The sequence below is a fragment of the Leopardus geoffroyi genome, chromosome C2 (genome assembly GCF_018350155.1).
Source record: "Leopardus geoffroyi isolate Oge1 chromosome C2, O.geoffroyi_Oge1_pat1.0, whole genome shotgun sequence".
NCBI lineage: Eukaryota > Metazoa > Chordata > Mammalia > Carnivora > Felidae > Leopardus > Leopardus geoffroyi.
Genome location: NC_059333.1, coordinates 10,966,988 through 11,226,241, shown reverse-complemented (window position 1 = coordinate 11,226,241; position 259,254 = coordinate 10,966,988). Strand labels below are relative to the sequence as shown.

General features: G+C 45.7%; 4 protein-coding genes, 1 long non-coding RNA gene and 1 other non-coding gene across 12 annotated transcripts; 2 read left to right on the top strand and 4 right to left on the bottom strand.

Annotated features, from left to right (window-relative positions):
• Nucleotides 1–26,098: 26,098 nt before the first annotated feature.
• KCNE2 (potassium voltage-gated channel subfamily E regulatory subunit 2) lies at nt 26,099–197,671 on the top strand. Of its 2 annotated transcripts, XM_045501462.1 has the most exons (4): nt 26,099–26,364; nt 147,183–147,316; nt 165,623–165,744; nt 196,972–197,671. In XM_045501462.1, exons 2-4 carry the CDS (start codon nt 147,262–147,264, stop codon nt 197,353–197,355), a joined length of 561 nt encoding a protein of 186 aa, XP_045357418.1. In that variant the 5' UTR covers nt 26,099–26,364; nt 147,183–147,261; the 3' UTR covers nt 197,356–197,671. The 2 variants fall into 2 exon arrangements, with proteins under 2 accessions (XP_045357418.1, XP_045357419.1); XM_045501463.1 differs by lacking the exons at nt 26,099–26,364; nt 147,183–147,316; nt 165,623–165,744 and adding an exon at nt 189,695–189,816.
• On the bottom strand, nt 165,549–165,650 carry LOC123576275. Its single transcript, XR_006701287.1, has one exon. It is a non-coding gene; the product is annotated as a U6 spliceosomal RNA (small nuclear RNA).
• A 3,885-nt stretch (nt 197,672–201,556) lies between the features above and the next one.
• SMIM11 (small integral membrane protein 11) lies at nt 201,557–214,044 on the top strand. Of its 6 annotated transcripts, XM_045501454.1 has the most exons (6): nt 201,557–201,686; nt 204,674–204,756; nt 204,930–205,022; nt 205,388–205,490; nt 210,995–211,165; nt 213,862–214,044. In XM_045501454.1, exons 4-5 carry the CDS (start codon nt 205,479–205,481, stop codon nt 211,148–211,150), a joined length of 168 nt encoding a protein of 55 aa, XP_045357410.1. In that variant the 5' UTR covers nt 201,557–201,686; nt 204,674–204,756; nt 204,930–205,022; nt 205,388–205,478; the 3' UTR covers nt 211,151–211,165; nt 213,862–214,044. The 6 variants fall into 6 exon arrangements, with proteins under 6 accessions (XP_045357410.1, XP_045357412.1, XP_045357407.1 ...); XM_045501456.1 differs by lacking the exon at nt 204,930–205,022 and having other exon boundaries at nt 205,393–205,490; XM_045501451.1 differs by lacking the exon at nt 204,930–205,022.
• An 8,304-nt stretch (nt 214,045–222,348) lies between these two features.
• Nucleotides 222,349–223,104, bottom strand: CC2H21orf140 (chromosome C2 C21orf140 homolog). Its single transcript, XM_045501450.1, has one exon. The coding sequence runs from the start codon at nt 223,102–223,104 to the stop codon at nt 222,349–222,351; it is 756 nt and encodes a 251-aa protein (XP_045357406.1).
• A 5,978-nt stretch (nt 223,105–229,082) lies between these two features.
• Nucleotides 229,083–231,171, bottom strand: LOC123576007. The gene is made up of 2 exons (XR_006701133.1): nt 231,104–231,171; nt 229,083–229,544 (listed from the first exon to the last, which is right to left on the bottom strand). It is a non-coding gene; the product is annotated as an uncharacterized LOC123576007 (long non-coding RNA).
• A 14,466-nt stretch (nt 231,172–245,637) lies between these two features.
• Nucleotides 245,638–249,446, bottom strand: SMIM34 (small integral membrane protein 34). Its single transcript, XM_045437044.1, has 2 exons — nt 249,380–249,446; nt 245,638–246,050 (listed from the first exon to the last, which is right to left on the bottom strand). The coding sequence occupies exons 1-2, from the start codon at nt 249,444–249,446 to the stop codon at nt 245,638–245,640; spliced, it is 480 nt and encodes a 159-aa protein (XP_045293000.1).
• Between the last annotated feature and the right edge of the window lie 9,808 nt (nt 249,447–259,254).

Here is a 259,254-nt window from a genome sequence, read left to right as displayed (position 1 = left end):
CTAGGAGCATTGGGTTAGTATTCTCCAAACGAGTATTTGCAGCCCCAACTTTATAGGACATACTCTCTCAAATAACAAGAATCAGCTCTTCCTTGACTCTGGTGTGTGTAATTTGTTTTTCTGCTGAGGACTTCTTTGACAGATTTCTATAATTCTCTGATTTTTGTCTGCGTTAGGGTGATTTTTAATTTGATTTTTTTTTTTCAACGTTTATTTATTTTTGGGACAGAGAGAGACAGAGCATGAACGGGGGAGGGGCAGAGAGAGAGGGAGACACAGAATCAGAAACAGGCTCCAGGCTCTGAGCCATCAGCCCAGAGCCTGACGCGGGGCTCGAACTCACGGACGGCGAGATCGTGACCTGGCTGAAGTCGGACGCTTAACCGACTGCGCCACCCAGGCGCCCCAACGTTAGGGTGATTTTTATTCCCACCGTTGTTCTTAAGATTGCACGTCTGGTTGTCTTCTGCCATCCTGCCTCCTCTCATCCACACTTACTTTCGTTATCTAGAGTACCGTCCACTAGAGAGCTAGCTCTCTGTCTACACAAGCCAGGGCCCTTCTCTTAAGACGTACCTTGGCAGAAGCGTTTGGTGACGTGGCCAGAAAGAGCCAGACCGGAAGAGAAGAGCCTGGACACTGTGCTCCATGTAAATCCTAGCCATAGAAGCAGGCGGATTCTGTGGGGTTTAATTAAGGCCCTGGAAAGGGGTAATTAGATAAGTAGTGTAGCAACCCCCCACCCCCATCCCCTGCAAGGCTCCCAGGGTATTGCGACGCTTTTCGTAGCATCCTCCAAGTCAAATACATTTTAATGACCTTTAAGACAAGAGCAAAACTGTGGTCACAAGGCAAAATCACAAGGAATTTTAAAGGCGTTGATTTTATAGTTAATAGTTATAAACAATGCTTTGGAAGCTTATTCCTCTTCCATATACTTCTTACCAGATCTAAATACGGCATCTAAATATGGCATAAGATATTTAATGTGATTCAGTCAAATATTGAGGAAATTTCTGTTTGGTCATTACTCTCATCCCTCCTCATCATAATGAAATGGTTGGGTTAAATCTCTATTCTGGTCAAATGTGATAGCATTACAAAGACTGCCCACACCTACGGCACTGTTCGTACTCTGCTTTCTTTCTTCAAACTCGTATGTGTATTGATAAACTAGAAACATTCTCCTTTAAAAAAAAATTCAAACATACATAAAAGTACGCAGAAGATACCGTAGCAAACTTGAGGCACTTACCCACTTAGATTAGACTGATACTGTATTTTTGCTGTATTTCAGGTCTTTTAAAGACATAAAATGTTAGACCTAGTTGAAGTCCTTTTTTTATCTCGCCTGTTCTTCCAGGAGGTTACCATCACGTCAAAGTCAGTGCACATTATTTATCTTATTTATATATATGTTCCACTCCATATAGATTGGGTTACAATTTATAATACTGTTTTGTGGATTTTTTTTTTTTTTTAAGTGTCCTTCCCTCCCCAGCGCAGAGGCCAACATGGGACTTGAACTCATGATCCTAAGACTCGGGCACTTATTAACCAACTGAGCCACCCAGGCACCCCACTGCTTTGTGGATTTTGAATGAGCTAAATGGATTCGTGGTATGGAGGCTTCAGCAATGTGCTTTTTTTTTTTCATTCAACACTATCATTTTGAGATCTGTTTTGTAGATCTAGTTCGTTCATTGATCTCCACTGTCCTAAAGGGTTCTGTGTGTGACTGCATCACACTTTGGCCACGTCTTAATGGGCACGTCCAAGTTTACAGTGTTTCAAGCAATGCTGCCGTTCACTTCCTGGGGATGACTCCTGGAGCATGTGTGTATTTCACTAGACACCGAATTGCTGGCTCATCAGGCATTTTCATTTTCGCTTTTACTAGTTATTGACAAATTTCTCTCAAAGTCATCATGCCAACTTACACACCCAATGGCAATTTTTGAGAGTTCCTGTTTTCAGACACCTCCCAATACATGGGCTTATATTAAAAAGAAAAAAAAAAAAGTCCCCAGACTTCGCCAGTCTAATGAGCATCAAGAGCTATCTCTTTTTTAAACGTACATTTTCTCTATTATTAATAGGCATGAGCTTATTTTTGTGGTAATGGTCATTTTGGTGTTTTTCTGTTAGTTGTCTTTTTATATTCTCTGCTAATTTCCTTCCTGAGTTGTCATTTTTCTGACGTAAGAAAACAGAATAGCAAAGCTTTCTATACAAGTGTAGTTCAAGAGGGTCTAAGACCACCACCTTGGTCTTGCCCTGCCACTGGCAGGAGTGAAGAGGGGGCCCCAGATTCCATGTGTTTCTGGCAACGCCCCCTTTCATTTTTGCCTCCCCACCCCACTCGACATCCTCTCAATGTGTGCGTGTGTACGCACACACACACGCACATGCACACACACATAGAGTCTGGCTCTGCTGTCTCCCTTGAGAACTTCTGGACCAATATAGCGATACCCTTTATTCTTGTTTATGAGAGTCACCACAAGAAGGCCAGCATTTCCAGGTCATCCCTCACCCTTGGCAACCCAATCCCCATTTTTCTCAGTCAATCCATCTTTTGACCCATCTCCCTCTCTAATCCTGAAACCCGTTTCCTGTGCCTCTGGAACTCACAGACATCAGCCACATCTCCAATCCCCTCAATCTCTTCTAAAATGGTTCCTTCCTCTTGTTGCCCCAACTGAAATTGGGATTGCCCTTGGAATTGCTGGATTGTATGGTAGATCTGTTTTTATTTTTTTGAGAAACATCCATGTAGTTTTCCTTAGTGGTTGGGCCAGTTTCCATCAATAAAGATGGAAGATGTGTAAGGATTTCCTTTTCACCATATCCTCAGCAGCACCTGTTGTCTTTTGTCTTCTTGATGATAGCCATTCTAACAGGTGTGAGTTGAGTGCTCATTGTGGTTTTGATTTGCATTTCTCTGCTGGTTAGCAATGTTGAGCATCTTTTCTTGTACCTCTTGGCCATTTTAATGTCTTTGGAGAAATGTCTATTTAGTTCTTCTGCCCATTTTTTAATCAAGTTGTTTATTTTTTGTGTTACTGAGTTGACTGAGTTCTTTATATATTCTGGATATTGACCCCTTATCTGATAAATGGTTTGCAAAAATTGTCTCCTATCCTGTGGTTGTCTTTTTTTTTTTTAATTGTTTCTTTTTCTGTGCCAAAGCTTTTGAATTTGATGTAGTCCATTTGTTGATTTTTTTTCTTTTGTTGTTTGCGCTTTTGGCATCATGCCCCCAAAATTTATTGCCAAGATCAATATTGACGTTTCTTCCCTATATTTTTTTCAAGGAGTTTGATGGTATCAGGTTTTGTGTTTAAGTCTTTGATCCATTTCAAGTTAATTTTTGTGAATGGTGTGAGGTAGGGGTCCAATTTCATTGTCCTGCATGTGTTTCTCCAGGAGAACACGTTTCTGAAGACTGGTCTCTTCAAGAGACCACGTGTGGGCCTTGGGTGCTTGCTGGCACAGCGGTGCTTCCCCAGTCCCTTGACTCCCATCCTTCCCAGGCAAATCTTTCCTTCCTTCCCTTCCCCTCCATCTTCTAGTACCTTTTTGCCCCCATTTCCCTCTCAGCTGATGGATGATCTGCTCCCTATTTTACTGAAAAAATTAAGGCAATCAGAAAAGTTCCACAAATGCTCAGACCACACCTACTGTACTCCTTGTGTCTGTAGCCGCATCCCACCTTCCCTCCTGGAGGGTACTGCCCACATTCATGAAAGAAATGAAGGAAGAGCACCTATTGTGTTGAGGTACTTTTCTCCTCGCCTCCTTGGCTAGCTCCTGTCAGGCTCACATCACTTGGGTCAGAGTCCCCAAGCCCACTGCCTGCTTGGTTCTCATGTCACTCTCCTGCCAGCCCAGCCGCAGTTGCTGAAAATGCCACCTTCACTCAGTTTCTAGGGCATCACGGCTCTGCTCTTCCTGCCAGTGTCTATTGTGGGCTCCTGGGCTGCTTCCTTTTCACTTCCCTGCCTCCTAGTGTTGGGGCACTCCAGACTCCCCCTCCTCTTGTCTACTCTCACATCCACTCTTCTGGTTTTGCATATACATACAACTTAAGACCCCTCGTTTTTGTCTCTAGCATGGATTTCTGTCCTGGGCACCACCAGGTATCTCCAGTGGCCTAGACGCCATCTTCCCTGAAAGCCTGATGGGTGCCCCTCAGACTTCACACATCAACACTGAGCTTCTCCTTCTCACCCCTCCCCCCGCCCAAGCACAATCTTCTGAGTCTTTCTCGCCTTCCACTGGCTGGAGCCCAAAATCTTAGAATCATCCTGGACTCCTCACTCACTTCCCTTCACACCCCCCATCCTGTCCCCTCAGAAGATCCTGTTTTCTCACCTTCAAAATGTACCTGGAATCCAACAGATGCTCACCTCCTGCACTGCCACCACCAGGGTTCAAGCCACATCATCTAGACCACAAGAACCTCCTGGGTTAGTTTCCTCGGGCTCTCATAATAAAGTACCACAAACTCGGGGACTTAAAACAGGTGTCAGCGAGGCTGTGTTCCTTCCCAAGGCTCTCGAGCAAGATCCTTGTCTCTTCCAGCTTTGGGGGGGTGAGGGTGGGGAGGGAGGTCCTGACATTTCCTTTGCAATCTCTGCTTCTGCCTTCACGTGGCTTCTCCGTGTCTCTCTCTGTCTCCTCTCCTCTCCTCTCCTCTCCTCTCCTCTCCTCTCCTCTCCTCTCCTCTCCGCTCCGCTCCTCTCCTCTCCTCCCCTCCCCTCCCCTCCCCTCCCCTCCCCTCCCCTTAGATTATCGGGTTTCAATTTAGAGTCCACGTTAAGTCCAGGGTGATTTCACCTCACCTCAAGATCCTTAACTAATTACATCTGCAAAGACTCTGTTTCCAAACAACGTCACATTCTGAGGTCCTAGGGGGACATGCATCTTAGGGACACTATGCAACCCACTCTGTCTCTTCACAAGGCTCCCTGCTTTGCTTTTGGCATCCTCTGGTCTGGCCCAGCAGCTTGAGCACATCAGTTCTCTGCTGAAACTCTGTGAAGGCTCCTGTTTTACCCAGAGTAAAGGCCAAAGTCCTAATGGCCTATGGAACCTGGCTCAATCTGGTCACCCACTTACCTCCCATCTTCTCTCCCGCCCCAGCCCCTCCCCTGACGCTGGCTCCCCACACCTTTGGTTCGGGCAGTGCCCTCTACCTGAACGCTTCCTTGAAACTTCGTGTTTAACAGACACACATCTAACATTTATTGTTTATGAGGCCCACACCCCTGCTTTGTCACTTCCTTACCCTGCTATATTTTTCACCACTGCACTTTATTTTGCCTATAATGGTGCCTGACGCATTGCAGCTGGATGAACGAAGAGGAATTTTCCAAGATGAAATGGTGTATCTGAAATTAAAGTGTCCTGGGCTGTGAAACTTCTGGTTCTGAGAGAGCCGGCTCCAGTAGCCCTGCCATCCATCCTAGGTGGAGAATTGATTGGTCAAAAACTGGGTAGATTAGTAAGGGAAAGTATAGCAAAAATACCTGTAGGTGTAAAACACAAACTACCAAGGCTGAGTTGCCAGGAGGTAGCAAAAGCCATTAAAAAAAAAAAAAAAAAAAAAAAAAAAAAGGCCTGCATCCCATGGCCCAGAATTTCCACTTGTAGGCATTTACCTTGAATCACGATGGCACACAGAGCTAAGGTACCAGGATGTTCAAATTATTCTTTAATAAAACCAAAAAGCTGAAAATTACCGAAATGTTCTATAGTTGATTATTGAAATAAATTGAGTATGGATTTACTATGTTACCATTAAAAATCAATAAAAAATTGATTTTTATTGATTTTTATTTTCTCAATAGCATGAGAAAATATGACCTATCATTGGGAGTAAAATGAAATTTAAACAGCGCCTGATGGCATTTTAGATACATAAACTTAATATGGAAATAAAACAGATTTGCATCAAAACAAGAACTTTACAAAGACAGTAAAATACATAGGTGGGTCAGAGTAGTGTCAATGGGAGTTCATAAAATATACTAGAAAATCAGTGATTGGATGTTGGCATAATCTTGAACACAGAAATATCATTAGGTTGGCACCAATTTGGAAGAAAACCATCTAAGCATGAGGGGCATCGCAAGGGACCGACCGGGTAGACACCAAGCAAGCTAGATTAGGACAAAAACCACTCCTGCAGCCGCAGTGATATTAGCTGGTGCTCACCTTAGGGCCTTTCTGTAGGCCTGATAGACCCACTGTGGAGGCCCGGAAAGGTCCCTGGAGTAAACCTGAGTAGACTCAGAAGACAGAACAAAGGAGAGGTTTGGGCTCCAGTAAATATCTCCACTTCGCCTTTCTTACTTGCCAGTGTGTTCTCCCACCTATGGGGCTGCTTTCTCTCTGGTTAAATGAATCAGCGTTGATAGATTCATTTTATTTTGTCTCCTTAACTGATCTGACCTGCTACTTGGACTGCTTCTGAGACCAGGAGCTGCTTTTGTGTTGAATTCGGCTGTAGCAATGGTGACAGTCTAAGGCGGTGACCCAGCAGCCGGAGGGTGAGAGGCAGCACTGAGCAGGGAGGCAGTGTGGGACCCCCACATCGTAACTGGGCAAAAAAAAAAAAAAAAAAAGTTGAAGAACACTGCAATACAGTCTGATAACTTCTTAAAAATGTATATATCAGGAAAAAACCCCAAAATGTTAGGCACCAACATATGAGCAGTAGCTGTCTCTGAGAAGTGCGACGATGGATCATTTTTCCTTTTTTTGTTGACTATAGTTGCTTATTTTTTTAAACAACGACCATGTGGTGAAGGACATAGTACAAATATTTCTAATAACAACGAAGAGACCGAGCACACCTGAAACTAATATAACACCGTATGTTAATGGTATTTCTGTTATTAAAAAAAAAAAAAAAAAAAAAAAAAAGCCTAAAAGCTAAAGCATTATACTGGAAAAAAGGAAGAAAAAAGAAAAGAAAGAAGGAAGGAAAGATTGAAAGAGGGAGGGAGTAAGGGAGGAAGGAAAGAGGGAAAGAAGGAAAGAAAGAAAAGAAAAGAAAAGAAAAAGAGAAAAAGAGGGGAGGGAAGGAAGAGAGGACAGAGCAAGCAAAACAACCTCACGGATTATCATAGCAAATGTGTGTGAGGGAAGCCAGGCTTTTGTTTGGAGAAAGCTCATGTGGTGCGGAAGACAGCAGACCTGGCTTGTGAAGTCATCATCCCTGGGGGCTTTGTTAATGCTCTCCCTGGCCTTAGGAGAGACCCAAGAGGGCTCAGCCAAGCACAACTAATAATAGAATTAAGAACATAGCCTTTCGGATTATTTAGCCTAAAAGAAATTATGGTTTAAAAATTGTCTTAAGGAAAGAGGTTTTAGATGAAAACACTGATCAATTGCAAACCATTTTCGCAGAGGATCGAAGAAGAAGAAATGGCCTTAAGTTGATTAAGAGAGGTTGAAGAAGAGATCCTTGCCAGGGAGGCTGATGAGAGCCTGGCATGGGCTGATAGTGGGCTTGCTCAGTCCTGGGAGGACTGAATATAAGAAACACCATCTGTCCTAGAAGATCCAGGGAGACTTTCCAGAAGGTTCCTTGAAGTTCCAATCCTATGATGTCTCGATGAAGGTATAAACTCACCTAACCCATTCCTGAATGACCTATCATGGAACTTGAAGTGTCTGTATTCTTGGCCAGGACTGGTCTTGGGAGAGCTGGTGGCCATCTGTGTGATGGGAAGGCTGGCTGCCAAAATACCATTCCTACCGCTGAGTCATGCTGTCTGAAATTCTACCAGGTGACAATCATTCTTTGGTCATCAAGAGCGCAATGGAGTGTGAGCGATGCCCTTATGGTTTTCTTTTTTCTTTCTTTTCTCAAGTTCAGGAGGGAATAAGTATAGAGATTTTGAGAGAACTCGTTTAGAATTTTCTCTCTTTAGGGATTGTTAAGAAAAGGGATCCAAACTTTAGACGTAAGGCAAAGGGCCATGTCCTCTCAATGTCAGACTGAGGCACTGTTTGACAGGCTAACCCAGGGATTATTTAATTCTTGAGGAGAATATACCTGTGTTTGACTTTACTATTTACTGGTTGATAAGTCCAGACACAGTAAAGTTACATGTTAACTTGTCGATTTCTGTTGCTTAGAAAAAATAACCACAAAGGTTATGGTTTTATTACCATGTAGGGCATTAACCAGTTTTGTACCTAACGAAGCAGTGATTCTAACAGTCTCTTTTGTGTTTAAAGGCTAGTAGATTCTGGGACACCTGAGGGGCTCAGTTGTTTGAGCGTCTGACTTTCGCTCAGGTCATGATGTCACAGTTTGTGAGTTCGATACCCACATTGGGCTCACTGCTGTCAGCACAGAGCTTGCCTTGGATCCTCTGCCCTCTCTCTCTCTGCCCCTCCCCTGCTCATGCTCTGTCTCTCAAAAAATAAAAGAATTTTTAAAAAATAATTAAGGCCAGTAGATTCTGCAAATGCTCTTTGAACCATCATTCCTGTCCTGCTGGTTTGCTCGTTAGTTAAATACGTTATGGACACATGTTCATTTTATATTTGTATGCAAGTCATGAGTTGAACTTTTTGAAAATTATACTTTGACAGGAAGGAGATGAGGTCACGTTAGGACAATAGCTTTAAAGAGCATGACATTGATTCTCATCTGTATAGATGTTTATATGATCATTCTTTGAAAGAGGATTCATTAATTCTCATGTAATAATTGATGATTAGCTAGCCCCTTGATGAGCAAGAGGTAATTGGATTTTTTCAAACCTAACAGAGGTGTTGGTTTTTTTGGTTTTTTGGTTGGTTGCTTATTTTTCCTTTGGGGTTGGTTGTGGGTGAAGCCCACGCTGCCAGAATGGAAAGGAAGGGATTCTGAGTGATAGAACGGTTAGGATCCTGATGGGTGCACATGTCACATTGAAGAACAAGATTTCAGAGGCAGAGTGATTTGGGGGAAGTCAAGGCTATGGCACCATCGTGGGAGAAGGTGGCTAAAGCTCACTGGCATACAGGAGTTAAGACAGAGAGCAGCTTCCGAGAACCAAAGGAGCCACGTGTGGGGATGTTGAACCCCTCCCTCGTGGTGACAGACTAGTGGTGGCAACAGGGCTGCCTTGCCTGATGATGTCTGATGAGCAAAGGAGTCAACATTTGAGACCATTCCTGGGATGAGAGGCATGAGTGGAGAAGTTGTCCATGAGAGACCCAATCATTAAAATTATTTGGGTGACATATGGGCATCTATATGAGGTTGCTGCCTGTCCTGCCCCAAGACACAGAGACACAGGTAAGCCTCAGATGACAGCCTCTGTGGTGTTGACATCTCATTCCAAGCCTTTCTCAGAAAACAGCCTCCTCTGTCTCATGAGGGTCCACAGATGGGGAAAGCTGAGGCTGTCTTCCCGTGCCACAGAAAGCTACACACAGCCTGGAAGCCTTTGGACCTGCAGGGCTATATGTCACTCTTGGTTAGCGGTCTGCAGATTCTTTTTTAAAAGAAAATTTTTTTAATGTTTATTTATTTTTGAGAGAGACAGAGTGCAAGTGGGGGAGGGACAGAGAGAGAAAGACACAGAATCCGAAGCAGGCTCCAGGCTCTGAGCTATCAGCACAGAGCCTGATGCTGGGCTCGAACTCATGAGCTGTTTAAACTGTACACGAAAGAAGCCTCAGTGTTGTATATTGGCTCAGCTCCCTACTCTCTGTTGGGCATAATTTGCCACTTTACTCAGAACTACTAAAAAAAGTGATGACGCTTTTAAGATGCCAGGATCCTGGGAAGAAAATATAAAAAGGAAAAGAACAATGTATAATAGACCCTACTGGTTATTCCTTCTGGATATACTCTTGTCCTAGAGGTAAAAAATAAGAAATTCTCTTCCATCTTTTTTTTAAGTTTATTTAATTTTTTTTGAGAGAGAGGATTAGAGCACCAGGGTCAGGGCGGGGGGCGGGGGAGCACACAGAGGGAGAGAGAGAATCCTAAGCAGGCTCCACACTGCTAGTGCTGACCCCGATGTGGGGCTCAAACTCCCCAACCGTGAAATCATGACCTGAGTCGAAATCAAGAGTCAGACACTCAACCAACTGAGCCACCATAGGCGCTCCTAGCAGTCTGCAGATTGTTAAACTTACTCCCTACCTCCTACCCTGGGGCTGCTATTCTGCTCCGGTTCAAGGTTCAAATGCCACCTCACGCTGCTGACCCCTGGGTGCTGGTCCAAACTAGGGAGTGTTGGGGCCCCCACTCATGAGGTCAGAGCCCCACGTAGCCATCTCCCAAACAAAACCAAACACCACACTTCTGTGCACTCATTGTGTGGGGCTGTTCCACTCCATGGGTCTTTCAGCTGCAAATTCCAGTTTTCTCTCTGTTGTGTTTTTGAACCTGTTTGCTTTTGATTGTGGTTTGATTTTGAAAGGGAAGAGTCACACACAATCTAGCTCCCTGTTTCCTTTCTCAGATGCAGTAATAAAGCTTATTTGTAGTGGAATTGTTTTTTTCCATTATGGCATATTTAGTTTTATTACTCTACTGCCTTGTGCTTTGAATTGCATAGGGGAAGCAATGCATAAAAGAATATTCCGTTGGTTTCCCCCCCACCCACCCACCTCTGGTAGTTGATTGTGGAAAAGAGGATGTAGCATCCTATTAGTCATTCTGTACCACAGTGATTTTTTTTGCCTGTGACCAACAGAATTACATTTTACACTCGAAAGAACTCTCCGAATGAACCCTTTCAATTCAACATATGTGGGCATAAGATTCAAAGTATGGCCAACCCCATGCATCACATCCAAAGTCCATTTCGTCCATGGTTGATGATTCCATGAATGCAATATGCTGCAGAGCACGATGGTGTGGGCTTCTGATGAGAAGTTGGAGCACGCTGTTTATTTTGTTCTTCGGTCTTTCTATCGAAACCACTTGAAAATATCACTTAACTAGGTAATTTGGGACAGCCTTTGGTTTACAGCCACCTTGGCTCCTTGGCTCATTTCTCTATCACTCTCGTCTTTGCCTTCTTAGGCCAGGAAAAAGGACAAGGAAAATCTCTCTCTTTGGCACCAAGGAGGTTCCTTAATTGTTCGAATATGCTTACAAAAGATATGGTTGTATTTCACATGCAGGGTTTTTTTTTTTTTTTTTTTTTTTTTTTTTTTTTTTACGTGTTCTAAATTCTTTGGTTTGAATCTACATTTTTTTACCATTTTTCAGTATGTGTTCTAACCTTGTTTTCTATCATGTTGGACCAAGTAGGCACTTTAATGAGACGCTTCTGCCTCTTTGTTTCTAGGAGAGAAAATGGAATCAGAGAGGAGGATGTTTGCCATGACTGAAATCCCCACAAATGGGAAGAAAGACTGATCAAACCCTATTGCTTCTGTCTCAATTTGTACAAATGAAAGGGAAGCAGATTTTTACCAATTTGTGACAGTCTCCAGGAAAGACGTGAGGGTGCTGAATACCCCAATTTTCTGTTGTTCAGTGGCCCATCAGTTGCTTTAAAAAGCATCCTACTGATAAGGAGAAACCAGAACCCTCATACACTGCGTGGGGGAAGGTAAAATGGTGCATCTGCTGTGGAAAACAGTGTGGCAGTTCATCCTCAAAAAGTTAGACAGAGAATTACCATGTAACCCAGCAGCCCCGCTCCTATGTATGTATATGCCCAGGAAAATTGAGAAACATTTGTCCACATGGAATTTGTACACAAATGTCCATAGTAGCATTATTCATAATAGTCAAAAAGTAGAAGCAACCCAAATGTCCATTAGCTGATAAATGGATAAACAGCATGGTCTACTCATACAGTGGAATATTATTTGGCTGCAAAAAAGAATTCTAGCAAGATATTTAAATCAAAAATAAAAATAAATCATTGGGGCAATTTCTTCGAATCAAGGAAGGCTTTATATCTAAACATGTAATAGTAATAATTATGCTCATTTGTTTATTATAGTTACCATTCTACATATCTCGTTTGATTCTCATGATAACCCTCAAAAGTAGTTGGGATCATTCCCGTTTTCAGACAAGCAAACGGAAGTTCAAAGAGATACGATACTTTCTGAAGTCTTCTAGTTGTCCTGTTTCCAAAGCCTGGCCTTCTCATGGTTTCTGAAATGTGTGATGCCCTTGGCCTCAGGCTGGCAGAGGAAGTTGGGGGTAGTGGTGAAAAGAACCAGCTGCAGTGTGGTTTTGTGTTTTCCAACAACTATTTCTTGGGGTGAAGGAGCAGGCTGCCCATCACATGCAGTGGTCTTAGTTCTTAATAGTAGAGTTCTAGTTGGGAATTAGATAAAAGATTCAGGCACCAGGAGGTAGTTTTGCGCCTGTACCCCAATAATAAATGGAAGGGCAGTACTGAATTCAGGGCTAAGAGGAGACATTACAATCTATTCAGTCATTCCAACTACTCGGGTAATTCTTTGCCCGTCTGTGGCTTGGTCTAGGTTTGAAGCAAGCTTCTTGGGTCCACGGGTAGCGTTCTTCTAGTTGAGATTTAGGAGCCAGGTCGCCCCGGGCAGGTCCTGGTTTCGTGCCCGTGGCTCCTTTCAGCTCCCAGCCTCTCCCAGCCCCACAGCCTGAGCTCCTCTGCCAGTACGGACCCCGGTCCTAGCCCCAATGTCCCAGACCCGTGCAACGCTGCCAGGCTTTGCACGGTTATTGGCACTTTAGCAGTACTCATGTGCTTTGTGCCTGCTCCTTTTTTTCTGGTCTCTGGTTTTTGAGCTCAGCTCTGTAATAAAATTCCGTTGTTGTGTTTTATTCAGTATTTCCATTCATTGGGAGCAGGACATCCTTTCTCATCATCTGGGTCTTCCACGTTGATCAGAATGTCTACATTTTTACTGTTTCGTTTGTGGCCTAAGTGTTATGGACTGAATGTTTGCGTCCTCCCAAATACGTCTGTTGGAGCCCTCATCCCCGATGCGGTGGCGTGAGGAGGTAGGGCGTTGGGCGGGGATCAGGGTAGAGCCCTCTCCTCATCTCCTTGGCCCTATTTAAAAGCTGTTGGTCTTAAATTCCACTTTATCCGATCTTCATATTGCCTCCACTCTCATTTTGTTTACTCGTGCCTGATCTAGTTTCCCATCTCTTTCTTTCCGAGCTTTCTTTGTGATTTCATTTGGCTGTTTCCTATAAATAGCACATAACAAACAGTTCTTTAAAACTCTATTTTCAATTATGTGTCATTCAATGGAGGAATTTAATCGAGTCCTATTTATTGAGATGCCTGATATCTTTGGTATTTTTTTTTTCTTTTTCATTTTTTTCACTATGTTTTACATTTTCTTCTTGTTTTTTTTCTCCTACCCCTCCTCCCTTCCCTCTCCTTTGTGTTTTTTTTTTTTTTTTTTTTTTTTTTTTTTTAAATTCTTCCTACACATCTTGTCCCCATCCTCACTGGTAATTGGAAGTTAACCTGTGTATCTCTTTAAAAAAAATTTTAATGTTTCTTATGTATTTTGAGAGAGAGAGAAAGAGAACACAAGCAGGGGGAGGGGCAGATAGGGAGGGAGAGAGAGAATCCCAAGCAGGCTCTGTGCTGTCAGCTCAGAGCTCAACGTGGGGCTTAATCTGACAAACCATAAGATCATGACCCGAGCCGAAATCAATAGTCAGACACTTAACTGACTGAGCCACGCAGGTGCCCCTTAATTGATTTTTTTTTAAATCCAGAGTACTCCTAGGTCTTTTCTCCAAATGGAACATGGGCAAGTACACTTAGGTAAGTCCCCAGGTGTCTTTCCTTGGCCTCCCATATGCATGATATTGGCTAGGCAGAGGGGTCTTGGATCAGAGCCTTATCTCTCAAAAGCCTTAAGCCTGGCTCCACTGCCTCAGTGTTCCAGGTGTTCCCAGTGAAGAATGTGGTGCCGTTTATAAATAATTTGCAGTGTAAATCTGGTGCCTCTGTAAATAATTTGTCTTCATTCTCTGGTAGCTAGGATTAGGGAATTCTCCAGATTATGTCCAGACGTGATTCTTTTTTTTTTTTTTTTTTTTTTTTGCTATTCAAATTATTGTTAATTAATCTTGCTTGGTGCTTGAGTTTACTTCTGGCCCAAAAATTGTTCTGTATTCAGGTAAGGAGTGTTCTGCTTTTTTTTTTTTTCGAGTGTGCTTCTCCATGTCATTTTTCTCGAGCTCCTAATATTCAATAGCCAGTATTCTCCAGTATACGAATTCTTTTTTTTTTTTTTTTTTTAGTGTTTGTTTATTTTTGAGAGGGTGGGGAGGGCAGAGAGAGGGAGGCAAATGATCCAAAGAAGGCTGTGCTATGAGCACAGAGCCCGATGTGGGGCTCAAACTTCACGACCGTGAGATCACGACCTGAGCTGAAATCAAGAGTCTGCCACTTAACCCACTGAGCCACCCAGGCGCCGCCCCCCCCCCCCTGCCAGAATGCAATATTCTTGAATCTGTAGTCCCTAGCTCTTCTGTTTTATTAATGCTTTTCATTTCATTGAATTTTTGAGCTATGCTCTGAGATCAATCAGGTCATTGGTCATGCAGATAAATGTGCATCATCATGAGAAAGTTCAGGACTGAGGGATGAATGTACATTGTTAGCACGCTGTGCTTTTTGTGCTAGCTGCTTGGGGATAGTTTACACCTGGAAAGAAACAGGGTCCCCAAACCCCTTGATGGGGGAGCTACTTCAGGAAGGGGGAAACTTCAGATTCCCAGGCTGACCCCAGATCACATTTCAGTCTGACACATCCCAGGATGAATCCAATTTCTAGAGGAAGTAGCAGTGCTGATGTTTTTGAAGTTGAGTTTGTCCTTTGACCCAATTGGTTATTTCCTATAATCATGTCTTTTTTCCCCCTTGTACCCTGTTTATAGCCCCACACTCTTGCTCTTATCACCCTGACATGGGTCCTGGGTGTTGTTACCATTTGTCCCTGGGTCAGCTTCCTTCTGAGCCTGTGAGTTCCATTTACCTTCCTGCCTCTATAACAGAGTACCACAGCCTGGGGTGCTTAAACAGTGGAAATTTATGTCTCAGTTCTGAAGGCTGGAAGTCCAAGACCAAGGTGTCATCAGGTTTCGTTTCTTTTGACGGCTCTCTCCTTGGCTTGGAAGATGGCCGTCTTTTGGTTGTGTCCCCACATGGTCTTTCTTTGGTGTGTGCACGTTCCTCATGTCTCTGTGTGTCCAAATTTTCTCTTCTTCTAAGGACACCCATCAGATTGGCTTAGGGCCCACCCTAATGATCTCATTTAACTTTAATTAACTTTTTAAAGGCCTTGTTTTCAAGTATAGTCACATTCTGAGCTACTGGAGATTAAGGCTTCAACATATGAATTTGGGGGACATGATTCAGTCCATAACACACCACTAGAGCTTACTGCAGGGTTTGTTGATAGTAGATTGACAGATAAAGGTTAGTTGAATGTCTGGGTGAAAGCTCCCCAATTTGTTCTTTAATCATGTTGATTTTCAAGCAAGTTGTGTTGCATGGGATGGTGCCATATGCTCTTTAAAGATAAATTAAATGAACTATCTCTTTATTGTCTTCTTTATCCTTAGCCAGTCATATTTTGTATAAGGAACTCTATGGTAGTATGAATACTTCCCCGACCCCCGCTCCAAAATAGCCTTCTATTGCATGGTAAGGAAATAAGTTCTATGCCTTAGGGCAGGTCCAATCCATAGTCTCTGTGGCATAGTCACTGGATTTCTCTCAACAGGCCTATGTGTGTTTGTCTGTGGGGACTTGAATCTGTGTTATTACATACTGGATTTACCTGCCTTGGGAATTTAGTTCTTTTTTATTTCTTAGCACACTTTCTTTGTTTCATCATATTTATTTCAATGCTCTGCCCCAAGCTCTGGCAAATTTGAATTTTTCAGAAAGCACAGAGAAATGCATTATACTGATTATGTCAGTTATTTGTGGTTATTCGTCTAGTTTATAATAATGAAAAGATGGAATTAAAGTTTTTCCTTTGGCTATTTTATTCTTTTGCATTCTTCATTTTTATATTTTGATTTCAGTCTTCTTATTGAATTTTTGCTATTTCTTGGAAATAGCAATTTAAAATAGCTATCCAATGGTATATGTATCCACAACAGAGTGTGTTGCCAAGCATACAAAATGAATGGGTTCCTTATTCAAATGTTAAATGCCTACATACAGATTCTATGTATAGAACTGAGATCGAGATCTGGAATTGGATTCTACAATGGATATCATCAGGATGACAGCTTCCAGTGTACTTAGGATTTCATTGAATTGAATAGTCCACCAATGCTGTCTGATAAAACAATGTGATTCTCTTCTGTGCATGGTCTCAAGAGCCAAGAGAAGTTCATGTCTTGGCCACTCTGAACTGCTTGCTATGACCCACACTTTCCACACTGGTTCTTTTCTGGCTCATGAGCACAACTTTCCGTCTGCTGAGAACACTCTTCCTCTCCTGCCCACTGGGAAGCCATCCCTGATCCCAAACTAGCCTAGGTGCTCTCTACAGGCTTCCAAAGATCCTAGCTGCTTCTCCTGAGCATGTGTATGCTGATTTGCAAATGACTTTTCATATGCCTGCCCCTCCGTTTTGGCTAAAGGTCCTTTCCGTGCCATGGATGTCTTTGGAACCCAATGAGGCCTGTGAATCATATCTTAGAATTGTTTTTTAAATGTATAAAATAAGACACATTGGGTTCTGGTTCAGGGCAAGATGGAGTAAACACATTCCACTCTGTCTCCAAGCAAATGCTGCTGTAGGAGTTGACAGAATGGTGAAAAAGACAGACTCTGAAGTACCCCTGAACTGGTACTGAGATACCATTTTCCCTTTCCAGAGCCACATAGCCTGGATTCAGCATGGCCCAAAACCCAGAAGTAGGCACTGGTGCCAATAGAGAGTGCCCCAGGAGAAGTCCTACAGAGAGCAGAAAGGAGGTCTCCTGATATTTAGAAGGAGTGGAGAAATCCCCTTTAGAGTTTTGTTTTTTCTTCTCTCCATTCTCTTGAGACTCAGCCCCCCAAACAATCCGTGGTGTCAGAGGCAGAAGAAGTCTCAGAAGCCTAAAACTGAAGGCAGGAGAGTCTCCCTTCTGATCAGAGGAACTGTGGTCCCAAGAATGAGGGGCAGACTCTCAGTGCTTTTTTCTCTGTGTCCTCTCACCACTTGTCGGTCGGTGCAGATACAGTTTATGGAAAGTACTTAGAGGGGCAGGCTAAGTAAAGCCCTAGATTTCTGGCCAGAGGACCAAAAAGTTGAGCCCCTGGGAACTGGAAAGTACCAGACAGAGGGAAGAGCTAGAGAAAGCAACCTCATGAAGTTGTCTATGAACTTCTGGGCTTATCCCTGAGATTCACAAGAATAGACTTAAATAGCACACCATTGTTTTTGAGAACTGAACTACAAAATACACTATCCCAGGTTTCAGACTGGTCACCTACTACTGTGCACAGGGACAGATCTGAAGTCATGGAAAACAGAACTTATATTAGAACTACAACCCGTAGAAAACTGGTTGGAGTTTGTGACCTGAATTGAACTTGGTAGATTCTCTGTTAAAAAAAAAAAAAATCAACATTTTCCATAGGATTTGGTCACAATCTAGAGTCCTAGAGTCTTGTAAAATTATCATCAAATATCCAGGAACCAGTTAAAAATTACTCAGTGCATGTGAAGAATTGGGAGAATCTCAGCTGGTATGGGAAAAGATGGTCAACAGAAGCCAATGCATAGATGACACAGAATTTAAAGCATCTGTTATAAAAATACTCCAACATATAAGAACAAACATTCTTAAAATGAATTAAAAGATAAAATCTCAAAAAGAAATGTAAGATACGAAGAAGAACCAAAAGGAGACTTTAGAATGGAAAAATACTATAGCTGAAATAAAAATCTCACTGGACAGGCTCATCAGGAGAATGAGGATGACAGAGGAAAGAGTCAGCAAATTTCAATATAGATCAATAAGAATTATAAAATATAAACAATACAGAGAATAAAACATTTAAAATAAAAAAGAACAGAGTTTCATCAACCTGTGCGAAAACACCAAAACATTTGTCTTTTCATAGGAGTCCTAGGAAGAAAAGATGTGGTGCACAGAAAATGTTTGAAGGAACAATGGCTGAAAACTTGCCAAATTTGGAGAAAGACGTAAACCTACACACTCAAGAAGTCTAGGAAACCCATTCTCTTGTTGCTCGCACTGCCATAAACATTTGTACCTGCGCCCCTATATCAGCACTCCTATATCCAAATGAGATAAATCAAAGAAATCCATGCCCAGACACATCATTATCAAACTGCTGAAAACTAAAGAAAAAATATATTTAAAGCAGCCAGAGAAAAACTACACATTAGTTATAGGGGAACTTGATTTAAATAGCCACAGATTTTTCCAGAAAGAAATGGAACATTTTTGAAGAACATTTTAAAAGAATTGTCAACCCATAATTCTAAGTCCCATAAAAATTTCCCTTCAGGAATGAAGATGAAATAAAGACATTCTCAGATGAAGGGAAACTAAGAGATTTTAGTGTAACCAACTCTATTACTAAAGGAAATTCTTCAGACAGATGGTAAATGACACCAGAAGGAAAGTTGAAACAACCAAAATGAAGGAAAAACAGAAGAAATGGTAAATACCTGGGTAAATATAATAGACTGTTCTTTGCCTCTTAAGTTATTTAAGATATGTTTTGGTTTAAAACAAAAATTATACCATTGTCTCGAGATTTTCAGTGTATGTTGAGGTAACAAATACAACAACCCAGCATGAGGAAGGGAGGGTAAGGGAATGTATGTGGTGTTAATATATCACTTAAAGTGGTAAATACTGATTCTATATAGACTATGAAAAGTTAAATATGTATATTTTAATCCCTAGAACAAACACTTAAACATTACACAAAGAGATACTTAGTAAAAATGCGATAGATAAATAGGAAACTAGATAGATAAATAGGAAAAAAAAAATGTTTAAGAGACTGAGAAAAGAGAAAACCTAGAAACTGAAAATAGACAAACAGAAAACAATAGTAGACTTAAAGCCAAAAATATCAGTAATTACATTAAATGTAAATAGATTAAACACAGTAATTAAAACAGGTGGTCAGAACAGATTTTTTTAAATGACTCCGTTAGTGGGCTGCCTGGGTGGCTCAGTTGGTTAAGCATCTGACTCTCAATTTCAGCTCAGGTCATGATCTCACCATCGTGAGATCAAGCCCCACAATGGGCTCCACACTGAGCATGGAGTCGTCTTCTTCTTCTTCTTCTTCTTCTTCTTCTTCTTCTTCTTTTTCTTCTTTTTTGTTTTTTAAATTTTTTTTGAGGTTTATTTATTTTTGAGAGAGAGACAGACAGACAGACAGACAGAGTGCAAGGAGGGAGGGGCAGAGAGAGGCGGACACAGAGTTGGAAGCAGTGAGCATGGAGTCTTCTTAAGAGTCTCTCTCTCCCACTCTCTTTGCTCCTTCCCCCTTCAAAATAAAGACTCAATTATATATTGTTTATAAGAAACTCACCTCAACATCCAGATGGCCAACAGACATAGGAAAAGATGCTCAACATTGCTCATCATCAGGGAAATACAAATCAAAACCACATTGAGGTATCACCTCACACCAGTCAGAGTGGCTAAAATTAACAACTCAGGAGACAACAGATGTTGGCGAGGATGTGGAGAAACGGGAACCCTCTTGCACTGTTGGTGGGAATGCAATCTGGTACAGCCACTCTGGAAAACAGCGTGGAGGTTTCTCAAAAAATTAAAAATAGAATTACCCTATGACCCAGCAATAGCACTACTAGGAATTTATCCAAAGGATACAGGAGTGCTGATTCATAGGGGCACATGTACCCCAATGTTTTTAGCAGCGCTATCAACAATAGCCAAATTATGGAAAGAGCCCAAATGTCCATCAACTGATGAATAGATAAAGAAGATATGGTATATATATACAATGAAATACTACTTGGCAATGAGAAATAATGAAATCTTGCCATTTGCAACGACATGGATGGAACTGGAGGGTATTATGCTAAGTGAAATAAGTCAGAGAAAGATATCCTATGTTTTCACTCATATGTGGATCTTGAGAAACTTAACAGAAGACCATGGGGGAAGGGAAAGAGAAAAAAATAGTTTCAAACAGAGACGGAAGCAAACCATAAGAGACTCTTAAATACAGAGAACAAATTGTATTGGGTTGATGGCGGCGGGGGGTGGGGAAGTGGTGGTGGTGGTGAGGCAGGACGGCAGGGAATATGGGTGATGGGCATTGAAGAGGGCACTTGTTGGGATGAGCACTGAGTGTTGTATGTAAGTGATGAATCATGGGAATTTACTCTCAAAGCCAAGAGCACACTGTATACACTGTATGTTAGCTAACTTGACAATAAATTATATTTAGAAAAAACTTCAAATATAATGATCTAGATAGTGTAAAAGTAAAAGATGGAAAATATATAACACTAATCAGAAGAAAGCTGGAGTGGCTGCAGTAATATCAGACAAAGCAGACTTCAGAGCAAAGAATAAAAAGGGTAAAAAGGGACAATACATAATGATAAAAGGATTAACTTATCAAGAAAACACATCATCCTAATTTGTAGATACCGAATAAAAGAGCTTGAAAATACCTGAAGCAAAAACTCACAACTGAAATAAGAAATAGATACGTCCACAATAACAGCTGGAGACTTCAATGTTCCTCTCTTGGTAATCAGTAGAACTAGCAGACAGAAAGCCAACAAGGGTACATACTGTAAGTTACTGGTTTGAAATTACATTTATAGAACACTATACCCCAAAGCAACACAATACATATTCTTCTCAAGTATACTTGGAACCGTCACCAAGATCAATCACATCCCTGGGCATTCTAAAAATTTTTAACAAATTTAGAGAATTGAAATCATGCGAGGTATGTTCTCTGACTATAATGAAATTAGATTGGAAATCAATAACAGGATGATAGCAGGAAAAATTCCAGACCCTTGGAAATTAAACAGTACACTTCTAAATAGTCCTTGAGTCCAAGAGGAAGTCTCAGGGAAATTAGAAAATATTTTGAATTGAAATGAATTTGAAAATATGTATCCCAACTTGTGGAATGCAGGTAAAGCAGGGCTTAGAGGGAAGTTTATACAATTAAAATGCTCATATTAGAAATGAGAAAACTATTGGGGCACCTGTGTGGCTCAGTTGGTTAAGCAGCTGACTTCGGCTCAGGTCATGATCTCGCGGTTCATGGGTTCGAGCCCTGCATCGAGCTCTGTGCTGACAGCTCAGAGCCTGGAGCCTGCTTTGGGTTCTGTGTCTCCTTCTCTCTGTCCCTTCCCCACTCGTGCTCTGTATCTCTCTGTCTCAAAAATAAATAAACATTAAAAAAATTTTTTTTAATGAGAAAGCTATCAAACCAATAATCTAAGTGTTATCTTAACACCCACATCCAAAACAAGCAAAAGAAATGGAATGATAGAAATAAGAACACAACTTAATCAAATTGAGAACAATTTCAAAACCAATAGAGAAAATCAATGAAACCAAAATTTGGTTCTTTGAGATCAATAAAACTGATAGATCTCTAATGAGATTTGGAGAGAGAGAGAGAGAACACAAATGCTCAATATCAAGGATGAAAAAGGAGTTATCACTATAGACTCTGTTCACAAATTCAACTGTTTAGATAAAATGGAAAAATTCTGCAAGAAACACAAACTACCAACATTTACCCAAGATGAAATATAGATAAGCTGAGTAGCCCTTTAACTTTTAAAAAATGATTTGTAATTAGAAACCTTCTGTTTCTGAAATCTTCAGGCTCAGATGGTTCTAGCAAATTCTACCAAATATTGCCAGTGACGGTTCACTAGCAAATTCTACTAAATATTTAAAGAAGAATACAACATATTCTACATAGCCTCTTCCAGAACATAGAATAAGAGGTAACACTTCTCAAATAATTTTATAAGGCCAGCATTACCCTGATACCAAAACAAGACAAAGATGGCTCAGTAAAAGAGAAGTACAGAACACTATCCCTCATGAACACAGAAGCAAAAATGCTCAACAAAATATTGGCAAATATCCAGCATACATAAGCACACGAAGAAATGTTCACCATCATTAACCATTAAAGAAATACAAGTTAAACTCTGATGAGCTATAACTACATGCCCAGAATGACAAAACAGAATGGTGAAAAATAAAAAATCCTGACGATGCCAAGTGCTCATGGCAGTGCAAAGTAACTGGCACTCTCCTACATTCCCAGGGGCAATGCCACATTGCACAGCCACTCTGGAAAACCACTTGGTGGTTTCTTATAGAGCCAAACAAAGATTTGACCTATGATCCAGCAATCCTACTCCTGGATGTTTACCTAAGTGAACTGAGAATGTACGTTCACACAAAAATCTGTACCTGAATGCTTACAGCAGCTCTGTTCATAATCCTCAATATCTGGAAGCAATCTAAATGTCTTTCAATGAGTGAATCTGTAAATAAACTGTGGCACATCCGTACAGTGGACTACTACTCAATCTAGCAAGAAAAAGGATGAACTCTTGATGCACATAACAACTTGGATGAATCCCAGAGGTGTTTTGCTGAGAGAAAGTAGCCAATTTTGAAGGTTCTATGTACTGTATAATTCCATGTATGTGAATTTTTGAGAAAACAAAACTATAATGACAGAGACAAGTCGGTCTTTTCCAGGGGTGAGAGGTTAGTTAAGACAGTGTTTTTTCTCCCCACCCAAATTCACAAACCACTCAGGGAGAGGGTCTGTGGGCCCCAGGTCAAGAACCCAGCCTATGCTGTATATTGCTTAGAAATTGTCTTTTTTGTTTATTCTTCTATGTCCTGCACCCAATACAGCAGACTGGCATATGGTAGACACTCAGTTATCTGGCAAATAAAAGACTAAATGGATGAACGAACCAACAAAAGAACAAATACATAACAGCGTATTTAGAGACTCTAGAGACTTTAAGAAAAATGGACCCATTCTCTTTAGCCTAATATGTGATCACTGTTCATAATTATGAACTGGATTGTCTCTCACACCTCCTCTAACTGGGCTTTTCTAGTTGGGCCACTGACCAGTTTTGTCTTGTGGTGTACCTGCACTATTTCTGAGCATCTATCTCTTTGTTTCCAACCTGTCGAGGGGACACAATTAAATCCTTTTTCAGAATTATACAGCTCTTGTCACCAAAGATGGTAACTAACTGTCCAAAAGGTACACTTTGCGGTTAGTGTACATACAGTGCTGAAACAATAGTGAGATTCTGTCAATGGGCATCATTCAGGCTTCGCGACGAGACCAGGTTGAGGAGCAGAACTGGGCGAGCGCAATAGGGCACTTCACGTGAGAGGTCACCAATGGGAAATTGATGGGGACCCAAAGACTGAAGTTGGTGTTAGAACCAGAGAGCCCTCCTCACCCCCAGCCAGTAGTAAGGGCTGGGAGAGACCTCAGTCACCAGAGGGTTCTAGAAAATTGCACGAACCTAATGCATTGCTACACTTGAATGACCCCGTCATGTACCAGCAATCTCCTTGGTGGTTGCTGGGAAGGCTGTTCCAGACCTGAATAAAAGATCGGATAAAACTAATACCTTATTTCATTAAGTCAAGTCTAAGATGCCCTTGAATGTAGAGCTCCACCATCATTTTGCGCACCAATAAGAAAGGAAAAACACTGCCAGTAGACTGGCAGGTACCTTTAACAACAGTCCTCACTGATGTATGAATCAATTGCAGCAGAGTTTTTTTTTTTTTTTTTTTGAAATTAATCTTCATCTCTTCTGAGAAATTCAGCAATAAAACAAATATCCCGGTGATAGAAAGTGACAGAGCTTGCCTGTCTTTGTTGGTATCTTCCTTTCTGAGATTTCTAAGGCACTTGGTTGTTCCTTTGCAAGAAAACGTGGATTTAACGATCATTCCTCTGTGACAAATATTCGTTACTAAAATCACACGTACATCCTACTGTTTGGCTTCTCTTCCTTTCTGAGTACAAAATAGCGTGTCGCTTCAATGCTGAATCGCGGTGAAATTTCCTTTGAGAACATTTCTGGGTGGCAGTTAAGCTCTCGAGTTAAACTAACAGAGGCACAGACCGCACCATCGAAGTGAGAACAGGGTGAGCAGCCACGACCGAGTGGACGCACAAACGGAGACAAAGGCAGCAACGTCGCAACCACTGCCACTGAGGCCAATCGATGGCTTTTGAAAGGCACTGTTGACGGACGCATCTGGATTCCAGAGAGGTGAAATTGTGAAGAACTGTACACTTTCGAATTGGTGGGATGCAATGATTCTGTCAGATTCCGCGATTTGGGAGAGAGTGCCGCATCCAAGAGCTGTTTCTTGAACGTCTTCCGTTTGCCAGGTAATGTTCTAGGGCCGATGGTGGGAAGCCAACGAGGTGATCTCCTGGACCCCGTGGAGCTCACACTGAGTAGGGAGAATACGCAATAAGTGAATACCCAGAACAGTAATCACAGCGTTTTAAGTGCCGTGAAGGAAACAGACCAGGCTGAGAGAGCCTCGTGGTGAGGGGGGCTCAGGGTGTGTGTTGGGTACTTGTGGTGAGTCCTTCAAATCTTGCTGATTTCTAACTGAGTTGACGTTTGGATTTTGGTCTCTGAGAGTCACTGACGGCCTGCAGGGCGGCCGCCTGCCAAGGTTTGCCGCTGCCTGGGGTTTCCTGGGATGTGGGAGTGGCAGTCCCAGCCACACCGACGTGGGCACAGTTGGTCGCCCTACAACAGGGCTCTAACTCAGCTCCCTTTTGGTTTAATATTCGCGTTACTGTCTCCATACCTAGTGAAGTTTCATTGAAACTTGACAACCATGACTTCCATTTCCACCTCTTCTATTTTCATTTCAAAAAAGGTTAATTTGATAAATATGACTACAATCTTGTAATTACCGAACGCACTCAGTCATTCGACAGCACTGATGAAGTTCTTACCTCAGATGCCGTGGGGGCTGCAGGGACGGGGCGACGTGGCCGCCAGAGGTGACAGCGCCTGGGTTCAGATGCTGGAGGAGGATGGGGTGGGCTGGGGGTGGGGGGGGACACCGGGGTCTCCAGGAGTTAGAGGCAGGTGTCGGATGATGCAGAGGTGAGGAGGGCAGGGGAGGCTGCCCCCTGTTTGTGATTTTATTTTACTTGAGATAAATAATACAAACCAAAGGCTTCAGAGAACAGCCATCTTCTTTGCCTTTGAAATGAGTCGAGGGCAAACACAGAACCATTCTTTTCCATTAAGGATCGTTTCTGTAAAATGGTGTGGCTTTCGGCTTCTTAATGAAATGACTTGCTGGCCTCTGGACAGCAAATGCTTTCACGACTATTCAAACTATACTTTTCTCTCTTTGAAACAATGAAACACGTACCCTTGGCTTTCCCTTCAAGCAAGGGCTCCCCACATGAAGAAGCCCTGTTCACGTCTGTGTGCCAATATGGTGGGGTAGTTGTCAGTGACCCCACGGTCCTTAGTACTTATTAGTGTTTGCCAGCCCTCGGTGAGCTTCGTGTTGGATCTCTGCCTTCGGCTCAGGATTGATGTGTGAGAACTCACACATCCACTGCAATATTCCATAACTCTCCCGTGGTTTCTTTTCTTTCCCCTTTCCCTTGTCCACTTCATATCCCCTCATATCTCCTGAGCACCTAGTTCCTTCTTTAATGACTCCTTGCACTGAATGCCGTGATCAGTCTTAGAAGCATTATAATCTGAAGAAAGCAATCAACTCTCCAACAATAAATGGTGGTTTACTATTTTTTTTTAAAAGATGGAAATTGTCATATGGAAATGGGGGGGGGCATTGATGCCTTAACCTATTCCAAAACTTTATTTATCTCATATCCGGCCAGGAAATAGAATGTAGGTGTGAGAGAGAGAGTGTGTGTGCCGGCTCACGTGTGCACAGGTGCATGTCTTTGAAGCAGCATGAAACCAAAAAGTCTTATCAATTAAAGTTAAGTAAAATTTGTAATCAATTTTTAAAGTAGGTATGTTTTACGGCCTGGTGTTATTTGAAAGCTGAACAGCTGATGTCAAAAATAGACTTCCCATTCTTTCCAAAGTGTGGCAAAAATAACCACATGCCTTTCTTGGCCTCTCGACTCTCACCCCAGAGGGTTTTCTTGTATAGGAACCAACAATGCCTTGGATGGAAACTCTGGATAGGCTAGTCATTATTTTAAGATTTAGGAGATTGCAGATTCTTGGCAGACCTTGGTTGTTTTTCTAGAGTAGTAGGCAAGTAGTTGGACAAAAAGCAAGGAGCCGATCCATGTTGCTGGCTTTGGGTTCTTCGTGAACAAATGAGACAAGGTGAGTAGCTGCCCTGCTCATCCCCCTCTGTCCCAGGAGGAAAGGTTCTGGCGGCCGCGGTCCTGGTGTGGATCTGGGTTTTCTGGAAAACATCGGGACCTTTCCCCCTTTGCCTTTAGGCTTGCCCGCCACTGGAGGAAGACCCAGACGATGGCTGCCCGGTGCCGGCACAGCCCATCGAGGGGTTAGAAATAGTAGCATTGCTTGTGGAGGGCGAACAATCACTGTATTGTCAGATTTTTTTTTTCTTACTTTTCATCCAAACGCTGGGCTGCTTGGTAGCACAGTTGGAGATACTGTGTGAAGGAGCCTTAGCTCATGGCAACGTTTCCTCCGTTCGCTTTCTGCTGCTTCTTGCATTGGAAAATTCCATCCTTTCACACTGGGATTATATGTCACCACTGCTGAAATGATAGACAGAGTTCACTTAATTTGCTGCAAGCGTGAGAGACAGCCAGAGAAAATGGGAGAGCATAGCATTCCCTTGCATAAAGGGAGGATTGAACAAGGTCAGTGAACCAAAGAACCAGCAGGTCACAAACCCTCAGGGGGTCATGAAAATCTTCCCTGGTTTCTGGGTTTTGAGAGCAAAATTGATGCCTATTTAGATTGTTTAAAAATCTTTTTTAACGTATTTAAGATTGGCCATTATAATTGAGCTGGGAGAAGTATTTGAGGGCTCATTCTTCTTGTTTCTGTACTTTAGCATATTTGTGAACATTTTAATGAAAGAATGCTTTTTTTAGAAAGTATTTAAATACTTCTATCTCTCATCCCAGAATGATTCCAGAGCCCCTAAGTGGGTACCATGCACGCATGCATGGCAGGGAGGGGTGGCGTCACTGAGCATGCTCGTGAGTTGGCCTCAGTCCGTTTAACTGAGCTGAACCCCCAAAACTTCTAACCCGTTGTACAGTTTCAAATAGCATTTATTCCTAGCCATATGTTCTTTGGTCCGTATCCTGAATGGATCATTTGTTAAAGACTAGAAGCGTTAGCAACGCAGCTCCTGAAACTTGTGTTATTAATTCAGTAAATTGCCTGATGGTAATCTTCTCTTCATCTGAAGATGATCTTTTTCTCATCAAAATCTATCCCTCCGAAGATGCCCCTGGACTTCCGAAACTAAGTGTTACAGGGAGAGAAAAAAAAAAAAAAAAAGAAAGAAAAGAGAGACAGTGACAATTATGTCTAATTTTAGTTTTCATTTATAAAGAAGCAACGATTGTTTAGAAGTGATTATAAATAGCAGCAAGTTGATTTTCTAAGCCCAAAATATAGGAATTTCAGACAGGAGGTCATGAAAGTAGTTTTTCATGCCCCAACTCCTAGTTAATGAATTTCAACCCGTATTTTACTGTGAGCACCACACGGCCAACGCAAAATAACTCTTTTACGGACTTCCTCCCTGTATCTGATGACCTTGCAATTGTTATCATGAAATTTATGGTTTCGTCACTGTTTCCGAGTGACTTTTGGGCACAGAAATGGTAGACTTTTCTAGAAATAGGGCAGGGGCGCACCTTATAAAGGTTTATGGGTTTTAGACACACGCCCCTGAAACTCTGTGTTAATCCTCCCGTTCAATTAAACTTTTTAAATGTATTGAATGTAAAGATTATACTGGTATGAGATTTATCATATATGCGGATAAAATAGAAAAGATTTTTTTTTTTGCTCCCGGTCTCTTCTTTTTATAATGCATCATATTGGACATCTTGTGTGTGTGTGTCTCTCATCTTCTGGACCACCTTTGATGCCAGCCATTACTGGAGCAACCACCTCTGTGCAGGTGGACCCAGTGCCTTGTTTCAGCCATACCATATGCCTCTGTCTGGGCCCTGGGCTCCTTGGAAACCGTATCCTGATAGACATGCCCGTGCGAGCTAGAAGTTGCAAGGGAGTCAACACCCCATGAGACAAGCCTCCAAAAGGGACTGGGAGTCCGTGGGTTAGCGCTTTCCTTTTTCTTCCCTCGGACCGAAAATTCTCATGTGCATCCTCTGCGGCTTCTTAGAGCATCGTCACGGGAGACGAGATGGATCACGAGGCCACCTTCTCTCCTTCCTTCCTTGCTTCACTGCCTCCTGTCCTTGACTCCTGTTTGCTGGGATCGCTCTCCAGAATAAGCCCTTGTCACAGGCTCTGCTTCCTCTGAGGAATCCAGGCTAGACGCTAGAGTCATGCACCAGAACTAAGACATGGATATGGATTGCTAAGGGATTGGTTGGGTGTATCTCTATGAGTGGGGCTCAAAGAGAAGTTTGGGAACCGCCGGATCAGATGCCTCTGGGGATCACAGCACGTAAGATGAGAATTGTCAGGTCCTTGTCCAGCTCTAACAGGTTTGTGGCTATCTGAATCTCCCGTGATGAACGCTAGAAGATCCCCAAGCTTTGTCAAGCCTGCTCAACACCTGTGAGTACACACGACATCCAGGGGAAGCAGAGCGCAAAACAAAGCACTCTTCACAAACATTCAGAAATCCCACAGCCCTGGGAGCCCTCTGCACAATTTCTGCATCTGGTTATGAAACCGCGAGTGGTGCTGGCCTCTTCCAAGGAAATTGCTGACCTGACTCTGGGGCATGGTCTCTGCCTTCAAGTAAAGGTGGAGGAGACCCAGGGGGGGCCTCTTTGCTTTTGTCATGATCCATCTCAGGGAAGGGTGGCCTTTGCCTCAGCCAGGTTATTGACGGGATGCTCAGGATTCTGAAAACCTAGTTACCTCCCCGTAGCCTTTCTCTACCTGTAGTATCTAGGCCAGCGGCTCTCAACGTGTGATCCCTGGGCAAGATCATTTCTTCTGAAGGCAAATTTTCCACTGGGGGGAGGTTAGAAATGCCAATTCTTGGGTCCCTCCCCAGATCTTCAGCAGCCTTCCAGGTGATTCTGATGCTGGCTTAAGTTTGAGAACCACTTCCCTGAGCTTTTCCCTTCTCAGCCAGGCTTATGTGCTTTGGGGGCCTTCAATGTGGATTTCACACTCCTGCGCAGAGAATGAGCTCCAGAAACAAAAGATGCCTTGATTAGTGAGGAGGAGAAAAGAGGCTAGAACCGTGTAGGCAGCCACCCAGCTTCTAAGCAGATCGTATTCTGGACTTTGGAAGTCAGCTGTTTGGAATGTGAGCTGTTTTCCTAGGAATGGTAGAAAGGTTCCCACGCCAGCACACAGGGCATATTTAATCCTGAATCTAGCTGAAATACTGCTGTGTCACAATGAAAAAGGGCAGATCACAACGCTCCCGTAGTATTAGCAACCACTCAAGGCAGAGTAATAAAGTGATAAACGAAACACAGAGATGGTATTTTATTTATGCTCATATTGCTGGGTTAAGGAAAGGTGGATTTGTAGGCAGAGGAAGAGGTTCGTGGGGATTTGTCATGACTATGAAGGAGTTGCTGGCCTTTCTCTTCAGTATGTCATGATACTAATTCCTTTAGTTCAAGATTTCTTAAATGTGGTTCTGGACTGTTCCCTTTTTGTGAAGATAAGTTTCGTCCTAGGAGGGATGTAAAGAATTCTAGGAAAGTTGGCAAACGTTGAAAAGGAGAGCGGAAAGAGTTCGGGGATTAAAGAGAATGTGGGTGCGTTTTCTGTTAACACGACCATCAACAGAGACAGAATTAACTTGAGTCGTGCGCAGTGAGAGATGGACGGGTCAGGATTCTCCCCTGACAAAAGAGGAAAGAAAGCAGACAAAAACTGCCCTCGCGGTTGGTCAGCCGATTTTCATTTTGATAAATATTTATGAATATACAGTTTTATGTGAACAAAAGCGGCGTGGTTTGGGAGCTGCTGTTCTGGAAACCTTCTCTCTCATTGTATTGCCTTTCAATCACATTTCATGTCACTTGCCCCCTCTCCTGCCACAGATGGGCAACTGACCAGAGGCCTTGACCGTGTCCACTCGTATGGCATAAGAGGATGATCTGGACCACTCTGATGTCCCCTTTTGTCCTTGTAGGCATTTGGAGTAAGGAATGCCCAGAGCATTTGTTCAGTCCACGGTGGGAAGAGGTACATGGCCAGCTTCGATCGCTTTACATGTTTTCAAATCAAGTGCTCCTAGCTAGGCTTTCTGTGGTGGCTACAATACTTTCTTCCTGGGTTCACTCTGCAGTTATTAACCGTTCTATTTTTGTATCATATGAATTATCATCACTGATGGCTGAATGGCTGGATTTAGAGAAACGTGGTAGCCCTAATGGAATTAATTAATTGAATAATATTGCCTGAAAAATGGCTCTGTATACCAAAGAGGGCTTGAGACTTAATTACTGATGTCATTTATCTCTCTATTTGCACCCCAACAATAAGTGACTCGTTTCTCATTAACATTGGGTCATTTTCCAAAAGGAAGAAAAGAGGCCAAAATAGCAGGAAGGGGAAGAAAAAAAATCGATGTCTTTGTTCCCCACCTCATTATCCTGATAAATCATAACAGACTCTGTTAATTAGATGGGCAGCCTTAACTGGCTGACTCCTGTCCAACAATTACCTCAGAAAGAAGCACCACTGGGAACATTGCCTTCCCTTGGGAGGAGATGAAAGGAAATCTGTAACAAAAAAAGGGATCGTTTCCCCAGCCATGCTGGGGGGATCACAGTTGTCAAGGCGAATTTCTAGACCGAAGGACGGGAGCTGTTTCGGGGACGGTGCTGTGCATTACGGCGACGAAGGGTATCTGACACTGCCCTCCTAATCTAAGGCTTAGGTAATGGTGCTCGGTGCTTCCAACTCCCCCGGGGAGATTAGAGCCTAATTAAACAGGGGAACAGGTGTAAGAGGCCCGAGTTGATCTGGCCAAATTAATTGCGGACATTGGGCTTGCATTTGGTAACTGGAAACAGTGAATTAACCATCACCGGAATATAGCTAATCCCTTGGTCTCGCTGCGCCTGTGTATACAACAGACTGGACTTGCTGGGAACACAAACACAGAGGGACTTGAAGGGAAGGTACGACGCATCCTTGCACGGGAAAGCCTGGGCAGTGAGCCTAGCCACAGAGGGTGGCCATACATCCCAGACTGCCTGCCCTGGACGGTGCTGGTTTATGCCTGGTGTTCCCGCAAAAATTATGAACCGTGTCCCCTTTCATTCTCAAAAAAAAAAAAAAAAAAAAGTCCCTGCTTGGGCAGTAACTTAAATGGTTACTGTGTTTCAATGTCAATTTGGGGCTACTTTCTTTTTTTCTTTGCCAGAATAGTGGTATTATAGGTTGAATGATGTTCCCGGCAAAAGTGCCCAAGTCCTAACCCTCAATACTTGTGAAAGTGAGCTTATTTAGAAATTAGGGTCTTTGCAGAACTGCGAACAAGGACATTCCTGTTGTGTTAAGCCACCCATTGGTGGCATTTTGTTATGGCAGCCCGAGCAGACTAATTCAAGCGGGTGCTGGTTTCCAAGTGTCTGAAAACATTCCCATTGGCCCTAGTTTGTACAGTTTACAGGAGTGAGCCGTGTTGGTGGCAAAGTCGGCTTCAAAGCCGGTGTGAGAAGTCAGTCAGTGAGCCGACACTGATTTGTCCGTGCCGGGTGCTGGGGGCAGAGTGAGGGAGACAGACGTGGTTCCTGGTCTCCAGGAGCCAGCAGTTTGATGGGAAGGGAGGCAGTGCAGATGACCTTGTACTTCATCAGTTAGGTATGAATATGTATCGACTCTGCAGAGGAGAAGGAAGCATATCCCTGGGCTGGAAGGAAAATGTCTCCTCCAGAAAGGGACATCTAAGCTGACCTGATAAGCAAGGGTTACCTGGATCAAAAGAAATGGGGTATACAGGGAGCATGTGCGAAGGCTCTAGGGCAAGAGGGAGCAGGAAGTGTATACTGTAACCCAGAGAAATCCAACTGCAGGAGCAGAGACAGAAACTGGAGAGGGCTGAGTTCCAAATGAAGCCCCAGTTCTTCGTCTCAGCCTCCATCACCTCATTAATCAGAGGTTTAAAGACACAGAACTTTCAGGGCGCCTCGGTGGCTTAGTCGGTTAAGTGTCTAACTCTTGATTTTGGCTTAGGTCATGATCTCACGGTTTCATGAGTTTGAGCCCTGCGTTGGGCTCTGCTCTGGCAGCATGGAGTCTGGTTGAGATTCTCTCGCCCTCTCTCTCTACCCTTCCTCTGCTCATGCTGTCTCTATCTCTCTCAAATAAATAAAACTTAAAAAAAAAAAAAAAAGACACAGAACTTTCCAGATCCCGAGCTACTGGCTGGGGGATTCCAGTGCTGGAGGCTAAGAAGTAAACTGCCAATCAAGCAGTTGATGGCCCAGGGCTAGAAGAAGAAGTGGGAGCCACCAGAGAGAACAAAGCCACCACTCTTGTCAGGAGAATTCCTCTGAGGTGAGTCTTGAGGAAAAGCCATATGCAGTGGCCATAGGAAGAGATGGGAGAAACAAAAATGTTAATCCCTAGCTCAGAAGAAGGGAACCCTTTGGTCCCTGAGCTCTTTGGCCAGTAGTTTTCAAGTGACTGGACTTGTTGAGGTCACATGTCCTGTCCAGAAGCACTAATTCTCTCTAAGTGTCTAATGTGAATCTCTTTCCCTGAAGTAGAATTTGTGTTGCTGCTTGTTTAGGTTTCATTTAGGGATATACATGGCAGGACATTTCAGAACCTTCTACAGAAAGCTTTTGTGATGGCCTCTTGCCCTTGAGGTGCCATGCCCACATCTTGGACCTTGGTTCCCAGGACCTACCAAGATGAATGCCATCTTGGATTTAGGTTTCTATCTCCTCGGCCAGAGTCCGAGGAAATAATGAAATCAACAGACTCAGTGCATACTGTGCATATGGTTTTGAACTTCAGCTTTGGGGGTTCTTAGACGCAACCCAGTCAAAAGGGCTGTTAACAGTGCCATTTGCAAGATGGATTTCTAGGTCGGATGTTTGTCTTCTTGAATTGACTTCAATTATCTGTCTCTGGTGGGCCCAGGACAAAACGTTTTGGTAAGGCAAAACTGGGCTCTGATTTTGTAGGCATTGCATTTATTATGTAAGCATACAGGTCTGCGTTTCAAAATGAAAAATAACAATAACAATTAAAGTTTCTCTAGGCCTCTTGTGTCCAAACCACTCTTGCAAAACCACCTTTGGATGAGCTTTAAGTGTCAGCAAATCAGAAACATGTGGATTTAATTTCCTTTGAAATACACCAGGGGAACAAGGGGCAACAGGGCTTGGCAACCAGCTTCTTAGGGTTTGCCAAACCCCAAATATCTCACACTCTGTAAGAACTGTCCTTCTGGCCCCCAGCAGTCTTATCTGGCCAGTCCAGCCACTGCGTTTTTTGCTGTACCAATGAGGTTTTCTCTAACCATTAGGCTGTTCTCTTGGTCCATTTTAGCTGCCAGAAGGGCGCCGTTAACACCACCCACATGCTCAACAGAACTTTGGAAGAGAGACCAGACTGCAATGAGGTGTCAGCTTGGCTCCAGTCTTATCTGGACGAACAGGCCATCTTTGCAGCCATTACTGTGTCTTTAAAACCCAAACCAACTGTGAGAGAGGTTTTTCCAACTTGACTTCTAGATGGGAAAATATTTTGCTTTTACGGTGGTTGATGGTATCAGGCCCCAAATATATTAGGTTTCACGACCATCCAACACTCATGCATATAATGTGAAACAGGTCCATACCCTGCAGAGACCACAGCCACCCCACCATTAGGCTCCAAAGGAAATATGGGCCCACGGATCTCCTGGGGAGATAGAGAAGAAGTTTCCTTAAAGGAAAAGAACCACATGGTCGGATGGTTGTGTCACCTCTCTGAAGCCCCCAGCACCTGGTCTACTCTGATTGAAGAGTAAGGACGTACCACTAGTGTCTTCCTCTGGTCCATTATTTTTCTTTCTTGATAGTAACGCTTCCTTTTTCCCTCCTTTATTTTCTATGGCCGGTGTCTCTTTTGCCTCAAATAACAACGTACATTAAATGCAAAGGGCAAACTGAACCTTAAAAAGGTATTCTTTCACATTCACAACAACTAATGCGTTGGTGCCCATTCTTTTGTTATCTTCATCCTCCCGAGGAGGCAACTGAGGCAGCCCCGGAGAGAAAGAATAACCTACACACCCCACAAACAGTTAGTAAATAGCTGGGCCTTGACCTTGGGCCACTGGCCCCCAGAAATGGTGTTCTTTCCAGTACAGAATGCTGCCTCCCACTCCATTGTGATGGTTCATTTTATGTGTCCACACCACTGGCCCACGAGGTGCCCGGATATGTGGTCAAACATTATTCTGAGTATTTCATTGGGGTGTTTGGGGATGAGATTAACATTTAAACTGGTAGACTGGGTGAACCTGTCACCATTCCCTAGTGTGTGTGGACCTCATCCAATCAGTTGAAAGCCTGAATAGAACAAAAAACATGGACTCTCTCCTGAGTAAGAGATTACTTCTCCTGCCTGACCTGTTGAGCTGGGACACTGGTCTCCTCCCGCTTGCACTTGAACTGAAATATCAGCTCTTCGGGGTGTTGAGCCCACTGGCCTTGGGTTAGAACTTCACAACTGGCTTCCCTGGTTCTCAGACCTCTGGAGTTGGGCTGCGGATATACCATTGGCTCCCCCTGGGTGTCCAGCTTGCCAACTCACCCTGCAGATCTGGGGACTTGTCAGCTTTTGTGGTAGCATGAGCCACTTCCTTATAATACCTCTATCTCTGCCTGTCTAGCTCACTATCTCTACTTATCCTATTGGTTCTGTTTCCCTGGAGAGCCCTAATACTACCATTCCTTATTTAATCTACCTGGCAATCCTGTGACATTGATGGATCATTGCTGTTTGCCAGGTTAGGAAAAACCTAGAACATGTTCATTTTATACATGCACATATACCTGCACGCATACATGCACACACGTAGGCACACCTGAACTCAGGACTAAGAGCAGACTCCAGACCCACTCGTTTCTTATTCAGTTCTTCTTCCGCAAGGCATCTACAGAGCAGCCACAGATGGCAATGTTAGGTTACTTTTAAAGAGTCCTTTATCTCCACACGTTCTCTCAGAAGAATCCCTCTCTGAGTATCAGGTGACAGAGGAGCCACTGCTATTTGTTTGTTCTTTAAATCCCATATTGTAAATTCCAGTTACAAGAAAAAACAGTGCAGTAAGGAAGGACTCAAGCTTGCAAGTTCCCACGTGGAAACAGTGAATATAGGGAATGGATCCTGGGGGGTAGAATTACCCTCTGAACAACTGCGTGCTGAGCGGGTCAAGGATATCTGGCTAGCAGAATTTTTGTGCAAGCAAGGGCAAAAATCTTATGATCTTTGTTAGCGCGGGTGAACTCCAAGGCCGTTCAGTGTGTCGAGGCTATTGACACTTAACCTAGGTGATTACTTTTCAGGGCTTCTTCTTTTATAAAGCCACCCCAGCCCCGGGGTTAACGTCTTCTACCCCAACCCCAGCCTCTTGCCTTTACAATGTCTGCGGTGGCTGTCCAGGGCAACAGTGAAGCTATTAAATAACTGAAGGGATGTCCTGACTGAAAGCCAAGAGAGATTGGTGAAGTCCTGCTCGTGCTTTCATCTTTAACTGCTCTTACCAAGTGGTCAGAAGCTCAGGAGGCGGTGGCTGTGGCTTTTGTTTTGTTTTGTTTTGTTTTTTTAATGTATATTTATTTATTTTTGAGGGGTGGGGACAGAGACAGAGACAGAGAGAGAGAGAGAGAGAGAGAGAGAGAATTCCAAGCAGGTTCCCCGCTGTCAGCACAGAGCCTGACGTGGGGCTTGATCTCACGAACCACAAGATCCTGACTTGAGCTGAAATCAAGACTCGGATGCTTAACCCACTGAGCCACCCAGGTGCCTCATGGGGACTGTGGCTTTCTACTGCTGTGTCTAAGCAGGAGAGGGGAATTCTAGCCTGGGCTTCAGCAGCTGCCCCTGCAGCATCCTCTCAACCTCCCAGCCTGTTTTCTGTTGAAATGTCTGCAGGAAGTGGGTGAGGGGACTGGTGCATCCACTTGAGGCACGCAACCCACCCCCCCCCCCCACCAGGCACACCTCCCTGTGTCTCCGCAGCAGCAGGGAGGCTGGGGGGCAGAGGAGGTTGGCCAGGAGGAAAGGGCTGGGGCTGATCCTGCAAAGATGTGGTAGCAGGTAGGGCCTGGTGCTTGTAAGCGGGGAGCTTTGGTTATAATTGATGCAATCCAGCAAGTTCCCACCTGGGGACAGCAGGCACAGGGACGGGATCCTTGGACTGAGCCAGTGGATGGGTTCAGTTTGGCCAAGGCAGGCGGGGGGCGGCGGGGGAGGGGGGGGGTGTTGGAGAATGGCAAACTCTCATGCTTTCACTGAAAACCTTTGCTGTCTCTCCCAACCCCCTAGGCCTAGAACAATACTGTTTTCAAAAGGTCTGGTTTGGGCTTCATACCGTGCACGAGTTGCTGTGAACGGCAAAGAAAAATAAAAAAAAAGAGCATTTTCCATTTAAAAAACGAGCCTCAAATTCACTAGTTCTTCCTGAAGCCAGCCAAAAGCTCCTGACTTCCACTGGCTTCTCTGGAATGGATAATGGGTAGTTTTTCATACTTTGAAAAGCCCTGCTTTTTTCTCTCCGGTCGAGTAAGCTCTTGCAAGTGGGGTTAAACAAGAAACGCCATTTCTCATGGAAATGGCTTTATTTCCATTATACCCACACAGGCTTGTTTTCAGAGCGGCTCAGACATGCTGGACAATGTCCTCTGAATTGAGGAGGGAAATGGAGATGGTTGAAACATTCGCTTTGAGGGAAGAAGCCAAGCAAAGAGATCTATTCATTCGCATTGACCTTGGAGATAGATATCAAGTAATGCTGCAGTTCAGGCCTAATTATTTGCTGACGAGCAAGCAGGTCTCCTGTTCCACGTTTCGTAGCTGTGGTCCTGCCCCGTGGGGAGCCTCAGTATCGGATGCCACTCCCACGCAGGCCGGGTGCTTTTGATGGGTCCTGCCACTGCCCGGTCACATTCCATCTCGGCAGACCTGTCCCTAGCAGCCAGCCAGCCCGGTGGCACTGGTAATGCCCCAGAATAATATATTACCTGTCTGTATGATACCGGTGGCTTTCTCTGAAATATTTCCAGCCCGCGAAGGGATCCGATTGCACATGAGATTTACTTAAGTAGCCTTTACAAATATTGATTCAAATTGAAATCTCCTGAAAAAAAAACAAAAAAAGATAGAGTCTAGCCCCACCGAATAGCATTTCAAAATATCTTCTCAGGTGGGTGCTTCTAAGGTACGGCCAGGACTGGATCTCCTGAACCAGAGGAAGGAAAGCTGTCTCTTGGCCATGTTTTCCAAGGACTTCTGGGTCCCTGTCTCCGCAGGTGGTGCTGGCTGTTTGGGGGGTGTGGGCTGAGGGCCAGCAGAGCACGCTCGTGTTCCTGGGTTTGGGGACTGTTGCATCCTTGTGGGCCCTGTTGGTAGGGAAACGGGCGTTGCATGGGCTTAGCGCACCTGGCTGTTGGACACACACACATACACACACACACACACTCAGACCCTTTTCCCAGGTTGAGAGGCCCTCACACTGGTCACCTGGCCGGGCCCGCAGGGTATCCAGTAACCATGGGAGCTACAGTCCCATGACCTCCACGTCTAATCTGTACTCACCTGTATTCTGGTTTCCCATTGATTAAAAAGATACCTAATTTCTGTCCGTGGTGTTAGAAACGTTTTCTTCTTAGGAACCCTTGGGGACTTTCTAAGCCATATAAATGCCGCGCCCCCTAGTTGTGTGTAGGCCACAGTCCTACCCAACCAGGACAGAAAGGTTCACAGGAGACAGACTTTAAATGTAAGGGCAGAGACCGGCTAAAAGGAAAAGGATGGGAAAGATGTCCTGTGCCAGCTCAAAGCATCAAGAGCTGGTGTGGTGACCTTAAGATCAGACAAAGTAGGCTTTAAGATCAGGAGTTATCACAGAGGGAATCCCCCAAACCCCACAAGGTGATCCCCCTTCTCCCTACCCTCCCGCTGTCTTGGCACCCGGCCCTCAGACCCTGCGGTTCAGCTGCGTCCGTGGGAACGGGAATCTGGGTAGGGGTGCGTGGAGGCCGCCCCTCTGGGCATGACTCTGGGGTCTTACTGCCTCCCCCCTTTTCTCCCTTCTCCTCCCATCTTCCAGGCCCTTGGCATAATCTCATCCAGGGATTTCGCGTTTACAAAAGCAGGAATCCTTTCAGCTGGCCCAAATCCCTAAGGCAAGAAAGTGTGAAGCTTGGCTGCCCGGTGGAAATTGGTGTGGGTGGGGAATAAGGGAGCCAATCCCGAATTAGTACTTTCGCAGTTGATCCTGCCATAACGCCCTGCCACTTTTCCCAGGGGCTCCCAGGCCGCTCCAGTCTCATGGTTCTCTTGTCTGGACAATAGCTGCAGACGTGCTTGACTTTCCTGTCTTCTCCCCTCCAGACCCCCGACTTTAACCTGTGTAAAGCAACCCTTATTCTCCGCAGGGGCCTCTCAGCTCACTCAGAAACCGTGTGTTGAATTGAGCAGCACTAAGTCTTATTCCCTGTGCAAGAACACGCGGATGAGAGATTTGGCTCTCGGGCCAAATCCTCACCGGGGATGTTTGCTGGTCTGACCCTGCTCTGGGTGCCGAGGTCCCCTTCAGGAAGAGGGCAGTTCTCACCACAGATCCTGGCGTATTCTGTCTCATCGTGAAATTGCACCGGTAGGGTGCCTAGGAGCTCGCGTCTCAAAGTAGGTCTGTGCAGGGGCGCCTGGGTGGCTCAGTCGGTTAAGCGGGTTAAGCGGCTGACTTCGGCTCAGGTCATGACCTCACGGTTCGTGGGTTCGAGCCCCAGTTCTGGCTCTGTGCTGACACCTCGGACCCTGGAGCCTGCTTCAGATTCTGTATCTCCCCCTCTCTCTGCCCCCTCCCCCCTTCTGGTGCTCTGTCTCTCTCTCTCTTTTAAAAATAAACATTAAGGGGCGCCTGGGTGGCGCAGTCGGTTAAGCGTCCGACTTCAGCCAGGTCACGATCTCGCGGTCCGTGAGTTCGAGCCCCGCGTCGGGCTCTGGGCTGATGGCTCAGAGCCTGGAGCCTGTTTCCGATTCTGTGTCTACCTCTCACTCTGCCCCTCCCCCGTTCATGCTCTGTCTCTCTCTGTCCCAAAAATAAATAAACGTTGAAAAAAAAAAAAAAAAAAAAATTAAAAAAATAAAAAAAAAAAAAAATAAAAATAAAAAAAAAATAAAAATAAACATTAAAATTGAACAAAAACACACCTTTTGGGATGAGCGCTGGGTGTTGTATGGAAACCAATTTGACAATAAATTTCATATATTGAAAAAAAATAAAATAAAATAAAATTGAACAAAAACGAAGTAGGTCTGTGCATGCAGCACCTTCGGCATTTGGGAGCTTCTTAGAAATGCAGATTCGGGGCGCCTGGGTGGCGCAGTCGGTTAAGCGTCTGACTTCAGCCAGGTCACGATCTCGCGGTCCGGGAGTTCGAGCCCCGCGTCGGGCTCTGGGCTGATGGCTCAGAGCCTGGAGCCTGTTTCCGATTCTGTGTCTCCCTCTCTCTCTGCCCCTCCCCCGTTCATGCTCTGTCTCTCTCTGTCCCAAAAATAAATAAACGTTGAAAAAAAAAAATTTTTTTAAAGAAATGCAGATTCTCAGCTGACCCCAGACCTGTGGCCTCAGAATAAGTAACAAAGAGTAAAAATAAAAGAGATTATGCCAATATTTTTGTTAGAGAGATACTCTTCTGTTTGATACTGCTGGTGGGAATTAGTAAATTAGTCCACTGGCACAGCTAGCTGTGGAACAATTTCCTTTCTATGATCGTCAGTTAAAATTTAGGTTGGGGGCCCCCGGGTGGCTCAGCGGGTTGAGCGTCCAATTCTTGATTTCGGCTCAGGTCATCATCTCACCGTTTGTGAGAACGAGCCCCATGTCAGGCTCTGTGCTGAGCATGGAGTGTACTTGAGCAGGTGCCCCCTCCCTCTCTCTCTCACTCTCCCCTGTTCTCTCTCTCAAAAAAAAAAAAAAAATTTATGTTCTGACCTATGACCTCTGCCCCCCTCCCACCCCTTTATTCTGCCTGCACCTCCGGTAGGGTGTTGGAGATCCGTGACTCACAAAACCGATGGTGGCACCGCCTCCGTCCGGACTTTTCATTATATTGAGAAAAAATCCTCACTGAAGTCACCGTGTCTCAGGAGTGTGATCTTTGCTTTCGAACACAACTCCTACCTCACAAGCAACCTAAGCGTCCACAAATGGAAGCCTGATTAACACATTATCATTTACCCACACAATGAAATGCTAAGAGGTATGTAACAGATTGTGTAAAACTTTAGCTTCAGATTATTTCTAGTAGTGGGTACCTCCCTTTATTAGTACTCAGTCTTTCAGAGAATCCTAGTATATAGAATTGTTCCAAGTAGATAATCCTGAGTGAGCCGAGGATAGGAACTCATAATCTTCTTCCCCTCGCATAATCTGCCCTCCTCTCTTGGGGATCTTGAAACACCCTCAGTGGTCTCGAGAATTCCGTAGAACTACCAAGCACGGTTTGAAAACGATGGTTGCAGTTTTCTCTTTGCCCACTTGACAGATACCCTCGTGAGATCTTGTTAAGCAAAGCAAACAGTTTACTAATCAAATTATGGTATGATCCAGTTTTATATTAAGAAGATAAAAGATATCTTACAGTGATAGATCAATTACTAATTCTCCAGGTTTCACCAGTTTTTGGAAAGAATGAAGTCACATGCGTCATGATTACTCAAATCCCCCTAGCTGGTGGCCCTCTTTCTCGAAAAGGTAGCTCCTTCCTGTTCAGCCTCCTCCAGTTATCTCTGAGGAGCCTTAGGGGTGTTCCTCACCTGTGAGGATCACAACTTTCTGTCTGGCGCCTTGGTTTCCATCACCTGCAGAAGTGCATGGGGACAGTCCCGCTTTTGCCGCTGGTGCCTCGGGGAGGTCTGCTCTAGATGCCCATCTCCCACCCACTTTGCTGCAAATGTCTGCCTTGGTCACATGCTGGGTGGGGTCATGCCGCAAAGAATAAGGAAGATGAACCAGGGCTGTTCCACGGGACTGAGCTATGGCTCAGGGGCCGGCTGGGAACCAGAGGCCATGTCAGCAGTCATGCTGACCTCCTCATTTTCTAGCTGACCCCTTGCCTCCAAGTATTTAGCACCTCCCAGTTCTCCCTGCCCCCGGATGAGCTCAAGGGGGGGACCCCGTGTTCATCAGCCTGAGCTGGTTCCCTGTGTGTGTGTGTGTGTGTGTGTGCATGTGTACACGTGAGTATTATTAAAGCAATGTAAATAGGAATTTAAAATGTTAATAGTAGTAATTTCTGAATGGCAAGATTGGGGTGCCTAAATGTTCTAATTTTTTTTCTTGCTTACTTGTGTTTTTAAAATTTCTACAATAAACATGTGTTACTTGTATTAACAAAATTAAGATGCACTTGAAATCAGCCATGACTGTAATCACTGAATACACTCAACATAATTGCTTAGTACGTTTAACTGTGCGTTTCCTGCCATCCAAGGCAGAGTATTTTACCTATGTCAATGTTAGAGGGGTGGAGGGAGGCGTGGAAGGGAGGGAAGCAGGGTAGCGGGAGGGGGAGATACACCACAGGCATAAAAATCATGTAGCTTTGTGGTTTCAAATTATTTCTAGTAGAAGACACCGCCCCTTTTTTATATGCAATTTTTCATAAAATCTCAGTATCTATATATACTGTTAATAGTTTGCACTGAATCCGTATCTTTTTTTCCCCCAGCTTTCTGGGACATAATTCAAATATAACACTGAATAAGTTTAAGATGTACAGGATATTGATTTGTACCCTTGTTACCTCTGTCTCTCTCTTTGAATAGATAGATCTGAAGACACCACATTCTAGCAAAGCCCCAACATCCCACACTTCGGGGGTGGTGAGCTACTCTTTCCCGGAGGGCCAGTTCCCTGGGCTCCTTGCCCTGCAGCCCTGCAGCCAGGGGGAGCTGGGCTTTGGGGACACAGGCTGACAAAGCAGGAGTGTACCCGAGGCCAACGCTTCATTTGGGGTGCCCCTGGAGTTTACACTGATACATGGCTAGGGAGCGGGTGGGGTGTCTCCAGTTACCGGGAGGGAAGGGGGACCTTTAGGACGATGGTTATTATGGAAGCCGAGTCAGGTCACCATGGGAAACCATAAAACGTCCTGGGTCCCGTTAAATGCAGCCCTCCTTTTTGCTGCCAAAGGCTGTGGACTCCAGGATGATTCGCAGAAAGGTTCCTCTTCCGATGGGGCTTTCAACTCAGGTGGGAACAAGACGAGGGGTTCAAGGGTGCCTGCACGGTGGGTCTCCACTGACTTGAGTTCATTAGTGGTTTTCCTCTACGGGAGTCACCAGGCACAGTGGATCCTGCTTTGAGCGCTGGACTTTCCAAGTGCCCTGCTGCAGGGGACAAAATTTCAGTCCCCCTTTCACTGCAGCAACAAAAGAAGGCTCATCCCAGGCCCCGTGGAGACTCCCAAATTTGTGTCATTTGTGCCATCTGAGCCACTCCAGGCATCTGACACATTCTCTTCCTTTATTTTCCGAACATGCCCTTTGGAGGACTGTCCCTTCTTGTCATTGTTCTTCCCTGTCCCCATCCTGCAGGACTGCCCCTTACTGAAAGCAACTTCAAGGTGCCTCCCTTTTTGTTTTAAATGCTCTCGAACTGGTCCCTCGTCCTGCTCACCCCACCAGTCCCCTGACAGAGCACAAACCACCCAAGATTTTTTGGGTTTTGTTTTTAAAATTTTTGTAGTGTTTATTTAGTTTTGAGAGAGAGAGGGAGGCAGAGAGAGAGAGGGAGACGCAGAATCCGAAGCAGGCTCCAGCCTCTGAGCTGTCAGCACAGAGCCCGACGCGGGGCTCGAACCACGAACCGCGAGATCATGACCTGAGCCGAAGTCGGATGCTTAACTAACTGAGCCACCCAGGCACCCCCACCCAAGGTTTTTTATTCATCATGTACCTTTTGCTTAATTACACCAGCTAACATTTTTGAGCTCATACTCTGTTTCCAGCACATGCACTACTTTGCTTATTTCTGACAGCAGCCCCAGGCAGGAGGTCTTGCAATAAACCCAATTGTTGAGCTGAGAAAATTGACTCCCGCCAAGAGCCTTAAGCCCGGGGTCCCGCAGGTGGAAAGTCAAGAGCCAGCAACCCAGGCTGCCCGGCTCCCAGTCCGAGTGATGAGTCGCAACGCCAGTGTCGTGGTTGTGTCCTCCGAGGAACCTGCATCAAAATTTTTAAAAATTCCAATCCTACTCTTCAGCAGTTTTGGTGGCTTTTACCATCCCTCAAGGCCCTTCTGCCTACAGGACAGACCATTATGGAGCTCCCTGGGGCCAGAGCTTAGATCCACATCACACAGCCCCCTGTTCTCACCAACACATGACCCAACATTAACATGGAAGGCATCAAAGAATAAGGTGTTTCACTTGCTCGGACATTTCTGCATAGAGGTCACATCCAATGTGATTTTCTTATTAAGTCCCAGTATATGTTTTCCATTGAAGTGAAATTCATCGAACATAAAATTAACCACTTGAAAACGAACCTTTCGGGGGCGCGTGGTACATTCACAATGTTGTGCAATGGCCACCTCTATTTCTTTCCAAAACCTTTTCATCACTCCCAAGAGAAAACCCGTACTCAGTTAAACAAGTTACACCCTAGCCCTCCCTCCTCCAGCCCCTGGCAACCACCAACGACTTCCTGTCTCTGTGGATTCGCCTATATGGGATATGCCACCGAAACGGAATCACACAGCATGTGGCCTTGGTGCCTGTCTTCTTTCCCTTTAGCAGCATGTTTTCAAGGGTCATCCATATTGTAGGATGTACCAGTGCTGGACTCGTTTTTATGGCACAGTAATACTCCATTGCCTGCATGCCTACATGTTGTTTATGCATTCACCCATCGGTGGATGCTTGGGGTTACTTCACCTTTCGGCTATTGTGAAGAGTGCTGCTGTGCACATTTGTGTACAAGTATCTGTGTGCAGTACTTGTTTTCAATTCCTGTTGGTGTATACCTGGGAGGGGCATAGCTGGGCCATAGGGTAATGTTTTAATTTAACTATTGGTGCCACCTTATGTTTATTTTTTTTTTAAGTGTCTTTATGTTGTGAGAGAGAACGAATGCAGGAGAGGGGCAGAGAGAGAGAGAGAGAGAGAGAGAGAGAGAGAGAATCCCAAGCAGGCTCTGCGCTGTCAGGCAGAGCCGGACACGGGGCTTGAATTCACCAACTGCAAGATCATGTCCTGAGCCGAAATCAAGAGTCGGATGCTCAACCGACTGAGCCCCCTCAGGTGCCCCTATTAGTGCCATTTTAAAAGCAAGGAGTCCGAGGCTGAAGGAGATTATGAGCTGTCCAAGGTCATGTGATTAGAAATGACAGAACCAGCACTAGGACCCAGGAGCCCACACTGCTGTCATTCTGAGGACAGACCTGCAGGCTGCAGGGGTCATCATTCATTCACTCACCAAACATTCATCTAGAGCCAGAGCGAGGCTTTGTGGCAGATTTAACAATAAGTCCCAGAAAGGAGCCTCCTAATGCCTGAAACTTCAGGAGCAAACACAAGGGGAGTATTTTTCATCGTAAATCAACGTGACCAGCTCACGCATAGACACCATTAAGCCAACAATCTATTTGAGCACAGAGAGGTTCTCGCACACCTTGCTGCATCTTGTAATGTCACTGTGGGGAGATCGTGCTGATTCTCCAGCCCACCTGAAAGGTCCGCTCTCTCCATTTCTAATGGTCTTTCACTGTCTGCATTTCTGGATTGCCCCTGGGGATGGGCCACTGCGTGCTCCAAAGGGTTAAATACCGGGGGCCGGAAGAGAGACTTTAAAGGGAAGGGGGGGTGGAGGGTGGGGGAGGCGGCAGGATTGAGCATTGGGAGTCTTATTTTCCTGTGGTTTCTAGGGGAATTTTTACTATGAAGAGGCAAATTCTAATGTCAACCCCCGACTGTTCCCGGCTCACTGGAGCATTTTCTGTGTAGATAGGTGACATCCAAAGGCTTCAGCTGAGCTGGCTTTGATAACAGGCTTGGGCTCCTCCTGGCTCCCATCCTCCCTGGCCTCGCGTCCCTGGCCCCGCTGGCCTGATTAATCAGAACCCTGCCAAGCCCACTGAGGAGGGCTCCCTGGCTAATCTAATCTGCGTCCCCGCGCGGGACAGACACCCCCGCTCGGCCAATGAGAGGCGATTGTGCAAGCTCGGCCGGGCGGTGGAAAATTCCATGCGCCGGCGGCTGCGGCGGCCCCTGGTGGCGTCGCGCGCTCCGCATTCCGTAGCCGTCCCCGAGCCGGCCCCCCAGCGGGTCCCCGAGCCGGTCCCCCAGCCGCTCCGCCAGGCTTCCAGGCGCTTTTCCCCGAGTCACCGTTCGAGAAACTAGCATTTTCTTGCTCCCCCCACCTCTCTGCGAGAAAAGCTTTCAGCAAAGCCAAGACAAGCTGGCGATGCTTGTATCATTGTGTGTGTGTGTTGGGGGGGGGGGGCGGGTTACGTGTGTGTGATGGAGACAGAAAGCACGGTCCTCAGCCCCCGTCTCTAAACCCCGTCTGGAATTGTCCCCCAAGTTCCTCGGCCCGGCTTTGCAACTCAGTACGTGCGGAGAATGAATGAACGGGGCACCTTTCTAGATCTACCCGCCCAAGGACTACGGTGACCTTTCAGAGGTGGCCTGTGGGTCCTAGAGAGCGAAAGATTAGGAGTTAGCAAAGGTACAAAATTGCTAACGAGGGGAAGGGGGGGGGGGGAGAGGGGAGATCCAGAGCTGTGCCCGAACCTCACGCAATAGTATCAGCGCCATAACCCGGGGACGCACAGAAAATTCCAGGGCCACAAAGGAGGGACCTCTTGCTCAGTCCGCCAGGGCGGGGGAGGAGGGGATGCAGAGGCGGTACACAAGGATAGGAGTTAGCCAGACAGCGAAGGGGGAGGCGCCGGGGAGCCGGTGTTCCCGCCGCGGAGGAGGGGAGGCTGCTGGGCCGGCCGCTGCCCTTCCACGAAGCTGGGCTGTGTCACCGGATCCCTATCTTTCCTAACTCCGCGGGCATTATTGCAATAAACCCACCTTCTGCAGGGGGATCCAGGTTTGTTTCTGCCCCTTGCCATGTGAAAGAACCTAGTGAACAGAGTCCAAAAATGAGAATGCAATCTTGCCCAAGAGCCGGTTCTGCCAAAAGACCATCACGATGGCTTCTTCGGGGATTGAGAGGTGGGGGAGGGGGACAATGGGCCCTGAGCTATCTGGGAGGAAGGAAAGAGAAGGAAAGGGGAAGATGCAGGGTTTTCTTCTTAAAGGAGAGTATGAAGCTTCAGGAAGAACCAAGAAACAGAAGGAAGGGGCCATCTCCAGTCCCAAACCCCAAGGTGGGTGAACAAAGCCAAGCACGGGGAGACAGAAAAGCGGGATGCCCCAGTTCTGCTAGGAGCCAGTAAGGACCTGGAAAAGCGAACTTTCCTGAGTCTTAGTTTTCACCTCTGTAAAAGCGTGGCGAAAACAATTCCTGTACCTAAAAGAAAAATGAGATTTCTCTGAAACGGTTTGTAAAGAAATATATGGACGTGGGGTTTTTTTTACCCACATGTGCAAACGATAAGCTATGTCTTTTCGGTTGAATTAACTTTGACGAAGAGCCGCTGCTAAATTAATGGATCAGTACATAAATTAACGTATTCAGTAAATATTTACTGAGCACCTAATATGTTCCAGGCATTGTTCTGTGCCTGGGGAGACAGCACTGAACCAAAACAGCAACCACTGCTCTTGGGAAGCTCAGATTGGCACGGGGAAGACAGGGCATAAAACAGATGACCCTATAGGGTATTTGAAAGTGGCTAGCCAGAAAGAGCGGCAGGGGAGTGATTTTGAATAGGGTGAGTAGGGAAGGGCTCGTTGACAAGGTCATCTTTGAGCAGAAACCTAACAAAGAGGAGAGGGAGTAAGCCCTGTGGGTTTCTGGGGGAAGAACTTTCCAGATGGGGGAATGTGGGAGAGAGGGAGTGCCAGCAAGTGCCACAGACCTGAGGTGGGACTGTGGCTCTCCCAGTTGGAGGAACCAGAAGGCAGACACTTGTCCCTGGAAGGAGAGTGGATGATGGGGATGGGGCCAGGGTTCTGGACAGCCAGAGGGGTCACTGCTGAAGATCCCTCTTGGGTTTTCACTGCCTGTAATGCAACTCCATTTCAAGCTTGGAGACTGGCAAGCGACCAGCAAGCATTTATTGAAAGCCTTGCTGTGTTTGAGCGCCTGCAGCAAGGGGGAGTGGGGGGGGGGCGGTACGGGCTCTGAAAAACACAAGGAAGTATGACACAGACCCTTGCTCTGAGCCCCCCCCCCTCCCCTTCAACAGTCTGGTCCGGAATAAAGCTGAGCTGCAAAAAACAATTGGTGACCAATACAAAGCAAGTTTCTAACACGTGTTGAATGGTGCAGATGGGCCCTGAAAGGAGGAAGAAACTGGAAGCTTTGGGAACCCCAGAGGTACCCTGGGATTGTGACGGGATCATAGTAGGTGCTCAGTGACGGTTTGTGGACCAAGGCAGAGAGAGCCTGGTGGCTAATTGTCTCCTCTCGGGTTGGGGTGGCCTGTAGCCTCTGGCAGCCACTCACTTGCACACAGGCCAGTGTTGCCAGACCACCGCTGGGGCGGCTGTGAATGGCCCTCTAGCCACACGGTGCTAAAAGGCCTCGAGAAGAAGGAAATGACCATGCTGGTGACTGGATGGAATGTTTCCCCAGGGGAAATCACAAAATGAATCAGGTGTCCAGGCCTCAGCCTCTCTCCTTTACCGGCCAGTCCAAGGTCCTGGGGCCAGGGCCTGGGGGAGGCTGCTTCCTCTGATAGGCCAGTCTCCTTTCCAGGTCTCTGACTCCTCTTTGCTTTTGTAATCCTGTCTGAGGCCTCTCACCAGGCAAGGAGGGTGATTAGGGACAGAGAAGTTCGATGAAGTTGGTTCAGAAAAGCCCACAATGCTGTGCCACTCGGAACCCTTTGCAGAACTGGCCAGCTGGCCCAGGGCAGCTCTAGAATGCAGCAGTGGTGGCCCCTTGGAGGCCCCCTGGGCACCTGCCTCCTCCCCTGGGGGCCAAGGGCTCCATTCTGAAATCATAGGACGCATCAAGGCAGAGTCTCCCAGCCTGGGGCTTCCAGCTCTAGAATCACCCTTGATCTCCCTGGACAGGCCTGAGCAAGTCCTAAAACCTTCAGGGACTCAGCTACTTTGTGAAACCAATTTGGCCACACCTTCCTCCACTCAGCCCAGCGGGAGCCATGCTGCTCTGGGGACAAGAAAGAGAGAGAAGGGAGGAGGGTGGGGCATTGTCCTATGCTTCCTTCTCATAGCTAAATGTTTATTGATTTAACATTTTGAATAAGTAATATATTATAGGGTTCAAAAAAAAAAACCCAACAGTTATAAAACATTGCACAGTGGAAAGTACCCTTTCCTATCAGCTCAGTTCTTATCCCTTCTCTCAAAAAGGTAGCCACTGTTATTAATTTATCTCTAGATCTCTTCCTTCCTTCCTTCCTTCCTTCCTTCCTTTTTCTTTCTTTCTTTTCTTTTCTTTCTTTTCTTTTCTCTTTTCTTTTCTTTTCTTTTCTTTCTTCCTTCCTTCCTTCCTTCCTTCCTTCCTTCCTTCCTTCTTTTCTTTCTTTCTTTCTTTCTTTCTTTCTTTCTTTCTTTCGCACATACAAGCAAATTGAATATATATTCCTTCCCCACTTCCAATTCTTTCTATTAGCTCCATTGTATAGAACCTGCTGTTTTGTGCCTTGTTCTTCTCTGTGAACTGTGTGTTAGAGATCTTTCCATCATGGCACATAAAGCATGTCGTTTTTCTTCGTTATTGATGCTCACTTACTATGCAGAATGTTCCTAAACAATCTCCTATATATGGGCATTTTAGTTGTTTGAAATCTTTTGCTTTCAAAAAGTGCCGCCATGGATAACTTGGTGATTCATGTAGCACACAGTTTATGCAGAAGGTAAATTCGTAGAAGTAAAGTGGCTGAGTCAAAGGGTAAATGCATCTCTAATGTGGACAGATGTTGCCGAATTACCCACGGCAGGGGGTATGCCAGTGTCTCCTCATAGTAACAACGCAGGAGAGAGAGCTCCTGTGTCTCTAGAGCTCACCAACAGAGTTTATTTTCAAACTCTTGGATTTGGGCCATTTCTGATCAATTTTTTAAAAAATCAGTATGGTTTCCATGTGTGTAATTCTTGTTATGATTGACACGGAGCATATTTTCGTATGTTTAGGAACCAAGTGTATTTCCTGCAAATTGTTCATGTACATGCCCATTTTCCTATTGGTTTTTTGGTCTCTGTCTCATCAATCTGTAGGAGCACTTCATGCACTGGGGCAGTAAACCCTCTGTGATATGAGTTACACACATTTCTCATTTTGTCATCTATTTATTGACTTTGCTTTGGGCGTTTTTAAAAATTTGTTTGCTCTCTGCCATGTGGAAGTTTTTTATTTTCATGCAGTTGAAATTGAAATAGTCAACCATTCGCTCTGTGGCTTCTAGATACTTAAATTTTTTTTTTTTGTTTTTTGAGAGAGAGTGAGAGCAGGGGTGAGAGGCAGAGAGAGAGAGAGAGAGAGAGAGAGAGAGAGAGTCTTCAGCAGGCTTCATGTCCAGTGCAAAGCCCCTCGCGGGACTCCATCCCATGACCCTGGGATTATGTCCTGAGCTGAAATCATAAGTCAGACACTTAACCAACTGAGCCACCTAGGTGTCCCTTTTAAAATTTTTGTTGTGTGACTTCTAGATTTTTGAGTCATAGTGGCAAGACTTTGCTCATCTCCCATTTTTGTTTTAGTTTTTTTTTTTATGTTTTTGAACTTTTATATTTAAATCTTTAGTACAGTTGGAATTTGAAGTCTATATACAAAATGTTTGCTATCAACACACATTATTGACTAGGCCATCTTTCTCCCGTGTACTTGAGATGTCACCTTTATCTTAAAATTTCTGTATATATTTGGATGTTTTTCAGAATTTTCAATTCTTGCCAGACGTCAGTCTGATTAATCAGATTCTACTATTACAATGTCTTAATTATTGAAGGTTTTAAATATATCTTAATATAGATAGAAATTTCTTTTTATATTTTCATTGGGATAATATTTATCAATAAACACTTACAAGTTGAGGGAAACTGACCTGAGGCAAAGTCATCTTACCTAAGGACGCTGTATGTCTTTTACTTTATTCGAGCTTTTTACTTTTCTTTTTCTCTCTCTCTTTGTTCACTTATGAGTGTTCAAAAGATTATGTAGGCCTTGCACATATCTTAAGCTTACTTTATCATTTTTATTGTAAATGAGGTATTTTCTTACATTGCCTTACATTGCACATACTTAAGCTTATTTAACATTTTTATTGTAAGTGAGGTATTTCCTTATATCACATTGCCTAACAGAGTTGTTTGTATAAACAAAAGCTATTGATTTCTGTATTTTAATTTTGCATCTCCTACTACCCTACTGTCCTACCATATCCTCTTAGTGATTGTAGTCATTTTCATTCATTTCTCTTGGGGTTTCAAAGGATACAACGAGTCCCCTGCAAATAGTGATAGTTTTATCTTCTTTGGTTCAATTTTTATACTTTCAATTCTGTTCTTTCTCTAGTTGTATCAGCTAGTACCTCTAGTACAAAATTAATTAATAGTGTGATAGTGAGCAAAGACTCATCTGATTCCTGATTTACGGGTAAAAGCTTCTAGTATTTCATGATTCAGTGTGCTTTTGGTTTTGAGGTTCAGATATACATTTTGAAGGTACCTATTGATTCCTACGTTATTGCCTTTGAAAAATAAAGAAAGAATCAGTTGTTAAATGTTGTCAAATTGTATTTGAACATGTATGAAGGTGACTATGTAATTTTGTCCTTAGAATTAGGTGGATTTCCTCCTACTGAATAAGCCCCATTTGGTCATGCTGTGCGTTATTATCTTCACTTGCTGGTGAATTCTGTTTGATGGTGTGTTGGTCAACTTTTTTTACTGATAGTGAAAGTGCACAAAACTTAGGTGTAGAAGTAGGTGAATTTGTGCATGGGTTTGTGTATGTGTGTATATATGTATATATGCAATATATACATGAGAATCTGCACATAAAAAGTATAAAAAGCTAATAGATGAGAAAGATGGAATAGAAAAAATACATGATTAATCCTCAAAAAGGCAGAAAATGAGGAACAAAGGAATAGAACAGATGGAACAAATGAAAAACAAATAGCAACATGGCAGGATTTAATGTGACTATGTTGGTAATTACTTGAAATGTAAATGTAAAACACTCCAATTAAAAGAATAAAGCAGTCAGACTAAATAAAAAGAGTTGAGACCTGGGTGTATACTAACTATTTACAGTGAGCGCACATCAAATATAAGGGCAAGGTTAGAGGATGAAAAAGGTTAGACCCCTCAATACTAGCAAAGAAGAAATTTGGTTGGCTGACTCAGTAACAGACTAACTACACTTTAAGGCAAGAACTATTACCAGAAAGAAAAGGAGATGTTTTGTTATGATAAAAAGGTCAATTCAATAAGAAAACCCAAGAAGCTAGAATTTGTATGTTCTCGATAACACGATTTCAGAATAGAAATGAACAGAAGAAATACATCAACAACCAGAGCTAAGAATTAATCATGTATTTTCCTATTACATTTTCTTATGCATTAGCTTTTTACCTTCAGTTTTTATTTATTTATTCATTTAAGTAATCTCTATGCCCCATGTGGGGCTTGAACTCGTGACCCCCAGATCAAGAGTCTCATGTTCTTCCAACAGAGCCAGCCAGGCGCCCTGTTATCCATTAGCTTTTTAATTATATTTTCTCAGGGGGTGATTGCCCTAAAGATTTCATCATGCATCTCTGACTCATTACCTTTGACTCTTAAAGGTATTAAGGTCAAAGGTATTGGGATATTGTATAATTTTACCTCTACATACGTTATAAAGCTCACAAGACATCCTTATTATTACTTTGGCTTCAAACAGAAAATATTCTTTTCTCTTTTCCCATGTATTTATTGTTTCCACTGTGCTTTGTTCCTTCCTGAAGTTCTGTGCTTCCATCTGGGAACATTTTTCCTTTACTCAAAAAAATGTCCATTAGTGTTTCATGTAGTGCTTCTCCACAGGGATGGATTATTTCAGATTGTTTTTTTTTTTTTTAATGTCTCAAAAATTTTTTGTTTTGTCTTCCTATCTGAAGGACTCTTGCTGGATACCGAATCCTAGTTTGATGGTTGTTTTTTCTTTTTTTCTTCTGGTGCTTTAAATATATCATTCCATTGTCGTGTGGCTTTCACAGTTTCTGTTGAAAAAGTCAATCATCAGTTTTACTGTTGTTCGTTGAAGGTCATGTGCATTTTTTTCCCCCAGATGCCTTTATCATTTTCTCTTTGTCATTGATCTTCATTGTTTAGCTTAGATGTGTCTTGACACATTTTTCTTTTTATTTATCTTCCTTGGGGATCACTGAAACTCTGGATCAATGAGTTGACATCTTTCATCAATATTAGAAAATCTTGGCCATTGTGTCTTCAAATATTGTTTCTGCCCTTATTTCTAGCCTCTCTTGACTCCAATTATACATATATTAGATCTTTAGACTGTGCCTCATGTATCACTTGTGCTCTATTCTATTCTTTCTGTTCATTTTTCTCTCTCTGCTTCCTATCAGATTTTTCTGTTGATCTACTTTTGAGTTTACCAATCCTGTCTTCTGCTATATACAGTCTTCTTTTGAAAATAAGTTTTTAATTTTAGCTATTGTATTTTTGGCTATAGAGTGTCCACCTGATTATCTTCATGGATTCCAGTTATTTCCTTTAACACATTTATCGTATTATTTTAGAAGCATAGAGGCTGCAGATGATATCTTCTGCCAATGAGAGTTGCCTTTTCCTTCTGTTAGGCTCATGAGGCAAAGAGAAGATTGCTGTAGTCTAATCAGGGACTGAGTCAGGCTGGGGCTGGATTCCATTTTGGTAAGATGCATTCCACCTCTGGTTTGCCCTAAAAGTCCTGCCTTTTGGAGGTTTGAGCTAAGCAGCCCCTCCAAAAGTTAAAATTTGGCAAATGTTTTGAGAGAAAGACTGGTCACGTTTCTGGCAGGCCTTTCCATCTTATGGGACTGAGTTTCCTAAGCACCTACAAGACTTGCAGGATATTTCTTCTCTCTGCCTTTCTAGACCAGCTCCCAGCCTTCTGGGCCCCCCCCCCCCGCCCCCACTCTCCTCCAGCCTTAGAACTTAGCAAATGTCTCATGAGGAAAATTAGCATTGTGTTTTGGACTCTTATAATTTCCAATCCATTACACTAACCCAAAGTTCTGCTGCCTTCTCTTTTTGGGTAATCTGTTTGAGCCAAGCTGACATTACCCCATATCCAGCTGGTGAGTTTCAGCTCATGTACGATGAACTCTTACTCCTCTGGACTTTTCTGTTTATCTAGTCTTTGTTTTCATGGTTCTCAACTGTCTTGAAAATACAATTATTTCAATTTATCCAGTCATCGCTACTGCTGTTACAGAAAGAAGGTTCATCTTCCTGACCCATTGTATTCTACCTGGAAGCCCAAGTACCCTGTTTGTCAATGTTTTATTTAGTCTTTGTTGTTGCCATTGCTTGTTTGTTTCTTGCTTCAGTATCCGTAAGTGAAAGATAATGTATGAGTCTTTTTTGTGAGCAGTCCCTGTCAGGTTTTGGTATTATGCTTATTTCATGAGGAACATTTGAAAACTTTTCTCTTAAAACTGCCCTGGCACAGATTCAATAGCTTTGGAATCACTACTCTCTAATGGAGAATCATCTTGATCTGGATCCACATTCAGCGCGGAGCCTGATTTGGGGCTTGATCCCATGACCCTGGAGTCATGACTTGAACTGAACCCAAGAGTCAGACACTCCACCTATTGAGCCACCCTGGTCTGGAACTTTTGTTGCAGAGTGGCAGGGAGAAACTGTGGGACAAATTCTTTGCTGTTCTGCAGGTACTAGTTTATTTGATTTTCTATCTCTTCTGGAGTCAGTTTTTTTTTTAATTTTTTAATGTTTATTTATTTTTGTGAGAGAGAGAGAGAGAGGGAGACACAGAGTCTGAGCTATCAGCACAGAACCTGACGTGGGGCTTGAACTCAGGAACTGGGAGATCATGACCTGAGGCAAAGTCGGTTGCTTGACTGACTGAGCTACCCAGACACCCTCTTCTGGAGTTAGGTTTAATAAATTATTTTTGTCTTTCACAGCACTGTCAAATATAAATATCAATATAATACAAGTCACACATACCATTTGAAGTTTTCTGGTAGCCATATTTAAAAAGTGAAAAAAGTTAGGTAAAATTATTTTAAAAATTTTTATTTAGCCAAATATATCCCAAATATCGTCATTATCAATATTATCAACATGTGAGCAATTAAAATTATTAATGAAATGTATATATATATTTTTTGCTTCACAAGTCTTCAAAATCCAGCGTGAGTTTTATACTTATAATGTGTCTAGGCTTAGACCAACCACATTTTTTTTTTTTTTAAGATTTTGATTTTGGGGCGCCTGGGTGGCGCAGTCGGTTAAGCGTCCGACTTCAGCCAGGTCACGATCTCGTGGTCCGTGAGTTCGAGCCCCGCGTCAGGCTCTGGGCTGATGGCTCAGAGCCTGGAGCCTGTTTCCGATTCTGTGTCTCCCTCTCTCTCTGCCCCTCCCCCATTCATGCTCTGTCTCTCTCTGTCCCAAAAATAAATAAACATTGAAAAAAAAAATTAAAAAAAAAAGATTTTGATTTTAAGTAATCTCTACACCCAGCATAGGACTCGACCTGTTGAGATCAAGAGTCACGTGCTCTACCAGCTGAGCCAGCCAGGCCCCTAGACTGGCCACATTTTAATTGCTCAGTTTCTACATGTGGCCAGTTGCTGCTATTTTCGAGAACTCAATTCTAGAACACTGTCCTTTTCATCCCTGTTTTCAAATGTATTTGAAAAATTATTTTTATAACACTGGACAAACTGCTTTTAGATGATTTGTTTCACTCCCATGGTTTTTCCAGTTGTTGGATTCATTTAGTCTCATTTTATATATTTGCCCTGTCTACATTCCTCTTGATTTCATTAGCTATAAATTTGGATATTTTACTATTTTGTTTTTCAAGAAGACCCAGCTTTTGAACTTATTAACTAGTTCTATAGTCTTTTGTTTTGTAATCATTACATTTTGACTTTATCTTTATTAATTTATCCCTTTAGCTATCCTATCCTTCAGTTTGATCGTTTTTTTCTTTTTTAAATTTTCTTTTAATGTTTATTTTTGAGAGAGAGAGACAGACAGACAGAACATGAGTGGGGGAGAGGCAGAGAGAGCGGGAGACACAGAATCCAAAGCAGGCTCCCTGCCCTGAGCTGTCAGCACAGAGCCTGACACAGGGCTTGAACTCACAGACTGCGAGATCATGCCCTGAGCCGAAGTCAAGCGCTCAACCTGCTGAGCCACCCAGGAGCCCCTGATTGCTTTTTCCAACTTATTTATCATGTTATTTCATTCACTTATTTTTATTTTTTCTGTTTACTAATGAAACGGTGCAAGGCATATGCATTTTCATTCCATTCTGCTTTAGCTGTATTGCTGTGAGCCCTCACACGGTCATGTCTTCCTTGTTACCATCTTCTTTTGTTCTGTGCTATCAGTTCGTACTTTTTTCCTGTGACTCCACAGTTGTTTGAAAGAGTGTTTAAAATTTTCCAGTAAGTAAGGGCTTTTTGTCTTCGGGTTTTTGACAATTTCTACATTGTCATTAAAGAATGTTTTCTGTTCTGTTTTTGTCTTTTGGAAATTTTGAGGTTTGTTCTGCGGTCTCTTGAAAAGGAGATGTTGTCTATTTCTCTAATTTATTAGGTGATTTGGTTCTCCCTTAGCCTTGTTGGTTTTTTTTCCCACTTGCCTCGTACAGCTTTGAAGATTGGTTTGTCTCTTTGTCTTCGGTATTCTATAGTTTCACTATGAGGCATGTAGGATGGATTTTTTTTTTAATTATCATTCTCAGGTCTTAGTGTACTTTTTTTACTGAGAGTTCATACCTTCCTTCGATAATGATGATCTAAGCCTTTATGTCTTTGAAAATTGCTCAATCCTTTCTTTTCTGTGTTGGAACTCCTCTTAGATATATGCTGGTTTTTCCCATTCAAATGTTCACGTGTCTCAATTTCTCTCTCACATTTTCCATCTCTTTATTTTTCTGAGGCATGTTGGGTAATTTCCTCTCGTCTTTCGGTTCATGAATACTCTCCACATCTGTGGCAAATCTACTACATCAATTCCATTTTCCTGTAGGAAGTTTATTTGTTTTCTTTTTCAAGCTTCTATTTGGTCCTTTGGCAATATCCCCGTTCTATTTCCATTCTGTGCTTATGGTTTATGTTTTTCCCATTATATATATTTTTTAACATGTTAGATATCTCTTTTATATTGTCCTATTATCTTTGGTTGTTGATACGCAGCTTTCCCCCCATCTGTTGCGTCTGTGATTTTCCCTCATGGCAATTCATTTCCTCATTCAGTTTGCTATCTCTGTTTATCTTCAGTGTGGCTCATGTTTTTATGATAAGTCCCAGTTCCCTGGGTTTGGGGGGTTCCCTGTCTAGAGGACAGTTTTCGTTTTTCTTCCAGCAGGAAGGACTCTTATGGATTTCTCTAGTACCGAACTACTCTTGACGTTGATGTTGTGCTAGATAGATATTGTGAAAGTATACTTGCCAACGGTGCCAGCCTGGGTGTCTGATTTATAGTATTTTTCCCTCTTTCTTCCCCAAAGTCCAAGTAGATGACAAGCCTCCTTGTCACTTCTCAGACGGGCGGGTAGAATGTTTCTAATCCTTGGTCTCACTTCACGTCCGGGAGTAGAATTCTGCGAAACCCAGTCCTGTGTTTAGTCCTCTGCATGAATAATTGAATCTGCACCTTTTGGCTGGTATCAAGTCCTGGTTTCCAGAAATTTCTCACCTTGAGTTCCCTCTATCACTTCAGCTGCTCTTGCCCCAGAGCCTAACTATGGATAAAACCTTTTCTTATTAAGTTTCATCTGGAAATTTTTATCCATTTAAAGCAGGAGTGAGGGATTTACCAAGATAGTGACCAGAATTCCACAAATAAAATTTGAAGTGAAAACTAGTTTTTGCAGTAAGTCAAAGACAACTCAGTGGTGGAATAAAATTCTAAATTTTCTTGAATTTTTAAGATAGTCTGCACACTAGAGACATTTTGCTCGAGGCAAAGATTTGGGCCAATTTCCTTCATCCCTTGAGGTTACGTGTTTGTTCTGTTTTGTCATCAGGGGTACTTCTGTGGAAAAGTTTGAGAAGCGTTGCCCTGAGATGACCTTGACTGCTAAAATGGAAATCACTCTGTGGGCAAGTCCCTGACATGCAAATTAACACCCAAGCTAGAGAGCACTTGCCTGGCTCAGTGGTCTGTATCTATTGTTTTTCCTAGGCCTGCCCTAAAATGTCAGGAAGCAGATCTTTAAAAATTATTATTACTCATGAAGAAAAGTGAAAACAGTACAAAAGGCTATAAAGTGGAAAGAAAAAAGCCTTAACCGATCACACCTCCCTCTCCCTCCAATTCCCAAAAGACCCCGTTACCTACAGCTTCTCGTGGACCTTTCCAGAAATGTGATGTGCACACAGATTTTTTTTCTTTTTAGCACAAATGGGATCATAGTATACTTGCTGTGTAGATTTAATTATTTTTTTATTTTTTTATTTAAAAAAAATTTTTTTTAAACATTTATTTTTATTTTTATTTTTTTTAATTTTTTTTTTCAACGTTTATTTATTTTTGGGACAGAGAGAGACAGAGTATGAACGGGGGAGGGGCAGAGAGAGAGGGAGACACAGAATCGGAAACAGGCTCCAGGCTCTGAGCCATCAGCCCAGAGCCCGACGCGGGGCTTGAACTCACGGACCGCGAGATCGTGACCTGGCTGAAGTCGGACGCTTAACCGACTGCGCCACCCAGGCGCCCCTAAACATTTATTTATTTTTGAGACAGAGAGAGACAGAGCATGAACGGGGGAGGGTCAGAGAGAGAGGGAGACACAGAATCTGAAACAGGCTCCAGACTCTGAGCTGTCGGCACAGAGCCCAACGCGGGGCTCGAACTCACAGACCGCGAGATCGTGACCTGAGCTGAAATTGGCCGCTTAACCGACTGAGCCACCCAGGTGCCCCTAGATTTAATTTTTTTTTTTTTTTATTGCTACCTTTTGGATGTGTTTTCCTAGGAGCACATGTAACTTTGCCTCCTATTTTCGGCAGCTGTAGTGGATTTCCCACACGTTAATGACCCTCTGTTCATAGACGGTGGGTTTCTATCCCCTATGTGTGCTATTTCCGACAACCATTCAGGGAGTGTACTTGTGCAGACATCTTTTTGCAAGTGTGTGAGCAGAACCGGAGAGGAAATATGGGCCAGAGTTGTGTGCGTTTAAGGCTTTGATGGACAGGATTGGACTGCTGTCCCAAAGTGCAGTGGCAATTTGTACTGTCACCACCAGTGGGAGGACTGCCTGGCGAGCAGGACTTTCAGGAGCTTCCAGATCTGTACCCTCTGCTTAGCATCCCCAGAGAGTGCACGGATGTTGCCCCCGGTCAAAGACAGAAAATCTGGTTTTTGATACCAAAATCAGATGCTTCTTGTTTTTGAAGAATGTGGTTGCTTGAGGGGCTTTGGGGATTCCCAATATGGAGATCAGACATGGGTCAGAGGCTGGGAGGGTAGAATAAAGGACACTGAATGAAGAGTTCTTATACACTGAATTCCTCCTTTTTAAAAATTTTTATTTTAATTTTATTTTAAGTAGGCTTCATGCGCAGCGTGGAGCCCAACGTGGGACTTGAACTCACAGCCCTGAGATCAAGACCTGAACTGAGATCAGGAGCCAGACACTTAACCGACTGAGCCACCCAGGGACCCCGACACCGAACTGCTTCTTAACTGCATTATTGTTTTTGGAATTTTTTTGGTTTTATTTTTTTTTAATGTTTATTTATTTTTGAGTGAAAGGGGCGGGGGCAGAGAGAGAAGGAGACACAGAATCTGAAGCAGGCTCCAGGCTCTGAGCTGTCAGCACAGAGCCCGACGCGGGGCTCGAACTCACAGACCGTGAGATCATGACCTGAGCTGAAGTCAGACACTTAGCCGACTGAGCCACCCAGCCGCCCCCCATTATTGTTTTTGATAAGGAATACCTTTTCACTATAAAAAAAGTGAAAACACACAAAGGAGTTAATAAAGCTACTCATCTGTGGGCAGCTGAATAATGCTATTTATTTAAAGAATTATTTAATCTTTTAAATAATTAAGTAAAACCACTCGGTGTGTGCAGTCGTTGGCACACAGAGTCGTCAATGAAAATAATTGCAGTAACAAGACAGACTGTATTTGGGGGTATGGCCCTTTGTTCTCGGAAATCAGTTGTTAAACGTTTTAAATATCCCTTCCATGTACGCTGAAGTTGGAACGTAAAGATAATGCAAAGTTGTACCATGCAAATGGTTACCAAAACGTACACTGACCTTAGTGATACGCAACCCTCTCATTTAACTTAACTCTGATGAGATTTTCTTTTTGCTTTATTTGTGGGTGACTGCATAGTATGGAAGGGATGTGTTATCATCCGTTTGGCTAATCCAGGTACCACTCGATGATTCGGTAATTTCCCGCACTGCAATGTCAAAAGAAAGCAATACCATACTGCATATTCATGAGTGTTCAGCACGGCCTTGCACATTTCTTTGGTTATTTCCTCAGGATACGTTCTGGAATGCAGAATCGGTGGTTCAGAGGTTATGTACGTGGTTAAGTCTTTTTGCTCTATTTTGCCAAACCGACCTCTAGAAAGATTGCCTGAATTTATATGGCTGCTAGCAGTGCATAGGAGCAGAAATCCTATTTTCCTTGCCACTGTGTGGTATTCCTTTGCCGTTTTATGAAGTAAAAAACAAACAAAACAGCAGAAGAAAAGAAACAAACCCATCTCAGTTTTTAACTTTACGTTTTTATTACTTGTGAGCAGTTGCGTTTTTATATGGTTTTATATGGTGTAAGTTTTATCTTTTATGTGTGCATCCATTTAAGACAAATTGATCTGCAAGATTTCGTAGTAAAATAAGGATAATCAAACTTTTGTCACATATACTGCAAATATTCTCAGTTTTCCGGGGGAATTCCTTGACTGTTTTTGGAGAAGGAGACTTGACATAGAGTCAGGTCTGTCTCTTCCGTCTCTATCCCGGGAGGCGACTCCAGGTCAACAGCCGTCTTTCAGCAGATGATCCGGAGGGCCAGAGGGGGAGAAATGCTGGCGAGGTGCTGGGGACCAGGCTCCGTTAGCAGAGCCGGGTCCTGGACAACTGTCATTCCGTAGGATCTCAAGGAAATGGGCGTTCTGGGCAAGGCTTGCCTTACCACTGCCCGCATTGCCGGTCAAGTGTCTTGCTGTGACCCCCCTGAAATCTGGTGATCTGGGACAGAGGCTGCCAAGAACGCCCTGGGGCCTGGAGCCTATTGTCTCCTCCATTCCAAGCCGCTGGGATATTGAGGCTCCTTCTTTGTCCTTGGTGGTTGCAGGGCCAGCAGGCTGCCTTGGCATGGTTTGTCAAATGTTTCCCCGGACCTAAATGCCGCTTTGGGCACTGGGACCTTGGATGTTGTCCTCATTCGAAACCCATTCGTCTTTAGTCAGCAGTCCTGGAGTGGCATGGAATGCAAGGGCAGCTGTTTTCTTGGTGGGGGCCATTATCAGAATGCCTGGAATTCCTGCCGCCGTCCTGACACCAGACAGAGAATGGAGCCCACACCAAAAGCGGAGAGCGGGAGAGAACTGGGTCCTTGGCGGCATTCTTGAACGGCTTATTCAACTGGCCCTGGAGCTCCCTACAGGGAATATTTATGATATAAAATAATACATTCCTATATTGATTATGCTGGTTCCAGTCAGGGTTTCTGTTATTTGCGGCCAGAGCCTCCCAGTGGATGGAGTAGTTAAAATGCCAAAACCCCATAAAGCCCACAGCTCCTTAGCATGTCCCAGGGGCAGTATCTGAGAAGGCACAGTGGCATCGTTCGTGTGCAAATCTTCTCTGAGATGAAATTTCCTTTATCCACTCTTCTGGGAGGTGCTCCCACCTCTGCTGGGGTTCTCCTTCCAGCCTCCCGGCTCCCACTTTTCTGGGAAAGTCCAGAAAACCCTCCCAACCTGTGCATGTCTCCCCTTCAGGCTCCTGTTTGTGAAGAAGGACGAATCACCGCGCTTTTGTCAGGCACAGCTCACTACCGGGGGATGGCTCACTAGTAGAGGGGTGACTCATTAGTGGGGGAATGGCTAGTTAGTTGAGGGGGTCACTCACTAGTGGGAGAGTCACTCCTGAGTGGGAGGGATGGCTCACAAGTTGGAGGACGGCTCACTAGTGGGAGGGGGCAGCTCACTCGTGGAAGGGCAAAGGAGATTTCCAGCTGGAGAAGACTTGGAGAAGACCAGGCACATCGAGCGTATTTGGTTGGCAACATGGATTGTTCTCTAGGAGCCCATCTCTTTCCTTCTCTATGCCTTGTCATCCTTGGAAATTGGCCTCATCCTCAAGTTTCAAGATGGCAACATCAACCTGAGAAATAGCATCCTGGGGAATGTGACTTTCTCTCCCATTCCTGCCTCACTCTACCCCCACTTGCAGGTTCTGTTCATTACTTACTGGCCATCACTGTGTTGCAGGGAGGGTGTCCTGAGGAAATCACTGGCCACTGAGAATGGAGGGCTCCTTCCGACCCGAGGCCCTGGCCTGGCCTCAGAGCTACATGGGAGTGGGACAGATACCTGAACACTATAGGCGTTCTTTTCAGAGGGAGGATGGGGATAATAGATACCGTGACAGGCCAGGGTGCCATCTATAAATATGATTTGCAGAGTTTTACCATGTTCCAGGACTTGGTCTACAATATTTGTAACACCCACCTCAACCCCATGAGGTTGTCGCATTACCTCATTTTACAGAGGCGTAGACTATGCTTGGAGGTTAAGATCTTTTTTTTTTTTTTTTTATATTATTAAACAACTCTCTTCTAAAATACTGTGGTAATAGAGTTTGCAAGTGGGTGGCTTAGGGATATAATTTCCCAGGTGGTGAGTGGTGTTCAGCCAAGTGCAGTGTGATGCCCTCCCCTCTTTTCCATCAGGCCAGGAGCTCCTCAGGAGCAGGCTCTCCCCTGGATGCTCCTTGCCACGAACCATCGAAAACCACCGTCGGCCAAGAGAGTCCTGTTCATAATAACGGGAAGGCTTGCCAGGTACAGGACAGAATTACACCCGAGAACAAGTCAGGCGCAAACCTTTCTAGATTGACATGTCTTTCCGCCCCCACTCCAGCCCACTCAGGGCCACCCAACAAATGATGCCCTGGGGCCTTGGCATGCAATTAAAAGTGAAGAAATGCTTAATCAAATCATGCCACTTGAAGTGAGTTGGCCTGGAATGGAAACGCTGTGTGGCACTAGCCACAGTGGAAATTTACCAGGCCCAAGTAGACACCAAATACTCCCAGGTTGTTTTGAAATAGATACCGTTGTGTTCTACAAAGTTCGGAGATCCGTTTGCAAATATTTAAAACCTTTCCATTAATAAGGATTGCTTTAGGAGATCACACACAGACATATACACAGGCACACACACACACACACACACACACACACACCTCACTCCCCCTGGCCCCAAGGCTTCTACTATGTGCATGGGAAAAGCAGAAACCCACAGGGGGTGCTCCAGGCACCCCAAGTGTCTGTTCACCCTGGTTGAGACTCATGAATCCTATCATTCGTTGAGACAGCTCTCATTAAAAAAAAAAAAAGTTTATTTATATTTTCCCCCCTCAAGAATGTCATGACTAACTTTCCATTCATTATCAAAATATTCTTTTGCCACTAATTTCCCTTCTTGGTTAAAATAAACAAAGAAGCAAACCCTGTTGGCATTGCATCTAGGATGCACTCTGCTGTAAACAAGAGAAAATTTTCTTAACGGATCTTGAAGAGCCCTCCCGTGAGAATTTCCTCTATCAGCTTCATTTGGCATGGAGGGCAGGCGGCCATGATGGAGTGCAGGGGGTAAGGGGAGGCTGTCTTGAACATGCCAGGACCAAAGTATCTCATCCCTCAAGGCTTGGCTCCAATTTCTCAGGCCAGGTGCCCACCCCTCCCTGCTCTCCGTGCCCTCACCAAGGGTGCAGAGCTGTGTTACCTAGACCTTGGCACTGGCTACTGTGTAAACTTGGGCGATGAGTTCACCTTTCTGCACCTCAGTTTCCTTACCCATAGAATGAAGCAGTAGGATTCATTGTTAATTTTTAAAATATTTCTTATTTTATATTTGAGAGAGAGACAGTGAGCGAGCAGGGGAGGGGCAGAGAGAGATGGAGACAGAATCTGAAGTAGGCTCCGGGCTCTGAGCTGTCAGCACAGAGCCTGATGTGGGGCTCAAACTCATGAGCCATGAGATCATGACCTGAGCTGAAGTCAGATACTTAACCGACTGAGCCACCCAGGTGCCCCAGAAGCTGTAGGATCTTATGATCTCTAAGCCCCCTCCAGCACTGAAATTCTAGGATTCTAATCCAGCAATATCTACATGAAAAAAAGGGGGGGGGTATTTTTGACCGAAAAAAAAAAAATCTTAGTTTTTAGGATTCAGGAACATACAGTGAAAGCTCCTATATGAAATCAAAACATTTTTTTAAGTTTATTTATTTTGAGAGAGAGACAGAGAGCAAGTAGGGTAGGGGCAGAGAGAGAAGGGAGAGAGAGACCATCCCAAGCAGGCTCCACACTGTCAGCACAGAGCCCAATGTGGGGCTCGAACTCATGACCCATGAGATCCTGACCTGAGCCGAAATCGAGAGTCAGACACCTAACTGACTGAGCCACCCAGGTGCCCCAAAACATTTTCTTTTCAAAAGGCAGAACACAAGAAAAGTCCAAAAACGAACTCACCCAAGGCTTCTTTTCTAACAACACAGCCGAAAACCTCCCCCAATGCCCCAAAATATACCCTGCAAATGAAGGAAGAGAAAGGGGGCACAGAGCACCCCTTCTTTTTTTTATTTTTTTAAATTTTTTTTTTCCACGTTTTTATTTTTATTTTTGGGACAGAGAGAGACAGAGCATGAACGGGGGAGGGGCAGAGAGAGAGGGAGACACAGAATCCGAAACAGGCTCCAGGCTCTGAGCCATCAGCCCAGAGCCCGACGCGGGGCTCGAACTCACGAACCGCGAGATCGTGACCTGGCTGAAGTCGGACGCTTAACCGACTGCGCCACCCAGGCGCCCCAGAGCACCCCTTCTTAACTGCCCTGAGCCAGGGGAGAGTTCTCATCCTTTGGCTTCACTTCTATTCCATGACCTGATCTGAGGGACTGTCTGCCCGCAAGCCTCCTAGAGAAACTTTGAGGAGTCCAGGGGTGAAGGTGGCTCTCTTGACCAAAGAGTAAAGCAGAGGTCTGGGGAGGGACTCACCTGAAAGTAAATCAAAACAAAACATTGAGTCCTTCTGTGACAGATGTGGCTACTGGTTGATGAGACACTGCTCAACATCCTTTACAGGCCCTTTGGCATGGTCTCCTGGACTTGTTCTACATGGAAGGGAAGGTGGGGAGAGAGAGGGACTGCTGTTAGGAAAGGCGTGACTTTTCAAGATGGGTCAAAAGGGGATGTTGTTGTCCCCGCTGGGGAAATTCCCCTCTTGGGGAATGGCAACAGTGATGTGACCAAGCTTGCCAGAGACCCCTGAGGTCCGGCTATGGGATTAGGTCTTGCAGCCACAGCAGTGGGGGAAGGACCCCTAAGAGGAGTCAGGAGGGGAAGCCAGAGAACTGGGAAAGGAAAGTGGTGTGGAGGAGCCAGTGGGTGAGTCTATTTGAGGAAGGAGGGAGTTCCAGTGATGCTGAGAGGTCAAGGAAGAAAAGGTGCAACATGGCCATTCTGTTTGGGCATTTGGAAATGGGAAGGAACTTGAGGGGACGGATGCTGGGATTTCTGTACTACTACCAGGTGGGTGCTATCATGGCCATCCGCCTAGACCAAGATGGTGTAGGGAAATAAAGATGATACTGACAATGCTCAAACAGCCATGCCTCAGTCATGGTTTCCAGTTCAGGCGAGAAGATGGATGCTTGTGCCAGTTTCAAGGGAAATAAGAACAGTGAGGATGATACAGTGTTGTCTTCTATAAATCCAAATTCATTTAACCTAAAAGACTTTTCTCTATTTTGAGATTATGTCTTCTCCAATTTTGGTATTAAAAATGTCCTTTCTTTTGTGAAGTGATGGCAATAAGTGGTAGTTTTTTTTTTTTTTTTTTTTTAATGTCCTTATTTGACAAAATAAAGAATTGGCAAATCTAGCTGGTGCCTACGGCCAATTCTACTAGTTTTCTCTGAGTATTGGTTTTCCCTTTCTTACATGCCAAGAGAAATTTAAGGGGCATGCGACCACCCAGAATAAAGCCTACAGCTCGCAGTTTTCCTTGGAGCTAGGTGTGGCCAGCTGTTGAAGTTATGGCTAATGAAATGTTTGTAGAAGTGATGCCTCCAACTTCTGGGTAGTATCTTTAAAGAAGGGACCTGTCTGCTCTCTGCTACTTTTCCTCCTCCTGAAAGCTGGAATATAGGCATGGAGTTATCTGGGACTATGAAGATGAATGCAATGCATTGGGAGTGGCAGAGGAACCAGACAGATGGAGCCCCAAACCATAGCGTTACTGTATCAGCCCAAGATGCTTATATAATGTGAGAGAAATGGGCACTTGTATTTCATGTCTCTGCAGATAAAATGAGTCGACATTTACATGATATTTGCAGTGTTGAAAATAGATGAGATTATCCAGGAATAGAGAGTAGAGGGAGGAATAAGAGGGCCTAGAATGGAGCCTTAAAGAAGTTGAATATATAGTAGTTATATAGAGGGGGAAGGACCCCTAAGGGGAGTCAGGAGGGGAAGCCAGAGAACTAAGGAAGGAAAGTGGTGTGGAGGAGCCAGTGGGTGAGTCTATTTGAGGAAGGAGGGAGTTCCAGTGATGCTGAGAAGTCAAGGAAGAAGATGTGCAACATGGCCACTCTGTTTGAAATGGAAGTAATTGGTGGCCTTATCAAAGGCTGTTTCATTGAATTGGTGGGATGAAATCCAAGGGGAGGGAGGGAGGGGGAAATGAGATGGTGATAGAGAGACAACACACTCAGAAAGTGTGGCCATGAAAGGAAGAGCAAGAGGGTAGGGGCTGGAGGGAGATGAGAAGACTTCTCTCCTCTCCTTCCCTCTCCTCTTCTCTCCTCCCCTCCCTTCTCAGCTTTTCTTTTTCTCCCTTTCCCTCCCCCCCCCTTTTTTTTAGAAAAACTGCAGAATGCAGGGCATTTACCCACTGATGGGAAGGTTCCAGAACAAAGAAGAGATGGAAGAAACAGGTTAGCGAGAAGGTAATTGCTGCAAACAGCTCCCGGGAAGATGGGAGGCAAGGAAGACAAAGAGCATCTGTGAAGGAACTGGCCCTCGGCAGGAGGATGGAGAGTTGGTTGCAAATTCAGGAATGCACGTTGGACAATTGGTTCTCTTTTCTCAGTGCAATAGAATGCAAGGTGGTCCATGCAGCTGTGGGATTTGCCTCCAGCGGTGCTCTGCTGGCCTGCGGGCAGGTGTGGGGAAGATGGATGTTCATTCAGGGTTGGAATTTTGCTAGGTGGGTGGGGTGTAAGGACAGAGAGGAAGAGAATGTCTAGTACTTGGAAGAGTGAGAGAATGAAAGCTGAAGAGACTGAAAACCGTGGATAAGGAACACCTGGAGGAACACCTGGACTTCACTGGTCCAACATCCACGATGGAGTTGAGTAACAGATGTAGTGGGGATATGGAATTGAGGGGAAAGTTAGGATAGAAGGCTGCAGTCAGAGAGTGAGAGCACTTGGGGTCGAGATTCTGAGGAAGAGGAGCCCATAGTGTCAGTCAGGCCCAGAGAGGCATGGGAGTGGGGGCTGAGAAGGAGGAAGGAAGAAGTTGCTGGAGATCAGAGGACAAGGAGCCAAGAGGCCAAGATCATGGCTGGGCCAGCCATAAGGATTCTAAAGCAGCGACATGAATGGGGGTGGAGAAAGTTGTGAACCATTTGCTAATTGTTGGTTGGATGAGGAAAGGCACCAAGCAAAGTGCAGAAATGACCTAGACTAGGGCAAGGATAATACCTGAATGACCTTAGCCTCGGTTGAGCAGCTAATTTGCAAACCCAGGAAAGAAGTGTTCTGGAAGTGACAATGCAGAGCCAGCTCAAAGTGGGGCCAACTCCTAGACCCAATATCAAGAGCATAAGAGTAAACAGTTTCCATTTGGGAAGCCTTCAACAGAAGCAGTATCTCTGGGCCAGCCATCAGCAGCCAGCTTAGTCACCTTAGCACCTCCTGGGAAGCTTTTAAAGTGCAGATTCCAGGGCCCCACCCAGGCTAATTAAATCTATATATTTAGGGAAAGTGCCTGGGCACAGATCTGGCTTCCTAGGCTTGAGTCCTACTGGTCCCTGTGTTCAGTAGGGCCCCATTCTTAGTTTAATGCAATCTTGATATTCTTAATCATTTTTGAACGGGGTGCCCTGCAAATTCATTTTGCACCAGACCTCGCAAATTTGGGTCATTAGGCCTGTCTGGGTAGCAGTATCCTTTAAGAATCTTCTCAAGCGAGGGGCACCTGGCTGGCTCAGTTGGTAGAGCATTCAATTCTTGATCTTGGGGTTATAAGTTCAAGCCCCATGGTGGATGTAGAGATTAATTAAAAATAAAATTTTAAAGAATAAAAGAAAAAGAAATCCCCTCAAGGGATTCTGATGCGTGGGTAGGGTTGAGAGTCACCAAGTTAAGCCAAGAGTTGAAGAAATGGCTGAGGGTATAGGGTGGGAGGAAGATGGCGGAAGGTATGGGGAGGATGGCACGTTTGCACAGAGATTTCTACTCTAGGTCTATGTTTGGTTCCTTGGAGAAGGAGGAGTGCTGGAGCCTAACAACTTTGCCATGGCCTGAAAGGGAGGCACACTGGTGGGGTGTGGGGCTGGAGAGTCTTCGCTCTGTAATCTTCTAGAGAGTGCATGGGCAGCCCAGGGGCAGTGGAGAGAAGAGACTACATAGAGTTGGGGACAGGGGTGAACAAAGCTAAGCACGTCGCTCTGGGCCAAGGCACTGAATGACTTTGTGGGGTAGTGGGCACTGGGATGGGTACAAGAGTCCAGAGTTCCTCAAAGCTGAGAGACTCAAGATGTTTGGCTGGAGGTCTAGGCTTGGAAGCTACCGTCCCATAGATAGAACCTGGAGCAATGCCAGTCTCCCATTTTGAGCACTCGCAATGCTCAGGGAACCTTACCAGAGACGTGGCATGTCCATGAGAATCTTGTTTTCCCTGGGGAGTCTGAGAGGAAGTGAGCAGAGCTATGTAAACCGAGACAGGGCTTTGGGAAGAGGCGGCTCCCCAGAGAAGCGAGCCACAAACACAGGCGCCACAGGGTCACTTGTCAATGAAATGTTGGTTGTTTTTCTAAACTACGAGAGATAAGAGGTGGTGAAATCTTCCCTCAGCTTCAGCCCTTTAGTATAAATATGTCTTTCAAAATCAGCCCAGACAAGGCTGGGCCTGAAGGAGAAGGCAGGTACATAAGGCCTGCGGTCCCATCTCTGGGAGCTGCCGTGTCAGGGCCGGCCATGGAAGCACCAGGTGGAACCAGGTGCATCTGAGGCTCATGAGACCCCCTCCTGAGGGCAAAGGAGAAGCTGCCTGAGGAAAGCCTCATCTCAAGCCTTCAGCAATGGTCAGGGGAGCAGCAGATACCATTGTCACTCTCTCACACTCAAACATGGCCAAGCAACAGGAGAGGTTGGCAAAGGTCGCCTGATTCAGGCTATCTCCAGATTTGGCAGAGCAAATCTAAGCACTTGCTACTTCAGGAACAGCTGAGGCATGAAGGAGCCTCTCATCTGGGTACATTTTTGTCCACCCTGGCCTCACAGGAGCCTGCCCCTCCTGCTCGCTGGCCTCCAGCCTCTTGTGGTCCAGGTGGATCGACTGGCTGAGCTTCGGAGGCCCATACTTGCTCAGGGATGTTCTTCTCGGGACACTTGCGTGGCTCAGTTGGTTAAGTATCCGCTTAGGTCATGATCTCATGGTTCTTGGGTTCAAGCCCTGCATCCAAGTTAGTGCTGACATTAATCCTCTACTTGGGATTCTCACTCTCCTTCTCTCTCTCTGCCCCTCCCCTGCTTGTGCTGTCTCTTCTCTTTCAAAAATAAGTAAAGAAACTCAAAAAAAAAAAAAAAGAAGAATGTCTCCTCACTGACCCTGAAATACATTAAAAGGTCACTTTTGGGACGCCTGGGTGGCTCAGTCGCTTAAGCATCCGATCCTTGGTTTCAGCGGAGGTCATGATCTCACAGGTTCATGAGTTCCAGCCCCGTGTATCCGGCTCTGCCCTGGTGGTGCAGAGCCTGCTTGGGATTCCATCCCTCTCTGCCCCTCCCGAACTCACGCTGTGTTTGGATCTCTCAAAATAAATAAATACAACTTAAAAAAAAAAAAAAAAGGGGGAGATCACTTTCACTTGCCCCTTTCTGATATTTGAGGATTTTTCCCCTTCACGGCAACAGGGAAGCCATCTTGCCAAGTTCGCTTCCCAGTGGAAAGCTTCGTGACTTTACAAAAGTTGAGAACTGGCCCCTTCTTCTTTCCATCCGCGCGTGGGTCAGTGTGGCTGTGTGGCACATCTGTGCACGTGGGGAAGTCCTCTCCAGCTCTGGCCACAGTGTGTCTCTCCCTGGGAGCCGGTGTTGGCCCTCTTGCCAAGGAAGCCGAGTCCTTTCCCTGATCCGGGGAACCAGACCACTCATCCCTGGGGCATTTCCTGGTTCCGGACACCTCTGATGTCTGCACAACATCTGCTTCTGGCTGGAGGATCAGTTGTCGGGGCACCAGCACCTCTGTTTTGGGTATTGTCCCATGTCTATCTGCAGCCCTTGCCCTAAATCAGTGGTTTCTAAACTTTTCTGATTACGTGCCCATTTAGTAAGAGGTTGGTGGGGGGTACATATTGCCCATCTGTTTACTTATACACTGCACATTATATAAATTATAAAAGAAACATAAAGTTGAGGTTAAAAGGAGGAACGTGATGACATAAACAATGTTTTTGAGTGTTGTTCATTGTGGTGGCTTCTGATTACCGCTAGTCACTACCTCGAGGCCTAGGAATCTAGATTTGAGGTTCATTGTTAACAAAAAGGGATATAAATACCTATTAGAAGTAGTTTCCGTGTTAATTCGGAATGATTTCTGGCCAGATCTGATCAGCTCCTCAAGTTTTAATCGTGCTGTGGGTGTGGGGGCCCACCTATAAGGGACGAGTCAACTCTACTTAACATTATTTCCAGGCAGGACTTTTGGTAGTAATCCTAAGTCTACCCGTTCATCTTGTGGGAACTGATCACATCACGATGAGATGATCTGATCTATAAATCCTCTTACCTGGGTGCAGGCTGAGTGTTCTTGGTCTTGTCGCTCTGCCTGGAAGCTGGCTCCTCCCTCAAGAGGCCTCAGATCCTGCCTGTGAGGGACTAAGTCAGAGACCTATGAGCACCTTTATGTTAAATATTGGAATATTAGCTTGCTGGAGCTGCTGTAACAAAGTGCCACAAATTGAGTGGCTTGAGCAACAGAAGTTGATTATGTCACAATTCTGGAGGCTGGAAGTTTGAAACTAAGGTGCCATGATGGTTGGTTCTTCCTGGAGGCTGTGCAGGAGAGTCTGTTCCTGGCCTCTCTCCTAGCTTCTGGTGGTTTCTGGCAATGTTTGGTGTTTGTTGGCTTGTAGACTCATCACCCTGATCTGTCTTCGTCTTCACATCACTATGTGTGTGTGTGTGTGTGTGTGTGTGTGTGTGTGTGTGTGTCCAAATTTCTCCTTTCTGTAAGGGCACCAGTCTTACTGGATTAAGGCCTACCTTATTAACTTTATTTTAACTGATTAGCTCTGTAAAGACCCTCTCTCCAAATAAGGTCACATTCTGAGGTGCTCGGGGTTATCTTTTTTGGGAGCAACATCATTCAACCCACAACAATTAGTAAAGCTCATTGTTTTCTGACTTTTAGGTAAAAATAAATAGAAGTTCTAATGGCTTCTTGTGGCAGATCCCGGTGGATAATGGCCTGGTGCACCCGTGGGGTGTGTGTACTTTTCTATGGAGACCACTGCCTCATTAGTTCAGTCCCTCCTCCTCTTTTCCCTGTGATCATTCACCCCCGGTTCTCATTAAGGGCAAGGAGGGTGTGAGTGTGTGGAAGACCAAGACTTGAAGAGCTCCATTTGGAATTCCATAGAAGATTGGTTTAATGGGGGACTTCTGGCATCAGGATGGCCAGCAAGCCTCCTCTCTCCTCTTCCAAACCTTAGAAATAATAAGAAAGACAGTTTTAAGTGAAGGCATAACTTGGTTCAAAAGCAAGAAGGGAGAAAACAGTTAAGTGGTTTTTCAAAAAGTTACGCGTAGAATTACCGTAGGACCCAGCTTTTCCACTCCTAGGTGTGCATACCCCCAAAGATTTTAGAAGGTTTTCAAACAAAAACTTGTACATGAATATTTATAACGGCACTATTCACAGTAGCCAAAAGGTAGAAGCCACCTAAATGTCCATCAGCTGGTGAATGGATAAACAGAATGCGGTCTAGCCAGACGATGGACGATCACGACACCTAACAAAGGGTGAAGTACAGATACACCTTATATCACAGATGAACCTTGAAAACGTGATGCTAGGTGAAAGAGGCCAGATACAAAAGGTCGCATATTGTACGATTCCATTTATATGAAATGTCTGGAATAGGTCAATCCGTAGAGGCAGAAAGCAGATTAGTGGTTGCTAGGGGCTGGCGGCAGGTGTTGTTGGGAGGAATGGAGAGCGGCCGCTTAATGGAAGTGATTTTCTCTTATGGCGATGAACGTGTTTTGCAACTAGATAGAGGTGATGGTTGCAAAACGTTGTGAGTCACTGAATGGTGGACTTGAAAATGGTTAATTTTATGTTCTGCGAACTTACCTCAATTTAAAAAATTAAAAGCAAGAAGAGGAAGTCTTGGGGGAATCTTTAACCCTAAATGGCTTAATGAGGCGCTGTGGGCACCCTCTGGCTCCGAGTGAGCAGCCCCGGGAGGGAGCACTGGGTGGTACCTTCCAGTGTAATGACAATCCTGCGATCAATCTGGACAGACTCCACCAAGCTGTCCGTGGGAAAAGCCTAGCAACAACGTGGATTTTTTTTTTTTTTTTTTTAATCAAATGGCTCGGTGCTGTCTGCTCTTCAGAGCTCTAGGGCAGTGTCAATGCATTAGCAACCATGACTTACACGACCCCTTCATGTCTTCCCTATCTTACTCCCAAACCTTAAAATCCTGTGTTTTAAGTTCCTCCTGATTTCTTGGGAATGCAGTTCATTGACTTGGAATGACTATAATCTCCGGTGGAGAATAACATGCTTACTGGCTAAATAGCTCCTTCTCCAAAGAGCTGCAAAAGCAGATTATGTGCAAATTCAGAGAATGCTTTTTGGTGCCAAGCCCTGGTTGGATTTGAAAGGTCCTGTCAAGCTTCAGATTCACAGCTTGACATTTACATGGTTATTTATGCCACTTATTAACTGTGGTGTATTAGTAGCAATCTAATTATGACTGCCCTCTTCGTTTGTCTTGCGAACAGCAAGAGAAGATTGCTTTGAGACAAGAGTTCAGCCTGGGATGTACTTATTGAACACATCTGGGGAAGGATGGGGGCCAAAAGGGCTGATGGCTTTGGCATGAGCTCCTTTTGGTCTGTTACGTTCTTGAAGCTTTTGCCCCAAGAACCCTGGCTGCTGGGCATTGCTGCTGCTCTGGGTCCAGGAAGAGGCAGAAAGATGTGCTCTTGGGACCTGAGAGGCTGCCCCAAGCGCAAAGTCTTGAATAACCTTTGTTTCTAGGAGATTCTGAGGCACACAAATGGAAGCCCTGCCTTTCTTTAAGGTGGTTCAGAAAGCCAGCCTGAGTAGGGAATTGCGAGGAGCCAAAATCCTGCTTTTTGAGAAATTTGTTCTAATTTTTTGCATTCTGACATAAGAAAGATCAGGAGCCATGATTCCCAGCTTGGTGCCTGCATTGCAAGGAGAACCTGCACTATTTTGAGGGGCCTGGCCTCTCCAGCTCAGACCTGGAATGACAATGAACCCATATTCTGAGGCTTTTGGTTATAACATTCACCTTCCCTCCACCTTCCCCACCCTGTGGGGGTTGTAGGGTGAAATGGGTCCTGAAGGGTGGGGGGCAATCAGCAGGGTAAGGGAGAGCACAGAGCAGCACAAGAGAAGATCTACGGTTTCTTGGCTCAGAAGGAACGTCACTGGGTTCCTCTGGCTCCAGGTGAGACAGACTGAACCTGACACTTCACAGGATAACTAGAGAGAATAAGGAAAGCACATCAGAAAATAAACAAATAAAGTAACTCATAGGGACGTAGGGCCATATAAAGTTTCTAGCCTTGACACCAAAAGCATGATCCATAAAAAGAAAAATTGGCAATTTTACCTCCTCAAAGTTAAAACGTTTGCCTCACTGAGCTGCAAGCCTCTCCTTAAAGATGCACAACTTCCTGTTACTGGTGGCTGGGAATGGCTTAGTCTCACACCCGTGTGGTCACGCTGTTGGTGACACAGCCCTGCCAGGCCTTCAGAGCAGCTCCGTGCTTTAGGGAAGGGAAAGTTGGAATCCACTCATATTTGGCCACCTTCTTGGAAGGAGCCCCCCATCCTGCTGAGAGCCATTTTTATGAAATCGAATTAGGTTGCTCAGTGACACTTCCCCCTTCCCCAAATCATCTTTGCGTCTTGCTTTCCATGAGTTCGGATGCCATTTACCACACCCCTGATGCTTTGCCACTGGGTGAGGGTTTGAGTCTGGGCTGCCTGGAGCGAGGACCACCTACTTATCTAGAGTCTCTGTGACTTCAGATGTGTGCAGCCGTTGGCTGCCAGGCAGGGGAGTTTCTAAAAGGAAGAAACAGGCAAGACAAAAGTCAAGCGAATGCCCATACAAACACCTGAAACCAAGTTTTGACAAAGGAGCAAAAGCAGTTCAGTGGAGGATAGACTGTTCATCAAATGGTGCTGGAGTGTTTGAGGTCCACAGGCAGGAAAACCAAAAAACCCCCAAGCCCCCAAACCTCCACCTAAACCTTACACGTTAGTACTCGTTGTTATTATTACTCATGATCACAACATGACTCATTTATATTTACACAAAAATTAACTCAAAATGGACACGGGCTTACATTTACAATGTAGAAAATAAAACTTCTAGGAAAGAAATAGAAAATCATAGAGACCTAGGACTAGACAGAGAGGTTTTTCTTTTAATTAAGAAAATTGTTTTAATGTTTATTTTTGAGAGAGAGAGAGACAGAGCATGAGCAGAGGAGGGGCAGAGAGAGAGGGAGACAGAATCCGAAGCAGGCTTCAGGCTCCGAGCTGTCAGCACAGAGCCCGAAATGGGGCTTGAACCCACAAGCTGTGAGGTCACCTGAGCTGAAGTTGGACACTTAACGCCCTGAGGTCCTTTTCTTTTAAGTTTATTTATTTATTTTGAGAGAGAGCATGCATGAACAGGGGAGGGGCAGAGAGAGAGCGAGAGAGAGGATCCTAAACAGGCTCCGTGCTGTCAGCGCAGAGCTTGACGTGGGGCCTGATCCCATAAACTGCAAGACCATGACCTGAGCTGAAATCAAGACACAGATGCTCAACTGACCAAGCCATCCAGGGGCTCTTAGTTGAAGAGTGTTTAGACTTGACATCAAAAGCATAATCCATAAAAGGAAAAGTTAATATAATCCTCAAAATGGAAACTTCTGCCCTGTGAGGAGAATGGAACAACAAGCCTGGCAGAAAATGTTTGCAAAGCACATTATCCAATAAAGGACTCGTATCCAGAATATATAAAGAACTCCCGAAACTCCATAGTCAAAAACCCCCAAAGAATCCAGTCAGAAAATGGGCAAAGACACAAACAGATGTTTCTCTGAAGAAGATATGCAGAAAGCAAATAAACACAGGAAAAGATGCTCAACGTCATTAGCCATTAGGGAAATGCAAATTAAAACCACAATGAGATATCACTATCACCTACCAGAATGGCTAAAATAAAAACCACTGATAACACCAACTGCTGGCAAAGATGGGGAGAAACCAGATCACTCACACATTGCTGATGGGAATATGAATGGCATAGCCACTCTGCAAAAGTCTGGCAGTTTCTTACAAAATTAAACATGTACTCACCATATGACCCAGCAATCATGCTCTTGGACATTGTCCCGGAGAAATGAAAACTTATGTTCACAACAAAACCTCTACAAAAATGTTCGTTGCGGCTCTATTTGTAATGGCTTCAAACTGGAAGCAACCCAAAAGTCTTTCAATGGGTGAATGGTGAAATAAACTGGTACATCCATATCTCTGTCAATTTCCTGCTGGTGATATTATACTATAGTATAATTATACTATAGTTATGCAAGATGATGTTATCATTTAAGAAACTGGGTGAAGGGGTCTTCTTGAATTACTTCTTACAACTGCATCTGAATCTACAATTATCTTAAAATAAAAAGTTTTTTTTAAGAAAGTAATATTGAAGAAGTCAAGTGGATGAGGCGCACCAGGACTAGGCTTTTCGAAGCCCTCATAAGGCAGACCGCAGAAGATCTGGGAGCTGAGGAAGAGGAACCTTTGCTTGAAAAGTGCAATGAATAATAGCACTGTCTCTTACATGGTCCACCAGTTATGCTCCTTGGCATTTACTCAAACGAGTTAAAAACTTATGTCCATACAAAAACCTGCACACGAATGTTTATAACAGCTTTTTCATAAACGCTAACACTTGGAGATAGCCACGATGTCCTTCAGTAGGTGAATGGATACATGAGTTGTGACATGTCCATAAAACGAAATATTATTCAACACTACAAAGAAAAGAGCCATCAGGCCACAAAAAGACACGGAGGAATCTTAAATGCATGTTATTAGATACAAAATACCAATCTTTAAAAGGCTCCATACTGTATGGTTGCTGGAAAAGGCAAAACTGTGGACACTGGAAAAAGATCAGTGGTTGCCACGGGTTAGAGAGAAGGGAGAGGAGGATAAATGGGCAAACCACAGAGGATTTTCAGGGCAGTGAAACTGCTCCATATGGTACTGTGATGGTGTATACATGTCATTATACATTTGTCCAAACTCAGAATACACGCCACCAAAAGTGAACTCTAATGTAAACCATGGATTCTGAGTGATAATCATGTGTCAATATAGGTTCATTGATTGTAACAAAGTGTTAAAAAATCTAAAAAAAATAAAGCCTAGTAAAAAATAATAGCAGGGGCACCTGGGTGGCTCAGTCGTTTAAGCATTGGGCTTTGGCTCAGGTCATGATCTCACAGTTTGTGGGTTCGAGCCCCATGTCAGGCTCTGTGCTGACAGCTCAGAGCCGGGAGCCTGCTTTAGATTCTGTGTCCCCACCCCCTCTCTGCCCCTCCCCTGCTTGAGCTCTGTCTCTCTCTCCCTCTCAGAAATAAATAAGCATTAAAATACAAAAATAATAACAGCACTGCCTTTATTAACATCCTCACACAATTCAAGGTGCTTCTAGAAACATTTTCTCCTTTTAAGGACCATCCTTAAGATCATGCTCTGTAGTAGATGGAAGGTGGAGGGTGTCAAATGATAGCAAATGCTGTGTAGAGCACACCAGCAAGGGACCAGGAGGTGCTCCTGTGATCAGGGACACACCTGTCCCCCTAAGGGCAGGGATGGGTGAGGAGAAGTCTCCCTGGGGCTCTCTGGTAGGGTGAGTGGGTGGCAGGGGTTCTTGAGGCTCCAGTACAGGCAAACTAGATGGAGGCAGGGAAGAGAAGTGTGCAGTCCAAGAGAGGGAGGACCAGAGCAGAGAAGTGATAGGTGTCTACTGGGACTCTCTTTCTGACACTGGACGCCATGCTAGGGTGTCAGTGGGACTCTGCTGTATACACAGGACAAGGAAAGGAGAGGCGAAAGCAGAAAACTGAGCCAGGAGTGGGGTTGGTCCAAACCCAAAACGGAAGGGGTAGGAGTCAGAAATCTGGGATGGACCCAGTAATTAACCCAAAGGGTTGATTTACTCTGGGGACTTCATATATAGCCAGGGAATGATAGAGAACAAGGTGGGAGGGCGTTTTTCACGGTGTCATGACTTCTAGAGAGGTATACCTGCTGATTTCCCTTATGCATGTCTTCTTAAATGATCTCTTTTCTAAGCACTTGTTTGGGGCATGGGGTCCGGTACACAGGCATGCCTGCTGTTCATCCTGGCAGAGAAAGCTGTCTCCCTCTTGTGGTCCCTTGGGGGAAACCAGTCCGCGCACCTGGCACCTTTGGAGCTGGAAGGGCCAAGGGGGTACTTTCCAATCAAGAGGTACAGGCGAGTGGGAAGTGGAGCCCCAGCATGGCCCTTGGCTATTTGAAGCCAAAACAGGTGCACAGGAGGGTTGTGAAAATCAAGGGTAGTGAAGGAGAAGAAAATGGAACACCTGGCAGAAGATTCCAGATTCCTGATTAGGCACTGTTGCCTTGGCAACAGGAGAAGCAACACGTTTGGAAGGAGAAGCGCTTTTGTTCTCCGAGTCCTCCTTTTGTGGGCAGCCTCAGCCCCCCGCCCCGTCCGAGATGCCCAGGAGCACCCTCCTTCTGTGCAGCCGGGCGGCAGATACCCATGCTTCTGTGATCATCATGGTGTGCCTTTCTGGGGACAGTCACAAAGATTTGAAAAAGCAAGAACATCCCAAAGACCTGTGGTTATGTAGCCCCTTCTGATCTTGGATCTCGGTGATGTCCATTGAACTGAGGTCTACTGAGCGAAGGTGTTGACTTGGGGTCATGTGGCACACGTGGCCAGGGGCCCAGCCCCCCTGCCTCCTGGGGGCAGCCTGGTCCACTGCCAGCCTCATCCTGACCAATCAGTGAAATGCAAATCAGAGGTTAAAGAAGGAAAGAAAGTGCTGATGCCTGGCAGGGGAGGTGAGATTTGCCTGAGTAACAGCCCTGTTTGAGGCTTGAAGGAGTCAGATTAGATGCCCTGGGAAGTAAGTCTCCGCACCTCCAGGGCTGAAGGGCTGCCCCTCTCGGTGGCCTACTAGGTTTGGGTGGCCTTCAGTCGCCACAAGGTAATGGCCCAGGGACTGCCTTTCTTCCCCACTGACAGTGGACTCCTGAAGGGCACATGGGGTCTCCCTCCCTGGGCTCTCTCTGGCAAAACACAACTGTGCGGGGCTGGCTCGGCTTTGCGACCCTCACTGTGATGTGCCGCAACCCAAGAGGACCGTGAACTTAATTAGAACCAGAGACTGTCACCTGTCTTCATCCTTGCTGCCTGTAATCGCAACCCAAGAGGTTTTCAAAATCCCCACTTGGTTTATTAAATTTCTTATTTTTAACCTTTTATTTTGAAAATTTTCAAGCTTGCAGAAAGGTGGTAAGGATAGCACAGTGTACATCTGTCTGCCCTTGACCTACAGTTAAGGTCAAGGCATCACCACGTGCACTTTCAGCTCTATCCTTATGTAGACTTATTATCACCGTTAGTTACTGAACCATTTGAGAATTAGTTGCAGACACCATGATCCTTCATCCCTGAGTGCTAAGAATAATCACAGTATATTTATGAAGTTCAGAAAATCTAACACTGATGCAATACTAAACGTAATACACAGTCCAAATTCAAGTTCCACCAATGCCCCCCAAAATGCCCTTTATAGTAATTTTTGTTTTCTGATCCCAATTAAAACCTTAAAAAATTTTTTTGTAGTGTTTGTTTATTTGAGAGAGACAGACAGACAGACAGAGCCCAATGACAGGCTCGAACCCATGAACGTGAGAGTGTGACCTGAGCCGAAGTCAGACACTTAACCGATTGAGCCACCCAGGCGCCCCCTGCCCCCCCCACACACAAGTAAAAACCTTCTATCCTTAGTGTCAGCAGTTGTTGAAAAGCTGGATCTGGCTACACACACACACACACACACACACACACACACACACATTTAAGGTTCACTGCCAAGCATGAAGGATCTTAATGTATTTATTCCTTTATTTTTTGTTGACAAGCTGCCTCTCCCCATGCTGGGGTCTTCTAACCAGGCTCATTCCTCCAGCTGCTGGGAAAGGGGCCCAGGGGGCTGTCCTGTCTCACTGGCACACTGGGCTTGGGGTGAGGAGGCAGAGAGGACGGGCTCAAGCAGGCCACGAGGTCCACCGGTCTTCCTGCAGGGGTGCATTGCTCATTATCAGTGGGCAGCAGTGGGCTTTTGCTTCGGGCCCAGCACCACCCTCCTAGAGAGCAGACGAACAGAGTTGAGGAGGACCCCCCGGGGCCAGCCGCTCAGCCTCTCTCCTCTGACCGAGAGGACAAACGAGTTCAGAGAAGTGGCCCGGGCCAAGCTCACTTAGCCAGCGCCCGGAATGGAGACCAAACTGATATTTTTTCAGGCCACCCAGCTGTTTTACAGACACCCAGGTCTGGAGAACAGGGAGTACAAGGACGAAAGGGAGAACGTATTCCTTGGAGAGACAAGAAGCAAGGGCAGCGAACCTGCTTCTGAAGAGACGAAGAGGCAAAGCTCCAGACGTGCAGCCACTGGCGGACTGGGCGTCGGGCTCATCGCCCCTGAGGACGTGGATCCACATGGAGGTGTTTCCCAGTGCTTGGTGCTCTCAGGGGGCGCCATGGCCAGCGAGGGCCTGGAGGCTGTTCATGCGCCCTTGTCTGTCCCAGCTCGTAAGTGCTCTTGGTTTGGATGCTCTACTTTTCTTGGCTTTCTCAATAGGACTGGAGCCTGCTGGGAGGAATTTGCCATAATCTGCTATTCTTGCTTTCGAAGTCACCAAGGGACGCAGACAGGAGACATATGCTCAGTGTGAACGAGACATCACAGCTAAAATCATTTTTCTGGTCGCAACCAATTGGATTTTACAGGACTAAGTAATTAGACAAAAAGTCATAAGCTAACAAACTCCGAACTTGCTGCCAAGAACCCCTCTGCTTCAGAGTCTGAGGTTGGAATCAGTGGCCTGATTTATGGGGATCCTGTCCACTGAGAATGCAGAACCCTGTGCCAGAGTTGTGGGGCGTCATTCCTCCTGAAGACGGCCCGGAGTGGAGACTGTCCAGGCCGCATCTGTTTTCAGATTAGGAGAGACACACAGAAAGCACACTATTGTATCCCTGCCACTTTCATGGCTCGTGACGGCCCGAGCAAAACATTGATGGCCAAGCGTTAACGTGCGGTGCATGCAACTGGGCCTTCCTGGGAAAATCTTTTTCTTTTTGAAAAAATACCATATTCAGGAGGTTGTGACTGCTAAGCAGGAAGTTTGAGCAAGATGATCAGTCCCTATCCCCTTTCCAGAACAGATCTTCTGTTTTTATCTCCAACAAGAAATAGCACGAGTAGACTATACACATATATTGGGAGTTCACGGTGTGCCAGAAACTGTTCTAAGTTCTTTATTGTTTTCTTCAATCATCAGTACAGTCCTGTGGGATAGGTCCCATTTTACAGATGAAGAAACTGAGCCTCAGAGACGGTGAGAAATCTGGATAAGGTTACACATACTTAGGTGGCACAATCAAGATTCGAACCCAGATAGTCTGGCTCCAGAGTGTACCCTTAACCACTATTCTTTATTTTTCCTTAACATCATTTTAAGTCAGTGTGTGTTTGCTATAGACTGAATGTTTGTGTCCCCCTCTCCCCCAAATTCATGTGTTGATATCTGATGCCCAATGTGACGGGGTTAGGAAGTAGGGCTTTGGGAAGTGATTAGGGCATAAGAGTGGAGCCCCCAGGCATGGGATTAGTGCCCTTATAAAAGAGATCTCTGAGGGGCACCTGGGTGGCTCAGGCGGTTGAGTGTCTGACTTCGGCCCAGGTCATGATCCTGTGCTTTGTGGGTTCGAGTCCCATGTCGGGCTCTGTGCTGACAGCTCAGAGCCTGGAACCTGCTTCAGATTCTGTGTCTCCCTCTCTCTATGTCCCTCCCCCACTCTGTCTCTCTGTCTCCCCAAAATAAATAAACATTAAAAAAAATTATTAAAAAAAAAAAGAGAGAGATCCCCGAGAGTCCCCTTGCCTCTTTAACCAATGTTAGGATACAGGAAGAAGACGTCTATGAACCAGGAAGCAGGCTGTCACCAAACACCACATCTGCTGGTACACTGATCTTGGACTTCCCAGCCTCCAGAACTTGGAACAATGAATTGTTGTTTGTAAGTCCTCCTGTCTGTGTCATGTTTGTTACAGCAGCCTGAATGGACTTAAGACATTGTTAGAGGTGAGCACTGAGTTGGAGTGAGACTCACTCTAGGTGAGTCTTCTTGTATGTAGATCTGATGTGACCTTTCCAACTTCTCAAGCCATTGTGGAGCATTCTGGAGCTAGGACTAGATCTGCAGTGCACTGACCTTGGTAGATAGCATGGCTTCTGGCTGGGGTGTCAGTACCACCTTATGGAGTGAATGTGGGAAAGAAGGAGGGTGCTAGGCTGCCTCCAAGATGTCCCTCATGATCCCTGCCTCCGGTAATCTCCTCTCTTTCAGCGTGTGCTGGATGTATTAACTGACTTCTAACAAATAGAATAGGGCAGAAGTGATGGGATGCCACTGTGGAGATTAAGTTGTAAAAAGATTGCATCTTCCATCTTGGGGGCTCACACTTTCTTGGATCACTCATCCTTGGGGAATCTAGCTCTCTTGTATGGTAGCTCTGTGGAGAGGTTCACATGGCAAGAGTGAAGTCTTTCAACAACCAGATAAGTGTGCCTCAAAATGGATTCCCCCCACCCCCTACTCCAGTCAAGCTTTTGGATAAAACCACAGCCCTGGTTGACAGCTTGGCTGAAACCCCATGAAGGATCTTGAGCCAGAAGCACTCAGATAAGCCACATCTGGATTCCTGACCAACACAAATTATAAAATGATAAACATTTGTTGTTTCCAGCTGCTAAGTTTCGGGATAACTTGTTACACAGCAATAGATAACTAGTACAAGGAGCATCTGGTACTCATCTCCCTCAGGTGTTGCCTGAGGAGCTCTGATACAAAAGCCTTGGCCAATCTGCAGGTTTTCATCAGCCCTCATTGGTGTGCCCTGGGTGTGCCCTGAATGTGCAGGTGTTGCCTGGTGTCTGAGGGCTGGCAGGAAGGAAAGCTGTGTTTGGACTAACCAGTGGGGAATGGACAACTTGCCTGGCCGTGCCGAGCATGGGGGAAGAGACAGATCATCCAGGCTCATAGGAACCACAGCCGCCCCAATAAGATTTATTACATGCTCTTCCCACGCTTCTACCCTGATTCTCTCACCAAAACTTGAGTCAGTCAGAGAGTGTTATAGTCTATACAACACTTCCATGTACTTTCTCTCTTTGGGTTTTTACAGTTGTTCTAAGAAGCAGATAAATAACCCTTCCACCAACTCAAAATCTGCATTAGCCTGGAAGTATTTTTGACTTTGTCTTCACTTTTCTTTTTGCTAAATCATAATGACAAACTTGAGAAGTATCCAATCATCCTTTCCCCATTCTCAACAATGGAGCATTGTTCTCTCAGGTTTTGCCTGTAGCTTTGAGACTAATTGGTGTAAAGCCCAAGAAGTCACTTTGAAGTGATCATTTCAGTGGATCCAAGACATGATTATAGGATAGTGAGTTACTTGTTCTCTTTCAAAGGCAAGCCAATTTGGCTTCATTTCTGGTTAACTCCTGCTTCCTTTGATGTCACCTATGTAAAAGAGTGTTACTAAAAACAATCAAAGCATATTTGTACCCATCTTAAATACTGTTTGATGTATTTTTCATTATCTGGCTGAGAGTATATGTTTGTTTCGGGTAAATGTAGATCTAATTTTCCTTTCAATATAAACCTGATAACTCTAATGAGTTGACTCTTGTATTTCTCACTTGATCTAGCTTTTCTTGCATAAACCAGCCAGAAAAGAAATAGTTTGATTATATAGAGATGTGTTTTCTTCTGGGATAGCATCTTTAAGAAAACTGTCCTGTTCTAGGGGCGCCTGCGTGGCTCAGTTGGTGAAGCATCCGACTTTGGCTTGGGTCAAGATTTCACAGTTTGTGGGTCAGAGCCCCATGTGGGGCTTGCTGCTGTCAGCAAGGAGCCTGCTTCTGATCCTCTGAACCTCCCCTGCTTGTGCTCTCTCTCTCTCTAAATAAGTTTAAAAAATGTTAAAAAAAAAAAAAAAGAAAAGAAAAGAAAACTATCCTGTTTGCAACAGGGATCACTATGTGCTGGATGGAATATCCCCATTTGGGGAGAAGGATCTCATACAGAAGGAGGTGTGAGTCACTTGTGGTCAGGGAATTACATGTGTGGGGGAATGCACATGTGTCTGGGAGACTGCACAGATAATGGCAATGGGTGAACCCAAGAATCTACTCCATGATGTCACTGACACCCCTGCTCAGGACGGGCAGATTCTAGGGCACATCTCTTGCAGTTCAATGCTGGGAAGGCATGGAGGCATTTGTGCTTGGGCCCATGGGCTTGAAGAGGGACAAAGCTCTCTTCTGTTTACTCTCAGGGTGGGCTGGGAGACTCATAAAAACAGTAAGTGCCCACACCTAGCCCAGTGGTTCTTAGCCCTGGCCACACATTAGAATCACCAGGGAAGCTTTGAAAAATACATCCAGAACTCATCCCCTTGAGATTCTCATTCAGTTAGTCCTTGGTGAAGCCATATCTTTTTTTTCAAGTTGAAATTCAATGAAGCACAAATGCTTCATACCTCTGCTGTACCCAGTGTGTGAAAACACCCATTCCATCAAACATCAAACAACCACACTTGGGGCATTTGTTTTTTTCATGCTCATGAGAGACAGTTATTTCAACCCTTTCTCCTAAATTCTATGTAGTAGCTTGAGTCGTGCTCCCCAGAAAGATATGTCTATGCCCCAGATCCTTTGAATGTGATCTCATTTGGAGAAAGGATATAACCAAGTACAGCCAGGCAACTTGAGATGAGATCTTTCTGGATTACCCATTGGCTTTAAATCCAATGACAAATGTCTGTGTAAGAGTAAGAAGAGGAGAAGACACAGACATAGAGAAGAGGGGATGGCCATGGGAGATGGAGACAGAGGTTGGAGTGATGGCCACAAGCCAAAGAATTTGGCCACCAGAAGCTGGAAGAGGCAAGGAAAGAGTCTCTCCTAGTGCCTCTGTAGGAAGCACAGCCTTGCTGACACCTTGATTTCAGACGTTTACCCTTCACAACCATGAAACAATAAATTTCTGTTATTTTGAGTCACCAAGTTTATGGCAGTTTTGTTATATGGCAGTCACTATGTATGTCCTATTTCCTATTTTCTTTTTTTTTTTTTTAATTTTTTTTTTAACGTTTATTTATTTTTGAGACAGAGAGAGACAGAGCATGAACGGGGGAGGGTCAGAGAGAGGGAGACACAGAATCTGAAACAGGCTCCAGGCTCTGAGCTGTCAGCACAGAGCCCGACGCGGGGCTCGAACTCACGGACGGTGAGATCATGACCTGAGCCGAAGTCGGCCGCTTAACCGACTGAGCCACCCAGGCGCCCCCCTATTTTCTTTATTCACCCTTTCTTTGGCTCTTTCCAGGTGTCTCTTGACGGTTTTACAGATAAGGTTTACACTCTTCCTGATTTCTCTCCATCTTCTCTTGACTGAGGCCTCCTGGCACCACAGCAGCAGCAGCCCAATGTGGACCTGTGGCTGTGGGCCCCTCCGAGATTCTAGCTGTTTTCTTGCTCATTTTGATCATTCTTCTTGGAGTGGTGCACATTCTCCCTTCACATAGTTATCTCTCTACCTGTGCCCATAGATAATGTCTCCTTCACCTGTTTTCCCCAGGGTCTTTATAGTACTACATTGATGCATTGGGGTGTAGAGAGACGCAAAGGCAGTGGAGATAGAGAATAAGGAGAGGGAGAACCCTAGGATATGAGGCTAGGGCCAGGAAAAGTTTTATGGGCCAAATGCATGATTTGAAGCGCTTGGAAAACTATTTGCAAAAAGGATCTTGTGCATTGTTTTAGCAGAAGGGCACAGGTACATTGGGACATCAGAGTCTGAGAATGTTCTAGGTCTTCAGAGTCTGGGAATGCTTTAGGTCTTCTTTCTTTGGTCAGCCCTTCTATTGTTTTATGGAGAGAAGTAGCTCCTCCTTCAAAGAGCTACTCCTACTAAAGTGGGCAGAAGCAGAAGGGAGTGGGAGCAGCTGTGTTCCAATGTAGTCCCCCTAAGTGTTTACTGGCTTTGAGTGAAGGTTCACACTTATCTAGTGTCTTGCCTGGGATGCCTGGCTGGTACCTGTAGGTGATGATATGAAGGAGAAGAGGGACACTCAGCAGGGTCTTGTGAAGTGCCAAGGATGGTGGAAGAAGGGTAACCCAGGCAGATCCAAGTATCAGAGCTAGGGGACCCAGGGCAGAAAGCAGGAAGTCTGTAGAAGCTATGGCGGTCAAGAAAAACTGCAGAGGTCACAGAACAGTGAGTCAGTTCCTGGTTCCAGGTGGTGCTGGAGGGAAAGCTTGGCTTTGCTGATGCAGTTTCTTTCTTTTTTAAGTAACCCTTGAATTTTATTTTAATAAACTTTTAATTTTGGAACAAATATTATTTTGAGGTATGTAGAAATATTGTTGAGGTAGCACAGAGAGCTCCTGTATACTCCACACCCAGTTTCCCCTACCACTGACATCTGATTTGAGTATGGTACGTTTGTCACAATGAATGAACTAACACTGATGCACTATTTTAAACCGAAACACATATTTTATTCAAATTTCCTCAGTTTTCCCCCTAATGTCCCTTTTATGTTCTAGGATCCCATCTAGGATCCTACATTTACATTTAGTTGCTGTATCTCTTTAGGCTCCTCTTGGTTGTGACAGTTTCTCAGACCTTATTTGTCTTTCATCAAAGACAAACTCTGACAGTTCTGAGGAGTCCTGCTCAGGTATTTTGTAGAGTGTCCTTCAATTGGGATTTGTCTAACGTTTTTCTCATGATTACACTGGGGCTATGGGTTTTGGGGAGGAAGACCACAGAGGTAAAAGGTCTCATTGCATCATATCAAAGGTACACTGCTATCAACATGACTTATCACTGCTGATATTAACTTGGATCATCTGGCTGAGGTATTCTTTGTTAGATTTCTACACCGTAAAGTTACTCTTTGTTTCCCTTTCCATACTGTCCTCTTTGGAAAGAAGTTGCTGTCCACAGCCCCCACTTAAAGAGTGAGGAGTTATGCTTTCTCATCTTGAGGTTGTACCCTATGCTAGAGAAATTATTCCAAATTCCTCTTCACAAAAGACTTGCCTCTTCTCCCCCATTTATTTATTTAGTCGATCTTTGATTTATAATAGAATGGGTTCATTGATATTTACTTTATACATTGAGTTATGACCCAAATACCGCGTTTTAAATTTTGTTGCTCAAACTGTTCCTGGTTTGGCCATTGAGAACTCTTCCAGTTTGCTCCTGGGTCCATTTGACATAACCCCAATGATGTGAGTTGTGTTTTGTTTTGGTTTTGAATACTTCCTTACTTTCTGGCATTACAAAATGATACAGGATCATCTTGTATATTTCCTGCGCCAGTCTTAGAATCAGCATTTCTCCAAGGAGCCATGGTCCCTTTCACTGGAGAATGTTATTATAAACCAAGATCTGGATGGCCATTGCTTCTAGGCTTCTCAGCTGATACAGCAAGGAGAATATGTGTGTATTCTAACTTGTGTCTATACATATATCTATAAATATTTATACACATAACCATCAGTATCTATTTTAAGCTAAATATGAGTTCATACTGATGTCTCCAACTCTACTCCGTTGCTGCATGGATTATTCTAGCCCCCTCTTATTCCTTATCTGTAACCTTCCCTGCCCCCAACAGTGATAAACCCAACTCTGTCCTCCTGCCATCCATTTACTTAATTGTCCAATTCCAATATACATATATAGTGGTTTCAAAGTTGTTAACTTATACCTTCATGTGACATAACTTTACACATAGAATGCAGTGCTGTGCCTGTGTACATTCCTCTGGCCTTTAATCTTACAGATTCTACCCATTTCCAAAGTGACTTATGTCAGCACTTTATTCCCCTACATTTTACATTTTTTAATGTTTTTTTATTTATTTTGAAAGAGAAAGCACATGCATGCGAGTGGGGGGGGGGGGATAGAGTGGGGGAGGGACAGAAGGAGAGTGGAGAGAGAGAGACAGAGACAGAGAATGAATCCCAAGCAGGCTCCACACTGTCAGCAAAGACCTGACACAGGTCTCTATCTCAGGAATCATGAGATCATGACCTGAACTGAGATCATGACCTGAGTCAAAATCAAGAGTTGGACACTTAACCAACTGAGCCACCCAAGAGTCCCTACATTCTGCAATTTTATTGGGGATCTCCTGACCTCCTAAATAATATTTTATTCCAACTTATATAGAAAAATACTGGAGAAGACTTACACTTGAAGCAGCCTATGTGGCTTAGAGTAATGGAATACTGGGGTGCCAGGGGGCTCAGTTGGTTAAGCTTCCAACTTCAGCTCAGGTCATGATCTTGTGGTTCCTGAGTTCAAGCCCCTTGTGAGTTTGAGCCCCTCACCGGGCTCTCTGTTGTCAGCACAGAGCCTGCTTGGCATCCTCTGCTCCCCCTTTCTCTGCCCCTCCCCTGCTCTCTCTCTCAAAAATAAAATAAACGTTACAAAATAGAATAATGGGATACTTTGATCATCAGAGTCCATGTCAGTTGCTTACTACTATGCCAAGTGATGGTATCAGGATGCTGGTGTTGTCTATCTATCTGTAAGTACATGATTTTTATGGAAAAGGAGCAGTTCCCCAAGGGAAATGGGGGGGGGGGGCGTTAGACAGATAAAAACCACAGATGTCCACAACATACTACTCCTTACTCCCACAGCACACACACAGATCCTTCTCATATTTATAGTTTAAAATATGCCTCCTTCTAGCAAAATTTGTATATCTTTTTTACCTAAGGGAAAGTCAAGCTAAAGCCCACACAATTACCATATCCAGCTGCAAATCTAGGAGTCTGGGTGAGGCATCATTCTTCCTTCCTTCCTTCCTTCCTTCCTTCCTTCCTTCCTTCCTTCCTTCCTTCTTTCCTTCCTTCCTTCCTCCCTCCCTCTCTTCCCCCTCTTTCTTTCTTCCTTTCTTTTTCTTTCTTTCTTTCTTTCTTTCTTTCTTTCTTTCTTCTCTCCCTCTCTCTCTCTTTTCTCTCTCTCTTTTTGAGTGTAGCTTCTCATGGTCAGGCAAATACCCAGAAGTACTTGGATTTTTAAAAAGAAGGAAAAACAGGGTAATACTTAACAAAAGATATCAATCTTTAATGGAAGACTAGCAAGGGAGATTTTCTTAGTCAGGAAGCATTCATACATTCGTAATTCTCTTCACAAAATACTGTACAGCTACTCTACTACTCTGTTCCTGTGTTAGTCAGGTCTGGTGGAAAAGGCAGACAATGAAGGATACAGAATCATGTGTTTTGGGGACATCTGTTCTTACTCTCAGCATCGTTTAATGTATGTCCTTATTTTGTCTATACACAGAGTTCCCTTACCAGTGCTAATTGAAATTCAAATAAGTATCTTTTATTTTTCATGACAGTTTCAATTAGTAATCACTTTGCATTTGTCAAGACTTTTGTGTGTTCTTCTTTAACTCCATTAATCTTAGCTGAATTTCAAAGCATTGAAATTAAATTGTATCAAATTGTTTACTTTGAAACCCTTTTAAAAATGTCAATGGACTGGGAATATTAATTGGCACAGAGCGTCTGTGAAGGCAGAATTAGATACAACATGTGACCATTGCTGATATGATAAAACCAAAGTTGACATTAATAAAAGAATTGTAATAATTTACCATCTGTTTGATCATCCTATGCTTCTTAGCATACTGTAAAATACTACAGAAAGAAGAAAGCTATTATCAGTTCATGCAAGGTAATAATACTGTGTTTGCAAACAGAGCCTCTTAGTAGTTGAGTCTTTATTGCTTCCATTCCTTTAAGGATTCTGGTATTTACCACACACACACACACACACACACACACACACACACACAGTTTCCAAGTTCCCCAAGTGGTAGAATGTTTTAACCATTTAATGAATTAATGTTTTTAATATAAAAATCCAAGTTCAATATAATTGTCTCACTCACAACATAAATACAAGATTGATAAAAAGAGAGAGGCATTACACGTTATGTGGACCAATATTAGGACAAACGTTTAAAATCAGGTGGATAAAGGGGGCCCGGGTGGCTCTGTCTCTCAAAAATGAATAAACATTTAAAAAAATCAGGTGGATAAACATTGTCCTCTCTCAATTCTATCATTGAATTACATTACTGTACATATAAGCCTACTTGGAGATAATGTCAGAAATTTCCATTTAAGACCCTTTATGGATATGAGACTTGCCCTCTCTGCCTTTTGGGCTTCCTGGCCTCCCTGTGATAGACAAACTCTCATAAGTAGCCCATTTTAAGGCTCAATCTTTTTATGCCTCTGCTAGAAAATTTTCAGTAACATTATTCCTTAGGCTTACACCTATGGTCTTCCATAATTTGGCTATCACCTGTCCATTTAACCTTATTTCTCATCACTCATCCCCTTTATCCTCCTATTCTTTCTTTTGGCTAGAAAATCCTTCCCAGTTTTGACTAGCAGTTCCTGAGGGCAGTGACCCCATCTTGTTTATGGCAAAGATCATGGTGGTTATAATCTCTTTCTTTAAAAAAAAAACTTTTTAAATGTTTATTCATTTTTTGAAAGAGAGACAATGAGAGTGAGTGAGCATGGAGGAAGGGCTGAGAGAGAGACACCCAGAATCCGAAGCAGGCTCCAGGCTCCGAGTTGTCAGAACAGAGCTGCATGCAGAGCTCAAACTCAGGAACCACACTGAGATACCACCTCACACTGGTCAGAGTGGCTAAAATGAACAAATCAGAAGACAATAGAAGCTGGCGAGGATATGGAGAAACGGGAACCCTCTTGCACTGTTGGTGGGAATGCAAACTGGTGCAGCTCTGGAAAACAGTGTGGAGGTTCCTCAAAAAATTAAAAGTGGATCTACTCTATGACCCAGCAATAGCCTGCTAGGAATTTACCCCAGGGATACAGGAGTGCTGATTCTAGGGGCACATGTACCCCAATGTTTACAGCAGAACTTTCAACAATAGCCAAATTATGGAAAGAGCCTAAATGTCCATCAACTGACAAATGGATAAAGAAGATATGGTTTATATATACAGTGCGATACTACTTGGCCATGAGAAAGAATGAAATCTGGCCATTTGCAGCAATGTGGATGGAACTGGAGGGTATTGTGCTAAGTGAAATAAGTCAGGCAGAGAAAGACAGATACCATATGTTTTCACTCATATGTGGATCTTGAGAAACTTAACAGAAGACCATGGGGGAGGGGAAGGGGGGAAAAAGTTACAGAGAGGGAGGGAGGCAAACCATAAGAGACTCTTGAGGACTGAGAGCAAACTGAGGGCTGATGGGGGGTGGGGAAGAGGGGAAAGTGGGTGATGGGCATGGAAGAAGGCACTTGTTGGGATGAGCACTGGGTTTTGTATGGAAATCAATTTGGCAATAAATTATATTTAAAAAGGGGGGGACGCCTGGGTGGCTCAGTCAGTTGAGCATCCCACTTCTGCTCAGGTCATGATCTCACAGCTCATGAGTTCGAGCCCCACATCGGGCTGTGTGCTGACAGCTCAGAGCCTGGAGCCTGCTTCAGATTCTGTGTCTCCCTCTCTCTCTGCCCCTAACCCACTCGCATTCTGCCTCTGTCTCTCTCAAAAATAAATAAACATTAAAAAAAAAAAAAAAAAGGAACCGTGAGATCATGACCTGAGCCAAAGTTGGACACTTAACTGACTGAGCCACCCAGGCGCCCCTGTTATAATCTCTTTCAAAGATACTTGCCAAAGAATGAATATGTACTTACTTAAATTCTACCCAATTTTTCCATACTCAGCTTGAATGATACCACTTCTAAGAAAACCCTGATTCCTTCATTTGGAATTAAAGCACTGTGATTTATAACTCCTTTTGTTATAGCACTTTCTACATACATATATTCTTTGCTGATGCTCTGTACTTATTCATCTTTGAAAACATAGGAGAGGGGCACCTGGGTGGCTCAGTCGGTTAAGCATCCGACTTCAGCTCAGGTCATGATCTCACAGTTCGTGGGTTCCAGCCCTGCATCTGGCTCTGTGCTGACAGCTCAGAGACTGGAGCCTGCTTCAGATTCTGTGACTCCCTCTCTCTCCCCCCCTCCTTGTGTTGTCTCTCAAAAATTGAATAAACGTTTAAAAAAAAAAAAGAAAACATAAGCTAATAGGAAGAGGAACTTAGAAAATAAATAAATAAATAAATAACCAGCTGATTTGATGTCTTTACCACACATTTGCTTCTTCTCCTTTCACAGGTGACAACTAATCTTTTCCTACCAAAATTTGCTCTCTGTGCTTGTATTCTCTCTTGGTTTTTTTTCTTCTTCTTCTCTCTCCTCTAACATAAATTTATCAATCTCCTTCTTTGCAGGATCATTTTCATCAGCACAAACATGTTCTTATATTTGTCTTCTTAAAAAACATTCCCTATTGATGCTACATCCTTTTCTAATCACCACCACATTCTCTCTGCTCCCTTTTATAGCAAAATGTTTTCAATAGTCCACGGTACCTATCTCTACTTCTTCATCATTTGTTCTTCATTCATCTCTTGTAGATTGGGTTTACAACCCCACAACTTTGCCATGGTTGTTCCTATCAAGGTCATTAGACTGATCTCCATATTGTTAAATTCTATGGTCATTTTCAGCTCTCAGAGGCATTTAACATAATTGATGACTCTTCTTATTGAAATATTCTTTATGTTGGCTTTCATGACATCATGCTCAACCATATTTATTTCCACTTTTTTGACTGCTTACCGATAATGGAGATAAAATAAATCATAAAATAGTCTCAGTGAATAAAAAGAATGAAATAAAAGAGGGAAAAAGAATAAAGAATAGACAGGACAAATAGAAACCAAAAAGGAAAATGGTAAATGCAAATTCTACCACGTAGATAATTACATTAAATATAAATGGTCTAAACACCCTAACTAAAAGTCAGAGATTGTCAGACTGGATAAATGAAAGACTGCACCATGTGCTTCCTACAACAACTCGTTCTTTTTTTTAATTAATTAACTAACTAGGGGCGCCTGGGTGGCGCAGTCGGTTAAGCGTCCGACTTCAGCCAGGTCACGATCTCGCCGTCCGTGAGTTCGAGCCCCGCGTCGGGCTCTGGGCTGATGGCTCAGAGCCTGGAGCCTGTTTCCGATTCTGTGTCTCCCTCTCTCTCTGCCCCTCCCCCGTTCATGCTCTGTCTCTCTCTGTTCCAAAAATAAATAAACGTTGAAAAAAAAATTAAAAAAAAAAAATTAATTAACTAACTAATTAATTAAATTTAAATCCACGTTAGTTAACATATAGTGTAATAATGACTTCAGGAATAGAATTTAATGATTCATCACTTACATATAACACCCAGTGCTCATCCCAACAAATGCCCTCCTTAATGACCCTTGCCCATTTAGCCCATACCTCCACCCAACACTCCCCTAGCAACCCTCAGTTTTTTCTCTGTATTTAAAAATCTCTTATGATTTGTCTCCTTCTCTGTTTTTACAGTATTTTCAACAAACTCTCCTTATGCACAAAGACACAAATAGGTTATGATTAAAGGATGGTTAAACATACACCATGCTAGCATGTATCCATTGAAAGCCAAATTGGCTACATTAAATTCAGACAAAGTAGACTTTGGAATAAGGAATATCACCAGGGATAAAGAAGGAGAGTTCATAATGATAAAGTGATCAATTTATCAAGAAGGAATAATCATTCTAAATGTATACCCATCAATTATCAAGCTTTAAAATACACAAAGCAAAGACTCAAAACGACTGAAAGGACAAACAGACAAATCCACAATTATGGTTTAAGACAACACTCCTTTCTCTATAATTGATAGGGGAAGAAAATCAATAAGCATGTAGAACTTGAGCAATATATCAACAATGTGATATGATTAACACTTATTTTGAAATGCCCCATGACAAAAACAGAATACTCATTTTTAAAATTTGCACATGGAACATTCATTAATATAGGTCATATGTGGAGTCATAAAATGAGTCTCAATAATTTAAAAGAAATGAAGTCATATGGAATTTGTTCTTCTATAATGGAATTAAATTAGAAATCTATGACAGAGATCTCCCATGGAGAGCATGCAGAGAAAGTGGAGATATGGTCCAAGGCTAAAACTTGGGGAAATACCATAGGAGGAGCTCTTGAAGGAAACTAGTGAGTAAAGGTCAGAGTAGAATAAAGATAACCAAGAAAGAGGAGTCATAGAGGCCAAAAGAACAAAGAAATACAAGGAACCACAATGTTAAATGAAGAAGTATCCAATATGAGTGTTGAAACAAATCCACTGCACTTGGAGACATGGGGATTAGTGATGCCCTCAGGAAGAGAGCAGTTAATGAGAAATGGGAAGTAAAGGCAGTATCTATCCCTTTTTCAGGCAAAACTTCCTTACCTCTTGGGAAAGCTAAAAGAATAAAAAAACAATGCAGCGACTGGAGGGAGAGTCAGGGTCAAAAGAGGGGATTTTTTTTTTTTTTTTTAGTTTGTTAATTTGTGGTTTTAAAGATAAGGGAGATTTGAACATGTTTGCAGACTGAAGGTTAAGAGCTGTTAGTAAAGAAGATGGGAAGGAATGGAGTTATAACCATAGGTGGGGGAGTCATCTTGAATACAGACATGAGAAGTAACAATGTGTTACTGGGGAGTGAAAATGTAGATCAATTTGTAGGTGGGGCTGAAAATTGCTATACATAGGACTACATTGATTTAACTTTTATCTTTTTGTTGATGACTCTCAAACTTTACCCCTAGCCCTAAATGTTGATCTCCAGATCCAACTTCTAAGTGTTCTCTGGTCTTGTTCACTTAGAGAGACCACCACTTTGCATTTACATGTATGAAAACAAACTTGTATTCTGCCTAACAAGTTCCCTTTCTGTTTCCCCTCTTCCCTTTGTCCCCTCTTGGCTCAGGTAATCAACCTATTATGTGGCATGTCCTAGACTTACGTCAGATGAAAAGTTGAGTTCCACTTCTTAAAAGCTACAGGGCATGGGGTGGGCTGTTGATGCATATGGGGTGGGTGTGGGTGATGGATCATAAAACCAGATAGGTTTTAAAAACAAAGATGAAAGATGGGTTTTGAGATGATGACAAATCAAAGCCAGCCAGGCTATCCCCAATATCACCAATTCACAGAGGTGAATCAGGAGAAAGAATCTAGGTAGAAAGACAGCAAGATGAAATTTTGTGAGATTAGAGATTAGAGGGTTTTGAGGGTGGGAAGCTCTGAACTGGTGAAATGCTAGATATAAATACTTATGGTGTTCCTTTGAACTTGAACACGCACATGGAAAAAGTCATTAAAAGCACCAAGCTGGCATAGACTCCCCAAGTTTATAGGTTGAAGGACCCATTATTCTTCTACACCCCAGCCTTGGAATGTGGACTTTCCTTTGATTATTCCTTCTTTTTCCCTCATCCCCATTCTACCATGATTTATTTTTGAGTGCTAGATATTTTTCCTCTACAATGTTTCTGTACTCTGGCCTCCAAAGCATGAATCTCCTTTTTTTTTTTTTTCTTTTCTTCTCACCAGTCACTGTCTAGATTGCTTACACCTTTTGTTTCTAGTCAGTGTGGAAATGTTAATAAAAAAAAAAAAAAGGTTTTCTCATAGTTTTCCTACTCTTGGCAGACTATACCTGGCTAGAGGCCAGTAGTAGCAACGTGCATGAATATGAAAAATATATATATAATAATGAGGAAAAACACTGATCCAACCCTTGGAAAATAACTCCCCTGAAAGTCTAGGTTTATATTCTGGGCCAAGATGTCGATTGTTGTTTATTTGCTCTGAGCCAGACATGGTGGCTACAAGCTGCTTGGCTTTCCAAAGGTCTCACAAGGCATTATAGCCCTGCAAAGGCCTCCTTCAGAGTAGATTTAATTAGGGCAAACGATATTAATGTTCTTGCCTGGAGACTGCTACAGTCCAGTTGCGTGATGGTGAGTCTGGGAGTTATCCATGCTGGGCCATCACCCCACTCTTTTGTCCCCATCAGTAACTTTGAATTTCATAAATGTTTGGATGTGTAAGCCCTCAGAAAAGTATCCTCTTTCCTCATTTACCTCGACCACGTGGGATCACTTGTGGTTTGGGGCCAATGTATTAATAGCACTGTAAATACAGCTCACAAACTATTCATCACCTTTCTCTTTGACATCGCCTTTTTCAAGGACGAAAACCTCCATTTTGTGGTAAACGTTGCTGCTTTTTACCTGCAAGGGTCTGGAAACAGGGTCTTTTCAAAATTCAGTTCAAATGTGTGGCTACATTTACTCCAGCCTTGGCCCAATGGCAGCACGGTATCTGTTACAAATAGTTAAGTTACCAGTCACATAAACCAGCCACTATTCCTAGTCTCTCTGCTCACAGAATTAAACTGTTCATGTATCCTCATGTCCTCACATTCAAGAAGCATAAAAACCTATCAGCATCTATTGAAAATGGCTCTTCCTGGGCCCTAGTGTAATGGAATAGGAGTCCCAACCATTGTGTAAGGAAGGGAAAGAATTGTGGCATGAGGGTTGGGTGGCAAGTGCTGTCACTGAGGGTCATGAGTGGTAGAGGACGGTGGCAACATGGCCTGCCACTCAGGCCATCCAGGAATGCTGGCCAAACCCCAGAGACAGAGCTGGCTAGGGAGAGCAGCATGGAAGGCAGTTTAGAGGCCTACCAGAGAAAGCCATCCATTTCACCAAAAGATCCAGATGACCCTTGGTGGGGGACACATCCTGGTTTAATCTGGGGAAGGATAGAGGCTAGAAGTAGTGTTCTGTTTGCTACCCAAAGCCTAGGTGTGACTCAGATAGAAGACACAGTTCTGGGTCTCAAACTCCTCTCCTGAGGTTTCCTCAATAGTGGTTCTCAATAGGGGAATGGTACCACCTCCTTGAGAAGAGCATTTGGAAATACGAGGGGGCCATTTTAGTCACCATGCTGTGGATGTTGACATTAGGAACCGAGAGCAGGAAGGCAAAATGTCAGCAAGGCTTGGGACAGGGTCACCCAACAAAGAATCATCCTGCTGGGATGTCTCCCTATGAGAAACACACATGTCCTTCCCAGGAGGCTCCCACCAAGTCTGGGCAGACTCTGTATTTTGGAGTTTAAATATGGTGTCCTGCCCTTGTCTTTGCCTGTCAGAGCGCAGAGCTCTGAGCTCCTCCTTTCGGGGGCTGGCACTGCCCAACATTAGATACAAACAAAAAGTGCCTGTGCAGGTCAGCAGCTCCTACAGCTGACAGTGACACCCAGCCTTCATTATCACCACAGCAAAGAATATTTGTAGTAGAGATTGCTCCTCTGAGAGGAGAACTGAGTTTCATGGCAGGATTCATGATGAGAATGACTTTAGAGGGATGGGTGGGAAGCAGTTTTAATTGACCACCTGTAGCTCTCAGGAAACAAAGATATCCCCAGAAATATGAGTTCATTCAGCTTTTAGAAGGTTCAAGAGGTTTGCACCACCCGGTTTTTCTTTCCCAGGAACTAACCCAGATGTCAGTTGGTCATTTTCTTGAACCAGAGCAATGTTATTTTGACAATGGCTAGAACCAAGCTTAGAAATAGAGGTGGCAAGATTGTGGCTTCCCTTTTGAGTTTTCTTTTTCTCTTTCTTCTCTAAAGGTAAGAGCAGAGCCTGCCAGAAGTTTGCTAATTGTCTTCAAGTGAAAAGACTGTTTAATTCAGAAGAGATTTTAGACTCCCAGGGGCATGACGCCCATCATTTCACAATGGAGAATTATTTTGTGGTATTTATTTTATGATTCCTGACCCTTGTTCTAAATCTTGCTGGTGTGTTTTCATTTAAAATGTATTAACTGAAACTTGGCATCGTGACTTGGCTCTATTAAGCTCTACAACAGCTTAATCCAGATTTTATTATACTGGGACTTGAGTATATGAACTATAATATGGGGGAAGCTTGAGGATAAATAAAGTAATTTTGATACTTACTATGCATTTAACTCTTTTGATGCTCTCTTGGCAATTAACTGGAGTATTTGTGGTTGGTTTTCAACGTTCTCAAAATGTTGCTACAGTAACTGTTAAGTCTCCCTGAGACTGGGGTTCATGGGATGTGGGGTAAATGGCAGCCTCAGTTGAAAGTTCTAGGTCCTGTGGTTATCATACGTTAGGCCTATCTAGTGGATGTGGACCCCGACTAGGCAGCCTTAACCTCCCCTCTGAGCTCCAGGATACTCACATTTGACCACCTCCTTACCAGCTTTCCTTGGACCTCTTCCGAGTTCTTCAACCTCAGTGCTTACAAGTGGACCTCCAGAGCTTCCTCTCAAACCTGCTCCTTGACTGTACACCACTTCTGGAAAAGGAGCCACCATTTACTCAGTTGCCCCTGCAACTCTCTCTCCTCTACTACAAACTTCTAGGTTACATCTGCAGTCCATCCACTTCTCTCCATCTCCACTGCCCATCCCAGATCCAGCACCAGTGGTTCTCACTTGGGGTATTCATTTAGCTTCCTACCTGTCTCCCCAGGACTATTTGTGACTATCATCATCTGTAGCCTTCTCTCCTGCAGCCAGAGTGATCTCCTCTAAGTAGAAAACAAAGCTCTTTACAGCCCTGCCCCAAACCTTTCAATGGCTTCCCAGTGCACCTGGCTCAGAATTTAAGTCTTTCACATGTCCTCAAGACCCTGTGTAATCTGACTCCTGTTTACTTCCCAGCTTCCTCTCACTCCGTTTCCACCTTTTATTGGGTGTTGGCCTCCCCAGTCTTTCCCCTAAACCAGCTCCTGGCTGGGGTCCCCTTATCAATGCAATGACTTCCTTGAAGAGGCCTTTTTGATCCCCTCCCAATCTATCTAAAGCCCCTATTGTATTCTCTCATAGCACCGGTACTACTCCTTCAGGACACTTATCACAGTGTGTACTTTTATATTTATTGTTGTATTCTAGATTTGGTACCTGTTCCTCCTATTAAGCTTCAAGTCCCATTAGGGTTAGGGCATTGTCTACTTTGTTCACCACCATAAATCCAGTGACCAGGCCAGTGTCTGATACGTAATATGTGCTTACTAAATATTGGCTGAGTCCATACATTCTGACTTCAGGTACTTGATGATCACCTTCACCAGCAAAAATTTACTGAGTTTCTGCTATATTCTTTCTAGAAGGGGAGGAACATAAAATCTAAAAGAATTTAAGAACCATTCAAAATATTTTTAAATCAAGTGGAAATCCATATTTTCTTAGTCTAGAATTCCCAAAGGACTTTTGGAGCAAAATCTAGTGAGTAACCATGTAAAGAACTCATGAAATGGAGACAGGTTGGGGAAGAATGACCTGTGACCAGGGATTTCAGATTGCTGAGCACAGGCCCTAATGGAGAAGAAATCCATACAGAATGTGTGCGGTGGCCACCTAGCTAGGTCTTCTCACTGGGTCTTGTTCTGAGTCCTCCTGTTAATCCATCAAAGTCTGTGTGTGTTTTATCTCCTTTTCCAGGAGATAAAATAAAACGTGCTGAATTGTTCCTAGCTATATTGCATTTAATTTATTTGCTTTCAAGTTTTCACGTGAGCCTAGAGAGTTTGTATGTGAAAGAAATCTTTACTAAGTTTGAAAATAATTTATAGAAAATTAGAAGAAAAAAAGGCAAAGGTGGGTGAAGGCCATTTGCTTCAATGCCTCCGGCACATACTGAAGGAAGTCTGAAAGGTCACATTTTAAGGCCATTTTCCTCTGTTTTTTATAAGAACAAATATGATACTATGAATTTAGGATGGTAGGTTTATAAACCACTAAGGAGGGAAAAGCAGATATTCCAAAGAGATGTGCAAAGCTTTTATCAGTAATGGGTTGTTTAAGTTAAAGACATGCTTATGGAGAATCTAGGGAGGCCCCTGGAGGCCAAACTCTGAGCTTAATCCACCAAAGATCCAGCTAGGAAAAATGGAAGGAAACTTCTCCAAGGCTTGCCCTAGTTGGATGGCAGCTCTCCACCAGCTTCTCAAGCACCTCTTCATTGCACTGTGCTTCTGAAAATGGAAGGGGAATTTTCTTAAGAGGTCTTCTAGTTTGGCTCCCTGGCTTCAACAAGGGAGCTAAGAATAATAAACACCTTGTACACTTGGAGTCAAAGAAGCTAAGTGACCTTGTCCAAGGTCACACAGCTAGTAAACAGCAGAGCTGGTGCTAGAACCCAGGCCAGGGTGGGCCAGAACCATGCTTTTAACTCCTACCCCATATCTTGCCTTCCCAGTTCACATCTGTGTAAATCCGTCGTTTTCAATGTTTTGGTGTTGCCGTGTTCAATACTCCAGTGTCATGATTCCCCCTATTTCTCCTTTTTTTCTAACTACTCCCTACCTTCCTCTTCCAATCTGCCTACAGGGCAATATGAAATAAAAATGTAGTAATTTTCTTTTTAGAGAATGTTCTAACCCCTTGGTCCCCTGCCCCACCTCCTTTGCCCATCATAACAAGGTTTAGAAACTAAAGCATTGACTGAAACTTCACAACTGCTCACCATGCAGAAAATGATTCCCTTTCATTTATTGTGCAAAAATATGCCCGAAATGTGGAACATAATCTTCCCCATTCCCAGAGATATTGTCCTGGGCTTCTGTTAGCAACATTATTTTCTTTGGAGCCTTATGCACCTATACAGAAGGTTCTAATTATGCTTTAGCATATCTCAGTGAGAAAGATCTAGTGCAGTAAGTTGGTCTCATTTCAAGTAAAGATCATCTGCAAAAATTGTATTCTATTTTTAAGTCATACAATCTTATTATATTTTAAATGATTTTATAATTTGTCTGAAATTCTTTCAAGTAGGCTGTAGAAAAATTTATATGCAAACACACATATGCAAATCTGAATACATTGAGAGCAAGCATGTAAGACATAAGGTACTAGGGTTAAAACCACAGAACTAGGACCTGAAATAATATTTCCTCTTGTACTTCTTGTACTTGCACTAGCAATAAAAGAATATGTACCATTTTCCCACCCAAACAAAAAGTAATGTTACTTAGGGAGCTGCAAATAACGTGAAATGTGATCATGCCTGTGATCCGCCAAAGTGACTCTTCTACTTTCAGGGTAGAAGGGTGAAAATTCTCAGTTACCCCTCCATCAGCTGCATGCTGTCTGGGGGAGCATGAAGAACATCTGATGTCTCGCCATTAGCTCTCTTTTTGGTGTTGTTCTGTGTATTTTCCTCAAAGGGAGTCACCACTTTACTGTCTCCTATAGCCCTGGAGTTCATGCAGCTACCTCCCTCTCCTGTGAGTTCAAATGGGTAGATTCATGAATGGTACAGATGGAGAAATAGATTAACTTTAGAAAGGAGGCTGGCACTGATACTCTTGGGACTGAACTGCTTCCAAGACAGAAATAATCTTTGTGCTTTCAAAATTGGGAACTCTGATGCAATTTTACTCTCCTTGTCAAATGGCTGGATGTGGTATAGTAACCGTGGTGAGGGGTGGGGGTGGGGATGGGAACAGCCAGTCAGGTGGCTTTGATATGAATAGCTTGAAAATGAGGCAAATTATTGTGCCAGGATTTTCTACTAAGCTAGCATAAGATTTTTTTTTTTCTTGGAGATTGAAACATTGATAATTGATTGGATTCTGTCTACGAAATTGTCTACAAAAGGCTGTTTCTTCCTTCCTTCCTTCCTTCCTTCCTTCCTTCCTTCCTTCCTTTCTTCCTCCCTCCCTTCCTTCCTTCCTTCCTTCCTTCCTTCCTTTCTTCCTCCCTCCCTCCCTTCCTTCCTTCCTTCCTTCCTTCCTTCCTTCCTTCCTTCCTTCTTTCCTTCCTTCCTTTCTTCCTCCCTTCCTCCCTTCCTTCCTTCCTTCCTTCCTTCCTTCCTTTCTTCCTCCCTCCCTTCCTTCCTTCCTTCTTTCCTTCCTTCCTTCCTTTCTTCCTCCCTCCCTTCCTTCCTTCCTTCCTTCCTTTCTTTCTTTCTTTCTTTCTTAAATACTTACTGCATATATGCTAACCGATATGGGACAAAGAGAAATAAGGAATGATCCCTACCTTCATTGACTAATGAGGGAGACGAATGTAGAGTCAGATACCAGCTCTAATGTTTGATGCTGTGTGCTGTGATTTTCCCCCTGGGGACAGGAGGGAGAGTCCTTGACAAACCTGGAACTCCTTCCATCCACCCAACTCTTTACCCACTGCTTCATCTTATGGTGTGTGTTTCTGTTTGAAATTATTTGTTTTTGTTGCATTTCTTCCCACTAGAACACCAACCTTATGAGGGCAGGGATTTAGTTTTATTCATCAGCTTATCCCCAGTGTCTGGAAAAAAGCTCATTGACAGTAGGTTCTAAACAAAGATGTGTTATGAGCACAGGGCTGTATATTGCAGAGAAGGGGGAGATTGCCTGCAGCAAAGAATGGTGGTAAGGGTCAAAGGGAGGAAGCCTTGCTGGAGAACAGGGCACAAACTATAGCGTCTCACCGGGTAGAGGAAGTGAAGCAAACATACCCCTGGAAGAGGGGACAAAGTGGACAAAGGATCATATGAGTGAAAAACACTTCAAATGGGAAAGTTAGGTCAGTGAAGCCATGTGTCAGGTGTGTGGGTAAGGGGCAAGAGAGGAAACTTTATGAAGAAAAGATTGGGCTGGACTGTGAAAGTGTCTAGCACGAAGTGAAAAATAATATGAATTCACCAAGTTATTGGAAGGGTAACCAAATCTTTTCTGTAGCTATTTAGGATATAGAAATAAATTAACTGCGTGTGTATGTGTGTGGTGTGTGTGTGTGTGTGTGTGTGTGTGTGTGTATTCACCAAGCATTTCACACATAGTAAATAACTAGCAAAATTAGTTTCTTTGTATGGCATGCCAAGGGATTTATCCTACAGTTATTAAAGTCCTCCTACCCCCAGGTATTTAACAAGGGGAGGGGCATGTTGAGATGGGTGTTTTGGAAAGCTCCAGAGAATGCGTGGAGGTTGGATCAGGCAAGAACCTGTACCAGGGAGGCCAGGTTAGAGACTGTGGAAGTCAGAGGTGATAATGACCAAATTAAGGCCAAGGCAGTTTGCAGAGAGGGGAAGGTTTCTATTCAAGGGCTATTTAGCAGTAAAGGAATAGATCCTTGTATCCAATTCAATGTGGAGAGTAAAGAAGAAAGCAAGTGAAGATGACTTTAAAATGACTTCGTTGCATTTATTATTATCTGATATGATAAAACATATATGGTTTTTTTTTTTTGCTTGTTTGTTTTGTGGACTGTGTCACCCACTAGAAAGTGAGCTGCTTAAGGACTCTTCCAATATTGCTCTCTATCATATTTCCATAGCCTAAAACCACGTCTGGCCACAGAAAATACTCAATTAGTATTTGCAAATGAATTATTGCATGAGTGGGAAAGCTCTTTGCCATAGATTGGATAAGGAAGGCAGGAAAAATGTCACGTTTGGATGAAGAGGTAAGAAATAAGGCACAAAGGTAAGGATCCAGGCAGAGCTGCCCAAAGTTCTCTTGAACTGATGAGAAAAGTCAAGACTGCAAAAAGTCACAAACGCTGGAATCATTTTGGAGTTGTTAATGTGCTGGTGATGAATGGGATCATTAGGGAAGATAAGAAGGGGCACAGATCAAGAATAAAAACCGGAGGCATACTACTATGTTAAAGGAGTTGGGGAAAGACATGGAACCAAGACAAAAGATGGGGAGGCATGTGGGAAGTGTCAAAGGAAAGCCCCAACAGTATGTTGCTCTAGAACCATGGCAGGAGTGGGGCACCTGGGTGGCTCATTCGGTTAAGTGTCCAACTCTTGGTTTCTGCTCAGGTCATGGTCTCACGGTTTATGAGATCAAGCCCTGCATTGGGCTCTGCGTTGACAGTGCTGAGCCTGCTTGGGATTCTCTCTTCCTCTCTGCCTCTCTCTCTCTCTCTCTCTAAAAATAAATAAATAAGCTTTAGAATCATGGCAGGAGAAAGTTGCAAGAAGGCCAACGTCAACAGACAAACCCACCAGCACAGTAGTTCTATGGTTCTATGGTTCTATGGTTCTATGGTTCAAATTTCAGTGGAGAGAGGGGTTGGTGTGCCAGGGCAGTGTGCTAGAGCTGGCTTGCAAGAGCCAATTGTTGACTTTGGGGGAATGTTGTGAGTGATTATTAAAATTAAAAAATTATCTTTTGTAAGCTTACCATTAAATACATTAAAATCGAAGATAGTAAAGGTTCCAAATGCTTCACTTCCTAATTATTTTATTACATTTTACTCTTGTCTATGCTCTTGAGGTTATGTATGCCCGTTGAATCTGTGTGGTCTAAGTAGTACCTAGTGGCATGCCAGTGACTGTCACTTCTCAGCTCTGCATCCAGTTATATCATGTTGGTCGGGTGAAGCTGGCCTTGGTAGGAGTATTTACACCGCGGCAACTGGCTAAGGCTGTATATCAGGACTCTTCTCCCCAGAGCGCTGGTTGTTAAATATTTACCATTTACAGTGGCCCACCACTGCTTGAATGGGGGGAGAAAAGGATCCAGTGTGAGTTTCATTTAGACTGGGGAAGATGGGGGTGAGAAGCCATTGGAGATGGTGGTGGAGATGCCTGAGACAGATGGCCCTTCCATGAAGCAAGACCGAGTGGGTGGTGGACTGGGTCCCTGAGCTCTGGTATAGGGAAGGCCTATTATCCACAGACATGGTGTAAGTGCCACTTAAATGCATAACAAAATAATGTGACTTTTTCAACCATATCCTGTTGATATGACTGTTAGGTCCTCCTCATTGATCCGACTTCCCTTTATAGAATTCACCTTTGAGCATTTAAAGGTTTGCTTTAAGTGCCCTGCCATACTGCCATCCCAGTGAGACAAACCATCAGCCTGTTTATCTTGTACAAACTCTGTTCCTTGGCAAACTGCTCGACAGGCAGGTACTTTGTGTGACAGGCTGCTTCAATCTGGCCAATTCCAATGGAATAGCTGGAGACCTCATTCAAACGCCGTCATTAAATAGGTGAAGTAAATACCTAGAACGAATTGCCCGGGGGAACTTAGTATTTCTCGGTGTTTCTAAGCCCTGCGTTTGTTTTCGATAAACACACAAAGCTCACACTCTCTAAAATTATTACTTGAGGTTCAATTTAAACCATAATCCCCACCACCACCACAAAAACAATGAAACAAAACACCCACTGTTCCACTGTTTGTAAACTACATGTGCCTCTTCCTTCCTCCCCCCGCCCACCTCACCCCGTCTTCTCATATTGCCTCTCCCCTGGGAGGAGACTATGCCATCTTCCAGGTGAGGGCTCGAGGATTTAGTACCCCGAAAAACGAGGCCAAACAGGCCCATCTAAAAGGCAAGGTGAAATAAAGGCTCCAGGAGCTGAACCCCTACATCACTGGTTATTTAACCTCATACATCCTGCTATAGCTGCATGCAACTTCACCTTTTTCTCTGTGCACTGGTCTATTTCCCCTCTTTCCCACTTAGAATGCTTTTGCATGATACTTCCCAGATTTCATAATCATCTCTATAATTGTCCTTCCTGGTGACCATTTACAATCCCATTATATTAATAGAACGCAGTCTGCCTAAACCGTTGCCTCACAGTTGGGCACTTGGGCTGTTTCCAATTATTCGTTTTAATATAGGGCAGGACTTGAAACATCTTTTTACACATGTGTTTGTTTCCTTGGAGTTGTTCCTGGGGACATTTTTCCCCAAGAGGCTCCACCAGGTCAAAGAGTAGAATAATTTTTATGACTTGTCACTTATTGCAAAACTGCTCTTGAAGACTTCTTTTTTTTTTTTTTTTCAATTTTATGGTGCCACCAGCAAAGTTTAGTGTGCCTGCTTCCTCAAAGCCCTGCCAATAAACAATTTTGTCGTTTTTATTCATTTTTCCTGTTGTTCCGGTTACAGCACAACTCCATGTAGCTAAGGAGATGGAAATCAGAAAATAATCTTCCCCTAATCAAAGCCTGCTGTAGTTATAGGTGGGAGGTTTTGACACATATCCTAAAGAGTTAAGAAAGATTTTTATCATTCAAGCACAAAAATGAAAAGAAAGGTGGGGACACAGGCGACCCTTTTAAGGGGTTAGAGGCAAAAGAGAGAACAAATAGATAAGACAACACCAAAGGGAAAATGATGAGGCACATTGTAGAACAAATGAGGAGGGAAATATCCCTGCTTACTATTTTCAGCACTTTCCGAAGCAAAAGAATTGCTAGAATTACTACATTTGGGGAATAAACCTGTAGCGTAAGCTTTGTGTTTGTTATTGCTGTTAAATATGTTAAATTCAACACAATATGGGGGATGTTATCTTTTCTCTCTACTTGGCCTGAGATCTGTTTTCTCTCTCAGTAGCCATCATCCAAAATAAGAACGATGAAAATGCTATGAAATTGGCTTTTGCATTTTTAAGAGGGCTCATTATTGACCGAGCAGTCCCTACAGGCTGCATGTGGAGATCTCTGGCACTCATAACAAGCAATGGACATACACAGCACGTTCCTTTAAGAAGACTGTATTTAGGGGCGCCTGGGTGGCGCAGTCGGTTAAGCGTCCGACTTCAGCCAGGTCACGATCTCGGGTCCGTGAGTTCGAGCCCCGCATCAGGCTCTGGGCTGATGGCTCAGAGCCTGGAGCCTATTTCCGATTCTGTGTCTCCCTCTCTGTCTCTCTGCCCCTCCCCCGTTCATGCTCTGTCTCTCTCTGTCCCAAAAATAAATAAACGTTGAAAAAAAAATAAAAAAGAAAAATAAAAAAAAGAAGACTGTATTTATACTTTATTGGTTTTGGACATTTAAAACCGATTTCCTCTGAAGGGACATGACTTGTGTCTTTAGTTTTACAGAGAATCTTCTCAAAGGAAGTAACTAGATTCAATGCAGCCATCAGATTATTTCACAAATTGCAATTTCATTTCCCTATGAGAGAAAAATGTCTCTAAAGGCTGCATGTGCTGTGCTCTACCTCCAGTTGCTTATTAAAGTTTGAACTTCTATAATCTCAGCTCTTTCATTGTTGTTGACTACGGAGAAGTTATCCGTTATTTTTAGAACTTGTTTAGCACAGGGAGATTTCCTAATACACATTTACACTTGGCTGACTGGGATCCTCCATTTTGAAATAAAGAGCCTGCGTCTACAAAAGCAATGTGAGGTGCCATATTGGGGCATATTCCAGATGACCAAGCCAAGAGAACAGCTTCTGCCTGAAATACAGGAATTTATTCTCTTGATGGGATGGAATTAAATTTTATTACTGTTTTCCTTTCTTTCTGAGAACTTATTTTTCTCTGTTTTAGCTTACTCAACATCTCTAATGCGTTTGATACAAACTTCCCTGTTGGAAACTTCCCCATCCTGGTATCTCTGACCTTTTTCTCTGGTTCTCCTATTCTCCAGTGACTTCATATCTGGAATCTTCTGTGGCTCTTCTTCCTCCTTCGCTTACCTTCCAAATGACAGCGTGCACCAACACTCGAGCCTTCTTTTCTGTATGTATAAGACTCCTAAGTTGGCATTTTCTAGCACATTCCTTCTCCCCAAGCTCCAGTCCCATATCTCCTTACAGTTGTCCACAGGACATTTCTACCACCACATGCCCCCTGATGTGCCTTGTATCTCACAGATGCCAGAAATCGCCTTCCTTTCCAGTATGCTCAGGAGAGCTAGTCCTCCCAGCTTTAATTCATCTCAATCACCCAGACTACCTCAAACATCTCTGGCCCTTTGGGATAACCCAAACCCAGACACCAAGCTGTACTTGGATTTACCTCAAAATTTCTCTCACATTAGTCTCCCCTTCTTTGTTCGATTTGCTGCCCTTACTTCCAGCTCTGTTTACTTTCACGGTCTCTGAGATGAACACCCCAATACCCATCTCTTCCCACATCCTTCTTTCCTGTCCATCCCTCTCAGATTTCTTCAAGCATCATGGCAACTGCTCCCTTGCTTGAGTATCCTCAGTGCCTCTCTATGTGCTACTACACTCAGTCTAGACCTCATTCTGTATCTTTCACGGTCTTTATAATCTGGTTCCCAGAAGCAAATTTTCTTTCCCTCTAACCTCCAACACTAACCATTCCCATGGGACTGATGGCTTCGTTTTATCTACGTGCAACAGTATGCTGGAACTGTCTGGTACTGGCTCACAAGAGCTGGTGTGAAATTTTCAGGGAGTTTTTGAGCCAGTTAAACACAGCTAAAGGAAATTGTAGTTATTAAAAGGAAATCATATAAACTTAAACAAATTATGTTTAAAAAGTTAATAAATCCTTAAAACTCATAACTTCCTAATTATTTTAATATTATCTGTGCTCTTGAGATTATTTATGTTGTATGTGGAAATGCTGTATGACAGTGAGAGTGAGCTGATGCACACCTCTTCCCAACTCTGCATTCAGTAATGTCACACTACTAGCTGAGAATCAGCCATGTTTGGGGTATTTATACCACGGAAATTGGTAAATGCCACCAATAATGGTTGGTTTCTTTTTCCAAGAGAAGGCTGTTGAACATTACCAGCGTTCCACTGTGCTCATCCCTTGTATATTTCTCTGTCTGGGACGTCCTTCTTTTTTCCTTTTAATTTAGCAGGTCTTCCCTTTTTTCCCACAATACAAAATCTTTACTGATCCCTAAAAACCCAGTTAAATCTCTCCTTATCAATCACACTTCCCTGACAATAATCGCTTTCATTGACCTATTTGCCACCCAAACCCTGCATTCTTTTTTTTTTCTAAGATTTTATTTTTAAGTAGTCTCTACACCCAATGTGGAGCTTGAACTCACAGCTCTGAGATCGAGAGTCACATGCTCTACCAACTGAGCCAGCCAGGCACCCCTAAACACTGCATTCTTTATGTCCCGAACCAAACAACCTAGTGCTTAATTGTATGTTTTCCATTAATTTCCATTAATTTGGTTTAATTAGACGATTCAACCATTTGCTATGTCAATGTGTTCCTTTCGAGCTTCGTATGTGCCATACCCTGTGTTGGTTTCCTTTCTGTCCCAGCTCATTCATTGCTAGTTGATGCCTTTGCCTCTACTCATAGTTTCATGCACCTTGGAAGTCATCAACCACTTTACTTCAACATCACTTTTGGGTCCAACACAAAGCGGAGCCCTTAACAGGGACTCAAAATAGATCTATAAGTTGGTACAACACTCTGTAAGTATTAGATGTTCAAGGATGATGAGTATTGCTGAATTTCGGGGGGGTGGGGAATGCCTTGGTTCAAGTTGCTCGAAACTTTTGTTTCAAGTGCTGAAAGTTTCAGTCCCAAATCTAGTATCAATGAAGGGGGAGATTATGAGGTGTTTAGGAGGCTTGCATTCAGGACCATGTGGCCATGGTCACACCGTTGTTCAGTCTTGTACCCAGGTAATATTATTTGTCCTGCTTACCTACCTACTTGGTTGCTGTGAGGACCAAAAGAGAAAAGTATGTAAAAAGGTGCTTTGCAGAGTGTTCCTCTAAGGTACAGACTGAGAACCCTTACAGCCCCCACCCACCCTTTACCATATTCACGCCATGTTCCTTCCTCCAGCCATCTGTAAACAAGAAGAAAAGGACTAATCTGTATCTTCCTTATTGCACACCATTTCCTCCCCTTTCTTTCCTAAGATAAAGAAGCAGAAAGAGACTCTTAAAAACTGAGAACAAACTGAGGGTTGATGGGGGGTGAGAGGGAGGGGAGGGTGGATGATGGGTATTGAGGAGGGCACCTTTTGGGATGAGCACTGGGTGTTGTATGGAAACCAATTTGACAATAAATTTCATATATTGAAAAAAAACTGAGAACAAACTGAGGGTTGATGGGGGGGTGAGAGGGAGGGGAGGGTGGGTGATGGGTATCGAGGAGGGCACCTTTTGGGATGAGCACTGGGTGTTGTATGGAAACCAATTTGACAATAAGTTTCAAAAAAAAAAAAAAAAGAAGCAGAGATGCCAGGATTGATGTCCAAAATGAGTTTTGAAAAAGCAGGAGCATGAGCATACTGTAGTTACCAGTACTGAGTAGTCATAGCACCATCTCCAAAAGCTCTGGTTGTGTCATGACATGTTCCTCCATAAATGCCTACATACATCCACATAGATAAGCTTATTTTTGATGCTTTCAACCATCCTGTGAAGTGAGTAGAGGATGATGATGATGATTGATTGATGATACCTATTTTATGGGCCTCCCCAAAGTCACATGGCCACTCAGTGGCCAAACCAGGATCAGAAGCCAGGTTTCCCATTTCAGAGTCTAGCATGACTTTATGAGCACCCACTGTCTCAGTTGTTCAGCAGCGCCACTCAACTTTCTGCCTTTTTATGATTTCTGCCCAACACCTCTTTGTGACACAAGGGGAGGAACCTACCCTGGAGGTCAAAGGGGATGTTTTGAAGCGTGCACCAACACTTCACTGAAGCAAATAACTTTGCTTCCACTGAAGCAAATAACTTTGAGCATCTCAACCTCTTGGTGCCCCAGAAGCTGACGCCATCTGTCAAGGCAATGGTTGTGCAGCTCATTGTCCCCACCTCACAAGACTTTGAGAGGATACAAGGAGATGCTAGATGTCATAGTGCTTTGAGAATCAAGTTGCTGCACGAATCAGCACATCATCAAATGTAACAATAGTTCTGTCTCTTTAAAGCAGCTCCTGGAGAAGCTGGTGAATGAAAGCCATCCCCATGCCAGCATTGGTGCTCTTTCTCTTTGGTTTTCCCTGACTTTTCCTACTGTATCCTCCATACGGAGGGCACTGAAGAAGACTTGCAGTTTTCTTTCTTCACAGAGTCTCTAAGAGTTGTGGCAGTTAGTCTGGAAACTGTTCCATCTCTTGGCAAAAAAAAATCAGCCATCAGTTGGTTACTTCGTAAAACTACTAAGCCCAGCCTCATCCATCTGTCCTTCTCTCCCTCTTTCTGACATCAAAAAGACACCAACTTGTCCCTCAAGTTCCTGTCAGAGTCAGCAAGGCCCGTTCTCTCATGGAGTCGTAGGATGGCTGCAGTCCTTCACTAGATGGTTTGAGAGTAGGAAGCAGGGGTGAGTAAATGTTCAGTGGAGACATGAGGCAAAATAGGCTTTGGGTTTCTGGTAGGCCCATTCTTATCCACTGAAGTATTTGCATTTCTCTTCTGAGAAAAAGAGAAAATCAGGCTGAAGGCAAGCATTTGATTGAGTCCAGTACTAGATTTATGAAACGGGGATAGGTTTTGTGTGTGTGTGCGTGTGTGTGTGTGTGTGTGTGTGTGTGTGGTGGGGGGGGGTGTTGTTTTTGCAAACTACTAATGTTCTTTTACCTTTTGCATTTTTGTGGGCAGAAAAGCCTCCTAGTTCTCCTTCCGCTGTTTGAGCTATTCGTTCCCCCAGGGAGAGATTGGGAAAGAGTCAAGCCTGCCCTGTCAGGGTGCAAAGAGAAAGAAGTTTCTGACATCCAAAATAAGATTTTGCAGCAAAACAATAGTTTTGAAAACCAGACTTTGTAGAAAGGAAGATGACTTTGAAAATTCTTTAACATACCAGGAACCAAGTCTGGAGGGCTCATATCCTGAAAACTTTTCCATAATTATGGAAGAGACAGACTTTAGCCAGTGACAATGAGGCCTTGGAGCTTGCTGTTCCAGGGTGGGAGAAAGCCCTCAAGGGAGGGCTTGAACCAACCCTACCTGGGCCTGGCATTGTGGGTACAGAAAAGAAATGAGAAGGAAAAAGACTGGGTCAAGTATCAAGGATCTTGCTCAAACACTGTTGTCTTACGAGGCTATCAGAAATACCCAGATAGGCATGGGCAGCCCCAAACCTCAAAGCTCATGGCATGTTTCCCTGGGTATATGATAGGGAAGCTTCTGACCTCTGGGAGAAATCCTGATCTTGACCATTTCCAAAATGGCAGGGGAGGACTGGTAGCAGGCTAACAGTTAAAGGGTTAGAGGGGAGGCAAGAGACCAAACCCCAGTCCTAATATACCGTTACAATTACAACCCCAGAGTTGGGGGTGATGGGAGCCCTGCTGCATAAGCTGAGAGAAACACAATTTAGGACTCTGGGAGGAGACTGTTTCACAGGATTCCCCTGCACCAGCCTGGAGAAGACATAAGCTGAGTGGGTCAGAAGAAAACCAGAGATTGGCCCTCCCCAGCTGTCTTCACCTCCAGCATGGAATGGACAGCAGATGGGCCTGGATATCCTTGAAGGGGAAGACAGAAGCCAGACAAAAAATCTGACCGGGGAGATTCAGGCTCCCTTTCCAGTAGGGAGGTTCAGAGATGTCTTTCTTTGTCTCCTCAAAGTCACAAAATCCTTACATTTCCTGCAAACGCTTAGCTGCCATATTGGCAAGTAGCGGAGCAAACGGGAGGAAATCTGAACTGTCCTAAAGAGACTGTTAAGACCAGCCTTACAGGGAATTGAACTTTGAATAAACTGACTAAATGTTTACATTGAAAGGAGACCGTTTAAATTGGAGAAGTCTGAACTATTGTTAATGGCCAGTCTTGGTTGCCTCCACTGCCCAGCAGGGTGGGGGGCTCATGAGGAATAGCAGATGAAGTTATAGAGAAAATAAAGGATTGTTTCTTTGAGCCTCTGAGTTGTAATGTGAGCAAATTTATGCCCTCAATATATTTGCATTCTCTGTCCCCTCTCTAAGACCAGCAAGCATTTCTGACAGAGATCCCAGCCTCCTGCAAATTTCTCTGAAATATGGCAACTGCCTGTCTGACGGCTCATAGTTGGTATTGTCTTGGGCTAAGGTGAATAAATTGTCTGATTACTGTTTTGTATTTGAGGCTTCCATTTTCTCCTAGCTGGCAAAGTTTAGCTAGAGTGCCTGAACTTCTACTATTAGAGTCACATGTTCCCTCAGGGTAGATGAGAGGGGGAACTTTCCACTCAGCTTCATTGCCATCCCCCCTTAGCTCATAAATGAAGAAAGCCTCATGAGTATGACCTTCTGCCCATCCTTTTTACCATCTTCCTGATGTGTTTGGTTAGGACTCGGAGGAGTTGAGAATCAACCCTTTACTAGCTGAAGACTTGAAGATCCAGGGGATCTATGCTTCCTTTACTTCCTGTTTCTTGGGCTTCTTTTCCTGCTAGGCACTTCCTGTTTCCCCTTGGCACTTCCTCTGGGCAGGTCTGCCATTCTCTTTTGTCCTACTTTACAGAGATGGGTGGGTGGTTACAATAAGAGCGTCTCTTGGGCATGGACATCTCTTTTCCGAGGTTGGAAGGAGGATTAACCAGGGCCAAATTCTCCAGTTGTCAGGAGCATATCAGGAGTTTGATGGTCTCTGGTTTGGGGTATGGCCCTAAAATTATATGAGGGAGGTCGGTTATTCTCTATCCCAGTGTCTTATTTATTTCATTCATTGCAATTATCATGAGATGTAACTTCATTATTTGTTTGTTTGTTTACTTAAACTCTATGAGGGAGGGCCCCTGCGTGCCCTGTTCATTGTTATATCCCTAGTACATGGAGCAGTGCCAAGAATACAACTGGTGCTCAACAAATATTATTGAAACAATGTGTTGAAAGACAGAGGGACTGACACAGGTGTTAGGAAGTGCGGGGGGAGGTGGTGGTGGTAAAGACATAAGATAGAGGAAGAGAAAAAAGCTGAGGCAGCACCCTGATTTGTAGCTTGACTTTGCTAGAGACCTCATCTACAGTAGGGCAAGTTCCCTCTCTAAGCCCCAGTGAAAAGAGAAGAATTCTATTTTTTTAAGTTTATTTATTTTGAGAGAGAGAGAGCATGAGCAGGGGAGGAGCAGAGAGAGAGAGGGAGGGAGGGAGAGAGAGAGAAAGAGAGAGAGAGAGAGAGAGAGAGAGAGAGAGAATTCTAAGCAGGCTCCACACCATTAGTGCAGAGCCTGAAGCAGGGTTCAAACTCACCACTGTGAGATCACGACCTGAGCTGAAGTCAGACACTTAACCAACTGAGCCACCCAGATGCCCTAAGAGAACAATTCTATTATAGTATGATAATGATACTATGATACACATGATAGATAAGAAAAACGGATATAAAGTAAATACTTGATGTTGTATCCGTGATGTGTTTATTACAACTGATGGACCTACGTTGACAACAGGTGTGATTTTTGCTGCACTATTTGTACCAACCATTTGGGTCAGGCCAACCTGCCAAGGAACTACTGGCCAAAGGGGCTGATCGGCAGGAAGGACCATGCAGGCAAAGTCACTTCACTCAAGATGCTGTGAATCCCAGATGGAGGTATGTGAGCTTTGAGTTTGGCTGCCTAGTGCCCCTGTGAGATGCCCACCTCGAGGAGATGACCTGGCATCTTTCTTCAATGGAGCTGCCATATGAGAAGGCTCTGGGACTCCTCTCTGCTTCCAATGCTGACAGTTGAGTGACAACAGAGAGGCAAGCCACAGGAAGGCAGTGGCCCAGCTTGTTCCCCTACACCAGCAGTGTCTGGAGTTGGGGTCGAGGGTCAGAGAGTCTTCTAGTTGCGGTTCGATGTATGGGGTTTCCATGCAAGATTCTGTTTAAAGAAGGTTTCCATAGTAAAAACAATTTTAGAGTTTTAAAACCACAAACTTACATAACCTCTAAGATTTTCTTCCGTCTGTGACACGGTATCACTTTACAATCCTATAGAACTCCAGTGCGCCAGCAGTGTCGGACAGGGTAGCTTCTCTGAAAAGCACTCTAATGCTATTTATGGCTTGCAGCAGCCATTTTACCCTCTAAACTCCTAAAGAGTATTCTTACTGAATTACCTTTCTGTTCCCCCAAAGCTGCGTGCTTGGTGCTGGGGAGACCATGACCTTGGGGCTAGCTAGCTAAGGAGTAAAATAGCCTGTCCATCTGCTTGCCCTCCCAGGCCTTGGCTAGGCTTCCAGCAAAGGCCCAGGGTTATTTCTCAGAGTGACTGCTTACCAAAAACTCTGCCAGCAGCTGGAAATTCTCTATAGTGTAGTGTAGTGTGTATTATAGAATACTATAGTATACTATAGAATACTATAGAATAGTATAGTATACTATAGAATACTATAGAATAGTATAGTATACTATAGAATACTATAGAATAGTATAGTATAGAATAGCTTAGCATAGTATAGAATACTATAGTATACTATAGAATACTATAGAATAGTATAGTATCGAATAGCTTAGCATAGTATAGAATACTATAGTATAGTATAGAATAGTATAGTATAGTATAGTATAGAATACTGTAGTAAAGAATAATACAGAATAGAATAGAGTAGAATAGAATAGAATAGAATAGAATAGAATAGAACAGAATAGGGTCGTATAGTATGATATAGTATAGTATAGTATAGTATAGTATAGTATAGTATACAGGTGAGGAAAAACTGAGTCTTGGATTAGTTGAAAGCTTGGATGGCCTCCCAAGAATGCTGGGGTAGAACAATCTGGATTTAGTCATTAGGCCTGGGATTAAAGGTACAGTTTATTATCATTCCAGGATTGATGGTGGAACAGTACTTACCTCCATGGGATGTCACCATGGATGTAAAGCATAAAGAGTCACAGGTTATTTTAATGTTAAATTTTCATCTTTTTTTTTTTCTGGTAAAATGGAAGTCTCTTTCAGATTATGTACACTTACACATATAAAACTTTCAGAACAATGCCTGCCCCATAGCCTAATAAATGCTAATAACATATTCCCCAGCCTTAAGGTGTTTTTTGCCTGGGTTGATGAGGTGTAGTTGTAGGCAGAATTCAGTGTTCAGGTTGGCTTCAAATGATTTCCAGGTATAGGAATTGAAAAGCCTTAAGTATTTCCTCCATAGCCAGCTTATGTCTTCCTGGCCTAATAAATGGGAATCTCGATAAATATTTTACTGTATTGATTCATTTAGATGGAGTGGGAGTCACTAAGCAGTGGAATAAGTTTCAAACGCAGTCCTCAAGCAAATATTTTAGAAAGGGCCCCTTGCCCTTAATTCGTGTCAAAATATATTCAGAAACCCTCCCACCCTGTCTCCTGCCAAAACTCAAAGGCTGCCTTGGAGATATTTATGCCCCTTGGGAGAATCTGCCAGTGTGCAGTTGTCTTTACTGGGTAGTGAGAATACCGCAGCCCCTCCGTGTCGCCAGCTCTGGTTCAGACAGACGGGCCTGTCTTCTGCCTCCGGGACTCCTGGGTCTCAGCCAGATCCTGGGGTGAGCTGAGGAGCGCGGGCAGGGTGGAGGGGACTGCTTGGGGCTGCAAGATGAATGGTTTCATCAGTTTGACAGGGGAGGAGGGAGATGGGCTTTGGGGCTTGCAAAACATCACATCTTGGCAAAAATGCTTTGAAAAACAGGAGATTCCTGGAAAGCAATAATGCTGACAGCGGAGAGCGAGTCCGGGGCCTGCCAGAAAGTGGAGCGGAGCTTTGGTTTAGATGCCGAAGAGGTGCTGAGTCTGAGAACAGGCTGGCCTCTCCTGCTGTCTGCGGGCCTGTTTCGGCCACAGGCACTGCTGTCAGCTCCCCGTTTTTCTGGAAATTGTACGGTCCACGCAGCGTCCTCATATCTGCATTTGGAAAAACTTGCCTCTGCGTCAGTCAGAACGGGGCTCGCCCTGGGCACGGCTGGTTGGCATCTAAATCTGGTCCCCGTGTCAGGCTGTGCCCTCCACCTCCAGGGCCTCCCTCCTGCCTGCGATCAACCTGGTCTTTTCCCTTCCGGGCTCAGCTCAGGTGCCACGTTCTCTCCAGGTCTTCCTCATCCGGGCCCCCCGCCTTCCCCTCCTCCTAACACAGGGCTCCACCTCGTAGTCCTTGTTCACAAACAGCAGTGTTTCTCTAGATGTCGGTGTCTTTTTTTCCTTTTGGAGTGGATGTCCTGAAATGTTTGGGCTCATCGGTCGTGAGGATCAAAACAGTTTTCTTCAAACAGCTGTATGAAGCCTCCAGGAGGCTCTGGCTGGTGCCTCGGCCCCTCTCCATGTGGGTCCCCCCCATCGGCCGCCTCTATCCTGTGAGATTACAGGCCCTCAGGGCCGGCCTGTATCTGCTGCTCGGATCCCCGGCAGACACAGGAGCAGCGCTGACATTAACATGATGTCTGTTGCCTGAGGTGTGTGAATTCTTGGGGAAAAGAATCTTCTTTGAAGGCTGGGGGGCCACCATTATAAGCCGGAGTAACTGATCTGCATTCCCAGTGAAAGGTACCTGGTGACCTCCCATGACCAAGGCGGATGGGTGACCACATAGGTGAGGATAGGGATCTATCAGTTCCTAATTTCAGACACTTCCTTTGAATGAACTTTCTACCAGAACTGTGACCCAGAAGCAGCTGACTTCTCTTGTCCCCAGCCCTGCAGTTTGCAAGGAACGTAATAGGGGATGGCCTGGCCAATCGGCAAGGAACGGGGTGTGGGGAGGGGGTGCCTCCTGTGCTGTGTGACTGTCACAGACTGAACTGTGTCCCCTCCAAAAGTCCTAACTATCCATACCTCAGAGTGTACTGGAGATGAGCCCTTTAAAGAGGTGATTAAGGTAAGGAGGTCATATGGGTGGGCCCTGATCCCATCTGCCTGGGGTCCTGAAATGAGATTAGGACACAGATGCACAAAGGAAAGGCCATGTGAAGAAATCAGATGACAGCTGCCTACAAGTCACGGAGAGAGGCCTCGGAAGAACCGAACCCTGTCAACACCTTGATCTTGGGCTTCCGGCCTCCGGAACTGTGAGAGAGTATATTTCTGTTGCTGTCTGCAGTACTTTGTCACCGCAGTCCTAGTGGGCTAAGACAGTGACATACGCATGTGTCAACATGAACAATCCTGACCTGTCTTCAACAATCACATCCTGAAAGGTCTGTAAACAACACAACGGCAGTTCGCCTCAAACTTGCACTCTTCCTGGCCTCTCAGGGGCTGTGATGCTAGGGGGAGAATTCCAGAACGAAAACCTACAACCTGAGTGTTTATGATCTGGTGTGGGGACCAAGGTAAATGCACCCTTGTTCTATGTGTCAGACTCTGCCTGGGGACAAAGATCAGAGACCAGAGGAGGCTTGGACCAGGTGCTGGGGATGTGGAGTCACTTTGTCCTTAAGATGAGCTGGTTGGGGCACCTCGGTGGCTCGATCGGTTAAGCGTTTGACTTTGGCTCAGGTCATGATCTCATGGTTTGTGAGTTTGAGCCCCGCATCGCGCTCTGTGCTGAGAGCCTGGAGCCTGCTTCGGATTCTGTATCTCCCTCTCTCTCTGTCCCTCCCCCATTCTCTCTCTCTGTTTCTATCTCTCTCAAATAAGCATTAAAAAGAAGAAGAAGAAGAAGAAGAAGAAGAAGAAGAAGAAGAAGAAGAAGAAAAGGATAAGCTGGACTTGGTCGATGGTAGAGAAAGGGTGTCTGGGAGGCCACAAAACCCTGTGTGGCTCCAGGAGTCCCCGGACACAGACAGGAAAACCTTGGGCAGCCCCAGAGTGAAGCAGGCCTGGGGACTGATCGCCGGGGTAGATTTCCCAAGGCTTCTGCTGAGAGCTTCCTGAGGCTGAGAACTGGACATTGGGACTCCATTCATGAGGTCCGGGGGGAGGCACTGAGTCTCACTGATGTTTCTTTCCTCGCCTGTGGCCTCTGTAGGAGCTCAGCCTGGAGCTCACCCCAGAGTGAACAGTTTGTGGCCCTAAGCACATCACTGACAGTTTCAAAGATCGCTGATGCAAAGATTGAGGCAATTTATTTTAATTGGAAACCTCTAGATGCATTTCCGGCACTGATATTCCCCAGATGACCCCGTTGGTGGACTGGAAGCTAAACAAGAAAATGTGTGTGTTTCAGAAAACCTGATGATTTGAGTTTCAGACAAGCCCCCTCCCCGAGTTCTGCATGTGTTAATGTGCAGATGAAAGGCCCCGGGTGACTTGGATCTACAGAAACTGTCAATTCTAAAAGGCCTTCTTTTGGTCTTAAAAGGTGTCCTTGAAATTACTCCCAGGTTTTGGCCCCAACTGACTTTGCAGTCAAATATAATTGGCGGAGTTTAGAGCACAGCTGTGTGGATTTTGAAGCTGCCTTTGAGAGTTCCCTGCTGGCGAGTGATCTCAATGGCGACACGTATAGAGATACCAGCCAGAGTACAAGAGGAAGGGAAATGGGGTGCCTTTTGGAAGATGGTGTCACAAGGGAGCCCAGGCAGCACAGGAGCCTGGGGCTGGTTCCACGCAGCCAGGCCAGATCTGCAGGGCTCGGATTGTTCTCCTCTCCCCCGGCCCCACACCTTCCAGCACCTTCGACGAGCACCTGTCTCTGCAGATGGCTGGTGGGCTAGAGGTGTCTGTGGCCACGAGCGGAGAAAGCTAAGTGCCAGGCGGCCATAGATTTTCAATGCCACGCAGAGATCTGCTGGTGGCACGTTATTCCGCACGCTGGCTTTGATACCCTGTCAGCACCTCGGCGTCAAAGTCATCAAACTTGGACACATATTCTCTTCCCCCAGGTGGCTTTTTCTCCTGCACTCCTTGTTTCCGTCAATAACGCCACCAGCTTCCTGGCCACGTGCTCAGAAATGCTGGGCTCCTCTTGCATGTGTCCCGACTCATTGAACCGCTGTCCTGTTCCAGATCCTACCCTCCCACTCCGTCTCCTCCCTTCTAGCTCACTCCCTACTGCCTCTCTGTTGGGGACTCTCCAGCCTTCTAACTGGTTTCCTCACCTCTCATTTCTCCTCCGAGTCTGCCAGCTCTCGATTTCCGTATGCGTTCAAATCTTGGAGGTCTTTAAAGTACTGATTCCTGGGCCCCTTCCTTACAGACTCTGATTGTGGTTGTGGGACGTGGCCTGAGGATCTGACATGTATTCTGACCTGTTCCTGAGGGATTCTGATCTAGTTGGCAGGGGACCACATTTTGAGAAGTTCTGCTTTTACCTTTTGGGCCCTGGTGGTCAGGGAAGTCTTCCTGTGGCCTGTCATGAGGCCACTCCTCAGCTCAAAACTACCTAAGGCCCCCATTGGCTCAAGCACAACCTTCCGGGGCAGGCCTTCAGAGCCTCCTGTGTATCCACCCCCAAAAGATGTCTGGCTTCATTTCCCACTCTCCCCATGAACTGTGTCATCTAGCTCAGTGGATTTCAAACTTTTTAAGAGACAGAATCAATTAGGGGCACCTGGGTGGCTCAGTTGGTTGAGGGACCAACTCTTGATTTCAGCTCAGGTGGTGATCTCGGAGTTGTGGGATCAAGCCCCACGTTAAGCCCCATGTCAAGCTCCATGCTGAAAGCGGAGCCTGCTTGGGATGCTCTCTTTCTCTCCATCTGCCCCTCTTCCCCACTCACACTCACTCTCTTACTTTCTCTCTCCAAAAAAAAAAAAAAAAGAGAGAGAGAGAGAGAATCAATTAAAATAACTATGTAATTAGTGCAGAGTCAGTGTTCAATATGAAATTCTAATTCTAACCTACAAGTGGAAAAGGGACCAAAGATTTTTTTTTTTTTTTAATTATAGAGGGCACATATATAAAATTAGGAAAATTCAATTATTTACTGTGTTTTGGGAAGAGAATCGGACTGGAATTCTTCAAATTTATGTGAGTAGTACTTGGGCCTCATTCTTAGGGTAGTGCGAATCTGGGGTGTAGAGTTTGGGGCCTAACTAACCCAGGCTATTTGTTTTTGTGTCTCGTGTCAACCAAGAATGTGGCGGTGAGCCAGGTGACAGTGCAAGGCTTTGGAAAGACACTTCAAACTATTCCTTTTGCCCCCAACACTCAGGTTATGATGGGCCTCAGGCCTACGGTGGACCATTTAGTAGATGACAGTGGTTAACACAGAAGCAGTTCATGGCTCCAAATTATCCTCTCAGCTTCCATTCTCTCTCAGATTCAATCTGTTCTTCATAAAATCTAGAATTAACTTCTGAATCAAGAATCTTATTGAAACACTTCCCTGCAATAGTCTTCCTTTGACTCTCCACTACCCACTGGTTTTGGGGTAGAGTCCACCCCCTAGGTGAGGCCCTTTATGGCTTCCTCACTGACCATTTCCCTCAAAAATATCCTAAGTGCTACAGCCACGCAGAACTATTTGTTCTCAACTTTGGATGCCTTCATGCCGCAGAACATCCTTTTTTCCTTCTGCGTGGAGGGTTCTTTCTTTTTCTTCTTTGCAACCATCTTCTTTTTCTTTAGTACTCAACTGAAATATAACCACCTATGAGAAGCCTTTTCAATTTCCTTCAGAGAAAGTAAAATGCTTTTTCCCCTTGGCTTCTATGGTACTCCCTGTGTACCCCCACCACAGAGTCCTGTAAATAAATATTTGTGTTAATATTGCTTTCTCCCATAAGTTAATACCTCCTGGGTATTCAGGACTTGGTCCAAATGTCATTTCTTCAAATACCTAGGTCTAAGTAAGGCTCCATTTTTAGCTAAGCTCTTTCATAGACCTGAATGTTTCCTTAAGGGTCCATATCTCTGTAACTTTATGTTCATGAGTGAGATTACCTGTCTAGTACCTCTCTCCCCTCTAGACTACAAGCATCAAGAGGGAAGATACTGGATTTGTCACTGAATCCTCAGTAGGTATCACAATATGGTGGGCACATAGTAGGAGCTCAATAAATAGTCTTTAATGAAAGAATGAATGGTTGAAGAGCTCCTCCTCTGGGTACCAAGGGAATTAGCGAATCCCTTCTTCTGGAGCTACCTTCCTCATTAGATGGAGTCCTTTTGGTTATAGTTTTTTAAAATAAGTTTCATCATAAAGGGTTTATTGGAAGGTTCCTTGGCATGTCGTGTGATTCAGGGAGGAGTTAAAAAGTCAACCCAAGGGGCGCCTGGGTGGCTCAGTCGGTTGAGCGTCCAACTTCGGCTCAGGTCACGATCTCGCAGTCTGTGAGTTCGAGCCCAGCGTTGGGCTCTGGGCTGATGGCTCAGAACCTGGAACCTGCTTCTGATTCTGTGTCTCCCTCTCTCTCTGCCCCTCCCCCGTTCATGCTCTGTCTCTCTCTGTCTCAAAAATAAATAAATGTTAAAAAAAAAAAAAAACTTTAAAAAAAAAAAGCGCCTGGGTGGCGCAGTCGGTTAAGCATCCGACTTCAGCCAGGTCACGATCTCGCGGTCCGTGAGTTCGAGCCCCGCGTCTGGCTCTGAGCCATCTCAGAGCCTGGAGCCTGTTTCCGATTCTGTGTCTCCCTCTCTCTCTGCCCCTCCCCCGTTCATGCTCTGTCTCTCTCTGTCCCCAATATAAATAAAAAATTTAATTTTAAATTTAATTTAATTTTTAAAAAAAATTAAAAAAAAAAAAAAAAAAGTCAACCCAAAGAAGATGGGAACTAGGCTGCCCTACTGATGTCAGCCCCAGGGAGTTACTAGGCCTTTCCTGCAGAACATTGCTATTAATGTGGTTAGTTCCCATCTCCTGGTGTCTGTTACCCTCATTCAAATTCCAAATTCCCAGAATAAAGAAGTTGATTGGCCCGTTTAGGTGAGGGATGGGTCCTCTTCCCCAGTCAGCTCTGCAAGTTCATGCGGTATAAACAGGGCGGCCAGTACCCCATTTCTGGAGTTCCCAGAGAAAAGAGGGCTCTCCATGAGCAAAAGACAGAGTTACTGAAGCAGGCGTTCACTCTGGTCTTCTGATTCATCTCTAGTATTGTTTCTTCTCTCCTTCTCCTCACTCCCTTACGTGATGTATATTGGCGGTAGCAGAGTCCCTAGGGTACAGAACTGGAAGAAATGACCATGACGGAATGAAGGGGAGGAATGAACATCAGTTGGAGTTTGGGAACCCTCTGAACAGTGCACCTTGAGCATTACTTTCTGTGTCAGTTAAGATAATGGTAGCTCCTATAAAACCAATACCAAGAATGTACTAGGGCTTAAACACCATAGAAACTTCTTTCTTGCTCTCCTACAATCTCACATACATTCCTGATCTGTTGGTACCTCTTTTCCAAGAAGTGACTCAGGGATGCAAGCTCCTTCCATGTTGTGGTTTGTCCATATTCAGTTTACAGAAGCTTGCCAAGGCCACTGCATATGTCGTGTCAGTGGAGTGAGAAGTGTGAGGAGGATTGGACCTGGAAATGATACCCAACACTCCTGCTCACAGTCCATGGGCTAGAACTTCGTCACGTGCCACATCTAATTCCAAGGGAGGCTGGGGACTGGAGTGAGTCTGTGAGCCCCTGAAGAAAAGGAATTCAGTTTGAGAAGCTCCTAGTCCGTCTGCTGTTATCTGGACATGACTTGGTTGTTTCTCCTGGAGAGTGGATGAGTGTGCCTTTGTGCCTCTGTGTTCTGCAGCGTGCTACCCAGGGTCATATCAGGATGCACAGGAAGACTGGTATGTGTCAGTGTTTGGCAGTTAAGGTGTGGAACTTCTGGGGACTTGTCCAGCTACATGGTGATTTCCCTCTTTCTAGAAATTGTCCCCTTAATCTATAAGATTGGTCCCCATTTGTCTTGCTGATACTACATGACCATAATTGGTTGGCATAGGATTAGACACCCGACTGGCCAATCAAAGCCTCTCATTTGGGAATTTGAAATTAGATCAGAGACTCAATCTTAGAGGTTGGCTGTGGAGTCATCTTCATAGCGACCTCTTGGGTGAATACCCTCAACCCCCTGTAAGGAAGGCCTTGAACGGGCTGGGCCCTGGCTTTCCCATGGCAAACTGCTCATGGCTCCCTTGGCTGGAGGGATCTCTACCATCAAAACTTTTTTTTATGTCTGAGTAATTCAAATTGGTGGCTACTTCTCGCAACCAAAATAATTTTAATCAGTAAAGAAATTTAATTTTTATCTTGGACAAATCACTTTAACAGCCATGGATTTCTCAGGGTGCCTAGGTGGCTCAGTCAGTTGAGTGTCCAACTCTTGGTTTTGGCTCAGGTCATGAGCTCATGGTTCGTAGGTTCAAACCCCATGTGGGGCTCAGTGCTGGCAGCATGGAGCCTGCTTAGGATTCTCTCTCTCCCTCTCTTTCTGCCCCTCCCCTGCTCACTCTCTCTGTCTCTCTCTCAAAATAAATAAATTATCTTTTTAAAAAAACCAGCCACAGATTTCTCATTTGTAAGTTGAAGATAATTTTTATCCGCCCTGCCTATCCAGACTTTTTAAAAAATTAATTAATTTTGAGAGAGCGAGGGACCACAAGCAGGGGAGGGGAGAATCAGAATCCTAAGCAGCTTCTGCATCATCAGCACAGAGCCTGATGCGCCGCTTGAACTCATGAACCATGAGATTATGACCTGAGCCAAGACCAAAAGTTGGATGTTCAACTGACTGAGCCACCCAGGAGCCCCTCTCAGGACTTTTAAATGGAATAAACTGAAAACCCATACAAATGTAAGTGGAGCTATTTGTCTATAGCAGGCAGAGTTTTAAGAGCTTTTTTCCATGTACGAAATAGAAGGTTTTCTTTCTTTTTTAACCTTACTTTAATTGCTTTATGGTCAATTTCTCTCACATGCAGGAAATCACCATAGTTAGAGGTTTACTTTTCTTTTCTTTTGCTAGATATTTAATACTTTGATTATTTCTGACACTGAAATTACCCATGCTTTGCCTTTGCCAAACCAAAACCAATTTTTGCATTATTATTGCTGTTTGGAGCTGTATTAAAAAATGCTGTTTGAGAGTCTGAATTGGACAGTTATTCTCAACCCATCACACCCAATACCCTCTTTTTATGCTACCTCTCATACTCCTGTACTTTTCCAGAATGAAATTATATTAGTTTGTATAACAAATGAACTGGGGGGGCTGCCATAACAAAGTATCATAGACCTCACAGCTTAAATATCAGAAAGTTTTGTCTCATAGTCCTGAAGACAGGAAGTCAAAGACCAAGATGTCCACAGGGTTGACTCCTTCTAAGGGCCTTGAGGGAAGGGTCTGTTCCAGGCCCTCTTCCTGCACGTATAGCTGGCCATCTTCTCCCTGTGTCTCTTTATATTGTCTTCCTTCTATGCATGCCTGTGTCCAAATTTCCCCTTTCAATAAGGGCACCAGTCATATTGGATTAGAACCCACCCTGATGACCTAATTATATAATTTGATTCTTTCCATAAAGACCTTATTTCCAAATAAATTTGTATTCTGAGGTTCTGGAGGTTAAAACTTCAACATAGGAATTTGGATGCTTGTAGGGGGAGGTGACACAATTCAGCCCATAACAGACATGAATCTAATCTCTGTACATGCATTATATTTTTTTATTTTTTTTAATGTTTATTTTTGAGAGAGAGAGAGAGAACACAAGAGAGGGAAGGGCAGAGAGAGAGGGAGACAGAGGATCCAAAGCAGGCTTCATGCTGTCAGCACAGAGCCTGATGCAGGGCTCAAGCCCACAAACCATGAGATCATGACCCAAGCCAAAGTCAGATGTTTCACCAACGGAGCCACCCAGACACCCTGCATACATGCATTATATTTTCAATGGTCAGCATAGGTGTGCCTGGGTGACTCAGTTGGTAAGCATCCAACTCTTGGTTTTGGCTCAGGTCATGATCTCACAGTCATGGAATTGAGCCCTGTGTCAGGCTCCACACTGAGGATGGAGCCTGCTTGGGATTCTCTCTCTCCTCTCACTCTGCCCCTCCCCTGCTCACACACTCTCTTTCTAAATAAATAAATAAACATGAAAAAAGTTAAATGATCAATATAATGCTCTGACTTAAAAAGATGTGGGAAGTAATTTATAGCAAGATAGTATGTTTCCACAGATAAATGCTCAGGCAGGAGTAAGGTAGAAAATGTAATGCTCAAGTCAGATTCTTGGGTGTCTGCACAGCCTTTCTATGAAAGCAGCAGCTAAGAATGCAGCCTGCCGCAGGTGAGCTGTGCTGGCAACTCAAATACCATGGGGCACTGTCATTGGTGACATGGTGTCCCAAATAGTGACTGACTCTTTACAAAGTACAGTCTTCCCTCAATTTATATGGGAGTCTCATTCCAGGGAATTCAGCATATTTAGAACCTTGCAAGAAATACTGTGTGTGTGTGTGTGGTTTTTTTTTTTTTTTTTTTTTATCTATGGGAAGCTCTGGTGGAACATTTGGAAGTTGGCAGGATGTGGGATAACTCTTTACTGCAAGGGACTGTCCCAGGCATTGCAGAATGTTGAGTATTCTTGGCTTCCACCAAATAAATATCAGTGGGACACCCCTGGTCATTGAGACAAAAGTACCATACAAAGTTTTAACAATAGTTGACACGCTGAGAACCGTGGGAGGAGAGAGAACTTCAAATAGCCCAAGGAGAGTTACTGCCAAGGTGAGGGATGAGAGGCAATGGGGTGCACCATGTGCCATGCTGAAGGGACCATGTCTGTTTCCTACCAGACACTGGCATCCCTGATCAAGAGGGGCAGGACAGAAAACATCAACCAGTGCTTTCCTATCTGTGATCTTGTATGCCTGATTGCAACTTAGAAGTCCCAACTCTTCTTTATTACAGTAGTATGTTCAGGGCCCAGCCTAGTGCTTGGCACATAGCAGGCACCCAATGTTTGCTGGGTATTGTTGAATGGCATTCTTTTTTTTTTTAAGTTTATTTATTTCTTTTGTGTGTGTGTGTGTGTGTAAGAGAGAGAGAGAAAGAGGGAGCGAGGGAGGAGCAGAGAGAGAGGGAGAGAGGGAATCCCAAGCAGGCCCCGAGCTGTCAGCACAGAACCTGACATGGGGTTCAATCTCAGGAACTGTGAGATCATGATCTGAGCCGAGATCAAGAGTCGGACGCTTAACCAACTGAGCCACCCGGATGCCCCTGAATGCAATTCTTAAAGTAGAGTTGGATGACTCGATGTGAGAAAATTCACATATGTATTTTATGTTTGTTCATTTACATATGCATTTGAACAGCTGTTGAACTATGAATTGACATGGTGTTAATTCCTGGAAAAACCCACCAGCAAGAGACAGTCCCTGATTTTAGCGTGTGCAGTCTAATGAGGGAGGTCCATATGCAGGTCCATTCCAATATGGTGCCAGTCAAGTGTTACATATGGTGGGAACCTGAAAAGAGGGGTACTCCACCCAGGATGGGGTGAGGGGTGGGATAAGGGAATTCTGGTAATTATCAGGGGTGACTGAGAGTGCCCCAGGGAGTGATGTGCTGCTGGGCTACTACTTTCCTTCTCAGTAGGGACAGAAGATAGTGGGGCAATAGAAAGGGAACCCCAGTTTTGCAGATAGAAGATAGGTCATGGGATAAGGAGCTAGAGATTCCACTTGTGCCCCATTACAGGTCCTGGTCCCCCTCAAACTTCACCCCACACCTGGAATTCTCAGAGCCTCTTCACTCCAGTTACACCTCCTTTCCTCTTCTTTTGTCACTCTTCCTAACTCTGTTTTCTGGTGTAAGCTCTGCCTTGAGCAGAAGACAACAAATATATTCAAGGCTGGTGGATTCTGGGGGCTCAGTCTGGCCTAGACTTTGAAGAAACCAATCCTTTTGGAAGTAGCAACAGGCTCCTGGCCCCCCAGAACAATCCCCCAGGCCCATCTTTCTGGAGCTCCTACCTATAAAGATGCTGTTACAATGTCCTCTACCTCTGCTGCCCATCCCCCTCCCATCTGTCCTCTCCTAACTTGTCCATGCTCCCAGCTGGGTTCACCATCATGGTGTTTTCATCCATGTCCAACCTTCTGAGAAGCAGCTCTGGATTCTGGCTAAAATATGGGGATGGAGACATGCTTAAATGAACTCCTAATGGCAACAAGAAGAATTGAATTAAACAAAAAAGCTTCTGAGTGGGGTCCAGAGCCTCAATAAAACATCTTTGTGCTGGAGTTCGGAAGAAGACTTTGATGAAGGAATGATGAAGGGAACAAATGGGAAAAACGTGGTCCCTGCTCACCCTCTGTGAGTCTGAAGGCAGCGGAAACACTTCCAGGCATCATTTCTAGCCAAGGAAAGAGGCTAAGCAGTTTTCTGGAGCCAAAGACTGCCAGGAGTAATAAGAAAACCCTTTAAGTGAGCTTTCTCCATCTGTTTAGTTTCTCATGCTGAAAAAAGAAGAAAAAATATAAATAAATGATTCAGAGAAATGTCATATGCAATTACCTCCACCAGGGAAAAATAAACAAGACTTCACTTCATTAGGAAGATTCTCACATGGAAGATTCTGGTGGTCTTCCACATGATGAGCTTCCAAAGTTTGGTTGCTCAGACTCAACTTCCGCCCAAACTTGACTCCAGCAGCCAGGGTGATCTAGTGCACTGGACATCTCCCTGTCTGCTCAATCAAATTGTCCAGAGATGAAATCCAGTTGAAGGGAGTATCTGGGTAGACTGGAAGATGAGGGGTCAATAAGGCCCTGGCCTGTCAAATATGTTGGTAGGATGGTGGGAGCTTACTCTGTGAGCACCCACACCAGCCTTCCATTGTTTTTACCACCAGTTGTGCTAACCAACTGCCAATGGTGCTAACCAATGGCTTCCTTGGGATCATTGAGAGCAAATTACAGCATGGCCCTACTTGGCAAACACAGTAATGTGCCATGCCCTTGGGGCTGACTCTGCCCAACAACATCAGAACAGGAGAAAGTCAATTTGGACTTTTAACTTTAAAATTGATTTAACTTTAAAATAGCAAGAGTGTTTGCTCTTAGCCTGCAGCTAGCCTTGTAAGTCTCCAGCAGGGCCAGGAAAGCTGGTCATTCAACAATGCTCATAAAAGCAATGTCCTCCTAAAATTCTCTCTGCAGAGCACTGAGCCCAGGGTCTTATGTGCTCGGATCTTCAGTGAACAAGATTCGTAGAAGGTGAGTGGTAAGTAGGGACTGCTTCTGTACAGAGATCTCTGTCCCTACTGACATCTGAGCAGATGACCACACCCCCAGGTTTTCAGAAAAAAACAAGGCCACGTACACCAGCAACCTCAACTTTTCTGTTCCATGTATGTTGGTTTCTTGAAAGCTTTCCCTCCTTCTCCCCCCACCCCAACCCATTCTCTTTTATCTCAGAGAAAGCAAGAAGGGTGTATATCTTCATCTCTCGGCACATGAGACCCTAACCTCCGTCTTGGTCACATCTACTCCTTTCTCATTTGGAATCTTTCTCCAATAATTTATTTTACTTCTTAAATTTCTCCTTCTCTGCTGCCTTCTTCATCTTTGTCTACAAATGTCTTTGGCTTTCCTTCACACCTTAAATTTGGCTTGTCTAAAAATGCGGTTATTCTGTACTTCACAAAACCCACCCATCCTCCCAGTGGGAGACCGTTCTCCCAAGCAGCTGAGACCAAACTTTGGAGTGATTTTTGATTCATCTGCCTTCCTTGTGTAACTCTTGCATTCAGTCCTTCTTTTCCATTATCACTGCAACAAACCCAGTTCAGACCCTTACTGTGTCACATCGGGCATAGAAATAACAATGGCTGTTTCTTAAGGGTTTGTTATCTGCCGTGCACCATGCTGCCTGCTTTATATGCATGAGCTCCCTCTTCACACCAATGTTATGAAGCACCTGCTATTATCCACTTTTTTCAAGTGGGCAAACTGAGGCTTAAGTAACTTACCCCGGGTCAGTATAGCTGACAAATGGAAGAGTCGGAATTCACAGGCAGGTCTGCTGGCCCCACAGCTTGAGTTCTGAACTGTGACGCTAGGCTCACAATTGTGGTTGGTTCTTCAAAGGTCTCACAAACACACAGGGCTTCCTGTGCTTCCTCTAGTCTACCTTCTTCCTTGTTACCAGAGTGATCTCCCTAATGTGCCACTGGGAATGCGTCTTCCCCTGCTCACAATTTCTCACTGGCTCTTCACTGCCTGCAGGATAAAGTCCAAACCCCTTAGCTTGATAGTCAAAGTCCCAGCCCCACCTGGAGGCTTACCCCTGCCCTTATTCTCTCCTTGTAGCTCTTTTTACTGCCATCTTCTCTTGGCTCCAAAGTCCAGTGCAAATGTGACCTCCTCCATGGAACGTTTTCTGGCCACCCTAACTGGAGCGGTTATTCTCTTTGCTTAAACTCACCTTGCGCTTTATTTGGGCCCCTTTCGTGGTGCTCGTGATCTAGACTAATTCACAGTACCATGATTTGCATACTGCTTTATTATATTCTTGAGGTCAGGGATATGTCTGGGTTTTTAAAAAAAAATTTTTTTTTTTAATATATTTGTTTATTTTGAGAGGGAGAGAGACAATGCATGCATGTCGGGGAGGAGCAGAGAGAGGGAGAGACAGAATTCCAAGCAGGCTCCGGGCTGTCAGTGCAGAGCCAGATGTAGGGTTCAAACCCACGAACCGCGCGTGAGATCATGACCTGAACCGGGACCAAGAGTCAGAGGCTTAACTGACTGAGCCACTCAGGCACCCCGTATGTCTGTTTATTTTGGCAACCCTTACAACATCTGTCAAAATGTCTCACACAAAGGGAAGGTATTACTTAAGGTAACACTGGCTGCTGTGATAGCTACCCCGCAAAGATTGGTGGCTTGACACAATGAACATTTATTTCTGAATCTTGTAAAGTTCAGTTGACGATGGGGGGTGGGAATGGCGCTGTGCTCCACATGGTCATTCGGGGGGAAAGAGACCCCTCCGTCTTCAACATGTGGCTTCCAACTTTGCTCTGGGCACTGACAGCCAGACGGCAGATGTGGTAACAGAGAATAAAGGGAGAAAGATGGCAGGTGTCGGGGGTGGGGGGCGGGTTGCATGGCCCGGGCCTGGAAGTGACACATTCCATTGGCTGAAACTCAGTCTCGTGGCCATAGAAGCCATAAGGAAGATAGGAGATTAGGCATTGTGTGCTAGGAAGGAGAAGAAATGGGGTGGGACGGTAGCTATCCAGGTTATATTTGTGAAATGAATAATTAATACGTTGCTATGTATTTATCAGGGAAGTGGGTTAAGAATGATGGTCTCTAAAACACGACACACACACTCCAGCGTGCACAAGGTGATCTGTTGGGACAAGGAGAAGGATATTAGAGCATCTTTTTAAAAATCTAAAATAATAAGAAGGAACTTCAGCATCGCTGACATTCAGCCTGTGAAATGACGCTGGTGCCTCCATTTGGTCCTGGTGTCGGATCTTCCCGTGTCCCATCCAACGTGCGAGAGTCATCTTGAGGGGAGAGGAGACTTGCCCTGTATGCGCAGGCTAACATCAGGCCCTGCATTCATTCATTCATTTTAGCCCAGGGAGGTCTGACAAATGCAAATCATGTGAGCTAAGTCAAGTGGCTTTATGGCTTATATTATCTTGTTTTTAATGAAACCAGTCCTCACAAAGTGGACAAGTGGCTTTAAATGTACTTCCAGATTGGGGCGCCTGGGTGGCGCAGTCGGTTAAGCGTCTGACTTCAGCCAGGTCACGATCTCGCGGTCCGTGAGTTCGAGCCCCGCGTCGGGCTCTGGGCTGATGGCTCAGAGCCTGGAGCCTGTTTCCGATTCTGTGTCTCCCTCTCTCTCTGCCCCTCCCCCGTTCATGCTCTGTCTCTCTCTGTCCCCCCAAAAATAAATAAACGTTAAATGTACTTCCAGATTAATCGCCGGGTGCAGATAATACTGGTGATAAAAGCAGTGGTGAACCATTAGAAAAATGTCAAGGTTGACCCTCAGATGCAAGCCCTTTGGCGGCCACAGTATGAGGCAAAACATTGATAATCTAATCAGTTCTGGCAATGAGTGACCCCCTCCTCCGCAAATTTGAAAGGCCCACAAAAACTGCTTGAAATAGGAATTACGTCATCTACCATTAACAATGAAATCCAAGCTAAATGGATATTGTAACCGGGGTATCAGCTAAAGCTCGTACAAAGCCAAAACTATGTGCGAAACATTTAAAAACTTATTATCTGGAATATCAAGTAAATGTCTACAATTTGTTTTTAATGTTCAGAACGATTTACTTAATCCATTGCTTTGCAAACATCACAATAAATTTAATGATAAACATTTGGAAGCCCCTAAAGCCTTATTTAAGTTTCTTATTGAATGGTCACTTTCTTATTCAATAGTAAATGGGGGAAAAAAGCTACATACTATGGAGGAAACACTTGTGACTCCCGTTGTGGGGACAACTGCGGAACAATAATGCCCGGAACACAAACCGGCAAGCAAATGAAAATGTGTTCCTTTGTCGGCACGCACGCTTGGAAGGTGCCTTGAAAACATCACTGAAGATTTAACGGAATAAGTACCAGGAGAAATTAGTGTGGGAGGCTTACTCTGCAGCTGGGTTGAAGTACAGATGCTTCTAACATGTCTCAGCCTCCAGAATTCCCCAATTCTACTCAGTAATGAAATACATCCAGGACGACTTTCTCTGTGAACGTCTAGCGAAAGGTGGCCTGGAGAAGATATTTTTAATGCGAAGTGACTTCTGTAACCAGAACAATGTTGTAGGAGACAACAGCATCAGTGTCACGCTTGATGAGGCAGCTCATTTGACCCGCATATAAAAGGAATCCCAGGGGAGCCCTACGGAGACAGATCCGAAGGTGATTTTCATTTACTACTTCCTTCACAGGCAGGCGAGCCCTAGGAAGGGGTTGTTGCTGCCTTGAAGGAAGAGTTTTAGAGGATGGCGCTGATGAAGCTAATTTTCAAAACAAAATATAGCAGTTAAACACACACACACACAGGAGCGCCTGGGAGGCTCAGTCAGTTAAGTGTCTGACTTCAGCTCAGGTCATGATCTCATGGGTTGTGAGTTCAAGCCCCGCCTCGGGCTCTGCACTGACAGTGTGGAGCCTGTTTGGGATTCTCTCTCTGCCCCTCTGCCACTCACTCTCTCTCTCTCTCTCTCTCTCAAAACAAATAGATAAAAACTTTAAAAAGCACAGAAAAGGCTTTAAAATACGAGAGACAAGGGGCGCCTGTGGGTGGCTCAGTGGGTTGAGCATCCGACTTCCGCTCAGGTCATGATCTTGAGGTTCGTGAGTTTGAGCCCTGCGTGGGGCTCTGTGCAGACAGCTCAGAGCCTGGATCTTGCTTTGGATTCTGTGTCTCCCTCTCTCTCTGCCCCTCCCCCCCGCTCATGCTGACTCTCGCACTCTCTCTCTCTCTCTCAAAAAAAAAAAACATTAAAAAATTACAAAATAAAGAAATAAAATATGTGAGGTTCTTTGGACCATTCTGTAATGGAAGGGGGAGTATTATGAACATGTTTTGTATTGCACAGAGGTTACTGGTTATCTTTCATAAAATAACTTAGAAGTATTTGTACAACTTAGAGAGGAGGCATCCGGTTGCTTTGACCATAAGATTAGTGTTGCAAATTCAGGCGGTTTTCTGCAGCCTGTGGCTCTCAGTGGTTTGCTATCTGGCAGAGATTTCTGAAGCAATAAATCAACATAATCTCTAAAGGTAAAGATGATACTTTACCTTCGAGTAAGAAAGTTACCGATTCTCCAGAGTAAATCATGCTATGGAGAAAGCAGTTTGAAAACAGATGTTTGGAAATATTCCAGGACCGTGTAGTATTGTTGTTGAAAATGACGTGTTCACTATAAAAACTCCTATCTGCACATTTTTTAATAATGGAAACTTTTTTTTAACCTGTTCCAAAATCTTCCAGAGGTAGTATTTCAGTGAGCTTTTAACCTGTTGGTTTAAAATATTAAAAAGCCAATGCCTTCTGTTTAGATTGCAGGAAAATTCTATTACATCAGTTAAAAGAAAACTAGTGCCATTTCAAGAAAGACGTCATGGTTGGGGGGAAGGAGGAAACAGTGAGCATCCTGACACAGTAAAGTACGAACAGACACACACACCTTCCATTTGGTTCTCTCAGATTGCAGCAGTAACTTTTTTTAGCCATGCCAGCCAGTAAAACCGTGCCTCTAGAGACGGGCTTTGTTGGCGTGCCTGGGCGGCTCAGCCAGCTGAGCACCAACTCTGGCTCAGGTCATGATCTCATGGTTCGTGAGTTCGAGCCCCACATCGGGCTCTGTGCTGACAGTACAGAGCCTGCTTTGGATCCTGTATCCCCCTCTCTTTCAGCCCCTCTCCCGCTTCCTCTATTTGTCTCTCTCAAAAATAAGTAAAACTTTTTTAAAAAACAGGCTTTGTTGTTTCACAAAGTATAAAGCTAAGTCTTTCAAAACTAATGAAGTATATTACTCACCTCTCTCTCATTAAAGATATATTTTTAAGTGTCCTTCACTGTTGGTCCATATTCTATGAGAGACGAGGGGCAATGCTTCATTCAGTTTCTAAAAGTCTTCTAAACATGTGACCATGACTCTTCCTGGCATCGCTCATCAGGTGACAGAGGGTCACGAGCAATAGCAAAGTTTCTGAGTGATTGGAGGAATTCGAATGATGATTGGGGTTCAAATCGAGATAAGAAGGTGTCATTTAAAAAAAACCACCCATTGGAAAAAAAAAAAAAACTCACTAAAGGGTAAAAAAAAAAGAAATTGCACATCCACTGGACCTTGAAAACGGTCAATTACATGCTTTGTTGAATGAATGAATTTGTATCTTGGCAAAAATAAAGACCTGGGCCCAGACTGAGGTACACCAATGGAGCGAGGGAATTTCTTTACATGTTTTCCATTTTTTACTTCTTTGTCTCATGCTTAGTCATGTGTGTGTGTTTTAGTTCTGTATGTCAAGTCTCTCTTGTCCAATGTAGTCATGAAGGGTACTAGAAGGAGGGTAATATGATATTAGGATAACTCAATGAATTGTAGAATTTTAGATCTCAGGCAAAATTAGAAATTACCTAGCCCTGATGAGGGGCCAGATTAAATCCTAGCCAAGATTAAATCCTTACAAGTTTTCAAAAAAATGAAAACTAAAGACGATGTTCATGTGTGAGCAAAAAAATAAATAAATAAAATAAAATAAAATAAAATAAAATATAGAATAAAAAAATAAAGCCATCCATTGGAACTAGAGTGTATTGTGTTAAGCGAAATAAGTCCCTCAGAGAAAGACAGATATCATATGATTACATTCATATGTGGAATTTGAGAAACCCAACAGATGAACATAGGCAAAGGGAAGGAAAAATAAGGTAAAAACAGAGGGAGGCAAACCGTAAGAGACTCTTAAATACAGAGAAGAAACAGAGTTGCTAGAGGGGTGGTGGATGGGGGGATGGGCTAGATGAACGATGGGCATTAAAGAGGGTACTCTTTAGGATGTGCACTGGGTGTTACATGTAAGTGATGAATCACTGGGTTCTACTCCTGAAGCCAAGGCCACACTGTATGTTATCTAACTTGAGTTAAAAAAAAAAAAAAAAAAAGCCATCCACTGTTTTACCTGTGCTGAATTAGCATTTGAATAACGCCTGGATTGGTAGATGAGGTGGTTAAGGGGAAAAACTCAGCAATGCCTCCTTCACCCAGTCAACGTTGTTTTTAATGCTTATTTATTTTTGAGAGAGAAAGAGAGAGAGAGGAAGGGACAAAGAGAGAGAGAGAGACGGAGACAGAATCCAAAGCAGGCTCCAGGCTCTGAGTTGTCAGCCCACACGGGGCTCAAACTCACGAACCCTGAGATCATGACCTGAGCCAAAGTCTGTTGCTTAACTGAGCCACTCAGGGGTCCCCACCCATTCGACATTTATTGGTTCTCCGCCACCTAAGCAGACACTGCAGGTACAAAGACACCTAAGTCAAGGGCCTGCCCTCAAAGAACACAGAGCCCAGGTTCCACAGGTGACTGAACTTGACAGTTATGCCACCATGCTGGCGACTGTCTTGTCTCCTCCCCATTCCCCGCCCAGGCCCCTCCTGCCTTTTGTCAGTGAAGATTCTTTGAGAAAATGGCATAACTCCATCTCTCTTCCAGTTCCTGCCGTTGTATTCTTGGTTTCCTGAGAAGAGCTAGAGAAAGTTCTGTCGTTCTAGATCTGGAAACTTTGCCCTAACTCATTGAGGATCTTCTAATACTTCAGTTAGTCCCATATGCTTTCAACCTGCATCTTTTTATAATCTGGGGATTTGTATTTCTTGGCTCTTTTGTCATTTTGCTCACAGTTCCTTATTAAAATCCCAGCCTGAAGCTGTTGACGACTCCCTGTTATCTTTCTCTGGTAGGAAAATAGGGTGACACATTCAATTGACATTAAGGGGCATGATAATACACAACTGTGATTTATGAGCAATGACTATGTTCTTGGTAGCAAGCTGAGCACTCTTACACACATTATTTAGTTTTTTTTAAGGTTTATTCATTTTCCAGAGACAGAGAGACAGAGTGTCAGCGGGGGAAGGGCAGAGAGTGAGGGGGAGACACAGAATCCTAAACAGGCTCCAGGCTCTGAGCTGTCAGCACAGAGCCCGACGCGGGGCCCAAACTCACGGACGGTGAGATCATGACCTGAGCTGAATTGGAAGCTCAACCGACTGAGCCACCCGGGTGCCCCTATATACATTATTAAATTTAATCTTCACTTTGACCTTTGGACCTCACTGGGAAAACTTCAGCTCAGAGAGTTATCTTCCGGCCCAAAATTACGCAGCTGGAAAGTCATAGCCTATGTCTGTGGGACTCCAAAACCCACAGTCTAACCACAATACTACCCCATCTTTCCTCTTCAATGACACACCAGTCTTAACATGTAACACTTACATTAGCTAAATCAGCCAACAAATACTGCCATTGAGAGGTGCTTCCAGAATTCCCTCCCATCCAACTGATGGGTCTCAGTTGTGCAATTCAAACGTTCAGGAAAATAGGCTTCAGTTTTACGAACTCTGCCCTTGACATTACTGTTAGACCCCAAGGGGCTGTGCCCCCCTCTCCATCTACTTGCTCCCATTTCCCTGTATACCCTTTGCTCTGGCCACACCAACCTATTTTCATTGCTGAGTTGGGCCACGCCACTCCTTGATGTCCAGGCTCTACAGTGGCAGAACTTGCTGTCTCTAGCACACTCCATTTTCTTCCTTGCCTGTTTCTTGAACCCTTTTCATCCTCAAGACCTAGCTCAAGGTCCCTGTCCTCTCTGAGAATGTCCCAGAGACTGATTCCATCCAGTTGTCGGTAGAGTGGCCCATCCTTCTCTGTGACCCCACATCTCTGTTAGAACACACTGCCCATCACCCTGCTATACAGAGACAGGCTGTGCCTGTTCAGAGTTTCATTCCCAGTGCCTACCTAGCACGGTATCTGGCCCTGACAGGTAATCAGTTAGTGTCACTGGAATGAATGAATGGAAAGTATGAAATGGGGGCAGGGATGGAAGAATCTGGGAAGTCTCCTGGCCACCTCTGTGGCTGGAATGGCTATGTTTCCAGAACTTTGCACAAACACTCAAGTATAATTCAGCCAGCCAGGGTAAGTGGCGTGGCTTGGAAGAAGGAGAAGAAGAGGAGAGAGATCTTCCCCAAGCATCCGCCCAGTGTTGAGACCCCCCACAACTTGGCCTGGTCCACTAAGCTCAACCCAAAGCCAGGAATTCCAGAAAACATCCTAGTCCTCTCTATGTGGCTTCAGCCCAAAACAACAAGACGGTTGTTTTTAGGATCTGGGACAGTGGGAAAAAATACAGGGGAAAAGTGAGCTGATCACACACCTAAAAGTAACGGTTGCCTGGGGCAGAATGGCAAGCTCGTTGCTCGTAAAGCAAAATACTGTGGGCAAGAACCACAACGGTGGGGCGCCTGGGTGGCTCAGCTGGTTAAACGGCCGACTTCGGCTCAGGTCATGATCTCACAGTTCGTGGGTTCGAGACCTGTGTTCAGCTCTGTGCTGACAGCTCAGAGCCTGGAGCCTGCTTGGGATTCTAAGTCCACCTCTCTCTCTGCCCCTCCCCCTCTCACATGCATGCTCTCTCTCTCTCTCTCTCTCTCTCAAAAATAAAAAAAAAAAAAAAAAAAAAAAAACCAAGAAGTGCAGAAAGCAGGGAGTATTAGGTTCCTATTGCTGCTGTAACAAATTATCACAAACTCAGTGGCTTAACACAACATCAATGTATTGCCTTACAGTTCTGGAGTTCAAAACTCCAGAATCAGTTTCACTAGGCTAAATGTAAGGTGTTGGTAGGGCTGCATTTCTTCTGGAGGCACCAGGGGAGAATCTGTTTCCTTCCCTTTTCCAGCTTGCAAGGGCTGCCCACATTCCTAGGTTCATGGCCTCTTCTCCATCTTCAAATTGTATCAGTCCTTTTCTGCTTCTACCCTTATATATTCTGTCTCTCATTCTGATCCTTCTGCCTTTCTCTTATTAAGACCCCTTTGATTATATTGGGCCCACTGGTATTATCTTGGAGAATCTCCCCATCTTAGGATCATTAATGTGTATCCATTTGACTCAAAAGTCAGAGATGCACACAAAAACGTAGAGGGCCTAGCCAACTTCATGACTTGGCCAGAACTACAGCAGATATACTCAGTGAGATTGAACACAAAATAGGAGCATTCTCAAGAACATTTCCTGATATTTTGGGGCACCTGGGTGGCTCAGTCAGTTAAATGTATGACTTTGGCTCAGGTCATGATCTCACAGTTTGTGAATTCAAGCCCCACGTCAGGCTGTGCACTGTCATTGCAGAGCCTGGAGCCTGCTTTGGATTCTGTGACTCCCTCTCTCTCTGCCCCTACTCACGCTTATGCTCTCTCTCTCTCTCTGTCTCTGTCTCTCTGTCTGTCTCTCAAAAATAAACATTAAAAAAAATTTTAATGAAAAATAAAAAATTTATTTCCAGCTTTATTGAGATATAGTGGGCATATAACATCATGTAAATTTAAGGTGCACAATGAGTCGACTTGATATACTGCAAATAATTACCACCACAGCATTAATACTTCCATCATGGCACATAATTAGCATTGCATTTTTGTGGTGAGGACATTTAAGACCTACTCTTTTAGCAACTTTCAAGTATGTAATTATTAACTATAATCACCACGCTCTACAATCAAGTTCCAGAACTCAGACATATTCTAACGATATAGGTTTGTGCACTCTGGCCAACATCTCCCCATTTCCCCCACCTCCAGCCCCAGGTACCAACCATTTCACTCTGTTTCTGCAGGTTTGGCTCCTTTAGATTCTACATATAAGTGAGATCATACAGTATTTGTCTTTCTCTGTCTAACTTATCTCACTTAACATGACTTAGGAGTCGGTGGCTATCCACAGAGAAGACTCACGCGAACCTAGGGAGCTGGGAATGGTGAGCGTAGGTTTGCCGGCTGGAGAGGTCATGGTGGGCACGACCGTATTCTGACCAAGGTTGTGAAGCCCCTGGTGGAGCATGGAACTCATAGATATTTACATTGGGGTTTGGTGGTCTCAGAAAAAGCAAATACGTCGAGGGAGGATGCCTGGGAAAGCCCATTGGCTGGCAGCCTACTGATGTCCTGACATGGTATCTCACGGAGATGCTTAAGCCCAGGACATTCCTTGCATTGTTGTTCCGATTCTTCTCTGGATCCACATTTCACATGGAGCCTATCTTCTGTGGCCTGTTACCGAGCATCTTGGTCCCCAGGGGAGACATCCGCCAACGGCAGAGGGGTGGCATTGTGGAGGAGGGTGGGCCCAGCCGTGGGCAGGCGAGAACACACATCCCCGCGTGGGCTCTGAACATTTGTCCTCCCCCTCCTGTCATCTCCTGTCACTTCGTGCCTCTCCCTTGGAGAACAGTGCTTTGTACATAGTGATTAGTCATTGTTAAATAACTGAAAGATTTCTGGAAAAATTAGGATTTTAAAGTAATTTAGTGGAAAAATAATAAATAAACCCAATGGTTATTATTCTTTAAAGAGATAGTATGAATAAAACTCAGACTGTCAAACACTAAACATTCAGAGGAGGCCTTTCCATAGAAAGAGGGGGGTGACAAGGGCAGAGACAGCCGCTTATCTCCCCTGTTCACGTTCCTCTAACTCAGCCTTGACTGAGCCTTATTATCACCCAGAGAATGTTTAAAAAATACCAATGCCAGGGACGCTTCCCAGACCAATTCAGTTGGAATCTCTGGGCATGAGCCAGGGCATTGAGATTTTATTTGAAAACTCCCTGGAATCATCTAATGCCTGGTCAGTGGTGAGAACACAGATGCTTGTATTCCAGCCTCCCAGGGAATGAGCTTCCAGAATTGGATTCCCAGTCCCCAGGGGGCCACATCTCCATGATGTTTACTGCTTGGTCTAGCCCACCAGGCAGATACCCGGTCCGCCCCTGTTTCTTACCCATCAGGTCTTGTGTGTCAGTGCTTGAGGAACAGCCTAGAAGACTCCATATCCATGCCCAGGATGGTCAGGAGAGAGAACGGACTCCTGGTGGAGTTGTCAAAGGAGGTACCTCATTTCCTAGGGACAGGTCACCTGGCAGCTGGCCTTTCCTGGCATCAGTGATCCTTGGGAACCAGTCCCCACGTCTGCCTGATCAGAAGGAGTTTGTACCAGGAGGCTTCTTACTCACCTAATGCTTTTCTCTTCATCCTGTTTCCCACACTGACCATTTCCCAACCCTGTCCCAGTGAGCTCTCACCCTGCATGACCCCATACCTCTTGCAGCTGTCCTGAGCTCTGCCTTAGACAAAAAGACTCAGATTCAGGTCAGCTTTCTGGATTCAGGGTTCTTCACTTCCTGGACCTGAGTTTAACTCCTTGTGTGGAGTCCTCTGACCCTGGGGGTCTGCCTGTCTTCCAGTTCTAGTTCCCTACAACCCTCTCATTCTCCCTGCTGCCCAAACCTTGCTCGTGACAATTATTTTTCTCAATTGCCTCATGCAAGGTTTCTGCGGGGAACCAAATCTGGTCCCCATAAATGTGCGGTGAGCTTTAAACAAATATTCACAGTGGCATTACAATACAGCCACCAGATACAGCTCCAAGGGAATGGGTGGAAACTCAGAATGGATGAGAATGTGGTTTCTAGCATCAGTCTTTTAAGTGCATAAGTATCTTGGTGAGTGGTAAAAGAACCCCAGTTATTTATTTTACTTCTCCCTCAGCTCAAGTTGAAGACTTTTTGCCTATAAACCATGAAGATGTAAATTACTGTGGCCATTTTGTGGGCTTCCCTATTATAAAAACCACTTGTTTTCATGGTGGTTCCACATTATGTTATTTTGAAATTTTAGGTGAGAAACTCGATAAACTCCCAGGATTCTTTTTTAGGCAAGTGGTATTTTGCCAAGCTTGGGAACATCAGTCAGTCCCTACATTTGAGCAAACTATAGAGGGCCAATCTTGAGTGCATCTCAACGTCCACCCCTACATGTTCTTGCTGCCAGCAGCTAGAAGCTGCAGGGGGTCTGGACACCATGTGGGGAATGGTTTTCAAGGGAACCAGCCCTGGGAGCAAGCCTTAGATTCTTGCCACTCAAAATGTGGTCTGAGGACCAGTCGCATCAGATTCACCTGCGAAACTGTTAGAAATGCAGAATCTCAGGCTCCACCCAGATCCATTCAGATCCAATCCGCAGGTTAACAAGATCCCCACATGGCTTGTGTGCACATGTACGGCTTGAGAAGCAGTGTTCTCAGCCTTTTCCTGGCCCCTTCTTCCTCTCCCCCTGAATTTTACTATCCTCTGCCAAAGAAGCATTTGGTCCTAATTGCCCCTTTCACCTAAAAGCTAAGAAGACGGTAGTGATTTGATGTCACCTGGGTTTCAGGTTGTGGCCTTGTCTGCTGGGGGAGGTATCTGTGCTGAGACACTGTAAAGCGGGTGGGTGCAGGTTGGGCAGGCTTTCAGTAGGTATGCCTGGGAAGTATGTCTTTCAGCAGAGGTCATTGTCATCACGGGTGAATAAAGAAGATGTCAGCCTTCCCCTTCTAGCACCCCACATTTGTGAGAACTTTGGCATGAATCCTCTGTCCCCTGCTTGCCCCCATCCCATGCACCCGCAATGCAGAGGAACCGGGTCAAAGTTTCTTAACTCATCGAGGCTCAGTTCCTTCTTCCCCTGCTGGTGTAGCGGGCATTACCCAAACCCTTCTTATCCCAGAATTGTTTACAACAAAACTGACTGTTCACAAAACTTGTTTCTCCACCCACCTGAATGGCTTGATATTTCCTTACTTCACTCCTTGGTAGTTCCTCTTCCAGGAGAAAGATGGTGGTGGACAGGGTGGGGAAGGGATAAAGGAAAGGTAAGTCAGACTTAGTTTGGGCTTATTTGAGAGGTTCAGATAAGTCAGCAAAACAGTCCCCTGCACCCCAAGTGGCCCTTGTTCTTATATAGTTTGCACAATCAAGAATACCATACATGACATGGACAAAGCTTTGGGAGTTCTTCAGATTTTCTCCATGCCCGCTTTACCAGTGATCAAATGAGGCAGGCACAATGGTTCTCACCTGAATGAGGGAGGGGATTTTTTTTAATGCCAATGCCCAGTCTCCTTGCAGACCTGTTAGGTGGGATCTTTGGGGGTAAGGGCAGGCAATGATATTTCTTTTCCACTTAGGAATGCTCTGTTAACCTTAATCCTTGGAATCATTATTTTTAAGGAACTTCCAATTTTTTATTAAAAAGTAAAATATATTAAGTGTGGAAAATATAGACGTGAAAGAGAAGTAAGCAAAATGAAATCAGCCATCCATTAAAAAAAAAAAAAAAAAAAGATGTTTACGCTTTTGACAAATTCCCAGGTGATGCTGAGGCTGCTGACCCTTGTTCTGAGACCAAGTTTGAGGACTATTGCTCAAGAGATCTAAGAGGAAATCTTAGTCATTCTGCCAATTCACCATAAATATGAATAATCATTATGCCTTCTCTTTGCCTTGATGTTCTGCAACAGGGGTAGGCAAACGTCTTCAGGTAAGGGCCATTTAATAAATATTGCTAGCCTTGTGGGCCATACAGTCTCTGTTGTAACTACTCAACTCTGCTACTATAGCACAAAAGTAGCCATAAATGATATGTAAACAAATGGCGTGGCTGTGTTCCCTTAAAATTGTATGTAGGTGGCAGGCAGGATTTGGTCCATGGGCCAAACTGCTGACCCTTGGTCCACAGTTTTACTGCCAAGATACCTAAGTGAGGATTTTTTTTTTTAAGTAGTCTTTACACCCAGCACAGAGTCCAGTGTGGGGCTTGAACTCAAGACCCTGAGATCAAGACCTCCGCTGAGATCGAGTGGGGCACTTAACCAACTAAGCCAGCCAGTTGCCCCTAAGTGAGGATTTTTTTTTTTTTAAATTATCTGATTTGGTGTTCTTTAGGCCTTCTGAATCTGAAGGTTGATGTCTTTCATTGGTTCTGTGAAATTCATGGTTATTACCTTTTAAAATCCTGCTTTTTCCACATCATTCCTGTTACCTATTCATGCAACTCTCACCTGGTAAAGTTAGATCGTCCCCCTTCGTCCTATTCCTCTTAACTACTTTTATATTTTTTACCTGTTTCTCTGTGCTGTATCCACACTGACTTTCCATTTCTGACAGTACTTTTTGGTTCCTTATCAAACCTGCCTGATGTATTTTGATGCCCATTAATCCTCACCTTACATTCAATCCCCTTATTTCTTTCTTTAAGTATTTTTACATAAATTGATGTCACATTCTCTGCTGGTATTTCCAGTAGCTGCAATCTTTGCAGGTCTGATTCTATGGTTTATGATTTCTCTTGATTTTCATTAATGGTGGCTTACTCTTTCATGAGTTTGGTGAATTTTGATCCTGAGCTCATATTTCTTAAAATCTTTCCTGTGATGATTCTTTGAGGTGTTACATTTGCTTCTTTCAGGGGCACGGGGGTAGTCCCAACATGTTATCACGTGAAATAAATTGCTGGCTTTAGAGCCAGCCAAGCAGTATGAATTTTGGCTCACTATTAGAAATTCTTGGGAGACATTTTTCTTTCCTCCTGCAACCAAAGGGCCCCTCAGAGGGGCAGGTTCTTTTGCCCTGGTTCAGTTCTTCAGCATATTGTTCTTTAGTGGTCCTGGCTTTATGTGAGGGGTCTCCCAGTCCCCTCCTCACCCTGCCTGTCCCTGGTGCCTGCATGACCCATTAAAGCCTGGGCTAGGTCACCAAGAAATGGCCATGCCCCCACAGGTAATCACTGCCTCCAGCATTAGTTCTCCTCTCTGGATTCATGCTTTCTCAAGATTTCTGATCTCTTAGGAATGCCTTGTTCTGATGCTGGTTCAGCTGTGCTTTAAACATATATATATTTTAATTAATATCATCTCCAGCATGTTAAGCAGGCTGTTTAGTGGTGGTGTCACTGTGTTACCGGAGACATCAGAGACAACTTCCTCATCTCTAAATGGAGAAACAAACAGAACCAGGACTCGATACACTTTTTTAAATGAATGAATCAGTGATTTTTATATTGTTCTCTGCATTCTTAGAGTTATACTGTCATCAGGCTACTGTGCAAGCTGAGAACAGACTAATGAAATGTTTCTCAGATTAGACCAAGTTAATAATATGAATCTATTTCATAAAAATTTTTTGAAAGGTACCGTATGGAATTTGTGGACTCATCATTTGTGGGTTTGAGTTTCCCTGTGTGATTCAGAAGGCCCACATCAGATTGCAACTTGTCCTTTTGCTGAGGCATCAATATGAACCGACTACGCCATGGGGTTTGTACTGGGGACAAATCTTTCGGCTTCATGAATGTGCCTAGATTATCCTCCCACCCACTGACAGCCTCGTCCTAGGGCAGCCTATTGACCTCCTCTCCTTGACTAACGCTACAGAGTAAGTCTTTTGAATTATAAAGCAACGAGAAGTTATTTTTGTGTATGTGAAAAATGGCCACCAAGTAAAAGCTCGAAGTTTTGTAAAAGTGGGGAGGCAGTTAGATCGTGGTGTGCAAGGATGTGCAGGAAGCACTTAACTCCCGATGGAAATGTGATTCGGGAAGACGCCAGGAGCCTGGACAAATTTTCCACATTCTTGAGTTGGGGAATTCTGGAAGAAGCAAGAGTGCCATCCCATGAGGATTTCAAGTGCCTACTGCATATTAATAAATAGTCTTGTGGAAAATAAAGTCAAGCAGAAATGCTAAGTTTAAAAAGAGCCCGTACACTTTGGCATTTTCTTACACACGATCCAGCAACCAAGCTTCCTGGTGTTTACCCAAATGAGTTGAAAACTTCTGTCCACACACAAACCTGCACATGAGCGTTTATAGCAACTTTATTCAGAATTGCCAAAACTTGGAAATAACTAAGATGTCCTTCAGTCGGGGATTGGAGAAACTATGGTCCATGGGACGATGGAATATTATTCAGCAATAAAAAGAAATGAGCTATCAAGCCCTGAAGAGACAGGGAGGAGACTTAAATTCAGCAAATTATTATGTGAAAGAAGCCCATCTGAAAAGGCTATGGACTGTACAATTCCAACCGTATGACATTCTGGAGAAGCATAACTATGGAGACTGGAAAAAAATCAGGGGATGCCAGGGCTTGGATCAGGGAGAGAGATGAATGGGTAGAGCACAGAAGATTCTTGGGGCAGCGAAACTACTCTGTGTGATATTCTAATGGTGGATACCTGTGATGTACATTTGTCAAAACTCATGGAATGCGTAACACCAAGAGCGAACCCTAACGTAAATTATGGGCCTTGAGTGATAATGATGTGTCCCCGTTGGTTCATGGATTCTAACAAATGTGCCACTCTGGTGCCAGATTTGATAACGGGAGAGGCTGTGCATATGTAGGGACAAGGGCTATATGAAAATTCTCTGAACTTTCTGCTCAGTTTTGCTGCGAATGTCAAACTTCTCTTAAAAATAAAGCTTATCAATTAAAAAAAGAAAAAGAACAAAACGAGACCACAAGCCTGGGACATCGCTTCTGTGAAGGATGAGGGGGAACAAGAAGAGAACTCAGGCCATATGGCATTTCCTGCCTCCCCAAGAATGGCCAGGGTGCCTTTCTGGGAAAGCTGATGCGTTGGACAGAAATCTGCACCCCTGGGAGTGTCAGAGTGAGCAGGGAGAGGCTGGCCGGGAAGCTGGACGATCCCACCTGTGGCCTCTCTTGAGTCTTAGTGAAAAGCAGGACCCACACACAGGCACGCACTAGCACGTGCAACAACAAATGCACAGAAGGAGACAGATCGGCAGGCATGCATTGATGCACACATGCCCGGCATACACTTGCACGATTATGTGCGTGTGCACAGTCAGAGCTCACATCTATTATAGATACACACAGACAGACGACTGAGGCAGCTTGCCATTCTGGAATACAAGCAGTAGCTGCTGATAAACATGTTCTCTTGAGAGCCTGGGGAGTTAATTGTTCTAACACATGTCCCCTGGGAATGGAACAGCCTTCCAGAACAATCAGCCCTCCCTCCTCCATCAGTCAGCTGCAAGCGGTCGGGATCTGTCTGTATCTGAAACTCCCGGTATGGCTTCTGGCAAGTGCCCACGTGTGTTCATCTCAGGCTGCCTGCAGGCTGCTTTCCCACCCACGCATCCGCAATGCCCAACGCAGGTCATAATTTAGCGCTGTCAGCCGATGACACTCACTTCCCCCATGTGACACTGCAGGGCTTTAGGGGCAAGAACGTGCTGCCTGCAGCTGCCCGGGAGGGTCAGTGACAGGCGCGGTGAAGGAACTGAGTCATGTTGGGCCAGAGGAGTGTTGGTTCCCTTCCGGCCCCAACAGCTTCACCCTTCTAACTTGGAGCCTGACTCTCCGTGTTGCATAAGCTGCCTGAAGAGATCAGCAGTAGTTTGGGACACTTCTGCCTCGAGGCTGCACATGGGAGAAAATCTCCTAAGTGGAAACAGCCCCATTTGCACATTGGCAGATGGAATCCAACTGAATGTGGAAAAAAGCTCAACACGGGGCTCAACCCAAACAAAGAAAATTAACCAAAACAACACCTTTTAAGTTTAACAAGGACTTAAAAACTATTTTGAAAAACTTCGGGTACTAATAGACAATTTTCAAAACTCAATTTAAAGACTCTTCCCTTGAGTTAAGAAGCAGGAAGCCTTTCAGGACTTCCATTCTTTTAAAAATTCTCTACTTTTGAACACAACAGAATTATTTTCTTATAAAATTGCTCTCCTGAACTGTTTTGCAACTGTGGTAGACAGGATAATGGCCCCCCGAGGATGTTCCCTTGAACCTGTGAGTGAGTTACCATACACGGCAAAAAAGGGACTGTGCAGATGGGATTACGTTAAGGTTTTTGAGATCACCCTGGATTATGCAGGCAGGCCCAGTGAGTTAGAAAGGTCCTCCCAAGAGGGAGGCTGGAGGGTCAGAATCTGAAAAGGAGATGTGAAGGCAGAATCAAAGGCTAGAGTGGTGACTGTAACGACAGAGGAAGAAGCATTAAGCCAAGGGACCCAGGTGGCCTCTAGATACTTGAAAAGGGCACGAGAGTGAGTTCTCTTCTGTGGCCTCCAGAAGCGTGGAGCACGGCCTCGCCCACACCCCTATTTCAGGATTTCTTACTTCCCACGCGGGAAGACGCTAAATTTGTTTTAAGCTACTAAGTTTGTTTTCATTTGTTTTTGCAGCAGTAAGAAACTAATACAACCTATTGCGAGCAATCAGATCACGCCTGCTAGCTTGAGAGAGGAATGAGTTGACAAATTGATGGCTCCGCGTGAATCTTCATACGGTTTCCCCGACCGCCGTCCCCCCTGTTCGGGTGACGCTCATAGTAGAATTGTTTGCGGATTTTTCACGTACTTATGCTAAGTGAAACATACATGGCGAGAGGCTTGAATCTATCTAATCACTGACGTCTTCATACATCTTTGTTGGGGATTATCCTACAGTATTAGTGTTCTAGGACTGCTGATACAAAGTGCCACAGACTGGGAGCTTAAACAACAGAAATTTATTTTCTCACAGGTCTAGAGGCTGGAAGCCTAAGAGAAAGGTATCTCCTGAGACCTTTCTGCTTGTCTTGCGGGCGGCCTGTAAGGACACCAGTAATATTGGATGAGGACCCGTCCTAAAATTACCAAAAAACAATTTGAACTTAATTACCTTTTAAGTGTATTTATTTTGAGAGAGAGAGAGAGAGCAGCATGAGCAGGGGAGGAGCAGAGAGAGAGGAGAGCGAGAATCCCAAGCAGGCTCTGCACTGTGAGTGCAAAGCCCGTCACGGGGCTCCATCTCGGGAACTGTGAGATCATGACCTGAGCTGAAATCAAGAGTCTGACACTTAACTCGCTGAGCCACCCAGCAGCCCCTAACTTAATTACCTTTTCACAGGCCCGATTTCTGGTCATTTCCCTGGTACCGGGGGTTCGGGCTCCAACGTATGAATCGTGGGGGAGACACATTCCAACCCGTAACCTCTATACTAGCTACAGGTGGGAGAGAGTCTGTGCCAGCCAAACAGATCAGACTGTGTAGACCACTGAAGTGACACGTCAAGACTATTCACCATAATTCCACGTTCTTTCTGCTTCGGTACACTCAAGTGTACTATGATATGAGTCCATTGGAACTGTCTCGCTTTGTCACCTTCTGGCCCACAAGAATATGTTGCAGAGACCATTAAACTAAGATGAGGACAGGCCAGCTCTGGAATGGCAGAAACAATCCTAGGAAAATCTTATGGGATTGGGCAGTTGGGGGTGGAGGGGAGGGAAGGCTGTATAAATGCAATCAAATCCCTACTTCACACCATACACTTTACACATACATCACCGGATGGGTTATAGACCTAAATGTGAAAAAACACACTTCAAAAACTAATAAAGAAAATAAAGAACAACACCTACATGATCTTAGAGTAGAGGAAACCTAAAAAAAAAAAAAAAAAAATGTATAAAGTCCCAACAATAAAGAAAAAGATAGATTTAACTATGTCAAATTTTAAAATTCTGTACAGAAAAAGCATGTAGCCTTCTATTGGCCAAAGATTAAAAACAGACTAGGAGACACATTTAATAGACTAGGAATGAACATACAAAAACACAAAATAAAAAAAGTAGAAAAAAATGAACCAGTTGTCTGAAAAGGAGATGTGAAGGGCCAACAAATAAGGAAACAAACAAAAACGATGTTTAAGCCCAGAGAAGGCAAAGAAACAACACAAAAGGAGACCACTTTCCATTCATTGTATTCGTAAAATTTAAGGGGCAGGCTATCTCAACTGTTGGCGAGGTTGTAGGAGAAATAATAAATTGTTGCTGGAAATGTGAATTGGTAAAAGCCCCGAGGAGAAAAGTTTGGTGGCAGCTAGGAAACCGTGTTTACCCTGTGTGCTAGAAATCGTGCTTTGGGATACACACTAGACAGCCTCCTGCATAGTATCATAAGCATCTTGCACACAACAGTGTCAGTGCAGCATGTTTTTGTAATGGCAGGGACAAAAAGTAAGTGACTGAAACATCTCCCAATACAGGAATACAGAAAATGTGGTATTCTCTATGATGAGATACCAGACAGCAATTAAAAATAATAAATAAAATTGGTCTATATCGTCCCTAGTAGATGTTACAAACAGAAGGTAGAGTGTAACAGCAAGATGCAGATTGATGGCATTTGTACTTGTATGCGCTAAAAACCAAACTATACCGTGTGTGTGCACGCGTGTGTGTTTTAACAGATGCGCATCGATCTAACAATAAAACTTTTTAAAGTAATACAAGAACATTTTTGTCTCTAGAGGGATGTCAAGATGAATAGGTGGGGAGTTACTGGTTTGGGGACACTGGTTAATATCGCTCCTTGGCTCGCTCCTCCCCTTTCCTCCCTCCCTCCCTCCCTCCTTCCCTTCCTTCCTTCCTTCCTTCCTTCCTTCCTTCCTTCCTTCCTTCTTTTTCTCTTCCAAAAAATTGATAAGAAGCAAATAAGACAAAAAAGCTAACATCTGTTCATTCTGAATTGCGGAAATATGGAAGTCTAAGTTACTCCTTTATTTTACTGTAACTTTTAAATCTCGGAAAGCAGAAGCCAAACCAAACAAAAAAGCCCTGGTATTTATATAAATACAATCATAAGCTATAAAACTCTACTAAAAGAAGTAAAGGAAGACTTGAGCAAAAGAAGACAAGTATTCTCGTGAGTATGCCGTGTTCTACAGAGTGGGCTAACTTCCACTCTCCAACCGACTCCTCAAAGTTGGGAGGTCCCAGGGGTCTTTGAATTGGAAAGACCCGTAGTGATCATTTGGTGCCAAAGCCCCTTTTCACTTCCCTCATGAATGGTGTCCAGTCTCTTGAAATGTGTTAAGGGTGTCTTCTTCTAGTGCCAGTGACTAGCCCTACTGTTCTGAAGCAAGTGGTTCCATTCATTTGTCAGCAGCTCAAACCATTAAGGAAAATGCTTTCTAACTTTGAGAAGAAATCTGTTCCTGTAGACTCCACCCATTGGTTCCATTTCTTCCTTCTGGAGCAACAGAGCTGAAATCCAGTGCTCCTTTGACAGGAATGTCCTTCAAAATGTGAAGACAGCTATCCTGCATTTACAAGTTTTTATACATAAAAATATAAAGAGCTTTTTATGCAAACGCAAACGTGAGCATCACCCGGAGACGTCACCATAAAACTCCAACAGGCTGTGAAACTGAGCTTTGAAAATTCTCTTTCATAATATGGAAGAAACTAACGTGACAACACGGAGAGCTTGGCCTATCTCAGGTAGTGAATTTTTCTCTGGGCTTGGAGGCAAAGGACTCCCCACCTCCACACCAACCCCGGGAGGGAGAAGTACATAATTGATGAGCAATCCTTATCAGACTTGAAAGGACGAAGATACAAAGGGGAACCGGATGCCTGGCTACAAACTGATACCTCAACAGACATAAGAGGAAGCTACATAATCTCCTTGTTAAGGACATTGTATATTTTATAAGAGAATAGCAATGCCTTGCCAATTTCAGTGCCAATGTGGACTGACAAAGGGATCCGAATACTGACTTAGGAAAGTTTATCTTAAAGGTAAAGGCCTCTGGAGACACAGACCCTACTGTATTGGTGTTTATTGGTTGGCTTCTTTTTCACCAGCTTGAAAAGCGACCAATGGACAAGAAAGGCTGTTGGCATTCCAGTTTGAGAGGTTATTGGTTGATGCTGTTTAAGTTACCTGAGATGTTATGTATCACTGTGGAAAGAGGAAAGGGGAAGGGAGGAAAGGAAGGTCAAGTTCCCACTGTTAGTAATGGAACAGGGATTCCAACTCAACCTCCTGGAACTCAAATGTTCTTCATTTTGTTGTGTTCTAAACCTCACCCCTCTCAGATTGGGAAAGCATCCATATCACTGATAAAAATATTTAATGGCTTGTATCAACCAGTCAAAACGGACTATGGGTGCGATGCCTTATGGGTACATCCTGGCTGCATATCCGCAGGTCTACAGGTCTAACCAATCAGGAGCAGAGAGGCCCTTTCCAAGGTGATACAGCAGAGAAAGCAGTATTGCTTTAAGAAAGGTAATTGGGTTGTGCTCGTCTTATAAAATAGTTTTATTTCACATTAGATCTCTCCGAAATTATATTTTAGATATTATACCACTTCTTTTTTTTTATTTATTTTTTATTTTTTTAAAATTTTTTTTTTCAACGTTTTTTATTTTTTTTATTTTTGGGACAGAGAGAGACAGAACATGAATGGGGGAGGGGCAGAGAGAGAGGGAGACACAGAATCGGAAACAGGCTCCAGGCTCTGAGCCATCAGCCCAGAGCCCGACGCGGGGCTCGAACTCACGGACCGTGAGATCGTGACCTGGCTGAAGTCGGACGCCCAACCGACTGTGCCACCCAGGCGCCCCTATACCACTTCTTTTTACAACTTCTCTTTAGAAATCACTTCAATTTGTCTTCGAATGCAGAGGAAAATAAAGGAGGAAGGGTAAGGGAAGGGGTGGCTTAATTTTTCTAAATTGCAAAGTGACTGACAAAACTTGATCCTTCTCAAAGGTCTGTGCGTGGCCCGAATGGAGAGAGGGGGTCTAAGCCTCCTTTAACGCTCTCTCCATAGCTCTGCCCCTGCCCCCATAGTTCCCTCTTTGGACAATGCTGTCTTCTTAAAACCCCACTCCCCGGCCCCACCTGTTGCCATCTTATCTCAGAGCCATTTCCTGCTCACAGTCTTGCTTTCCCCCTTACCAGACTCTGTCTGCCCCTCCTTTCAGTTGTAAGTCTGTTTTCTAATCCTGACATCGAACAAGCAGGTAAATAAATCTTCAGATAGTATTTCCCAGGCAGCGTCCCTAACTTTGGGGGTGTGGTGACCACCTACGATGGAAAACGATTATTTCACAACCTTTCCCTTACCACCCCTCCCCCCGCCCCAAATTGCGGTATGTTTATTTGTTTTTGACTAGAGTGAATTAAAATCGGTTTTGTGTGGAAGATTTCACAACACTCGTTGACATTTTTGGAGATACAATGGAGAAAGATTGAAGACCGGTGGAAACCTAACGGCCATGCAGCATCTCATGAGTTTGTGGGGCTTTTCTTCTTAGTTGTGCAAATTCAGTCCAGTGGGATATAGAAATGAGTGCTGCAGGAAAGCATTTTTCTGTTTGCCAAGAAGCAGTGGTGTTGAATGGCTTGAGAGACCACAAAATCACATTTCTCTACTCAGCACTGGGAAAAATTGTAATATGAAAGCGTATTACCAATTCACATCACCTGGGTCCACTACAGCCAGAGGAAAAGAGATTCCAACCCAGTCGCTAATATGCAATGGATTATCTTGCTGTGAGTGTTTTTCTGGGTCTTTCTGTCGTCTTTTGACTCAACCACATAATTGCCTAAATTAAGCAGTGGAGAGTGCCTGGCTCCTTAGTTCTGGGTTGCTGCCCCTTGACTCGCATCGTTTAGATTAAGGAAGAGATGAAGGCAAGCAGGAAGGTTCTGGGTTGTGATTGCTGTGGACATGAACTTTAGCTTCAGTCCCCACTCTGCCTCCAGCATTTCAGGTGCAGGAGGTCTGGCTGGTTTCTCAAGAATTTCCCTGGTCTGATGCCCACTTGAGAAGCTTGCTCTCCAAAACTCAACCTCAATAATTATAAAAACTTATTGGAAATGTTTTCAATATTTTCAAGCTGAAAATATGCCTATATATTTTAAACAACCCCAAAGGGATCGAGAATGGGAGAATGTCAGGGCTGGGTGAGAGGCAGCCTCACGCCGAAGGCCCAGGTGGGAATGTGCCAATGTTAAGTTATTGGATGAGATTTCTGAGCAAGAATCAACTATTTGAGTCCTCCAGCATTTGTGGAAATTATTTTAGCAGGGAACAGCGGTGGCACCAAGACGATGATTTGTTTTCTCAAAGTCCAATTTGAGAAACCGTATGGCTCCGTGTTTCACTTCTAATTAAAATTTTAATCCCTAAGATATTCTACCTGAGCTATCAGGAGCCAAGGGATAGAGCTCCGATTTTCTTGAATGGCAAGGGGTCTTCAAGACCCAGAGAATTTCCCAGTGATAGATCAGTGATCTCCAGCCTCAAATGACTTCCACATATATAAATTGCAAGCCAGAAGGAGACACTAAGGAGAAGAACAGAAGGGTTTGTTTGGAGTGTACCACAAATAATTATAAGTTATGGGAACAGAGAAGAAAATAAGGCATGTTGATTAGAAACACCAGGACGAATTGGCATTGATTTTGCCGTACAATAGAAAATTTGTTTCAAATTTTCTTCCAACAGATGCATAGCATGGTGAGTGGGGAATTAAATTTTAGTCCAGGTTCAAATTTAAGTTTGGAAATGAAATTTGGGAAGGTATGCCTTATTTCACAGAGACAAAGCAACTTTCTGAATACTCTTACATAAGGTAGCCAATAGAGAGCTGATGTGCTTTTCTAGATCTATAGGCTCAGAAAAATTGTTCTCTTGCTTTTGAGTATATGTTTAGCCTTTTTTGTTCACCGACGGACGCATTCGAATATTCTTCTCTGTGAATCTTTGCGTGTTCTGTTATAGCCTGATTCTGACAGCAGTCTCCTAAAGAAAAAAACAACCCGGGAGTTTCAATAAAGCCCTTGCTGGTTATACGGCTATAGCATGTTAAATCATACATTCTGCCCAGTTAAGTTGCAGCTGTTAATTTTCCTTCAGGTCCTTAATAACTGGAATAAATACAGTAGTCACATACTTTATTTCTCTTTTTAAACCAAGAGTTGGTTAGCATCATCAATTCTGTACCGGTTCCTTAAAGTGGGAGTTGACAGTTTGTGGCACTTTTTCCCCCAGAGGTACAGGCCCACGTTGTCTCTTGACCAGGGAGCCCTGTCACTCAGCTGGCTATGGGTGCAGGGACAGAGCTGGCCCGTGGCAGAACCGGCAGGTGGGCATGGCCTCTGGGGTCAATCATAAGTGTTCCCCAAGCTTCTTAAGAGGAGACTGTGCCCTGAGCATGTCCTCACCCCGGGCTCCACTGGCCTTCTCCTGGAGCCACTATTTAGAAGCCACTCATAACCTCACTCCATTGGCCTTCCTCTGCCCTAATCTTCAGCCCAGAATCATGTTCAGTGTCCCTGCATCCCTGCCCCCAAGCATCAAAAGGTCCCTGTTCGTGGGTGCCTGCTCGCAGGGTTGTGCTCAGAAATTCCTACGTGGCTGATGAGCAACACCAGAGAGCCCCCAGAACCCTGCCCACGGTGGCTCCTCCTACCCCTGGGACTCCCCTGGGCCACATTCTCGGCACATGCCTAGGCCCCACAGAGAAGACAGGGGGACCCGCTTAGAAGGTAAGCACCAAAGAGGATCATCGTTGGGCTTCCCGATGGCCATAATCCACACTCAACAAAGGGCTGGGACACCTTGGGAGAACCCCCCTCCTCTTTTCCTCCTTCCTTCCTTCCCTTCAGAGAAGAAGACCTCTTCTCCTGATCAAGGATGACCTCAGCCTGCCTCGCCGTCCTCTGCTCTAGAAGCCTGGTCCTCCCTGGTGTCCTGCCCAGGGTCGTCGTCATCATCTTCCCCCTGCCCTCAGCACCATCCCTTTTCTAAGCAGCATCCTCTGTCACCTCCCCCCCCCCACTCCATGGCAAAGCTGAAAACTTGTGTTTATGGGGTAAATAGAAGCACCACCACTTAAAGAAGGGGCAGGGGCTCTCACGAGGAGATAAGGGGAAACATGGAAAAAGTGACATCGGCCAGCGGCTCTGAAGTGTTCTTAACGTGTTTGGAATTTGCCGCCAAGATGAAAAAAGAAACGATTTCAGATAAAACTCAAGACTTTTGCAGGCTGCTCCTGAAAACTAGAAGGCCTGGAAATGCCAGACCAATAGATCCACATGTCGACAGGCACCAGCTGTTCCTTTCCAGAAGGCCTTGCGCCAGGCAGACGCAACAGACGTCACCTCCTGCCCTCTTCCGTAATGTGGCCCTGCCACTCTGCCACCAAGAGACAGCGTCTAATTGCTCTCCCCCTGAATCTCACTGGCCTTGGTGATTTGCTCGAAACCAGTCGAATGTAGTGGATCCGCTGAAGAGACGCCACAAGATTTCTGAAGCCGGGAAAGCTGGCGATCCGCTAGAGAGGGGAGCCGCTTCCATGGTCGGCATGTAGACATAATGCTTTGCAATTTCGTTTCCAAAAATATTACCGGCTGCCTAATCCTGATGGACAGTCACCCACTCTGGTCCCTGTTTGTAGAGCTGGAGGTTCTTACGCTGAACTTAGCAGTGGTGGAGAGAAGACAGCTCTTGCTGAACTCTTTTCACTCTGTCCTCCGATCTGATGGAGCCACCCCCAGCCCCTCTCACCTTTCTCTCCGGAAACATCCCAACCATGTGACCATGTGACCAAAACCCACCTGAAGTTCCTCAACATCCAGGAAAGCCACATTCCGGAAGACTGAGAGCCAGGCAGAGACAAAGACCCTTTGTCGAGGAAGCACCTACTGACATATTTCGGAGAGATTAATTGGCATCAGAATACAAAGAGGAGCTGGGTGAAAAATGCCCTCTATAAAAGACGTATTTAAAAACGTGATTGCAAACATAGTTCACATTCATTGCACAAAACTCAGGAAACACAGAGAAGCACAAAGAAGCAAATGAAAACCACCTCTACCCTCACGCCATCCTTCTCCTTTATTTTTTATTCTTATAAATGGAACAAATAATGTTGCAAAGATCAGGTCTCATTGTAACCCCCTGTCCTGCGTAATATTATACACATTTCCTCGTGGCAATAAATGTGCGCCTACAGTATAATTTTATGGATAATTTTACACATGGTATTCTATTGTGTGAATGTATCATAATTTAGATAATCATCTCCTATTGTTTGGCATTTGTTTCCAATTTTCTCCTAGTTATGAACATCCATCATTGCCTACGTATCTTTTCACATGCCTGGGATTATTTCCCAGCTAAACGTCTAGAAATGGGATCGCTGCGTCACAGCTACAAAAATTTTCTCAAGGCTTTTGTTACTTATTGTCACATTGTCCTCTAGAATCATAGCCTCACCAACAGGGTATAGGCATGCTCGTTTCACCAAACCCACGCTAACCGGACAACACGTCCTCATGGTTTGGTCAATCGACAGCTGTAGCACTTTGCATTTAACAATAATATGCCAGTAGCCAAGGACAAAACACTGAAAACGGTGGAGAGAACAGACGAAATCTCTGAGGATGCAGGGTGGCTCTTTTACAGAGGAGGAAAGTGAGACCCAGAGAAGTAGGTGATTTGTCCAAAGTTATATGGGGAATCGGTGCGTGGGTCATCGACACTGCACTGGAGCGTAGTCACTGGCCTGCAGCACCGTGCATGACCACTTCTGGTCACAGCGTCAGATCGACGAGCTGACAGTTGTCCTAAGCTTAGCTGATTCCCTTCGTCCCCTTCCATTATGAAGCATTATATTCAGTCAGCTGCTCTATGACCTTCAAACTGGACCAAGTCCGCCTCATGTTTGCTTTTCAATAGGTATGCTGAGTCCGGTCAAACTTCCTGACAAGGAGGCTTGTATTGGGATCAACAAAGGGCTAAATGGTCTGTCCCCTGAAGAACGGGGCAGGCGACGGTGTCTCCAGTTCAAGGTACATGACTAGGTGCACCCAGAGGTGGCTGGTAAGGCCGAGGGAAGCGTTATGCGGGTGGCCTCTGTGCCCTGAGAGCCCACTGCCTCACTTCTCACAGCCAACTTGGGGGGACTGTGGCTCATCCCTGGCTCTTCAGGCATCAGCTCCTTGGCTGCTCCCCTGCTGCGACCCAGTTCATGGATCTCTTCCTTCCCCTGACTTCTGTGACATCACCTATCTCTTTGGGGTTTTGTCCTACTTTTCTGTGTCTATTTCAGTGTCTCTGCTTTTCCTTCTAGTCTTAAACGTGTGGCACAAATCTCAGATCACAAACTCAGAGACGTTCATTATTTTAATTTTCAAAATAACCACCTTTACATTCTATTTCAGGCTCTTAGTTTGCCACATAGTGGAAACCGAAATGTCTGTGAACTCAGGGTCATCTCAGATCCTTCTGCTGCCCTGTTCTCCCCTTTCCCCCCCGGGATTCTTATGCCGGGAGGAGGTGGGGGTGAGGGTCTGGCATCCGGTTACCACTCATCATCCTCCACACACAGTGGCACAGCCCGAGGCTTCTGTCACTCCTGTCAGGTCCCTGTCCTCGGCGATGTATGTCACCACAGTGTCCTCCTGGGGCCCCTGAGTTCTGGCTCTCTCTCTCTCTATTACTTCTTACTCTGGGGCACACGGGGATCATCCAGCTACTCTCAACACTGATGTGGATTCAGGGAAACTGACAGGGGACTGGGCCACTTGCCCCATTGACATGCCGCCCTCAGGCTTGGCATGGAGGCACCTCCTCCCACCAGGCTTGCCCCCTTTCAGGAATGCTCACGGGGAGTGATTCTTCCTAAAGTAGAGTAGCCCCTCCCTCACTGACTCCCCATGCCTCTTATCCCATTCCACAGCCCACCTCCACCTTGGCTGGGTCAGGTTTTTAAAATCCTGCCTTTGGAATGTTCCAATTGATAGACTAGAAGAAGGACCTAGAGAGCAGGAAGGAATGTCTGATACTAAAAACACCACCTCCGACACATCATGTTGTCATCGCGCTACCTGTGGATCTACTCTCAACCCCTGACGGGGACTTGACACCCTGTCATCCCTTCCTAGATGGCCCTCAGCGGGCTCTGGTCGGCTCGCATCACTTCCGCAGAGCTCCATTCTCAGCAGTTACCCTGGGGCAATGGGGCCACCGTGCTGCAGTGTGGCCGGAACAGAATCCGCTTCTACCTCCGTTACTACCTTGTTCACCCGCCTCGAGTAAGAAGACATCTCCCACCTCCACCCCCCGCCCTTGATTCCCTAAGGTCTGCCTCACCAGCCTGCCACCTCTTTCACGGAACGTTCCCAACGACTCGGTCACACCATGGTGGCTTCCTTCTCAAGTCTAATAAGAACATTTATTGCCACTCACATCTCACGGAACACATGGCGTATGGTTTTGTGCGAGGCTGACTAGATCATGACCTTGTAAGGGGGCAGAGACTCTGCGTCTTTCTCTGTATTCCCAGGACCTAGCGCAGTGCTGGACACACAGTAGATATTCGTAGGACATCTTCTTAATAGATGAATTCTGTTAACAAGGTTTGAGCCTCCTCAAAAGAAGTTGTACCCTATACCTATAGAGAACCCCAGAGCCTAAAAAGTCCATGGTGCTGAATGAGTCTCTGCACGATAGTGAGGGTGAAATAGAGAAAGGGTACAAAGGTCATCCTAGAATTGAGGAAGTATTTTTACGGAAGTCCTGGAAGTACCAATAAAACGTTCTCATCACTAAATACTCAAGCTGGCCGCATCTGAATCCTCTATGTTAACTCCTTCCTTGGCAGAAAATGTTATTTTGTTCATTGGGGTACCTGTAGCGTAATAACAACCATTGCACACATGTCTAAAAACAAACAACCGAATAGCAAACATGTAGTGACTACCTACTACGTGTCTAGCACTGGGCTTGGAGAAATGGAAAATGGAAAAGAAATGAAGATTGTTTCTGGAGAAGTTCTGGTCTCCCTGAGGTTACAGTCTAGTCGGGGAGTCAAGGCATACATACCCCCAAATAATAGTAGGGCAAGAACAAGGCCTCACTCACATCAGAGACCAAAAAGAGGGTCTAGCAGTAAAGAATTAGGATGAGAAATCCCCGTAGGAATCAATCGATGCATCACAGCCATGAAGGGACTTGGTTTGGACCTTACGTGACAACGTCCGTAGTAACATGAGAGTGGCCCTGTGAACGTCCAATGGATTTGACCATAAAAGGCAACACTCAATACTACGTGTACTTAATCTAATGCATGATTTATTAATCCCATAAGCCTATTAAATATTGTTCCTGTAAAAATCCAAACACCATTTACCCAACCAATAACATAAAACTTAGGAATTTCCAAATTAAAAAAGTCCCTGACATTTAAACATTGATTACGAACTTCTTTAATCAAATTTGCCTTATCATCCAATTAAAATCACAATTCTACCATATCGGATTCTTTTACACACTTCAAAAAACGTGTATGTTATTATCATGGTGATAATGACACTTTGTTACAATTACTCTTAAAACAGTGATAAAAATGCTAGTATCGTGGAGCTATTTCTTTATTATTTTCCTACTCGTTTTTATTTTTACCCATTCCCGAGATTTCAGTGACTATACAAGATAGCAATTTCTATAGCTTCCTAAGGCGATGATAACTTATCGGAACCAAATCAAAATATCCTCTCAGACCTGTGAAGCCAGCAGATTCTAGGTTCTACACCAGCTGACTCTTGTTGGGATTTAGAGTCTGGTTACAAGACCCGAGGAAACTCCATTCTGAATTTGCAAGCTGGGTTCCTTTGTACGATTGAGATTTGACTTCTCTGTTTGCAGGATCTCTCTCTTCACCATGTTGCTTCCACCCTCCACCCTCTTCCACCCCTGTTTTCTGCCCTGAGGGCCTGACCTGTATGGGCTCATGGATGAGATGGAGGAGATTCCCCCTTCTGGTTGAGTTCAGCTAGGAGGGTGCTCAACCTAAGATCAGAGGCTAGCAGTGGGATGGCACCTAGTCTGAATTCCCTGGCCCCTTGCTCTAAGGTGGTCTTGGCAGGCTATGTCCCTCGCAGCTCTTCCCAAGGTGGTCTGCTCCATGTTCCGTGTTCTGGGGACCGCTGCCTCCCTTGTCTGGTCAGACGGATGGAAAAGCCAAGACAGTGTCAACGCTGCACTCTTGCACCAGCCCTCAGGGTCCCGTTCAGCCAGCCCACCATTTCGTAATTATCTCCTCCTTGAATGATCATATCTTGCCAAGCCACTTATTTCCTGCTGGGGTCCTGGCTGTGGCCTTGGTGGGGGTGGTGCTTGGATACTCTATCCAATACCCCCCTCAGGGGGGTAACTGCCTAGCCAGCCAAAGGCAGGGACAGGAAGCGCGTCTCAGAGGAAATACACTGACTCTGCAAGATGGCAGCCAGGTTGGGTAATACAGAGCAGACGGCTGATTCGGGAACCGGCCCACCATGGACACCCCCAGCAGTAGGGAAACGGGATCTCCCAGCAGGGAAAGACATCCGAGATGACAAGCTTGTTCAGGGACCAAGATGATCCTCAAGGCGGGAACTACACCTTCCAGGATTATTGTGGACAACTAGCAATAAAAACATTCGTCAAACCTCTGCCAAAGGAAGTCCTTAAACACAAATTCTTAAACACCAGGCTGTTGCTACAGCTGGATTCTCAGCAGAGCCTAGTCCTTCCTTTATTAAATTGGCATCATTACCCTTGTTGCCTGACTTCGAATGCTCGCTCAGATGAGCCGGAGATTTGCGAGGTCGTATCTGCATGATCACACGGGAGAACTGGGGCAATTATGTGGATAATTCAAGCAAGAGCCTGGCTTTGCTTAAGTTCCATAATCACCTGAAAAGCCTGTTTTTCAGAGTATCTCCAACGGCACATTCAGACAAAAACAATTTTGTTTTCTGGATGACTGCCTCAGTCTTTTGGCCCTGTGACTTTAGCCCCAGTGGAAAAGTGATATTCATCATGCTCTGGTCCTGAGCCTGTGGAATCAATAAACAAGGCATCGCGATCGGGACCAGTAACTGGTCCAACTGTGCACAGCAGAAAAAAAAGTAGGGGGGGGGGGAACCTCCAGAGCTGTCCACTCTCCCTTAGCACAGCCCCTCTACCCTGCTCCCCGCAGAATTCAGGCAAGGCCTAGCAAGCCAGCCTGGGGCCGGGCCCTGCCCCTCCCTCATTGCTTTTCTGGAGTAATGGTCATCACTGCAGAGATTAAGTCTTCCTTGGGCCTCATGTAAATAGCACAGGAACCTCCTCTGCACACATCAAACTAATGAAAAGCTTGAGTCGGTGTTGGCGCGAGGCGATCGGCTACTCTGTGCACACAAATAGCTTGGTGGCTATTATTTGCGCTGTTCGCATGGTCAGGACAGGTGGGTGATATGATTTGGAGGATACAAGGAAGTACCCATGCACCAGGGTGCCTGGAAATCTACAGTTAGAGACGTATTTCTTTAGCTCTTCCAGTGTTTTCTACGGTTAAGAGCTTCCTACTAGGGGTGCTTGGCTGGCTCAGCTGGTTAAGCATCTGACTTCAGCTCAGGTCATGATCTCACGGTTCTTGAGTCCAAGCCCCGCATCAGGCTCACCACTCTCAGCGAAAAGTCTGCCTCGGGTCCTCTGCCCCCCCTTCTCCCTGCCCCTCCCCCACTCATGCACACATGTGCTCGCTGTCTCTCTGTCTCAAAAATAAACATGAAAACAACTTTTTAGGGCCACCTGGCTGGCTCGGTCCAACTTGGGCTCAGGTCATGATCTCACGATTTGTGTGGTTTGAGCCCCGCCTCGGGCTCTGTGCTGACAGCTCAGAGCCCGGAGCCTGCTTCGGATCCTGTGTCTCCCTCTCTCTCTGCTCCTCCCCTGCTTACATTTTCTCTCTCTCTCTCTCTCACTCGCTCGCTCGCTCAAAAATAAAAATAAACATTAAAAAAAAATTTTTTAATTTTTAACAAGAGCTTCCTTCTAAAATATTATCTCAAAGAGGAGGGAGGTTTCCTTAGGACCGCTAGTGCAAATAACGACAGCAAATGATTATTCAGTGTTCAGACTATGCTGTTTCATCTTCACAGTCTCCCTGTGAGGGAGGTGCTGTTGTCATTCCGCATTTTACAGATGTGGAGTCCAAGGCACAGAGAGGTCCAGTAATTTGTCCCAAACCACACAGCGAGTAAGTGGAGGAGCCAGGAGTGAAACTGGGCAGCCCACTAGAAGTCTACGGCATAACTGCTCCTCTTTTCTGCATCTTGGGGACAAAATTGGGTTCCCCTTCCGTGGTGGCAACTCAGCAGGCCAAGTGGATGCAGCTGAGCTGGTCTGGAGAGGGTGGAGACAGTACGGACGGAACAGAATCCAGGACGGAGAGTAAGGGGCCAGGGGCCGCAGCCGCCAATGTCAAGGTCCTCCCCAGACTGCTTGGGCTCCCTGGAGGAAGACAGCCCTTCTGGTCCAGTGTTGCCTTGGGTTGAGGAGTCTTGCTTTGCCCCAGGGCCATGCAGTTGAGCGGACACACAATAGCAAGAGGGAGACAGATACAGATGTGAGGCAGGACATGCTCAGTGGAGTCAAACTCCTTGTGACTGAGTTCTGGCTCCTACTACTTTTTAAAAGAGTGATCCCGGGGCACCTGGGTGGCGCAGTCGGTTAAGCGTCCGACTTCAGCCAGGTCACGATCTCGCGGTCCGTGAGTTCGAGCCCCGTGTCAGGCTCTGGGCTGATGGCTCAGAGCCTGGAGCCTGTTTCTGATTCTGTGTCTCCCTCTCTCTCTGCCCCTCCCCCGTTCATGCTCTGTCTCTCTCTGTCCCAAAAATAAATAAACGTTGGAAAAAAAAAAATATTAAAAAAAAAAAAAAAAAAAAAAAAAAAAAAAAAAAAGAGTGATCCCTGGGCATGCTGCTTTCCGAAGTCCAAGTGGAAGGAAGAGACGTCAGATACAGAGAGAAGTAGTTGCCAAAGACGGACAGCCATGGCTGGCATAAATGGAGACAGCTCTCTTTTCACGAGCACAGCTTTCTCTACAATCCTGAGGCTGAAGTTATCCGTCAGCAGTGAGGAGAGCATCTTGTAAAAGCTGAAAAACATTAATTAGACAGGATACGGTACATGTACCTCTGATGTTACAGCTTACCAGTTGTTTGTCCTGCCCATCTCATTTAGACAAAGAGATCCAAACTAGCTCCGCGGTGAGCTAACTTTTCAAGGCCAAAGTGTTTATGGAAAGATTGGTCCAAAAGCCACGCAGAGCACCTGTGGCTCTCGGACACTGAGGGCTAAGAGGGTCTTTTGAGTTAGAGAAATTAAGGTAGAGGAGTGGTATGTGGCCAGGATCCGAGCCAATGTTGGTTGGGAGAACTTTGGGGGAGATTCTAATTTATCAGCTCGGAAGTTTCATTTCAGAGGTGGTCAAAGTCCAGTATTTTCAAAGACAAGCAAGCTAAATGTAGATCAATGGCCAGGACTGTGGGTGAAGGATGTAACCCATCATTACATGTGGCCACAGTGTCCCCGGAAACCCTCCTACCTAACAGAAGTCTCAGTGTATAAGCCTTGCTTCTCCAGCATATCACACAGCACAGGTATGAGAGAAGACAGAATTCCCAATAGTTAAAAAATAGTATTTCTTTGGGGAAAGGAAACAGATTGTATCAGGGCAAAATCACACCTGACTAATTTCCTAGAGTTTGACCTAAAAGTGAATAGCTTTGTGGATACAATTCGTATAGACCTTCAACACAACTTTGTCTTGCCAATGGTTACTATGGAATACTGACTTTCTGTGAAATTGGTGAGGATGTAAATTACAGTCATGAAGAAGGGATTGGTTTCGGGGTGACAAACACCAGGAATTGGGCCCCCTGGAAATGGGCAACATGGTGGCCCAGAGGAGGAGATCCCCAGGCTTGCCAACAACACTAAATCCTTTTGTGCCTAAATCATCAAAGCGATAGAGAGAGATTTCAGGAATGACGGAGAGTAAGGGGCCAGGGGCCCATAAGTAACATACAAGCACCGATTAGTCCCTCAATAACAATTTGAACATTCATAATTATTTAGCGAGCGCCTGTCTCCGACCTCTGCTCCCCATGCCTTGTCACCTGCAATCTGAACCCTTGCAAGAGTCCTACAAGACAGATATTTCTATTTACAGAATGAGAAAGGAAAGCTTGGAGACAGCTCCAGGGTCTTTGTCTTCTGACAGGGTATTAAATTGCTAGGGCTCCATACAAAATACTATAGGCCGGCTGGCTTAAAACTTCAGAAATTTATTGCACACAGTTCTGGAGGCTAGAAGTCCAAGATCAAGGTGCCCGCAGGGCTGGTTTCCTCGGAGACCTCTCTCCTTGGCTTGGAGACAGACGGCCATCTTCTCGCTGTGTCCCCACGTGCACCCTTGGTGTCTCTTGGGTGTGTCCAAATTTCCTCTTCTTACAAGGAAACCAGTCAGATGGGATCAGGGCCCACCCGAAAGGCCCCATTTTAGCTTTATCACCTCTTTAAAGGCCCCATCTCCAAATACATCCTGAGATACTGGGGGTTGGGGTTCTAATACACGAATACGGGAGGGACACAATGTAGCCCAAAGCAAACAGCAACTAGGGTGAACTATGGGGAACCATGGGATTGGAGAGTGGAAGATATATTTTCATTAATGGCAGACCGTGGAGGGCGGGGTGTGTGTGTGTGGCGGGGGGGCGGTCAGAGGGTGAGGGATAGCTCCCTAAAATAAGCTGTGAGGAGAGAGAGCACCTCTCCTCCCCTCCTTCCTACACGCCCTCCCTTCCATCTCACGTGGAGCCTGGAGTCTCTTCCACAGGTCAAAAACACCACGTTGCTGTATTCATTTTCTTCACCCTAGGGTCTAAAAGACAGAGTTGTAATAAGAGACCCGGCCACCCCCACCCCACCGCAGGGCCAAATCAGAGCGCTGGACAGCTGCTCCAAACACAACATCATTCCATAGCACATAGTTGAGGTGGGGTGTGTGGAACGGGGCTAAAGTTACTTGAATTCTTTTCGAGGCTGACATCTTTGCAACCCGAGGCACAAAAAGCCCTCTCTCTGCATTCAATTTGTAGCAAAGTAAACAATTTGTAGCGAGTAAACAGGGTGCTCATTGTGTTGGTGTTCTGCGGCCTGAGCTCCAAAGAGGCCTTTTGTTTTAAAGGATATTTTAAAATTCTTCATTAGCTGTAAAAAGTTATTTTAAAAACCTTTTCCCAGACACCCCCAGACCTCTCCTAAAAAAAAAAAAAAAAAAAAAAAAAAAATCAAAAAACAAAAAACAACCCACCTACATTTATGAATAACAGGGAATGGTCCTCTGTGGCCCTGGCTTCTAGTCCGGTCAAGTCCACGGGGTTTGTGGGGCGCTTTGAGGTGCAGGCAGGCTGTGAGGGAAGAGGAGGAAGCATGATGACAGGGACAGCGTCTGAGGGAAGAGTCGAGCTCCTGCCGTGTCCGATATTGCTTGGGAATGATTTGGAGGAGGACGCACGGTAGTGGTGGCTTTGCACAAACCCAGGGGGCGTCATTCGCCCTGGCAAAGCTGAGTCATTTGTCTCACCTGCAGGGTGACTGGAACCCTGCAGGGGAGTAAAATCGAGGTACACCGGGGCCCAGCCCGAGTACTATCACACCGTCAGTATGATCCCAAGTGCCCCCGTGGGTACCGTGAGAGTGACCCCTTGTGGCCAGTCCCCCAGGCCCGGTGGACCCCGTGGTCAGCCTTTCCGGAGGCGGCGACAGGCTGCTCCTCAGGGGCGCTGCAGCGCCTCCTATAGGGTCCCCCCATCTCCATAAACAGGCCTCACTACCTCACAAGAAGCTTCCGCCGGCCCACGGCCCGTGGGCCGGTCAAGATCGTAGGAAGATCCAAGTCACCTAAGTCATGTCCCTCCTTGCACAGGGGCCATGCTAATCTTCCCCGTGCTTTTCCAATTTCAGTATATGTGTCGCCAAAGGGAGCAGTCGTGTCCCTCCTTGTGGAGAGAAGGGAACCGAGACCGAGAGAGAGAGAGGCCAGTGTCCAAGGCCCCACAGGAAGTGAAGGGAAGAGCTGGGTGAGTGTCCCTCCCTCCTCCCTCCGCCAAAGCTTCCTCACTGTGACCCCTGCCTTCTCTGCTGTCAGCCAATTCCTCAGTTTCCACGGTGAGAACAGGGACCCTCTGTCCGAAGGCATTCGCTCCCATTACAATATAAATACGTTAATACCCTGTTTCAGACCCATTCTTAGGAGCAGATTTGGCAGGTGAGAAGGTGAGACCCTAAGCTGTTCTGGGTGGTGTGCCCCTCCCCCGCCCCCCCCCCCAGGAAGACAGGCAAGAAGCAGGGGGAGGGCAGAGAGGGGCCCAAGACAAGTTTGCACACTACACAATATTGCCTCCATCTGGCCTCGCTTGGATGGTCTGAACGATTTTGATATTATCCAGAAGACTGAGGATGCTGACCAAAGACTTCTCCAGATGCTCAGAAGTTGTACTTCCAAGCATAATTCTTGGCTCTCCGAGAACCACAAGTAATTGATGGCACCCCCCGCCTTTTCCACATCCTATTCTTTCCAGCTCCCGAACAGATAGATTTTCTTGTTTGTAGACTCATTCATTCCAGGCTTTGCGGTAATCTCAGAGTTGACAAACGCAAAGGCAGTGTGGTCGCATTCATCTGCGGTCACCTGGTCCTCATTAGGGCCATCGGAGGAGGCCAGGGACTGGTTTTGTGATTAGCGATTCCTCCTCCACGCGGGCCTGAGAGCTCTCAGCAGCCTTTTGTTGTTTGCATGGAGGCCTTGGAGAGCTCTGCCAGGCTCGGCTCAACATTTTCCACATGACTGATGGCATTCAAAGCTTTGCAATCCCAACAGGCAAATTTCTCGACTGGCTTTGTTTCTCGTTGGTTCAGGTTGGAATAAGAAGGCTCTTTCTGCCAGGAATGTCAGTGTGTGGTTGAGAAGTTGGCATTTTTCTATAAGGAGGCAGGGAAGCCAATTGGTAAGTGCCTGGGTGCCCGGGTGCCCGGGTGCCTCGTGCCAACAGTCAGAAAGGTTATTTCAGTATTTCTCGTTCTTAGTGGGGCAGAGATGGCGTGTCCTAGGGACACGGTGGGCCCACAGAGGGGGTCTTCCTGGGGGGGCTCATGCCGTCGTGAGCCAAGCTGTCGCAAAGCTCTGCTTCGTGTGTTTTCCTAAGGCCACGAGGGGGCTGGGTTTGGGGCGGGGCGGAGGGCGCTCTGGATTTGTCTTCCATTTCTGCAGCTGTGAGAATGGCTTGGCCTCTGCCAAAGCCTTTTGTTCCATTTTTCTCTTGCTTCATTGGGACATTTCCGGAACCAAATATATTCAACTAGTCCTCAGCTTCAGGAGGTAATTGAATATCCAAATGCTGATCCTTCCATTGTCCAATGACCAGAACCAGCTGAAACACCCAATTTTGCAAAGCATTAAGCTCCAGTCTTTTCCCTCATTATCTCTTCCAATTATCACGTCTTCACATCTTTTTCTTATTGAGGTGTGTGAGGCCCACATGAATTCTGAGAATTCTTATATTAAATTCCATTCTTCGGGCATACAAATCTCTTCCTCTTAGGGTGTTTTGTCCCACTGTACTTTGACATGGATTCCAAAGTCTGCATCCTACCGAAGACAGACTATTGTAATTATTATTTTGAAACGGACACATTTCTCAGCTCTTGGACCTGGGCCTGAAGATAAACACGGGTACTCAGGGGCCTTGAAACCCACACTCTCAGCGTGCTGATCCTTGCAGGCCTGTTAGATCAGTGCCAGACTAAACATAAAGCTGGCGCTCCCTCCCCAGGCCAACACTTTGGGGCTTTTGTCAACTGGGCAGGAGTGCAAATCCTTGAAGATTCTCTCCATGGAAAGCTTATTTCTTTATGTCCTTTGGCTCGGACCTTGGCTGGGGTTGGCCACGTGGCCTTGAGCTGCCCTGGGATGCCTTGACATTTGCTCATTTGGGCCTCTGGGGTCTTTGCCCTAACTAAGATGCATATCTCAGGGGGCGGGAAGGAGGGGTGACCGTGCTCTTGTTTCTTGGCCTCTGGAATTGAGAAGAAGCTTTGGGGTAAGGAAGGGTCCCAAGCTCCGGGCCGTGCCCAGTTCCTGACCAGACAGGTGGAAGGGGAATCAGAGAGATAGGTTGTGGAGGGGTGATGGCAAACAAGCGGGAAGTGTGAGTTTATTGCCTTGTGCTAAAGGTGCATCTGATGTTACTTGGAGTCACTGAGCACCTGGGAAGCCGCACCCCTTTACCTAGTCTGGTACCTCCAGATAGGCAGACGCATTAGCTCCGCAGACACACTGGTGATTGGAAACCCGACTGTGTCCGATATGGTGATATTCCTGCCTCACTGAGTATCACTTACAACCCTCCTGAGCTGCCCCTGGCAGATCCTGGCGGTACAGGTCAGTGTCCCGGGTGGTGGCCCTCCACGGTCCTTCTGATAGAGACTACCTCTCTAGTCCTCCCTGATGCTCCTCCTGCTGACTTCCCTTAAAGTTCCTATATCCCCATCTCACTCTCCTGACCAGAGAAGACGTGGGGAGAACCTTCCTATTCAAGGAGTCTCCTCTCTTGAGTTCTTAATCTCCTCTCTTGTCCCCCCTGGGTGACAACTGCTTCCCGGTGGCCTGTCTCTGGGGACTGTTTTCCATTGCCTTTCAAATATAGAATGTGTTCCTGAAATAAGGGAATCCCAACACACATTGTGACTGGGATGATGTGGAAGGCAGGTGCAAGGAGAAAGGAAAGGAGCTGGGATGGGTGGGGGAAGGCCAAGTCACCCATCTTGTCTCAGAAGAACCTCGGCTAGGTTCCATGCCATCCTGAGGTTGTCATGGAAACCGCAGGGCTATAGAGTCAGACCACCTTCCTTTGACAGGTCGGGGGGTGGCGGTCCCAGTCAGGCTGATGGGGGAAATGTGCATGATGTTTTGTGATGTCACCATTCACCCAGACAATCAGCCAAGAGCAAAGGCCCAGAGGCCTCACCTTACGCTCCAAGCATAGGAACCATGCTCATTCACCTTTGCCTTTGCATGTCAATGTCAAACACAGTTTCAGGCTCAAAGTAAAGACCCAAGAAGTGCTTGATGGTCTGAAGGAGCTCGAGCTGCCCAGGACCCAGATGTGAGAGGCAGAACCAGAGAAACAGGACAATTAGGCACTGGGTCCAGGGTCATGCCTGTCTTTAGACATTGGGTCAAGAGGGCCCCTAGAAAAATGAGAATCATTAGAATCCCATTCATATATTTTTTCTTTGTCAATTTTGAAATAGGGAGTACTCATATTTACTAGTGAAACACCATGAAGATGTAGAAAGAAACAGCTCTACCTCCCTTCGTAACCCTTCCTCCTCTCTCATCTTGGTAAGCAGTTTTCTTTGCTCTTGGAATTCTAAGATTTCACCAAGTTACATCTAGGTGTGTGTCTTTACAAAAAAAAAATAAATAAATAACCCTGTCTGGGACTTGGCCCTTTCCATCTACAGCCTTAAATCTTGTATCAGACCATGGAGATTTTCTTCTGTTATTTGCTTAAATATTACTTCTCCTCCATCTGTTCTTCTCTTTCCCCCTCCATCTCTCCTTCTGACACTCCTATTATCTGAACGTCCTATCTCCTGTTTTGTCCCTCTAAATCCCTTGCTATTTCCTCCTGTTTTCCAAATCTTTGTGTTTTCATATTATGAGCTCCTTCTTCCACTCAGTCCCGTGGACCTTGAGCTCACTGATAAGCAGTGATTGTCCTCCTTTCAGTTATTTCCCACGTTTTAAAAATAAAACATAGGGGCTCCTGGGTGGCTCAGTCAGTTGTGTGTCTGACTTTGGCTCGGGTCATGATCTCGCGGTCCGTGAGTTCGAGCTCCGTGTTGGGCTCTGTGCTGACAGCTCAGAGCCTGGAGCCTGCTTCAGATTCTCTGTCTCCCTCTCTCTCTCTGCTTCCTCTGCTTTCTCTCTCTCTCTCTCTCTCTCTCTCTCAAAAACAAGTAAAGTTAAATTTTTTTTTAATAAAAATAATTTTCTTTTAGTTTCAGGAAGTCCTTTTCTTAGACTCTGTGTCCTGTTGAGAATTCTCACTACCTATTCATTCAAACCCCTTTGGTCTGTCCTGCTCCAACAGGTACCTCTTGGGCTGAAGGCTGCATCTTTCTCCCCCTTATCCCAGATCCATAAGTGTTCCTGATTTTGTAGTCTACCAGCAGGCAGATCAAGGTAAACACATTCGTCAAGCAGTGGCAAAACCAGCAGGCAATGGAAGGTTCAGCAGTTTCTGCTCTCAGGAGTCAGCAGTAAACCAACTGGTCAACTGCTTCTCTGTAGATCTGAGCAGGGTGTCCTCTCTTTGAGCTCCTGGGATCAAGTTCCCATCTTATTTTTTTTTTTAATTTTTTTTAACATTTATTTATTTTTGAGACAGGGAGAGACAGAGCATGAATGGGGGAGGGTCAGAGAGAGAGGGAGACACAGAATCCGAAACAGGCTCCAGGCTCTGAGCTGTCAGCACAGAGCCTGACGTGGGGCTCAAACTCACGGACCGTGAGATCATGACCTGAGCCGAAGTCGGACGCTCAACCGATTGAGCCACCCAGGCGCCCCTCAAGTTCCCATCTTAAAGAAGATGGAGGGTTGGGAATTATGAGCACAGGTGGGAGAATTAGCTTCAAAGAGGAGGGAAATATTCCTTCTTCTGACCTACAAGACTGGCAGAGAAAGAATATGAGTATAGACCCTATACCTTTGTCATTTTGTGGGCACTAAGTTATGGGAGTCCATGGTCAATGATGGAGATGGGCTTGGGTAGCCATTTGAATGCTTCCTCTAATTCAAAAAGAAATAGCCACTGAGCTATTGCCTTCAACCTCCCAAGGCTTCTATTTGTCATGGTCAAGTCAGGCAGTTTGTGGCTTGAGTATCCCTTCCATGTCTTACACTCTTAGGCGCTCTGAGGAGTGAAAGAGAGTCAGAAGGTAGAGTTCCCACCCCAACATGCTTCCCTGTCCTTCAAGGACCTATTTGGTTGCCACGTTCTGATGGGCCACCAGGTCTTTGGGTCTTCAGGAGGAGATTCCCAAGGGGGCAGCTCTTCTACACAAACTTGGTGGTGCAGGGTGGCTCGGCAGGAAGGCACGAGGCTATAGCTTTCCTGAGCAGTCCTTGGTTTTCCTGTCTGTGGTGAAGATAAGACTCAGGAGGAGCCCAGTTCTGGTTGGGGTAAGGTGGGATCCCTGAGAGGAAGGCCCAGGGGAAGTCACAGCCAGACCTCAAAGGGGAGTCCGTGTCACCAGGAGCGGGTACCTCTGATGGAGCCAAGAAGACTGACCACATGACCACAGTCTTTGGCCGCCATTTCCAGTCTGCTGAGGCTCAGCCAGCAGACAAGGGATATGGCCCAGGTGTCCCGAGGAGGCAGAAGTCACCACACCAAGAATGCTGAGATGTCCCCTCTGCCTTGAGGTTATAAAACCGCCACCACATCATACTCTCAGAGACCATGACCACCTTGGGGTCAGGGAAGAGAAATCACGGAGACTTAGAACTTGGGTTTACTTATTTGTTTATTTTCTAAAAAGACTGAGCATAAGTGGGAGGACTTTTTAGATTTAGGATCTAGATAATAAAGCAGATCAGATTAGAGATTAAGCTTTTCCCTTAACCGGCAGTGAAGATGAAAAGGAAGACAAATAAGTTTTAGACAACATAATGGAACTGGTTTTATTCCCCACACATCCAGGTTATATAGGGAATTTGGAAACACACACACACACACACACACACACACTCACACACTTTCATGTCTTTTGATTCTTTTTTTCTGACCCCATTGGTTAGAAAATGACCTAAAATTTGTAGGAGAAACCACAAAAAGACAAACAACCCCACTAAAAAAATGAGTAAAGGACTTGAATAGACATTTCTCCAAAGAAGATATACAAATGGCCACAAAGCTCATGAAAAGATGCTCAATATCGTTAGTTACCAGAGAAATGAAAATCAAACCCACAATGAGAAACCATTTCACACCCACTAGGATGGCCAGATCTTTAAGAAAGGGAAAATAGCAAGTGTTGTTGAGACTATGGTCAAACTACAACCCACATACACTGCTGATGGGAGAGCCACTGTGGAAAACAGTGTGTGATTTCCCAATACATTAAACATAGAATTGCCATCTGACCCAACCCATTCTGCTTCTGGGTGTATGCCCCCAAAACTGCAAACAGGGTTTCAAACAAACACTTGATCACAAGTACTCATAGCATTTTTCACAATATTTTTCACAACATTTTTCACAATAGCCAAAATTTGAAAGAACCCAAATGCTCATCAAGAGATGACTAGATCAACAAAATATGGTCTATCCATACCATGGAATGTTCTTTAGCCATAAAAAGGAATGAAGTACTGATACATGTTACAACATGGATGAACCTAGAAAACATAATGCTAAGTGGAAGAAACCGGACAGACAACCACATATTGTATGATTCTGTTTATTTGAAGTGTCCAGAATTGGCAAATCCATAGACCCAGCAAGCAGATTAGTGGTTGTTAGAGGCTGTTAGGGAGGGAGAAAAGCAGAGGGGCTGCTCAGTGGGTACAGGGCTTCCATTTGGGGTTATGGAAAGTTCTGGAACTGGATCATGGTGATGGTTGCACATTATAAAGATACTTAATGCCACTGAATTGACAACACTTCAAAATAGTAAAATTTGTGTTATGTGTATTTTACCACAACTTTTAAAGATCCTTAGGAGAGGGGCATCTGGATGGCTCCGTCAGTTAAGCCTCCAACTTTGGCTCAAGTCATGATCTCACGGTTTGTACGTTTGAGCCCCGCATCGGGCTCTGCGCTGACAATGTGGAGCCTGCCTGGGATTCTCTCTCTCTCCCTCTCTCTCCGCCCCTCCCCCACTTGTTTGCTCTCTCTCTCTCTCTCTCTCTCTCTCTCTCAAAAATAAATAGATAAAATCCATAAGATGAAATGTCTTGGCTGGAATATTTACCCCATATTAATAAAGCTTGTATCCTTTGGATGCTTGCTGCATGTTAGGGTTTTGTGTGGGCCCTCTCGTTGGGTCCTCATAGCAATCCTAGGAGCTGGTGTCATTATTCCCATTTGCAGGAGAAGGACACAAGCTTACAGAGCTAAAGTGACTGACCAAATCCCAAGGAACGTGACTCAGGATCCCAGCGGTGAGGTGAGAAAGAGCGAGGGGCTGCGAAGTTCTCCGATCTCCTGAGGGCATCGGGTAAGAGTTCGGGACGCACGCCAATTTGCAATAGTAGAGGAAGATGCTCCCCATATCATCCGGCTGAGGCACGGGAGGCACTGTTGTAATCACTTAAAGGTTTGGTCTCTGACGAATGGCAAAACAGGGACGGGAAAGGGCATCTAGGAGGAGACACCTTCCCAAAGCCTGTTGGAAGGAAGCCAAAAGTCACAAGGACAATCGTCCATGAAGGAGGAACTGGTGTTCCCTGGATTGTGACTTAGGGGCCTCCTCCATGGAGAATGTGGGCCCGACTCGAGAGATGCCACTTTTTCAGGGTTTCCCCAGCCCTGGAGGCTGGAGTCCTCTCTCACCAGTGCTACACATCAGTTCCTACAAAAAAGGGCCCAAGAAGGCCTGCTGAAAAAGAGCAGTGGGGTGACACATGGCGGGGAGGGGGGGGCACTGTGCATGAGCAGCTGTCTCCTAAAGGACTTTAGGATGGCGGCCAGCTCTGTCCCTGCTACACACTGGTGGCAAAAAGTCCAGTCGAAGGACAAGCTTCAAGTGTGGGTGTGATGAGCAGAAAGGGTGTGCTCTTGGCATTGGCTACCCCACCGCTGGGCCGCCGTGCCTGGGTCCCCAGTGAAATCCCATAAGGTGTTCCCCTCCCCGAGGATCACTGGTCAGAGCCAGCTCTTTGGAGAGCAGTGATAAGGATTCTCTGTTTGGGCAGTAATTGGCATGAAAGCCACAGTCTGTCATAGGACATCGCTTGACTCCTGTCCTTGCGAAAAAAACTTTCTGATGAGATTATCGCTTGGGCTTCTTCTGAGTTACTAAAATAGAAGTGGCAAATACTTTCAATCTCTCATGCCAACTCCTATTAATTGTAATGGCTTCCCGGGGTGAAGTGTGGCGAAGGATTCTGAGCTCACGTCTAAGACTCGGGAGAAAAGATAACCACTCTTGATTAGTGATGTCTGCAATGGGCAGATAACAGGTACAGGAGTGGAGGCGGCTGGTTCCTATACCGTGGGCATCGCTGCTCTTGAATGATGACGGCTCGGCCGTGGGCTGGGATGAACACCTTCGCTCTCATCGGTATTCACGGAAAGAAGTCCAAGGACATTCATGCCCTAGAAAATCTCTGGAGGTGATGATCACTCTCTTCCATCCTGGGGGTGGAAAATAAACCTCCCGGAAAGACTCCTTTCTTCTCCATTATTTTGCGCTCCCGAGAAGGGCAGCGGGTCAAGGGCTATTTCCTCCGCTTCCCCCAAGGAGCGAACTGATTGTTGGCCAGAGGGGCCTCTTTCTCCAAGGCTGTTCTGGAACTCTTATTTGCCCAGGGCAGCTGCAGCCACACAGTTTGTTTCTCGTCATGGAAAGCTGAAGCTTCTCAGAGCCCAAGCTAAATACTGGCTGCGGCAGAACATCCAGTTTTTTTCATGAGCCCCCGGTGAATTGAAACCCAGAAGCCAGAGGCACACCTGCCAATTATTACAGTTAATTTCGTGCAGGCTTGACTCAGGAACCAAGACAGAGAGTTCTGTTTGCTGCTGGGGGTGCGCGGGGCGGGCGGGAGCAGCCGTGGCCATGGGCTGTGAATACCCCCTGTGTGTGCCCAAGCTGGTCCTGGCAGCCACGGTGGCCTCCCTCGCACCGGGAGTCTGGCATCCAAGTGGGACTTCAGTGGGGCCTCCTCCCCTTGACTCTGCATCTGCGATCAGAGATGGTAACTGTCAAGAACTCTTCTTCCTCCTGCTGTATGCCCCAGCCACCCACCTTCCCCTTAAGAACTCAGCGAAGAACACTTCTGTTTATTTTTTCCGACGAGAAGGAGAAAGAGACACTCAGCTTGAAACCGTGGGGTTTTTCTGTTGCCTTTTCTCCCCTGACGCGTTGCCTCCTAAGATCCTGTCCATTTGGCCAGAAAACAGTCACCCTTTGTGCCCTAGAAGCTCCTTGGGTGGTGGGCCACCGGTCAAGTTCTAGCTTGGTCTTGCCTGCCTCGGGGGGGGGCCTTGATTCTGACTGCTCAAGGCTCTCCTAAATTTCCCCAGGCCTCCTTTGTCTGATCAACTGATTCCTCCGTTCATTGGTTCATTGGTTTCTAGTGAGGCAGGTAACTGGGCTGGGCGTTGGGAAGACCGTGGAGAAGAAGCCAGATTTACTGTTCTCCAGGGTCGAGCGTGAAAGTAGACGGTAAGTTATAATTACACAGTAATTGAGTACTGCCATAGTAATGCTAGGAAGGGATACACAGGGAGCTGTGGCCAGAGTCCTAGGGATAGAATCCAGCGCTGTTCCTCAAGAGGGGGGTGAGTGCACGTAAGACATTATAGCAGCACCTGGTGTGTGGTGCAAACATATAAGAAAGGGACTTAATCTAGACTGGGGGAAGGTGCCATCAAGGACATTGTCCCCAACTTCCTTGGCATCTGACGGGAGACCAGAAGGGCGAGTGGGATGAGTCAGAGGGGAGATCTAGGCAAGCGGGACCGCAGGTCTCAGGAGAAGAAAGAGTGTGTAAAGGGTGCCGGGCTCCTTCCAAAGCTGAGAAGACTAGAGAGGCTGGAACAGGAAGAGCTGCGGGGAGCCCGGCTCGGGTGACCACATGCAGCCCGGAAGCCACGTGGACGGGAGCCTCCTTCTTTGCAGCTCAGGGAGTCCGTGGGGGTGATTAGCAGCAGGCGTAGCACCCCCATTCCTGCTCTCGTCCCATGGCCCTGGATGTTGTCTTCCTGTTCCTCAGAAAGACCAGTCATTGGCCAGCTTGATGGCCCACGTTGGACACTACGCTGGGGCCAAGGCTGGTGTAAAGACGGTGATAAGTGGCGGGTGGACCCAGCGGTGGGTGACCTCAGTGTCCAGCCGTCACCTCTTCCAGCTAGGCAGGGGCCCAGGGGGCATGTCTGGAGGGGAAACTTGCATTGCTTCTAGAAGAACAAGCCTGCCAGTCGTAAAGAGTGGGGTGGGGGGGGGCAGAGCGACGAAGGGCGTGGTCCGCGGAGGGAATGTTTCACCGAGCTGCACATCCACTGACCCTACAACATTCTGGCCTCTTTAGTGACCCTGGCACTGGAACCGCATGTCGGTATGAAACGTCTCCTGGTGGTGCAGGAGCGGGGGCTTCATTCCAAACATTGTGCTGGAAAAGGACGTAGCCGGGAGGGGGCAGGGTTGGGCTGGTCCCTCTCGGATGAAAACCTCCATCCTCTGTGACGGACAGCGACAAAGGATGCTGGGTCATGACTTCTCTGGCTCTCCCATGCAACTTAGATGTGCCCTCCCGGGGAGATTTGTCCACCAGAAAACTGATCTACTAAACCCTATACCTGCCGGGGTCCAAGGGGCCCCTGTGCCCCGTGCTCCCCTCTGGCCTTGGCTGCAGCAAATGTCGCCTCACTGTGGCCCAGCTCCCCGAGCCACCTTAATCACACGGTATAAGCATCTATTTTAGTTACATAAACAGAGTTGTCTACATTTGGATCCCGGGGCTGGCTGCAGGAATTTGTAAACAGCACGCTGTACGCGTCTCGAAGCAACTTGCCAGGACGCACTCTTTCCCACTGCCTGTTGTCCAGTTTTCCCTTTTATAGAGAGTCTGGCTGGGAAAGAGAGACAGAACTTATTTGGGAATAGAGGACAATCTCTCCGGCAAATTCCTTTCTCCCACTCTTTCAACCACTACCTCCTTTTCTGAAATTTTGAGGTCTGGTGCAAAATTAAGACTGCTCTTGAGTTCTGGGTTCCTCCTCAATGCTAGCTTCTCAAAAATAGAAATCTAAACTCCACGGAAAACAAACTTGGGGAGAGTTTACTCCCAGAAGGGTAACCAGGAATTTTGAATTCGAGGCAGGTTCTAAAACCTACTGGATACTGCTGTCCCTATCATAGCCAAGACCCCGTATGACATCGTGACGTCCCTCTTCAGCTCCAAGCAGGGGCTCGTAAGGTTCCAAACGAATGACATTCTTGGAACCACAAAGAAGGCGGTAGCCTCGAGGGGGAGAGGGGCATTCCTTTTTTTTTTTTTTTTCAATTTTCATTTAATAACTATTAATGAAGCATCTATTTGGATTAGATGCTACATCCGGCACGGGGAGCCTTAGAAGGTACGTGACACAAACCCTTGGCATCAAAACCCAGCAAAGGTGGAATGTCAGGACTCATTTTGATAGACCTGGGATGGCAGAGGGAGTTGAGGTTGACTTAGTACGCATCTGCTGAATGAATGAATGAGTGAATGAATGAATAATAGGTCTGTGCTGGAGAAGGAAGCCCTCTATAGTGACTGAAGTCAAATCTTCATCTGAAATCCAACGCAAGGTAACTTTTGCTCAAACTTAAAGCTAGGGTCACAGACTGTCCCGCCTTGCCTGGGATCGAGACGATTCCCAGGATGCAGAATGCAAAAGAATTCCCAGACAAACTTCGTACAAGTTGGGCCGCTGGTTGTAGCTTCAGAGAAAAGAGAACTAGGTGGTAAGCACAACCACAGATCTGTTTTAACTTCATCTCCGCAGAGAACTGCAAAGCAAATTCATGGCTTCTTACAAAATGCAGGAAGGGTCTGGAACAGTTATCTGCTCCTCAAGAACATCCATATATGGAAAAGTTGAAGTTAGAGTACCCAGCAAGTTTCAACAGTTGATGTTCAGTGAAAAGGTTCTATACTCTACCTAGATGTCGCATTTCTTTGCTTTTTGCTGTCAAGTGCAACCCTTTTAGAAACGCGAGCAGATGTTAATATTTAATGATTTGATTTCTAAGAAAGCAAGGGATGTCTGCTATTTAAAAAGAAAAAAAGAGCTTAATGTGCCAGTAATGCTATAGTTGAGCCGGAGGCATGCACGGTGATAGGATGGTTTGAGAATCAGCGGAAAGCTTCTGTGAAAAGTCTGGCTGGTCCGCCGCGGGAAAAGCTCAGCGTTGGCGCCACCTGGTGTCCGCTTTGCGAGTTTTAGGTATAAAACCCCGGGAGAGGCACACTGCTCGTTTAATGCTCGGAAAATGACAGGAAGGGCCACTGTGGTCACCCCAAACAGTCTTGTATGTATGTTGTACCAGGCGCAGCTGTGTAAAACAACGACCTATACCTTGGTCCTTTATTCTAAAACCTTTGAGTCCGAGATCATGACTTTCCCAGCCATTGTTCCTTATCTGTCAGATGGGGCTCACTGTTACCAGCCTTGCAGATTGGGGTAAAGACCAGAGGCATGGGACACAGAGTGCCTCGCACACAGCCTGGCACACAGTACGTTCTCAATAAATGAATAGCTCAGCCAGCAGCAATGGGTGTCGACATGATTGCTGGGCAGGAGGCCGGGTGAGCCTGGGAAAGTTGGCCATGGGCTGTGACTTCAGATTGTATTTGAACTTTGGTGCTGTTAGCAATTTCCTGAGAGAAGACAATGCATTAAGTGCAGTGTGAGAATTGGACAATGCAGCTGGAGCGTGGTTTCTTCAATGGCAACAAAGCACGAGGTCAAATTTCCCGGGCAGGACGTGCCCCCGAGGCTTGCATAAGGCTCTTAGGTCCTGCCCCACCTTTGACAAGTTTCCAGAGATGTCACAGAGCAGAGACAGCTCTGCCTGCCACTGGGAAACAGGGCAGGTAGTGACAATAACGGAAGGATTGGACTAAGGGGGAAGGGATGGTCAGGTCCCTCCTCAGCATCTGGTTCCTTCCTGTGTAGAATCAATGGGCTGGACTGCATCATCTTTAAAGCCTCGTATAGCACGAATCTTCTAGAGTCCTAGGGGTTCCCACCCATGAATCCAAAACACAGAGGTTTGCTGGCTGGCGAGGAGACGGAGCAACTAGGATTTCCACGCGTTGCAGGTCAGCACGTAAAACGGCACAGCCTCCCCGGAAACTAATTTGGCAGTTTCTTATCAAACTAAACACACATCTGTGATCTGACCCAGCAAGTGCACTCTCGAACGCTTACCCCAGAGAAATGAACATGTGACATTCACACCCAAATCTGTATGTCAATGTTCATAACAGCTCTGTTCACAATTGCAAGAAACTGAAAACAACTCAAATACCCTTCAGAAGACGAGTGGTTGAACATCTGTTTACTGGAGTATTATTCAGCAGCTAGCACTGACATACACATGAACAGATCTCACGGCATCGTGCTGAGTGGGCAAAGAGCCAGTCTCAAAAGGTTATAAACTGTATAGTTCCAGTGTAGAGCATTCTGGAGGTGACAGATTCATAAAGAAGGCAACCAGGGAATAGGGATAGGAGTAGGGGTGTGGGTAGGTGAGGAGTAGGGGTGTAGGGGGGTGAATGTAAAGGGAGGCATGTAAAAGTTAGTTCCTCGATGGTGATGGGGCAGTTCTCCCCCTCATTGTGGTGCCGGTTCCATGAATCTATAGGTCAGATGAAGTTGCATCAAATTATACACACGCACAGATGAGTCCAGGTAAAAACAGTGAAAATCTGAATTCGGTCTGTGGGCTAGATAACAACACCATATCGGTGTCAGTTTCCTGTTTTGTTTTGTTGTTGTTTTTTTTTTTTAATATTTATTTTTGAGAGAGAGAGAGAGCGCGGGCAGGGAAGGGGCAGAGAGAGAGGGAGAGAGAGGATCCCAGGCAGGCTCCGGGCTGTCAGCACAGAGACCAACGCGGGACCCCAGTTCACAAACCGTGAGATCGTCACCCGAGCCGAAGTCAGACGCTCAACCGACTGAGGCACCCAGGCGCCCCAGGTTTCCTGGTTTTGATAATATATTATAGTCATGCACGATGTCACCACTGGAGGAAGCTGGGTGAAGGGTACGTGGGACTCAACATTTTTGCAACTTCCTCTGAGTCTATCGTGATTTCGAAATAAAAATTAAAAAGAAAGACATAGACTAGTTGCATGTAAGCGAGGAATCACTAAATTCCACTGCCGACACCATCATTACACTATGTGTTAACGAACTTGAATTTAAATCAAATCAAATAAAAAAGAATGGTTGTATCCATCACCCTCTAAAATAAAAATCAAAAAAGAAATAAACCCAGAGCCTTGCTAAGGGCTCTTGGCAGTTAGGGCCGGCAGGGAAGAGGGCTCCTCCCACCCAGGCTGTTTTTATCAGCTGCGCACAACTGAACACCTTTGGACTTAGTGGCTTTATGAGTCACGTACGCTTGAATAGTGCTGTGGGGACACAGTGTGGCTGTTTTGAACACCGCAGCCTCTGGTTTAGATTTTGTTTCTCTAGCCCGAGCAGAGGGGAACCTATTATAAACACTCTGTCTATCAAGCTTCAAAGACCGTAAAATAGAAAGCGGTCGTCAGGGGGGCGCCTGGGTGGCTCAGTCGGTTAAGCGTCCGACTTCGGCTCAGGTCACGATCTCCCGGTCCAGGAGTTCGAGCCCCGTGCTGGGCTCTGTGCTGATGGCTCAGAGCCTGGAGCCTGTTTCGGATTCTGTGCCTCCTCTCTGTGCCTCGTTCATGCTCTGTCTCTCTCTGTCTCAAAAATAAATAAAAACGTTAAAAAAAAAAAAAAAGTTAGAAAGTCATCAGGAATTCTCCAGAGCTGGACAGCAGGTGCCCCTGAGCCCTCCCTTTCCTGGATGCGTGGTAAAGCTGTGCTTCTTCCTTGAGGTTGCTAACCAGAAGCAGAAACTTCCATTCTTTTTTTTTTTTTTTTAATTTTTTTTTTCAACGTTTATTTATTTTTGGGACAGAGAGAGGCAGAGCATGAACGGGGGAGGGGCAGAGAGAGAGGGAGACACAGAATCGGAAACAGGCTCCAGGCTCCGAGCCATCAGCCCAGAGCCCGACGCGGGGCTCGAACTCACGGACCGCGAGATCGTGACCTGGCTGAAGTCGGACGCTTAACCGACTGCGCCACCCAGGCGCCCCTCCACTCTCTGATTTTCTGAATTGACTCTTTTAGGCATTTCATAGAAGTGGAAACAGGCAGTGTTTGGTTTTTCTGTGACTGGCTTCTTTCACTCCGCGTAACGTCCTCAAGGTTGATCTGTGTTGTCACGTAACAGAGAATTTTCCTCTTCTTAAAGGCTGGCTAATATTCCATTGTGTGTGTGTCGAGCACATTTTCTTCATCCGTTTATCTGTCGATGGACTCATAGGCTGTTTCTGCATCTTGGCTATTGTAAATAGTGCTGCAATGAACGTGGGAAAGCAGGTATCTCTCTGAGATCCTGATTGCAATCCTTTGGGATAAGTCTCCAGAACTGGGACTGCTGGATCATATGGCAGTTCTAGTTTTACATTTTTAGAAGACCGTTTTGTGTAACAACTGTACCCGGCTGCCTTTCCACCATCAGTGTGCAAGGGTTCCAATCCCTCCACATCTTGGCCAACGTGTGTCTTTTGATGTTTTGATAGTGGCCATCCTAACAGGTCTGAGGCGAAGCAAGTTCTTGAAGCTACCACACTTTGGAACCCGCCAAAGCCCTGGGGATGGTTTTCCCCAACAGGCAAGGAATTGTGGGTTTGTTCTAAATGTGCAAGGAGACATTTCTTGGAAGAGATTTATTAAGGGAACAGTGCTTGGGTTTAACACATGTCCCCCACTGAGGCCGACCCTGAGTGTGTCAGGAGGGCAGGAGAGCTGGGAGTCTGTGGGGTGGTTGTTCCCAAGGGAGTGTCGGGTGGGGGGTGGGGGGCGTGGGAGGGGAGGGTCTCTTCTTGTTCTGCAGACTCTCCAGCCCCAGGCTTCTGTCTTGGAATTAGACGCAGAAGCTCCAGGGAAAACGCACTCAACCCAGTGCCCACGTGAAGGGCTTGGGAATGAGGAGAGACGTTGCCAGTGACCCATCTGGAAAGAATTTTGTTGGGCGCACAAACATGACCTGGGTTCTCAGCAAACACAGGCCTGATTCTTGGCAAAACCAAAAAGAAGACCCCTTCCTCGGTCTCTTTCTCCACATCGGTCTGTTTTCCCTTCCAAGGGCCCACGGGCCTTCCACGGCTCCTGGGAGCGAAGCCCCCATGGCTGTCCCTCGAACTCCAGGCCTCCCCCTCACCTTTCCATCCAGTTTTAATTCCCACAAACCCTCATGCTGAGGCTTCTTCTTTCTTTGCTTGGATTCTCTTCCTCATTGAACATCATCTTTGTGTAGTAACTCCAGTGTAATGGTATAAAGTGTCGTTTCACTCCAGATTAATGCCCTAGGTAAAAATGCCACAGGCGATTCTGGGGTGACATACAACTCTCATACGTTCCATGCTGCCTTCATTTCCCCTAAGAGAAATTGCAGACAATGCCCTGCCATTGGGCCCCTGACATCCGCCTCTGTGTCTTTGGCTCTGTGTGCTTTGCTGAAGTTCAATCCTGTCAAGGAAAGTGGAGCACGAAGAAGCTGAGGGGTCCTCTGGCTTTCCATTGCGAAGTAGGCCCCCTGTTTCTTGGTGGCCAGATTCTCACCCCCAGAAGCACAAAGCCAGCAAAGTTGGGGGAGCACCTTGGGTGAAGGCGCCATCTGAAAAGGATACACTTTAACAAAGCCCAGTTTGCTCTTTCCAAAGAAGCATCTCAAAAGCATCCCGTCTCCTTCGTTGCTAAACAAAAGAAGCCCCAACACGTTTGGGAAGTGAAGTTCTTGGTGAAGCCATAAATGTTGGAAATGGTCAAGCTTGTGTTTGACTTCAAGAAGGGAGAACATTTGAGAAACTCCTCGGTCAAACTGAGTCACTGCTCCAGAACCATTGTCATCTCCTTGAGAATCTGAAGCTGGGCACAAAGAAATCAGTTGCTCTGTATGCAGCTGCACAAAAGTAGCCAGTGGTTTCTCAGCACAGCCAGCTCCAACTTTTCACAAAACCCTTACGTTCGTGCTAAAACCATCAGAGGAAGTTTCCTGTTTTATGTCCCATTTGGAAACTTCAAGGGTCGTGAGCGCTTTTGAAAGGATGCAAAGTTTCTCTTCCAGGTATCTTTCTGATTGGAAGCATAATCTTGGTACCTTGTAAATCGATGGGCTTGTTTGTTTCATCAGCGCCGGAATCTAGAATTGCCGTCTTTTCCGGGAGTTTGGGAAACGTTGAGAGCTTCTGTTCAGCCAGACTCAGAAAAAAGCAATACAGACCAAGGGCTTGCTGTCATGGAGCTCAAGTTCTATTAGAGACAAGAAAAGTAAACAGCCAGCAACAGAATAGGGTGGCTTCAGAATTCAAAGATGCCATGAACAAAGGATGCAGGCTGTGCACAGACTCCATGCCCACTCTGAGTGGTGTCCTCCTTTTCTGTACTGCCCGACCTATGCTACAGTATGTGGGAGCCTTGCACCACTCAGACAATAAATAATGCCACGTGGAAAATAAAACAGGGGGAGTGGTGACTAGGGTGGGTGTCCGTATTACAGATTGGGACGGCAGGAGAAAACCTGTCTGAGAAGATGTCATTTGAAGTGAAGAAGTGAGCTGTGTTAAGATCTGCAGGAAGAACATTCCAGGCAGAGAGACCAGCCGACGCAAAGGTGCTATGGCAGGCTGAGTAATGCCCCCTCAAAGACATCTACACCCTAATCCCCGGAACCTGTGAATACGTTACCTTACGTGGTAAAAGGGACTCTGCAGTTGTCGTTGACTTGGTGGTCTTAAGATGAGAAGATTATCCTGGATTGCCTGGGTAGGCCAAATACGATAACGAAGTCCTTCGAAGAGGAAGGCAGGAGGGTCAATCAGAGGGAAGAAGATGTGACGGTGGAAGCAGAGGTTGGCATGATATGAGGAAGGGCCACCACCGCTGCCACGGAATTAGGGCAGCCTCTAGAGGAAACGAGTTCTCCCTTCAGAGTCTCCAGAAGGAAGCACTCTACCTTCACTTTGGACTTCTGACTTCCAGAGCTTTAAGATAATAAATTTGTGTTGTTTTAAGTCACTAAGTTTGTGGTAATTTACTATACCCATAGTGTGAAACTAGTACAGATGCTATAGCAGAAATAAGAAGAAGAGGGAAGCCAGGATCAAACTACAAGAGGAAGAAGAGGTCAGAGAGGGGACCAGGCATTCTGGACTTTATTCTGAAGATGATGGGAAAGCAGTAGGAAGGTTTATACAGAGAATAGCATGTTCTGATTCATGTTTCTAAAAGGTCACCCTGCTCACTCCTGGGGAAGTGGATGAATGGGGACAATGAGTGGAAAGCTGAAGACAGTGGCCCAGACAGGACACTGTTGAGCCTTGAGCCACGGCTGACTTGGGATGTGTTTTGAGGTGTCAAATTAAAACACAAAACCACTAGAGAAGAAACAAACAAAGCTGAGTTTTTGCTTTCCAGGCGTAGGAAACAAGTTTAAAGAACTTGTCTGTGCAGAAATGGGAAGAAGTAGGCTCAGGGCAACAGGGAGAAAATACAACCAAAAAGGGCAAGATGCTGAGAACAGGTGTCTGGATGGCTTAGGAAATGGATGGTGATTCTGCTTTGCATTTGGCCCTTATGCCAGTTAACAGCACAAAAGTCCCAGTATGTTTTTTCAAAGAGGTTGGGATGGGTTGCTAAGGTTCTGGTGGGTTCAGTGTCACTGAGTAGGCAAATTCATACATCCAGGCTCAAGAGTGTTCTTTGATGGGAGGCAGTCAACAGTATTTGCTAATGGATTGGATGTGGGAGTGTTGGCCTCTCTCTCTGCCCCTCCCCCGTTCGTGCTCTGTCTCTCTCTGTCCCAAAAATAAATAAACGTTGGATGTGGGAGTGTTGGTTGACAATTCTCCTTGGAGCCTCTCTGGTATAACCTGAAACCAATCCCTCTACTCAGAGGGCAAGGAGAGAACAAAGAAAGAGGTGGCTCCAGGTTGGTAGGTGGTAGTTTTAAAGTTCCAGAGGGAGCATACATATGAGCCTTCCCTTAGGTGTCATCAAGGTGAGTAGATCCCTGCACCTACTTGCCAGATCTTAAAAGTTTATAAAGAGGCCTTAATTGGGTCTAGACACATGTACTGTGCAGGTGTTCTCAACACCCCATCACTATCTCAAGGCCATGTCTTTGGAGCAGCCCCTGGGAACAGGAAAGGAGAGCAGAACCCACATTCCAAGGACAGGGTGGGGAACAAGGAGCTCCCAAGTGCCCCAGTCCAGCTCACAGGTCAGTTGGTGGTCATACCTTTTCGATGACCTTTCCCAACAGGGAGGTGAGGAGAAGAAAGGAATCAACACCAGTTCTTAGCATGTGGGCTTAAGACACTGATGGAGCATTGGGAGGAGCAGATTTGGTGGAAGAATTAAAAGTTCTGTTTGGACCTTGAGGTTAAGATTCCCATTAGACATCCACGTGGAAATGTCAAGCAAGCATTTGGATATTTGAGTCTGAAGTTCAGAGGAGTGGACTGGTCAGGGGTTATAAATTTACAAGTGAACTACATAAACATGGATGTTTAAGAAATCAACTTTATTGTGGTATAGCTTCCACAAAATTATATGGACATTTTAAAAAATATTTATGTGTTTATTTTGAGAACAAGAGAGAGTGTGAGTGGGGGAGGGGCAGAGAGAGGCAAAAAGAGGGCTCAGCACGGAGCCCAACACGGGACTTGAACTTGCGAGCCTTGAGATCATGACCTGAGTCATGATCAAGAGTCAGATGTTTAACTCACTGAACCACCCAGGGGCTTCTACATGTGCCCATTTTAAGGGTACAGTTCAATGAATTTTGAGAAATGTGTATACCCTGTAACTACCACCAAAATCAACATATTGAACAATTCAGTTATCCCATAAAGCTCTCTCTATATCTTTTGCAGTCAGTCTTCCTCTTACCTGGCCCCAGGAAACAACTGATCTGCTTTCTATGACTATAGATTATTTTTTCCCTTTCTAGAATTTCTAGAAATGGAATCATACAGTACAGCTTTTTTTGTGTCTGACTTCCTTTGTTCAGGTAATGTTTTCGAGATTTATCCATGTTGTTGCATGCATCACTGGTTTGTTCCTTTTTAATTGTTGAACAATTTTCTGTTGTATAGATATACCACAATTTGTTTACCTATTTATCTATTGAGGGATATTTGGGTTGTTCCCAGTTTTTAGCTATTATGAGTAAAGCTGCTATGAACATTCACTTGTCTTTGTGTGGACATACTTTTTTTTCATTTATCTTGGATAAATACATAGAAATGGGATTGTTAAACCCATGTGGTAACTTCCTAAGAAAGTGGCAAACTATTTCCAAGTGGTTGGACCATTTTATGTACCCACCAGCAATGTATGAAAGTTCCAGTTACTCCACATGCTCATCAACACTTGGTGTTGTCGGTTCTTTAAAAAGGACTCTAGCCATTCTAAATTAACAACACAGGAAACAACAGATGTTGGTGAAGATGCAGAGAAAGGGGAATATTTTTACACTATTGGTGGGAATGCAAACTGGTTCAGCCACTCTGGAAAGCAGTATGCAGTTTCTTCAAAAAGTTAAAAACAGAACTACCCTATAACCCAGCAATTGCACTATCTAAAGGATACAAAAATACAGATTCAAAGGAGAACATGCACCCCAGTGTTTATAGCAGCATTATCAACAATAACCAAACCATGGAAAGAGCCCAAATGTCTATCAACTGATGAATGGATAAAGCTGTGTTTTATATATGGAATGGAATATTACTCAGTCGTCAAAAAGAATGAAATCTTGCCATTTGCAATCACATGGATGGAACTTAGTATCATGCTAAGGGAAATAGGTCAGTCAGAGAAAGACAAACACCATATGATTTCACTCACATGTGAAATTTAAGAGAAAAAAAAACAGATGAACATATAGGAAGAAAAAGAGAGAGGGAAGCAAACCATTAAAGACTCTTAACTCCAGAGAACAAACTGAGGGTTGCTGCGGGGGGAGGGGGGGAAGGGGGTGGAGGATGGGTTAAATGAGTGATGGGTCTTAAGGAAGGCACTTGTTATGATGATCACTGGGTGTTTGTATGCAAGTGATGAATCACTAAATTCTACTTCTGAAACCAATATTTCACTACATGTTAACTAACTAGAATCTAAATAAAAAATTGAAACAAAAAAAGGGACGTGAGCCATTCTACTAGGTGTGTAGAGGCATCTCACTGTGGTTGTAAATTAATTTCCCTAATGAGTAATGATGTTGAGCCATTGAGGGGTATAGAAAGAGATTCAAAGATAGCAAAAATGAAAACAATGAGATCATAATTTATTCCTTGAAAACCAAAACTTGTATAGGAGAGAGTTAATTATAGCTCATTACTTGGGTCCTCAAAGAACAATATTTCTGTTACCACAGAAGTGCAGAATCTGAAGTTGGATTTACCCCTAAATTATGGTGTACTGGGAGGGTGTGGAAAAGGGGAAAGGATATAGACTTAGACTTACCTACCATAACAGGAGGTCAGTAGATAAAGCCTGTGCAGGATATCTCCTAGCAGGATTGCCTTGAGGCAGACAGGCACTAACTGATTTGAAATTCTCCAAAGACAATTATCCAACTTTCTGCATTCCCCATTACTTGTCTTTAGCAGCTGTGTTCCACTTAAGGAAGCCTTTTGGTTTGTATCATAGTGGTGCCCTAAAAACAGTACTAGTAGCTTGGAAAGCAAGCTCAATTCTGAACCAAGTCTTCCAATGTTCTTACCTTTTGAAGGAGTTTGGGGTTTGTTAGTGCTGGATGTGCAACTGAATGACATCCAATTTTAAATCCAAAAGCAACCTCAACTCCCTGGGCTTAAAAAAACATATGCCATATGTAGGCAAAGGAGCTCTGTAAAGGTGTGGGTTGCAATTTGACTCTCAAAGAGAACATTTGCTTTGATGTACCTTGCTTTCTGGCAGATACCATTTTACTCTCCTGTTGGGGACAATACAGAGTGAATTTATTAAGAGTCTTTTGCAGAAGCCAAGGTGGCTGAAGCCTCTCAGGGGGAGGCATGAAACATCTCTTCCTATTTTCTTCTTCAGCCTACAGCTGATACTTGGGTCATATTTACACTCCACTTCTGCATCTATTTTGTCAGGACCACATCTCATTCCAGTTGTGTGAATTGTGTACCAGGCCCTGAGGAAGAGCTATCTAAAAATAAACCACTAAGGAGCTACTCTTCACATAGTGCCAGAATGTTCTTTTCCTTGGTGAGGCGCAGTTAAGCTCTGCTTCTCACTGCCATGTCCTCTTGCTTATTTCTCTTAAAAATAACAGTAAAAGCTAATACATTAAACATTTCCTATCTTACTATGTATCAGATTCTGTCCTTGGCGCTTTACACTCATGATCTCATTTAATTTCTATGACAACCCAGTGAGGCAGGAACTTTTATTCTCTCCATTTGACAGATGAAGAATCCAGAGATCAGGAACGCTAAGTAATTTTCTCACTTCGTTTCTCAGCCTCCAAAGCCAAGCTCTCAGCCTCTATGATGTCTTGCCTTCCAGTTCTGCCTCAAATTATGGAAGTGTAGACTTGCACACTGTTTTGATTCCCCTCGCCTTTGCACTAGGAGAATTCAAGGCACAAGTTAAGTGGCCAAGGCTGGTTTAGGAGTGAGCGAGAGATTGGTCTCTGTTCCTTGTTGCCACCAGCAGGTGGCACAGTTGCTCTGGTGGAATTTCCCTGGGAGCCATTTGAAAGGCGTCGGTTTCTATGGAGACACTTTCAGCCCAAAAGAACCATCAAACCATTTTTTTCTAGTTGAGGTTGCCTAACCGTGTTCATTGAAGACAGTCTACGTAGACAAACGGTGTTGTGAGAAGCTGGTGAACAGTAACAGAGATCTTTATATTTCTTTAGATCATACCTACTATGTTAACTACTACAATTTGTGGATAATTCTATATCCTAGCCATCTTCCTCTTGCCACCCAGTGCCTTTCAAGCCACATTGCTCAGAGCACCATTTGATGAGAAGATTCAGTTGTAAAACAAAGTTAATCTCACTTTGCACAGCTATGTGACAGACTAATGGGCAACCTCATGACCTTCAAGTGATTTTAGTGGTGTATCACTACCACATCCACCATTCAGGGTTAGATTCTAATCCTGGCTCTGCTTCTATGTCATCCTGAGATGACCTTGACCTCTCTGTGCCTGGATTCCTTAGCTGTAAATCTCAGAGTACCATTACATTGGGTTGTGATAATGATTGCATGAGACTCCTACAATTAAAGCATTTGAGAAGGGCCTGGCACATGGTAACTCTCAGAAGGTGTTAGCTCTTGCCAAGCCCCGCTCTGTCCAATTTCAAGGATAGAGAAGGATCTTTTGATAAGTAGAGAGTGTTTAGTTCTTTTGAAGTCTTTACATACTTTACTGGACTTGCTTCTGTGTCCTTGGTATTATACCTTTATTGTGGCCAGCTTCCAATGTACAAGATAACGATGTTGCTCTAAAGTCACTTGAAAACTGTCTCCAGGAGGCGTATTTAAACAAAATTAGGTTCATGAGGAGGTGGTCAGGATAGGGGCGCTTGTCTGGAAGCATACTGGCCTTCCGCTCCAACCATACCCACCCAAAGCTCGCCATGTTCGTGTCACCTCTCTGGGATGCTCTCCCTGGGCACAAGTCCTGCGGGGAACAGTGCGGTCCACGAAGCCTTTTCCTGAGGATGGTGGCTCACTGTGCCCAGGCAGTGTCCTGGGTGGAGCTGTCATCCAGCAGCCCGAGGGAGAGACATGTACTGCCCCTACCCAATGGCAGATTCCAAGCAGGCACACCCCATCAGGCACCAAGGTCACTTCCCAACTGCCGGTCGGTATTTAACTTTCCACATGAGATTAGATTAAACATTTGGGTTCATAAACGCCTAGATTGCAGATTGCAGCTAACAAAGGCTTGGTCAGCCGCGAGCTGAAAGTGCCCGTCAGGCTGAGATTTATGCATGGTCCCCGAGAACTTGCCAACACCAGCCGGGAAGTTCAGAGCCACCTGGCTTTGTAGTAAGGGGTTTCCTACCGCTCAAGCACTGCCTAGGTAAGCTTCTATTGCAAATTCTTTATTGTTTCAGAAATTAAGTAACAAAGCAATCTATTTCCTTTTTCAAGAAATTTATAAAAGGAGCTGTTTTCCTGTTATAAGATGGCCTTTCCTTCCTTCTTTGTTCTCTGTCTCTCTGTTCTTCTCTTCCTTCTTCCTCTCCTCCTCCTTCTTCTTCTTTTTCTCACCCTCCTCCTCACTCTTCTTCTCCTTGGTATTGTTTTCCTTCCTCATTTCTTCATAATTGGAGGAGACTTTTGAAAGCGTTTTTATGGAATGTTCATGGTAAATGCAAGTAATCATATCTTTTTCTATTCTTGGTATAAAAATGAAAGACTTCCCTGCCTTTCCAGGCCCCCTGATGCTAATGAGCCACCATCTTTTAAGAAAAGATGAACTTTTAAGAGAAGAGAACTTCAGGTTTGGGGATCAAAGGGGTGTTACTTTCCTCACAGTGTCCAGACTGTCCTTGTTGTGAATTACACACCTCTCTGACAAGCGCAGCTGGAGTTAGGGGGTCATTATGTGTCCTGAAGATAGGGCCCAACTAATTGGTGTGTGTGAGCAGAAACCATGGTCTTAGTCTCATTTCTTGTATCCAGCTGAGCTGCCCAGTCAGAGCTGATTGAAATGGGGCATTGTTGGAATGTGCAACCTCTGCTAGGGCACAGTGGGTCCTGGGCGCTAGCTAGCCTGCGTGATTTGGGTTTCGAGTGCCAGCACAGTGGTCGACATGCAAGCCCTGTGACCCTGGACAGATGATCTAAGCTCTGTGGGCTATAGTTACTGCACCTGCCAAATGAGCAGGCCAGCCTAAATAATCTCTAGGGGCCCATCCTGGCTTTTGAGCAAGGACTACTTATTGAAAATGGCCGAAAATATAGGTCCGCATATGTTAGGTTGAACCACATGAAATCGCCAATATTGACCGGATTTCACCTATAGAAATGGCACTTTCATACGATCTAACAGAACATAAATAACAGTCCTCTCATTGCTAAATACCTATTATAGTATTCTACTTAGAGGAGGGATAATATGTATACCAAATACGCTCAATGTCTATCAGTTAGGTAGTTGTTCTGGGTATCATAAATTTAAACCTATTTGAACGTTCTAGCTCCATGTCCATCAAGAAAATTGCTTTCACCTACTGATTGGCTTTCCCCTCGGTTAGGGAAGAGACAATGGATTGTTCAGCCATGTCTCCAACAGTGTTCAAAATGCGAATCCCCCTTGGACCCAATTTTGTCAGCCTGGCTGGGGACCAGGTACTTTATCTATCTGGGCCCTTTTCACTCTAAGATTAAGTCTTATCAAGAAGCACCTCCTGATGTGTTCTCTGCCACAAGCCTTTGTCCATGTCAGCAGACTGAACAAATAATCAGTAGTATTGGCTCCAGCAGGCTGGAGAACGCTGCCGTGCTCACGCCTCAAACCCAAACAGCTCCAGTGGAATCCAGCACTGACATCCCTCAACTCAAAGATATTTTGCTGCAGAGGTACTTGGTTGGGCTTTAGGGAGTTCCCGGAGATTGAATGTAGCATATGTGCACATGTATACTTTTGGGGAGAAGAATAAAGTCAAATCCCTTCCTTTCCTGCAAGTAAGTTGAGAATTACCCTTTCTAGCAGTTTCTAGTGGGAATCCACAGTACACTAGAGAGGAGCATTCATTCATTCACCAAACATTTAGTAAAGGTCTATGATGCACCAGCCACCATGTAGGGCCCTGGGATTCAAAGATGAACAGAATGGGGGCACCTGGGTGGCTCAGTCAGTTGGGCGTCCAACTCTTGGTTTCAGCGCAGGTCATGATCTCACGGGTTCGTGGGGTCGAGCCCCACGTCAAAGCACGCCTGCTTGGGATTCTCTCTCTCCCTCTCTCTTTGCACCCTCTGCTCAAAATGAAGAAATAAACCTAAAAAAAAAAAAGCAAAGGTGACTAAAATGACGGATCCTTGCCCTTCAGCAGCTCAAGCTGTCATGTAATTATGATCCAAATCACTTCAGCATCCCTGCAAAATGGAGGTAATTATCTCAGTGTCATAGACAGTGCTCGCATGCACGAGCACACAATAAATGGGTAATGGAAAACAAGCAGACAGACACGTGACAGTTTGCAGAAGCAGCACAGAAAGGGATCTCCAACTCAGAGATCTGGGGAAGAGCTTGCGGGTGAGGTGGCCACTGATGGGGTTTTCTCAACTACAAGAGCATACTGCCATTTTTTTTTTTTTTTTTTACATTTATTCATTTTTGAGAGACAGAGACAGAGCACAAGTGGGGGAGGGGCAGAGAGAGGGAGACACTGAATCCGAAGCAGGCTCCAGGCTCCGAGCTGTCAGCACAGAACCTGACGCGGGGCTCAAACTCACAAACTGTGAGATCATGACCTGAGCCGAAGTCGGATGCTTAACTGACTGAGCCACCCAGGTGCCCCAGCATACCGCCATTTTTACAGGTGAGTCTGGAGATACTCAGCTCCTCTGTCTTATAGAAATTGTATTTCTTTCTTCCTCTGCAGGGCAACTCAGGGATGATCATTCAGAAGACCAAGGTTACTTCAGTGACCTCTCCCCTGTCCTTTAGGCTCCATTTCCCCTTCCCCTCAATACTTACTTAAAGTGCCCCCATTCCCATTTTACCTGTGGAATCTTGAGGCTTCCCTTGAGGCACCCTGTCCTGGATGGCTTTGCTAAGAAAGCACCAAAACATAGGTCTCCTGTGTCCCCATTCTCTCAGAGCCCTGAAAACACAGGGGACTAACTATTAAGCCCTCCTATGAGTCAGGGCATGGTCTAGATTTTTCACAGGTGGTGCGCCATTGCTTTGCTGAAAACATTCGCAAAACGATATTGACAGTGAGCATGCCCTACCCTACTGCATTTCCCATTTAAGACCTCAGGGCGCCTGGGTGGCTCAGTCGGTTAAGCATCAGACTTCAGCTCAGGTCATGATCTCACAGTTTGTGGGTTCAAGCCCTGCGTGGGGCTGTGTGCCGACAGCTCAGAGCCTGGACCCTGCTTCCGATCCTCTGTCCCTCTCTCTCCTCCCCCCTCCCCCCCACTCATGCTCTGTGTTGCTCTCTCTCTCAAAAATAGGTAAACATTACCAAAAATTGTTTTTGAATATTTATTAAAAGAAAAAGACTAGGACCTTTATGTCCTCCACTCAGAGGCGTTCACTGGTGGAATTTCCAGGCACCGCAGCACAGTCCACAAAGGAGATAAACGGGAGGCAGGGTGGACGGAGGAGCTCAGAGCACTTGGGAACTTGCAATGCTACTACCTCTCTGGGGGAAACTCAGATACAAGGCAAGGCCTTGGGTGCTCAGAGCATACTAGAGTTCCTCCAAAAAAAGGGCTGTCCAAAAAGCAAAAATAACTGGCATAATTCCAATCTTAATTTTTTTTCTTAATGCTTATTTATTTATTTTTGAGAGAGAGAGAGAGCACAAGTGGGGGAGAGACAGAGAGAGAGAGGGAGGGAGGCACAGAACCTGAAGCAGGCTCCAGGTTCCGAGCCATCAGCACAGAGCCCAACGCGGGGCTCGAACCCGTGAAGCGTGAGATCGTGACCTCAGCCGACGTGAGGCACTCAACTGACTGAGCCACCCAGGCACCTCAGTAATAATTCCAATCTTGATAGCACCTTAGAAAGAACCCTGCAGGGGACTGACTTCTCTGCCTGGAAGAGGGTTCCCCTTCCCCTTGCTGGTTGTCTGCTGCCCTGGGTTTGCTCAGCACCCTCCTCGATACCCAATTGCCCCCCATCATTCATCTCTGTGACTTCCACACCCCTCCACCAGCCCTTCACTTTGTACACGTAGCTCTTCTGGTTCTTCTTTACCTGTCTCTATCTTCTCTCCATTCTTCAATTTGGCTTTGCAAAAGAAAACTGAATTCTCTCTAGAAGGTGCAGTAGGGGGACTATATAAGCTGGAAAAATCAGTTTTCTTTATTGGATGAAGATGCCGAGAAAAGTTGGCAGAGGGGCACCTGGGTGCCTCAGTCGGTCCGACTTCGGCTCAGGTCATGAGCTCACGGCTCCGTGAGTTCGAACCCCGCATCGGGCTCTGCGCTGACAGCTCCGATTCCGGAGCCTGCTTCGGATTCTGTGTCTCCCTCTCTCTCTGCCGCTCCCCCCCCCCACCTCTCTCTCTCTCAAAATGAATACACATAAACCTCCCACCAGAGGAGCAGATCTTGTCTCTGTAAGGGTCAGGGGGCCTGTGGCGACATCTTGGGTAAGATTAAAACCAGCCGAGCTGCACTCTCTCACAGTGAGTTATCAGTTAATTCTCACTGAGCGAAATGTTGGGAAAGCATCAAAGACCTGGAGCTCCACTCGGGCCCCTCTCTCAGGTAGGGAGGTCTGCAACATCTCACCTTAGAAGAGGAAAGGAAAGACATGTTGAAGACAGTGGGTGTTGTTTCCGGAAGGGCCTTTGGCAAACCCACTGCTTGGGCTCTTACTGCCTGGGTGGACCTCCAGGTAGGTCCTGGCTAGTCACCAATTCACCTCCTGTCTACCTTCCGCCCAGTTCTGCTCCCCTCCCCTCACCCCCGCATTCTCCATCCCCGAACCACGTTCAGCTCTCCGAGTCCCTTCTCGCTTTGTCCATACCGCTCACCAGCCTTTGTGCTTCTCGTGGCTGTTTGTCTGAAGTGCTCCTGCCACAGGCAGAAACCCCACCCTCACCATCTCTGCCCTTCCGACGCCCCGCCTGTGCCTGGCACATTAACTTATTCATTGAGCATCCACCGGATGCCTTCGATGTGTCAGGCTCCGTGGTGACGTTCGCTACACCAAGGTAGGCAAAGGCGATACGAGCCCTGTGTCACAGAGGTGGCAGATGAGCAGGAAAGGCGACACCGTGAGCCAATCATCACACACGAACACCGGCGGCACACGCACAGTCAGCACAGATGGTGAAGAAGGCTTTGGGAAAAAAATAAAAATTAAAAGATGCTATTGGAGAAAAGTGGTGGTGGGAAGGGGTGATTTAGAGCGGGGCCAGGGGGGTTTCTCAGAAGTGACAGCTAAGCTGGGGCCAAAAGGGTAAGGAGGTAGCAGAGGGAAGAGAAAGGAAAAGTTATTCCAGGTTGAGGGAAGAGAATATGCAAATGGCCCGACGCGGGAGAACGTTTATTGACCTGGAGGTACGAACGACCAGTCACCATGAGGGTGGAGTGACTGGGGAGGTGGTTGGGGGCCAGCTCAGGCCAAGCCAGGTAAACCCCACTAGGGAACTGGGGTTTTATGTTAAGTGGGACAGGACGGTATTGAGTCATATTAAAAGCAAGGGGATATGATCTCGTTTTTTCTTTTTTTAAAATGTTTGTTTCTTCATTATTTATTTATTTATTTAGAGAAGGAGAGGCAGAGAGAGAGGTAGAGAGAGAATCCCAAGCAGGCCCCACGCTGTCAGCGCAAGAGCCCGACAGGGGCTTGAACCCATGAACCATGAGATCACGACCTAAGGAGAAATCAAGAGCTGGACGCTTAACCGACTGAGCCACACACCCCCCCCCCCAGGTGCTCCTGATCCCACTTCCTTCTTAAAAAGAGCACCGTGGCTGCGGTGCAGGGCAGGGAGGGACAGATATGCCCCAGGAGACTGTTCGGGGGGGGGGGGGGGGGGGCGCGGCACGGTTTGCACCGCATGGTGTCATCCAGGTGAGAGGTGTTGGTGGCTGGACAGCGCCAGTGAAGATGGAGAGGAGAGCCGGACTTGGGGCATGCGAACTCTCAGGTCGTCGCGTTGGGCCACTTACCTAAGAGGTTTCTTTCAAATGTGGACGGACACACTCCGCCCTGGGGCATACTTGGAAAAAGCCCACAGCGGAGACAAAGGGGATGGAGCAGACTGCAAGGTCAATGCCCCTTGCAATCCTCTGCCCCCTGATTCTCTGCACGCACGGATCAGACATGAGTCATTGCTTCATTCAGCTGACGTCTGTTGAACGCCCGTTATGAACGACGCATTACGCTAGGCATCGTGAGGCGACTGGTCTTTTTAAACATTCTTTTTTTTTTTTTTTAACGTTTATTTATTTTTGAGAGAGAGAGAGAGACAGAGCATGAACGGGGGAGGGTCAGAGACAGAGGGAGACACAGAATTTGAAACAGGCTCCAGGCCCTGAGCGGTCAGCACTGAGCCCGACGTGGGGCTCGAACTCACAGACTGTGAGATCATGACCTGAGCCAAAGTCGGACGCTTCACCGACTGAGCCACCCAGGTGCCCCGCGACTGGTCTTTTCAAAAACAAAGTAGGGTGAGGTGCTTGACGAGAATTTGGAACGTGAACAAAGTATAAAGCGTGGCGGGGGGGGGGGGGGATGTTAAGTATACTACCCACTGTTAACATTTTGAACTTGTCATTTCCAGTCTTTTTTCCGTTTTCATTTGTATGTTTATACTTATTTACATATGTAAATTGGGGTACTATATACAGTTTTATGTCCTCCAGCAAGCTTTTTAAAAAGTGTTTATTTTGAGAGAGAGAGAGAGAGAGATACAAAGCAAGCAGGGGAAAGGCAGACAGAGAGAATCTCAAACAGGTTCTACAGCGCCAGCACGGAGCCCGACGCGGGGCTTGAACTCCTGAACCGTGAGATCATGACCTGAGCGGAAACTAAGAGTTAGATACTTAACCGACTGAGCCACCCAGGCGCCCTCCCATCAGACTTCTGTTGGACGGTGTCACGCATGCAAAAAACACATAAACTGCATATGCAAAGCTTAAAGAATAATTTTTTTTTAATTTTTTTTTCAACGTTTATTTATTTTTTTGGGACAGAGAGAGACAGAGCATGAACGGGGGAGGGGCAGAGAGAGAGGGAGACACAGAATTGGAAACAGGCTCCAGGCTCTGAGCCATCAGCCCAGAGCCCGACGCGGGGCTCGAACTCACGGACCGCGAGATCGTGACCTGGCTGAAGTCGGTCGATTAACCGACTGCGCCACCCAGGCGCCCCAAGAATAATTTTTTAAAAATATGCACTTGATCAATCACCAGCCAGGTAAAGAAGAAATTATATTACCTCCCCCTTTGTATTCACCCCTCCTTGTCCCTCAAAGTAGGCAAATGCAGAAAGAATCAGTGCTCTTAACCTCGGTCATCTGTTTCATTATTTAAATTGCAGCAGGAGGGAGATATGCCGGCTCTGTCCAATCTGACGCAGACGCTGGAAGATGTCTTCAGAAGGATTTTTATTACTTATATGGACAACTGGCGCAGGAACACGACAGCTGACCAAGAGGCCCTACAAGCCAAGCTCGATGCTGAGAACTTCTACTATGTCATCTTGTACCTCATGGTGATGATCGGCATGTTCTCCTTCATCATCGTCGCCATCCTGGTGAGCACGGTGAAATCCAAGCGACGAGAGCACTCCAACGACCCCTACCACCAGTACATCGTGGAAGACTGGCAAGAGAAGTACAAGAGTCAAATTTTGAATCTAGAAGAATCAAAGACCACCATCCACGAGAACCTCGGGGCAGCAGGGTTCAACATGGCTCCTTGATGAGGAGGAAAGGCGTCAAGCCAACAGCGGACACCTGGATGTGAAGAGACACCTGTGCCGTGGAGCAAATGCAAGTTGTCACTGCTTAGACGACACTAAGCTCCTTGCTTTCTGTTGAGAATTTTCATGGAGAGCCTGTGGCAACTCAACTAAGATGACAATGGTAATCTCAGTGTGATTTAGACTTGCTCATCAGAGCCGTGTTTTATGCTGAAGATCCCTTTTACTTTCTGTGCAACGTAAATGTCACTTTAGTCAATGTCAAATTTGACACATTTTGTCGAGTGAGTGGAAATAAAGTCAACTTTGAAGGACAGCGCCTGGGTGCTAGCGGCGAGGGCGCGGGGGAGGAGGGGGAGGCAGGTACCAACAAATCACTGAACTGTCTTCCTCATGAAACAGTATTTTGTATGTGATGAATTCGCTCTATAAATCACCCAGATGTATTGCGCAGAGGCTGTGGTTCAAAAATGTGTCACCTGCTCACTGGCTTGACATCAGAGCGTTTATTTATTCATTCATGAATGTCAAGTCTGAAGTGATGAATGAACAGAATCACCAGGTGACTTTATGTATATTGTTTTCCCGGCATCTGGCTTACTGGGAAGTCTGTCGACAGAACAAACATTTCACGAGGGCAAATCGCCCACACCAGAGAAGTAGCATCTTTAAGAAGTGCCCAGTGCAACAGAAACATATTTTTAAACTAACATTTAAAGTTTTATGGAAAACTAACCCTTTAAAGTTCTTGTTATTATAGAAAAGGATAATGAAAGTGGTAACATCACTTTATAAATAGCATATTCTTTTCAGTCACTTGATTTTCTTCCATTTACAATGATTTTCATTTGTGTTTCAAGAGACTAACGGTACAGAAGGTGTCTGAATTACTGATGTCTGTTGAAAAGCTAGACAGGTCACTCCATCTAGACATTGCATGAGAGATGCAATCCACAGATTAGGTGACTTCATCTACTAATTAAGCCAAGCGATATTTAACACCTATCTGTCTACTCAGGCCACTGGCGTAGACCCCAGGAGTGTAGAGATGATTGAGACTCCCGGAGCTGGAGTGACCCGCTCATTAGAGCGAGTCAGGTACGTAAACCTCATGATGACAACCTGACAGGTTATAAAGGAGATCAACACAGAGTGGGCAGAGCTAGAGCAGGGACAGGATGGGGACCTAACTCGGGTTAAGGTGTATTCTCTCAGAGTAGCTGAGAGGAGGAAGTCAAAGCCAAGACGGGTGTATGGGGTTATTGCTTCGTACCTCCCAGCTTCCCTCTCTTCTTCCCTATCTCCCCATCTTCTCAGCCAAGGCACAGCAATTGTCAGTAGGGCCTCAAGTCTCAGGACTCTAGGGGCGCCTGGGTGGCTCAGTCGGTTAAGCGTCCAGCTCTTGATTTTGGCTCAGGTCATGATCTCAAGGTTCGTGCGTTCGAGCCCCACGTTGGGCTTCCCACTGACGGTATGGAGCCTGCTTGGGATTCTCTGTCTCCCTCTCTCTGCCCCTCCCCTGCTCATGCACACTCACTCTCTCTCTTTCTCTTTCAAGGTAAAATAAATGAACATTAAAAAACAACAAATAGGGGCGCCTGGGTGGCTCAGTTGGTTAAGCGTCCCACGTCAGCTCAGGTCACGATCTCGTGGTTCATGAGTTCGAGCCCCGCATTGGGCTCAGTGCTGACAGCTCAGAGCCTGGAACCTGCTTCAGATTCTGCGTCTCCCCGTCTCTCTGCCCCTCCTCTGCTCTCTCTCTCTTTCTCTCAAAAATAAACATTTAAAATAATGAATAAATAAATAAATAAATAGAGAGATGATAAGTAAATCAAATCTTAAAAAGCAAAAAGTCTCAGGGTTCCAAGACAAAATTCAAAAAAAGAATCCCTTCTTCAAGGCTTGTAGGATGTCTTCTGTTGCCTACAAGGATTATATCTCCAGAGGGAGGTGTCTACGAGATATTTGTTCCTTAGTAACAAATGTGCAATTATGCTAACATAAGCATTACAACAGTATCATGAAAATCCACTGATACTCACATGTGACCAGAGTGGCCTCCTTCCTCAAATCATTAATCCAGAAACGCTATTGCACACAGAACGTTCATCCCGGTGTGCCCAGAGAAGCAGCCCCGGCTACCAAATCCTGGCCTTGGGTCGGGATTCAGACAGAGACCCAAGGTTTCTACCAGGTGACAAAGACCATCTCCTTCACTAACCTCTGGTCAGTCTCTTCCGAGCCAGCAAGCAGGTCTTGGCCTTGGCCTGTATACTGTAGAGACTTGGTACAAGTGATTTCGTCCCCCTCTTCACCCTAAGAGACTTGAACAAACACTAGCACAGCTTCTAACAGCTCAAGGCCTCATCCCTAAGAGGACCCCAGCTCCATTTAGAGTGTCTGCCTGAGAAAACTCAACAGGCTGCTGGGAAAATTCACTGTTGGTTCCAGCCCAAACCTGGAGATTGGCAGATCAGCTCCCTGAATCCCCTCTGAGAGCAGTTAGAAAACGTGGAATTAGAAATCTTTTCTCTCCTGCTTTGAGATACAAATCTTTTGCCAGCCAGCACTGCCTTGTCTCTTTGAAACGCCAACACTCAAGGAGGGAACCCTTCCCACCCAGTGGCTACCTTGCTCTAACATGCACCACTCTCTCTGGTCATAAAGACAGAAGCTTCTCTTTCAGGTAAGTCAAATCAGACCCACTAATGCCCTGGTTTTTGTAAATTTCCACTTCCCTGATTCTGCTCAACTGACCCCACTCCCCCACTCTCGCCCTAAGGGGCCCAGTTCCCACTCCATAAATCCAAGTTGACTTTGGTTCATACTGGACCCTCTTCTCTGTTGTAATAGTTACTGAAGGAAGTCTGTCCTTCATGCTTTAACTAGTGTCTGGCTTCATCTTTGACACAGGAAACCAAGCTGAGGGAAAGAAATTTAGATTTCTGGAAGAAAGTGCATTTTATTATCATCACTGAAAGGACAGCTGGTGACACAGATGGCTATCAGCCAGCTTTCCTTTTGGGGGATGGGCGAAATGCCCAATCTTCAGAAGCATGTTGGGTAGAGAGCTGTTGGAACCACTTGCCTGTTTGCCACTTCGACATTAATCCCCCAAATCCTAGGCTTTCCACTTTCGACTCGGCAACTAAAGATGCTCCTTCAAACAACTTGTTTCTTTTCTACCCCATTCGCTGTTAGAGCTCCAGCTGCTTGGATTCCTGGCTCCATATGACCTGAGCCCCTCTTAACTTCTTACAAGAGTTCAGAAGTGGTTTGAAAACGAGCCCATGGGAGTTGCTGTCCCTACAGTCTACATCCAGACTACTGAGAGTCAGGGTCCCAGCTCCGGCACTTGCGGGCTTTAAGACCCTGGACAAATTAATCTCTCTGTGCCTCCCTTTCCTCATGTGCGAATTAGTTGTATGATGTCCGGTTATAGGCTCGTTACGAGACTTCAGCGAGACAAGAAGCCTCACAGCGCTCAGAACAAAGCTAGTTTTGTTACTTTCTATAGGAAAACTTCGCTGGTCAGCCGAACCAAACCCTCCACCCCTCACTCTGTCCTTGTCCTCTGCAGGCCTAACACCTTGTGCGTCATCACCACAAAATGTCATAGTGGGATTTGGAGTCAGACCTCCTCCTGGGTTCGAATCTAAATTCTGTCCCTGCAGTTCGCGGGTGTTGTTCTTGCGCCAGCCGCTTACTCTCCCCTTGCTCGGCTCCTTAATCCAGAGAAGGGTGAGCCGGGCACGGAGAAAGAGCTCCGTGCACCTTCCCTGGGGTCACCCTTGCATTTATCTGGGGTCCGGCTTGCGCGCTCCCGCGGGGCCGGGGCTGAGCGTGCCCGAGCGCGTACTTCGCGTCTGGTGATCGAAGGAAGCTGGGACCCCGGTACCCGGGCTACCGCTCTCCCAAAGGAAAATGCACGCATTTTGTCAGAGATGAACGCTATATTTGGAAACTTCTGGGGACCCAAGGATCCTCAGGCGCAGACAGCAGCGGGTAGTATCCAGAGGAAGGGGGACGCCCAGCCCTGCGGCCGTCGACCTCCCCCAGCTCCGGTAAGGTCACAACGGGAACGCGCCGGGACCCGGAGCACCGTGTCCGGCCGTGCCAATCGTGACCCCTGACCCCTGCGCAGCCCCAAGCCGTCCGGTGCGGAGCGTCCCACTGCGCCTGCGTAGCGGGCGTACGCCCGCGAATGCGGCCCGGGTCCATTGCGCCGGCGCGCGGAGCGGTGCATGTCGGGACGTGTAGTCTCCTCGCCGACTTGAGCGAGTGACCGTTCTGTGCAGGCCCCGGCGCAGGAGCCTCCGCGGCCTGGAGCTGTAAGTGGATGACATCCGGTCAGCGGGATCCTGACCCGAAGCCCGACAGCTTTTGGGGGGCGCTGGGGAGTCCGGTGGTCGGCCCCGCGTTTGCTGTTCTGTCAGGGATGCCCGCCAGCCGGCCCCCCTGCCGCGCGGCGCCGGCTTCCCGGGTGGGGACCGGGAGGGTGACGGCCGCCGCGGCCCCACCCGCGGAGCGCCCCGGCCTGGCTCGGTCGTCCCGGCGCCGCGGAATCCGCGGATCCGGCGCCGGGGGCGCTGTGTGTAGGCTGGCACGAGGTCCGGACGGGGCCCCCAGAGTTGTTCTGGACGGAGGGTTTGGAGGGATGAGCGAATATTCCGGACACCCTGTTATGTGAATGGGTGGGGGAAGCAACGGCCGCCGTTGGCCCTCATCCCCGGGTCTCAGCGGGTTAGGTGTTACTCCCCAAGGGTCGGTTATGGAGGAGCCGAGATCCAGCCTCTCTGGCCTTGGGAACCGCAGGTGACCTGGTAGTGGGGCTCAGAGGTCGACGGAGTGATGCCCAGGGTTCACCTGCAACTCCCTCCTCCTCGCACCACCCAACTTCTAATGATTGGGTGAAGAGCTGGGGTGAAAAGGGCAGAGACCGGGAATGCGAACATGTTCCGAAACGTTCTGACACGGCCTAATTAGCGGCTGGAATGAGCGTAGATAGCAGGAGACTGACCACCCTGGAGTTTGTTAGGTGTGCCAAGAAGAAAACGTAGATTCTGGCCAGTATTTTGTCCAGATGGCTTTCATTGTCCTAACCTGAGTAAACGGAGAGCTTTTCTGGTTTTTAGGATAAATCTGGCAAAGGAAAAAAAAAAAAAAAAAATGATAGAAGCAAAGGCTTCTATCTGAGCCCCTGTTGTTTTTCAGATTTAAGTTAGCTTGAATGGTGCATAGTTCCGGGGGAAGTCTAAAGCCTCCTTCACCTCACAGTTTTTATGCCTCAACAGTGTCCACGCCTTGTTGGCTTCTGCAGTTCAGCCCTCAGACAGCAGCTGCCTTCTGTGGCTAATATTGCATCAGACATACATATGGCAGTGGAGCTAATAGCCTGCTGATATTTTCAGCTGTCTCAGTTCTCATTTGCTGAAGTCCTGCCAGGTGCTACAAAAGTTAGAGTTAGAGCATGCGATTGAAGGGAGAAGAGGAAAGTTATCATTTGGAGGCAGCAGGTAGGAATGAGCTGGATTGATCAGCCCTCTTGTCTCCCACCCGCTCACTGCATCACTCCCACTACTTTTTCTTTGCAGGTTGACTTTAAATATGTTTCCTTCTAAAGAGCTTGAATTTCATCACCCTAGGTACGAAGCCGAGGCAACTGCCAGTAAATTTTCATAGTCAGATTGTGTGATATCAGAGAAAGTGGGGACTTAACGAATTCCAGAGTTGCGGAGTTGTTCCTTGGATTCCGATTTTTAAAATGAGAACATTTTGGTTCAGAGAGGTTAATGGCTTGCCCCGGGTCACATGCCTGCCATTGGTGCCACCAAGAATAGAGTCCAGCTCTCCAGTTCTCTTGGTCCCTGCTATCTTGCATTGATTGCATTTTGCCCTGGTTGCCTCTTGTTTATGGTTCTTAAGCTTGGCATGTCCATTAGCAGAAGGAGAGATATTTATCATAACACTAATGGTTGATATTTATTGAAATGTGTTCCATGGACTGAGCATTGTGCTTAGTGTTTATAACCCAATCTCTGAAGAATTTACAAATGAGAGATGCGGGGCTCAGAGAGGCCAAGTGAGTTGTCCAAGGTCACACCAGTAGTAAATGTAATATTTGGTTGCCAGAGGGCCAGACCATTGGGTGTTCTTTTTTTAAGTCAACGCTCTTTTTTTTTTTTAATGTCCTTAAATAATCCCTACACCCAGTGTGAGGCTCTAACTCACAATTCCGAGATCAAGAGTCCCATGCTGTACCAACTGAGCCAGCCAGGCACCCCATGGGGTGTTCTTTTTAATTTCCTCTCATAAGCTTTTTGGACCTATTTGTTGCCCTTGACCTTGGGAATCAATATCTTACATTAATCCATTAATACATCTTACATTAATCCATTAATTCTTACATTAATTCTTGTAATTAATTACTTTAATACATTAATATGACCGCAGAAAATAAAGAACAGCCAAACTTACCTACTGTATTTGTACACAACTCCGTTAGAGCAAGAGTTGTAAAAATAAAATTTACATAACCTTAAACATTGTTCAATTACAACATGGCTAAGCCCTGAGATTATCAGAGATTACTGAAAGTGAAAATTCTAGCAACAGGTCATAGGAACGTGTTTCTCCAGTGCCAGTCAGAATCTCCTGCTACTTGAGGACAAACAGGCCATTTATCCATGAAGAAAACGAGCACCTTCAATCACGTCATCCCATTTAAAGAGATTTATGGTGTACGTTCCTATCATGAACTTATCTGGCTTTGAAAGAAGTCATGGGGAAAACTCGGTTATCTTGTGCCAACCACCGGCCTGTTTTCCAGATACTATGACCTTGAATCGATGAGGTATGAGTTTTCTATACTTATATGCTTTTGTAAGTAAAAGTTTTAATAAAACACTTTCCCCGAAGTTCATTTTAGTATCCCCATTCTAAAGGCCTGACCTTTTCTTGTGCCTTTTCTCCATTCTAAGGACATTTAAAGGCAAGCATCCCCATGATTTTTTGAATTTGCAAAGGTTTCTGCCTATATCAGGGTAAGACTCTGGAGCCACATTGGATGGGTTCAAATCCTAGTCCCTGTGCGACCCTGGATGCGTTACATAAACTTTGTTGCCTCATCTCTGACCCGGAACAATAAATCTCTCTCCGGAGCTCGTGTGAAAACTAAATGAGTTTGCACAGCTAATGTGCCGTAGCGCAGCCGGGCACAGTGACGTGAAGCTCTGAGTATACTGTAAGTTGCCAAATTTCAGAAAAAAGTCAGGGCCCTAGAGCCCATCTGGCTGACGCCCCCTTTCTTCATTTACAGATGGGACCAAGGCCCCGGGAGGGAAGTCACTTACCAGAGTGCGTGGGTTCTTCATCCAGAACTCAAGTCTTCTGACTCTTGGGGTACGTGCCGTAGCATAAGAATAATGACATACAAGGCCTTGGAGCAGATGCTGTGCTCCAGCTGTGTCCCCTGACCTGTCATTTCCTGCTGCTTCCTCGCATTTTAGATGAGATTCTAGATAGGAATTACTTCCTGAGGACAGTTTTTTTCCGTATCATTTACTCCCCTCCAGATATTTTTTAAAAACCAAGATGAGCTTAACACTCAGAGGACTTGAAAAAGAAAGGCACTCATCTGCCGGCCAGCTCTTTGCTCAGGACCGGAGGTGGGTGGAGAAGACTTGGGAGCTCGTCTGTCCACAGATGCGTGGCGGGGGGGCGGAGCACCTGTCCCCTCAGGCACAACACTGCCACCGCTGCTCAGGGCTGTGCCCCCAGCCCCGGCAAAAAACAGCCGCGGAGACCTTTCTGCTCACCAAGAGCCAAGCCCGTCTTCCTCCCTGAGCCGGGCCATCTGCTTTCCACCAGGCTCTGGGTCCCCTGCTGGGCCCCCCCCCCCCCCCCCGAACCCTCCTCTCTGTGGGGCTTGCTATCTTTGCTCATGTGCCCTTTCTCTCCATCAAAGGGAAGGCTTCCTAAGGTGGACTGATCTGGAACACCCAAAGTGACCTGTTTCTTCTCTCCCCCCCAGAACAGCAAGACCTGACCTCCCAGTTCCTCTCTCCATGTGCTTGTCCGAGCAGGCCCACGTCAACCAGGAGTGACTTCGCAATTGGCCCAGCATGAACTGGAAGGTGAGTATGCTTTGAATTTATACGTTGTGGCTTGGTTTTTTCTTTCTCCTCATTGTAAAAAGTGAGAGTAGGGGGCACCAGGGTGGCTCAGTTGGTTAAGCATCCGATTTCAGCTCAGGTCATGATCTTGCAGCTCGTGAGTTTGAACACCGTGTCGGGCTCTGTGCTGACAGCTCCGAGCCTGGAGCCTGCTTCAGATTCTGTGTCTCCCTCTCTCTGCCCCTCCCCCGCTCATGCGCTCGCTCTCTCTCTCTCTCTCTCTCTCTCCCCCCCCAAAAATAAACATTAAAAAAAAACTTTTTTGTTTTTTAAATTGAGAGTAACAGTGCTGTAGAGGTGGTTTGATTAAAAAGAAAAAATGGGGGCGCCTGGGTGGCGCAGTCGGTTGAGCGTCCGACTTCAGCTCAGGTCACGATCTCACAGTTCGTGAGTTCGAGCCCCGCGCCGGGCTCTGGGCTGATGGCCCAGAGCCTGGAGCCTGCTTCCGATTCTGTGTCCCCCTCTCTCTCTGCCCTTCCCCCATTCATGCTCTGTCTCTCTCTGTCTCAAAAATAAAAAATAAACATTAAAAAAAAAAATGAATTAAAGCAGGAATCATAATACTATTTGATATTTAATTTTAAGTTAAAACATATAAAAGTTCATTTAGTCACCAGACTTTTGGAGGGGGGTTAGGCCCTTTCTTTGAGTGGGGGTACACTGACTTCAGATCTGCCTCACTTTTCTTGCAAAAACCATGCCTGTAAAGTTTTACCTACAGTTTCACATTTTGGTTTCTTTCAAGTGGGTTAATATGTTATGAAACAACCTACATACAAAATCTTTCCAGATTTTTATGTCGTCTTCCCTAATCTTTTACATTTGTGCTGCCAACAGCACTGGTTTTTTGTTGTTTTTTTTTTTTTTTCAAATCAAACTCGAAAATGCATTGAAAGCGTTTGATTTACTTCTCATGGAAACAAGTTTTTTCTTTATACAATATAGCCATATTTCACTAAGTGTTGTGTTTAGAAAAATTACCTACGATAACATCAAGTACAACTTAAACTAGTTGGGGAATAAACGTAGCTGTGCTCTGCATTTCAGATGCAGCAGATGAGAGCACAGGGCCAAGGGCAGAATCCTGCTGGGCATTCAGCGGGCTGCGGGCAGCAGCCAGCAGGTTTTACAGAGGGAAGGAGAATCATCGCATCAAATCCCCAAAGTGGGTGGGGTGTGGTAGCTGTTGGTTTAGAGAGCAGCCACTAAAATAGATCATATTGTAGATTCTTTGAAAGTATGACATCCAGCAAAAATCGTGTTGTCTTCACCGTCTAGAAATGGCTACTGTTAACAATTTTGGTGTGTTTTCTTCCAGTGTTTTGTCCATATTTGTAAGTGTAGCGTGTGTATTTTCAAACTTAGGATCTCACTGTGTATTTTTGCAGTTATGAGCATTTGTTTGTTCAAAACATCCACCAGCTTTCCATTGCAAGGCTCCCTGGGAAGGTGTGGAAGCAGGACCAGGGAGGGCTAGGAGATAGAGAACCCCTCTGCTTCCCCAGCTCTTTGGGGCAAAGGTTTGGGGGGGACCATGCAGAAGGACGGACCATGGGGGCTTTTCTCCAGGACAAGCCTGGTTGAATTTAAGAGGCAGAGTGAGGACTTCTTGAAGGGGTTGAAAATGTTGGAGCGTTTGTTTAGCAAATATTGGGATTCCAGAACTCACCGTGGAAAGGCTGGGAAGGAAAGACGAGGCAGCAAGGAGATACAAGGGGAAGAAGCAGAAAACAGCGTGGGATGGGATTTAGGGAAGGGCCTGTCCTCTCTGTGGTGGCCACAGTCAGTGGGGACAAGAGGCAGTAACTGTTACTGAAGGCTTGCTGAGGACTTGTTAAAACACAGACGGTGTTAAAACACACACCCCCCCAAAGTTCCTGATCACTTATTCTGGGGCTACCACTGGTCTAAGGCAGGGCGCAGAGAACGTTTTTAATCGTAGAATGATGGACAACCCACTTGACCACCCAGGCCAATCCCGCTGGTGACAGAAGGCGTTCTTTCTTATGTCAGGGACAGAATCTGCCCAAACCTTTCCAACTTCGAGCAGACACGTAGCTCTGTGGCTGCCTGGGAACCACCTCATGTTTAAGAGGGGGCCCTTCCCTGTACTGTCGGGAAGAAGTGGCCTCTCTTTGCACCCTGACTGCATGAGGCTCTGGAAGGCAGCAGGATTATGTAGCCCACGGTACATCCCGTCGGCTTCCCTTTCTGGCTCAGGGGGCCTGTGGCATCAGTGACAGTCAATAGTGCACATTAGCGACAGTATTTGCTAATTATTCAAAAAATGAGCCACTCTCATTACACAGATTTGGGGATTTATTTTTTAAAATTGGTATGGGGCGCCTGGGTGGCTCAGTCGGTTAAGCATCCGACTTCGGCTCAGGTCGTGATCTCTGAGTACGTGAGCTCGAGCCTCGCGTTGGGCCCGCTGCTCTCTGTGCAGAACTTGCTTGGGATTCTCACTCTCTCCTCTCTTGCTGCCCCTCTCCCACTCCTACTTTCTCTCTCTCTCTCAAAATAAATACATAGACCTAAAAAATTTTTAAAAATTGGCATAGATCTCGCCCACTCCCACAATATTTTATTCACTTACCCCCTTGAAGGTTGGTTGGTTTTGAGACCGAGACAGGGAGAGCCTGGGCGGCTCAGTTGGTTAAAGAGTCTGACTCTTGATTTTGACTCAGGTTACGATCTCATGGTTCATGAGATTGAGCCCTGCATTGGGCTCTTCATGGAGTGTGGAGTCTGCTTGGGGTTCTCTCTCCCTCTCTCTCTCTGCCCATCCCCCTCCCTCAAAATAAATAAACTCTAAAAAAGTTAAATAAAATGAGGGGTTTGTTAGAAAGAAATCAAAGGCAGACATTTAGCACAACTGAAGCTCAGTCCCCCAGAGGGGCAGGAGTGCAGCCCTGAAACCCTTTGCTTTAAGCCTGGGGAAGGGGGGCCCCTGACCTCTGCTGCCGCCTCTCTGCCCCACTTCCCGGTCCTGAAACCCCTGCCTCGCGCTGCCTCCTCTCCACTACCTTTAGAAAGAAAGTAAGTACCCACACCACTTGCCTCTGTCCATTTGTTGATGTATTCCCAATTCAGTGTATTTTCTAACTTTGCGTTGAGCTCTACATTTCCCACCACTGGTAAAGCTGTTTGATGTTTAGATCACAGGGAACCGTGGGCTGTGATGTGGGCTCCGTCATAGTAGGACTCCACGGGCTCAGCCGTGGAGATGGGGAGAACTGGAGGGGTGACTTTCCCATGTGGATTAGTGCTCTGTTGGCCTAGATCAACCCCATGAACATAAAAGGGGGTTTCCGCCTCTGAACTGCTTGATTTTTGCCGCCAAGGAGGTAAAATAAAAGCACATTTAACGCTTTTTTTCTTTCATAGCTGGTTTGTAAGCGTGGCGTCCAGCCTCATCTTGACTGAGAACCTTCAAGAAAATACAGGAATTAGAGGGCTACTGGGGGGAGGTAGCGGAGGTCAGCTCTAAGTCCGAGTGAGGAAGATCCGCGTTCCAAGCTGCTTATGTTTGTCACGATGAAAAGTTTCACTTTTGCAAGGTTTTCAGTTTTTTCTACTGTTGCTCGAGTGGTCTTTCTCAGTGCGTATGTTGCATTTATTCTTTGCTGTGAACATGACTCTGTGCTTGGAAACTGTTACCCAGCTGCTCAGCGTTCTTGGGTTCTGACTGTTCTGGTTAAATTAAAACAATTGAAATACTTGGATTCCTCCTTTGGATGTCCACTCTCTTCCTGCTCTGCCACCTTGCCGTCGTCCTCAAACATCCGTATGTAGCCTGTTAAATCATTTCAGAGGTAGTGATTCCAGTCGGCTTTAGTAAATTCAGTAGCCCAGACAGCGTTTGTTTGTATAATTTGATAGTAAAATTGGTGAGCGTGGGGAGCGGATGATGCATCTCAACAGTGTAGTGATAAAGAGAGTTCAGGTTTCGGAGCGGTCTGAGCTCGGTCAGACCCTCACCGTTCCAGACTTTTTACACTTTCTCAGCCATAAAATTAGGACAGTCTGTCTGTGTCCCACGGACAGGAGCCAGGGGCCTGCCTGCTATGGGAGGAACCTGTAGGGAAGCCCGTAGTGCCCCGTGAGCTCCCCGTAGGCCTCACTGACGCCGCGACATCTAAGCGTGAAATCTATATCTAGGTCCAAGCCTAAAGAATTGTAATAAAATTGTGCGAACACGTACGTACGTAATTTATGATTTCATTAAGTCCGTTTCCTTGAAACTCGGGAAGCAGGGGAAGGAAGACCGGCATCGAGGTTAGAACGTTTCATTCTGACTCTGGCCTCATCGTGAATCGGCTGTGTGACGCAGGCCTCTCCCCGACCGTGAGCTTCACTCTCCTTGTTTGTAAGGCAAACGAGTGGTAGACTTAAGCCGTGCTTCAAATCCCTCCCAGCCCTCCCGCTCTGTGAGCATATTGTTCCTGGCTAGCTAAAGTTTTCACGGACTCATTCTGTTAGAAGGAGAGGCAAATGTGCTTCCTGTAGTAGAATCTAGTAGGACCTCCTTATCTGGGAATTGCGTATAATAAGTTATGTTTGGCAGTTTACTGATTTCACTGGAATAAATCCTCCCTAATTAATCCTCTAGAATAAGTGATCACTCAACTAAAGCACACCTTTATTCGGGAAGGAATTTTTACTCACGCGAAAAGCTCACAATTATCATTCAGGTCAGGCTAACCGTGTTTATGAAACAAGTATCGTGTTTCCCTTGAGATACTGTTGCTCTATGTGCACTAACATCATAACGTACCTACTAGTACAGACAGTAATTCAAATCCATCGTTATTCCCCGGACGCCATTGTGGCCCATGGGTCAGAACTTACCCTCTAGCCGGAAACTATGGGAACAGTTCACGAGTAGCTCAGTTTTCATGTTTTGAATTTTACTGTATTTTTATATTTATTGAAGCGCCGATGCTGATGAGTAGCTACAACCAAGAGGAAATCGTAGCCTCCTAGGATCGGAGAATCTAGAGACGGGGTCTGGCCCACCTCCCTTGAGGAGGCAGAAGCTTAGAAGTCAAGTGCCTGACCCAGGTCTCGTGGTCAGTCGGTGGCAGAGCAGAGCTATAGCCCAGGCCCCCCTGCGCCCCGCCCCCCCCCCCCCCCCCCCAGCTCCGGCTGCTTTCACTGGACCGCAGTGCCTCTTGGGCAGCAGGGGCCGGGGTGACCGGCCCAGGGCCTGGTCCAGTCGTGGGAGACCACAGTTACGTCTGCGGCCCGTGGGTGGTTCGCGCACGAAGCCAGCAGCAAGGGGGCAGTGGAGGGCGGAGGGAAGATTAGACCGCGTCTGTCCTGGTCGCCGTCGTAGCCCCAGCAGCTGACCTAGTGCCTGTTACGTGATAGGTGTGCGGTAAGGGTTTGCTAAACGAGGGAATGTAACAGAAACGTTCCTTCTCAATCATAGTACATCTAGAATGCTTGCTTTCTTCTTTAAGGTCCTTGAACACGTGCCCTTGCTGCTGTATATCTTGGCAGCAAAAACCTTAATTCTCTGCCTGGCATTTGCTGGAGTCAAAATCTACCAACGGAAAAGATTAGAAGCAAAACTGGAAGCTGAAAAAAAGAAGCAGCCAGAGAAGAAAGATAACTAGAGGGAAAAATCAAAGGTATGGGGACTTTGCTCGTGCAAAATTTACAGCGGGCCGGGGTGGGCCGAGGCACAGACGTGGGGGTCAGAGAACCCCTCCTCCCTCCAGTCTGAAGGCCGCGTGAGACCCACCTGCTGTCTGATGGGGGGCATCTGTGGGAGGGGAGGTGTGCAGATCCCGGCCCCCTGCACCCTGGGTGCAGATGAGCTAGGTTGTGCCCGCCTCTGCTCGAAGCCTGGGCGCTGCTCCCTTATCCAGGCAGTGGGGCTGAGCAGGTGTTGGGTCGCAGAACTCTTGAGAATGTCCTGAGAGCCGTGGACCTTCTCCCAGCAGAAGCACGCATAGTAGAAACACCTACAGTTGCACATCAAATTGCAGACGGGGGCGGGGAGGAGGTGGGGTCACAGGTCTGTGGAGACCCACGCCCGTACGGAAGATGAACAAACCCTGCTCGATCTTCAGGAGAAAGTCTGACTCCCAGGAATGGCATAGAAATCCCTTCCCGATGTGTTCTTGCCCCTCCAGTGCTCACTCCCCACACTTCTGCAGGCCACTCCTTGACCGTGGGAGACTTTCCGGCCCCTTGGCCTTGGCTTGTTAGTCCCAGAGGGTCCTTCCCAACAACCTCTTCACGTAAGCCTGAAGTCTTACTCGTCGCGGTAGCCCTGGGCCTGTCACAGCACCCAAGAGGTGCCCAGAGCACATCTGTTGAGTTAAGGCACCAGGAAGTAGTTCTGAAACCCCCACCACAGAGTGAACAGACGATGATCAGCACCTCCCTTAGTTCTGGTGTGTGATCTGATTTCTTCCATTTATCAGGTCGAATTCTGTGCTGCTCTGAAAATTTGAGGATTCAACTCCGGTGGCAGGGGTTTCTAGATCAGCGGTCCCCAAACTTGGCTACTGATCAGAATTGTTGAAAGTGCAGATTTCCAGGCCCCAACCCCCGAGAGATTCCATTACGTGGGTGTAGACATCTGTTCTTTTGAAAAACCATTAAGGGATTCTTCTTTCTTTTTTTTCTTTCTTAACATACGTAGGTGTATTTTTTATTTAAATTTTAGTTAGTTAACATGCATTTAAATTTTAGTTAGTTAACACAGCCCTTTCAGCAACATATCGCTCTAGGAGCCACTGGGCCAGCGATCTCCTAACCCCTCTCCACCCGGAGATACCATGCTTCTGTAAATAGGAATTCCCATAGAGGATTTTTAAAAACCTTTTTTAATGTTGATTTATTTATTTTGAGGGAGAGAGAGCAGGAGAGGGGCAGAGAAAAAGAGGGAGAGAGAGACTCCCAAGCAGGCTCCGAGCTGTCAGCACAGAGCCTAACACGGGGCTCAGTCCCACAAACTGTGAAATCATGACCTGAGCAAAAATCAGCCTCGGATGCTTAACTAGTTGTGCCACCCAGGTGCCTCCCGTAGAGGATCTTTAGGCCTGTGGAGGTGTAGGGGCGCCTGGGTGGCTCTGTCGGTTAAGCATCAGCCTTCAGCTCGGGTCACAATCTCGCACTCCGTGAGTTCAAGCCCCGCGTCGGGCTCTGTGCTGACAGCTCGGAGCCTGGAGCCTGCTTCGGATTCTGGGTCTCCCTCTCTGTCTGCCCCACCCCCGCCCACGCTCTTTCTCTCTCTCTCCTATTATAAATAAATAAATGTTAAAAGAAAAATGTTTGGACCTGTGGAGGTTAATGGCACACGACTAGTAATCGTAGCAACACTTACTGAATGACTGTTGTGTGGCTGGCATTTTGCTCAGCGTTTCTCAGCTGGCCGGCTTATCGCTTCTGCTGATAGCTCCGCGGGGCCCGTTCAGACTGAGAAAGGGCTGGCCCTCTGCCCCGTGAAGAGCAGAGTCAGGATCGAACCCAGGTCAGACACGGGCCCACCGGGCCTCACCCCGGCTGCATCACCTTCCCGAGTGCAGGGATGTGCACTGAGAGACTGAGAAGCACAGCGGCTCTCCGGTCCTCACCCCGGGCCCAGAATCCCCTCTGTCATTGCCCCTCGCGCCGTCCCTGGCCAGAACCTTGGTTTTTTTGGAAACGGTGTTTTCCTGGCTGAAACCCAGGAGTGGGCACTGGGGTGAGGAAAGAGGGAGCATTGCGAAACTAAAACCATCAAGGGAGGGCAGTTCTCTTTGAAATGTGTGGTAGGTTGAATTTCCGTCTCAGGCAGAGTCTAATTTTTTTTTTATGTTTTATTTATTTTTGAGAGCAAGAGAGACAGAGCACGCGCAGGGGGAGGGGCAGAGAGAGAGGGAGACCCAGAATCCGAAGCAGGCTCCAGGCTCCGAGCTGTCAGCACGGAGCCCGACGTGGGACTCGGGCTCACAGACCGTGAGATCATGACCTGAGCCGACTGAGCCACCCCGGCGCCCCCAGAGCCCTCATTTCGCGTTAGACCAAGAGGAAGAAGGAAAGATGGGATGTGGGGCCACGAGCGCTTCCCTCCCACCGGCACCCGCAGAGGCCTCGGGGCGCAGGGGCTGCCGCGAGACTGACGCTTCATTTTCCTGCCAGCCTCGAACCTGCTTTGAAACCAGGGCAGAAAACCGGGATGTGGAAAATAACATTCTTTTAGTAGATAAACTTGCGGTGGTTTCTGTTTGTTACGTTGAACCGGCTGAGCGCCAGGGTCAGCGCTGAGCAGGTCAAACCTCCGTCAGTGTTCAATCAGACATTTCATACCCACCCTTTTTGTCTTCCTTTCTAGAGTTTGCGATTTAAATGTCAGCCTGAGTGGATCCCAGCTGAGAAGGAAGCGGAGACCCTTACTGAATGGGGTGTCGGAGGATAGACTCCCAACCTGTAGGTTTAACTTAAAATTGTATGCATTTTTTTATGCCCTTGAAAGAACCAGTATTTTGTTTACTGAAATAAAATACCTTTGTAAAAAGGTTGTCTCTGTCTCTGGAATAAGCCAGAGCATTTCTGTCTCACGCAGACACACAGCGCCCCCCACCCCCACCCCCCACCCCCCTCCCGGTGTTGTGAGGGGAGGGAATTTTGCCAACCTGCACCCCTCCCGGCCTTTCTTGGGATCGCAGGTGCTCTTGACCCAGGACCGGGCGGAGGGAGAAGTGGCGTCTGGGAGCCTCGGCCACCCGCCCTCCCCGGCTCTCCGGCCCTCGGCTGTGCTGCCCTCCCGCACGCTGCCCTGCTCCGGCCCGCCTCCGGCCGTGTTTCCATTGTTGGGGTGGAGGGAGGCCGCACCCCACTTGCCCAAGCCACGTTGGCGCCTCTGCTGACCCAGGAGGGTCCTTGTGGGGAGGGCTGCAGGGTGAGACCCATCGGCCACACTGGGCGGGAGTCTAGGAAGAACTCGCGTCCCTGCTGTGACAGAGTTAGAAGAGCGGGGCGTACTCGGTCCTCTCCCCCCCAAGCCCCCCCCCCCCGTGCTTGTTGGGATTTGCGATAAGAGACGAAGGGGAGGGATGAACCAGGGAGACTTTCAGGTTTGAGAGAAGCGATACTAAGATTTTTTGACTCAGCACCTCACAGACGGAGATCTCTGCCAAAAGATTCACGATGTCTCACTTCCCTCGATTAGAGAGCGGATCAGGGATGAGAAAGCAGTAACCAAAGCCATACATCTGGGGGAAGGTTTGGTCCCGTTGCTGGTGGCCACGTGGAACATTTGCATGAGTGTGTAATCGACCCTTGAGCCACGGAGGTTTGAACCACAGGGCTCCACTTGTAAGTGGGTTTTTTCCATAAGTACAGTGCTGTCAATGTATTTTGCTTCTGGTTTTAACGGTTTTTTTCCCTAGCTTGCTTGAAGAACACATTATATTTTTCCTTCCCTTCCCCTATGGTCTTCTGTTAAGTTTCTCGGATTGCACATGCGAGTGAAATCATACGATATTTGTCTTTCTCTGACTGACTTATTTCACTTAGCAGAATACCCTCCGGTGAAAATTAAGCTACAAACAGAGAGGGAGGCAAACCATAAGAGACTCTTACACACAGAGAACACCCTGAGGGTTGATGGGGGTGGGGGGACGGGGAAAATGGGAGACGGGCATTAAGGGGCCACTTGTTGGGATGAGCACTGGGTGTCGTATGTAAGAGATGAATCCTAGGAATCTACTCCCGAAGCCAAGACTACACTGTATACACTATATTCAGCTAACTTGACAATAAATTATTCAAAAATAAAATTGGAAGAAACCATTTTTAAAATTCATGGTCAGAAATGACACGTAACCATTTGCAGAATAAGAGCTGATATGAAAGATGAAAAGAATCCATTGTGTAATACACAACAGACATGTTAATCAACTGTTTATGTCCATCAGTAAGACTTTTTGGTCAACGATAGGCTATTAAGTTTTACGAAGAATACAGGTGAATTTTTGACTACGCAGGGGATTGGCATCCTTAACCCCTGCATTCAAGGAGCACCTGTGTATTAATGGGTGTCCAGCCCACTCTGGCCCAGATTGACAGAACTTCGAATTTTAAACCAGAGGGGTAAAAGGAATTCTATCGTTCTTAAATTTTACTGTGGTTACTGGATGCTCTTAGCCACAATTTAGGAAGCAGCATTGACATAGGATCAAATTCTAGGTACGGAATTGATTCTGACCCAACAAGCTACAAATCCCCAGAGTCCATGTGGCCTGGGTCTCGTGGAGCATGAACAGACCCAGAACAGAAGTGGAATGCCCTAGGATTTCTGCACCCTGGTCCCCACGTTCCCCGAGTTCCTCAGGTGGGGTCCAGAACTGACCCTGGGCCACAGCCAACCCTCCTGCCTTTGTCGGGATGCCCTCTCCAGCCTGGCAGGCGACCCGCCCACCCTGGGCTAGGAACTCTGTCTCTGCTTCCTTCCCTCTCTGCAGGTCTAGGGCATCCCTGGCTTCCAGCACACGAGGTACCTCTGGGTACCTTTCCTCCCACCTGTACCCCCTGCTGCCTGCCTCGTCAGTCCTAGGAGGGGGGCTGTAACCTTTTCCTGGAGAATCCCAATCTGCCCAACCAGATGGTCCACGTTTATTTGAAACAGGTGCTTTCCTAGGGGACTGAAAACTGCTTTGGGAATTTGTGGAACATGGGGTTATCTTGGAAAATTTGGTAGAGGGTGACCTAAGGATTGAACTGCTTAAACCATTAACCACACACAAAGTCGGTAGATGTATTGTTTGAGTTTAAAGAATTGGCGGGATGCAGGCTATGCGTGGATGAATGTAGGTAGACAGAGAGATCGGTGCAGCCCACAACCAGGACCCCAGCCGGTCTGCCGCGATCCAGCAGCTCTCCGACCTTGACTGTGAGTGGATCCACAAGAAGACCGCCCCCGGGCAGCCGGAAGAGGTTTCTGAGAGCGAAAACTGAAACCTATTCTCCCCCCAGGGGAGCTCCGGGACCCCTTACACAGATCCCATTTAATCTAACTTGTCCTAACACCTCTCTATTGGTTTCAAGCTGATAACATATCGGAAGCAGAAATGAAAAGGCTGTTAGCAGGAGAAATGCCTCGGCACGAAAGAGGTGGTCTTTGTGAAGCAGACCGAGCCTAAGAAGTCACTGTACCATCACCTAGTGCCAGACGACACAGTGGCCGACGGCCCCACACTGGGACCACTGCACGTTATGACTTTATGCTCACAAGGATGACCTTAGTCACTAAGAAAAGGTTCGACTACTTTGCTTATCGAGGCAGAGAGGCAGAGACATATATGATGTATTTCAGGAACTGAATAGTTCAAACGAAAATATCTTGAGTGTGTTAAAAAGCATTACCTCTCCCCCGAAGAGTATCCAAATTCTCATCTCTGCGGAAACAGCTGCCTAAATGATTCAGTCTCGATGATCTCTCTCTCTCTCTCTCTCTCTCTCTCTTTAATATTTATTTTTGAGATAGCACAAGTGGGGGAAGGGCAGAGGGGGACAGAGGATGCAAAGCGGGCTCTGCACTGACAGCAACGAGCCCGATGCGGGGCTCGAACTCAGGAACCGGGAAATCACGACCTGAGACGAACTGGGATGTTCCGCTGACTTCATCGGACCCCCGGGTGCCCTAGTCCCGATGGTTTCTAGATGCCTGGGCCTTGATAGCAGGGCGTCTCGCCTGACTTGATCACGTGGATGTTCCTCGACATCGCCTCTTGGGCGCCGGTCCCCAGTCACCCCTGTGTGGGAGCGAAGCCGGGAGATAATGGAGAGAGTCTGGAGGGAAACAAGAATGCAGGATGGGTTCTCCAACGTGAGCACACATGAGAGGCAGTTTCAAATGCAGATTCCTGGGGCGCCTGGGAGGCTCAGTCAGTTAAGCGTCCGACTTCGGCTCAGGTCATGATCTCAGGTTCGTGGGTTCGAGCCCTGCATTGGGCTCTGTGCTGACAGCTCAGAACCTGGAGGCTGCTTCCAATTCTGCGTCTCCCTCTCTCTCTGCCCCTCCCCAACTCACACTCCATCTTTATCTCTCTCTCTCTCTCTCTCAAAAATAAATAAGCATTTAAAAAATAAGAATAGTTAAATTAAATTAAAAATAAAATCTTTAAAAAATATATTAGAGGGGCGCCTGGGTGGCTCAGTCGGTTAAGCTTCCAACTCTTGGTTTTGGCTGAGGTCATGATCTCACGGTTTCATGAGTTCGAGCCCCGCATTGGACTCTGCAGAGCCCGATGCGGGGCTCCAACCCACGAACTGTGAGATCAGGACCTGAGCCGAAGTCGGACACTTAACTGACTGAACCACCCAGGTGCCCCAAAAACATTTCTGAACATGTTAGTTACAAACAACTGGCTAGTTTTCAAATAATTGGCTCAATATTTTCCTTGTGTTTCCAGATGTTTGGGACTCTCTCTCATGTACTGATTGTACTTTTTTCAGATTCACAGCTTGCCCCATTGAATTAAAGCCGGAGGTAGCTCATCTGAAAGCATAGCGAGCTGAGACCTTGAAAACTGTAGAATTGTCCTGTGATCCCCAACTTTGCAGCAGGCTGAGTACCTCCCGGGAGGAGAGAAGGAACCTCGGTAGCCTTGGGGGAAGGCAGGATTGACGGAAAAGTTTTTCTGATAGGGGAAGCTTGAGCTCCATCAGGGCTGAAGGAGACAGAGGAAGGGGGACCGGCTGTGCGAGGAAGCAGGGAGGGCCCGAGGAGGGGGGTCATCTGGGGACCGGGCACTGAAGGCCTTGGAAGCCAGAGCAGTGGCCTCAGTTTCCCCTCCGGCTTGGCACAAGGCCTTCTGCTCCCAACGTGGGAGGGGTGCTGCGTGCAGCGGGGAGAGCCCCCTGTGTCTTGCCCGTGAGGGGCCAGACTCCACAATCCCTTCTCCCTCTGCCTTCTCCCCTCGGACGGAGGCACCCTCCTCCCTGTTCCCCCGTGGCCTCTGTGGTGTCTCCCTGCTTCGGGGGCTCCAGCGGCTCAGCTGAGCTGGGAGAGGGGGCTGAGCTGCCAGCCGTCCGAGTAGCTGATCGAGGCAACAGGCTCCAAATGGAAGAGTTAAGCCTTTAACCACTTACTCTGAGGGTACCAGATGGCACCAGCAAGAGTCTAAAGCGAGGAGGAAGGGCCGGCCTGCCCCATTCCGTTCCCCACCCCCGGTGAACCTGCCAGGGGTCAGGTGGATCCGCCCAGACGGAGAGCTGCTCCCTAAACAAAGGCTCTGATGGTTTCAGGGCCCCCCGGGGTGTGGGTGGGAGGCCAGAGGGAAGGTCCTGGAGTGGAGAAGTCAGAGCGGGGCAAAGTGTCCCCAAGCCTTCCCCTTCCCCGCGAAGAGCCTGGAGACCCCACCGGGGGAGCCCAGAATGAAGGCGCCAGGCTGGGGGTGCAGATGTGTGACCTGTCAGTGCTCCCCCCACCGCCCCCCGCCTCCCGCCTCTGGAATGCTGATGCAGTGGCTTGTTCAGCAGCCGTTTGGGACAATGAGGATGGAACCATGTTAGGACAGTGGAAGGACTCTGGGTTCTTGATGACCATGGATCCATCGTATTAGCCCTGAGCTGCCACCTTGGCACTTCTCGATTTTTCTGTGGTGGAGGTGGGGTACCTTCTTTTAAAAAAATTTGTTTTGTGTTTATTTATTTTTTGAGAGAGAGAGAGAGAGAATGCCTGAGCAAGGGAAGAGCAGAGAGAGAGAGAGAGAGAGAGGGAGAGAGAGAATCCCAAGCAGGCTCCATGCTGCCAGCACAGAGCCCAGTGCAGAGCTCGATCCCATAAGCCGGGAGATCATGACCTGAGCCAAAATCAAGAGCCAGACACTTAACTGACTGAGCCACCCAGGAGCTCCCCGGGGTGCCTTCTCTGTCAAATCTCTGTGGGTGGGGCGCCTGGGTGGCGCAGTCGGTTAAGCGTCCGACTTCAGCCAGGTCACGATCTCGCGGTCCGTGAGTTCGAGCCCCGCGTCGGGCTCTGGGCTGATGGCTCAGAGCCTGGAGCCTGTTTCCGATTCTGTGTCTCCCTCTCTCTCTGCCCCTCCCCCGTTCATGCTCTGTCTCTCTCTGTCCCAAAAATAAACATTGAAAAAAAAAAAAATCTCTGTGGGTGAGGTCTCCACTACTCACAGCATGACCTAATCCTAACCAACCCACGAAGCCTGCTAGAGACGGGCGCGAAGGTTACTTGAGAAGACGTGGATCCTGCCTGACCTTCCTGTCACTACAGGTGTCCGTGCCCCTAAGGGTGTCAGTTACCGCCTGGACTTGTCTTCATGGGCAGATGAGCTTAAGGATCACTGCCCTGCCTACATATAGGGTGACCGTCTAAACTGAGTGAGGTCAAGTACGTGAAAATGGTTTGTATGTCTAAAACGATCACACATGGAAGGAGTCTGCACCTCCTGGGTAGGCCTTGGACCTTCCTCGGGTGGACAAGGCAGGATCCACTGGGCTCCAGCTGCATTTGCCTATTTGCTTTTGGGCTCATTTCAGGACAGACTGTTCCAACACACCACCTTCTTGGGAGTCACCATGGTCCATGGAGACAGAGCGGGGATGTGGTTGTGGGTGGCGGTGAGGGCCGAAGAGGAAGGGATACCTCACCAGCCAACGTCTTAGCAAGACAGCAGCTCCACTGACCTCATGAAGTCTCTTCCAGAGGACTCGTCCACACACGCAGGGTTGCTGTGCCTCGTTACCTTACTGTCTGTTTCATTCAGGCGTGGCACGTGATTGGTCTCGAAGAGTCCTGGCTATGCTCACCATCCTCCCTGTCCTCCCCATCAGAAGAAACCTCTTATGACCATCAGCTGCCTAACCTATCACAGATGGTCTTAAAAGAAATGCCAGAGAACAAAGTTCCTTTGATCAAAGTATCTTCAGATGCGTCTACTCTCATTATGCCCTGGTGATGAAAAGCAGCAGGAATTTTCCCCAAAGAGTGAAAAGGAAATGAGGTCAGCAATATCAGGTCTAACCGGGGGCATCCTTGCTGGCCCTCAGCTTGGACTATAATAACAAGAGCTTCAGTTTATGGGGCACTCAGGAGGTGCCAGGCATGGCTTGCGCTAAGAGTTTTAAAGCCCTCAACCCTAATTTACTAATGAGTTAACTGAGCCTCAGGGAAGTGAAGTAACTTGTCCAAAGTCCCCCGGCTCATAAGCTGGAAACTTGAGATTCCACCTAGGTCTATCCGACTCCCAAAGCCCAGCGTACTTTCCATGACTTTCTGCTGGAAGTTTCCACGCTTAGTATTATGCAGCGTTTCTTAATTATGCATCCAGTATTATGTAACTAAGTTGCACATTAAAGGGGGTCCTTTTGATCTCTCTGGTTATACTGACGTCTCTTTCCCCTCAGTGCCTTCCTAATGATGAAACCAGGTCTCAAGGGAAGAGGACCCCAAACTCATCTTATTAGATCATTGTGGTATTCAAACAAAAATAGTGTCTGTTGGTTTATCTTGTTTGAGAACCTTAAAAGTCTTCCATTTCTCCCCTCTCACTGCAAAATAATGTGTTTTTGCAAGGCATTCTGCCTCTTGCTCAATTTTGTGTTGAAATATCTTTTTGTTGTGGGTGTCCGCTTGGAGGCGGCTGCTTTGTCAGCTGGTGTCGCCTGGTGTCGCCATGTTGTGGGAGGGTAAAAAACGCCAAATACTCCGGGAACAAAGCCAAATATGGTGGTTAGGCATGTGGGCTTTAGACTCTGACTTCAAAACATCTCCATCTCCTCACCTATAAGGTGGGGAAATGGTAGAACCTACCTGATGGGGTCATTATGGGATTAAATGAATGCCCAGTAGTAGAGAGGCAGTGTGAATAATGGCTGTGCACATGATCTTTGGATTTGAATTTTTAAAATTTTTTTATGTTTATTTTTGAGAGAAAGAGAGAGAGAGCACGAGCAGGGCAGTTGGCAGAGAGAGAGGGAGACACAGAATCAGAAGAAGGTTCCAGGCTCCGAGCTGTCAGCACGGACCCCGACGCGGGGCTTGAACACAGGAACCATGAGATCATGACCTGAGCTGAGGTCGGATGCTTAACCGACTGAGCCACCCAGGTGCCCGTGAACTCTTCATTTAAACCTTCACTCCTCCACCCCAGAGCAAGTTACATGATCTCTTGATTCTTGGATTAACGGGTTCCACAGACTCCTGTTCACTTCACCTGTTCACCCACCAACTCCTAGCTGAATCAATCCCTGGTACAGCTTTCCAGGTGCTTTATGGGACCACCAACTTACCTTGGAGCATCTGGATGGGTTTTCACCTTCTTGGAACCTCCTCGTCTCTCACTCAACCTCTGACACCTTTTTTTCGAGCAACGGGAAGCAAAAAGCCTGTTTAGCCACTGTCTGGACCACATCTCCTACTGATGGCAAACTGGTTCCCTGTAGATTATTTTGGTGGCTCAAGCTGGTTGGCACACTATTTCAACCTTTTTGTGACCACACACTTGGTTCTTTTTCTTTCTGACCTAAAAGTTTCGACCACACAACCTTTAGCTCTGACCACCCCTGCTCCCCATCAAGCTCCTTTGGGCTGAGTTAGTTGTAATCCTCCCACTGACCAGCCCTCAAGATGGCCTTAACAAGATGGGAGTCGAGATCCCTAATTCACCAACAAGCTTTAATGCAACCTCCAGTAAACCTACAGCACTTTGCCAACACCCTTAGAAACCTCAGTCCTCACAGCATCCCTGTGAGGTCATTGTTGAAGTATCTTTGGCTGCAGTGGTCCAGAGTCGAGCCCAGCAGAGTTGGTAAAGACTGCCCGTAGCATGGTCCCAACCGCTTGTTAGAGGAATCACTCTTAAGAAAATTTACCAAGATAGTAGTTTTCCCATCTCCGCACTTTGTTGGTTAGTGTTTTCCACTTGCTTGGGTTTATCCTTTCGATCCCTTTGCTAATTAAATCTCTGACAAGTATGTACTGGTAAGAATAGACACTGTCAATGTACTGAAAGCAAAACTCCTTTCTGTTATTGATGATAAACCATTTCAAAGAAGACCAGGCTGAGTCTAAAGGGTTTAGGTAATTGTAAAGGGAAGGCAGAGAGAGTAGTTCGTGGCCGCAGGACTTGGCTACCTCCGGGCAACACACAAGGCTCATTAGGTCAATGACCGATGGGGCATGGATCTGGGCCTCTGGCTCTTTGTCTTCCTCTGGCTTCTTCTTGTCTTGCTGCCTTCTCTCTTTGACCACAATGGCGCACTTCCCGTAGGCCTTCCTCACCACATCACAGAACTCAGAGAAGAGGCTGTCTTCCTGTTTGATGCATACCTCATCTCTAAGGAACGTCTGGTACTTCCAAGGCACCCATCCTTGACTACCACCAGCATGCACGATACACCAAGTTGGAGTTTGCATGAAACACCCGTCACTGAAATCTTCTCCGGTGACAAGACTCTCGGCAATATTGGTTTCTCCAAAATATATGGTCTTAAATCCATCATTTTGCAGTGTTTTCAGCGTTTTCAAATATTGGAGGCATCGCTTCCTCTTGATGTTATCGAATGGATTTCTGGTAATGATGTTTCTTAAAAGAGGGTTTGCAAAGTGAGGCATGGTGTCTTCTCAAGTGTTTTTAAAAGCCTGCATGTCTCCATCCGTGCAGCTTTGGCAAGAGTGACATGATGACCTCACAAAGGGCTTTCTTACAGCGAGGCCAGTCACATAGATACACAGTGGATTTCAAAGCACCACGAAACACATACTGAGAACAATTTTCTTCTGGCTTATATGATATGGGAATGGGGAAATACGAACCACGAAAAAATGTTTCTTTGACATCGCTTCTGCCATGGTCTGGAGCAGAGATTGGCAATCGTAGGAGTTCGCTAGAGCTGTTGTAACAACATACCGAAGACTGGCCAGCTTAACCAACAAAGTTATTTTCTCATGTTCCCGGAGGCTGGAAGTCCAAGATCAAAGTGTCAGCAGGTTTGGTTTCCTCTGAGGTCTCTCTCCGGGGCTGGTAGATGGCCACTGTCTCACTGTGTCCTCACATGGCCTTTCTTCTGTGTGCGTGCATGTCTCTGGCCTAATTTCTTTATGATCTTTATGATTTCTTTATGTTGGATTAGGACCCACCCATATGACCTCATTTTACTTTAATCACCTCTTTAAAGACCCTCTTTCCAAACATAGTCACATTCTGAGGTACTGGGGATGGTTAGGGCTTTGACACATAATTTGTGGGATGGAGGGACACAATCCTAACCACAACAGTCCTTTAACGGTGATGAGCCAAATTTATGACGCCTTTCCGATGGGTTCATGAGGACAAAGAGGAATATTTACATTCATTCATCCATTCCAAATATATGTATTGAGCACCTACTAAGCACCGGGCATTGTGTCAGGAGCCAGTGGTACAGCCATGACACGTCCAGTGAGACCTGCCCATGTGTGTGGGTTAAGTCTGCATATGCATGGAGTTCACAGGTGGAAGAGGAAGGTATGGCAAATAGTACAAAAGAGTCAGTCTGCAAGCCTATCTTTCATTGGCTGCCAGTTCTTGAGTGAATTCAGTAACCCATCTGGAAACACTTTTGATTTTATACACTCAAGGCAAAAGGACACTTTGCTTTAAATTCTAGTGGCCTCTTCAACTGCCTTTGTGTTTTCTTGTTCCCTTCCTTAGAGCTAAAGATGTTTCCTAAATGTGCAAAATAGATTCCTTCAAATGACAATGTGGACAAGATGATTTATCAGGTCCTTCACTCAGTTGTTGAACAGATGAGTGTTTCTCTTCCACCAGGGTTTTCTTGGGACTCAAGCTTAGGCAACCCTAGACAGTAAGATTATGCCAGCCTAGTAAAGTTAACACGAAGTGTGTGCTCTCTGGACAGCCTCTCAGAAACCAGGATCAGGGAGTTTGGGTTGGTAATTAGCCTGTGACCATTTTCTCTTTGGATTTTTCCAAAAAAAAAAAAAAAAAAAAAAAAAGTGGGGACTGTTTTTCAGACCAAATTTTATAGGAATTCCAAATATGTGGAACAGGAATGTGGCTGCTGTGGCTGAAATAATGGTGGTCCCAGAGTCACCCTGTTCAGCCACCCTCTCTCTCCCCTGTCCCAAGGTACCTTGTGCCCTGGAACAGCAGTGTGAGAACACTATATAAAGCAATGAGGTCGATTCCAAGACAATTCTTTGCTTTTTTCATCCAATGTTTGGTTATGGATATGAGAAACACGTTCAGAAGTATAGAAGAGAATGTATCATACGTTATCTTCTGTGTAAATATATCTGTATGAGTAAATGATAAATAGATATGCACATTTACTTGTATTTTCAAGTAGGAAAAACAGAGGATGAACCAAATACAAATTAAAATTGCTTACCTATAAGTGGAGGCATAGAACAGGAGGGACATAAAAGCAAGAAACATTGGCTTTTTTGAATGTATCTTGTTTAATAATTTTAACCAGAAAATGTGCACATTTTACATTTTTTACAAACAAAAGGAAAAAAAGAAAAAGAAAACAAAGGATCTCAAAAATATGCAAATAAAGCTGAAACTAATGAACCTAACTGCTTCTCCTGTCAGTAACAGCAGCAACAACAAAATCACTAATCCCAGCAGCAATGTATACTTCTTTCTAAATATGAGACCATAATCTGACATGGGTTCATCTGTTGTGTTTCCTAAATTTCACATATGAGTGAAATCATATGATATTTGTCTTTCTCTGACTTATTTCACTTAGCATAATACATTCTAGTTCCATCCACATTGTTGCAACGATTCGAGGAATTGGAGGTCCTTTCGTTCTAGGGGAAGGAAATGTACAAGATGAGTTTGGGACATCTTGTCCAGCCTAAAAGCAAGGAAACCATCAGAGACTACTAGGTTCTGGGGGAAGAACCCAAGAGTCAATTTGAAAAGTTCCCATGGGCTAAAATGGAAGAGTTTGAACATCAACCATTGAAGAAATAAATGATGACTCCAAGAAATTGAAGCAGAACGAAGGTATTAAAATCTCTGAGTTCAAAACAGCAACAACAAATCAGACGCACCATTAAAAAAATACTCAAAAAACCTGCTAGCTGCTCGGAGGTGGCATTGGAGGGCCCCATAGCACTATTTTGCCAATTAATAAATAGAAGAATCAAACACTTATCTTGACTTTTCTTGTGTTGATTCCATTACAGAGCAGGAAAGGCCAGGATGGCGAGTCCAAGCAGATGTCACTCCAAGGTGGCGGGTGTGAATGTGGACCCGCTGGGCAGGCAATGGAAGTAAAGTAAATCTGAGCACTGGGGTTGTGTGCAGGGGCTCTGGTACTGGATAAACCTAGGATTAAATCTTAGCTCCACCCTCAGTAGCCTCAGCTTCTCTCTGTAAAATGGGGAGAACACCTATCTCAGAGTATTGAATCAAGGACGTAGGAGGTAGCAAACATAATCTACTGGCATGGAGCTTTATAAATGGCTGCTTGTTATTGTTGAGACAGACTGGCTGAGAAGACAGACCATAAGAGACCTTGGCAGTGACTGATGAGAAAAGAAAAAAGTCATGGAGGGAAGTCAAGGAGAAGAAAAGGAAGGAAAAGTTAAAAAAAAAAAAAAATCAAGGCTGAGGACCAATATTGAAATGAACTAGATTGTCTACCCTGTTGCAAAAAAGGAAAATATTCCCTTCTTCTCTTCCTTCCCTCCCTCCACCTTCCTTCCTTCCTTCCTTCCTTCCTTCCTTCCTTCCTTCCTTCCTGTTTCTCTTTTTTTCTCTCAACTTCATCAATAAATCTTGAATGCTTCCAGGTTCCAGGCAGTATAATCTTGGAAAGACTGGAGTCTCCTGAGGTCCCCTCAAGGAAGGCGCCATCTTGTGGGAGAAAAGAGTCAACAAAGAGTCTCAGTAAAAGGAGATGGGCCTTGGTTGGGGAGGAAAATTCTAGAATTGGGGCCCCATGGGAAGGAGACCTTTCAAGGAGGAGATGGAACAGGCCAGTTGTGGAAACCTGGGGATGGCAGTGGTGAAGAGCTTGTATTTCAGCTGAGATAAATCTCTTAAGGGGTTCCTGACCTCTTTCCTCAAGGCTTGACATGGGGAGTGTCACAGAGCTGCTGAGGAAGGGGTAAGTTACAAAGGAGCCCAGAGAATGTGTGGCCAATGGCGGTTCTAGAGGGGACTGCAGCCAGCGAATTCGAAGGTTTCTCTGTCGAGGGGGACGATTGGATTAAAGAAAGACACAAAGATGTCTTTGCAAAACAGAGGAGGGGTGGAGGGACCAATGGCTATTTAGGAGGCACACCCTTTGTTTATACCTCCTCTGGACACTTCCTGCTTGCTAAGCAGTCTCTTAATTAAATCTCTATCCCTACTTGGGAGATGAGAGTACTTCCTGGTATTTCAGGAAATGGGAAGCTCTAGAGGGTTGGGAAGGGGGTTGACTGTGAAAGAAGGGGAGGATCTGTTAACCTGTCAGAATCAAAATTTAAAAAAATGTTTTTCTCATTACCTTCTTTAAAAATTTTTATTTAAATCCAAGTTAGTATAATAATGGTTTCAGGAATAGAATTTAGCGATTCATCACTTATATATAACACCCAGTGCTCATCCCAACAAGTGCCCTCCTTAATGCCCATCAACTATTTAACCCATTCCCCCACCCAACACCTCTCCAGCAACCCTCAGTTTCTATCCTGTAGTTAAGAGTTTCTTATTGCCTCCTTTTCTGTTTTTATCTTATTTTTCCTTCCCTTCCCCTGTGTTCATCTGTTGTGTTTCTTAAATTTCACATATGAGTGGAATTATATATTTGTCTTTCTCTGACTGACTTATTCCACTTAGCATAATACATTCTAGTTCCATCCATGTTGTTGCAAATGGCAAGATTTCATTCTTTTTGATTGCCAAGTAATATATTCCAATACACACACACTCACACGCGCGCGCACACACACACACACACACACGCACGCGCGCGCACACACACACACACACACACACACACACACATCATATCTTTTTCATCCATTCATCAGTCAATGGACATTTGAGCTCTTCTGTACTTTGGCTATTGTCCGTAGTGCTGCTATAAACATTGGGGATCATGTGCCCCTTCAAAACAGCACTCCTGTAAATACCTAGTAATGCAATTGCTGTGTTATAAAGTAGCTTCATTTTTAATTTTTGGAGGAACCTCCATACTGTTTTTCAGAGTGGCTGCACCAGTTTGCATTCCCACCAGTAATGCAAAAGTGTTCCTCTTTCTCCACATCCTCACCAACATCTGTTGTTTCTTGAGTTGTTAATTTTAGCCATTCGAACAGGTGTGAGCTGGTATCTCATCGTAATTTTGATTTGTCTTTCCCTGATGATGAGTGATGTTGAGCATCTTTTCACGTGTCTGTTAGCCATCTGGGTATCTTCTTTGGAAAAGTGTCTGTTCCATTGATCTATGTGTCTGTTTTTGTGCCAGTACCATACGGTCTTGATGGTTACGGCTTTGTGATACAGCTTGAAATCTGGAATTGTGATGCCTCCAGCTTTGGCTTTCTTTTTTAACATGAGTTTGGCTATTCAGGGTCTTTTCTGGTTCCATACAAAGTTTGGAATTATTTGTTCTCGCTCTGTGAAGAACGCTGGTGTTATTTTGATAGCGATTGTGTGGAATGTATAGATTGCCTGGGGGTAGTGTTGACATTTTAACAATATTTGTTCTTCTGATCCATCAGCATGGAATGTTTTTCTATTTCTTTGTGTCTTCTTCAATTTCTTTCATAAGCTTTCTATCGTGTTCAGCATACAGATCTTTTATTTCTTTGGTGAGGTTTATTCCTAGGTATTTTATGGTTTTCAGTGCAATTGTAAATGGGATCAATCCTTGATTTCTCTTTCTGCTCCTTCATTGTTGGTGTATAAGAGTGCAACTGATTTCCATACATTGATTTTATGTCCTGCGACTGCTGAATTCATGTATCAGTTCTTGAAGTTTTTTGATGGAATCTTTTGGGTTTTCCACATAATCATAGAAAGAGTATCATGTCATCTGAGAAGAATGAAAGTTTGACTTCTTCCTTGCCAATTTGGATGCCTTTTACTTCTTTTTGTTGTCCGATTGCTGAGGCTAGGACTTCCAACCCTATATTGTACAACAGTGGTGAGAGTGGACATCCCTGTCGTGTTCCTAACCTCAGGGGGAAAGCTCTCAGATCTTCCCCATTGAGGATGATATTAGTTGTGGGTCTTTCTTATATGGCCTTTATGATCTTGAGGTATGTTCCTACCATACCTCCTTTCTTGAGGGTCTTTAGCAAGAAATGATGCTACACTTTGTCAAATGCTTTTTCTGCCTCTATAGAGAGGATCATGTGGTTCTTTTCTTTTATTAACGTGATGTATCACATTGATTGATTTGCAGATATTGGACCTAACTCCATAGCCCGGGAATAAATACCACTTGATTATGATGAATAATTCTTTTAACATTTTGTTGGATTCGGTTTGCTAGTATCTTGAAAATCTTTGCATCCGTGTTCATCAGGAAGATTGGTCTGTAGTTCTCCTCTTTAGTGGGGTCTTTGTCTGGTTTTGAAATCTCATTACCCTTTACGTTATAAACACAAAGCTTAGGTGTTGTAGATAATTATTTTTCTTAATCCATAACACTTCACTCACCGGAGGGAATGCTGTTGGAATTGTTTTGTGTCATCCAGGCACAGGTCTCACCTGGATTTAGGAGTGTAGATACAGATCCTTAAAAAGATGTTTGATTTTTTTTTTTTTTAAATGAGTTACATACTATAGTCTTTAACTTGCTTTTGTAAACCTAACAATAAATCACAGATGTTTTTCCATGTTAATACTGGAAAACCTCATTCTTTTTAATGGTTACATTGTATTCCATTGTTTGGATGTGACACACACTATTTGATGAATGCCCAACTTTGCGGTTATTTAGATTGTTTCCAATAACTGTTTCATCGTTTGCTATCCCAAATAATGTTATGATGAACATCTCCTCGTAGTTATGAAGGTATAATGTAGATAAACACATCTGTAGAGGGGTGGGAAGAGGAGGGGTCAAAAGCTATGCATGGTTTCAATATTGGTAGATATTGCCAAATCATCCACTAAAAAGTTTGTGCCATTTTGTACTTCACAGATTGTTACCACCACTTGATATTAGTGATCTGTAATCTCTGACGATCTGATAGGAAAACATGGCACTTCACTGTTTTAACATCATTAATTATAAGTAAATCTGGCAAAATATAATTAGAAAACAGTGACAAGAGGAATGTGCTAGACAATGCACAAATGTAGATGCCCTTGGGGGTTAATTTCAGAGAGGGCGTGGGGGCGGGCGGGGGGGGGGGGGCGAGGGGGTGGGGCTGTGTTTGGAGGAAGCCAACCAAAGGACAAGGGATGGCATCCTGAGAGGCCAGACCCAGGTGGCTCCCAGTGGGCTGACCGCCAGGCCTTGGAGATGACTGGGGACGGGGTTCTGGAGTCTGAGAGCGATCGATCAACAGAGGGACGAAATGACAACCCACAGCAGCCCTTGCAGAGACACCTTCGGCACCCCACCCTCACCCGCTTAGGAGGAGGCCTAGCCAGCCTCTGGGCAGGGCCAGGAAGTAGCCTGCCCTGGCAGCCAGGAGTGGCCTGGACTCAAGCAAATCATTGCCCCACACACAGCCAGAGAAACTCTGAGAACCTTTCATTTTTCCTCCATCCCTTAATTCTGGACCTTCTCTGCTTCCCCTCCTTGGCTGAGACCTGGGAGAGAGAACATGGCCTCTCTAGGGTCACCTCCCACTTTGGAGATTTTGGAGGGTGATGGAAGGACACCAGGGTCCACCAGGATGGATCTGTGCCCATGATGACTTCTAAGCAACAATATAATACCCTCCCAGGAGAGGAGGTAGAACCCTGCCAGCCCCAGAAGCACCCCCACACTTCTTCCCAATCACAGACTTCTCCCTCAGCCCTAAGAATAACTACCCTCTGCTTTTCTAGAAAACATTTCTGTAGTTCTTTCTTCTCTACTGCTTGGGTAACCAGGTGCCTTTTAAAGGCACGTTTGTGTATTTAAATCAATGACACTGGACTCAGGCATTGTTGGGGCTCCTTTCCCATTCCCAAGGCCAAGGCCAGAGCAGTGGCAGGGCACTGAGGACACCCTTCCATGCTGCTCACTACGGGCACCCCAAGAGGTGCCCAGATCCAGTTCTTGTGGGCGCCTCACCTGGGCCCTGGGGGGTCTCGCTGGGGCTAAGAGCCTCTAGGTGTGCCCCAAAGCCACCCTCCGGGAGGCCCAGTCACTTTCAGAGGGACCCAGAACAAGTAAGTCGAGGACCCCCCAGAACCCCAACCGAAGAGCTTCTGTCCAAAGCTGTGCTTAGGGATGGCTCTGCCCCATTCTCTCCCCTCGGTGGCCCTGCCCTCCCCCCCTCTGCAGGACACGTAGCGCAGTCTCTCCATGCACAGGGGGAGGACCTGCCCTCAGGCTTTTGGCCTGGCACCTTGAACCTCCCGGGCGACACAGAGCCTGGCACCCCTCCCCCCAGAACGGGAAAAAGAGCTGAGCACGAACCCAGCTTCACACCTCACAACTGAACTTGCCACCGTACGTGTGTGAGCACGTGTGCGTCCAACCTCTGCATCCTCCCCAAACTCGCCAGCGGGAAAATACTCCCAGCGAAACACGTCTGTCACGTGAGGCCACAAAGCCCCTGCTAGGTCGGCGATCGGTCGTAATGATGACATTGGTGAGCACTTAATGCTGGCAATGGCCCAGCTCCTCTGCACACAGCGCCCTGCTCAAGCCTCACTGCACCCATGGAGCTGGAAGGACTCTTGTTCCATTTTCAGGACAAGTTGTTTAGGAAGAGACGGCAAAGGGGCCCCTTCTCCTTGCCTTGCCAACCGAGAGAAGAATCCGTGGTTGCCTCTTTTTCTACAAAATGGATTCTTAAAAAACAAACCAGGGGTGCCTGGGTGGCTGAGTGGGTTAAGTGTCTGCCTTCAGCTCGGGTGATGATCTCACGGTTTATGAGTTCAAGCCCCGCATTGGGCTCTGTGCTGATGGCTCAGAGCCTGGCGCCTGTTTGGATTCTGTGTCTCCATCTCTCTCTGCCCCTTCCCTGCTCGCTTGTGTGTGTGTGTGTGTGTGTGTGTGTGTGTTCTCTTTCTTTCTCTCTCTGAAAAGTAAATAAACATTAAAAAATTTTTTTTGAAAACACAAAAAACCAAAAACACCTTCTAATGTACTTTATAGAGCTGAGGAGAGTTGACCGGGACCAAGGGGGCTTCTCCTATTCCTTGACCTTCTCCAAAGCTTCTTTTCCTCACATGTAACATGAAAAGATTGGGCGAGGCAAAGGCTGCATTTCATTTGCCCTAAAATTTGCCCTTGTGGAACAAGAAAGATGTGTGTGAGTGTGGATGTAAGTGTGTGTGTGTGTGTGTGTGTGTGTGTGTGTGTGGCCTGCTCTGTGTGTGTGTGAGTGTATGTGGGTTTTAAACACCTGGGACCCAACGGAAGACACCTGTCTCCAGGTGTGCTTCCTGGTTCTCTGCTCAGAGTGACAGTGCTCATGGAGAATGCCTTCCTCAGGCCTGGCCCAGAGTGGCACTCCTCCCTAGGCACTCCTCCCATGGCCCTCTTCCTGCATTATTCCCAGCTCCCACTGCGGAGAAAGAGCCGGAACCATTAGTCAGGGTAACTACTGAGGCAAACTCCCATCTCTGGCTTCTCCGAGGGCCCTCACCTGGCAGACGAGAACAAGCCCACAGAGTTTCCAACTCCTTCTGGGGTCTGCCTGGTGGTCAGTGGGGTGTATGGAGGAATCATCTGGGGGAGCTTACAGAGTTGTCTATGTCTGGCCCCCACGCTCAGAGGTTCTGAAGGAACTGGTCTAGGGTGAGGCCTGGGCATCATCAAGATTTTTCAAGTATCTGCATGATTTTCAAGTGAAACCAAGGTGAGAATCCCTATCTTAGAACAAGTTTTAATGAGGCCCTGGGGTGGGGGTCGGGGGGAGCCTATGGGGTGCAGTAACGGGAGAGCCGGCCGGGCTAGTTTTGAAAGGAACATAGACATATGTTTATATAGCATAAAAACAGAAAACCATTTTTATCCCTTTTTAATATAGAAATGTTTGTTTTCTATAAATGCAGAAGAGAAAAAGTAGGAGATGGGTTTGGGCTTTTCCTTTCTCCCTCTAGTGGCCTGAGGAATCCCACGGAACATGGTGTGTTAGTCTGTTCCAGCTGCTGTGACAGGTTACCAGAGACTGGAGGCCTTACACAGAAAACATTTATTTCTCATGGCTCTGGAGGCTGGCAAGTTAAAGATCAAGGTGCCAGTAGATCCCACGTCTGTTGATAGGCCCACCCTTGGTTTGCAGATGACCGTGTTCTCGTTATATCCCCACATGGGGAGAGTGGAGAGACGCAAACTTCCCTTGTCTTCTTATGAGGGCACTAATCCCATCACAGGGTCTCCGTCCTCATGACCCCGTTCTCCTTCCCAAGGCTCCACCTCCTAACACGATCACAATGGGGTTTAGGATTTCAACATGAACTTTGGAGGGCACCTTCAGTGCATAGCACCTGGTTTGAGAACTCCACGTCTGCATCAACTCCATGGTATCTGTTAGTACTATTCCCTGGATTTGGGCTCTTGGCCTTCCAGACACATGGTAGGTAAGAGACCGCTTCCCCACCACCTTGTGGTTGGAAGCAGCCATTGGGTGATTCTCGCCAATGAGTGGTTGATGGAAGTCATGAATATCCCTTCAGGCTGGAGCATTTAATCGTCTAGGTGAGACCCTCCAGAGCTCATTCCTTCAACACGAGACCAGCAATGTTTCAGAGAGGGACGGTGCCAGAAACCCGGGTCTCAGAGTAAGGGACGTAATAACACGGAACAGAGTGAGACAGAAATAAACCTCAACCAGACTAGTAGCCTTCCCACTCCTTGCCTTGAATGAAAATGAAAGTGGATTGTGGACAAAGACTTAGTAGAAACATCACATGGACTTCTGAATCCGATAAACCTCGCTTTGGACCTCTTGCCAGGTGAGTGACATAGACAAGTTTTTTTCCACGTCTCTGAGCCTCAGTTCCCTAAGAGCACCCCCCCTTATGGAGTTGATGAGGAGACCGTCTGGGCTGGAGTATGTCAGAGCACCTAGCATTTGGTAGTGTTCATGTAATGTTAGTTTTCTTCTCTTCCAATTGTGCTTTTAACGGGTACATGGTTGTACACCCTGCCTGTATTTTCCCTACCCCCCTTTTTAAAAAAACTTTTTTTTATTTTTATAATTTTTTTTAATGTTTATTTATTCTTGAGAGAGAGAGAGAGAGAGAGAGGGCAGGGGAGGGGCAGAGAGAGAGGGAGACACAGAAACAGGCTCCAGACTCTGAGCTGTCAGCACAGACTTGAACAGACTCGAACGGGGCTCAGACTCAGGAACTGCGAGATCATGACCTGAGCCGAAGTCAGATGCCTAACCTACCGAGCCACCCAGGTGCCCCTACCTACCTGCCTTTTTGACAGTACCGTGAGTTTGGTTCATGTGTTCGGCCATCTCCCCAGAAGCTCCGGACTTTTCTGGAGGAAGCCACGCCAACTCTTGCTCCAGACTCAAGGCAATCTGTACAATCTGCTCCCCACCGATCGCGTGGTTTGGGATGTGCTGTGACTTAAGCAGCCCCCCCGCCCCAATAAATCTCAGGATTCTTGCTCGGACTTTTGCACCCTCGGACTTCAAGAGAGTGCTGACCTTGCTTCCTTGCGTCTCTCTTTCCCGAGGAACAGATCTGTCTTCTGTCCTTTGTGCAAAAAGCCTCACCAACACCTGTTCAAACACATCCAGCCCCAGCGGGAGACGCAGCCTGGGCTCCTGCCGGGACCCCCACTTGTTTTCTGCTAATTAAACTTCCTGATATAACTGTACTAAATGGGTTTGCAAGGCAGGGGGTGTGGGATAAAGGGCCCTGCCTGGTTTAGAGAGGCGGCCGCTCCCCCCCTCCCCAACCTTTGGACTAATAAAGGGACACGCGTGAATGTGCTTGTCTGGGCTTTGGTGACAGCTTGGGGCAGAAGGCTCCAGATAATCAGGGTTACTAACAACAGCAGGGAGAACCTGACTTGGGGGCAGATAGCTCAGCATCTGCCTGGCAAATACTAATTACAATAATAATACTCTCTAAAGAACTTCAGGCTTTGTGTGCATGGGAGAGCAACCAGAAATCTACGACATCAAAACCATACGGCCTAATTTAACATTTACGACTTTTATTGAAGACTCATCAACATAATCTTGCTTGTTGGTTTCACTTCATTGAATTTTCCAGTGTGTCAAACTATATGGCTGTATAGCCAGTGCTGACAGTGGATGACCTAAATCTCTTTTTCTGCCCTGACTTGAGGTTTATTGATCAATTTTTCCGTTGTGTTGCAACATAATCGTCCCAAATTACCAACACTTTGCCCATGCTTTTCTTACAAAGAGTTTGCGGACTGTGGAAGACTTGTCTTCTGTCATGCACCGATGTGGCCATCTCACCAGGTCTTGGAGGAGGAGTCTAATTTGGAGGGGGAAGGGGGGGGTCCATATGCCACGAAGAAACCTAAGAGAGACCATGATGCCTTCTGAAAGCGATCCGCACAGAATCCGTCCCTCTGGAGGGGCATTTCTTACATGCCAGGTCTGCGATGAGTGACCCTTCTCCTGGAGCCCTCCTTTGCATCATCCTCCCCTGCCCCCCACTTTCTCTGGCCGCGGGGTTACCTGCCCCTTCTCTGCTCCCAAAGATCCCGGTTTACCTCCAGCTTTGCTCATATTGGTTTGTCCTGGGTGGTCCCTTGACACTGCCTTCTCCAGGAGACTGTTTCTCTGTCTTGCTGGTCCCAGCACAGTGCGTGGGCCTTTGCATGCCTGCCAGATAAGCAACATGTATTTGGTCTGTGCCTCATACCTAGCACAGAGCTTCAAAAACCAGTGCAAGGTCCTGAGTGGGAACATTTTATTATTCATAACAAGCCCCTTTCGACTGTACCTGAGTCTATGCTAATAAGGTGACCTTGGTGGGCCCTGAGACAGCAGGATGGGTGCTGGCTGCCATAGGAACCAACAGTGTGATTAGGAGGTTGGAACTTTCCGTCCCACGCCAACCTCTAAGGAGGGGAGAAGGGCTGGAGATTGGATTAAATCACCAGTGGCCACTGATTTAATCAATGCTGCCTACCTAATGAAGCTTGCATAACATCCCCTAAAAATGGGATTCAGAAAGCTTTTGAGTTGCTGAACACATGGAGATGCCTGGGAAGGTGGTGCCGCTCAGAGAGCTTGGAAGCTTCACACCCTTTCCCCCCATCCTCCCCCCCCCCCCCCGTGGAGCTCTTCCATCTGGAACTCCCCAAGTTGTATCCTTGAGAGTAAACTGGTAATCTAGTCAGTAAAATCTTTTCCTGAGTTCTGTTCAAGCTGAGTGAGAAAGTAAGGGAGATGATTCGTTTTCAGAAATACTAGATAAAAGCTGTGCTAATTAACAGTGGGTTCCCCCATAATGGAGTCCCAAACCCTTAGACACTTCACTTCCTGGTTCTTCTTCCCCTCTCCGTTTCACGGGCTTATTTTCATGGGCTTTGCAATGAGCATGTGCCAAAGAACCAAGGGAGGAGGGACCGAAAGTCTCTGTGTCCCTCAGGGAACGTACATTTGTTCCAATCAGACTATTTTTGCCTTACAGGGGCACAGGCAACTTCCTGGTAAGGCTGTCACCTCTGTAGTGCTCAGCCAATGAGGAACCAGGGGAGGGACTTACCTCTGTAGTGCTCAGCCAATGAAGAACCAGGGGAGGGACTCGCAGGCTAGGAGATAAATTGTCTGCTGTAACTGCCCGGAGTGTGCCTGTTCGTCAGACACCTGCTCTTGCTAGAACGTTGGTTAAAGCCTCGCTTCACTGTGCTCCAAGTCTCCATGTCCCTCCTTTGATTGGGTCCTTGGGCTTATTTCTCACACTGTTCGAGAAAATTACTGAACCTAAGGAGGGTGTTAAGGGAATCCCTGATTTAGAGCCAGTTGGTCACACAGGTGACAATTAGGAACTTGAGACTGGCATCTGGAGTGGGGGCCATCCTGTGGGACTGAGCTTTCAGCCCGTGGGGTCTGTACTAACTCTGGACAGTTAGTGTCAGAATGGAATTGAATTGTAGGACACACAACTAGGGGCTGGAGAACTGGAGAACTGGTTGTTGGTGTGGAGATCCCACACATTTGGTGTCACAAGAGAGCAACACAGAGCTCGGGGCCCCTAAAGTGTGTCTGGAGAATCACATGACCTCAGGACAAGAATTACTTGCCCTGCGCTGATGTAAAGTGCTACTTTGATAAGGCTGCTTCGGAAAGATGAGGTTGGGGGGGGTGGGCACCTGGGTGGCTTGGTGGGTTAAGCGTCCGACTTCAGCTCAGGTCGTGATCTCACAGTTTGTGGGTTCAAGCCCCGCGTCAGGCTCTATGCTGACAGCTCAGAGCGTGGAGCCTGCTTCGGATTCTGCGTCTCCCTCTCTCTCTGCCCCTGCCCCACTCGTGCTCTGTCTCTCAAAAATATATAAACATAAAAAAAAGAAAAGAAAAGAAAAGAAAAATGAGGTTGAGAGCAGAAAAGAGAGGGAGGGAAAGAAAAAGTGGGTTATAGGCTGTTATCTGGGAAGCATCCTCAATACAAGTAAACATGTGGTTTGTTTTCCTTCCTGACCTCTGAGCGCTTGCCATCACCCTTTTTATAGTTAATTATGTGCTGTCCGATGGCACCTCTTGCTTAACGTATGTATTGGGCTAAAGTAAACCTTGTGTCTTTTACATCCTCCGGGCTGTGAGCCACCAAAACCAAAGCAGTCTTAGGCTTTATGTAGCAAAGTGTGTGCACAACGCAGGTATTGGGTACATACGAATTTATTGGTTGATTTAACTCGAGTTATAGTAAACGCAGAACAGGTGAAAGGCTCACGATCCTCCGGGTTCTGTCTCTTGCTCTCTGTGACTGATGTTTCGTTGTAATGGATCACACCCCACACTGAGCATTAGTCTCTCACCAGGCTCAGTGAAAGAAGTGGCCCATTATCTACGCTGCAGATTACATTAAAAGCTTCCCGTAACCTCAGGGTCCAGAAGCCTGTTAGACTTCGTTTCGTCCGCCACTGCTCAAGCTTGCTTGGCCGCGAACGTTCATTCTTTAACCTAGACCTTGTGTCATTCTGGAAGCAATCAGGAGACAGAAGCCACACAATGAGGTATGGATGTTTAAGGTACAGAATTCCTAACTGAAACAGAGGAGATGCTAAAAAGATGTAAAGAGAACTCTAAAACTCTAAAGAGAACTCTAAAGTTGCGCCGGGGCTAAAGAAGAGTGCCCAGGGAAGGACAAACTTGGAGGAGGGTCCCCTTCTCGAGGCTGGGGTTCAGACCTTGATGGAGGAATGAGGCCACTGGATAGAGAAGTTCCCAGGGATGCCTGGGCCTGGGCTGGGCTACGATCTCCGAGCAACCGGAAGTGATACCCCAGGCTTCGCAGAGCCGAGGCTGCTGGGCAGGCACAGGGGAGCCCGGCACCGCCATCTGTGTGAGGCCCAGAGGGTTGTTTCCCGTGGCCTTTCTGATGCAGACGCCATGGTACTCCATAGCCCAGGCCAGACTCTACCTGCCAGTGAGCGGGCTCCTGTGAACTCTGAGCTCCCTCCGGCACAAAGGACTCACCTGTACCCTGTGCGAAGAGACTTGACCAAACTGGCCTTCACCCACACTAGGCTGTGTCCAGAAAGGTGACCCCAGCCCCATGCTGAGTCTTTGCTCAAGAAAACACAGTGCCGCGAGACAACAAAATACGCATTGTCCCCACAGTGTGCGCCTTGTGCACAACCCAGCTTGCCAAAGCGTTTTCAGTAATCCTCCACCTACCCTCTTCTGGAACCTTCCACGTCTACACAGCTCCAGTCCTTTTTTGTTCCTTATCTGCTCTCACCTTTGTCCCAGTTGGAGGGGAGCTCAGTCTATACTGGAGTCTCCCTCCCCTAGGGCAGTCATCGGAATACAATCCGTCCTGCCACCCTGAGTAAGTGTCCAATTCTTCTTTTCCTTTGACGCTGTGTCTTACACTATCATAACGACAGCCGAGAGAATGGGGGCTTAGACAACCGATGTTTATTTCTCATGGTTCCGAAGACTGGGAGTCCAAGATCAAGATGCTGGCAGATTCCGTGTCCGGTGAAGGCTCTTCCCGGTTTGCCACCTTATTGCTTCACCCAGCAGAAAGGGAGAGCTCTGGTGTCTCTCTTCAGATAGGGCCCCTAATCCCATCATGGGGGCCCCAGCCTCATGACCTCATCTAAAACCAGTACCTTCCAAAGATCTCACTTCTAAATACCATTACGATGGAGATGAGGGACTTAGCCTATACATTGGGGGGACACAAATGTTCAGTCCCTAGAACACTATCAACGCCCTTACATGCCGTCCCCTATCCTTGGCTGGCTATTATCATAGCTTCCATGACAGGTGACTCTGCACCCGCCTGCCAGTGAGCGGGTCCCTACACCCTAATTCTTTCCGTGCGCCTGTCCACCAGCGTTGGCCCTCCTGTGCCCTGGGAAATTGCTTCCTACTGCCCAGAGACTGTGGCCCAGCTCAGGCCCAGGCAACCCAACAAACGTTTCCACCTTCCAGTGGCTACAACCAGGGCTTTGCCAACGGGTCCTGAACCCCAGCTTTGGGGAGGGGACCTCCTTCCAAGTCTGTCCTTTCCTGGACACTCTCCCTCAGCCCTAGGGTATGTTTTAGAGTTCTTTCTATATTTTAATACTTTCTTCCCATAATTGGATCATTCTTTTTGTGAAATTAAGTGTTGGGGTGCTTGTGCGGCTCAGTCGGTTGGGTGTCTGACTTCGGCCCAGGTCATGATCTCGAGGTTCGTGAGTTCGGGCCCCGCGTCGGGGCTGACAGCTCAGAGGCTGGAACCTGTTTTGGATTCTGTGTCTCCCTCTCTCTCTGCCCCTCCCCCGCTCACACTCTGCCTCTGTCTCCCTCAAAAATAAGTAAACATAAAAAAAAAGTTTTTAAGTATTTATTTATTCGGAGAAAGAGAGAGACAGAACAAGCAGGGGAGGGGCAGAGAGAGAGGAGACAGAATCCCAAGCAGGTTATACACTGTCAGCGTAGAGCCTGATACAAGGGCTCAAACTCACAAACAATGAGTTCATGACCTGAACCAAAATCAAGAGCCAGACACTTAACGGACTGAGCCACCCAGGCACACAGGCACCAAGGTGCCCCTAGTATTGATATTTTTTAAAAGCACATCTTTAGGAGGCTGGGCCAGGGGAGAAGGTTTTCTGGAAGAAATATATGAGCTGGTTTGAAGGCAGACAAATGAATGGGACATATTGGCAGAAAGGAAGCCACCAGGGCCAAAGCTGGACACTTGCCCAGCCCCCACAGTTGCTATAAAGACCCAAGTGAGATCGAAAGATAAATGTACTTTCTAAACACACAGAGAGATTGTAAACAGTAATAATCCAAATTCCTTTGCTTGCTGGAACTACAGTAAAATCTTGGTTGGCGAGCACAATTCATTCTGGAAACAGGCTTGTCATCCAAAACACTTGTATATCCAAGGGAATTCCAAGAACCATTGGCTCGGTTGTGATCATGTGATCACTCGGCATCACATACTACACATATTGTAAGATATCACTTGTTTATCAGTTAAAATCTATCAGAAATGCTTGCTCGTCTTGCGGAACACTCACAGAACAAGTTGCTTGCAGTCCAAGGTTTTACTGGTACTTCGTTCCTTGAGAACAACAAATGGGCTTCTTCAAATTCCATGCTCACTCTCTTTTGTCTGGAGACTGGACATTCCCACCGGAAGAAAGTGGCGGGTGAAAATTGTTAGGACCTATTGTTCCCAATGAAATAGCTCTCGTTATAGGGAACTGAACTGACCCACTAGTGTATGCATCCTTCATTCATTCAGCAAATATTTATTGTGTGTTTTGCAAGGACCCGGTAATGTCACAGTTATTCTTGTCTTTATTCTTAAGTTCTTACTGTCCTTCTGTTAAAATAATATTCTCCTGGGTCAGCGGAGGAAGCAGACTGCAGACCAAAAGTTGCAGTATTATGTGAGAAGTGCTCTAACAGAGGGACCTAGCTTTCAGGAGCCTCCTTCAAGCACCCACCTCCACCCTTCCCTCTCTCTCGCACCCACCCTACAGCGATTTGGTTGAATCGGATACCAGCCTCCCCAAGACATCGGTTAGTTCTTGACCGTTCACCTGAAACTAACCCAAAACTAAAATTAGAACACAGCACTTTTGGGGCGCCTGGGTGGCTCGGTGGGTTAAGCATCCAAGTAGGTTTCAGCTCAGATCGTGATCTTGCAGTTTGTGAGTTCGAGCCCCGCATCAGGTTCTGTGCTGACAGCGTGGAGCCTGCTTGGGATTCTCTAGCTCCCCTCCCTCTCTGACCCTGCCCTGCTCACCGCTCAGTCTCTCTCATGTTTAAATAAATGTTAAAAACGAAAACACACAGCACTTTTGCCCCAACATTCCATATCTGCTAGCTGCTTCAGTTCACCTGCACCAGACCAGACACATCACTGCTCCCCTTCGCTGTTTCCCAGATCACTCACTTCAAGCACTTATTTATTTGTTTGTTTGTATAGATTTTATTTTTTTTTTAAAGTAATCTCTACACCCAGTGTGGGGCTTCGGCCCCAAGATAAACCCCCAGATCAAGGTTTCAGACACTCCGTCCACCAAGTGAGCATCCAGGCGCCCCCTCTCTTCAAGCCTTTATTTCATGAGTTTCCTAACACTGTAGATAAGGGCAGGGGCGGGGGGCCGGGTGCTGGCGGGTAAGTCACCTCAAGGACATTTCTCAAGGTATCCTGCCATCCTGCTGGGTCCCTAACCTACTCCCGCCTCTTTGTCTTTTCCCTTTCTCCTGAGAAGCGACTTCTTCTCCTTATCTCCTGTAGAATAGTTCCACCCACGTTCCTGAGCCCCTGGGGTCTCCCTTCCTGCACCAAACACTTGGCAAACAAACGCGGTTCCCAACCTTGGAGAGATTCTGTTAAATACGAATTTCTCGTTGACTCGTCCAAGTGTTTGCCAAGTGTTGCAGCCCCTGGGGGAGCCACCAGCTCTGCCTTAGGTCAAGGTTTCACAGGAGGGGATACCTGAGCAATGCTCTTTTTATTGGCAATTTCTCCATAGATTTTATGGCCCTCAGGCCACACGAGGGAGCACATGACTCAGCCTCAGCCAGTCAGAACTCAATTCCTTGAGCCCACCCTCAGTGATTGGTCTAAGGAGTAGGCACCTGCCGCCCTGACCCAAGGCAATAGTCCCCTCTGCCGTTTGAAAGGCGAGCGGGGTCCAGAGAGGCAGCACGGAAGGTGAGTCATCTTCTGGGAGGACCCTGGAAAAAAGGTTCTCCGACTGGGGCATGTGAGTGAGGGCTTCAGACAGACTAATGTCCCTCCCTCCTGAGGCCTGGGTAAACTGCTATCCTTTTGATTCTGGGAGCTGCCTCAGTTGCCTTCCCACAGATCCCTCTTTGGGGAGGGGGGAGGGCATGAGTTAGCTAGAGTGGGTTTCTATTGTTGCCAGGAGAAGAACTCTAACTGAAGAATGAATTGACGTGCTTCTGCCCTAGTAGAAATCTAGACAATCAGATTCAGTTATGAGAATCAGAGCCACCAGCCACTCTAGGAAGAGCTAACACATGTTTAGTCTTTAATCTGTTTTTAAACCCTCTTTAAAAATGTCGTGGTAATCATATCACGCCAGAAAAATGAAAACGAAGCTGAGCCGATAAGAATTTTAGTTAGGATAGATGTGTTCCAAACACCCGTGAAAGCTCTGATAACTTACCTGGATTTGATTTCATACAAATCGTGGTACCGTCAGCCACAAGTCCCCAGAAGAGCCATTCCTGGAAACTATTAACCCAGATACATTCTGCATTGATTTTAAGTAGTTTCCATTTCAGAGGAAGGCCTTTATCTGACCCGATCTCCTAATCTGGACTAACTTACTATAGGGACAAAGAAAGAAAAAGTGTCTGGAATGTTGGGAATCAGCTTGCTCTATTTCTGTCTCCACCAGAGTTGGTGGAATGTACAAAATCTCTTCCCCACTTGCTGGACTGAGCACTCACACCGCGGTGCTGGCACCTTTCCCACTGGTCCACCTACGTGTGGTTGGCCAAGATAGTGGTTGATTACTCCAACCCTGAGCATTTTAGATTTAAGGGATTTTGCATAAAACATTCATAATAATTGGGGCGCCTGGGTGGCTCGGTCGGTTAAGCGCCCGATTTCGGCCCAGGTCATGATCTCACGGTTGGTGAGTTCGAGCCCCACGTCAGGCTCTGGGCTGATGGCTCAGAGCCTGGAGCCTGCTTCCGATTCTGTGTCTCCCTCTCTCTCTGCGCCTCCCCCGTTCATGCTCTGTCTCTCTCTGTCTCAAAAATAAATAAACGTTAAAAAAATCTTAAAAAAATATATAAAAATCCTAGAAATATAAAAACCTTGGTGAAAGGAGTGATCCCAACTTACCATATCACTCTGCTCCTCTTTTCAAATTCTCCTTCAAGGCCCACTTCCTTCAGGATATTATTTATCCAGTGGTATCATATAGGATATTTTTGGTTGAGGGGGTCACAAAGCTTAATAAAGGAAATTTCTTGGCTCACAAACTAAAACAGCCCTGTGGCGATGCGGGCTTTTAGTACAGTCTGGTTGGGACTCTAGTCTCTGTGATTTTCGTAGTTCTCTATGTTCGTTTTTGCCCTCAAATTGGCTTTTCTGATATTGGCAAAATGGCTTCAGCGATTGCAGGCTCAGATCTGCATTTAATGCCATCCTGAGCAAGACAGAACTTTTGGGTCCCAGAATCCCCCTTTAAAATCTATCCAATCGAGGGGCGCCTGGGTGGCGCAGTCGGTTAAGCGTCCGACTTCAGCCAGGTCACGATCTCGCGGTCCGGGAGTTCGAGCCCCGCATCAGGCTCTGGGCTGATGGCTCAGAGCCTGGAGCCTGTTTCTGATTCTGTGTCTCCCTCTCTCTCTGCCCCTCCCCCGTTCATGCTCTGTCTCTCTCTGTCCCAAAAATAAATAAACGTTGAAAAAAAAAAAAATCTATCCAATCATTCTGACTGGGTAAGCTTACTTAGGTCATGAGTTCACCTAATCAGTGAAGCCAGGACATGGAAAGCACTGTTTGGATCAACCTAGGTCTCTTATTTCAGGCCTTGAACTGGGAGTAGTTTCAGCTTCCTTAGTGCCCCATGAATCTCCAAATGCACATTAGGAGCAGTTGGGTTAAGGAAGGGGGAAATGCATGCTGGGGAAGCAACCAACAGAAGACTATCTTCAAATCCACCGAAGTTCTGACCTTGACTCCCATTTTAATGCATTCCATGCTCGTAGTCACTATGGATTATATATTTTTTTGTCTATATTTCTTAATCCTGTTTTATCCTGCCCTATAAGCATCTCAAACATATGGATGATGCCCGACCCTAACAATATAAACGAGCCAACACTTTTGTTGGATAACCTGTGAGGTGATGATGTGGAAAATATTCTAAAAAAGAAAAAACACTTGGAAGTCTATATCCCCCTCTAAAAACAAAAGCTTGGGGTTTCACTCTGACCTTTATGAAATTGTGGGGCTGACTGCAGACCACTGTCTGCAGACAGGGAGAAAAGAATTCATTTGTAGTCCAGGGAATGTCTCCAAGAGCTGAATTGTATAAACTTCACAGACATCGGTACAAAATATAATTTATCACTCTGCCTGCCGAAAGCCACTTGCAGAAGGTTCGCTAATCACGGTCTCTAATCCATCATCTAGGCAAGGTCTTATTTCTTTTTAGGCAGAGACAAGTCTATAAGTAACAGGTATTTATAAAAACATTTGAGTAAATCATGTGATGTCTAAAACAACAAAACCCAAAAGTAACTGTTTTGTCTACATGGAAAATTTGAATCTGATGGACTTGACCCAGCGTTCAGGTCATCAACTGTTATGCAGATGGATCCTCTTAATAGAAGGTAATGTAGCCATTGTTTGCGGACTAATGGCCAGCGGACTGGTTGTTTCCTCCTCCACAAGAGTATAACCACCACCATCCCCCGTAACATCAACCGCCACCAACACCACCGTCACCACCATCAACATCAACCACTACCAACAACACCAACTGGCATCAACCATCACGACCGTCACCACCGACACCAATGCCACCATCAGCATCAACCACCATCGCCACTATGAACACAAGGCTTATATTTTACATATGTACTTTACTTGGAAAAATATGCTCATATGCGTGATGCCATTAGCTCTTACCCGCTTTGTAAGATTGGCAAAACAGGCATCATCATTCTCATTTTATCTGTGTGGGAGCTAAGTTCCAGAGAGGCGAGGCCAAAGTGGTCAAGAATCAAACCCAGGCTAGAGTTTGATGCCTCCACCTCCGAAACTAATGCTTTTTTTCAGTGGATCACACACCCTCAGTGACAATGAAGGACTTCTGACTAACGTCTGCTGTTAACAACCTTGGTTCTATATTCTAGTGAGAACCTCTAGAACGAATGGCTCTTTGAAACCATCTATCCCACTGCCATGTGTTCCAGGTAAGAGCCACAAGTCACTCAAAGTTCATGTGATCCTCTGGAAGTTTAACTTTAAGCCAGGGTGCTTGACTCCAAATTCAGCCTTCTTTCCATGACAAGAGTCCACCTTCACGTACACCCTCGGGAATCTCCTAGATTCTCTGAGGACACTAGATGCTCCATGTCCTTCTCTGGGACACAGGCTCTTCCAGTGATGGGTATGACTGGAGCCACTGCCTCTGCTGTCTCGTCTCAAAGTGCCACAAAGCCTGAGAAGGAAACAGGACGCTGGCTTTTGGCCATGCTCCCATTGGCGTACGTGCCCCAGTAATGTTCTTCTAGCTCCACTCAAGGACTTGACCCCTCTATCAAGGTTCCAGGTAGACTCAAGGCTTCTCCCCCTTGCGTGAAACTTGGGCCTCTTCTGTGGAGGTCTGTTTGCCTTGACTTTCAAGGGATCCCTTGGATTTCAGTTTGGCACCCACTGTTTTTACATTTTGGTTCCAGGCTGGCCTGGTTGGACTGCAGGACAGCTCTGTTGCTAAAGGTCAGTGCAGAGCATTTGGCCACCTTGCTTTGGAGATTTTTCTTTTTGAGTTCGGAGGTCAAATTTGAGTAGTAGATATCTTCCAAGGATTTATCATTCTTTCTGAGGATGTTGCTGGCCAATCGGAAGAGGAAAATCACTCCGTAGATGCCAATGATGGTGAGAATGTACCAGGCAGCGCTGGTCCCATCTGGAAGTTTCAGGGCCCTGGTGGAGTTGGTGCCATTCTTCCCCTCCATGTGGTCCCTCAGCAGGTAGCCTAGGCCAGTGCTGGCCTGGGTCGGGTTGGGGGCTCCCTGAGGATTCCACTTGATTACTGAGAAACAGAGAGATCCAGATGAGACCCAGAATCCTGGGCTGAGGGCTGCCTGGCCAAGCCTATGAGAGTGTGATCCTCACATCAGTGGGAAACACGGGGCTGCCTAAAGGGGCTCTCTCTGTTGAATGGGCAGGGGCCTGACAACATATATATCAATATATTTTTAAAAATCAAAAGGGTTCGAAAACACCAAGTTCTTAAATGGGAGATGCAACATTGTACAGATATCAATTGCCCCTAAAGTAATCTATGCAGCTAACATGATTGCAGTAAAAATATCGGTAGAATTTCTTTGCGAAATAGACAAACTATGAATATTGAAAACATCAGCTCTCAAGACTAATTGGGAAACATCTGAGAGCGCCCAATCCTAACCGCTAGACCACCAGGGAGGGAAACATCTGAAAACAATGAGTGGTGAGTGGAAATTAGCCTAGCCAGAAATTTAAAAGAAGCCAGCCAGAAAAATAATTTACTTTTTTTTTGCATTGAATGAGTGCTTTATTTGCCCACAGCCCAGCTGCCATGGCTTAACTGGGCTTTGCAAAGGGCATGGGGGCTCTTCAGAACCAGGTGCAAGTCTCCCTAAAAAGTCCCCCCATGAAACTACAATAGCTGCTGATACACAAGCAGAATAATGGAACAGCGTGAAAATACAATCGACAGGCTAGGAATGCAAATTGGGTAGATAGTAAAAAAAATTTTTTTCACGTTTATTTATTTTCGAGAGAGACAGAGTGTGAGCAGGAGGAGGGGCAGAGAGAGAGGGAGACACAGAATCCGAAGCAGCCTCCAGGTTCCAGGCTCTGAGCTGTCAGCACAGAGCCCAATGCGGGGTTCGAACTCACAAACACGCTAGCTCATGACCTGAGCTGAAGTCGGACGCCCAACCGGTGAGGCCACCCAGGCACCCTGAATTTGGTAGATAGTAAAGAGGCATTTCTGATGAGGTGGGAAAAGTCAGATTATTCAATAAGGAGCATTAGAACAATATATAGCACTGAATGTACCTCTCTCACCGTAGGTTCAAAAAACAGTCCAGATCAATCAAAGATTTTAACATAAAAAAAAGAATTTAAAGTACTAGAAAAATCAAGGCAGATTTTGTTCCTTTGGTATTGCGGTGTGGGATATCCCTTTCTAAGTACAATGTGAAAATTCAGAAGGAAAAAAAAAAAGCAGGAAGAAAATTTTAAATTCAACTACATAGGAAACTTTAAAGTTATGGCACACTATAAAATCCAAAGACAGGGGCGCCTGGGTGGCGCAGTCGGTGAAGCGTCCGACTTCAGCCAGGTCACGATCTCGCGGTCCGTGAGTTCGAGCCCCGCGTCGGGCTCTGGGCTGATGGCTCAGAGCCTGGAGCCTGTTTCCGATCCTGTGTCTCCCTCTCTCTCTGCCCCTCCCCCGTTCATGCTCTGTCTCTCTCTGTCCCAAAAATAAATAAACATTGAAAAAAAAAAAAAATTAAAAAAAAAAAAAAATCCAAAGACAAATGGAAAACTAGAGGAAAACTGCAATTTTATCATGAAAGTTCTTAAATTAAAAAAAATGGGGGGGGCACCTGGGTGGCTCAGTCTGTTAAGTGACCATTTTCAGCTCAGGTCATGATCTCCCAGTTTGTGAGTTCAAGCCCCGCATCAGGCTCTCTGCTGTCAGTACAGAGCCTGGTTCAGATCCTCTGTCTCCCTTTCTCTCTGCCCCTCCCCCCACTCACTCGCTCTTTCTCAAAAAATAAAATAAACATTTAAAAAGTACTTTTTTTTTATGGGGCGCCTGGGTGGCTCAGTCAGTTAAGCATCCGACTTGGGCTCAGGTCATGATCCCACAGCTTGTGAGTTCGAGCCCTGCCTCAGGCTCTGTGCTGACAGCTGCGAGCCTGGAGCCTGCTTCGAATTCTGTGTCTCTCCTTCTCTCTGCCCTTCCCCCACTTGCACTCCCTCTCTCTCTGTCTCTCAAAAATAAATAAATATTTTTCAAAATTAAAAAAAAATACTTTTTTAGAGAGAGAGAGAGCAGGGGAGTAGCAGAGGGAGAGAAAGAGAGAAAATCTTAAGCAGGTTCCATGCTCCGTGCAGAGCCTGATGCAGGGCTCAATCCCACGACCCTAGGATTATGACTTGAGCCGAAATCAAGAGTCAGACGCTCCCAAATGAGCCCCCCCACCCCCACCAAAGGTGCCCCATCGCTAAATTTCTTAATAGCCTTCAGTCTTACTAGAAAAGTCCAAAGCCTCAGTCGAAAAACATGCATAGGGGCGTGGGCAATGAGGTGATGGAAAATCAAGGGGATCTGGAACATAAAAAAAGTCTTCCCAGTCTTCCTCATAATAAGGTAAATGCAAATGAAAACCACATCAAGGTAACATTTTCTGATCTATAAAGTTTGAAAACGAATGTTTCAGAATATACTTTCAGGCATTTGCTCAATGCTGGAAAGAGTGGAAATTCATACAACCAATATGGAAGGCACAGTCAGGATATCTATCGACATTACAAATGCACTTACCTTTGACCAAGCGGGTGTCCCTGTAGGAATTTATCCTAAGATATGCTGGAAAACGTCCACAATAATGATGTTTAAACATTGCTTGTGGGGCGCCTGGGTGGCGCAGTCGGTTAAGCGTCCGACTTCAGCCAGGTCACGATCTCGCGGTCCGTGAGTTCGAGCCCCGCGTCAGGCTCTGGGCTGATGGCTCAGAGCCTGGAGCCTGTTTCCGATTCTGTGTCTCCCTCTCTCTCTGCCCCTCCCCCGTTCATGCTCTGTCTCTCTCTGTCCCAAAAATAAATAAACGTTGGAAAAAAAAAAAAATTTAAACATTGCTTGTGATGATCAATGCTTAGGAACAGCCTGACTAACGTCAATTGGGGGACAGTTTAACACCTTTTGGAAAGTCCATGATGTGGAATACGACGGAGCCATAAAAAGTAATAGAGTTTTTTTTGGGGGGGGTACTAAATATTAATATATGAAAAAGTAAGCTGGGGCATCTGGGTGGCTCAGTCGGTTGAGCGTCTGACTCCGGCTCAGGTCATGATCTCACAGAAGGGCGAGTTCGAGCCCGGCGTCGGGCTCTGTGCTGACGGCTCAGGGCCTGGAGCCTGCTTCGGATTCTGAGTCTCCTCTCTCTCTGCCCCTCCCCTGCTCATGCTCTGTCTCTCTCTGTCTCAAAAAATAAATATAAACATTAAAAAAAAACTTAGAAAAAGTAAGCTGACCATGTTGCAGTATATAATCATATGCATAAAAGAGGGAAGGATATTTTATTTGCTTGAAGCTCATATATGCATAAAATATCCCTGGGAGAATACACAAGAAATTAGTACCTGTGGAGGCACTTGGGGAAGAGTACGGGGGATGAGATGTACTTCTCATGAGTGCCCTCTCGTACATTTTGTACCATGTGTATTTATCTTCAAAAAGAAGTTAATTTAAAAAGGAAAGGGTACAAGTGGGCACTTCTCTGGTTTCCGTGGTGAGGTGCCCCTGGGTAATGACACCGTGTGCCCTTCCAAGACCAGAAGATTAAAATCTTAATTGCTGTTTAATTCAAAACTGTTTTCTCTCCTAGGAGAGCCAGTGCAAATGGAAGGAAAGCCACAGAAGTAGGACATAAAAAGGTGAGACGTTTTCTAATTGAACTTGACCAGCTCAAATCCCCATTTCTTGCCCTGTGTGAACACAGACGTATTCAGATGGGTCATAGGATAAATCCCACAGACACATTATGAGCTCAGAACTCTACTGTGAGTTGTTAGAGAAGGATGTGATGTGTTCAAATACATAGAAAGTACACCCAACCAAGAACTACGGGACATTAAATCATTTTAAAAGTAGTCCATTTCCACATGAAGGAAACTCACAACCTTAATTATGGCAGTCCACTGTTCTTCACTTTTCTTTAAAAAAATAAATAAATAAAGGGCGCCCGGGTGGCTCAGTCGGTTGAACCTCCGACTTCGGCTCGGGTCATGATCTCACGGGTCATGATCTCACGGTTCATGAGTTCAAGTCCTGCGTCGGGCTCCGTGCTGACAGCTCGGAGCCTGGAGCCTGCTTCCGATTCTGTGTCTCCCTCTCTCTCTCTCTCTCTCTCTCTCTCTCTCTCTGCCCCTCCCCCACTCACACTCTGTCTCTGTGTCTCAAAAATAAATAAGTGTTAAAAAAATTAAAAAATAAGTAAAAATAAATAAGAATGAGCTGGTTGTATCTTAATGGATAAGCACATCCTGTAAAAAGGCAAACCTTTCTATCTGTGCCATCTTGCACTTCTAATTTCATGCTGTGAAATAGAGCAGTCATTCTAGAACAGCCCCTCCGTGCACTGAAGCAGAATACTCACATTCCACGAGGTGGTCTGTTCCTTGACTCCTGGGGAGGCGAGTTTAAGCAGCGGCCGTGGAAAGAGAAGACAGAATGAGAACTCTTTCCTGCAAGACCCAACTGACGTCTGGCCGCACGGAGTTTCCTGAGCAGGGAGTAACATGATACCTGGAGAATTGTTGGGCAATACCAAATAGAAACTTAGAGAAGAGCGGGACTCATTTTCTCTCCTTTAGTTAATCAAGAGATCGAAATCTGTCTCCTGTTGGCTCAGAACACAAAGTACTTCCTGGCTTAAGCTTGTTGAGAAGGCCTAACGCAACGGAGTGTTTAAAAACAATGCTGGTACCAAGGAGTCTCCAGCTCTCCCTGAGGCTGGCTCACCAGCTTATAGCCTGGATGGTTCCTGAATTCCCCTGTTCTGCACCTGTCGCAGGTGTGGCCGACGGTCAGGTGTGGCAGTGGCCTGTTGTCACAGGGTCAGGAAACTCCACGGTCAAGAGTCACCAGCTTCCTCTTGGACTGTCTCCCGGATGAGGAAACCCAGACGGGAAGACGCAGGCATGGGGGTGGGGGGTGGGGGGGGACATAGCTGAGGGACCTGGGTTCCCCCTCAGGGATCAGTGGGCAGTGGGATGACAGGTCAAGCTGTGAAGAGTGGTGCTTCCTTTTCCCACACCCGTGAGTCACAGCCCACACTGGAATCGGAGTAAATTTAACCAGAAAGTGCTAGAACAGTGAGTCTGGGAGGAAAAAAGAAAAAAAGCAGGGAGCTTTGGTAGGGTCTGTGCAGCCACTGTTCCCAGCCCTACTCCTGAATCCTCGCTAATAAGACCAGCACCTGCCAAACATGTAAGGGTTGTTGGCTTTTAAGATGTCATTTGGTCAAACTTCCATCAGGAGGGGACGAGATAAGCAAATTATAAAACAGACCACAAGGTCCGGCAATTCCACTCTTGGGTCTGTATCTAGGAGAGACGGGAACAAACGCCTGGACAAAAACTTGCGTTTGGATGTTCACAGCAGGATTGCTCGTAATAGCTAACAAGTGGCAGCAGTCCAAATGTCTGTCCACTGATGACTGGGGAGTAAAATGCAGTCTATCCATATGATGGAATATTATTTGACAGTGAAAAGGAGCGAAGTACGGACACGTGTTGCCACGTGGATGGACCTTGAAAACATTATGCCAAGTGGAAGGCTCCAGTTACAAAGAACAATACATTGTATGGTTCCACGTGCATGAAATGTCCAGAACAGACTGATCTATAAAGACAGAAAGTAGATTAGTGGTTGCCATGGGCTGGGGTGGGGGTTGTGGGGTGATAACTACGGGGTAAAGGGTTTCTTTTAGGGATGATAAAGGGTGCTAAATTAATTGTGGTGCTCGATGCACAACTCTTCTGTGAATATACTAAAAGCTACTGAATTGTACGCTGTAAGTGGGTGACCTTTGTGGGATCTGAATTCTATTTCAATAACGTAACACGGGTATAATACAACGGAATACTCTGCGGCTGTGACAAAGAAATGCGGAAGCTGTTCGTGTACCGATGTGTAAAGTTCCCCAACGTGTACTGTGGAATGAAAAGAGCAAAGAAGAGAGTATTGTTACCTTTTCTAAAAAAGTAGGGGGGAAATCATATAGATCTAGTTGGCTTCTTTTGGCATTGGAAAGCTTTAAGGATGGCTGGAGACGGTAAGAACGGGAGTTATTTGGAGAAGAAGAGAATTGGGTAGATGGAGAACAGGAGTGGGGGTAGAATTCTCCCTGTATTTTTTTTTTATGTATGTAAAGAAATTTAACCGTCTCTGTGTGCTCCCTATTCAGTAACACACACATCCATTACTTAGATGGAAATCTTCGTTACCATTCTATTTGGGCTCCTGTGGTCTCTCTGTAGGGGGACGGCTGGACCGTGGTTCTTCCCGTGGTGCCACGCAGACAGGGGTTTCCCACACCGACCAGCTGAGGTAAGAAGGGGCCAGAAGGGGTCTCTGGATGACAAAAGGCAAAGGGCGGATCAGGGTCAGAAGTCAGGACGCTGGTCCCAGCTGTGTGCTCGCCCTGTGATCCTGGGCAATTCCTTTCCCACCGTGATTAACAGTTGCCTCACCCGTAAGGTGGGGGAGCAGTGGGATCCGGTCCCGTCTGGTTCCATACAGGAAGGAAGCCTGGGGAGGCAGGGGAGGGGGAGGCGTGGGGAGGAGCCGCTTCTGTGGAGGTGTCTGAATGGGAGGGCTGTCAAGGCCAGCCGCCTCAGGGCAGGGAGGGCGGGCCTGGGCGGCTGGCGCCTCCGGAGTTGGAGGCTTCAAGGAGTATGTCATCTGTGAGGTCAGAAGGTTTCCGCATTCAGCTCAGCAGGTTGATGGCACAGGATGCGGGGATCACTAAGCCCCAGAAAAATGGGGGAGGCCAAAAAAGGGGGCCTTTGGTCTCATCCACACTCTATAAGGGGTACTAGCTAAGGTTAGGGCACAGCTCTGTACTGGGTGCTCTCGGCCCGCTTTCTGCCTCTCTAATCCTGTGAGGCAGGAGTGTTACTCCCCCTTAAGGAGGGGGTGATGCTCTTTCAGGCTCAGAGAAGTGACTCGCCCAGTGTCGCACAGCTCACAGGCGCCAGGGGTGGGAGGTCTGAAACCAAAGGCGTTCTCGTTCCACGCCCTGAATGTCATTTTCGAGCTGGACCCAGAGCCCCACGAATCCTCCCAAACGCTTGCCCCGCAGGTTGAACTGCAGGTTGTCGTTGCTGAGGCATATCCATGACCTTGAAACCCTTCCCGTTGGCCAAAGTGGAACCGTGATGTTAAAAGTCAGGACAGTGGATCTCCTCCAGCTGAAGGTAAGTTCCTAAAGGTGGAAGGAGGAGGACCCGAGGGTGCTGGTCATAATCTGTTCCATTGATTTGATCAGTTTGGGGCTCTTCATAGCATCATACACTTGGGCCACATTCACTTTTCTGCATGCATGTTACATTTCGATGTAAACCTCACCCTGTGTCTTTAACACAGAAAGCCTTGAGAGACTATGGGAAAATAAAGTGGAAGGCTTATACAGAAAATTCAAACGCTATTTTAAAAATCTTTTTTCAATGTCTTTTCATTTTTGAGAGACAGAGAGAGACACAGCATGCGTGGGGAAGGGGCAGAGAGAGAGGGGGACACAGAATCCGAAACAGGCTCCAGGTTCCGAGCTGACAGCACAGAGCCCGACGCGGGGCTTGAACTCACGAACCATGAGATCATGACCCGAGCCAAAGTGGGACTCAACCGACTGAGCCACCCAGGTGCCCCTACAAATGCTATTTTAAAAAAAGAATTCTACCCTCTGTCATGGCCGTGGCCACATGGCATCATCTAATGAAAGTGCTCTGTGCCTGGGGTTGAAGAGGTGGTCAAGACCATGGTCACAGGGGCTGGGCAGCTGCCTGCCTTAGTATGCAGTGTGGATGACGCTAACTCTGTCATTCCCGAATGCTTACATAACAATGAAATGGAACAAGTTGTACCACCACGAGGGCCAAGAATTTTCTTCCTATTTGTGTATGTCTCTTTAGACCTTCTGGTTCAGTCTAGACAAAATGCAATCAAACAAAGCCATTCACCTGGTAAATATTTGTCTGAGCTAAAGTTCTGGGAGAAAGGACCCCAACACCTTCTGGTTCCTTTGACATTAGAGACCAAATTCTCCCAGATAGCCGTGGCTTATTTCCTTCCTTCCTTCCTTCCTTCCTTCTTTCCTTCTTTCCTTCCTTCCTTCCTTCCTTCCCTCTTTCACTCCCTCCCTCTTTCTTTTCCTCCCTTTCTTTATCTCTTTATCTTTCTTTCTTTCTTTCTTTCTTTCTTTCTTTCTTCCTTTCCATCCATCCATTAGTCATTTCTTTCTTTCTTTCTCTCCCTCCCTCCCTCTTCTTTTCTTTTCTCTACTGAAGAACCAGTCAGCTTAGAAGATGTCGAAGTTGGAAGCAAAGGTAGCAATAATGTGGATTTGATTAGCCAGAAAAAGAAGAAGAAAAAAAAAAAAAAGGACAGAAACAAGTGCCTTTACATTTCAGGATGTCAGAACTGGCATTTTTAAAAAATGCCAATAAACAAATGCTCATAATCACATTCAGCGTTCTTTCTAAGGACTATTTTCTAGGGGAGGGAGACTTCACCAACCAATTCTGACTCCTTGCAGTGCAAGAGGACATTAAAAATGACAATTCATGGGGCGCCTGGGTGGCGCAGTCGGTTAAGCGTCCGACTTCAGCCAGGTCACGATCTCGCCGTCCGGGAGTTCAAGCCCCGCGTCAGGCTCTGGGCTGATGGCTCAGAGCCTGGAGCCTGTTTCCGATTCTGTGTCTCCCTCTCTCTCTGCCCCTCCCCCATTCATGCTCTGTCTCTCTCTGTCCCAAAAATAAATAAACGTTGAAAAAAAAAATTTTTTTTAATGACAATTCAGGAGTCCTGTGGAGAACAACCCAACTTCCTCCCTGCCCTGCCCCAGACAAAGGGCACTGGCAAGCTCTTCTGGCCGGGAGCACAGATTCCAGATGTTTCCCGCCTTGCAGGGGGTACAAACTTCCAGAGGACATTTAAAAGATGTTTTGCATGTTTTAAAAATCTTTAACCTATATGTCATTCTTGCCTTTCCTTTTTTTTTAAAGTTTTTTATTTTTGCTTATTTTTGAGAGAGAGAGAGAGAGAGAGAGAGAGAGAGAAGGGGCAAAGAAAGAGGGAAAGAGAATGCCAAGCAGGATCCGCACTGTCAGTGCAGAGCCTAACGCTGAACTTGATCTGATGAACCAGCTGTGAGATCATATGACCTAAGCGGAAACCAAGAGTGGGACGCTTAACCAACTGAGCACCCTGACCCAAGCACACTGCCTTTCCTTTGTAATGTCATTCGTTGTCTTCTCCACCGTTGAAGGACATTTCATGTCACCTCGCGTCTCCAGGGAGGTGCCGAGGAAGGCTCCCAGCCCTTGGACTCGGAGGTGCCAGGTTCTAGCTGGGACTTCCTCACGTGCCCCCTGCGCGACTGTGGTCAAGTCACTTCACCACCCCAAACCTCAACTTTTAAACAAAGGGGAATAAATTGTGGTGACGTTAACTATTTCATAAATCCCAGGGGCAAATACAGCCACACCTCGTGTCTTCTCCCACTGAACTCTCTGGGCCCTCGATGCCTGGTTAGCAGGAAGCCCTACATTTATCACCCTCTTAAGGCCTACGGGTTGACCGGGACTCGCTGGGATTTCGTCCAGAGGGGGTGGGGAGGGCCGCGTGAGTCATCCAACGCTGCTGTTGCCTCCAGGGGCCACACGGGGCCGCCGTTGAGCACTGCCTCGGGGAGAGGGCTTCAAAGGTGGCAAGAGACAGAGAGCGAGCCCTGCACGCTTGACCTGTTGCTCTCACGGCCACCGCAGAACAGACCAATGAGACTGCCCCCTCCCCGAGGGAGGTCGGACAGCACAGTCAACCAGGCTCAGGAGTGGAAGGCGACGAACGGGGCAGAAACCAACCCAGCTGCCATTTCCCGCCGCAGTTCTGCCCCCTGCAGGCCTGAGCTGGAAGAGCAGGGGAGCCTCAACCCTAAAGATTGAGTTCAGAATTTTGACTGTGACCCCAGACGGCACGCCTGAATTATCGAATGAAGTCCCCTTTCCCCCACCTGACATGACGATGCGGGCTGGGAAAGATCGAACCCCACATGACAGAGCCCACAGAGCAAAACTAAAGAAATGGTGGGCACACAGATAAAGCGTTATTGTTACCTCAAATGAGTCTTCTCTGTCGTGATGATGCTACTACCCCCGGGACGCTCTGGGGTGCAGAGCCAAAGCTAGACCAGAGTTAGAGAAAAGGAGACTTTCCAGGTTCAAGTAGGCAAGACAGAGGCAGGGTAGAGCTGGTCTAAGGGGCTGGATCCGAGGGGGGCAGGTCCATTTCTGGCTTCTGCGTCTGCCTCCCTTTGCACCTTGGCCTCGTTTCCTCCTGCAGCAGAGGAGTTTTCTCCATGTCCTGTAAACACAGAAGACAACTTTTTTCAAGGCCCACGGAATTTTCACATGCATAAAATACCTGCCTCGCAGTGTACCTGTAAAGGGCAACTTAGAACATTTCGAAAGGAGAAATATTCTCTACTACCAATTATTAAAATAGAGATCGGTTTTTAAATTGAAAAAAAAAAAAAAAACACACAACACATAAGGCTTGTTATGTGGAAATCACAGCCTAAAGCATTGTTGGGTCAAGAAGAAAATCGAAACTTCAAGTAAAATATTACCTAGAAAATGAATTCAAAACAGTACATAGTTAAACCTAAGTACTAAAACTGGTCTTATTAACAAGAAAAAAATAATAAAAATAGATTTACTAAGAAATGAGGAAAGGACAATCTTCTCAACAAAAGGCAGTGGGACAACTGGATGTTCCTTTGCAAAACTAAACCAACACACACACAAACTGAGACCCTTACCTCACACCATGTAAAACGTTGACTCAAAATGGATCATTTGGTACAATCTCAGTGTAAAACCTAAAACTATAAACCTTACAGACAAACACAGAAAAGAAAATCATGACACTGGATTAAGAAAAGATTTCTTGGGGCACCTGGGTGGCTCAGTCGGTTAGGCATCCGACTTCGGCTCAGGTCATGATCTCACGGTCTGTGAGTTCAAGCCCCGCGTTGGGCTCTGTGCTGACGGCTCAGAGCCTGGAGCCTGCTTTGGATTTTGTGTCTCCCTCTCTCTCTGACCCTCCCCTGTTCATGCTCTCTCTCTGTCTCAAAAATAAATGAACATCAAAAAAAAATTTTTTTTAAAAAGAAAGATTTCTTAGATGTAACATCAATAGCACAATTCATAAAAGAAAAAAAAAAAAACCCTGATAGATTGGTCTTCATAAAAACGGGAAACTTGATCTTCAAAAGACCCTATGAAGAAAATGCAAAGAAAAGCCACACAGCCTGGGAGCTAATATTTGCAAATCAGATATCTGATAAAGGACTTGCCTCTAGAATAGATGAAAAAGTCTTATGATTTAATAATAAGAGCACGAACAACTCAATTTGAAGTAGAAAAAGGATTTGAACAGACATTTCGCCAAAGAAGATACACAAACAGCTAATAAGCACATGAAAAGATCCTCAACATCATTAGTTACTAAGGGAATACAAATGAAAACCCAATGATCTATCACTACACATCCATTAAAATGGTCTAATTTAAAAAGTGGCCATGATGTTGAATGTTGGCAAGGCTGTGGAGAAACAGGAACTCTCCTGCATTGCTGATTGGAATGTTGAAAGGTACAGCCCTCTGGAAACAGTTCAGTATTTTCTTTCAAGGTTAAACCTATGCATATCATATAACTTAGCAATTTCACTCCTGGGTATCTACTGAGAAAAAAAAAATACATATATATATATATATATATATATATATATATATATCCACACAAAAACTTGTACGTAAATATTCATATCAACACCATTCATAATAGCCCCAAATTGGAATCGGTCAAAATGTTCATCAACTGGTCTGTGGAAACACAAAGTGCTATGTCCTTGCAGAGGACTACTATGCAGCATAAACATGGATGAACTTCATAAGGATTATGAAAGAAGCCAGACACAGTGAAAGAAGCCAGAAGGCAACATATCGTATGACTCTATTTATGTGAAATCCCTGGGAAAGGCAAAAAAAAAAAAAAAAAAAAAAAAGAAGAAGAAGACAGAAGCAAATTGGTGGTCGCATGGGGCCAGAGGAGGGAGCAGGAACTGACACAAACAGGAGGGGGAAATTTGGGGGCTGGGGGAAATGCTCGCAAACTGGCAATGAGTAGATTTTACGATACGTAACTTATATCTCAATCAAGCTGCTTTAAATGTTAAATTCAGGGGCGCCTGGGTGGCGCAGTCGGTTAAGCATCCGACTTCAGCCAGGTCACGATCTCGCGGTCCGTGAGTTCGAGCCCCGCGTCGGGCTCTGGGCTGATGGCTCAGAGCCTGGAGCCTGTTTCCGATTCTGTGTCTCCCTCTCTCTCTGCCCCTCCCCCGTTCATGCTCTGTCTCTCTCTGTCTCAAAAATGAATAAAACATTAAAAAAAAATAAAAAATAAAAAATAAATAAATGTTAAGTTCAGTACCTAATTCCAGATGTTTCGATAAGAATAACAACATAAGCCCAAAGAAGGCTGGGAGAAAAAATATTAAAAAGGAGAAGAGCAGAATTTAGAAGCTAGAAAAACAATAGCGCTAAGAGTTGGTTCCTTAAAGAATAAATAAATAAATAAATAAATAAATAAATAAGATGAGAAACAATCAGTTACCCTAATAAGGAAATAGAGGAGGGGCACCTGGGTGGCTCAGTCAGTTAAGAGTCCAATTCTTGATCTCAGCTCAGGTTTTGATCTCAGGGTTGTGAGTTCAAGCTCTGCATTGGGCTCCATGATGCTGGGCATGAAGCCTACTTAAAAAAAAAAAAAAAGTAAAAATAAAGGAGAAAGAACAAACATACCAAATAAGGATAGTTGAGGGAATAACCAGAGATACAGAGGAAATCTAAGAAGTAATGTCTTAATTCTTTCGCTCATTTCTGTGCAAATAAGTCTGAAAGCCTTGCCCAAATGAACGACTTTCTAGGAAAATATAAATAATCAAAACTGACCCCAAAGGAGATTTTTTAAGTCTTTTCTTAAATGTTTATTTATTTTTTGAGAGAGAGAGAGACAGTGAGGAGGGAGTGGGGAGGGGCAGAGAGAGAGAGGGAGACACAGGATCTGAGCTGTCAGCACAGAGCCCGAAGAGGGACGGGGCTCAAACTCACGGACCCCGAGATCATGACCAGAGCCAAAGTCGGACACTTAACCGACTGAGCCACCCAGGCGC

Coding starts and splice junctions, on each gene's coding strand:
- KCNE2 (XM_045501462.1), top strand. CDS start 147,262: ATGGCTCCGCGTGAATCTTCATACGGTTTCCCCGACCGCCGTCCCCCC. Junction 147,317..165,622: donor CCGCCGTCCCCCCTGTTCGG/GTGACGCTCATA, acceptor GTGCTTTTCCAA/TTTCAGTATATGTGTCGCCA. Junction 165,745..196,971: donor GAAGTGAAGGGAAGAGCTGG/GTGAGTGTCCCT, acceptor TTTAAATTGCAG/CAGGAGGGAGATATGCCGGC.
- CC2H21orf140 (XM_045501450.1), bottom strand. CDS start 223,104: ATGCCTCACTTTGCAAACCCTCTTTTAAGAAACATCATTACCAGAAAT.
- SMIM34 (XM_045437044.1), bottom strand. CDS start 249,446: ATGTACGAGAGGGCACTCATGAGAAGTACATCTCATCCCCCGTACTCT. Junction 246,051..249,379: donor TTCCCCAAGTGCCTCCACAG/GTACTAATTTCT, acceptor TCTGTTTCTCAG/TAATCAAGTGGAATCCTCAG.